A 212,959-nucleotide genomic window follows, 5' to 3' on the forward strand; every position below is an offset into this window, starting at 1 on the left:
CCGGCCGGGACACCGCCTGCGGCACCGAACCGGCCAGGAGACCGCTCTGGGACCGAATTGTCCAGGAGACCGCTGCGGGACCGGGCCGGGACACCTGCACAGCCCCGGGAACGGGAGCAGCCATCCCCAAACCCTGCTGCTGAGTCGATTTGCCAGGGGCCATCCCAGTACCCTCTCCCAGTGTGCCCCATCCCGATGTGCCCCATCCGGGTGCTCCATCCCACTGCTCTGTCCCAGTGCCCTGTCTCAGTTCCCTGCATGTACCCTGTCCTGGTACTTCATCTTGGTACACCATGCCCGTCCTGGTGCATCATCCCAGTGTCCCATCCCAGTGCAGTACAGGCCCGTGTCCCCTCACGGCTTCTAGATGCACAGCTGCAGAGCTCTTGTATTTATTGTACAAGATGAAGCTGGGCAGGAGCTGTGGGTGCCATGTCCCGCCCTGGGGCATGCAGGACCCCTGCCTTTGGCACTCAAGCACTGCACAGCCACCCTGCAGTGCCCACGGCCCAGACTCTGTGATGCCTCCAAGCACTGCCATGGGATGGATCCAAGGCCCTGGTGCTCCCTGTCACCGGAGCCTCTTGCGGATGGCAACAAGATCCTGGTGGATGGTGCTGAAGCTGGGCCGCTTGCAAGGGTCATACTCCCAGCAGCGATGCATCAGCTGGTACACCTCCTCAGGGCACTGCTCAGGAGGGTCCAGCCGCATCCCTGGGGCAACAGAGATGGGGACATGGATTACTGGCCCCTCACTCCCTGTCTGGCCCATCCCACAGGCACAGCTCTGCAGTGCTGGACCCACAGCTCATGGTGGCACTCAGGAGCCAGCCCCAGCCGTGACCCCTACCATGTTCCACTGCCTCCCGTGTTTGCTGGTTGCTGAGGTTGGCATAGGGGACAGCACCCAGGCTGAAGGCTTCCCACAGCAGGATCCCAAAGCTCCAGACATCACTCTCTGAGCTGTATCGGCCTGGGGACATGGGGCAGGACAAATGGTGTTGGCAGGGGACACCCATGTCACCACTGCCCAGCTGTGCCCTGAGCTGTGCCAGCTGATGCAGCACTGCTCCTGAGGGCTGAGGTGCTCCGGGTGTCTGCCTCCCTCCTCAGGACCAAGTGAGTGGGAGTGGGATAGTGCCAGACTTCTGGCTCCCAGATAAGCTGCGGGGTGCCAGGCCATGACCAGCTCCATCCTGTACCATAATTGAGTGCTTCAGGGGCCGTCCACTTGACAGGGATTTGCTTCATCCCTCCTGTGGAGGCATAGATGCCATCCTCCTCCTCCCGTGACATCCCAAAATCACTGATCTTCAGGGTGTTCCTCTCTGTCACCAAGCAGTTGCGAGCAGCCAGGTCCCTGAAACAGCCCCAAGCAATCAGCTTATGTACCCAGCTGTCCCTGGGGCTCCACCTGGCACACGGGGCAGTGAGAATTCCAGGGCTGCCCCTGTCCTGCCAGGGCCTACCTGTGGATGCAGTGCTTGCTCTCCAAGTACTCCATACCGGCGGCAGCATTCTCCGTCATCTTGACCAGCTCCTTCACCCGGAGGTGGGGACCCTCAGTGCGCAGGAAGGTCAGGAAGTCCCCCCCTGTGCCCAGATTGCAGAGGCGGTGGGTGCCCAGGCACACCCGACAGGCTCACCCGTGTGTGCGTGGGGACGGCGGCGATGGGGCTGCTCACCCTGCACCAGCTCCATCACGATGTAAATGGGCTGCTTCTGCGTGCAGACACCAATGAGCCGCACAATGTTCGGGTGCCTGTACTGCTTGAGAATCCTGTGGGGACGAGGGTGGGCACTGTGAGTGTAGGGGGGCCCAGCTGCCCTGGGCACAAGCCACCCATTGCCATCCCCAGGGCACTCTGCCCAGCCAGCCCAGGGACACAGCCCTCAGCAGGAGGGTGCTGCAGCCCCAGAAGGGTCAAACAGCTGCAAGAATGGACAAATGTGACAGAAGCCCAATGGCCACACGGACCTGGCTTCCTGCAGGAACTTGGCCTTGAGCTCAGGCGGAAGGGTTTCCCGGCAGGATTTCACAGCTACAGGGGTGTTGTCAGTGCGCAGGCGTCCGCTGAACACCTCCCCAAAGTTACCCTTCCGAGACACAGGTGCACCAGGCTCAGCTCACCATGTGGCCCAAGGCAACCCTTGTCCTCCTGTAGACCCTGTGAGGGCAGCCCTGCCCTCCTACAGATCCCACAGCACCCATCTCACCCGACCAATGCGTTCCCCCAGCAGCACATCCTCGTGGTTGAGCACCCATTTGTCCTGCAGCAAACAGACACCAGTGAGCTGCCCCTGGCCCACATACCCCTGCAACCCCCTCTCTGGCAGAGCCCCAGGTCCAAGCCCCTCTGTCTCGCTGGAGAAGTATGTCTGTGGCTCTCAGCCCAGTCATGGACAGGAGGAAGAGCCGGGCAGAGCTGCCCCTGCACTCTGCCCCTCCCCATTGCCTGTATCACCTTGGGCACAGCCCTGGCAAGGACAATGCCACTCTTGCGTGTGATGGGCTGCTGGCTCTGCAGGAGGTGCTGGATGAGCAGTGGAATGGTGGGGAAGCTATCACCCTCCAGCCGAAACACGTTCTGCAGGAAGGGAGGCCAAGAGATTGTGAGGAACCTGTGCCTGCCCATGCAAGGCCACCCCAGCCATCCCCCCCCTTGTGGACACTGACATTGGCAGCCTGGATGATGAAGTGCCGGGGCTGCCCATCCCACAGCACGCTGAGCACGTACTCCTGCTTGCCCTGGCTCTCCCGCACCAGGAAGTCCCCACTGCAGGTCAGCAGCTCCTGAACCTCCGAACGTGGGATGGCCCCGTGGTACCAGACCTGCTGGCACAGCGGCTTCTGCACGTCTGGGATTAGGGGCACAGGGGGTGGCAGCTGGAAGGAGACAAGATGAGCCCAGACATGCACACTACTACTGAGTTGTGCCAGAGGTGGGGCAGCAGCAGTGTCTGGAAGCTGTGCCTGGGGCAGGTGTGAACAGAATCTGGAGGTGCTGAAGCAAGGGAGGCTCTGTGGCCAGAAAGGAAAGGACGGGCTCAGCAAGAGAGCTGGGTGGAGAGCAGGGTGGCTGGAGGTGCCCAGGGGCTCACCGAGTACTTTGGGCTGAAGATGCCTGTGATGTGGTTCTTTAGAGTCTCCAGTGCACTGGCCCCGCTCCGCTCCTGCTCCTGGAAGGACGAACGGGCTGTGCATCAGCTGTGCACCCCATCCATGCAGCTTCCAGAGCACAGGGGGCAAGACTGACTCACTGTGGAGGAGATGGACTGCCGATCCTCTGGCAGAGGCAGGGCAGGCAGGGCGTCCCTGGTGCCCAGCTCTGCCAGCTTCCTGGCCAGCAGATCCCGCTGCACCTGCAGCTTGGCCTGGGCACAGAGGCAGCCCTCGAGTTGCTGCCGTGCCTCATGCAGCCCCTGCCGTCTGCCCAACAAGTACACCCTGGGGAGGGGAAGGGGCAGTCAGCACCTGCTGCCCTGACCCCTTCCCCCCTCTGCTGCACCTCACCGCTCCCCGGGGCTCCGGCCCTGCTCCTCTTCATGGATCTCTGCCTTCAGCTCCCGCGTCTGCTGCTCCTTGATGCTCACGGCCTCTGTGGCAGCCACCAACTCCTCCTCAACTGATGTCAGGCTGCAAGAGACGTGTGGTGGCAGGGGGATTATCCCCTGCCCCTCACCTGCCCCTGCCCATAGCTAGTCTCACTCACCAGTGCTGGACACTTTCAAGGGTCAGCTCATTCAGCTGCAGCTCCCCTGGCAGCAGGTTTTCTGTGTCCTCCAGCAGACTCTCATCAAAGGACACAGCTGGTGGCACCTCAGATTCGTACCTGTGGGCACCCAGCACAGCTCTGCCTCCACTTACCCCATGCCGGCTCTGCCACTCAACGGCAGCAGGGCCGTACCCAGCAGAGGGACTGTGGCTGTGTGGAGCCATACTGGTGGCTCTGGATGAAGCTGCTGTACTCAGTGGCAGGGTCGATGGCCTGGATGGCACTGGCAATCTCCTGGTGCATGGCCAACATATCCTCCTGTACCAGGCTGCTGATGCTGCAGTACTCCCTGAGGATCTCCTTTCTGTGGGAGCACTTCTGGTTCTGTGGGGCCATGGGGGTGCCCAGGGGCTGGCAGCAGGGCACAGGATGGGCAGTGGGGCATGGGGTGGGCAGTGGGACAGGCAGAGCTCTTCTTACAGGACAAGGACCATCTCCTGCTGCAGACTGTAGAGGGACTGATGCAGACTGGGCAGCACGCGCTGGTAGTGGTGCTGGTGGTGCAATGCAGCTGCCTGCACAGCCAGAACGTACTGGTTGTGCAGGGCATGGAGCTTCCAGAGGCTGCGCACGTACTTCTCCTTTGCCTTGTCCCGCTCCTTGTCTGTGGAGAGAGGCTGTGGAAAACCCCAACCGCCAGCACATCACCTGACCCAGCACTGGGGCAGGGGTCAGAGGGTAAGGGCTGGGAGAGGGTCCCAAGGCAGGCAGGGGGACCAAGCCTGGGGTGGTTACACTGTGACACAGGGATGCTCCTGACCCACAGCGTGGTGTCCCAAGGCCCCCAGACTTCTGCCTGGTTTCTTGGGGGCCAGGCTGGGTTCTCCTCTATGCTACCCATCCCCAGAACCCCCACCCACTCCAGGCTGAGCTGTAGTTTCCACAGAGTGTGGGGTGCTCCAGCCATCCTTGACCTTTGTGGGAAGCTGGAAGGTTATGCAGGGGACAGGGGCCAGGCTGGCACCTTTGCTGGCCTCCTGGTACTTGCGCTTGGCCTGGGCGCTGTCACGTGCCAGGCTGCGGTACTGTGCCTTCAGCTTCTCCATCTCCTGCTGCGTCGTCTGGAGAGGGACAAAGTCAGGGAGTGGGTTCAGCACATTCTCTTGTTCCCCTGCTGGCTCCAGCATACCCGGCTATACTCCTGGCTGAGCTGTTGCCACTGCTCGCTGAAGGCCTTGCGCAGCTGCTGCTTGTCGTGGATGAGCAGGCTCAGCTTGGCCAGCGGCCCCGCCGCCAGTTCCTCCGCATGGCGCCGCAGGGTCTGGCTCAGCATCTCTGTCCGGCTCACCAGCACCGACCAGGACTGCACGAAAGGGAATCAGGGATGGGCGGAGATGGCATCTTCCAGCACCTCACTGGGCTCTGCAGGGCACAGTCCCACTCTGGGGCATCCCTACCTTCTCGATCTGACCACCACGGTCACCATGGAGCTGCCAAGCGCCTTCCTGCTTTTCCAGCTGGGAGAACATGTGGTGCAGCATCCCTGCATACTCCCGGTCACTCTTGGCCCGCTGTGACATCCACTTCTTCATCAGCTCCAGGAGACGCAGTTCCCCATCCTGCAGCCGCAGCAGCGCACTGTGCCCCTGTGGGCACCACAGCTCCGGCCCAAAGCCCATGGCCCCACTGTCCAGCCAGGGGAAGTCTGTGGGGCACCAGGACAACCTGAGCCACAACTGCTGCCCTGTACTGCCTGCACCAGTGGCCTGGGCCCTCTGCGTTTCACACCCTCCTGCCCCATCATCCGGTCTCTGCAGCAGAGATGACCCTCCCCGCCCATTGCAAACAGCCTTACAAAGCACATTCAAAGCAGCAGGATGAGTGCTGCAAGCCCTGTGGGAGCTGGGGTCTGTGGGGATGGTGCTGGGAAGGAGGAAGTGTGGAGCTGTACACAGCAGTGTCACCTCTGCCATGCACAGGGCTGCTCCCCAAGGGCAGCACAGCCACATCCCCCACCCCTGGCAGGCACCAGCCCCTCTTCTCTGGCAGCTCCAGTCCTGTCCTGCCCATTGCCACTGTCACCCCTGTGCCCACGGTGTGAGAGCTCCTGGGGCCGGGATACTGGTGGGAAGCCAGCAGAAGCAGAAGAGGGTGCTGAGCCCCAAAGAAAGGTGGTGAACCTGGACACATCCCAGCACGCAGGACTCCAGTAAGGCCACTGGGAGCCAAACTGATCCCAGCGGCAGTCCCTGGCTGCCCTGCCCTGAAGCAAGAGTGCAGCAGGAGCAGGAGAGTCTTAAGGCACCTCCCTGTGCAGGGCAGGATGTCCCCTGGACCAGCCCTTGACCTCACCAAGACCCACACCCCCAACCCCCTCCCCCAGCCCTACAAAGGCGTCCCCCTGTCTCTGCTAGAACCCCACCAGGGCACAGTCCTTCCAACCTACGTTTGTTGCTAGGTCTTCGTTGTGAGGCTGCTGCTGGTGTCCTGCTGGGGCTGGGACTGGTGCGGTCGGGACCTGGTGCAGCTCTGGTTCCCAGGGAGGAACAGGAAACCCAGTGCTGACCATACAGCCATTGCGAGATTTCCTGCGCTTCCTCCCCTCCCTGCCAGTCCCCACGCCAGCAGCCGACGCCACCACACAGCTCTGCTGCAGCTGGGCAGTTCCCAGCCCCACCACTCCTCCCAGCTGTCTCCCACCAGGGCCTGACACCACCAGGTCCAGCCCTGTATACCCAGAGCTCCACTGCCCCTGTGGAGCCTCCACTCAGCACCAGTCCCACCCAGCAGAGCTCCCTCAGCCATGCCTGATCCTGCCTGACTCCTAGTCCCACTCCATGGCCCTTTGTCCCTCCAAGAGACTGCAGCACCTGGGGGGGTCCTGAGGACTCTGTGCAGTCCCACTGAATGTGGCCAGCCTGTCTGCAGGACAGAGCACCCACCGATGGACACCCACACTGCCCCAGCCCTTGCTGCCAGCCTGCATCCACATAGTTAGGACCACACTCCCTGTGACAGCCCTGGGCACCTCCTCCTCGAAGGGCTTCACTGGTGCCACGGTGGCACTGCTCAGCCCTGGCAGCTGCATCACACGGGGCAGCTGCCACCACCACTGCCTTTGCCCAGTGCCACAGCCCAGGTCAGCTCCACTCAGCTCAGCCTAGCCACCGCTGGGTGTCTTGGCCTGAGCCCTCTCCTGTGACTGCCAGGGAGGATCCGGCGCCAGAGGAGTTTCAATGTCACCTGCAGGACACTGCCGGGCCGATTCCACTTTTAGAGGAAGTCAGGGAAAAAGAGTGTCAGGCGGAAGTTTTGCTGACTCGCCTTTCTAGAGAGGAGCAATGCGGGGCGGCCACGCCCTGGAGCAGCTCCAAGGCAGGGGCTGCCACCGCCACCATCCCTTCAGCATCCCCCAGGCGGCGTGGGTCCCCTGGCGCTGCTCCTGGGCGGTCAGGGCTGGGCGGCTCTGCATCCCACCCCAAGTGCAAGAGCTCTCTTTGGAAGCCCCGATTGCTGCCCGGCCCCAGCCCCGCCCGTCGTGAGAAGAACAAGAGCGAGGTGAGAGCGCTGCAGCCCGTGCTGAGCGGGGGAAGCCGCTGCGGCCCCAGACACAGCGAGCCCGAGCGACTCCGCAGAGAGGAGCTGCCTCTGTGACGGAACGCAGCCCCAACAGGCTCTTTAGTGGAGGCCAGGAGCCGGTGGTGGGGCTAGGTGAGGCTGGGGTGGGCTGTGTCTGCAGCTTGGCCGCAGCACGAATGGGGCCCAGGTCCAGCCTGGCCATTCCTGCAGCAGGGGCACCGTGCTCCGGCTGCAGGGCTGTGCTGGACACAGGGGCTGCAGCCAGGCCCCAGGCTGTGGTGAAGGGACTGAGCCTCCTGCTGTGGGAAAGGGGTGCGAGGTGTCCAGGCTTTTCACACACACATGCACGCTCGTGCAGCCAGTTCCTGAATCAGCTGCCCTCGATGCACGCCCCCATGAGCAGCTGCTTCCCCTCAGCTGAAGGAGATTCCCTGCCTCTCCCCACCGCATCTCCTGCCCAGCACTGGCTGCTGCCCACAGCCAGGGAAGGGTAGTCCGTGGCCCTGGGGGAAGGTCTGCAGGCAGGGCTCCAGCCACCCCCTGCACCTGCGGAGCAGATCTGGTCCCACAGTCCCTGTGGCCAGGCCACTGCCCCAGCCGGGGCACCCACGGCATACAGAGCACAGGCAGCGGGGCTGGTTTGCATAGTTCTGAACATTTAATAACTCAGTCTCTCTAGCGTTATATCCACATCCATTAAATTAAAAACAGGCTCAGGAGGCAGCTCCCGGCTGATTAAATTACAAGAAAAAATTACTGTGCACCAAAATGTTGTTATAGAAAAATAGTCCTGTGGCCCCTGGTCAGTGGCTCCGTCCATGGCTGGCGCAGGTGGGAGCCTACACCATGGCCCCGGTGTGTGGCGGCGGACGGCAGAGGGGCTCGTGGCACTGTCCCCCAGCCCACAGGGAAGGGGCAGCAAGGGCAAGGGCTCCAGCAGGGAGCAGAACAGATTGTCACCAAGTGGGGGCAAGGCACGTCAGGGGGCTAGGGCTGCAGGAATGCTGGGCACTGCCCAGCACAGGCAGGACGCAGGCAGAGCTGGAGCAGTGCTGGCACTGGCGCTGACAGTCCCAGCCAGCAGCACCTACAGCCCTGCCCAGGGGCAGAACACAAGGGGCCCAAGGCAGCCCCCCAAAGCAGGGACTGTGTGAGGGGTCCCTGCCCAGGCTGTGGGCTGTGCCATGGGCACAGGGTCAGGCGGTGCTCAGCCTGATGCTCCCCGGTGCCAGGGCCCCTACCCGCTGCAGGCAGCGGCGGTGGGATGGGCAGGCAGTGGGCAGCAGCAACAGCTGAGGCCTGGCCGTTATTGCTGTTGAAGGGCACGAGTGGAAGCAGACAGGCCCAGGGGAGGCAGCAGGGAGCTGGGACACAACAAAGTGAGCCTGGGATGCAGCTCCGCAGGGGCCGAGGGTGGGAGGGGCAGGGGGATGCTGTGGCAGAGGCTGGGCTCAGCCCTGGGGGCAGAGCCACCCCTGCCCCAGCCAGCCCACCTTGAACCGTGGCAACCCAAGGACTTCACACGCTGCCCACCCTGGAGAACTCACAGGACCCCAAGCAGCAGCCACAGACCCAGCATGGGAGACACTGCTGGCCAGGCAGGCCAGGAAGCATCAGGGACCCCACTGCCACCAAATGCCCATGCAAGGGGCACGGGATGGACGCAGGGCCAGGAGAGATGGTGCAAGACTGGGACGGTGCTGTGCTGGGGATGGTGCCTGCAGGACCATGCCTGGCCGCCCAGACTGGGGCTGAGGGACGGTGCCAGTGGATGGGAGCCGTGGGCTGCTGCAGTGCAGGAAAGGGACAGGGGCAGAGTCCAGGGCCCCTCAGCCTCACCTGCCCCAGCCCTGCGGTGCTGGGCAGGGAGGAGGGAGGGGCAGGAGGGCTCATCAAAGGGCACTTTGGTCTCTGATGAAGGCAGTCCTCTCGCTGTGGGCCTCATAATCCTCACCGTCCGACTCAGAGGGACCCTCCTCCTGCCAGATGTCAGAGGGGAGCCCCTTGTAGGAGATGATCCCACTGTCCAGGGCATACACCTTCACACCCCGGAGGCTGAAGCCTGAGCGTGCTTGCAGCACCAAGAAGATGGTGACAAAGATGATGACGATGAGGATGCAGCTGAGGCTGGCGATGAGGACAGGCAAGTTGACTGGAGGGGGGGCCTCAGCTGGTTCCTCCCCATCTGCCAGGGCAGGGGACGCACGGCTGCTCTGTGTCTGGTGGGAACAGGAGAGGTCTAGGCTGCTGAAGTGGGAGTGCGCAGGACAGGTGAGGCACTGGTTGGGGCCAGGTCCTGCACAGGTGGCACAGGAGGGGTGGCAGGGCAGGCAGAGGTGAGGTGCAATGGGCTCCACGCTGTTCTCCAAGTTGTAGTGTGTGCTCTGGACACCGGGTGCGAAGCCAGGAGGGCAGCGCTTCAGACAGCTCTTCTGGTGCAGGTAGTACCCCTCCTCACAGACTGTGGGACAGGCAGGGTCAGCACAGCCTGGGGGCTGCCTGTGCCCACATTCCCTCCCTGCTGTCCCCATACTCACCCACACAGGTCTGGCTGGGGGTCAGGGTCTTGCAGCCACTGCTCTCCAGCTGGTTGGAGAGGCTGGGGGAGTCGGTGGCCGTCCCATACAGCACAAGCGTGAACTTGGTAAGCGTGCCTGCAACAGTGCGGGGTGAGGACCACAGAGGTGCCCATGAGACCACCCATGCCTATGACAGGCACAGAGAGGGGGCTCACGCTGGTCCCCCATCCTGGCTGCCAGGGGACAGCAGGGTTGTGCCCACCACCTGGGAGAGTGCCTCTTGTGGGGCCACGCCCCTGCAGAGGAGTCCCAAGGGGAAGGGGATCAGGTGAGCTGGCACAGGGTCTCTTGCCTGGACTCCTGCTGCCCCAGAGGGGCTGCAGCACCATCCCACATGCCCAAGTCCAGCCTCTCCCCAGCCACATCATCCAAAACATCCAAGATGTTACTGGCCCCTCAGCTCAGGAGCGGCAGGGGGAAGCTGGGTGAGCACACCTTGCATCCCAGACTTGGAGGGAGGCAGTGGATGGGGAAGGACACCCCTACCGTAGTTCTTGGCATCACTGGTGTTCTCAATCTCCAGCACCCACTCCCCAGAGGGGTCCTCATCCCATGAGTGCGTTGTCATGAAGGCCCAATCATTGAAGCCATCAGCCGAGAAGTCGTGGGGTCTACGCACCAGAGACAAGATGTGAGCGCGAGCGTGTCCCAAACCCAACTGGGCCAGCCTAGGCCAGGGGCCAGCCTGGGGCATCCCACAGCCCAGCACCCACCTGGCAGCCAGGAGGGTGGAGCGGGTGCCCATGGGGCTGACCAGGTGGATGGCCAGGTCCCCCCGCCGGTTGTAGGACAGCGTCAGCCTGGCCTGGGCATGCTCCAGCCGGCTGATGTAGTTGGCTTTCCCCAGGCAGGCATCCACTTTCCGCCGTACTTCGAGACGCTTCCCAATGTCCCTGCCGAGGACAGGCATGTGTGAAGTCAGTCCCAGATCAGGGGGATGTGCCAGAGTCCCCATTCCTTGCTGTGGGGCTCTGCAGCTGTTCTGGGGACTGGGCACCAGGGCAGCTAGAGCAGGAATCAAATCCGCAGTGGGTCAGAGTGGCAGCCCCAGTGTACCATTCCCAGACGGGTGCAGACAGGAGAAGGGGCACCCCAGCTCTTGGGCATGGCAGGGGGAACTGCTCTACCCAGTGCTGCCTCCCCAGGCACCGCTCCATGCAAACCCTGAATAGGCCCTTTATCCACACACTGCGGGCCAGCTACACCCTGCATGGCACAGCCAGGGGCGGGATGGGCAGTGCTGTCCCCATCCTGCTGCTGGCGTGCAGCCGCTCCCCGCCACGATGCTGGCACAGGATGTGCCTGCTGTATCCACACAGGGCTGGCTCCCCAGGGGGGGCAGGGCAGGGCCCAGCCCTAGCTCCCTTCATGCACAGGAACATGATCCCCCCCACCCGGGAGCCCCTAGGGAGTGCCCCGGCCACAGACAAGACTGCACATGCTGCACTGTGGCAGCAACAGCCAAGCAGGACTCAAAGGAGCTTCTGTCTGCCCCCTGAAAAGCCCCTCTGTCCAGGATGACTCGTGCTGGCTGCACCCCAACCACAGCGCCCCAGTCTGCCCACGTTCACTGGCCCAGCCCTACAGCCAGGAAGGCTCAGTGACGTCAGAGCGGGATGGCTGGAGGTGCCTTCCTCAGCTCTCCCCAGGCTCTCTCACAGGAGGATGCTCCAAGGGTCTTAGCAGCAGTCCTGTCCCTGAGACTCTCCCCACTCCCTCCTCTGGGTCCAGAGGCTCTCAAGCTCCTGTGCTGAACAGATGCCAAGTTATCCTCCTGGGCTCACCAGCCCATACCTGGGCTCTGCAAGGATGTCAATGACACACTTCCTCTGAGGTCCCACCGTGGTCCAGTTCTTGGCCAGGCTCACCATGGCCCCAGCATCCAGCAGGCCGTAGCCGTACGAGTGGCTGACTGTGGACAAAGAGGGGGTCAGCACAGCTCCGGGGGTACCCAGTGGGGGAAGTTTGCCTGACCATGCTGCATGCTCACTGGGCTCTCCTGCCTCCTTCACCCCACAGGGCTGCCAGAGCAGTCTGCCTCAGCACCCCAAGGCTAGTGGTACACATGGGACTGGGAGACCCCAGTCCCAGCCCAGTACCTTTGCGGCCAACACCATTGGTGACCCAGTCATTGGCATTCAGGTGAGCTGGCTTCGAGGTCTGCACCACCAGGTGCTGCATGTCCCGCCAGGTCAGGTTCTTGCTACAGGGAGACACAAAGCTCAGATCAGTGCTAGTTCCTGCTGGCCCCAGGTCCAGGTGCCACTGCTGCACGGGGCTGGCACAGCCATGCCCATCCAGCCCCCTGTGTCCCACCCTTACTTGGCTTCCAGGGCGAGGGCGATGATGCCAGCGGCCAGGGGCGCGGAGGCTGACGTCCCGGTGTGCAGCTCAGTGCACTTCTGCCTGAGGTCAGTCGTCACCTGCGAGGAGGAGTGCCAGGGCAGGAAATGCTGCAGGCACATCCCACCCCCTGAGCCCCTGGCCTGCAGACAGCAGCAGCCCCCACTCACAATCTGCTTCTCATTCTGGTTGCCACTGCTGTAGGTGGTGGCAAGGGTGGAGGAGCAGGCCTCGCTGTACCAGGGCACGTTGCCGTACTGTGTGGTGCTGCTGATGGACAGCGTGTAGATGCTGTTGGTGTAACCGTCACAGTTGCAGCTGTCATGCTCACGGCCCCCATTCCCAGATGCCCAGACGAAGATGGAGCCCAGCCCGCCTCGGCCCTAGCAACAGAGGCAGGGTGAGGGCAAGCACCAACACTGCCACAGACAGGAAACCCCAGGAGCTGGGGACAGGTGGACGGTGCCAGCCTGAGTCACACAGATGGAGCAGATGCAGCTGGGATACAGGGGACAGCATGACACTCCAGTCACAGCCCACCAACCTGGGTGCCCTCACCTAGGCCTATGGAGGGTGCCCAGCACCTTGGCAGAGGCTCCAGGGCTGTAACAGTGGGTAACACACCAGGCAGCAGGAGGCCCAGACAATGTGAGGCTTCCAGGAGCCCAAGTCTTTTTCTGCTCAGAAGTCACCTGGCCTGACTCTGTGTGGGATTGCAGTGCCAGGCAGAGCTGCAGGAGCTCACAATACAGTCCTGGCCATGCCTCAACACCTAAATGTGGCAGCTACCCGCACAGAGGATGTGACAGAGTCAGCATGGCGCCTGAATCTCTCTGTAGGGAATCCTGGGCAGAACATGACATCTCCCCAGGCGGGTGACACTGCCAGCTCAAAGGGACAGCGGAGGAGGAGGATGGGTGGAGGAAGTGGGGGAGAGCAGCTGGCACAAAACCAGACAAGAACCAGGAGAGGGCTTGGGAGAGCAGGGAGAGAGCATCCCACACAGGAGCCCTCACAGCAGTGAGATAACACCATATGGGAGGAGTCCTGACTCAGAGCCATCACACAGGAAGAACAAGAAAAACTAACAGAGCCTGATCCTAGATATGGGGCTGAAAGATGGCTCATCCCAGGAAGGCCAGGGTAACAATGAGGACAGGAAAAGGGAAGGGAGACCTGGAGGGAGAGCAGGAGTAAGGCCAGTGCTCCCCTAGCAAACCCTCCTTCTCACCTGGCTGACCCCACGGAAGAAAGCCTCCTCTGCCAGCCGGGCCGGGCCATCCACAGTCTTGCCGTCGTCCTCAGGGCCCCAGCTGGCACTGTAGATGTGGATGTGGTTGGGGTTGAGACCCAGGGAATGGGCCTCCACAGCATCGGTCACCTCCCCATCCAGCATGCGCACACCTAGGGCCAGACAGCAAATGTCATGGGCAGCCAGCTGGGGCAGAGTGGCCACAGTGCCGCTGGTGAGAACCCTCCAACCCCTGCTGCCACCTGTACCGTGGGCTGTCACAGGGCTGCTGCAGCCAGCAGTGCCAGGGTCCCCAGCTCAGCTGCTGCTGAGGCCACTCAGTGCTCACAGGACCCCACGCAGGGCAGAGCAGCACCCACCTCCGATCCTGGCATTGTACGCCACACCAACACCACAGATCCCGTTGTTTGCCACAGCAGCCACTTCCCCAGCACAGCGCGTGCCATGCCTGTAACCAGAAGAGGACAAAGCATGCTCATACAGGGTGTGAGGAGCACAGGGGTCGGTACTGGCTGCAGCCCCAGCAATCCCCACCCGGGCTGCCTCCTGTCCCCTCAGACCAGGTAGCCAATGAAGGCTCCTCCATCTGCCCCTCCTGCTCCAGAGCCAGGGCACTGAACAGCCCACAATGGCTCTGGGCAGAAAAAGGATGCTGCTAACATCAAAAAGGGAGGTGAAGCATTCCCCACGGGGCAGAAGTATGCCGCCAGCCTCACAGCTTCCAGCAGCCCATGTGGGGTGGCGCTGCACCAAGTCCCTGCCACACTTCAGCTCTGTATCTTCACCCCTCCCTCCTGCCTCACCTGTTGTCATTCATCTGTGTGTAGCGGGGCTGTGGGTCTGGGTCCTGGTCATTGACGTCAAAACTTGCCCCTGGGTCCTGGAAGACAAATTGGACACTTGGAGACTGCCTACCTTAGCCACTGAGCCCCGCTGGCCTTACTTCATGCCTGCACTCTATGGCCTGAGGCTGAGCTGAGCAGGGTGGGAGGCTCCAATCCCACCTCCACGTCCCACCATGGTGGGTACTAGCCCTGCACTTCACAGCTCTGAGGTTGCCATGCACAGACACAGCAGCCCAGACCAGCTCCCATGGCACTCCGCCCTGCACCATCACCCAAACTCACATAGTTGGCCTCCAGGTCAGGGTGGTTCTTCTCAATGCCGTCATCCAGGATGGACACCACTATGCCCTTGCCCGTGTATCCCTGTTCCCAGGCCTGACGCACGTTCAGGTCCCGCTGGTTCGTGTTGTACTGCCAAGAGAAGCCTTGGTACTAGGAGATGCACCCAGCCACAGCCACTGTGATGGGAGTGTGCCCAAAACCCACCCAGCTCTCACCCTGCTCTTCTGTGCATTTCAATGAGGAACCACAGGGACCTGGGCACAGGGTTGGGCACAACTAGCTGAGAAGGGCTGCTCTGAAAGCAAGACTGAGCCCCAGGCTGTGCTTGTGTCCCACAGACAAGGCACCCTTTGCAGAGATACGGCTTGTGCCCACACTCCGGGAAGCAGGCAGAGGCATGGACCCATTCCTGGGCCAGACAAAAGGCAGCACCTCCTAGTCGAGTCCTGGGGCCCCCCCAGCCCTCCCAGCACTCCAGCCAGGAGCCACAGCTCTGCAAGCAGAGCCTCCTCCCTGGGGTGTTCCCATAACACAGCGCTGGGAGAAAGCTGCCCCAGGCTTTCCCCCTCCTCCTCCTCCCAGCCTAGCAGCCAACTGCCTGATAGCAGTTCCTAGGTTGCCACGTCTGTGTCCCCAGACTTTGCTGCAGTCATGAGCACATGCCCTTTCCTCACCCAACACTCACCAGGTACCACTGCTGCGGGAACTTCGGGTCTGTGGGCTCCATGAAAACGTCTCGCTTGGTCCTGCGCTTTGCCACCTGCTGCTCCAGCCACTGCACCTGAAGACAGAGAAAGTGTGGGGTCCTCCACTGACCCCTCATGCCCCCAGCCCTCAGCCTGCCTGGAGAAGCTCTCTCCAGGAAGCTCACAGTCAGCTCTGGCCTGGCAGAGTATTGGACCTGTCAGAGCTGCTGCCACCCCCAGTCCGCCCCTCCAGGCCCCCTGCCTGGCCGTGCCCTGCAAAAGCTGCACTCCAGTGGAGCGGGACGGTCAGAGAGCCAAGCTACACTGAGACACAGGCTGCCAAGAGCTGCCACACCACACCACACACCTTCCAGGGCCTGGGCTGAAGCCAGAGTATGAGGAAAACAGTAGCCCCCACACACCACTGCTCTGGGATCTGTTTATGGCCCTGCACACCTCATCCTGTGTACAAGCACACAGAACTCTCCTGGGAACAGAGGCTCTCAGGCTCTCCTGGGCCCTGGGATTCCAACAACCCCCAGGCCAATGACGCTGGCTCCACCAGCTCCCTGCCCTTGCCAGACACGCGTGTGCTCCCACCTGCCTCTGCCAAGGAGGGGTTAAGGCAGCTCAGCCCTGTCTCGTGCCCAGCACTGGCTCACGTGCCCCTGTGAAGTGCCCAGGACCAGTCAGGCCCTCCTCACTCGTACCTGCGGTTCCCTGGCCAAGCGGCTGTGCCAGGGCTGGTGGGGCGAGAGGGAGCGCTTCACCACGCCGCGGTGCTGGAAGTGGTAATAGTCACCAAAGATCTGCAACAGAGAAATGCTGCTCATGGGACAGACATGACAGCCTGGTCTCCTTGACTCTCTACACCCCATATCTGCAATCCTGAGCTCCAGGGCTGCCATGCACAGGCTTGGCCCCCTGCCCCAGAGTGGCTGGTGAGGCTTATGTCCAGTACTCTGGGTGGGACCTCCCGTGAGAAGCTATGGCAGCTGGTGACAAGGCAGCTGGGAAGACCCTGGAGTAGCAGAAATGCAGCTGCTGTGCACCTCACCCTCCTGCAGGTCCTCATATGGCAGCAAGTCTCACATTGCCCAAAAAAGCTACTGCCCTGGCTTGAAGGCCCCAGGCAAGCAGTGGCAGAGAGGGACAGGCCTTTCAGAGTCAGCCTGTGAGAGACACCAGACTCAGGGGACAAACCCACTGCTTCTTTCCCAATGCCAACCAGCTCCTCTTGGAAGAAGGTCCCAGTGGCTCCAGGCCCCACACCTCAGGTGGACCCAGCCAGGGCAGGGTCTTCACCAGCCTCTGCACCTCTGGACAGGCTCCTGGCTTCTCCCCAAGTACCCCACTGGAACACCAGCCTCCACCTGGGGCACAGGCAGTTTCAGTACGGCAGAGCAGGGGGCATGCAGGCATCCAACCCCAGCAGGGTCCGACTCCCACTGCCAAGCAGCTGTGCTGTGCTCACCCCAGCTCCACTCCCATGTGGGAACAGCCCAGACTGGGACTTCAGCACAGTCCAGCGTGGGGTAGGATGAGAATCCAGCACAGCTGGTGGGGACAGGAGGCCATGCTGCCGCCCAGATGGTTATTTTTAAACCCCAAACCCTCTCCAGTGCTGTCATTTCCGTATCCCCTCCCGCACATCCTGGGGCTGATGGACACAGTGGCCCCACCCTAACTATCCAGGGCCTCCCAGCCCAGCAGCCTGCTCTAACTAGGGAGAAGGGGCCAAGCACGCACCCAGTCCCCTGTGAGTCACAAAGCTCAGGCAGTAGCCACAGGCAGGATCCAGCTGCCTGGGCTGTGCTAGAGCTGGAGGGGCTGGGCTGCAAGTGCTGTAGGAATATGAGGACGTTTCACCCTCCTCCACCTCAGGCTGTCCCAAAACAGTCTGTTTGGGGCTAACAAACCTCCCCAGCCTATTAGAGCTCTGCAGATATGCTGCCAATTTGGACAGACCAGGCCGAGCAAGATGCACCCAGCTGAGCACCAGCTCAGCCCCAGGGCAGCAGCCAGCTCTCCCAGGTATGCACTTCACCCCAAACCCTGGACACGCTCCTCTGGCACACTGTGTTTCCCCAGGACAGCCCAGGATGATCCCCTGTCAGTTCAGAGCCCTTGAAGAGGTGTCATGGTACAAAACCTCTGCACAGGGCTGGTGTGAGAATACAAGCTGCAGGCTGCTTGCCCTCCCTCAGCATTCCCTCACCCCTTTTGGGGGTATGGACAGAGCCCAGATTGCTCCTGCACACAGATTGCAGCTCTGACTGGTCATCCAACTGGATTAGGTCTGCACTGACACCGTGGTGGCAGCCAGGAGCTGGCCAACCCACACAATTCCACCCTAATCTCCACTGTCCGTGTCCTCAGCAAGGGCAAAGCCACCCCCCAGCACCACGTGTCTCTGGTGCCAGTTCAGTGCTGCTGCCCAACCCCTGGCCACAGCTTGCAACTACTCTGGCCAGTCCCCAGGGCTAGAAGGCTGCCTGTATGCCTGACCACAGCCCCAGGAGTGGAGCAACATGCTGACTGTAGCCCAGTGGTGCGGGAGACAGGACCACCCCTCCCCGGGATGGCACTGCCGAGGGATGGCATCATCAGTGCCCTTCCCCAGTGACCCCAATCCCAGCAGCAGGGGGCAATGCCTGTGCCCCCTTTTCTGCACAATCCCAGCAGTGCAAACCCCCACACACCAACCTCACTGCCATCCACCGCCCCCACCTCTGACCCACGACCTGCCACTGCCCCCTGTGTCCTACTCAAGCCCTCCTCAAGGCCACTGGAACCAGTCATCAATATGCATACTGGCCTGACATGTTCTTTCCCCTGAGATCTGCCCTGAGAACACTGACAGAAGCTGCCTAAGGCCATGCCATGGCCCATCCAGGGTGGACACCCTCACTGGAGCCTAGCCACAACCCCCACAGTTCATTCCTATGGTACAAAGCCCGGAGGACTTGGGGCTCCCTGACCCAGGGGGCCCTGAGTAGCCAGTGCCCATACGGGGCTCCTTTTGGGTGGGAGGACAAGGTCATGCTGGCTCCTGTAGCAGCTACCTTCCCACTGCCACTGCTCCCAGCAGCTGCTCACAGCGAGGTCCTGACACCACAGCCACCAGTTGTGCAATTTCCTCTGGGATTTCAGCCTGCACTTCCTTCCCAGAGAGACAGCTCACTGCCAGCACAGCCATGCACGCTGCCTGGTCACTGTCTGACGGCAGTGGCCCCCCGTTGGGGGGACCTGCTGACACACCTTCTGTCAAGGACAGTTTAGTTTAGGGGTAAGAATACGCAGCTGCTGTCATAACCCCTCTGGGGATAGCTCAGAGGTGCTGCTGCCGTCCTGCTGAGCTGCAGCCAAGCTGCACTGGGCAGCTTGCTGTGGGGAGCAACAGTGGAATCTGGAAGCCTTGCCATCCATCATCACACCGCACTTCAAGTCCAGTTCTTTCAGACTAGGACAGGCTTTTCCTCCTTCCCCATGCAGTAGGCAGTGTGCCCAGCCATGTCACCAGAAGGTCCCAGTGACATGGGGAGGCCCTGGCTCCATACAGTTAATTGCCACCATCGAGTCAAGACAGCAGATGCTGGAAGGCCACAGCAAACAGGCAAAAACACAGTGGACCTGCTGCCAAAAAGAGCAGGCTCCAAGCCAGCTCTGGGACTAAGTTCAGCACCTGCCCAGACCATGGCAGAGAACACTAGTTCCATTAGAAGAGGGAAGCAGGAAACTTACCAGGCCTAAGTTGAGGAATCCATGCTTCCTGGCCAGCCTGTCAGCCTCCTGGGGTCCTGCAGGGACGAGCACAGCCCAGGTGTTGGTGTAAATACGCTGGGCCAGCACCTCCTGGTCCAGGAGAGTGAGGGCAACCACCAGAGTCCAGAGCAACAGCAGCGAGCAGGGTCTCAGATCCATCAGAGTATCGGGGTTCCTCGAGCTGGGGAGCAGGAGGGTCCCAGGAGCAGGAGAGTCCTGGGAGCAGCAGCCTCCCAGCGTCAGCACTCCGAGGCACACTGGCCTCTCTGCCCTGCTGGTCCCAGCTCAGCCCAAGCCCACATGGGGCCAAGCCCACAAAAGCACAGGAACAGACTGTCCAGGACAGAAGCACAATCTGCAGAGAGACAGGAGAATGGTCAGGCCCAGGGCACCTTTCCTCAGACCTACGGAGGGCAGGATGCACCATGCCGAGACATAGGTGAGCCACAGGGCAAGAAGGCCTTGGCACACAGCACCTGCTGCCCCCCACAGCACACTGACAGCTGAGGAGCTGCCTGGCTTGGCGGGGTGCCCACGTGGCTGCTCCTGCATGGAGATGCTGTTTACCTTGCCTATTACCCAATGTTTGCTTATAAACACAGGGAATCAACCAGGAGGAGAGGAGGGCACCAAAGGAGAGAAGAGGCAAGGCAAGGGACACTGTTCCTCCTGCTGCCACTACCCCTGCTCCAGCTGGGACTATCTGGGTACAGAGGTGGGAGCAACTGGGATGGGAAGCTCCAGTCCCAAGGGGAGACCAAAGGAGATGTTCTGAGGTGCTGTGCGAGGAATCCCAGTAAAATGAGAGACTGGAAGGAGGAAAGTCAAGGTGAGCTTCTGATCTCCAGCTAGCACAGCCCCAGGCTCTCATCTCCACAGCCATTGACCAGGCAGTGCCTGGCAGCCATGGCAAGCACTGTGCTGCCTGTTACCAGCAGCAGCTCAGCTGTGCCCTTCCCCTGGAGCACAACATGGTGACACCGGTGTGACTCATCCCCACAACTCAGTGGAAACCAGGACCAGGAAAAGGGGCACACCATCACCTCCAGCACGAACCCAGGGATGCCCAGGAAGAGCTCACACCTTGTGGGAGGGCAAATGCAAGAAGCTTGTAAGGAAAGAGAAGGGAGTGACCCATCCAGTGTAAGGGAGCCCACGACATGATGATGCCGGGGTGAGCTCCACACCCAGAGCTCCAGAGAGACTCTGGAATATCTGGTCATGCTTCAGAGACAGCTGGAAAGGTGAGAGCCGGCAGTTCCCAGAGGAGCCACATCCCCCTCTGTCCAGAAGCGGCCACAGCGAGCTGGCAGCTTGCAGTGCTGCGGGAGGCGAGAGCTCCCAGCAGCCGCCGGAGACCCCGCGTAGGGGTACGGCACAGACAGTGCAGCGACTCTGGCCAACGGGGCTTCCACAAGCGACCACACCTCGGCCAGTCCCGGGCCGGACCACCCCGTCGAAGCACCCAGAGCCGCGAGCACCCGCCGGAGGCTGTACGGGAGCCCCGGGAGCCAGACTCCCACGGCCCACAGCACGGCACAATGGAACACTATGTGCCATGGTTTACCAGAGCCTGTGCCGACGGGCCGGGCAGTTTCCCCACCTCGCTGGTCCCGGCGGTAGGAGCCGTCCCGCTCCGGCGGTGACCGCTGCACGTGGGGACGGTCCGGCCGCCGGGAGGGAGCGCGGACCCCGCGGCGCCTCCCCGCCGCCAGCGAACCAGCACCGCGTGCTGGGACAGCCCGGCCGCCGCACCGCGACCCGCCCGGGGCTCGCTACCCAAGGACCCAGCCCCGCACAACACCGACCCGGTGCCCCGCGCTGAGCGGCGGGCCCGGGCCTGCACCCGCGGGGCGGCTCCAGCGGCGGAGCTCCGGACGGCGGCGGCCGGGCTGGGGCCAGGGCGAGATGCGGCCTGGCTCCCCCTCGGCCTCCCGCAGCGGCGGCTCCGACTGCCCCCGCCGCAGCCCCGAGAGCGGCCGCCCGGCCCCCACTCGCTCCCGGGGACCGCTGGGCCCGCACATTCCCCGCCAGCGGCGCCTTTAGCCCGGGGCTGTCCAGCGGCTGCGGCCCCTCCGGTCCGCCCGGCCCCGGCCCCGCCGCCGCCCGGGTCCCGCCCGGCAGGGCAGCCCCAGCTGTCAAACCGCGCTCACCGGCGGGTCGAGCCATGCCAGGCCGATGCCGGTCCCGCGCCCTTACCGCGCGGCCTGCCCGCTCCGCTCCGTCCCGTCGGCAGCCGGGCCCGTCTGTCGGCGGCGCCGCGTCACGCCGCGGGGCGCCCGGAGCGCCCGCCCCGGAGCCGGGCCCGGCCCAAGCAGGGGCGGCCGGGGCGGCCGGCGGGGCCGCTTGTTTACGCCGCGCAGCTGTCAGCGCCGCCCGGCCCCGCCCCGACGGCCGAGCCACCGGCCCCGCGCGGCTCCCTCGGCCCGGCACGGCCCGGCCCGGCCCGGCCGCCGCTCTGCCGGGCGCCGCCGGATGCCGTCACCGCCGCCCGCCCCTCCCGGCCCGTGCTGCAGCGCCGGCTCCGGCACGGACCCCCGGCAGCCCCTCCGCACCGCCTGCCCGGGGCACCGCCAGAATCGGGGCCGTTCCCCGTCGCCAGTACCGGGCACGGCCCGGGGCTCTGCACGGCCTTTCCGGCAGCCGAGCATGGGGCTGTCCTTGCCACCCGGGGGTACCTGTGCCGGCCCGGGCAGGAAGCCTGGATCTGCGCTCTGAGAGCCATGAACCCCCGTGGGCCCGCGGCACTGACCAGGGCTGCAAGGGTGCCTGCGGTGAAAGGCACGCAGAGGGTGCACCCCGTCTCCCAGCAAGTGGTGCGGTATGCTGCGACATGGGGCTGGCAGAACATGAGCCCCACCAGATGAGCCTGTTCCAGCCCTGGCAGACCCCGGAGCAGGGAGTCCCCCAGCCAGGCTGCAGGAATCGCACTTCCCATGAAGTCCATATCGTGGGGCTGCAACCGCAGGTCGGTGTGCAGCAGCCTGACAAGAGAAACTGGTAAGGAACAACGCAAGGAAAATCTATCAGCCCCGTTTCAAGAGAGAGACTTCCACCAAGGACAAAAAATGAGAAGAGAAATACAGCTTCAGTCATTTGTAAAGAACAACCCACTGTGGGCACGGGACCATGTCATTAGCAACACAAATGCAGCAGAGCCCAAAGTGACCTGAACCCAAACTGACCTGAATCCTCCACACTTGTGACGAGTCTGGCAGCCCTGGGCAGGAGCAGGTCCTAGTGCTCTTTACAGAGAAAAGGAAGTCACTCAGATACCATGATCGAGATCATGAAGCATTAGCAATCACACAGGAAACTGTCACCTTGGTAACCGAGATGCTGAGAACAGCCCAGAAAATCTAGCACAGGGCAGGTTGCTGTGCTAAACTGGGTTAGTTCTGCAGGGCAGCACTCTGGCCACAGGTATTCAGGCTGGGCTGACCCTGGCATCCAGCCCCAAGTGCTGCAGCAGAGACCACCAGCCACAGGGGCTACGGTGCCCCAGGCCCACCTTCAGGGCCACGGTCCCACCAGGGGGAGAAGGCACCCGCCAGACAGGCAGCACTCACCCCAGTGTCACTGCAGCATGCTCAGAAACCGTCCCTGTGGCTGGCAAGCCCAGGCTGGCCCTTGGGGGCACAGGGAGCCAGCTGTGCCCCACGGAGTTTATGGAGGATGCATGGGCAGGGCCAGGTGTGGAGCTGGAGTCCAGACCGGTGGTGGGAGGGAGGATGGGAGGCAGGCTGCCTGCCCCACCCACGAACCTTATCTCTGGATGCCTCCTTTGGGCGCTGGCAGCAGTGCCCTGGCAGGTGAGGAGCTGCTGCACCTGGCTCTGTGACATGCGATGTGGAGAGGAGCTGACAAAGGGCCCTTGTCAGCACGGGCTTGTCACAGCGCTGCGGGGCAGGCAGGCAGGAAGAACCAGGCTCTTACGCAAACCACTGGCCTGGGACCCGCACTGACCCCTCCGCTGTGCCAAAGAAAACACCCGTGCCGGGAAGCACCTGGCTGCAGGTGGCACGACGCCCCGGACAAGAAGGAGAGCCGCTGTCCCAGCAGCCCCCTGGGACCCAGCTGCAGAAGGAGCAGAGAGTGGGGCCACCAGCAAGGACCTGAGTGGCTGCTGTGCCCCACTTGCCTCACGGGGCTGCCGGGCACCCCTCTCTGCCCCCAGCCATGATGCAGCGAGGGGGTGAAACAGCCACTGCCGCACAACTGCCAGGATCATGAACCCTCCTCTCAGACTTGGGGACCACGGCTCAGAGGCACCAGTGCAGTCCAGGAGACAGCAGGAGCAGCTGCTCCATGCAGCAGTGCCCAGCAGACTGGCAGCACTTCTGCCAGCCAGCCGTACTGCCCCCTCCTGTGAGGTCTGCCCTGACAGGATCCCCTGGGGTTCTCACTACAGCCACAGGGAGCCAAACTGCTCACTGAGGGTGGGAGAGAGTCCCCCACACTCCCCTTCACTGAGCAGACTGTGGTGTGGCTTGGCTGCACACACAATCAATAGAAACCCACTTTCATGGAAAAATCAGGTTCATTTTTAGCTTTCAGGTTGCAGAACACAACTTCCCATCTGTCCAAGCTCCCTGGGAGGCAGAACACCACAGGGCTGCACCCCTGCCTGCAGGCACCCCAGCCTGGGGGACCTGCAGGATTGCAAGTGAAAGCAGCCAGTAAGTGGGCAACAGCAGGGAAAGGACAGAGAGCCCACACAGAGAAACCAACAAAGAAAACCAAGTAACAGGCAGCAACAGCAGGTGGAAAGATCTGGATGGACCAAATCAATACCAGAAGGTTTACCCAGCACAGAGCAGCCTGCTCTGCCCCCAGTGCCAGCAGAGGTGAGCCCACAGCCCCTCTGCTGTGCTGTCCATCCCTCTCCCTGCACACATCCTCACGCTCTCCCGAAGCTAAGGTTGCAGTCCCTTTCCCTGGAGTCTCTCCAGTCCATCCCCACCCCTCCACAATCGATACTACCAGCAGGCCCTTTGGTGCCCAGGGAGCTGGGACTGCCATGGCCCAGGCAGGAGCCGTGCTCCACAGGGTCCTGCTGGCTCCTGCAGTTCTATTCATCTCTGGCTCCCAGACAAAACATCTCGCTGTAGCCACATGCAGGGACTCAGGCCCAGCCCAAACACCGTGACCTTGTCCTTGCAGATATACAAAGAGTAGCTGCTCGAGGTGGGTTCTGTAACTATCTTCCTTAGGCTTTGTCAGCAGCAGTCATAATGCTGCCAAGGTATCAATCCACAGCCTAGTCTGGCTCTGCTCTGGGCTGTGGGACATGCCCTTCCATCACATCCTGTGACAGCACCCTGTCATCACCTGCTGTGCAGGTGCAGGGATATCCTTGCCCAGCCTAAGTCCATAAGGTGCCTGTGGCACTTGGGGCGTTCCACACAGGTGACATGCACAGGAACACAAGCACACCCGGGCAGGAAACATCAGGCTGGGAGCCCCCCTGCAGCCCAGCAGTAGGAATGCCGTGTGTCCAGGGGCTTCAGTGGGGAGGGCATGCTCACAAGTATGGACACCCAAACCCAGCCCAAAGACCAGCAGCTGTGGCTGGCACAGCACTGAGGGGAAGACTGGCCCATGCTCCAGGCTCACTCATGGAATGGCTGCCAGCCTTCCATGGACTCACACCGCCCCAGGAACGGGGGGCTCAGCCCCACAAAGTGCCTCTCACGCCTCTGCAACCCAGCTGCCAACTGCCAAGTGCTACAGGGCCAAGATGTCAGTGTTTGTGCCCCACTGTGCTGGGGAAAGGGAACATGGGGCAAAGAGACTTCACAGCATCATTCTGCCAGGGCCTTCAGCACCTGCAGCCACAGAACTGAGCCAGGCTTGAAGGCATTTCCCTGTTTGCCCAGGTCTTTAGCTTTGCTTCACCTGAATGGGACAGCATCTGCTTTGTGTGCAATGCCCAAGCTTCCCCTTAGCTACTGTGGCCAAACGTTCCTCCAAGACCTGTTGGAGCTTATTCCTTGCCATGTGGCACAGGACTCACCAGGTGGAAACACAGTGTGACAACCAACATTAAAACATAAACACAGAGTGGGTGCTCTGGTTATCACCTGGGCACAAAGGCCAGAAGCAGAACAACAAGCACACAGATCCACTCTTGCTCATTCTTGGCAGAGGCTATAGATGCTGTAGGATTATAAAGATGCTGTAGGATTATAAAGGCACCAATGCCTCACTTGCTCAGGCAAACCACCAGTTTCAGGGCATCAAGGGAGCCTGGCAAACTCTGTCTCATGCAGGGACACACTGAAGCAGGAGAGCCCTAGACAGGTCCCATACTTCTGCCTGTGGCAGAGACAGGTCTGTATGGAGGGCACAGCAGGGACACCCTTCCCCAGAACTAGAGAAGGGACTTCTAGAGAAGGGCACAACCGTGCCTGGGGTTGCCACCCTCGCCTGCAGCCCAGCCAGATCATGGTCACCCAACTGGATCTGCCCAGCCCTGGCATCTCTGTACACCAAGGAGAGTCCCCCAGGAGAGAGCAAACCTCCACGGTGGCCTTGGGCCTCTGTAGCCACTTCTGGGACCAGACCAGGGTAGTACTGCTGCCAAAAATTTGGTCTGCTCTCTCCTAGACTGGATACAGGAGATTCTGCCAGAGGGACATCTCCCAGCCCAGACCAAGGACACCAAAAGAAGAACACTTCCCTGCATTCCCTTAGGGATCGTGCTCCAGTGCTGACCCACCAACTGGAAAAGCAAATGTGCATTGGGCTTTCCTGGCTGCCAGAAGTGGGCTCACCCCACTCTGCCACACAAGCACAAGAGCACCTGCTCTCCTACTGCCAGTGAACTGTTAAAGCATGGCTCTGCCCCCCTGCTTCCTAAATTTCCCTGCTAGCAAGCAGATTTCCTGGAAGATAAAACCTCTTCCTTTCTTCGTAGAAGCCGGCAGAAGGTAGCAGGCAGAAGGTGGCAGACATGGCTGTAGCGGCTTGTGACGCAGTTTTACCCAACTTAAGAGAAACCATTACCTTCTGCGGCAGGATGCGCGCCTAGGGACATCCCACACCAGCCACTCGCTCCGACACTGTGAAACATCACACCCCTCGGGAGCTGAGACGTGCTGACACAGGCAGCACCCGGCTGCTTACGGAGAAACTCCTACGACCCCAGCCTTTCCCCACAGCTACTTCACCCCACCCATGCCAACGGGACTCCCAGGAGCTGCCCCGGCCCCGCAGCACAGCTCCTGCCCCACGGCAGCAGCCGCGCCGCGGGAGCGATTTGTCCTTGCGGCACGGGAGATGGAGAGCCAGGCCACAGCGCTGGGGCTTGCAGGGGCTGGCTGGCAGCGGGTAGAGCAGGAAGACTTGGGCCAGGGCTGGCTCCGGCTGTCGAGGACAAAGGCAGACGGCCTGCTCTGCTACGCTGCAGGGAGGAACTGCACGGCTTCAGCAGCGGCCGGAGTCACCCGGGCCCCGCTCTGCCCCGAGCAGCCGCGCCGGCAGCGGGGACAGCGCAGACCCACCAGCCCCACTGCGCACCAAAGCCAGCAGCGGTTTTCCCCGGCTGTGCGGGGGGAATTCGGCACAGGAGTTTGCCAGACGCAGGGCGTTTCCCCCCGCTCAGCGAGTTACGGGTGACCCTGAGGCCCCGGTGTTGAGCAGTGGCCGGCTCAGACCCAGCCCCGCACGGAACTCTCCGTGCCGCACCGGGGGCGGCGGCAGGGACGGCCGGACCTGCAGAGCCCCAGCGCCGTTCAGCCACGGCCGGAGGCGCCAGGCGAGTCGCGCCCAGGCCGAGCGGCAGAGGCCTATCGCGGAGCTGCCCGGTGTCCCCGACGGCCGCTCGGCCGGTGCCTCGCCCTGACGCCCGTTGGGAGGGAAACCCGCACCGTGCGGGAGGGAACGAAGCCTCTCCCGGCCGAAGGCGGACGGCGGAAAGACCGGAGACTCCCCGTGCCGCCCAGCCCCAGGGTCTGGCGCACCCCGCCCCGGGCCGAACGCAGGCACGGGAGCAGAGCCGGAACCCCGGTCCCCGTCCCGGCACCGACCCCCGGCCCAACGTCACTTCCGGCCCCCGGCACGGGCCTGGTCGCGGCGGAAGTGACAGATTCCGGTTCCGGGTGAGCGCTCGAGGCGCCGTTGTCAGCGGCACCGCTCGGCCCGGCCCGGCCTCCGCCCGCCGCCACCATGTCGGTCCCCAGTGCCCTCATGAAGCAGCCGCCGATCCAGTCCACGGCGGGCGCCGTGCCCGTCCGCAACGAGAAGGGTGAGCTGGGGGGCCGGGGCCCAGCGGGGTGGCGGGATGGGCGCGGGACCGGGGCTGGGACCGGGGCGGCGGGGGCGCGGGGCCGTGACCCCCGGTGACTGCCCGGCGCCCGCAGGCGAGCTGTCCATGGAGAAGGTGAAGGTGAAGCGGTACGTGTCGGGAAAGCGGCCCGACTACGCGCCCATGGAGTCCTCGGAGGAGGAGGACGAGGAGTTCCAATTCATCAAGAAGGCGAAGGAGCAAGAGGTGGAGCCCGAGGAACAGGAGGAGGAACTGGCCAACGACCCCCGGCTCCGGCGTCTCCAGAACCGCATTGCCGAGGATGTGGAGGAGCGGTGAGTGCTGGGTCAGGCAACAGCTGAGCCCCCTTTGCCTGTCTGGGGCTGGGCAGCTGGGACTCTGCTATGCTACAGGGAGAAACTGCACAGGGCAGGAGCCGGGAACATTGTCCAGGCACTGCAGGAGTGTCTGTGACTTCCCATATCCACTCTGCACTGTGCCTTGGACTGCTTTCCAACCAGGAACCAGCCAGGTGCAGCCCATGTCCAGGTGTGTTTGGGTGGATGGTAGCAAAAACAGGCATGAAAATTGAAATTAGTGCTGCGTGCTGAGGCTCAGGATAGTGAGGAAGATAGTGTCTCATGAAATATACCCTGGGAAGGGAGCACTGAGTGCTGTTTGCCTCCCGTGGAGCTGCTGTTGGTTTTGTTTCCACTAACAAGGAGTCTTCTCATTGGGAACTCCACTTCTTCCTTGAAGCATGGACAGGGAAGAGCTGCCAGTGCCCAGCCACTGCAGTCTCCTGGGAGAGAACGCATTAGCTCTGGCCATGTTTGGCAGTCCCAGCTTTACCATGGCTTTGCTTGAAGTGACTTGTGAGGAGTCCTTTTCCTGCAGCCCCCTTATGTTCCAAGTACTGTAACTGGCATCTCTTGCAGGCTGGCAAGACACCGCAAAATCGTGGAACCTGAAGTGGTTGGAGAAAGCGATTCAGAAGTGGAAGGGGGAGAAGCTTGGCGCCTGGAACGGGAGGACACCAGTGAAGAGGAAGAGGAAGAGATCGATGATGAGGTGTGTTTGCAGAGCTGGACAATGGGCCTAGCAAAGCTGGAAGGGTCCTTTGCATGGATATGTGGGCTCTCTGATGTATCTGGACAAGTGTCACACCTAGCCATGACTTAACTGGTGGGTCACCATCCTCTGGCATGGGACACTTGGGGAGGCCATGCCACGCCCAGAGAGGCAGGTGCATCTTCTCAAAGCCAGCACTCCAGACATGATGTGTGTTTCACAGGAGAGAAAGAAGTGGTAGCAGGGCTGACCTCTGACTCCTCTGTACTTGTCCCCATTAGGAGATTGAGCGTCGGCGCGGGATGATGCGTCAGCGAGCACAGGAGAGGAAAACTGAGGAGATGGAAGTGATGGAATTGGAAGATGAGGGTCGGTCTGGAGAAGAGTCTGAGTCAGAGTCTGAGTATGAGGAGTACACGGACAGCGAAGATGAAATGGAGCCACGTCTCAAACCAGTCTTTATCCGCAAGTAGGTGATGGAAGTGCGTGGGCTGGCCCTGGATCATGGTTGTCAGAAGCTGAGGCCCAAGGAGACCTTACTGCCAGGGTCTCTTCTCACTCTGAGGAAGCCATTCACCTCCTTGGGGTGGGACAGGATGGTCACAGCCTGGCAGGGCTCAGCTAGGGAGCAAGGGGCAATCCCTGCATCTACTGCCCCATATCAGTTGCGTTGCTGTGGGATCAGGCTGTGTGGAGTCTGACCAGAGACTTTGGGAAAGGGCCATACATACGGTGGCAAAGGGACTTGGTAGTCCCCAGAAAAGGGAGATCTCCAGGACTTGACCTGTCTTGGAGAGGGCAAAAGCAGCTGCAGTGTGGGAGCCAGTGAGAGACTGAGCGGCTGCACTGGCTCATGGGAGGGCTGAAGGCTGTTGTGGCCCTGCTTTCAGGAAGGACCGGATCACAGTTCAGGAGAGAGAAGCAGAAGCCCTGAAGCAGAAGGAGCTGGAGCAGGAGGCAAAGAGGATGGCAGAGGAGAGACGCAAGTACACGCTTAAGGTGCGGAGGGGTGGGCTGGAGGCTGGAGGGGGAAATGACTGCAGCAAGTTTAGCTTGAACCTCACTGCAGATTGTAGAAGAGGAAGCGAAGAAGGAGCTGGAGGAGAACAAGCGCTCACTGGCAGCACTGGATGCACTTGATACAGATGACGAGAACGATGAGGAGGAGTACGAGGCCTGGAAAGTCCGTGAGCTGAAGCGTATCAAACGAGACCGCGAAGAACGAGAAGCGTAAGTATGGTCTGGTGGACAGGAGGCTGAGAGCCCACAGGTAGTTGAAGCACCTTTTCCTCAGACTGCCCTTTGGCAGCAGGGTCCCAGCTGGACTGAGTGTCCAGAGCCCCTCCTGCCCACCCTTGGGGTGCCTTTGCTCCCCAGCAGTAAATGTGTAAACTCTCAGGTGGTAGCTGGTGGCAGCCTCTCTCCCAGGAGATGCTGTGGGGACACAGGGTCTCAGGGGCTTTTCTCCCACCCAGCATGGAGAAAGAGAAGGCAGAGATCGAGCGTATGCGGAACCTGACAGAGGAGGAGCGCCGGGCTGAGCTCCGGGCCAATGGCAAAGTCATCACCAACAAGGCAGTAAAGGGCAAATACAAATTCCTGCAGAAGTACTACCACCGCGGCGCCTTCTTCATGGTGAGTGTGCTGAGGCCCGGGCGTGGCTGTGGCTGTGAGACCGCAGGGCTACCACCTTTTCCCTGTGGGTAGCCTCCCCTCTCCCACAGTGCCCTGGGGCTGGGGGTGCCGTGGGACAAGAGCCAACCTTCAGAGGCAGCATGGGGCTGAAACTGACCCAGACTGACCTCACCAGAGCATGGCAGATTAAGGGTTCCCAGTTGAAATTGAGCTGAAGCTTTAGAGCTGTCCCTGTGCTGCTGTTTGGGCTGACAGACCCAGCCAGAACCAAGTCAGCTCTGCATGGGCCACTGGAGAAGCAGCTTGGGGAACAACGCTCACATCCCCCACTCTAGCAGGAGTTAATAGGGCTGCAAGTACTGTGGCAGCCCTGGCAGAGCAGAAGTATGACCTTCAGGCAGCTTCCACCACTGCTGCCAAGACTTGCTGGAACCTTTTAGGCTGAGCAGGTTTGTCCTCCTGCAGGATGAGGATGAGGAGGTGTACAAGAGGGACTTCAGTGCTCCGACCCTTGAGGACCACTTCAACAAGACCATCCTGCCCAAAGTCATGCAGGTGGGTGTGCTGGCAGAGGGTGCCCAGCCCCAATGCCAAGGGGTGGGAGTTCTGAGCACGGGGGAGCAGCAGGTCCTGCCTCCCCCCTGAACACTGGCTCACAAATTCTTCTGATCCGCAGGTCAAGAACTTCGGGCGCTCAGGGCGGACGAAGTACACACACTTGGTGGACCAGGACACCACCTCCTTTGACTCTGCCTGGGGCCAGGAGAGTGCACAGAACACCAAGTTCTTTAAGCAGAAGGCAGCAGGGGTGCGGGATGTCTTTGAGAGACCCTCAGCCAAGAAGCGAAAAACAACCTAAGAGCACGGGCAGGAGGGTCTGGTGTGGCTGATGCTGGCAGGAGGGCGCTGCTCTGCCAGCTGCTAGAGCCTGGGCAGGGCCAGGAGGGACACGTTCCAGGAATCCTGTGGTGACGAGCCCTTCCCCTGCCTGTAGCATGCCTACCCTGAAGCGGTGTCCCACTCCCTGTGCTGAGCAGACCTGATGGGTTCCTTGCCCATGCACCGTGGAGGACAGCCTGCACCATAGCCTGTGGTGCTGGCCAGGCTGCTGGCCACAGTATGTCTCAGCAATGGCCACCGTGGAGTTTTAGCAGTGTCTGCCACATTGCAGCACCGCTCCTGGCTCCAGCACATCCGCTTCTGGAAGAATTACAGGACTTTTCCACCCATCTGGTCTACAACCCCTTGTTTGTACTGTCCCTGGTGTTAGTCTGGGCCCTGTTTTGGGGTGGTCAGCAGTGACTGCATCTCCTTACTGTGGTCCTGCTTGGCTTTTCTACCTATGTGGGGTGGGAGGGTTTGATTAAAGATTTGATTTTCTTACACACCGGTCCCTTTGCTCTCAAAGACATGGCCATGCTGTTCTGCACCTTCCTTGTGAGCCATGGTGATCTGGGGCAGCACAGGCGGCACCAGTCTGAGCAGGGCATGAATGATTAGCTGTCACCACTGTCTCAGGCCTGTCCCCAGGCCTGTCCAGCCTGTGCTGCTCTAGGATCAGAAATGAGAAGAGAGGAGAACAGAATTTACCAGTGCTTAGGCATTTTGTCCTGCTGCAGTCACAGGGCTGCCCAGCTGGCACTGCCAACAAAATGCCACATGGCTGGGCCCTACTTGTGGGTACCATGCACTCAGGGCCAGGGGCATGTGCCCAGCACTGCGTAGACCACAAAGACAGCCCAGTCCCACCAGTGCCTTTATTGGTATGGCAAGAGCCCCATGCCTGGCAGCCCGTGGCCTCCCAGCTCAGTTGGTGAGGGTGATAAGAGCCTCCACCACGTTGCCCATGTGCTCGCGCAGGCTGCGCTCTGCTGCAGCCCGTGATATTTCCATCTCCGTCATCTGCAGAAAAACAGCCACAGCCCCGTACAGCATCCGCAGGACCCCACGGGCGGGGGGCAGCGGGGGACACCCACCCGCAGGGACACCCGACCGGCCTCAGGGCAGGCATGCACCGGCCTCCTCCGTGGGTGCAATTTCACACCCAAGATTTGGGACAAGTCACAGCCTGCCTGGGGTCCCGCCCCTACTCACAATCAGCTCTAGATCCTCCTTCTTGATGGTCACTTTTGCCAGTTCTTTCTCCCTACGACAAGAGATGGACAAACCTCCGGTGACCAACGGTGCACCTCGGCCATGAGGCGGGCAGGAGCGGCCGCTCGCAGCCGTGCGGGGCTGGGAGGGGGCCGGGGAAGGGCCGGGATGTCAGACAGGGAAGCAGATGCCTGGGTCGTGTCCTGAGTGGTGACAAGTTCCGAGACAGGCACTGCCCCGGAGCGAGCGCGGACGGTTACCTCTCCTGCTTGGCTTTCTGCTCCCGGGACCTCCGGTCTCCGATCACCGACATAGCCTGCCAGAACGAGCCCGGTCACCCCGCTGCGCGGCACCGGGCGGCTCAGCGCCACGCCGGCGGCACCGGCATCGGCGCCGGTACCGGGACGGGCGTGCAGGCGCGGTGGTCAGCGCCCGGCTCGGCCCCGCTGCAGGCAGCACCCGGCCTCCCACCCTGGCCCGGTCCCGTCCCGCCGCCGCACCGTCTCCAGGTTGGAGCTCTGGATCTCCTTCTCCTCCGCGTAGTCCGTGACGCGCTCCAGGTCCGCCGCGCCGCTATCGTGCTTCCGCGGCTTTTCGGCCGCCCGACCGCCCGCCCCATCGCTGCCGCCGCCGGAGCCATTCGGCTCCGTCTCCAGCTCCAGCTCCACATCGCCCTCCGCCGCCATGCCGCCGCCGCCGCTTCCGGTCACGTGCGCCGCCGGCGGGGGCAGCGAGCGGCGCGCGCCGCCAGAAGCGGGCCCGGCACCGCGCGCCCGGGGCTCCGGGCAGGTCGGAGCTGGCGGTGCCGGCACTCCCGGCCTTTCGGGCCGCTCGGCCTCAGCGGGCCGCCGGCGCTGCCGAGGAGCAGAGCCAGGCCGGGCGGGCGCAGTCCCGCCGCTGCCCGCGAGTGCCCGCTGGCGGTGAACTGGGATCGCCGGGTCAGCGACCCCGATGTGGCTCCCACCTCCGCCACACGGACGGTCGGACGAGGCAGGCCGCAGCGGGGCCCCGGCCGGGTCCCCGGGAGAGGCGGCCGTGCGTTTCCGTGCCCCGATGCCGGCCCGGCCCCGCCGCTCCCCTCGCGCGCGTCTCCCGTGTCTCCCACCCGCGCCACCGGGACACCGCGACCCGGGCCGTGCTCCGCGCCCGGTGTGGCAGCGGGGGACACGGGGGGACACGGGGGATGTGTGTCAGCGCCGCTGCAGCCGCGGCATCCGCTGTCAGCACAAAGCCTGAATGGCTGTGGAGCAGCTGAAGAAAGGTGACGGAGCCCCAGCGCAGAGTCCCCTACACCGCTTTTCTTGTCCCCAGCTCCTGCCGGCCCTGGGGCATCCTCCTGCCCGCTGGATGTGCTTCATGCCGTCCCACTGCCCAGCGAAGTACCTGTGTCCCCTGGGTGCCCCTGTGCCCGGGGCTGCTCCAGTCCTCCGGTAAAGTCCACATCCCCCAGCCCCTCCACACAGCTCTGTGGTACTGCTCTGGGATCACGGAGACCATGGTGCAGACACCCCGTGCCCCTCATCCAAACTCATGTTCGGGCCACCTTCCAGGGCCTCGCCCCGCCCAAGGAGGGACCGGGGTCTGGGCAGGGATGCCCACGGCAAGGAGTCACTGGACAGTGCCCATGGAGCACGCCAGGGGTGGCCTGGAGGGAACAGCGAGCAGATGGCAGGGCGGGCCGAGCTGACAATCCCCTAATCCCATCAACGCCGCGGGGGCTGAGCAGAGCCGAGCTGGGCCATGGCGGGCACACGGGCACACGGGCATCTCCTGCACCCGCTGCTCTTCCAGGTGGGACCTGGGGTCTGTCTGGGCTGGGAGCATGGCTGGGAGTCCGGTTGGGTGGGTGGAGTGCACTGAGCCAGGCTGGGAAGTAGTGCTGGCCCCTTGGGGTCTCCACTGACCATGCCCCCCCCCAGGTCTGCTGCGGTTGTCACGGGCTCCGTGTGTCCACGAGCACGCGTATCCTTTACACGCTCCTGCATGTCCTGGCCTCTGCCGTGTGCTGCCTCATGTTGTCCCGCACTGTGGCCCAGGCTATCACGGAGAAGGTGACGGAGAGAACCGGGGCACCCCGGGTACCGGGGGTATTGGGGGTCCCAAGGGTGCTGGGGGTCTCAAGGGTACTATGAGTTCTGGGGGTACTGGGGTGCCAGACACTTCAGGGGCATGCAGCGGAACCCTGAGTATGCCAGAATTGCCAGGGGCATCAGAAGTACTGGGATTCTGAAGATACTGGGATACTAGGATAGTAACAGGGCTGCTGGGAGTGCCAATGGGGAAGGGGTGTCAGGGGTACAGAGATGCAGGATTTGCCTGGCATGCTGGGGGTCCCAGGGTACTGAGGAGGGTATTTGGAATGGTGGGAATATTGAAAGTTTGGATGTGCTAGATGCCGTGGGCACTGGGGGATGCTGGGTGGACACACCAGCAGCCCTGTCCCATCAACCACTGTGCCCACCAGGTGCCCTTCTCAGTGGTGCTGTGCCAACACCTGCCAGGGGGCACAGACTGTGAGCAGCTGGTGGGTTCCTCGGCCGTGTATCGGGTCTGTTTTGGTACTGCCTGCTTCCACCTGGCACAGGCTGCCCTGCTGCTCAACGTGCGCTCCAGCTCTGACTGCCGTGCGCAGCTCCACAATGGGTAAAGATGGGCCATGGGGCTAGGACAGGGTGTTCTGGGACGGGATTGCCCTGGGGTGGGGCTGTCAGGGGCTCTGTCCTACTGATGTTAACTGTCTTGCAGGTTCTGGCTCCTGAAGCTGCTGGTGCTGGTGGGCCTCTGGGCCGCCAGCTTCTTCATCCCTGAGGACAACTTCATCCAAGGTGTGTCCCCCACCCTGTCTGAACTGGCACTGTGGGCACCCCTTTTGGCCCCCACCTGCCCTATCTCTACCTCTGCCCTCTTCCCCCAGCCTGGCACTACATAGGTGTCTGTGGGGGCTTTGCCTTCATCCTCATCCAGCTGGTGTTGATCACAGCCTTTGCGCACACCTGGAACAAGAACTGGTGAGTGTTGGGGTGCTGGGTGGGTACTTGCCCACTGCCACTGCTTATCCACTCTTCCACAGGCTGACAGGTGCTGCACAGGACAAGCGCTGGTATCTGGCCGTGCTGCTAGCCACGGCCACCTTCTACACCCTTGCCTCTGCCGCCTTCTCCTTCCTCTACAAGTTCTACACCCACCCAGCCGCCTGCCACCTCAACAAAGCACTGCTTGCCATCAATGGCAGCCTCTGTGGCATCATGTCCTTCATCTCCATCACACCGTGTGTGCGGCTCAGTGAGTATCACAGCACAGCATGGTGAGGGCTGCCATGCTGCATGGCCAGCTGTGTCCTGGGCTGGGGATGACTGTGGGCCCCAGCTTGGGGTCAGCACTTGGGCGCTGGATGAGAACCCAGCTCCCCAGGGTTCCCACTGGCCATTCCTGTACCTTGGTGCAAGGCACTGGACAGGCGAGTGGCAGGAGGGGACTGCCCAGGGCCCACCCTGAGCCCCACTCACCAGGCACTCCAGGCATCCATCAAGGCACTCCAGGAACTCCAGTAATAAACACCTCTGTCCCCACTCTTGCAGAGCAGCCACGGTCAGGGCTGCTGCAGTCCTCAATCATCAGCTGCTATGTGATGTACCTAACCTTCTCCGCACTTTCCAGCCGTCCCCCGGAGAGAGGTGGGTGTCCCTGTCCACCACCAGCAGTCCCCACCATGATGCGTGCCCTTCTCACCTCCACCTCCCTGCAGTGCTGTACAAGGGGCAGAACCTCACTGTCTGCTTCCCGGGGGTTCGGCAGGATGAGCTGCAGACTGAGGACACCACGGTCGCCGTGCTGGGCGCTGCTATCATGTATGCCTGCGTGCTCTTTGCATGGTGCGTGTACCCTGCCCAGGCACAGCCAGCCCAACCGGCACCACATGGGTGCCAGGGGTGTCCTGAGGGGTGGCAGGACAAGAGCAGGTGGGGCATTGGTGGGTGGACAGGGGCAGCACAGCAGAGCTCCTGTGCCCATTGGGAATCCATGGGGCAGGCTGGGAGCCCAGCACAGGGTGGTGGCTGCCTGTGTTATGATTTCTGCCTCTCTCCTGGGCACAGCAATGAAGCCTCATACCTTGCTGAGATCTTTGGACCCCTCTGGATGGTCAAAGTCTACAGCTTTGAGTTTAAAGTGAGTAGTATGGATGTAGCTGTGCTCCATGTCCTCCTGCTACAGGCACCCCAGACCCACCAGCTCAAGGCTCTGTCCCAGCCCCAGAGAGGGGCAGGTCTGTCTATTACACACACCACTTGCCCTGGCATCAGACAGGGCTCAGCCTTGGTGGCCACAGAGCTGGGCAGTCACCACCCGCTCTCCCTGCAGAAACCTTCCTGCTGCTTCTGCTGCCCTGAGAAGATGGAGGAGGAGCTGAGAGGTGAGTGCAGTGTCTGTGTGGGAGAGTAGGCAGAGCCTGTGTCCCAGCCTGGCAGTGCCGGTGAGGGAGGGCTGCAGGATCTGCCATGCCCCCACATTCCTCCAGGCACCGACCAGACATGTGAGCAAGTAGAAGAGAATGCCAAGGGACAGTTCATCATCCAGGATGAACAGGACCGGGTGGTCTACAGCTACTCAGCTTTCCACTTTGTCTTCTTCCTTGCCTCGCTCTATGTTATGATGACACTCACCAACTGGTTCAGGTAGGACTCTACTGCTGCCCAGCACTCCCTAATCTCACTCTAAACCTCTGTGCCGGGCAGTGATGGTAGCACCAAGCTGGCATCTGCTGGGGATGCTCAGGGCTCTGTGCCCACAGACCTGCACTGCTCCAGTGGCAGCTGTGCAGCGCAGTGAGAGGGGCTGGACGGGCCGTGGCAGAAGGGACATGCCTAGGGGCACGTGGCCACTGGGTCACAGGGTGACCTGGTGGCTGCAGCTGGCACTGGAAGCCCCTGTGTTGGCATCCCTTGGGCACCAGTGCCTGCCCTCTCCCACCAGCTATGAGAACGCGGTGCTGGAGACCACCTTCACACACGGGAGCTGGTCAACCTTCTGGGTGAAGGTATCCTCGTGCTGGGCTTGTGTCCTGCTCTACTTGTGGCTGCTGCTGAGCCCCTTCTGCGTCCATGGCTCCCCACAGCACCGTCGCAGCAGTACAGGGCCACGCATCGTGCGGCGCCGACGTACTCCACAGCGCATCAATGTCTCCACGTAGTCCCTGCCAGGACAAACTGTGCCCAGGACTGGTCCCTGCCGTGCCCTGGCCCTGCTTGGTCCTCCTGGCCTCCTCTCACCCCCTGTCCCAGGAGACAGCAGCATCCAAGAGCTGAGGGGAACATGGGAGGTGGATGCACCCAGGGATACCGACCCTGTGCTGAGCCAGGGCCACCCAAAGGGCCAGAGCAAGCTGGTGGCAGGTGCTCAGCCCACAGCCTGGTTGCCCTGGCCCCACTGGGTGCACTGGGGGAGCAGGGCCCTGCCATGGCAGCCACTGCTGTGGTGCATTCACTGTAAATACCCCCTTAAATACATTTTTATATAAAACTCTGAACTGAGCCTGTGCCAGCTGCTGCCATGGGGATGAGGAGAGGGGGTGCCTGCAGCACTCGGGCACTGGCCACACAACAGCCACAGCTGAGGGCACCTTCAGGGTGGCTCTGCCAGAGGTGGGGACAAGCAGGGCATGCAGAACAGGGGACAGTGCTGAGGCCCAGGGTTGCAGGAGGGTGTGCAGCCCATGGCTGCTGCCCCCAGGGAGGGCACACTGCCAGTGTGGCTGTAGGATCATAGTGGCCCTGTGCCCCCACCCACAGAGCAATCCCAGCACAGCAGCGTGGGGCTGCAGCACGCACTGTGCCCAGTGGGCCCCACACTGTGGTGGTGCCGGTGGGTGCAGGACAGACTGACACGCATCACCAGGGTGCCCACAAGGCTGGCACAGCCTGGGCATACAGCGAAGCAGGAGGTGAGGTAAGGGCAGCACCGTGCCTGAGTGCCACTGGGGTCCAGTTGGTCCCAGTGCAGCAGCAAGGCAATTGTGGGGTCTCTGACTGGAGCAGCAGAGATGAGGGACTGCAGTGCCCAGTGCCCTGGGGCTGCCCCTCACACCTCTCCCACCTCAGGAGATAAGGGCACACATGGGGGGCTCGGGGAAGGGCAGCTGTGGCACCATCTTGGAGACATCAAACAGGTAACACTGGAGTGGGGGCTCCTGGCAGCCCCCATCACCCAGGGGCTCTCCAGTGCTCTGGGCCATGCCCCAGTGACGTTTCCCTGCCTCACCCCACCCAGAAGACTGGGCTGAATGCATCTCCCCCAAGGCTGAAAGGGCTGGGGAGGGAACTTCAGCAGGTCCAGCAGCACAAGAGGTGGCACTGAACGTTCCTCCTAGCAGGGGTGGACTTCCAAATCAAGCAGCTTCTGGTGGATGGGGAGCAAACCACATTACAGCTGGGCAGGAGAGCTGAGAGCACAGAGCCAGGAAGCCCAGGACTGTGGCAGGGTTCCAGCAGCAGCCCCACAGCAGCCAGTCACCACACCAGCAGCAGTGACAGCCCCAGCATTTGGTACTGGAGCATCACCTCCTCCTACTTCCACAAAGCCCACAGCGTGCTTGCTACTCCTCCACAACATCAGCTCTCTGGGCACCTTCCTCAGCATCCACCAGTGGGATTGAGGACATCAGGGTGGGAATGGTCCAAGAGACACCCAGCCCCCAGAAGAGGGGCAGAAGCCTTGACAATTTCAGGGGGGTGGAATTTGCTGTACCCCAAACTGACCTGGGGAACAGGAATGAGGCAAGCAGGGGCTGGGCTACTGCCAGGCAAGGGGAAGCCCCCAGGAAAAGTGAGAGTGCTTCCCCCAACGTTTTCCCTTTTCCTGGTGTTTCTATCAGGGTTGGAACTGCATTTGGCTCCCAGGCCCAGCACAGGCATGATGGGAGGCAGCCAATGTGGCCATAGGTTGCCAGCCCCAGAAAGCCCCATGCCACTCTTCTATCCTGCAGGACATCGAGCAGTTACAGCCATTGATGCTGGTGGGGAACAAAATGAATCTGCAGCCTGGCCTGGCAGAGGGGTCCACACAGACCACAGGCAGCTGGCCACGGTGCGCAGCAGCTCCTCAGGGCCCCCGGGGTAACCAGGGCCCCACTGACACCCACTACCAGCCCCAGGCGCACGGCTGCCTGTTCAGCGCCAAGGACGGCCACCAAAGCGGTGGATGCGGTGCTGCATCTCGCTCCGTGAGGAGGCCAGGCTGGCGCGGGCCCCGTTCCCGTGCTGCCGCCATCATTCTGCCCCTGCAGGGAGGTGAAGAGGCCGATCGGCACCGGCATTAGTACTGGGCTGGACCTCATCGCAAAGCGAGCGGCTCCGCGCTGCTGCCGGACGGGCCGCTCCAGCTGGGCCCGCCCCGGCCGTGCCGCAGCGCGGCTCTCCCCCGGTGCGCAGGCCCGGCCGCCATCTCTCCACCGCCGCCCTCCGACCGGCCCCGGGGCCTGCCTGCGCCCCGGCCCGCTCCAGCGCCGTGCCCTCCAGCTTCGTTCCTCGAGGCTCCCAGTTCTCCCACCCGCCCCGGGGTGTTCGGCCCTTATCCCCCGCGCTGATCCCCGGGTGCTGCCCTAAGGACCGCCCAGGCCCGATCCCACCTTTGTTCCTCACCGTCAAGATGCCGCCGCTTGACTCTGTCACGGCCGCGCTCGGTCCTTCTCTCCGCGGACACGATTACTCCGCCAGCAGTACCCGTGCTCGCCCACCCCCCGCCCGGCGCACGGACGAGCAGACGCAGCGTGCAGGGCTCCACAGCTACTTTAATAAGGGACGGCGCCGCAGGGCGCGGGGCGATGCCGGGGGTCCCGGCGGGACCCGGCCGCGGGCGATGCCGGGGGTCCCGCTGGACGAGCCCTTCTTGTCCCCGAGGGGCGGCCTGGCCTTGTCCCCGGCGGGAGGCCTGGCCTTGGTGGCCGAGGAGGGGACGCGGGGGGACTCGGCTTTGGGGGCGGCGGGCGCCGAGCCCACGCGGGACGGGGTCCTCTTCACCCTGGAGCCGGGGGGCTCCCTCCGGCCGGGGGGCAGCGCCTCGGGGTCCACCATGCAGATTCCGGGCTGGGCAGGGAGGGGACAGGGGTCCTTCAGGGGGGCTGGCAGAGGGTCGCACGCTCTGGCCACGCCGCGGGGCGGCCGCTCCGAGTCCTCGTCCGACTCCAGCCCGTCGGCCAGGATGGACGGGCAGTCCTCGGTGGCCGGAGGGACGTCGGAGTCGGAGAGGGTGGGCAGCGACTCGCTGACCGACGTCGGGGGAGTCTCGCCCGGCCGGCCCCGGGGCGGCGCCAGCTCCTGCGAGGGGTCACTGTCCGACAGCTCCCGCGGGCTGGCGGCGGCCGAGGGCGAGCGCTCCGACTTGGGGTGCTCGAACTCGCAGGGGGACACCAGGCACAGGTCNAGCCGAGAGCCCGTCGTCCCGCCGCTTGCCCTTGCCCGAGTCGCTCTGCTTCTTCAGGTTCTTCTGCCGCGCCAGTTCGCGCTGGTTGCCGCCTGCCACGGCGCGCCCGCCTCAGCGCGACGCGGCCCGGCCCCGCTCACCGCCCGCGGCGCCACCACCCCACACCCCGGCCCGACCACTGCCCGCAGGGCGGGTCCCGGCGCGTCTGCGGATGACGGCGCGGACCCCTGACCCCGGCCCCACCGCACTCCTGGGTCCCAGACCAGCCCCCCACCACCCCAGCCCACCGCACTCGCCAGTCCCAGTCCCCTTTCTTTCCTTCCTTCCCCCCAACTCACGGGTCATGGCGCCGCTCCCTCCCACCTCCACTCCACCGCCACGTCCCGCACTGACCCCCCCCGCGCCCCGCCCCGCGCGGTGCTTTAAGGGACGCCGCAGCCAATCATTGCGCCGCTCCATCCCCCGCTGCGCTTCCATTGGTGCGTCTCTCCGGCAAGGCCCCGCCTGATTGGCCGCGGGCTATGGCCTCCCTTCTGCCGGCGGGGGCGAAAAAGCCGGAAGGTTGTCGCAAGCGCCGCAGTCGCCCCCGCGCGACAGGATGCGTGGCGTGGGGAACCGCCCCCGCCGTGACGTCATGAGGTGTGCGGGAAGCTCTGCCAAGCGGGGAGAGCGATGCGGACGGTGCGGGACGGGGGCGCGGAGCTCCGTCCCGCTCCTCCCTCCGCCCTCCCCCAGCAGTTTTCCGCCCCAGGGAGTGTGGGGCGATGCGGGGAGGATGGTATGAGAGCTCTTCCGTCTCCTTGGTCAGGCTCTGGGGCGCTGCGTGGCGGCTCAGATCGCTTCTTCCGCCGCGGGCGGTGCGGGGGATCTACGAGGAAGGACGGCTGTAAGCGCCATCCGTGCCAAGAGGGTGCGGGATGGGCATCCGTCCCTGCACCGCCCGATTCGCCTACGCACGTGGGGCTCGGCGGCCGCATCGGGTCGTGGCGGGGATTCTGCGGGGCAGTGCTGGATGGGGGGCTCTGGCGCTTCGCCAGCCGTGAGAGCTCGGTGTGTATCACCTGCGGGCGAGGGGTGGGACACTCGACCACCCAAGTACCGACTCCTGCGGGATCCTCTCCCTCCCCATTGCTCCTGGTACCAGGTCCCGTGGGACTACCGCCCACCCTTGCGCCCCGGCTCACACACCTTGCTGGCCGGGTCCAGTTCCAGGGCTCTCCTCAGGACGAGCGCCGCCTCTGCGTCCCGGCCCTGCTCTGCCAGCAGCTGCGGGGAGAGGAGCGGAGGGTAGTGGATGGCCGGGCCGAGGGGAGCGGGGCGGTGTGGGACGATGCGACCCCACCTGACCGCGCCGGAGCAACGCCCGACCGTTGTCGGGGTCGATCCGCAGGGCCGCCTCGCAGGCCGCCAAAGCCTCCTCCGCCCGCCCCAGCTTCAGCTCGGCGGCCGCGCAATTGTTGAGACACTTCACGCGCTGCTCCCGCAGCTCCTCTTCCTCCTCGGGCCCAGGCGGACCTGCGGGGCGAGCGGCGGCCTCAGCCCCTCAGCCCCGCAGCCCCGGACCCTCCCTCCCGTCCGGTCTCACCGGTGGTGGGGCCGTCCAGGGCGCGTAGGGACAGCCGGTAGGATCGCAGCGCCGCCGCGAAGTCACCCCTCGCGAAGTGGAAGTTGCCCCGCTCCCGGCGCTGCGAGCCCAGGCGCAGGCGGACGGAGGGCGGCAGCGGCTGCGGGTCGGGGCCGTCCCGCACCTCTAGCAGCGTCACCTCGAACAGCAGCGGCGCCTCGGGCGGTACGTCGGGCTCCCTGCTGGTACAGCACCGGCTGCCCGCGACCCCTGCCCGCCCCGGTCCCCTGCCCTGCCTGCCCTACCGGCTCTGGTCCTCCTGTCTCGCCTGTCCCTGTTGTCTGCCCGCCCCGGTCCGTCTGCCCCTCCCGCCCCCCGCCTGCTCCAGTCCCCGCCTAGCTCGGTGTCCCTGCCCGCCCGCCCTACCTACCTGCCCGGGCGGCCATAGGCGTAGGGGAAAGCGGCGAGGAAGAAGGAAACCTCCCCGGGCTGCATGGTGGGGACGCCCAGCTCCAGAGCCTGTGAACGAGCACGGCGGAGCTGGCAGGTCGGAGTCCCGGGCTGCGTTGTGTCCACACGGCACTGAACCGCGGACCGGTTCGGGCTCACCTGCACGACATCCCCGTGACCCGGCACGAAGATGAGTCGCGGGTCCCGCTCCACCAGCCCGCCGTCCTCCAAGGCGCCCAGCACCTTCACCGACACCTCCTGGCCCGGCAGCGGCCGCGGCCCGCCCGGCCCGGCCCGCACCACGCGCTTCCGCAGCAGCCGGTCCTCTGCGGGGGAGGAGGTGCTGAGAGCCGGGAGGCCCGAAATTGGTACCCCTTGCCCGACTCTCCCCGGTACCGCCCGTCCCAGCCTGGGCCGGTCGCCGCTCACCCGTCAAGTCGCTCCAGCCTTCGGAAGCGAAGAGCGGCCCGAAGCCGCCGGGTCCCGGCACTGCCATCGCCTCCAGCCGCCGGTAAAAGAGCCGCTCCTCCTCGCGCACCGACGGCACCGCGATGGCGGTGTGAGGCAGCCGGAACCGCACCCGCCGCTCCCGGCCGGGCCCCCGCGACCGGCCGCCGGCCCCCGTTTCCCTCTCCGGGGAGCCGCCGGGCGACGGGCCCAGCATGTCCGCCCCCGGCCCTCTTCGCCGTCCGCCGCTACCTGCTGGCCTCGGTCCGGGCCCGCCCGGGCCTCGGCGGCGGGCGCCCACGGCCCCCAGCCCGCACCGGGCTTGTCGCCACCGATCCCGCCGCGCCGCGACTGTCGGGGGTCGCCCGGACCTGGGACACCGCGGAGCGCATGCCGCCGCACCGTTACCTAATGCCGGGAAGCGGCTCAGGGGATTAGTCCGGGCCGGCGGCAAAAATAGCTGGCCCAGGGCGAGCCCCGCCACGGGGCTCCCACCGCCCGCTGCTGCCCCTCGGGACCGCCCACCCACCGCCGTCCCGTGTTCCGGGAAATGCCGCTGCCCTGCGGCTCCGGTACCGAGGCTGTGGGGCCGGGTGGCCCTGGCTTATCCCAGCCAGCAGCAGAAGAATCACTGTATCTCCATCCAAAGCTGTCTCACAGTAAAAGTCTGATTCTGCAGTTTGAAAGAAGCTGGACCTCCTAGGCAAACTGCTGCTGCAGTTTTTTCCTTGCTCATCCCAACCTGACTCTGAAGCACTGCCAGCTGCTCCAGCTGCCCTGAAGCACCTGGGGCCAGCTCATTCCCTGCTCCCTGGAGGGCCATGGCCAACATCTGATCTTATGCCAAGGCCTGAGCCAGCTTGGGGGAATGTGTTACTTTGGATGGTGGCTTCCCTCTTACACAGGACCAGCTCTCCACGTAGGTCTCACTGAAAGCAAGGGCTGTCGCCATCCTGTTTGCCAAGTATTCCAGGCAGCGAATACACAAAACCTTCCCTAAATGTGTTCCTCCTCAATTGAAGCTCAGTACCCTCCAGTGTAGTTGCAGCACAGTGAGGGACATCTGGGCAGCCACCAGCACAACCCTTCCTCATCCTCTGTCCCTCCTGCCAGAAAGTTTCCCCAGACCTGTGCTAACTTCATCCAGGCTGCTCTAAGCACCAGCAGTGATGCTCTGCGCCAAACATGCTGAAGAGTTTTACCTGTGTTCAGTGCCCCAGCTGCCACCAGGTCAATAGTCACAGACCAAGGAGCAAATCCAGGATCAGAACCACTTCTCTGGATCTCTTTGGCTTGATGGAGGGCACTGCCCTGCCCACCAGGGAAGCAGCACTCCAGTTTGGTGTTACATTGGTAATTGTTAGCTGTCAGTGGAGCTTGTTGTGTTCTATTTCCCTGCAGCAGTGCCAGGAGCCCACAGCCAGGTGCGGGGCTCCTGCCAGTCTGTGTAGGGACCACTGGACACCATGTGCTCCTCCAAAGGTGCCTCAACACCCACATGCATTAGGGGACAGACCACCTGCCACAGCAGCAGAGCACAGAAGGGAGATGTGGTTTGAGATACTAATGAAGCTGGGAAAGAAACTACTGCACAGCTACTGTAATCAAAGAAGTATACCCTAAGTCTTGTATGAACCTGGAGAATTCCAGCAGCAAAACATAAGGTACCCAGGCTTTGAGTTGTGGGGGAGGAATCCACAGAGAAAGCAAGCTCTGGCTCTTGCCATGGTAACTGCTGCCATGCAGCAATACTTTGAGTGTGCTGACCCTCACTTAAACTTGCATGTAGTCCAGGAACCCAGAACCAGGGTGACAGGCCCTACCTGGTCCACCCATCTCTTTCCTGCCCTTCCCAAAGGAAATCAGAACACTCTCAGATGGTCAGTCACAGCCCATACTACATGGTCTACTCCTACCCCTCCTGAAGAGAGACCCACAGCTACCAGCCTGTTTCTTAGCATGGGAAGGAATGATTAACTGGTCTTATCCACCCTCACCACAGCCAAGCACCAGCCTGTGACAAGCACCCTTGGCCCTACCTGTGTTTGGGTAGAGGCTATAGGTAGTAACACTCCTCCCCCTGCACCTGACTACTCCTAAAACAACTTCAAAGCTGATTTATTGCTGCAGCTGCGTGAGGCCCTTGCCAGCCTGCTCCACATGCTTGCACTGCTGCAATCCAACAGTCACAGTGAGCACCACGGACCTCTGAACTTGCTATGGCAGCACACAGCAAAAGCACTTGTGACCACAGTCCCTCAGTCCAAAACGTGTAAATGCAGCACCTGAAGCCCAAAACATTGGGACAGCTGTTGCTGCTACATTCTGGAGGGGCTCTAGCAGCTGAGGAAAGAGGAGAATGAGCTAAACATTGAACTCAGTGGCTAGGAGGGCTCACTGCAGGGAACAACTTGCAGCAGGGAGCTGCTGCCTATGAAGAGCAGGATCCCATTGTTGGGTCTGATGGGTTGCCCCAGGACAGGGATATTTTGTCTTAAGGGGGTCATTTTATTGTTTCACTTCTCCAAATGTACAAAAAAAATTAGAAAATAACTGTACCCCCACCCCCTCCCAAACCACAAAACAAACCTGGGGAGCCCCACAACAGTGCAGCTAAGAGACGGCAGGAAATGAAACATTACTAGATACAGCAGCTGGGGCCCCTCGGCCCACATGGCCACTGGCTCTCCACAGCCCACAGCTGGCCCCAGTCTGACCAGTGCTTCCCCAATTCACACAGAGCTCATCCTGACAAGATGGCAAATAGGTACTTTACAAATCCTCCTTCACCTTCTTCTTTGATTTCTTGGATTTCTCTTCCTCCTGCAGCACAGGAGTGTTGGTTGCCTCCCGCTTCAGGTAGCTGATGAAGTCACTCACTTCTCTGCCCCCCTGCAGAAAGCAAATGACAGGTAGGATCTGTACCCACCAAGGGGGTTTAGGTGCCTGCCAGGAGACCCTGATGACTACAAGCAGAGCTCTCCCCAGGGCCTGCAGCACAAAGTACAATGATCCCAGCAGGTACCATCAGGTGTGTTCCCAGCGAAACAGGACACAGTGCCACCCCTAACTCCAAAGAGGTTTGAGTGTAATTAGAACACCTGGATGCTCTTCACTTCTTTAAAAAAAGCATCAAGAACAGCAAAATACTCACCTCATACTTCTTTGGACTCTGCTTCTTGCCAGCTGGAGCAAAATATATGGTGGGGAAACTGGAGAGAGAGAAGAAACACATGAGCTCCTAAGATGCTCTGATTTCTATCAGACAGCCCCAACTGAAGGGACTCACACTCCACACTGCCCTGGTTTAACATGGCACAGCTTCAGTGGCTCTGAGGCACCAGGTGTGGCTTTCAAGGGCCTGGCCACATCCACAGATCTGGCTGAGCTCACAGCTTCAAGTTTGCTAGATGAACTGCTTTTGGAACAGCAAGCCCAGATTTGTTTTCACACTGCCAGGAACAGAATCTCTCAGCAGATTCCAAAGCAGCAGGACAGACCTCCAAGCAGAGGCAGGACACCAGAATCCTGGAGAAGCCAGGCAGATCAGTATATTTTGTTTTCACTTTTGATTTCTCCACGTCAAGCCATTGCCCAGCAGTCACCTAGCTATTTCCTGGCAACCCCCATGAGGCTCTTTCAGCTCTTCAGTGCTGTGCTCAGGATCAGACAGAGATTGACTCACACACGGGCGTGGTGTCACAGCAGCCAGACCTACCCTCGGACTTCATAGGGAGAAGGCACATCATTGGCTGTGGCGTCCATTTTGGCAATGATGATATTGGGATCTTTGCTGAGCTGTGGGTAGAAAGAACCCATCAGTAACCAATTCCAAAATCCAGGAACCCAGCAGTCAGCATGATCTGGGTTAGTGGTGTCAGATCTGCACAGGGAATGCCACTTCACCAACCCTCACTACATGGGAAACTATCATCATGCAGAGGGAAAACACTCTAAAAGAAACTTGGGCAGTTGAGGCCAGTCAGTGAATCAGGGAATATTCTGGTGCCCTAGCCAAGAACACAGACTAAATATTCCAGTGTGGTTGCTACCACAGATCCTGCTGCAAGACATCTGCACTCTACAAAGAGACCAAAGTTTATAGTCCTCAGGAAGGCACAATTATGCCCCATTATCACAGAGGCTAGAAAGAACCTGCAGGATCATTTAGTGCTGCAAAATTCTAGTTCACATTTGCAAGAGTCTCAGACTTACCTTCTCCCCCAGTTCTTTGTATTTGGGCTCTAGATTCTTGCAGTGGCCGCACCATGGTGCATAGAACTCTATCAGGACATCTTTGTCTTGCGCGTTAACGATTTCATCAAAGTTCTCAGCCACCACCACCTGTAAGGGTTGATCACACCAATTGGTGCCTTCCAACTCAGAGATGAGGCAGTGACATGACATGCTACACACACTCCACCCAAGCCTGGCTCTCCCACACCTGCACAGCGAGCAGCAAACACAGCGCTCCTGCACCATGCAGGTAAAAACCTGCTGTAAGGTACCAGCACTGCCTCCAAGTCAGGTCTGCATATGGTCTTCCTCGCAGGAAGATAAAGCCATTTCTACTTAGTCCCTACAAGCAACCAGCCTAGCAGGACTGGCTGAGGCCACCCCCAGCCCTCCCCCCAAAACATCTGCGAATCCCGTGACTTGCACTCCTGTGTAAGGCTCTCATCAAAAAGCCAGGCCAGGAAATGCTCTTACTCAGAGCAGAGTTTCCTGGGAAGGTGAAAGGCAGGACTTACACCAGCCCAGTGATGAGATAAATGGGGAGATCTCTAAAATAGCGCAGTCAAAACCAACAGGAAGACCACACCATGAAGGAGTGAGCTCAAACCAAGAGGGCAGGCCTTTGTGTAATTGCTGGAAATCTGGATGCTGCTGCACTCACAAAGCATGTAACTGCTGTGGCCAAGCAGCAGTTACTATGCTGAGAGAAAAAACCAGACCCCAAACTGCAAGCTGCATGTCTCCCTCACCTCAGAAAGCTGCAGTGGAAAAGGGGAGTGAGTAATTCCTCTGTCTATCACCACAGAGGCCTCTTAAGCTGCCACCATGCCACACTCCCAGCACTCCACACAGGCACAGGAAGCTGCTGCTGAGCAGTGTCTGCAGCCATAAGCAGCACTTGCCTTTACAGGGCCATCGTTGCTTTCAGGGACAGGCTCTGATTTCAGGTATTTTTTCAAGTTTCCATCAAAGTAATCTTGCAGGAATCTCTCCAGAGCCTTTCCATCACGGCTGAAAGAAAAGTGATGCTACAGCCATCATCACACACACAGGAGAGAGGGAAACTTTCAAGGCTTATTTAAGCTACTTCCACCCACACAACAGATGCCACCTGTATCTCTGACAGCACCAGTCTGGGGCTGGCTTAGTAGACCCCAGAACAAGTGCAATGATGTCCTTAAGGGCTCTGACAGGAGGCTGGATGCACGTCCCATTCAAAGTTTTAGGCCTTCCAGCATCCTTCATGGTTTTTTTTTTTCCAAATGAAAGTTACAACTAATTCTTCGTCCCTTTATTGCACCTTAATTCCTAACTGGACATTTCAGTATCTTGAATTAAATTCTCTCCCTTTGTGTAGCAGGGGAGGCTGCAAGCTTTCTAGAGAGCAGGAAAACACATCAGCAGGAGCCATTGGGACCCAGCATTTACTTCTCCCAGCTGGAACATCTAGCCTTCCTGTTTCCTCAAAGCTAACGAAGTATAATCTGGTCAGAGACCTCTAGACCAAAGTCTATCAAGTGAGACCCAGTACCACCAAGTTAAAGAACTCACGAGAACTCTTCTTGCATGACGTATTTATCTCCTTTGGCAGTTCTGATGGCAACGACGGGGGCCTCACCCACACTGCTGTCCAGACCAAACTCAGAAAGCTCGTGGCCAAAGGTTTTCCGACTAGCAACAGCATAAGACAGTTTGTGGCCAGCATCCAAGAATTTCTTTGCAATCATCATAACTCTGAGGGGCAAAAAAAAACCCAAACAAAACCACAAAGCATTATTTCTTTGAACATTTTCTTCCACATGATGTAACATTCTTCAAGATGACATGCATACTGGACTAGGAATTCTGGAATTCAGTGGCACGACATGCTTTTCAGAGCCAAATCCTGGGGAAATGGTGCTGAGAAGCAGACCAGTAAGCTGTGCTGTCTGAGGCAACTGTTGTGTGTTTCCATCCTCCACCTGTGTGACCCCAGGGCCTCAGGCATGAAGGACAGAATTGCACACCACAGCAGTGAGGCAGTTTGTGGGTACAGTCTAAGTTCCTAAGGATCCAAGAGCACAGGATTTCAGAGGACTGTCACCCAAGCTATGAAACTGCAGCGAGACAGGAGCAGTGCGAGGCCGATTCACCCCCCCACCACTCCCACCTGTTACGCCAGTAGTTGGATCCCTTTGCATTCTTCTCATAGTCAACGTCGTAGTATGCCACCAGCAAGTCCTTGCCCTGGATCAAGTCTTTGTTGTCTTCAGTCATGTGTGGGCAGATGCCAAAGCTGTCAATGAGAGAGGTATTAGCAGAGTCCACAACACCGAACAGCTTGACACAGCACGCTTCCGCCCGCAAGTTAAATGCCAGTGATCAGTCAGGCCTCAGGAAGAAACACTTTGCTCTGCGATTTGCACTTTAATTTGACTTATTCTGAGTCACATCTCCATTGCCAGCTACATCAGTGGCTACAGCTGACCCAAGTAAGGCCAAATCTAGCACATTTCTAACAGGTTCAGTTTTTAAACAGAATCATGGTTAGAATAGAGACAGTGCATGCCAACAGCCAGGTCAGGATTTCAACCTGGTGGTGTCCCCAAAGGGAAGCAGTGCCAAGACAAGCAGCAGAAAGTGGCAGCAATGAAGAAACAAGCTCTGACAGGGACAAAGCTAACTGGGACCAATCTGTCACATTTGCTGGTGAGTAATCACTCACATGTTCTCCTGGATGAATTTCTTGATCTTTCCACTGGTGATTTTGTCTTCTGGATACTTGATAGAGCTCTCCTCAAACTTGTTGGTCAGGCGTGGAGGACGGAATAAGACTATAGCTCTGCAGAGAAGCAGGTATTGTGCATTAGTTCAAAGTGTCCCTGAGTCCAAGGACAGCAGACAGATGAGACAAAAACCCACTCTCCAGTGACAATCCCCACTCACCACTCATAACTCAAACAACACTGTCTAATTTCTTGGTGGCAGTAGCACGTTAGGTATACCTGTCAGAGCATTCTCCATAATTCAGACAGGCCACAATGAGAAAAAGAATTCTTACCATAACAATGAATATAGAAACAAAATGTCTCTGTTGAGATACTTTCCATCCTGTAGCAGACACGATCCCTTCAGAGCCTGTAACCATTTACACCTTTCTATCTCAATTCAAAAGAAACACCACTGTCAGTTGGGGAAGAATCCAGATCTTAAGCTATGCTTAGAAATGGAGACCACTTAACTGGAATCCATGAATTTGTTCCAAATGCCTCAATAACAAGAAATCTTTGTATTAAGTAACTTACTCTCCATCTTCCCTGTACTGCTGCACCAGCTGCTCCTCGGTGGTGTGAGCAAAGCGGTAGTTATCTCTGAGGCTGTTGGCTGCTTTCATGAACTCCGAATAAGCATCCCCAGATGCATCACCAAAGAAGCCTGCAGCAGAAAGGCAGACTGTGACCTCAAATCAACCCAGCTGTGTACCCTCTGCAGCTCTCAGCATTTTTCTCTACAGTGCTCTGGATCAATCCTGAATCCAGTCCTTCAGCGCATGTTGAAGTCCTTACCTTCAACAGCTGCTCTCATTTTTCAGGACCTCCTTGCACCCTCTCCTTTCCAGCAGCAGAAAGTTATTCAGGAGAAGCCCAACTTGGTCATTCAGCCAAGAACAATTGTCCAAACACCCAGACATCCACTGCTGACTGTGTAACAACAGCCACTAGCACTTAGTAAGTTTAGGAATGCTGGTTAATATTCATGTGGTTATACCTGCAAGATGGCACCAGTTTTCACCATCTGTTGTTGCTGGATGTAACCACAGACACACCCAATGCCAACAGCCCTCCAATGCCACCAGAGCAAGAAATACACCTTCCAGCAACCCAAAGCTACCTGTTGTCAGCCAGCCAAGAAAGCAACAACCTTCGGAAAACATTTACAATGGTGCTAGGGGAGCCAACAAAGCAAATTTGCCATGGCAAAAAAAAAAAAAGAAAAAATTGTGTAAGGAATACCCAGAGGTCTTCAAATTCAATCTACTGCTTGAAGCAGGACCAGCCCCAGTCAGACTGCTTTGCTGAGAGCTTTGTCCAGCTACCTTGTGAAAATCTCTCCAAAATCCCTCTGGATACGTGTTACTGTTCTCATTACCAGCAGTAGTTTTGTTCATGTACCTCTGGAATTTCTTTTGCTGCAGCCTGCGGTACTGCCTCTGATCTTTCCACACAAGCTCCCAGAGCCCAGCACCCATTCATTTTGTGATGCACTACCTCTACTCACCCACAACAGAAGCATCTTTATCGCCAATGAACTTCTCAAACTCAGCCACAGAACTGAGAGCCACTGAAGCAGGTCCCGCCTGTTTCTTGAGATGGCTGACAATCCCATCTTGAAAGATTAGTAAAATAATTAAAGGGATCAATACAAAGTTCCACAGGACATTTTACAGCTTCCTAAACCAGAAACTGTTTCTGCAGAATCCCTACACATCTCCCATACAATAAATATGTGAACTGAAGGACCACTCCCATCAACTTCACACAGGAGCTTTCTAGCATCCTAGGAACTAGGAGCTAATGTGGAAACCTTAACCTTTAAAGGACAGCTTTAGGGAAAAATAAACATCCCAGGCTTTGCCAGCACAAAGAGTTCTGGAGAGGGTAAGGGGTTGGAGTGTATTTATAGATGGGAACTTTCCCTGCATCCCTGGCTGTTATATGCTGCCTCCTGGAGCAGCTCAGCAAGCCAGACACTGCCAAGCAGTTCTTACCTGCTGTTCTGGGCCCATCATAGGTCCCTGCCTCTTCTCCATCTCGAAAAATCTTTAATGTGGGATATCCACTGACTCCATACTTGTTACAGGTGTTGGAGTTTGCTGTACAGTCAACCTAAAAGAAAAGAAACCTTGCTATTCAGACTGAAATCCAACCCTAACACACCCAACCCAGGCAAGGAACTAGAGAGATCCATCACACTGCCTGGTACTCGACAGCCCAGACTGGGAAAGAGATAGCACAGGTATAATGAGAGGCCCAGAAAAATACTTGAGAAAATACTGGAAAGACTAAATAGTTTCGCATTCAACCATACTACACACCAAAAAAAATACTAGAAAGGATAGTTTCTTGCAATCAATGGCAAGGAATTTCTCAGCACGGTCTCAGTCCTAAAGTTCATATAACAGTTGAAGAAAACCGGCTGACCTGATCAGAAAGGCATGGTGCCAAGAGTCCATGCCACTTCCCGTAAAGGAAGAGAGAGACCCTGATTTGAGAAAACTCTACGAGTTTTGCGGCAGAAAAGAAAGCTCCTGGTCAGCAAGGCTCAATGGGTACGTGCAGCACGGTGCTCGCTCTCAGCCTCATCAGAGCAGGCCTGTTTTCCCGGCTGGGGCGAGCCCTCACACACCCTCTGCGCGGCTGCCGCCCTGCAAGGATCGGCTTCTAGATTATTTCAGGGCTCCAAGGCATCAAAGAAACGACGTCCGTCAGGTCTGCAGAGCAGTAGTCCGGTCGCTGGCCGCCCCCAGGTGCACCCCACCGCGGAAGCCTGTTCTCACCTTCACGAGAGGCACGATCCCCTTCAGCCGGGTCGCGGCCGACTCGTACTCCGGCGCCAAGCGCTTGCAGTGTCCGCACCTAGGGGCGCGGAAGGGAGTCAGACCGGCCGAGTACCCCTCTCGGCCCGCCCCCGGCCCCCCGCCCCCAGCGGCCCCTCACCAGGGCGCGAAGAACTCCACGAGCACCAGCCCCGGGCGCTCGGCCAGGCCACTCTCGAAATCGGCATCGCTGAGCTCCACCACGTCGGAGGCGTGAGCGCCGAGGGCAAGCAGCAGGAACAGCAGCAGCACGGCACGCAGGGCCGGCTGCGGGGGCCGGGGCACGGACATGACGACGGGAGCGGCGGGAACAGCGCGTCCGACGGGGCCGGGAGCGGCGGGCTGGGGAGCGGCGGGGCCGGGAGCGGCGGCTGAAGAGCGCCGGGGCCGCAGCCGGAAGTCCCACCCCTGCATCCGGATCTGCCGTGTGGCAGCTCCTGATTGGGTGGTAAGACATGAAGCGCGTGCCAGCGGGGGCGGCGTTTCCGCTCCGGGCCCGCCCCCTCCTCATGGCCGCCGTGCCTCGGCGCCGGCCGGGCCGTGGCGGGGGCGGTCGGAGCTTTGGGCTGGGTCCCTTCCTATCGAGCTGTGTCGCGCCGACCATAGCGCCTGGCCTTGCTCTGGCTGGGACCGGGAGCCGCGCGCTGCCGAGTCCGCTGTCGGTGTCCGGGAGCTTTGCTGACTTGGTGCACGCGCATTAACCCCGCCGTGGCCACCGTGTCTGCACGGCGCGGTGCCGGCCCGGCGGTGACACGTGCCCAGCACATGTCGCACGACAGCGCTCGGCTCGCTGCAGGCTCACCTGCTGGACTCACGCAGCCCCGCATTTTTGCCCACCGCCTCTCACACTCCAGCCCTGGGACACTCCGGCGTTCCCCTGGCCCCGAGCCAAACCCGTGAGCGGGTCTTTATCCCGTTACCCCATTCATCGACACTTGCACGTTCTGCTGGGGTCTGCGGTCGGAAGGACCCTCGTCGGTGCCATCCCTGCCGGGATGCTCGGCTCGGCCCCAGCTTTGACCAGGCACAGCCTGCTCCCACCTCGCGCCACCGTGCCCTGGTACTGCCAGGGCTTGGGGCTGTCCGCGCACAAAACCCTGATTTTCGCTGTCCCAGCGCCACCTCCCTTTGCAGCGCGCCGGGCAGCTCAGGTGAGCCTTGGCGGACAATGCATCAGTTGGGGAAACGTTCTCGGTACCCTCACCATCCGCTTGGAGCCCACATGCTCCTGCCCTCGCCTTGTCTTCAGGTCCCTCCCGCTGACCTCTAAGTTTTAGCAATTGCTCTCAGTATCCCCAGAGCTGATGATTTGGGCGAGGCCTCATCAGGTGCTCACCTCCGGCACGGGGCAGCCGCCCGGGCTGTTTCTGGCATTTTTGTCACCAATATTGAGCTGCATCAGCCAGGACGTCTCTGACTTTATCGTCGCCATTGCGACAAAGAGCCGTGGACCGGGACCGCCGCCCGGGAAGCGCTGTGCAGCCGCCCACCCTCCGTCCGCCGACTCCCGTCCAACGGGCCCCGCCGGGTACTGCACGTCCCGGGGCCGGCAGGGGGCGCTGCCCACCGCCCGGCAGCGCTGCCGGGGCCGAGCCGTTCCTCTGCGGCCAGCGCGGGGCGGGCAGCGGGCAGTGCCCGCAGCCCCGGGCAGTGTCCGCAGCCCCGGGCAGTGTCCTGCCGCTGGGCAGTGTCCGCAGCCCCGGGCAGTGTCCTGCCGCCGGGCTGCCTCCGCCCGTGCCGGATTCCCGTATTCAATAATGCACGAGCTCGGCACCGTTTGCGGTGGTGGAGCTGGCGCCGGCCTCGGATTAGAGCCCAAAACCGAGGCCAGCGCAAGTCAGATCCGTCGCGCCTTGGGCGTCCAGCCCCGGCAGCGGGGTGAGCGTGCAGGGACCGGGCAGGGTCCCCTGTCGGGGAAGTATCAAGTGTGTCACTACTCGTCTCGGCCGTCTGTGGGACAGGGATCTCTGGGGCTGCCAGTGTCGGAGGAAGGCTGGGAGCCGTAGCGAATGCGGGAGCAGCGGGCGCTGGAGCAGGGTTCTGGGGCCATACTGCGGGAGCTGCCGGAGCGAGCCCTGCGGGACCTCGTCTATCTCTCTTGCTCGCTCTTGCTGCCCGCAGGACGCAGGAGTGCTGTCCCCTTCCCAGCCTGGGGTTGCTGCTTCTGCTGGTGCTGCGGGACCCCAAGGCCGGTGAGTGAGAAGGGGCCTCCGGGAGCGCAGTCACCGCCCATAGATGCGTTCTCGAGGGCCGGTTCCGTCCCTCAACTGTGGAGCCGTTCTCCTCTACTGTGCGGGCCCAGGGAACGACTCCGGCACTGACACCCGCTCCCGGCACTGACTGCTCTGCTCAGCCGCCCGTAGCTGGGAGCGGCCAGCCCTAGGCTGGGGGGGGGTCAGAGCTGTGGCTCAGGGTGAAGCCTCTGTCCTTACCCTTGTAGCAAGCCTGCCACAGACCCGCTGTGGGATACTGAGCAAGCAGTTTCTGAGGGAAGGTGTGGATTGCATAGGAAGTGCAATGCTGCTCTTTCCTGCAGCCTGTACACTGGAGCCTGCTCCAGGACAGCGAGGGTGCTCCCGCCCTCCGAGATCGTGGTGCAGGCGCTGCCCATCCTGGATAGGCTGGCTGGAGCCCATCGAGGATCCTGAAGAGTGTGGGGCCCACTGGCTCCTGCTCTCCCACTGCCTGTGTGCTCAAGACGCATTTCCCACAGGACTACCTTCATTTGCCAGAGGAGGCCTTCCAGAGCATGCTGCTCAGTGTGGGACCTGAGGCCATGCAGTGAGTGCTTCCTGTCCCTGCTGCACTGCTCCTGGTACCAGCTGGAAGGTGGTTGGGATGGGGCAGGGGGTGCAGAGCCCAGTGCGGTGATTGTGAAGCCTTGTGATTGTGGGGAAATCCGAATGGTGCCTCTGCAGGGGGAAGGTCAGTGGGGTGGTGGGTACTGGGATAAGAAGAAGCCTGAGCCATGGCTACAGCAGCGCATGTTTATGGGGTCTGACCTGACGCATTGTGGGTTACAGGATGCAGCAACATGCTGGGCACAGAGATCGCACAAGCTACAGGGGTCCTGGGTCCCACAGCGCTGGCACTACCACGGTCCCACTCAGTGCCGGAACTGCTGCAGCGGCGAGGGGATGCGGATGTCCTGCCCCTTCTCCAGCCGCCGTTCACAGTCGATCAGGTAGTTCACACCATCTATCACCAGCTGCACCAGTTCCACCTGCAGCAGGAGCACAGATGGTGGTGATTGAGGGACCACTTGGCCAGTCCTGTTGCATGCAGGGTAGGCACTGCCACTCCCAGCACCCACACGCTGGCCCCAGCACACGGCCCTGGGGCTGCATGGGCACTGTGGGCCCGTCATGCTGACACGTTCCAGAACCTCCCTTCCCAGCTACGTCAGGCACCCACCTCTGACTTCCCCAGACGGTCCAGGTTGGAGATATCAAAGACGCCGCCTTTGGCCGCAGTGTCCACACCACCCGTTCCACGCTTCTGTAGCCGGAGGTTCTCTAGGATCTTAGGAAAGCGGCTGTCCTGGTGCCCAGAGAAAGTGTCAGTGCTCAGCAGGACCAAAAACAAAGGAGTCAGGGTTCTTTAGCCGAATGCTCCCTGAGGCAGCCCCCTGCTGCTCACAAGGTCCTGTCAGTGGGTCACCAGCCCCACTCAGAGTCCTGCCCTGAGCAGACCCAGGTTGACACCCGGGACCTGGACCCCTCTGGCCAGGAATGCAGGCAGGGGCTGGACCCTATGCCTCCCAGGGGAACCTGAGCGTGATCCAGGGCTGGGTCCCATGTTGTACTGCACCTTCGTGGCTGAGCTCCCCACAGTCCTAGCCTGGCTCACCACAAAACTGGCCATGGTAATACCTTGCTGAGCAGTGGCAGCTTGATGTGGACACCTGCTCGCAGCCCCGTGCCCAGATTAGAGGGGCACGTCAGGATGTAACCCAGCCGCTCATTCCACATGAACTCCCAGCCTCGCTCCTGGATTAGCCGCTCCACCTGAGTTAGAGGCACAAGCAGTGATTCAGCCCTGGCCAAGGAGCACCCAGCAGAGGGCCAGCACCACAGGAGCCCTGCCTGCCCTCTTTGCCTGTTTATGGGGCTGGCACAGCAGAAACTGTTGGACACTCACCTCCTTTAGGCCCCGGCAGAACCGCTCAAAAACGCGCTTCATGTTGCCCCCCTTCTCCATGGAGATGACACGTGTGTGGTCCTCCTCATTGATCCAGATCAAGAAGGTCTTCTGGTGGTTGTGCCTAGGGACAGGACAGTGTTTGGCTGTGATGGCAGCTTGCAGAGACCCTGTGCCCACTCAACTGTACCCCTTCCTGTGGTGTGCCCCTGCCACTGTGGTGCCAGTGCTGCCCTCGGTTCCAGTGTGCTGACTGCACCAGGGTGGGCTGCCAGGAGATGCTCCTGGAGATGGGCCAGTGCCCATCCATATGTTTCACTGCCGGTGATGGGAGCTGTCTCCAGTGCCTTGGGCACAGGCAGGTGCCAGCATGGTGGTGACCCAGCTTGGACTGAGGATGGAAGCGTGGCTCCTGCACCATGCAGGCAGCAGGAGGGGGCATGTGAGGTATGGAATGTGCACTGGACGGCTGGGTTAGGTGCAGCTGGAGCTGGAGACCGTGTGTACCCTGCAGATGCTTTCTACATAAAGGCACAGTGTCAGCAAGGGTGGCATGGGCAGACAAGTGTGCTGGCTGTTGTTCTGTGGGAGTGTGGGATGTTGCACGGCTGTGAGAAGATGCTGGGAGGGAGCAGTAAGATGCGATTGTGGCAGGGTAGGTTTGGTGTCACACAGAGTGTGCAGAAGCCAGGAGGAGTGCTGGGGATTTCCCAGAGAGCAGAAGGCTATTACAGGTTTTTGACAGCCTTAGAGTGCAAGGTGCTGCAGGATGGTGAGAGCAGGCAGGATTGACAGCAGGTACTGGTTCCACAGTCCCTCTTCCCAGCAGCATGCTGTGTTTGTGTAGGGAACAGTAGGCTGTTGACAGTGGTGCACAAGCAGCTTCCAGGTAAGGCCACAGAACCCAAGGTGAGCATGGCCCAGGGGCACTGGTGCCACGTGCTAGGGTCTGTGGCATGGCAAGCATGGGAAATGTGGGTGGCAGGGCTGAGATGGATAGAGCAGTACCATCCCCCCCATCTCTGTCCTGCCACCCAGTGCCAGGGCAGAACCTCACCAGATCCCTCGGGCGTCAGGCCAGTCCCGAGCCATTCCTGCTGCTGTCAGGAGCGGGGACACCGGCTTGTCAAAGAGGAAGTGGTCCTGGAGGGAGGCAGAGTTCATGGGCTCACCCAGGCTGCATGGCTGGAGCCAGGGCACCCTCACTGGTTCCAGTAGTCCCTGTCTCACTGGTCACGCCTGCCATGCAGGAGATTCACCACGGCTCTCCCAGGCAGGGCACCCGTGGGCAGGAGCCCTTGCCTTCCTGGCCTGGGAGGCAGAAGGTTGCTGGTACACAGCCCACCCTGTGCCAGGGGCTGGTAGGGCACCAGCAGAGTGCCACGAGCCCTTCTTCCTCTGGGCATAGGCAGGGAAATGGGGGCAAGAGTCAGAGGTGGCCATGAGCCGCTGGGACTGAGTTCAGAGAGCTTCTGGCTCATGAGGGCTGAGCAGCACTGTGCTGTTGGGATGCCTTGCTAGGGCAGGGGTCCTGGTTGAAGAAGACAGCAGAGCTGCAAAAGAAGGATGCAACCTCCCAGAGAGGCAGTGCCAGGGAGGGGTCCTGCTCTGCATGCACCCGAGGGGGGCTGGTCGGGAGCTGCACTGACTCACATCAATGAGCTGCTGTTGCTCCTTCTCAGTCATCTCGCTGAGGCGGTAGTACCGGCCTGCCAGGTCCCCGGTGAGGCCACTCAGAGCATCCACAGTCACTTTCTCCACCTCTCGTCTCTCAGCACGGGTGCAGGCTGGTGGCAGGCTCAGGCCACGGATGCTGCGGCCAGTCCGGACCCGGGACGAGAGCACATAGCGCTCGTCAAACTGGCCAAACTTTATCTGGAACAGACAGAAGCCACAGGGTGTTCATGGGGTGGCCCTACCCCCAAGGCAGGACACCTGCGTGCAGCACCACTGTCCGGCTTCTCACCTTTGTGGCGTCCAGGTCTGTGGTGTGCTTCATGGTGCGGGGGTTGTATCCATTGTGCCTCTCCTGAATCACAGGGTCAAACAGGTCGGCAAACACCTGGAAGCAAGCAGGACAATGTACAGCAGACCAAGGGCTTCATGAAGCCTCTGCCACAAGCCTGCCAGGGCCACACTGCCAGTGTGGGGGACAGTGTGTCCTGCAGTGCAACAGCAATCCACAGGGCAAATGGAGCAGGACGCTGCAGGACTCCAGAAATAGCTGCTTCAAAGGAGCCCTGTATACTGCAGCAGCACGTGGAGACTTTCCTGGGGCCTCTCCAACTGCTCAGGCTGGGCAAGAGGAGGTGGGCAGTAATATCCCAGGCCGCTGGTTGTACCATTGGTACTGGGACTCCTCTGGCAAGGCTCTGGCTGCTACTCACCTCATAGGCCTCTTCATCACCAGCTACAATGCCCACAGTCTTGATGAAGGGGTGGCCAGGGTTGTCAACACCAGTCTGAATGCACTGGTCCAAGGTCCAGCCATTTGGGGTTGCCTTGTCACAGAGCCTGGCGTAGATGGCTGGCGTCAGGTTGCTGGCCATGCAATTGTTGTGCTTCCGCAGGTCGGGGTACTCAGCGCTGTGGGAGGAGGCACCAGTGAGTTCTTTGGGATGAGGGGACCCCAGCACTTGTGCCTGTGCTCCACAGAGGCTTTTGGTGCAGGTATGGGCAGGGCAGCTCAGGGAGGGGTCAAATGCTCTGCTTATCCACAGCAGCTGGGAGCAGGAAGGCAGTTACAGGCTTTGCAGGGCAAGGGAAGGGAGAGCCCAAGCCCAGAGCTGGCACTGAACCAAGACAAAAGTCCACAGGCAAATCTGGACCAGTCCTTAGGGAGCAGCTCCTTATCAAACACTCAGCAGGGCCACAGGGTGGAACAACCTGCCAGGTGAGCAGTGGGGCCACGTGAGCCCATCCCCACACTGAGCTGCCAGGGCAGCTGGGCTGCAGAGTAGGGGTCCCTCTCCCCTTGTCCTCCCTGGGGCTGCCCTTATGCCAGCTTAAATGGGAGGGGGCTGCTCCCTGTCTGCTGATGCAGTGGGTAGGAGAGGCAGGGCATGCAGTCTGGCTTGCTTAGCTCCTGGACCCCCACACCTCTGCTCCCCAGATGCTGTGGGGCAGGAGATTGGCTGACCCTGATCTGCAGCCAGTGGGAACAGCACAGTCCCAGTGCAGTTTATTGTATTAGGGGGATACTTTCCTCTAATCAGCTTAGTGGGAGGCTGTCTCTTGACCTCATTCCCACTTTAGACAGGCTTTGTACTTGTTCTGTGCTCACAGGGAAACTGGCAGGGCAGGACTCTGCCAGCGCTTGCCTTGGCCAAATCTCTCTTGAGGGTGCCTCCACTCACCTTAGTGGGACAGGGCTGGCCCTTGTCAGCCCAGGAGACCACACTGGTGGCTGGAGGGGGTCCTGCATCCCTGGAGACACCTTTCTGAGAGACGCCTGCTTTGGGGGTGACATAGCTTGGGGGGGATCCATGTGGGAGATCAGGTGTCTGGCCTAGCGCAGCTCTGGTTGTTGAGAGCAAGTCAGACATCAGCACTAGCAGCAAGTCCTGGCACTCCCCTGTGCTCATCTCCTGCTCTTGGGCTGAGTGCTCACACTGGGCATTGGTTCTGGCTGCCAGCACCAATCCTGTGCTGCAATGCAGAGCCCTGTGGCTGCCACGGCCTCCTCCCCTGTGTCTGCAGGCCAAGGAATGTGGCCCTTCGCCCACAGCTTGGCTACTGCTAATCGCTTCCTGTGCTGTGCAGAAACAAAGGGAGGCTGGGCTCCCACTGCAACGTGTGGGGAAGCACTAGCAGCTCCTGCCTGGACCAACAGAAGAGGGCATTTGCTCCAGACAAGAATTCGTCCCAGGGCTGAGGGGGCTGAGGGCTTCTCCCAACACACACACAGACCCGTGCCCTGATGAGAGGATGCAGCTAAGAGGCTGACATGGCATGTGTCCCTCACTGCTTCTGCCCCTGTCACCCGCTGGCCATTGTTTCTCCAGGGCGACGCACTTGTAAAAAGCATTTGCTGATCAGAATGGGACACTTGGACAGGTTTCTCCACTGCTCAAGCATGGCCATGCTGGTAGGTGGACCACTTGCTGTGCTTTCTGTGTGACAGAGGATGCCCAGGAGCAGTAGAGGTTCCTAAGGAAAGCCAGCTTACTCTCAGCAAGCAGGAGATTGCTATGGGTTGAAGCATGCTGTCTGCCACAGCTGTCTATGTCTTCCCTGAGGTGTTCAGCATCCAAAACCCGAGACTCTAGGCTCTGCCTGCAGATTCTGTGCCTACTACAGTGCTGACTGAGCAGCTGGTTGGAGTGTATCCTCCCCTGAACAGCCTCAGACCACAGCCAGCAAATGGGGACAACCTCTCTTCAGCCTGTCTTGAGCACCTGAACTCGGATGGATGTCACCAGGACCAGCTGGGTAATGCTGGGGTGAAGGTCCTGAGCACCTGGCACTGTGCTCACCGTGGTGCCACAGAGCCGGTGGGGGAAGCTGTGTCCAGGCTGACACTGGAGGGCTCTGGCAGTGGCACCACACTCCTGCCATATGCTCAGGGTGTCCAGGGGTCCTCTGTCACGGTGTCAAGATGATGCTGCACCTGGACTGCTTTGACCCCCTTGGTTTTGGTCCATAAGGATGGTTTTAAAATTATGGCCATTTCAGCACAATCTATTTTGTTCCCGCAAACAAAATTTTTGTTTTGTGCCACAGCACCGAGTGATACCTTAAAAGTCTTTTCCAAGCTCAATGATTCCATGATTCTGTGGTTCTGGGGTATTGTGGGCTCCTGCCTGGCTGCAGAGCCTGGAAGCGTGGATGTCTGCCAGGAGTGCAACTCAGCACTGCCGCCCACGCTGTCCTGTACTCACCTCAGTCTGCCGTCCTGCCCATGACCTCGGGCTGCAGCTGCCCGCAGCACCTGCCCTCTCTGCCCTTGAGCAAGCCAGTGCCTGACCCCACAGCAGCCCTGCTCAGCAGCCAGCAGGGATTTTTATTCTGTCATCTACTGACTGGGCAGCTTCTCCAGAAATGACAGCCACCTGCACCTCCCCACAGCTCTTCACCTCTAATGTGACAGCCTCCAGTGCCCTCCCTGGTGTCAGTGGCTTGAGGTGCCCAGGCAGCCCCAGCCACACATGGACTCTGGAGAGGCGTGGGGGTGCATGGTGAGAGCAGCAGACCATGTGTGGTGGAATGGAACTGGGAGCTGGCAGGAGCCAAGCATGAGGCTTGCTTATGCAGGGAGGAGGGGGCTTGGCTTTTGTCTGGAGAGGCTTTGGCAGGGAGCCCCAACATGGTGGCCCAAATGTGCTGCCACGGTGGGAGAAGGCACAGGGTGCCCGTGTCTCCTTGAGGTGGAAGTGCCTGTGCCCTCCCATCATGGTGGTTCATGCTACAGTGCCTCTGATAGGAGGCTGTGGAGTGTTGCTCAGACCCTTTAGGGCTGCTGCCAATGTCTCTGGTTAAGACTAGAGGGGCAAAATTCTCAGGTGAGCCAGCTGGAGAGTGAAGGACAGATCATAGGGCTCTGTCCAGGTCAAGTGTCAGTACTGTCACAAAACCCTTCCCAACTGAACAGAACCTCCCAGGAGACATATTTTAGAGCTTCTTACTCACAGCCCCACCTTGACTTCATCCTGTCCTGACCTGATGTCTGTTTCTCTGCATTTGTGCAGAAAGCTGGAAAACACCCCCCTCTTGGGAGATAAATAATTAATAACATCCGTCCTTTGTAGCTCTATGAACTCATTCAATTTCTGTCCCCGACTTTCTGTAGCCCAACGCAGCTTGCCAGAATCCCAGTGCCAGCTCCTTGTGAGCCCTCCACATGCCCAGGGCTCCCAGCCTGCAATGCAGCACCGCGACACACTGCTCTGACTGTCAGCATTTGGTGCAGGGATGGCAGCAGCTGCCGGTGTGCGGAGCAGCAGCGTGCTGCCTCCTTCCCACCCTGCTCCTTCCCTGTGCACTGTCTCTGCTGGCATTGGGATGGGCAGGAAAACTCAGTCCTCATTTTCATTTTCCTGGCGCGCCTCTAGGATGTGCTAAGCCAAGCAGCTGTTGCCAGTGAAAGGACTGCCTGGTGGCCACCATGTCCCTCTCCCCTTCTGACCTGTTCCTACTCTGCCTTAGCTCTTGTGAGACACAGGTAGCTACTGCATCCAGTCCTGTCTGGCACCGTGCCCCTCTGTGCTCCTCAGGGCTGGCAGCACAAACACTGGGCAGGACCAGCCTCTGTCCCCTCCACCCCACTTGCCATGCAAGTGATGGTGAGCAGTACCATGAGAATGTGATGTACTTGGCTCTCCTGGCCAGGCTGGGCTCCCTGGGGCACTAAAGAGTCATTTGGAGGGGAGTGACGTGAGAGCTTCTGGTCTAGAGCTTGAACCTTAGCATTGTGCTGTAGATGTGACACTTATCTGGCTTAAGGGATCAGGTGCCGGGTGTGCAAACAGGGCCAGGGCTCTTGCAGAGCTGGCATTACCTCAAAAGCACCCCTAAGCCAGCCTGTGGCTGTGTATGCACTCACTTGGCCCAGCTCAGCTCTGTGCCCATGTCCCAGAATCCTGATTGCACATCTCACTGTCATCCAAAATCTACCCAAGGGGCTGTTTGCTCAGTACCCACAGACCCCTCCAGTTCTCCCTTTAAAAACTGGCCCAGAGAGGGAAGAGCCAGGACATGCCAGCAAAGCTTTTCTTTTCAATAGAAGAGTCCCTGTCCTGAAGGCAGGCACGTGGGAAGGCTGGCACAGCCAGATGAGGTTGGGCCAGGGGCTGCTCTGACACCAGCTCCCACAGTCAGAGATCCTGGGTGTTCTGCCAGCAGGACAAAATGGACCCTTTGCTCCATCCTGTTCCTACCAAGATATTGGCAAAGTCTCCCTGGCCTCTCTTGGGCTGAGTCCCCACCGGCACTGGCGGTCCCAGCACTGCTGCCTCCCAGGCTGGCCCATCTCCCAAACAACCCCCATCTCTGCCCTCCCGCTCATCCCGGGAAGTCACCCAGGACCCCAATCCTACCGTCAAGCATTAGTCCCCTCCCGCTCTCCCACGTCCCCGACTGCAGCGGCTTCTCCTGGTGCTCTGGGTGCACTCAGGGCAGCTGGCAGCTCCGGGACTCCCTGCCCGGACCGCAGCACGCAGAGCCAGCCCCCGGGCACGGGAATGTGCGGCCCCCGCAGCCCTCACGGCCCCTGCCAGCGCGGGTCCCGTGAACAACCCCGCGGCAACCCCGACGAGCCCCGGAGAGCCGGGACCTGCGGGACTGCCCCCGGCCACGGCTGTGCCGGCGCCCTTGTGCGCGGAGCTGGCGACCAGCAGCCCGAGGCGAGGCGCATCCGTCCAACACGTCCGAGCCCCTGCGGCCGCTCCCCGTCCCCCTCGTGGCCCGGGGCCCCGCGGCAGGCACGGGCTTGGTTCAGGGCCTCCCGGTCCTTCCCTCCATGGACGAGCAGCGTCCATTGCGCCGCCCCCATGAGCTGCTCCGGGACCCACCGCCCAGGCTCCAGCCGGGGGGCGGCCGCCGCGCCCGCCCCCGGTGCCGGTGCCGCAGAAATCATCCCCCGCCCGCCGCCCTCCGCCCGTGCACCCCCGCCGCCCGTGCACATTACCTGGGCGGGTATCGCCGACGCTGATGGTCGCCCGCGCTGACCGAGTCCCGGGCGAGTAGGAAGCCGGCGGCGAGAGAGCCGGCGCCCACCATAGCCAGGAGGCCGGCGGAGCGGCGAGCGGAGAGAGCGCGGGCGAGGGTGCTGGCCATGGCGGAGCGGCGGAGCAAGCGCGCCGGGGCGGGCAGCGGACGTGAGGGGAATGGGAACGGGAACGGGAACGGCGGCGGGGCGCGCGGGGGGCGGGGAGCCGGCGGGGCACGGGGGGGCCTGGCGGCACCGCCACCTGCTTGGCTGCCCCGCCCCGCCCCGCCCCACCGAGGCGCCGCCGCCGCTTTCAGCACCGCTCGCCGGACAGCGCCGGAGGGGTGGCTGCACCGGGACGGGCCGGCTCCGTACCGGGACCCGCACCTCGAAGCCACTCGCCGCGCCCTGGGGCGGGCAGGCGGGCGAGGCCGGGTCAAAGTTCGTCCACCTGAAGCCGGGAGCGGCAATCACGACTCCTCGACGGGATGCGGCCCACTAAGGGTCGCGGAGTCGGGAGCCTGTTCTCGGCGGTCACCAGCCCTCCCGCAGTGCTCCGTACCCACCACACCGGCGGAGCCGCACCGGCGGGCCAGGGAGCGCTCCGCGTTCGCCACCGCAGACTCCCAAGGAACGGGAGCTGCTGGCGCACCGCCGGGCTGCTCCGGGACACTGGAAGCGGCCGCCCGGTAGAGCCGCGCGCCAAGCCCGGTACGGCCGCTACGGCCGCGTGTCCCGCCCGGTGCAGCCGCGCGCTCGCCGTTACAGCACGGGCCCGGCGCGGGGCCCGCGCCCACGTGCGCGCGGAGCGCCCGGCCGCGCAGCAGGTCCCGCCGCCGCCGCCAGGGGTCGCCACGCCGTGGCCGCTCGCGTCCCGGCCGGCCCTGCCTCCTCCGCACCGATTGGCTGCCTGCGGCCGTCAGCAGGCGGTGATTGGCCGGCGGCAGCGCCCTCAGCGCAGGGTGCGCTCGGAGGCCGCAGGTGAGCGGAGCGAAATGGCGGCGCCTGGCGAGGCGCCCCCTGCTGCCGCCGGCGGGGGCCGGGGCGGCCGAGGGGGCCGGGGGCACGGCAGGGGCCGGGTCGGGAAGCGAAGCGAAGCGCAAGGCGGGGAGGGGTAGGGCGGGCGGCCGGTAGCGCCGCTGCTGGGCCCTGTTTGTCGGTGGCTGTCGGGGAGTGCCGGGTGGGCGGCAACGGCGGCGCCACGGCGAGGCGCGGCCCGGTCCCGTACCGCCCCCGCGGCCCGCCGCCGTCATTCGCCTGTGCCTGCCGGGCCCGGGGTCCGGCCCCGCACGGCGCGGGAGCTCCGCCCGACTCGGGCGCGGCGGCGGGCGCCGCTCGGCCTGTCCGTGCCGGTGCCTGCGCGCAGTCCGGGCGGCGGCCCTCTGCCGCGGCTGCTAGCGGTCAGGCGCGCCGCTGTCCCGGCCCGATCTTGGCCCCTGCCGTTCTCCGGGGCCGCCGTCTCTGCCGAGCCTGGCGGGCCGGCCCCTGAAGCCGCCACGGTGTGCGCGGGGTGGAGCGGCAGCGGCCCCCCCGCAATAAAGGCTCGGTGACAGCGACCGTGTCGGGGGATTTCCCGTGCTGAGGAATTTCACGCTTTACAGATCTCACGAGCCTGATTAAATATTTCGCTATGAACAATGAAAGACGGGTCTCGCCGCTGTGCGCGGCACCGCACTGCTCGGTGTGCGCGGTAAACAGAGACAACATCTAAACGCTCCCTTCTGCTTCACGCTCCAGGTTTGCAGCTCTTGGTGTCTTCGGGCTCACTGAAAGCGCTGCTTGAATGGACTGAACTTGACTTTAGCTTCCTGACCTTCAATGCCTGTGTTACCAGAACAGAGGGATTTCTCTGATACACCAAGTCCAAATAGTTTTAATTATTAACTCTAGAATAGGTGATGTTTCTGTTCTGAAGCAATTAAGTGCCCGTGATAAGAGCACAGCTTTCACCATTTTAAAGTGTGGAATTAACCTTAATGCAAACAGCCCTTGTAACAGTGGAGGTTGATCATGCAAAGGTGTGTTCTGGTCATGCATGCAAAGGTACTTCACTGCTCAGGGCCTAAGCTTTCAGGGTTGGGTTTTTTGGACTGGTTGGTTGGTTGTAGGACCGTCAGTAGTTTCAGGTAGACCTACAAGACATTGCCAGCACTAGTGTTTTAAAATGCCAGCTATGTGTATTTTTAGATGTCATGATCCTGCACTTGACCTGGCTTGGCTAGGCTGTGGGTCTCTAAGTTGAATCACGCTTGCAGGTGTTCTGCATGCTGGGGTAACCCGAGTTCCTGCTGCTGGCTATATGATGAGCCATGCCCCTGTCCGTCAGCCTGCCACTAGGGAGACTGCACCTGCATCTGCACCTTCTGTTTAAAAACTGAAAAGAAACAAAATCCTGATATGCAAACCCATTCTTTGGTTCATTAATGCCACACTGAGTACAAACTTCATACAAGACCTAATCACACCTTTCCTCTTAAATGTCTGGGACCTCAGAAGCAGGGCATGAAGAATCTCTTTATTTTGTGAGCACCCTTATCTGAGCAACACCAGAATGATCTGCTGGGGAACCAGAAAACAATTTACTATCTCGTTTTTTATCACTAATACAGGGCAGTCTAGAGAGCTGAATCAGTCCCAAGCCATCAGAGGCAAGGTCTGTGGCTCCATTTAGGGTTGTGTGTCAGCAGATTCAGATTGCTAAATGGGTAATGACGGTAACCTTTGGTATGAGTGTGCAGCAGATCACAGCTGCCCTTCTTGGAAGTGCAGCAGGAAAGTCTTTAGCTGGAGCAGCAGGCATGTACTTCCTCCTCTATCTGTGACAGGACAACCAAGCCTGAATATTGTGACTCAAAGCAGAATCATCCAGAGCATGTGCATGTGCCAGAGCTGCATTAGTGCTCTTGTCTCCCTTGGATGGCACAGCAGCATTAACTCTGATTTTTCTTGCTGTGATTAGTGAGAGGTGAGGCCCACAGCACTCTCAGCTACTGGGAACTAGGTGAAATGTATGTCTTCCATGAGCAGTTAGCTCAGCAGTCAATGGGCGCAGAACCATCAGCGTGCTGTGGTTGATGTGAAAAGTGTGGGCTGTGTGCTGTGCGGGAACCTGTAAGGGTTCCGTAATGGCAATTGCCACCCTCCTGGCATATGAGCATATGATCAACACTAGGACTGACTCTGGTGTGGTGGGCAAACCGGTCTGCCACTGTCCTTAGATAGCAGAATAGAACTCCACTTGCCTGTGTCCATTTAAGGGCAGCAGTCTGAGTTTTTGATGCCTTAGTTATGCCTGTAGCTCTGTTTCATCAAGAGTCTAGTTGCTTTGTAGAAGTCTATGGTAAGTGATCTACTTTTAAGAAAAACTAGAAAAAGGTTCTGGTTAACCCTGTCCCCACACCTGAAATCATGAGGCGTTCCTTATTAACATCATGGGCATTCATTGTACTGTCAGTGGCTGTCAGCTTCAGTGAAGCTCTGAGTTTTTACCTGATGTGAGTATGGTGTGTCACAGAGCTATAGAGCAAGGAAGAGGCTTTTTCTCTGGAATAGGAGTAGGAATATAGAGAGGTTGTTGCTTTCTGAGTTCTCAGGGCAAAGGTTTTCCTGCTGCTTGATCTGGTTTTTTTTTTCCAGGAGGGAGGGGAGAGTGAGGGATTGGAGAAAATAACCCTCCTCCTCCTTTTGCATGGTTTGCTTCACTTCATTAAATCATCAGCCATCAAGCTGACAGTGTACCTGCTAAGGGCTCATTCTGTACTGATGTGCTGAGGCAGCAGGAGAAAGGCATGAAAATGGTTCCTGAGTATTTTGGGAATCCTGCTCTTGTCCTCCTCTGGAGATAGCAGAGCTATGTGGAGTGCACAGTAAATGCCTCTATAGCCCGGTCTGCCAGCACTGTTCCTCCCACTAGCAGTGAGCACTGATGGTGAGTATCAGCTCTGACTCCTGCTGATTGAGACATTTCAGTGCCAGATCTGTGCTGTGCTTTGAGGATTTTGTGGGACCAGCAGCACTGGGCTCTGTGCATGGGATTAAGATGGAGAAGATCATCCTTGGTGGTATGTAAGAGAGTCCAGGCTTGCTGTGTTCCCTGCGTGCTTTCTGTTGGGTTGATGTCTGCTTTCCCAGTGGATCCAGCAGTGGATCCTTATGCAGGAGGAATGCTTTTTGCTACTTTATAAGGAAAAGCACAGTGAAAGACACCTACTTCACACTGTGGGTGCAGCTTAGGTCAATGGTGAATAGCTGTGTCCTTGGCATGTACAGGTCAGTTGAATGGTGTGTTCAGACTCTGGCCCCTCTGGGGCAGGCAGTGCTGCTCTTGCAGGTGACAGTGGAGGACGTGCTCCTTCCTGGCATTTCTAACTCACAGCATATATTCAGCAGCTGCTCAAAGGAGGTGATTGTTCCACTCTGCTCTGCACTGGTCACATCACTAAGCCTAAGTTCAAGAAGCCTGTGGACAATACTCTCAGGCACATGATGGGGTTCTTGGGATGTCTGTACGGGGCCAGGAGCTGGACTCAATCTTGATGGATCCCTTCCAGCTCAGTGTTTTATGTGATTCTATGACAGGTTGCTAACCCAGACACCCTGACTTGAAACTCATAGTGTTGCTGATGCTTCCTCTGTATCTTTTTTCCCTGACATAGTTTTCACTTGGTTTCCCTCCTCCCTGCAAACTCCTGCACCTCTCAAACTGTTCTCTTTGTTACTGTAGGCCTTCTTGAGCTGAAAGGATGAAAATTGGAAACTGGAAAATCACTGTCACTGACCTGAGCTTTATCCTGACTTCTGGAGTCCCAGTTGATGTCGTTGGGCAAATGAGTCTTCAAGAGTGTCCCCTGTCCTTGTCCATGATTTAGGCAGCGGCTGGACATGCATCACTGTAAGGGTTACATGATTTCAGTGCCCGTGGTGACACTGTTCCAGTGCAAGGGGATTAATTGCAAAATGGAACTGCTTATATAAAATGATCCAGAACTTCAGATCCCCTCCCACCCTGAGAGTGTCTTCCTATTCCCTCTTTTTGTGCTGGGCAGCACTGTCCCTGGGCTCCCTCCTGCCGGATCAGTCCCTGCCCTTCCCACCATCACTTGCTTCCATCATGCAGCTGGCCTTGGGATCACCCTGACCCAGCGTGAGCACACGTCTGACCCTTTGCACACTGTAATTCCAGAGCGGGATGGTTGGCCACCGAAGCTGCAATGTCGTCCCTGACGACCTCCAGTGAGGGAGAGAACTCCACTCCCAGGTTTGTTGTCGGCTCCAGAGATGATGAAACAGAATTTCTGGGATCAAACATGAAGACAGATGAAACCGATTTTTTTGAAGACGATGAAGAGGAGGAGTCGGTAAGGAGGTCCCAGCATCCTGGGCTGGAGCATCTGTGCAGAATCCCTGGGTCTCAGCCAGGTTTTGTATGGTTTCTGCTGGGGCTGCAGGTAGTTGGAACTGCAGGGGACACAGCAGCTGGCTGTGTGGCACAGCTGTGGGACACAGCAGTGGCATTTATGACAGGACACATTATGTCATGCTGCCATGCCTATGCCTCAGAAAATCCAGCTTTTTTGCTTGCAGGTCTGATTCAGGAAAACCAGTGGATTTCTTTGTTCTAGAGACTTAACCTGACTCTCCTGTAAGCCTTTCTGTTTCACCAGGGAAATTTTTGAGGAAAACTGGCACCTGTGAAAAGGGCAAAGGTGTCTCTGCAGAAAGAAAGCATTCATTTTTTCTGTAACCTCCAGGCACAGGACGCAGAAAAAATGCGTCTAACTGCTTTTGGCCCCTATTCAGTGTTATATTAAATGCTACTAAACTGATCTCTTTCTTCCCCTCTGTCAGCCACCAGAACGGCAGATCGTGGTAGGAATCTGTGCCATGACCAAAAAGTCCAAGTCAAAGCCCATGACACAGATTCTGGAGCGTCTGTGCAAGTTTGAGTACATCACAGTGGTGATCATGGGGGAAGATGTTATTCTGAATGAACCGGTGGAGAACTGGCCTTCTTGTGACTGCCTGATATCCTTCCACTCCAAAGGTAACACATCTCTAGCAGTCCTTAGCCTGCTTCAGCTGTGGGCAAGGGAGTTTTCTTTCAGCTTTCCCCTCTGTCCTCACCCTGTATTTCAGGATTCCCCCTGGATAAGGCAGTTGCTTATGCCAAGCTGTGCAAGCCATTTCTGATCAACGACCTTGATATGCAGTATTTCATCCAGGACAGGTGGGTGTCTGTGAGCCACTAAAGCCCCTTCCTTCTTCCTCTGATTCTTTTCAGCATGCTGTGGAAACTTCATTTTTCTGGTCACAAAGGAGTGAGATGAGGAGAAAGGGGACCTTAGCAGTGGCTTTTTGGGGTTTTTCCAAAGCATGGAGGGGAATGGCTTTGAGGGTAAAACCATTGAGACCATGTAAAATCATGCTTTGTTCTCTGGTGTAAATGTCTTGTAAGGAGTGGGAGTGGAAGAGTTCTCACAGAATAAGACTGCCATGACTAAAGGAAAAAGACTAGTCTTGAAGGAGGAGAGTGAAGTGGTGAGATGGGGCTCTGGGTCAGAAACTGGGAGCAAGGCTGGGTCAGAATCTGTGGAATGTGTGTTGGTCAGACACATGAGGTTTCTCAGTCATCTGTTGGTAGATGCCACCAGCAGCCATGTACTTGAGCTCTTATACCCAGGCTGCTTTGACTGTGTGTGGTTAGGGCTCCTAACAGATCCTAAACCTTGTGCCCTGTCTTTGGCACGATGAGCAGTTTTATGTGGGTGCTGGCAGGCATCTCAAGGTGTAACTAGTGAAAGAACTGGGGTTTGCCCCTTGACACAAGATGGAAGAAGGCTCCTGCTGCTTCTGCCAGGCCTGGGCACTGGACAGCTTGGCATGACAGGGCCAAGAGGGTATGTCTGGGTGGTTGGTGTGTACTGGATGTGCTGCTGTGCTTTGGGCACGTGCTGATAATTGAGTGTCCTTGTTTGGGCCAGGTAGAGATTTACTCTGAAGCATGTGTGTCCAGAGAAGGACTAAAGCAAATCCCATAGCCAACAGGACTCGGCCAGAGAGCTGAGAAGTACCTGCAATCTGTCTTGATGCTTTTTTGTGTTCATCTGACTGTGTTCTTCATCAGTGGGAGTGAAGTCTTTCCCTTGATGTGTACTGAGAACCTTCTAAACTCTTCTTGACACTTCTGTTATGATACACTTCTGTCCTCTGCAGGCGTGAAGTGTATCGGATCCTTCAAGAAGAGGGAATAGACCTGCCTCGCTATGCTGTGCTTAATCGAGATCCTGACAGACCAGAAGGTCAGTGTCCAACCTCTACTGAAAGCCATTTCCCCAGGCTCTGCTATTTTAGTCTGCAGAGATAGATACTGCCAGTCACCTCAAAGAGGCCTGACTCATAAGTCTCTTGGGTTTCTTCATGGGCAAAGGTCCCAGCAGCAAAACCAGCCGATGGGCCTGGGAGGGGCTGTGGCTCTGCACTAGGACTGTCTCACCTTTCCTGATGAGCTGCTGCTGTGCTCTGTCTTCAGAGTGCAACTTGGTGGAAGGAGAGGACCATGTGGAGGTGAACGGAGCCGTTTTCCCAAAGCCGTTTGTGGAGAAGCCAGTCAGTGCTGAGGACCACAATGTGTACATTTACTACCCGACGTCAGCAGGTGGGGGCAGCCAGCGGCTCTTCCGTAAGGTGAGGAGGGGTCTCCAGAGCTGCTGCTGAGGAAGTTTAGACCTTCTTAGAACTTTAAGTTCAAGCCCATCTACCTGGGAACCACAGAAAGACGTATTTTAGTGGTAGTGCTGACTTGACCTTCCCCATCCTCTTGGTGACCTTTACCCTGCAGTCGTGGAGCACTGTGTCCCTTTCTGAAATGCATGCTGATTTCACCTGGGTTTATCAAGATGAATTTTTCAAAAACCTTATGTTCCTAACATTTAACACCATTCTTGCCCTTCCATTTAGTGTAGCTTGCACATGTGATAAAAGCAGGTATTTATTCCTAGATTCCACAGGAAATCTGCCCTTACTCACTTCCCCCACTGGGCCAGTGAACAGTTACAGCTGCGGTGTCTTTTTTCCAATCAGTTACACTTCTGCCATTAATAATCCTAAAATAATTGTTCCCTTAGGTAAGATACAGGTATGCCTCTTGAGGTTGTATCCAAAGCCTTACTAAAAATGTAAATAACATCATCCTTGATGTTGATAAAATCAGTTATGGTCCTAGAAGGAAGTTAAATTGGTTGTATTATCACCTGTCATAATTTATTTTCATTTGCATATTAGTTAGGCTCCTTACTTTGTAGACTTTTGTTCACTTTTTTTGTTCCATATTCTTGAAGTGATTGGAGACAAATTAATGGTCTATAACAACTTTTCTCCTCTTTAAAGCCTGGAAAATGACATACCTGCTGCCTGCATTTTAGTCTCTTTTGTCCCCGATAAATCAGTGTGCTGTAATGGCTGGGGGTCCTGCAATGCTGATCCATAAAGTCTGCTAAATTCTCTGCATGTGGGATGAAACTTCTGCTTTTCTGCTTTCATCTAAGAGAAGGATGGCCGTGCTCTTCCCTGAGGTGTTTATTCTGTGCTCTCAGATTGGCAGCCGGAGCAGTGTGTACTCCCCAGAGAGCAGCGTAAGGAAGACAGGCTCCTACATTTATGAGGAGTTCATGCCTACAGATGGCACTGATGTGAAGGTAAGGAAAAGCCTGGAATGGTGCCTTCCTTTGTCAGGCCTGGGGGAGCTGAAGGTTCAGCAGTTCTGCTTAGTCCTGCTTAGGCTCCGGGACGTGCGTTTAAGCTCTGAGGTGCTGACTGTGCAGTTTCGGCCCCAAAGTGGGGAGTGGGTGCTCTGTAGATCACAGCAGGAGGAATGTGTGAGACCATCTCATCTCCTTTTCTGTGTCTGCAGCAGAAATACCTCCTGGAAGCTGCAGTCAGTCTTGGTGGCTATGTCAGTTGTAACTCATTTCCAGGTGTACACCGTTGGGCCAGACTATGCCCACGCAGAAGCTCGCAAATCCCCTGCTTTGGATGGGAAAGTGGAACGGGACAGTGAAGGGAAGGAAATTCGTTACCCAGTCATGCTGACTGCCATGGAGAAACTTGTTGCCCGTAAAGTCTGTGTAGCCTTTAAGGTCTGTATTTTCTTTCCTGTGCAAGCAGGACTCTGCAAATGTCTGATCTGTGTCAGGGTTGGTGTTAAAACTTGTCATGCTGGCATTTCTCAGGCATGGCAATCTTCCATACCTGATGCCAGTTGCTGTTCCTGCTGGCTGTGGCAGTTTGCTGGGCAGAGGTGGCTGGGAAGGCAAGAGGGTGTGCAGCAAATGCCCTCTGGGCTGGCAGGTGCCTGGTGTCCCACAAACATCAGAGCATTTAACACTGGATCCTGAGCATGTTGCTCTCCATCTGACCTGTGCTCATCTTGTTTTTTTTTTTAATTTCCTGCTTTTGTTTATGTGGAAAATTCAGCCTTATTTTCTTGGGTTTTTTTTTCTTTTTCTTTTTGCATTTTGGTACTTGTGTTTTTTTTGGTTTTTTTTTTTGTTTGTCTGGTTTTGTTTTTTTTTTTTTTAGTTGTTTTTTTTTTAAAAAAAAATATACGGCTCTGGTGAAAATTGATGTTTTATGTTACAGTTGGGTAGAATGAGTATGAGCCTAGGTGTGGTTCCATGACATTCCATAACACGTTCAGCAGTGTCAGTGGAAGAGGCACTGGGCTCTTTGTTCCTGCCCCACTGCAACTGGCACCCCATGCAGTTGGGCTGATGCAGATTTGGTCTCTTTTCTATCTTGTAGCCTTTTCCATTTAGTGGTGGGTGTCTTTGTCTGCAGCACTTCTTGTCCTTGCTTGTCAGTCTGGTTCAAAATGATTGGATTTGAAAGGAAGAGCAGGATATCCAGGAGCTGCTCTGTTTCAGGCCTTTAGAGCTCTGGGAAGTTGGGGGTTGGCCCTGATGGCTTCATCTGGGGGCTTGTGGTTAGGGCCTTTTGTACAGCAGTGGGGGTGTAAAGGTCTGGCTAATGGCATGTCTTCACACCTGCTGTAGGCCTGTGAGGTGGGCATGGAGTGGAGGATGGCTGTAGCTGGGCAGGGCTGAACTGGGCAGTGTTGGCTGGGTCTGTGTATGCCCCAGCTGCTCTCCCCTACTGGTTCCTTTCTGGGTGTCTAAGTCCCATATCCTCTTCTTCCTCCTGCAGCAAACTGTGTGTGGGTTCGACCTCCTGCGGGCCAATGGCCACTCATTTGTTTGTGATGTGAACGGCTTCAGCTTTGTGAAGAACTCCATGAAGTATTATGATGACTGTGCCAAAATCCTTGGGTATGAACAATCCGGGTTTTGATGAGGTGGTGAGATAATTCACGGCAGAGTAAACTGAAATGTGGAGTCCTGGTCAGTATGTCACAGCAGTCTGCAGGTGGTCTGTGTGAGTCATTTGTTCAGCAGGCAAAAGCTTGGTTCTTGGAGGAATGGGTTATCTTTAATCCCTGTAGCTCTTGCTGCATTGGCATTAGCTGTCTTTGTCTACAGCTAGATGTATCTTCCAGGACTTCCCATTGCATGCAAAGTCCAGTTGTGGTATTGGTGATGTGAGGGAAGCTGGTACCCCATTGGGGTGCTCTAACTAGCCCACAGTGTGATAGGTATGTCTGCAATGAAAGTGGGGGGCAATTCTGTGACTGTCTTCACATCTTTCAGCAGGACTGGATAGGAGGAGGTGGAGAACCAAGGTTATGGATTTTCTTGTGAGTGTTGTATTTTGATTTCTTCCAGAAATATAATCATGAGGGAGTTGGCTCCCCAGTTTCAGATCCCCTGGTCCATCCCAACAGAGGCAGAAGACATCCCCATTGTCCCCACAACTTCAGGCACCATGTGAGTACCTGCCATTTTCTCAAAAGGATGCTAGTGATGTTTACATGAGGGACAAAGTGTGAAAAGCCCCGTCCAAGGGCCTTACGCTGCTAGCAGCATGGCATCCTCCAGCTGCTGTGCTGTTTGCAGCCCTGAAATGCCTGTGGAAAGGCTTAGATATGCACATGGAAGTTGTGATAGGTTGGAGATTAGTTGTAGGTTTGATGAATGCAGATGAACAGTAACTGAAGAAATTACAGAAACTGCTTACACGGCTTTCAGAGGGTCCAATTCTTCATCAGAACAGAAAGAGATCAGGACAGACGCTGTATCTGGCTGCTGCATGGAGAAAGTCTGTGTTGAGCTACCAGTGAAACAGGTGGAAACACTTAGCTGAAATATTCATATTATCCATATGCTTGGCAGCCCCTCATTTGATACCTTTGGCCTTAGTAGTGTTCTAGCACATAAGGCTAAAAGACCAAAGGTGAAAGTTTCTTTGTGATCCTCAGCTTACTAGTACACTGGTATGAAACTGCTCAACTTGGTAGTGTCTGCAGAGCTTTCACTCTCTCTGTAGCCGTGGCACTCGTGTCTGCTTTAGTCTGGGAAGAATTCTACCCCTTTTGAGAAAAGCAGCTGTCAGGAGAATGGAAAGAACAATGGGAAGTTACTTCCTGGTGGCAGTTCTGGAGAGTAGGGGCACGTTTGTCATCTTTATCTTGTGTTTCCCAAGGATGGAGCTTCGCTGTGTTATTGCAGTCATCCGTCATGGAGATCGCACCCCTAAGCAGAAGATGAAGATGGAGGTGAAACATCCCCGGTAAGAGCCAAGGGAAGAAGGTGCTGTACTGCTGGGAATGGATGAAGACATATTTTCTAAACCAGGAACAGGAACAGAGGGCTGGGTACATAGGAAGTAGTACTTTTTCCTGGTCCATCCAAGCAAACGCTTTCTGACCAGTTGCATGAGCCCCCTTTCCCCACAAGGATCCTGACACCTGTGTGAGCACTGCAAGAGGGAGTGAAAATGTGGTAGGTGCTGAAAAGGGAAGTGCTCCACTAAATGGGAAGCTAGTATCTGCTTCCTGGTTGTATTTTGAAAAACACTAATTTTTTCAGAATTTCTGAAGCAGAGGGAAGAGCCAGCAGCCTGCTGGTTCTCACTGAAGAACAGAGACTGAATGAACACAGAGGGATGACCCTCCTTGTATTATTGAAACAGCGGAAAATGGATCGGCATTCTTTGTTTTCTCTTCAGGTTCTTTGAATTATTTGAGAAATATGATGGTTACAAGACAGGGAAGTTGAAGCTGAAGAAACCAGAGCAGCTACAGGTGAGGAAGTACAGTCTGGGGTTACTGTGTGGGACATGCAGGTAATACAGATCCTGGCACAAGGCATTTCTTTGGGAGGGTGCAAACCTCCAAAAGGGCAATCGTGTCCCTCAGATACTCCTGTCTCATTCCTCACCCTGTGCACACTCAGCTGGGTGACAGCAGGAGAGCAGGGCAGAAACCTGTGTGGCCTGATCCTTACCCTGTAGGATGGAGATGACCTGATGCAGCTTGCCCACACCAGCTGGGGCTGCCACTGGTGACAGATGGGCCCATGCTGGGCACTGGGCCAGCTGGTTCTCAGCAGGGCTGTAGCACAGCATGGAGATGAAGCAAACTCCAGTGTGAAAGTTTGTCTGGCCTAAGCTGTGTCTTAGGGAATTATATGCCTCTGAGGAGTGTGCATGGATCTGATGCTGGGCAAAGCTGTCAGGAGGCCTTGCCAGGAGCACCCTGGTGAGTCTGAGGCAGAATTGCTCTCTGCTTTCCAACAGGAAGTGCTGGACATTGCACGGCAGCTTGTGGTGGAGCTGGGAACACACGGTGATTGTGAAATTGAGGAGAGGAAATCCAAACTGGAACAGTTGAAGAGTGTCTTGGAGATGTAAGTATTCCTATCTCGGGGCACTGTGGGTTTGCCTCAGAGCATGTGATATGGAAACAGGCTGTGCTGCTGGTGTCCTGGCCAGGGGGTGCTCAGAGACTGGGGTCTCCTCTGTCCCCTGCTAGTAACTGTACATGAAAGGCACCATGCTCCTCACCTTTTCTCCTTGACATCAAAACATTGCTGATCCTTGTCCCAAGGGTGTCTGGTGTTTGGCTAAACAACTTGAGACAAAACAGAGCTTTCTTTCTTTCCTGCAGGAGAGAAATTGGAGTCCTGGAGGGACCATGTTGATACGAAGCATTTTGATATAATTGGAATAAAACTTGTTTTAAATAAAGTTGTCCTGGTGCAAAAAGTTTAGCAAAAAGGAGCTTGGAAAACATGAAAAGATGTTTGTGTCCTCTGAGGTTTTGTACAGTCAAAATAAAAATATGGTGGTATTGACAACTTGTAAAGAAAACCTGGGCTCCTCTCAGGACTGCAGGTAGCTACAGCACACGCAGCCAGTGTCTGTGTTCAGGCCATGTCTCTGGACACAGAGGAAGACTTTTAATGTGATTCCCTCCTCTGCTCTTTCTCTCATTGGAGACGTGGTTATCCTCAAAGCATCTGTCAGACTTTTTTTTCTGTGATCTCATTAATTCACTTGTTAAAGATGTAGATAGAGTTTAAAGCCCTAGTGAGGAATGACAGCACAGAGTGCTCTTGGTAGAAGAGCAATGGAGTTGATTGAATTTTGTCTGAGTGAAGTGCTTGGCTTTTTGTAGGGGTGTGTGCTGGGTCACAGGGAGATGACAAAAATCATGTCCCATGGCTATGGGTGTTGCAGCAGAAAGTCTCTTGCCTGTGCTATACTTCTGCTGTGTACTGCCTGGGGGCCTCTGGGCAAAGGTTGGGTGGAGTTGATTTGTTTCAGGTGTTTTTTTTTTTTTCCATCCCTTGTGACAGGTATGGGCATTTTTCTGGCATTAACCGTAAGGTTCAGTTGACCTATCTGCCTCATGGACATCCAAAAGCTGCGAGTGAAGATGAAGGTAAAGAAACCTGATGGTGGTACCCTGGTCTTTATGCCCAGAGTTCAGGTGTGAGTACAGCTGCCCTACCTGTATAAGCCTCTGGACATGGAAGTGGAATTGGTGACCCATATCTTATCTTTGCTCACACCATAGGAAGGATTGGAGGGATGCCAGTATACCCTGGCTGGCTCTACAGGGCTTGCCCTTCCAATTTTGTGAATGTCAGCTTATACACTTCAAAAAGTAGTGACTCTGAATTTCCTACTTGCTGATTTGTTTCCTGTGGATTTTGGGTCAGGCTTGTGTTGAGAACACTCTACAAGGTGCTGATGACTACCCCTTCTTCCTCCCATCCTCTCCCTCTGCAAGCTCAGATATGAAATCTGATGTAGGGAATACCTGTTTGTCTCCTAGAAGCTCGACGAGAGTCCTCCCCCTCCCTTCTGCTGGTGCTTAAGTGGGGTGGAGAGCTGACCCCGGCAGGAAGAGTCCAGGCAGAGGAGCTGGGGCGGGCGTTTCGCTGCATGTACCCGGGAGGACAAGGTGAGTTTGTCCAGGTGCCTCTGGTCCTGCCCCATGGCTGCCAGGCTGCCCTGCCCAGGTGAGGGTTGCTGAGGTATCTCTGGCTCTCTGCTGGGATTTGTATTTTTTCTTTTGAGTTGGCATGGTAGGGATAAGTAATCCAGGTGGGTTTTGAACCCAAAGATCCCTGAGCTGAGCAGAGAAGTCTGCTGTTAAGCTTCAGTGTGTCCTGGAGTGCAACAGCTTTCTTTACATAATGTGCCAGATTCAGAAAAGACAGGTGGTTTTAATAAGCTACATTCTGATGCAGCAAATACAAAATTTATGAATGGTTAGCAAGGAATTTAGGCCAAATGTAGAGAACAGAGGAGATCTGTCTTGGAACACAGATAATTCTGCCCTGAGATGGGAGGATAGGGAGGTAACTTCTCCATATTTTCTCCACCATAATTCTGTGATGCTGAAAAGCATCTAATACGCACACAAATCAACAAGAGCTGAAAGGGAAAAATAAAAAGAACCACTGAGATTGCCTTCGAGTCAGGAATAATACACTGGATTGATCCGGTGAGCCCGGTGTTGGGTATGCTTGTCTTTGACTAGTATGTTTAATTAATTCAATTTAATTAATTACATCTCAAATGTATTAACCAAATTTAAATTGGATTGGAGAAGATTTCCTTCTAGAATAAGAAAGTTACCTTTGGTTGAAGAGAATTGGGTCAGGGGATGCCTAATCAAGCTGGACATACATGAACCCAAGGGCCCTGATGGGCTGCACCCACAGTGCCAAGGGAGCAGGCAGGTGTCCCTGCAAGGCCACCAAGGATTCTCCTGGAAAGGGTCTGGGGACTGGGGGAGGTGCCTGAGGACTGGAGGAGAGGAAGTGTCGCTCCTAGCTTCAAAACTGACCAGAAGGGGAGGGCTCAGGGAACTGCAGCCAGGTCAGCCTCAGCACAGCCCCTGAGCTGGAGATGGAACAGCTAATTCTGGAGATCGTTCCTGGGTGCATGAAGGATAGGCAGGTGACTGTGAGTAGTCAACATGAATTCACAAAGAGAAGTCATGCTTAACAAACCTGGTAACCTCCTACAGGGAAGTGACCCCTGTGCTTAGATGAGAGTCATTCTGAACAGCTTTGTAGACTTCTGCTCCATGTGCTCATTCCTGGAGAGGAAGAGATCTTGTTTTGCAGGGAAGTGCTATGTTCCTGGGTAGCATTTGGTGCCTGGCAGCTTTCCCAAGACATACATCTGACTTCTGGCTGGTGCTTGTCTCTGTCTGTCAGGGTGTTCCTCTGAGTTGTGAGCTCAGAGCTGGGAGTGTTGTTCCTGTCTTGTCACGCAGTGTGACTGGGCACTGTGCAGAATTGCCCTGGGATTCCAGCTAGCAGCAAGTAGTGACCACTGCACTGTCTCTGGAGGTCAGACTCGAGAGCTGCATGAGTTACTTTCCTCTGTTACTGACCTGATTCCTGTGGTTGATTCAGCCATGAGAAATAAACTGGCAGTTTGTGCTACAAGGTAATTGTAGCTGTACAGGATCTTCTTTGGAAACTTCCCTGCTGAATCACGTTCCCTGCAGTTCTGAGGACTGCAGGACCTGCTCTCACTCAGAAAACAAGCAGAAGGAAGTTATTTTTTTGGTGTATCTTCATTCTGCACCAGGGTATTCAGGCTAGCAGAACTACCACAGGCTGTTCAGTAGAGTTTGCTGCAGAATTTGGGCAGCATCAGACTTGACTGGTGAATGCTCATTTTTTTCCTGAAAGTGAATTTTCCCAAGTTAAGCAAAGCCTTTGTTGCATTTCTAGTCCTTGTGCATAGCTAGAACTGTCTATTTTGGAGCAGCATAAGTGCTGCTTATGCAAGTGCCTAATTCTCTACATAACTTTGTTACTATAATGAGGTTTGTTTGTCTAAACTAGTATATTCAGCTGGTAATTTTGCAGGTGTGAGAATATTAATTTTGAGTTGTCCTTGGTTCCAGGTGATTATGCTGGTTTCCCTGGCTGTGGCTTGCTCAGGCTGCACAGCACTTATCGCCATGATCTCAAGATCTATGCCTCAGACGAGGGGAGAGTTCAGATGACAGCAGCAGCTTTTGCAAAGGTCTTTCTTCTCTTTTGGGCATCTGTTTGTTCTGCTTCATTACTCTTACAATATGCCAGTTCTAAAGGAAAACCTCTGGTGATGAGGAAGGAGTTTTTCTAGGATCTTCCCCCTCTCTGTTGGATTGACTGTGGTACACTGTGCTAATAGCAGGTGAATGGGGCAGTTCTGAACATCTGGTGCATCTGTACACACCTGTCACCTTTAATGTCCTGTCTGGGACAGGAGTCTGACTCAAGAAGTTATGTATGGATTATTGCTGGTTCTTGATGTTAGAGCCAGACACCAGATGTGCTGCTGTGTATTAATGGCCTATAGGATGAATGTTTCTGGGGTGGCTGTCCAGCCAGAGGGGTTATTCATTGCCTGCTGTATTTAAAAGGGAAGTGAATTGTCTTTGGTGCAGTGTGGTATGGGAACTGGGGAGAAGACAGGTTCATTTTCAACTAAAGCCGAGGGGAATCCTGCAGTGGCCTTAGCTGGTCCTCAGAGCCTTCACTGTATTAACATTTTCAGGCAAACTGAGTTGCTTAAAAGTTGAGCCTGTTCAACAGTTGCCTGGGGCTGCTGCAGGCAGAGCTGTCCTTTGCTTGAATAGCTTTGGAAGCATTCCAGAGTCAGCTCTGACTGGAAGGGATGTTGCTGTAAAGCTACCCTTCAAGGACAGTTGAGATTTCACTTAAGTTGCCTGTGTTCTGGCCATGAAACTACCAGAATTTTTGTTTCGTGGGTTGCACAGACCTGATATCTTGTCGTGTGTGGTGTGGCTTTAGGGTCTGCTGGCCCTGGAAGGAGAGCTGACCCCCATCCTGGTGCAGATGGTGAAAAGTGCCAACATGAATGGTCTGCTGGACAGTGACAGTGATTCCCTTAGCAGCTGTCAACACAGAGTGAAGGCACGACTGCACGAAATCATGCAGAAGGATGCCGAGTTCTGTGAAGAAGATTATGAAAAGGTAAAGCACCAGTGTGGCTTCATTGCTCCCTGTATCTGGAAGGAGAATAGCATTGCTGCAGTGGTTTGATGTGAAGTGTGTGGTATGTGAACAGTGGTTTTGTCAGTTGGAGATCAGTTCTGGTCAAAATGACAGGGTATCTATGGAAGTGTGCAGGTGAATAGCCCTTGCCCTCCTTTGAGTGACAGTCCTCAGTGTTGCTCTGCTGTCCCTTCAAGACTCATCGTGGTGCCTTTCTTGCTCTTCAGAATTCATTTCATTCATTCCAGTTCATTTTGGTCTATGTATGCTAAAAGAGCTCCTGCATGCTGCTCAGATCAGTCCCAGCTGCTGTGGGCAGTCTGCCTCGCTGGATTCTAGATCCATGCTCTGCACACATGTGAGCAGACCTTTTGGTTACAAATAGTTGTGTCCTGTCAGCTTCTGATAGCTGCAGAGTGGAGAGCATGGGCTGCATCCAGCACAGCAACCAGTGAAAGCACTGTTGTTGCTTCTCCAGCAAGTCCCCAAAATACTCTTTTTCTCTGACTCTGAAATGTGATTACTGGACTGAAGTCCTTTAAGGAACATATTTATAATCCCAAAAACATATTTAAAAGGAAGCCCTTCTGCTCAAACACAGAAGCAAAATGAGACAAGGGTGAATATTGTAGGTAGAGGGAGGTCTGATCTGATGGGAGCAGTTGTTTTCTCCTTCTGAGTTTGATCCTGAAGATTTTAAGACATGCTTGACTACTCCTAGGAATAGGCCAGCTTATTGTGCTCAGCTGGGAGCACAGCTTTTGTCCCAAGACAGAAAGCAGTACAGCTGCAAAAAGTAGACGTTTTATTTTCCCACTTTGAGAAGACTAATCTCTGCTGGAATCTTCTTGCAGCTAGCACCTACAGGCAGTGCTTCTCTGCTCAATTCCATGACCTTTATCCAGAACCCAGTTGAGGTCTGTAACCAGGTGTTCACCCTGATTGAGAATCTCACCTCCCAGATACGAAAACATCTGGAAGACCCAAAATCTGCAGGTGAGCAGCAGAACTGGAAAGGGTATGGAAGAGATTAATTTATTGTTATATCTTCAGAGCTCCCAAACACCACTGGGGCTTATGGTTGTCTGTAGCAAAGAAACTGTGAATTCTGTGTGTGCTATTGATATGGAAGGCTCCACTTTCAATTACTGTTAAAGAGAGCCATCACATAAAGGAAATGATACATGCATCTTAGTTCAGAGTAAATGTAAGCAGCAGCAGTATAGCCTGGAGGGGTATGCCTGTGTTTTTTCAGGCCTTTTCTGGAGACTGTGAACAGCAAGTTTTTCAGTCACAATTTGCTCATCTCAACTTTCCTAATAACAGTGCAGAAGTTTTACAAAGGAATCTTGGGGACCTGCCATGGGATTTATGGCAGACCTAAGCAACCAGGCAAACTGCTTCACTTTTGTCAAGCATTTCAGCAGTCTGTTGCTGCAGGCTGAAACTCCTGCAACCAGTCCAATGGTTTTTCCAGACTAGAATTCCTGTGGGTGACACAAGAATTGGAGCCCTTTCGTGCTGGGAGAAGTCAGTCACAGCTGTCATTTGAAATCTCTGCAGCAATAACCAGGGTTCTGTGATTCTGTGGCTCTAGGATGTGAATGTGGTTTGGTGTTCTCTGCTTTTTAGACCTGCAGCTGTACCACAGTGAGACTTTGGAACTGATGCTGCAACGCTGGAGTAAGCTGGAGCGAGATTTCCGCATGAAGAATGGGCGCTATGACATCAGCAAGATCCCTGATATATATGACTGCATCAAGTATGATGTACAGCACAACTGTGCACTGAAATTGGAAGGCACAACTGAACTCTTCAAGCTTTCCAAAGCCCTGGCAGATGTGATCATACCACAGGTATAGCCTGAATGAGATGCCTGTGATGACAATTTCTGACCCTTTGCCTTTGTGTTTTGTCTCATTTCTCTTGCACATAAATTCCCAAGACAGCATATCACAGTACAGTGTTTCTCAGATCTGTCTTAATGTTTGTATGAGGCCAAAACTATTTATAACTTGAACTGTGGCAGGGCTGGGCTTCTGGTTGAAGATTCTGGTGGGGTCAGAGTACTGAGCAGCTGACACAGCAGCTTTTCCCTGTTTGTTGTTGTGCATCGCAGCACAGCTCCAAGCTGCATGTGTGCTACAGCAGCATTCCATCCTCCACATGCAGGATTATGGAAGTGAAGGGAGATTTCTGTGTTAAAAGTTCTGACAAGTTTGTTATTCTTGTCAAACTAGGACTTGTTCAGTTTGTAGTGTCGAGTTGCTTCAGGCAAAGTTTAATTCATATGGAATGAGTTTCTGCGAGCAAGGTCCAGCTGCCCCTGTAGAGCAGAAGTGGTCTGAACTTTTTCAGTGTTGCTGGTGAGATGCAGTCTGGCTGTTTTCAGTGTAGCACTGCAGTTTTTATCTTTGCCAATAGCAGTTGTTGCTTTAATGCTCATGCCAGCTCAGGGTATAAGTTTGCATGTTGTGAGATCTGAGATTTGCTGGTGGTACTTGCACCTCTCAGCTGTTGGAAGGACACTGACAGTCATGTCCAGACATAACTAGGGTTCTTGGAAGAGTCTCAGTCGTCTGGTACCCGCTGTAATACCTGGGAAAAAAAGGTGAAAAGTGTTTAGTGACATTTCTCTTCCTGTCCTTGCTTAACCAGTGGTGCTGTGGACTGGGCTGTTGAGGTTAAGTGGCCTTTTAAGCAAGGATGTGGCAAAGAATCAGGGCTCAGGGTATCTGTTGTTTTGTTCCTGCAGGAATACGGGATTAATAAGGAGGAGAAACTGGAGATTGCAATTGGCTTTTGTCTTCCTCTCATTAAAAAGATCCAGCTGGACCTACAGAGAACTCATGAAGATGAGTCTGTCAACAAACTACATCCGTTGTAAGGCTTGTGCTGCATGCTGCTGGCAGTGGGGAGGGCAGCTATGGAGCAGTGGGTGGTTCCCATGCCAGGAGAGTGTACTGTTGTGCAAGCAGGTACTGAGCATACGCTGAGGGACCCTCCAAGAGGAAGGCATGTTGATCCTCCCAGAACTAGAAGGCAGATAGGGAAGGCACACTGAGACTTCTGACCAGAAGCTCCACAAGGGCTTGTACTCGTTGTAGCTGGATGGTGATGCCTCATCCCTTTCCCTGCACAGGGCCAGTGTAGAGTGATGAACCACTTACTACGTGTCTCCATTAGGATTCCAGAAAATTTATTGCCTTCTGTGCCCAGTGCTCTTATGGTTTGTCCTGTCCTGCTGCCTTTGACATTTCCCAGTGTGGGGTTGTGTCGTTCCATTAGGTGTACAGAAATGCTAATGTCTGATAGGTGGCAGTTCATTGGCAGACGAGTAACTGTGGGCTGATTCTGGTTTAGGTACTCGAGAGGAGTTCTGTCACCAGGTCGCCACGTTCGAACCCGGCTGTACTTCACCAGTGAGAGCCACGTGCACTCCCTGCTCAGTATCTTCCGCTATGGGGGGCTCCTGGATGTAAGTGTCCCAGCCATGCTCACTGAGTAAGCCTCCCTACTTCTTTCCAGCAGCCTTTTCCAAGGTGGACAGTTATGTTTGTAGGTTGCCCCTTAAGCCAGCTCTCCCACTAATGCTGTCCATCAGTGATGTCTGGCCAGCTCCATCTCTGCTGTGTTTGCATGCTGCAGCTTCCTGCCTTTCTGGCTTGTAGGAGGATTGCTCTTCCTCAGTGCCTCCCTTGCTTGCACAGAGACATGTTTTCTCCAACATCTGTTCTGCTAGTTTCAGGTGAACAGACCACCTGTCTAGGAGAATAGCAGTATGAGGCAATGGGGATGAGTGAATTTCTTCTTTACTTCTTCCTTCTACTCTTTATTTTAAGAGGTTGGTCCTGTATAGTCTTCATATAAATTTTTTAAAGTCAATAAAATCAGTTTTCTTACAGAGGGAGAGACTTGAGGTTGCAAATTCAGGATGTGCTCTCTACCAGAGTGGCAGATGACACAATTTTAGGGATTAATTCATCAAACTCACCCTTCACTTTCTCTCTCTTCACCTGCTTCCTGAATGAATTGGCATGCAAACCCTGAGAAAAGATCTGCTTTACTCCTCTCAAGAGGCTCTCTGATTTATCTTCCTGTTTTTAAGCATGGTCTGAAATGCCTTGAGAGTTTGGGCTTGCTTAGCAAGCCAGATTTCTGGTGTCTGTGGCAGCTTAGCCCATCTATAGACAGTGATTGGAAAAGTGCCTCTAAATCACTCACTGAATAAGATGCTCCCTTACTCCTTGACTCAAGTGCCCAAGGATGCTGTGTTGCCAGCACAGGGTTATTGGGCTGCATCTGTGTTCTTTGAAGTGGAGGGTTCAGTTCGTGTCCATCAGTGTGGTGATTCACTCCATAGCATCATGGGTGGTACTTCAGGTGTGACCATTTCCTGGCAGCGTTGGGAGGCACTGAAGGGTGGGCTGCCCTGCTGTGCAGAGTCCAAGGGTTCAGCATGTCTCCAGATTTTTCATTCAGCATCAGATAAAAGCATTTCACTTGGTTCCTTATTTAGCACAGGTTCATCCCTTGTGCTCCTTTCTGTAGTTTGAGAATGGCTGTGTTTGGGAAGCTGCAGTGGGCTCTGCTTGTCTCCAGTCAGCATGGCACGGTGGCTTGCAGCTCAGATCTGCACATGGGTGGTGGGGGCAGCTGTAGCATCCCTCCGTGCAGCTGCTCCTCACTGCAAGCACCCCACCAAATTGCAAGGTTGTTCCTTCATGCAAGTTAAGCAAGGTGCTTTTGTCCTGACAATGTTACCTTGTGCAGAGAGAGATGATCTCTCTCAGTCCCATTTCACTGAGTGCTGCAGGATGTCTGCTGTTGCTTATCCCATGCGACTGTTTATGTGTATGTATCAGGAAAACAAAGACCAGCAGTGGAAGAGAGCCATGGACTATTTGAGTGCTATCTCAGAGCTGAACTACATGACCCAGATTGTTATCATGCTCTACGAGGACAACAACAAGGTGAGAGATAGAGCAGTAGGATACAGTGCTTCCTGCCCCCTTGCAAGGCACAGTCCTCAGAGATGAGTTCAGCTGGAAGCCTGTAACTTGAGATCTTGCTGCTTGTGAGCAAAAACAGATGGATCATTAACACAGCTGCTAGTTTTTAGTTTATGTGGGAGGCAGTTAATGCTTGTTATATGTAAGCAGAATGTCATCCTGAGCAGTAATACCGAACTTACGTAATTAATACTGACTATTTTAAAGCATTTGCTAGTGCAAAATCATTTGCTGGTTTTAAGTATTAATTGCAAGTGAATAGTAGGAAAAAATAAATAAAACTGAGTGATAATTGATTTGTATTTTTGAAATATATCTAGAAAATATCCAGAAATTCCACATCCATAAACTATTTTTTATTCTAAAGTGTGCTGATAGGGACGTGTGTACTGGTATCTTCAGGCAGTAAAGAGAATAATTTAATAAACAGCTGGAATGTGGGAGCTGAGGGTGGTGGCTGTAACTAGGTTTGTCACTGAACTGCATGATCAGCTTCTAATGATCATCATGATGATCATCAGCCATTGTGACTTGTCTCTGTGCTGCAGGAGGTTGTAGTGGTAAGGGGAGCAGCCCCTTACCCCACACCTTATGGAGTTAGAACCTTGTATTCACAGAGCTGGTGTGAGCTTCGAATGTTAAAAGTGATCCTTGTCAAAAAATATGTGACTAGAGCTCTCTTGAGTGGTGTGGATGTGCCAGTCAGTCAAGGTGGTTTATATGGGTTTTTATATCATTAGTGTCAGATAACTGTAAAAGCTCTGGCTTCCTTAAAAAAAGGTTAATGAAAAACTGTTATTAGAGAGAGTTACTTAAATCTTGGAATAGCCTGACTGAAGGTCCTGGAGGGACCCGGTCTTCCCCTGTCCTGGGATGTGCTGGGTTTGCAGCAGGAGTGGGTCAGAAGGGGCTGGGCTTTAGGAGTGGCCATGTGGGTATGTATAAATAGAGCCTCATTCTGTTGTACTCCCCTGTGGCTGTTGTCCCAAAATAGCAACAGTCAGAATGCCTCAGCTGTGTGCTGAGCAGGGCTGTCCTTTTGGATGGGACAAACCTGGAGCCATTCTGTTCATGCTTGATGCTTTCCCTCCAAAGGAAGGGCCTGGGATGTGTGTTGGCCAGCACGATGGGGTTGGACCTTGACCTGTGCTGTGGCAGGATTAACTGGGTTTGGTTCTTTACCTTTCATTTTGTGTGTTCACAGGACCCCTCTTCAGAGGAGCGTTTCCATGTGGAGCTGCATTTCAGCCCTGGTGTCAAAGGCTGTGAGGAGGACAGGAACATTCCCACGGGGTTTGGCTTTCGGCCAGCCTCAGCAGAGGTGAGCAGGCACCTGGGCAGGAGCTGCCAACCCCAGAGGATATTTGGGCGCTGTCCTGCTCTGTCTGGCCCTGCTGCAGAAGCTTCCTTGCAGTGGGTGCCCACAGGGAGCTGGCAGGTCATGTCTGTGTCCCGTTTGGGTTCATCAGGATGTCTGCTGGGACTTTGGGTGCCTCCTGGTGATCTTGGCAGAGCAGGAGATCCAAGCCTGGAGCTGGTGTGGGGCAACATGGGCAAAGGCTGTGGGCCTGTAGACATGGGTGGAGTGTTTCCTTACAGCAGAATGAGGACAAGAAGGCAGACCAAGGCAGCCTAGAGGACCTCTCGAACAAGAAGAGCAGTGATGAGCCAGACTGTGCTCGGCAGAAGTCCCCACAGCCCTCCGAGCCCGTCAGCATCCAGCGAAGGTCGCCGCTGGTCAGGAACCGCAAGACGGGATCCATGGAGGTAACCATGCTATAGGTGCCCTTCCTTCTTCTTGCAAAGGCCTTTTGCTTGGTTTGGGTTTCTTGGCATTTCTTTTAACATGGCAGAGTCTGAGTTGATTCTGGGAAAGGAACTGCAGAAGGTAAAGAGGGATGTTGTGGAAGGCAGACCTCTGAAACTCTTCCTTATTGAGGGAGGACAGGAACACAGGCCAGAGGAACTGGTGAGGAAGAGCAAGGAAGGAAATGCTTGAGAAACACAAGCATTATTTGAATTACATGCTCTGTGGATGCACTGGTGTAGCCAGTATGAGATTACATGCAACCTCACCACCTAGCTATGGTGACATCTTTGCCTTCTGTTAGGCTCCAGCCTTTGCCTTTCACAAAGGCAGCTCCACATTTCTCATTCCTCCATCCCATATAAGTTCTCATGCTGATCAGGGGTCCCTGCTCACTGGTGGATTCATCCAGCATGTTTAAACTGTCAGGGCTTAGAACTGTCCCATTAACTGGTCTGGTGAAGTAGCAAAATTGATTTTACTGTTCTAATCTCTCTCCTTCCAGGCTGTTCTGTGTCACAAGGCCAGTGTCACAGTCAGCAGGTGACTGTTACCCTCAGAGTACTCTGGAATTATCCCTCCTTTCAGAGGGAGTTCACAGGCATTTTTGCCATCAGTTTTCTGAACCAGAAAACAGCAGAGTTAAAGTTTGAGGTATTTTTTAGCTGTCTTCTGTCACTGTATGTCACTCACAAGGTCACCTCTGTGTGCAGCACTCAGAGGCTCTTTGTGATAGGCACATACTAAGTTAAAGGGGATATGATTTCCTGCTGCTAAAGAGGGAAGTCTGTGTCCCAGGGATCTCAGCAAGAGTCTTGGGAGAAAAGATGTTCACTACATGAGTCCCATCATACTTTTCAAATTTCCACTCTTCCACAATCCAACAAAACCTTAAAATTAAAATTGAGCATTCACTGTCACAATCCTAGCATAGGAAGCACCTCTGTGCTTCTTGAAAATGGTGATTTTAAGGGAGAGATATACCTTTCTTTACCTTCAGTTGATGCATAAAGGCTTTTGATAGCAGTGGGTAACTTGGAGCATGATGATGATTAATTACACTATGTCATTGCAGGTGCTGTCTGAATCTTCTTCTAAATCAGGAGGTTATCGCCTCTTCAGCACTTATTCCAGGCAGTCTTCTGAGATGAAGCAAAGTGGATTAGGTACTGTACCTGTCCTGTAACCAGCCTACTCACTTTTACCTTTCTATTTCCATGGGCATTAGTCTGTGTCTCCACATACACATCTGGCTTGAATTCCTTGTATGTGTCTATATGTTTTGTGTCTTCTCTCAGTGCTCCTGTTGAGACCACTGTAGAGACTGTCTTAGTTAGTGCCTTTTGTGTACAAACTTCTCCTGCAGCTGCTAGGGGCCGAAGATGAATTTTTCATCCTTTCCAGTATGGAGCAAACTGCCTACCTGCAGGCTTGCCTCTGCTTCTATGTTGCTTTCATTTGTCACACCATTTCTCAATTTAGTAGGAAGTGATGATTTTAGGTGAGAACTAGTGTGTTTTCTGCTCTGCAGAACATCAGTTTGTATGCAAAGCTGTTCTATGTGTGAGACTGTTCTATTTCTACCTTTGCTTCCTAAGGAGCTGTTGTATGGAACGGATGTGTCACATACCGAGTGTTTGATAGCTCTCTATTCCAGCTGAAGTCCCTGGTCAGACATTCCTCTTGTGGTAGCCAGTGGAAGAGAATATTTCAGGGCACTTGACATTCTCTGTCCTTGATTGTTCCATTTCATGTCATCCTAACCTAAACTATTGTCTGAATAGTTGAAATTTTTCCTGAAATATTTTCGCTAAAGCAAGATCTGTTTTGAAACTGGAAAAACTGTCTTTGCTGTCATGAGCTTCAGAGATGGCTGTGCAACCTGTGTCTTGAAGAGAGGAGGTGATAATGCCCACGTCATGCCCATGTTCCTTTTCTTTAAAACCATCTTAGTATTGTGGCATGGCTGCAGATCTGTGGCAGTTCTGACTCGTCACTCTGTTGAATGGACAGCCTGCAGCCAAAGGACTTCTGAAAGGCCCTGCTCATTCCTTTGCCGCTTCTGAGCAGCTTCTTTGGAATCTAATTCTTACCAAGGAAAGGGAATTTTCTTCTGAGTGGTTAGAAAGTATCCCTGGAGTCTGCCAGCTATGCTTCCAGCCATCTGGAGAAATCTAAATAGGAATGGCTGATGTATATTATTTTCATAAAGGGACAGTAGCCTTGGCCATGGTAATTTTTGAATGTGTTGTTTCACTTATCTCTGCCTTTCCCAGTGCCACTGTGAGAATCAGCAAGCTGTGACAAGCTGCCATCCTTAGGCTTGAAGAAACCTGTGGCTATTTTGTGAGTCCATATGGATGAATATGGGAATTTCTTAAATGGCACATAGTCAAGGAGATGCATCTGCCTGGAGAATTACTGAATACATCAATTGGTATTGCAAACTGGTTTTACTGTTTGGATGTGTGACTAGCAGAAGGCCTGTGCTGTGGAAGGCAGATATTACAGCCCTTGGACTATAGCCTTTTCCAGGTTTTTGAGGAATGCCTGTTTTGGCAATAGAGAAGAACACTGCTTTTCTACACCTTTGTGCAGTACTTTTCCTTTACAACAAAATCTGAAATGTGATCCTGGCAGGTTTAATTTCATGAATCTTGCTTCTTGTGCCTTGCTGGGAACTTGTGCTGGTTACTCTCCCACCTGTGAAACTCTGCAGGGACAAAACCCTGAGTAGGAGCTGATAGATCTGATCTGTGACATAGACCTCCAGCCCAGCCATCGTTCTCTTCTGCAGAGTCATGCAGGCATGAGCAGGAGAGACCTGTTGTACCACAACAGCTTGCACAACTGTTGATCCTGAACACAGGATATCTGTGTTTCTGTGAGGTTTTTTTTTCACCTGAGGCCTGCTATGGAGAACTGTGCCTCTTTACCTGTACAAGTCAAGCTCTTCAAGGAATCTTCCTGATTCCTTTCCAGCTTGTTTTTCAGAAATCTAATTTCTTGCCCCTTTAGGATTTGAAATGTGTTCTCTCTCTAAGAGATAATACAGAACTCCAGAAGCTTGAACTTTGGCTTTAACACTTGTCTCAGCAGCTGTGTTATGAGGGGGTTCATTCAGGCACTACCTGCTGTTTCTGAGTTTTCTGAGGCTGAGCCTACCTCCTGTTGTCTGACCTTGTCAGTCAGAGCCTGGCTGTCTGTGTGGAATACCTGTCTTGGTGTAACCTCAGATGTGTAGGCATGCAGGAGCAGGGAGCACGAGAGAGCTCCTGCAATAGCTGTGCCCTGCTGCCTCGTGTTCTAGAATGGTACCTCTACAGTAATGTAAAAGATGAAATTCCTCTTTTGAAAACAGGTGGCTGCAGCTTGCTTTGTCTGTGCTTTGGAGCGTGACACGTTTTTCTGGGCAGCATCAAGTTCATTGTTGTGGATTGTTTGCCATAATGTATGTGCTTCTAATTTGAGAAGCCTAGGGATGTTTCAGTACCTTTCTTTGCTTACAAGAACCCTTCAAAACAGAGTAAAACCAGCCAGAGCTGGCTGTTTGAGCAGTAGAGGTGGTGCACTGCCAGTGGCACAGAGCCTTGTGCTGAGATTCCCAGAGGGAAACCAAGAATGAGTGTTTTTAAACATCTGACACATTGAATGAACATATGACAATTAAATGCACAGTAAATATCCAGCACATATAGTAATTTCTAGCAAGTGTTGCTACATTTAAATCCAAATGGCTGTTGTGTTCTTTAGGATGTGTGTGTGTGTGTGTGTGTGTACTTTGGGTACAGTGGCCTTCTGGAGTTCACTGTAGACAATTGCTGTTGTCCATAAAGTCATCTTTGTAAATTCTATTCTGGCTCAAAAGCACTAGCAGAATGCCTCTCTTTGCAGCAGGAGAGCAGAAACACTAGGATATCCTTAGCTTAATGATTAACAGCACAAGGTTGCTCCAAATACACAGTCCTAAAAATCTGATGTTCCATTTTTATCTGCCAGTAAATGAATCTGTTGGGTGTTTTTTGTTGCTGTTTGTTTTTAAACCATGGAAGAGCAATTAGAGGCATCACCCTGTCTGATGCATGACAAAATTTAATTTGCATTCTGACAGATTCCAGTTCATGCTGAGTCATTACTTTGCAACAATTTAAGGCATTAGGAGGAAACTTTCTAAGGCTTGTGTATCAGTGACCCTGCAGGCAGGAGTTTGTTTATGTCTGAGGGCACATGTTTGCTAGTCTGTGCCATGCAAAGCCACCAGCAGTGTCACAGTGGGAGAGCAGCTACAGTTCAGTGCTACAAGGACCCTTTTGGTCACCCCAGCAGCAGATGTCCTCAGCTCAGCTGGAGCTTGTACAAGAACACTTCAATGCTCAGGATCTCTGTGTTTTCTCCAAAGAAGCTCTGGCTTAAGGATCTTTGCAGAAACACAGCTGAGGTCCTGAAGAGCAATGAGTGCATGTGAAGCAGCAATGTGTCCTCACACCAGGGAAGGCTGACAGCGTACTAGGCTGCATCAGCTGGAGTACAGCTGTCCAGCTGAGGGGTCTGGCTCTTTCCATCTGTTCACCTCTGTGAGTGCCTGTAGCTCTGCTGTCCTGCTCCCTGGGGCGTGGAGGGTGTGTGTGTCAGGATTGTCAGCCCACTGTGGGGCAGTGGAAGTGGATGGGAAGAGTGGAGCACGTGGCATTGGAGGAGTGAGAGCCATGCTTGTTCAGATTAGAACTTGTGGGGACTGGAGACCTTAATGCTCTTTCACCACCTAAATGGGAAGTTGCAGAGGGGACAGAGACAGACTATCCCCAAAGCCCTGTGCTGCTTGGTGGAGAACCAATGAGCACAAGTTGCAGCATAAGAAGTTCCAGTTGGCTAGGAGGAACAAATTTTTCACCCACCATGAATGGGCCAGATGTTAGACCAGGGGCCCAGAGAGGTTGTGAAATTTCCTTTCTTGGAAATATTGACAACTTTATTGGGCAAACCCTAGCAAGCTGATCCGAGTTGGTCCTTCTGGGGTGCTGGGAAAAAAGCTTCAGGCTCCTTCCAACCTAAATCATGCTGTGATGCATATTTTAGAATCAAGAGCTGCTTCCAATATAGGCAAGGTCTCTTCCACAGTTGCGCTGTTCCAGATAAATACTGTTAGACGGTGTTGCAGGTTATTTTCAGACCTGCAGACAAGGTGGAACCAGATCAATCTGCTTGTTTCTGGAAGTCTTTGGTATGCAGGAGTATTGTTGGTTTGAGCAGTCCATATTCTCAGTACAGAATGCAGCAGCAAGACCATTTAGCAGAGAATTTACAGCCAATCAATCCCTGTGTCTGGCCCACAATAAGGTTTTGTCTCTACTGGAAATTGCTTTCCTCAATCAATTGAAAGAATCCTCTTTCAAATGCCTGGTGTTCCCTAAATATCACACGAAGTCAAGTCAGTCTTCAAAGCACTGTACCTTGGAGAAGCAAAGCCAAAGCCCCAGGATGAGATTGCCCTCCCCCTTGCATGCCAAGTTCCTTAGCACTGGTTAGGCAGAGTTCCAAGCTGTGTGCACATCTGGTGCTTTGCAAGGCTGGGTCATGGACAAATTGCTCCTGAGCTGGAGCAGTGAAGCATGACCCAGTGAAGTCTGTGAAGTGCAGGCTTGTGAGTGCACTGTCACTCTGAGGTCACTGTACTTTCTCTACTTGTTTGACTGGAGATGAATCCACTCAGGCTGATCCACGGATCAGACAGTTCTTTCCTCCCCTTGGTGTCCTACACAAAAAGGAGCTTTCCAAAGAGAAAGGGCAGAAGAGCAGAGCAATGAACCTCTGTGACATGAACATCGGTGGTTTGGCATCCTGACTTCAGGATGATGTTCTGACATCAGTGTGTAGCTTTGCTGACTGAAAGGGGTGAAGGTGTTTCTCTTAGGTCAGGGCAAGAAAGCCAAATGGAAGTAAACCCCTGGGTGGAGTTAGGGACTTTCCTGGTGCTGAGGTTTGGGCTACCTGCTCTGCATTTGTCACTGTGGAATTTAGAATGGAGAACATGGCCTCCCTGTGCTTCCAGGCATCGTGTTTTTTCCTGAAATTGCTTGTGAAGTGGCCAGTTCATTCTTCATCCTATGACTAACCCTGCTTTTCTGTAGTTGCATGCAGTGGATATGTGTTACTAACACCTTCCCTGCCTTTCCAGGGTCACAGTGCACCGGGCTGTTTAGCACCACTGTGCTGGGAGGCTCCTCCAGTGCCCCCAACCTCCAGGACTACGCACGCAGCCATGGCAAAAAGTTTGCCAGCAGCCTGACATACAAAGACGGTATGTGTGTTCCCTGGCAGCAGGGTGATACTTTGTGGACATCAGTGTCTCACAACGTGCCTGTGGCACAGACTTGGACTACGAACTGTGACAGTTGAATGTGTGTATTCACCACATCTACAATGATAAATTTTACCGTATCCCAAGAAATCATGATCCTTGCTAGGACAGAAAGGAACTGACACTGTGAGAGAAGTTTAGTCTCATGTGTGGTATTGCTGGGCTCTGATTTTGGTCTGATGTTTTAGTAGTACTTGCTGTTGTGAAGGGGGATTTATTGGTTCAGATGTTTAGTAGGTTTGTCCTGGTATGGGAATCCAGCAGATCACATCATCTTGCTTACCTTGGTGATTGTGCTAATGCTAAACAAAGCTCTTTTTGGGACAGTGATCTTTGCCCATGGAAGGTGGAGCCATCCCAAGGAAAGAGTGATACGCTTGGGCATGGATAAGATGGGCACTAGAGTGAGGCTGAGCACACAGCAGAGTCTGAGGTAGGTCTCAGGAAGTAAGGGCAATATGCCTGAAAGGCTTGATGTGAGTTGCTTGGAAGAAATACCTGCACAAGGACTAGAAAATCTGGTTTCTGTGCAGCTGTGCAAAAACTGCCAGGAAGGTCAGCAAGACAATCTGGTGAAGGCATAGGGGCCAAGGTTACAAACGCTGCTCTGTGCCCATGGGTGCAGGCGCACCTGCTGATCTGCCAGCAGCACTTGGTGTCATGTGCAGGGAGCAGCAGAGGGTGGTTTTCTGCAAGGAATTTGGGGCACAGGGACAGACTGAGCTGTCCTGGAACATCTGAAGGCTGTAATGCACAAGTGCAAGTGTCCCAACAGGAAAGACACTCAGACTCTGAAGTACTGGTTCCCATACCATTTGTTGTGGCACTGATTTGAGGGGCTCCGTGAGCAGGGTCTGCACAGCACACTGATCAGGTTGGAAATCCACCTATGGTTTCCCAGCATTTGAATGGATGAATGTAAGGTTGTCTGTCTTGGATGTCTTATCTTTTTGGTATTTTAATCAATAAGAAGCTGAGTGCCTTTCTTATTGGGATCATAAGGATCATAAGGAACATTAACATTGCTGGATTTCAAGGTGGGAACAGGATTAAGGCAGTAGTTTGGGTCAGACAGGAGGTTGGTTCATCTGGATTTTTGTCCAGTTTTGAGGCAAGGAAAATGGCCTAGCAAATCAGGATGGAAAGATGTCCAATTCTCAGCCCTGTTGGGGCTGAGAATGGCACTCTGTCGGTGCCATTATGTACACTAGCTGCTTTTCTTGTGTAAGAGAAAACTGAGCTGGTTCTCACCTCCCAAGGGCACTTCCTGGCACACAGTGGGCTGTCAATGACAGTGGCAGGGAGTGTTCTCAACCCCACTGTACCAGTCTGAGCTGCCTCAGGTGGGCAAGTACTGACTACTCACCGGTTGCAGAATAAGCTGATGGTGTTTGGCACAAGACCAGAGTGTGAGTCACAGTGGAGCCTCTGAAAAGGCCAGCAAAGGCCCTGGCTGCTCCTCTTTCCTGATTCCGCAAGGAGTGGGAGCCCAAGGCAGCACTGATTCTCAGAGAAAAGCATCAGAGGCTGCTCTGTGCCCAGCTGGGCATGGAACAGACCTGCTCAGTCCTGGTGCTGAGCTGCCTGTCTCTGTAGGCTGTGTGGCAGGATTTGTCTGCAGCGGGCTACAGGCATTCGAGGCTATGGACTCCTGCTGCATAAGCTTGAGTTCAGTGGCAAAGTCTCTGTGTGCTGAGATGCAGTTGTACCCTCAAGTACCTAAAATGCAGACTTAGTTGACTAGGGTGTGTCTAACACAACTCAAAATTATAAGTCTTGATGTTGTTATGCCTCTGTTTTCATGTTCCTTGGCATACCCTGGGACCCTGTGCTGTCAGTGCCTTGCTGCAGTAAGAGCATTGGGAGAGAAGGTGTCAGGGGCTTGGGAAAACAAGGAGGAAGCAGAGGGACTTTTAGCTTTTGGGGAAGGTAGTTTGGAATTGAGCCCTTGATCTGCATCTTTCTGCTTAAACGAGCACTACTGAAATGCTGAATAATGGAATTGAACCTAAACATCACTACACGTGGTTGCAGTCAGTGGAACTACAGCTACAGCAGACTCTTGGAGAACATTTGTTTCAAGACCTTTTCTACACTCTTTAGACTAACAGCATTGAAAACCAGCACATTTTTGCATGAGCTCTTCGATAGTTTTTCATAGCTGTGATGCTTCAAGGTGTGGTGTGTGGCACATAGCACTTCACCAATGTTAACTTGCCTTGTTCCAGGGAAGTTTCAAGGGCCCTTATTTCTGAAGTCTTTTTTGCTTGGAGCTGGAGGAGGGCTAAGGAACACTTCAGCACAAAGTTTTCTCAACCTCAAGCTGAGGGAAGGTCCATGGATGGTTGTGATTTCAAGTTGGCTTGCCTGAAGCCAGGGATCCAGTAAACTGGGTCAGTGCCATTTCAGTCGATGTGCCCTCAGGGCAAGGGGAGGGCTGGGTGGGATGGAGATGGTGGCCAGCTGACTGCAGCTCCAGGGCTTAGGCACTTGCAAGGGATTGCATGTGTAGGGAAGACTGACATGCTGTTTGTTGAGTTTAAAGAAAGAAAAACAGTTTCCAAGGCTAGTACACTAAAGGAGGAAATTTCAGTGAGAGTTGGTTTAGATACATTATTTGGCCAAGCCCCTGCATGTGGCTACGGGAGCACATTGCGGGTGTGGAGCATGCATTGGTGCACTGGTGAGGGGGATAGGCATACACACCCCATGGGCTAGGGAGAATGGGTGCATGAAACATGAAAGAGAAATAAAAGCAGTTTCTACTGTTTCCTGAAAGATCCCAAATAGCAGCAAAAAAAATGATTAGCTGGGGTCTCATATCAAATCCCACATATAGATGGTCTGATCCAGGCCATTCTTTTTCATGACAGCCGAGGAATTTCCAGTGGGGGAAAAAAAAGAGAAAGTTTCCAGATTTTTGTTTTTGTTTTTTTTTTTCTTGTGTGTGTGTGCACGCATATGGAGCCTAATCCATGTCCTTTAAAGCCTCTCTGTTTGCACCCCATTAGATGCACAGTGTCTGTCCTTGCACAGTCTTTCTGATATGTGATTTGTATGGGAGAGCTTGGCCTGGCCTGGGGCATGGCCAGGAGAAGCCTGAGGACCACTCTGACAGGTGTGTCCCAAAGCTTCCCTGTACTGAAATGTTTTGAGCAGAGAATTGTAAAGGCATGTCTTCATGGGTCTTTTGCTTCTTCCCTACTCAGGTGATTTACCTTTAAATTCATAAATAGCTCTGTATAGCTTGCATTAAGAGGTTGTTTTGAGCTGTACCTGTGCTGCAACTCTTTAGTGCCTCTGCAGAACAGTGTTTGTTTTCCCTGGGCAGAGGTGAATCCTGAGAACCATCCTCCGGTGGTGCTGCTACTTGCTGGGACGTGTGCTCTGGTGGCTGCAAGCATGGCTTGGCTGTATGCTGCACTGGACTGAGCCTGGTGTGGTGGGGAGGTGTGAGTTGCTGACTGAGAGTGACTGAGAGTGTGGCTGAGTGTGTGGTGTTGGGGAGACCCTGGCAGGGCAGTGCAAGGGCTGGGGAGATGCAGAATGGTTCAGTCGGACCCACAGGCGGAGTGCTGGGTGCGACAGCAGTGCCAGTGGGAGCAGCTGTTGTGCGGGTCAGGAAGGTGAACCTGAAAGTGTAATCAAGTGTATGAAGGTCGGGGGATCCTTTGAAGCAGGCTGTTAACTGAGATGATCTGTTTTTATTTCCTCAGAGCTCTTGTCTATGCCAGCCGTAAAACGATTTTCTGTGTCGTTTGCAAAGCATCCGACTAATGGTATGTTTGCTTTCTGGATTTGATGTTCCCTCACACTTCTAACCCCATGCTCACATTCAGTTTTCTCTGCACATGTTCTTCTCTCAGCCTTCTTGTGGTTTTTTGTGTTTGTGTATCTGGTGTCCAAACATGCTTCACCTTCCTCCATTGTCTCCTTGTGAGTAATGTGCTCACTCATACCCTGTTACTTCTCAGTGACGCCTCTGTTCTCCCCTGAGGTGTTTCTGTTCCAGGTGAAAAGGCAAAAGCCATGGCTCTGTGAGTGCTTTGCTAAAGCAGCCTTTAACTCTGTGATGACATTAAGGCCTTTCAGAAGGGTGTGGACCAGGGGGAGAATACCACTGGATTGGGGGCTGATGCCCACTCCATATCATGAAGCATCAGCAGCTTAGGTCCTCAGTTTCTACACTGCAGATTTGCAGAATAAAAACAAGAATAGCAGTAGGACAGCTGTGTGTCACCTGGAAGGGCCTGGTGTATATGGGAAAGAAGGAAGTGCACCTGGCTTTACATGTCAGGAGTACTGGTAGCCTTATGGCTTCCTGCTGTCAAACCTCTCTGTTAGGCTGCTCCTGTGGTTCCTCCAAGCATGGTGATGTTGGCACAGGTAGGCTCACCTTTTCTGCAGACATTGCCCTGTGAATTGTGTCTCTCCAGAGCTCTTACTTGTCTGCTGTTGGTGGATGGTGCTGGCTTGTGGGGAGGGGATAGCCAAGGTGCTACCTGGGATGGCATCACCTGCTTCATCCCATCCTGCCTGTATCTCTGGAAAGGCTTGGTGACAGATGTCTGACAGAGCAGTTCACTATCTCTGCTCCGTGTTGCTACTTGCCAGACAACCAAAGTGTGAGTTTTTGAGGTTATAGGCCACTAGCTCTGTTACAGCAGGTGCCTTGAACCAGTGTTTACTCTCCAGCTCTTGCACAGATACTTGTAAAAGGTTTCACAGCACCCTCCTCTTGCATGGCTCCTGCTGCTGAATCAAGTTGGAACCAAAGGAGATCACTGAACGCTACCAAGTATTTCTGCCTGATGTGATCAAGGCAGCCTGTGAGTATGAAGACATCCTGCTTGGTGTAATCTGGAAGATGAAAGAAATTCAGAAGACTGTTCTGAAAATCAAAATTTTGGGAAGGATGAAATGGGAAAGGGCAGCTCACTGTGGCTTTACTGTTTCAAATAACTAGAGGGAGCCTATTCTCTGCTTGCTTGGTTTCGGTTTTCCCAGAGTGGCCAACTGCTTGGTTTGTCTGCGTGTCTGGACACCATCGGAGCTCACACGGTGTATGTCAGCAGGGTGTGTTGTTCCATCTTGCCTGCAAAGGTTGTACCAAGTTCCAGCCTTTCCTAAGACATGCTATAAAGCAGTTGCCCCTGCTCCAAATAGCATCAAAACCCTATATGTATCATGTTGCTTCCAAAACCCAAATTAATATTTCTGATGGCAAAGTGCTTCTTAGTCAAGAAAACAAAGACAGGGTCCAGCAGGTGAGAGCTCAAAGTTGGGGATATTTGGTTTAGGATTGGTATTGCTTTGAGCAGGAGGGATGTTTACCCCATGAACCACTTAAAAAACTGAATCAAAAAGTGTTCCCAGCTCTGAGTCTGGATTTTGTTTCTGAAGAGGTGCCTCTGTGTGGAGAAATGGAATGGATGAATCAGGGTAGTGGAAAGCACTGCATCAGGCCAAATAGTTTATGCCCTGGTTGCACAAGTCTTGGGTGGATAACATGAGTCCTGAGGCTGTGTATAGGGAGAAAACGTGCCTGCATGCTGGTGTCTTGTCTGTCATGCAAGGACATCACAGGAGATTGCACAGTGCTGTTCTCAAAGACAGGGAAAGTCAGTGCTTCTGTGCTCCCTCTGTTCTTGTGCACTCTCTGCATTCAGCTCTCAGTCAGACCCTGCTGCCCCCCAGGTCCCTTGCACAGCCTCTGCTCATTTGATGCTGGGCCATATGCCCTTTCCTCGTGCTGATGTGCCTGGCTGTGCTTGGATGCAGGACTCAAACACCGTTGGCAGTCTGGATTTCTTGTCTCAGCTGCAGGAGGGCAAGTCTGGCCCTGAGCCCGATGGTTTTATCTAGGCAAACGTGAACTGCATTGGACTTGGAATGTGTCCTAAAAATTATTCACTTCTCAGACTTTCCCTTGCAAAAACGAACCCTTGCTGCTCAGGCACTGCCCTGTGCTGCAGCTGGGCAAAACCTGGGCTGGGTGGGAGTCTGCCCTGGTGTCACTGGGGGGACATAATTCTTAAGGGCATTCCTGACCTGTGGGAGGGATTTGGTTCAGAGTGTGTGTGGGTCCTTCTTACGCAGCGGCCCTGGTGCTGGCAGCTCCATCCCCACATCTCCACAGTTTCTCTGTCCCCAGCTGTACCTGCCCCTCTCCTCTCACTCTCTATGGCCCCTCTCCTCCAGATGTGTTGGAGCACCAGCACGTTGCCCAGTTGCTACGGCGTTTTTCCTCTGACTGTGCCACGAGCCGGACCATCTCCTTGGATGCCACCTTAGCCCATCACCTGCAGCAGTGCTCCTACCACCTGCGCCTCTTCAGGAGCTGGCTGATCTCAGGGCAGGATGACTTGGAGTGTCTTTACGGTACTGCACGCTGCAGCTGCCTCTGTCCCGTGCTCTTGTAGCTGAGCAGGGACCACTGTCTGCTTGAGAGTGCAAAGTATGCTTTGCTTCTGAAAAAAGGAAAGTGTTTCCCTCACCAAATGCCCAAAGTCTCTGGGCTGCTGCTGCAGCAAGCTGTGTGGGCTGTTGTACCAGCAGTTTTGGAGCCTTAGGCAGGAGCCTTTCCACACAGAGCCTTCACTCCCCATGTGGCTGTAACTGCTCTTTCCATCTTTGGCAATTGTTTGTTGCCTCCTTCCTTTAGCCAGGGTAAGGCCTTAAGCTCCCTTTGGGGTAGGTGCTGAGCTTGTATCTATGGGATGCCCTGCTGGCATGGATGCTCTGTGCAGGTCTTGATGAGCTGCCATAGGGTGTCCCCTTAGCAATGGAGGAACCCAAGTGAGTAGTGAGAGTACAGGAAAAAGAGATTGAAGAGGTGCTGCAGCTGGTCACAAGCTGAGTGAACTTGCTGTGGAAATTTTGGGGAAGTGAGTGCTTGTGGGTGTGTTGTATCTAGAGAGACTGAGTTAAGACAGGGTAGAGCTGAGCTTCTGTGTGGCTGCACTGCATGGCATCTGTACTGCCTGATAGGGCCTCTCAGTGTATCCTGTCTCTGGTGGGAAGAGGTAGGCAACTTCAGCATTGAATGCAGATGCTATAAATCAAAGCTCGCTGCTGTTTCTCTGGTGTTTTTCAGCCTCCACCACAGATGGGCAGTCTGGTGCTTGGAGGCCTTGGTGCTTCTCACACAGGCAGAAAGATTGCTGCTCCCTGAAGGAGGCAGCGAGCTGGGGCTGGCTGCTGAGGTTTACCTGTGCCACAGGAGCTGCTGGGAGCATGTGGCTTGCTGAGCTGTGTGGTGTGATGCATGGACCCCCTTTTCCATTCAGACCCACAGGTGGAACGGGCAGTGCAGCCTTCCACGTAGTGAAGCAGCAGGATGGAGCATTTTCAGAGTCTGGAAGATGAGAATTTTTCTTACACAGTCTGTTTTCTCTTGATTAGGCCCTTTCTGTCAAGCAGGCGCTTTGGAGACAGTTAGTTGCTTTTCACATGTAATTAGGACAATTCCTTGGTCTCCTGGAAAACAAATGCTAAAGAGGAGCAGAACTGCTTCAAGGGAGGAGATTCTGGATCACAGCAGATTGCTCCAGTCCCAGGGATGAGCTTTTCCCTGCTGAGTCTTGGCCATGTTCACGAGCTCGGGGTGGGGGGAGAAAAAATGAGCTCAGTGTTTGGACACAGCAGGCTGCTGGGAGGTGCATCCTGCCCCAGCACAGCCAAACACAGGCATAACTTCTTGCCAGCACAGCAGCCCTCCCAGCTGGAAATCAAATCTCCACCACTGAGTTCATGCCGTTTTCCCAGTCCATCAGCAAGCCCACAGTTCATTGATGTTTGGGATTCCTGCTGAGGCTCTTAGAGCAGACACAGTTAACAGCCCAGGTTTCTTCCTTGTGAAAACTGCATTATTCTGTCCTTTCTTGACTTTCCACTCTACTTCTATCCACACAAAAGAAACATGAATTAGAAGATAGAATCAGTGAGTCAAAAGTATGCAGTTGGCACCCATAGTTGGAAAGATCAACAGTGGAGCCCTGAAGGAATGTCTGGGAACTTGTGTGGTCATAGCTGGGAAAAAGAATAGTGTGAAGTAAGTTCATGTTGGTATTGAATCACAGTGCTACTGAAGCCAAAGTCAGCTGTGGACAGAGAGCAGCCCAGTGATGATGAGTAGGAAACTAGCAGTGATGTCCAATGTAAATAAGCTTAAATTACAAAGGCAAACAGCCCCAAACTCTTATGTATAAAATAGTGGGCTCTGATCTGACCACCACCACTTGAGACACTGTGGAAAAGGTAGAAATTTGCAAAATTAGACATCTGGGAAGGATGTTTGTAATAGTGGTCTGAGGGGTGGGGATCCACAGTTTCGTGTAGTTCCAGGAGCAAGAAGGTTTGTAGTGGAGCGAGTTGAGACACTTCAGACAGAAGTGGTTTTTTTCCAAGCTCCATACCACTGTATCTGGGGATGTTGGGAGCTTAACTGAGTTCAAAGGGAGATGAGAATATGGAAGAGACACACAATGCCCAGAGTAATTCTGAGCTGTGGGTCACTGATGTTTGGGGCAAATGACTAGATAGTCACATATGCTGTCTAGACTCATAACCCTTCATATATAATATACACGTGGCATGTTGGAGTTTGTCCAAGAAAATAGGGGTGGACTGATCATGGATGTCAGAGAGGAGCCTGGTGAGTGCTTTTGTTTGTGCTGAGACCGGACAAGTGCTTCTTCACTCCAGAGGAGCTGGCACACAGAACTTCCTTTGTGTGCTGCTGTTGGATATTGGTACAAAATGGATGGAGTTCTGTCCAGTTGCTTGTGCCATTATCTGCATCACAGACTCCCGCCCTTCAGGCCCCAGGACAGAGTTTGGGGGAGCGTTAGCATTAGCTGCACTGTCAGCACAGGGTAACTGTCAGTCTGGGATGGTTCCTGTGCTCTCACATTTTCTTGCCCCTTCTCAAAGGGGTTGGTTCTTTGCTAACTGCGTGTGGTGCATCAGTGGCTGGAGACACGTGGGGATTGTGATCTGTAGTGGTAGCTGCTGCCTGAGCTGTGCTGTGGTGCTGTGAGCCACCGTTGGCCCCTCAGCAGGTCTGTGGAGGTGTGCAGGGAAGTGGGGTCCCATACACAAATGAGAGGGATTCCTTGAAGCCAGTACTCCTCCACCTTGAAGGAGGAAACTTTGGCCATTTTACTCTCGAGAGTGCTCGAGAGTGGTGCAGTGGCACAGCACTGTGCAGAGTTGCGTTAGGAGGCACCTGGCACTTTGGGGATACATCAGCTCTGTGTCAGTGCCTAATGTTTCTTTTAATGTTGGACCTTTGATTTCCTCATCTTGCTAGAGGGGAACCCAAGCACTTAGTTCCCAGTTGGTGCCCCCAGTGTATCTTAAAACAACATTGCTTTGCCCTATCTTATGTTTAAACTTCCTTTTTTCTTTAGAGACCCCAGTACCTGAGCCAACTTTGGCCCCTATCAAATAAGATTCTGTTGTGAACTGACATTAGCTTCAAACTGGGCTGCTCCACAACTATCTCCCATGATTAAGTTTTGCCCTCACCCTTTTCCTTTAGCTCTGTCTCCCAGGAGGCCTCTGAGAAAATAAGGAACATACGTTCCTCCTCGCTCAGCACCTCCACTCTCAGGACTTCTCAGCAACAGACAGAAGAATGTGGTCTTTTTCCCGTCTCTTATGTTTCTTCATCCTAGCCGAGGGCTTGTTATCCTTCCTGTCTAGAACTATGTTTGTAGGCCCTTTGTGGCATAGGTGACCTCGTGAGCTCTCTGGAGGATTCTTTATCTCTGCCAGCTGTTATTTATTTATTGCAGTGAACACCTTCATGGCTCATGCTCCTTGCCTCTTGCCGGACTGGCTTGGGTGAGGGTATTGGAGTAGAGCATTTCCTGGAGGTGTCTGTCTGCACTACACATACAGGTGCTCTGGGGCTTCTCCTGAGGTGCTCCCAGGCTGCAGGAGTCAGTTTTATCCTATCAGCATGCTGAGCAGACATCCTGCCAGAGATTGCATCAATAATTCTTACTTGCATTTCAAAATATTTTTCCTTCCCTATAGAAATAAACACAGTTCCTTTCCGGAGTCTTTTTGAGGTCCTTGGAGGAGACTGGGGGAGGGGGTGTGTCACAGAATGGGAAGCCCAACCTTGAGTAGTTGAGAGGCCATTAAACTTGAGAGATGCAGAGCATTCCATATACCCAGGGATTCATCTGTTTCTTCTCTGCTTCTCTGACAGTTCATGTTGGCTTGGTTCCACAAAGAATTTTCAGGAAGCTGAGATGAAGAGGAAGATACTTTGCTGTGATGCTCTGCTGGCTTGAGCAGCAAAAGATTTATTCTGAATGGTTGGGATGCAGCTTAGCTCTGAGCAAGTGTCTGTTACATGCTGAGGTGCCTATTTCTGCTCATTCTGGGTTTGCTGGCAGTGAAGTCTAGTTGAGGGGACAAGTAATTCAAATGATTACCCAGCCCTTCCTTTGGACACAGCCTGTCAGGGCTGCACGGGGGCTGCTGTGACAGGGAGGTTCTGTGGCTCCTTGTGGCTGCCACAGCGTGTGCTCCCTGCTGTGTGGAGAGGGGGCTGTGCCAGGCAGAGGGGCCCCAGCAGTGGGACCTCTTTAATGGAAATTCTGTCGGCACCACTTTGATTCTGTTTGGCTTCCATAAGTGGGAGCACTGTGCCAAGCTCTGTGCCAAGTTCTCTGTCATGGCTGTGTATTTTGAGTGTCCCAGGCTCAGCAGCTAAAGTGGCAGCTGCCAAATATTTTTTCTCATCTCCCCTCCATGTGTACCCAGGTGCTTGCTTTCAGATCTGTTACTGCATGGGATTGCTTTGTGGTGATTTTCTTGGGCTAGAAGAGATGACCTGAGGCCTGAGTGTGCCTGTTGTTTGATTCCCAGAGTGCCCAGCTCCTTCAGCCATGAGTGTTCCTGCATGGATTTACCCTGCTGTTTCTTCTATTCATTTTCTGATTGGGTCTCTTTCCAGGTTTTGAAGGCTGTTCCATGGTTCCCACCATTTATCCCCTGGAGACTCTGCACAACTCCCTCTCTTTGCGGCAGGTCAACGAGTTCCTGACAGCCGTTTGCAGGAGTTGCAGCGAATCGCATGTCCAGTCCACCGCAGGTACTGGTCAGGTGGCCTTGTCTCTGGCAAGGCAAGGAGCACTCTTGGTCTTTTACATTCCTGGGACAGATCAGCCTGACAGGAGATAGGTGCAGTCCCTGGAGTCTGCCCCAGAGCGTTCTAGCCCAGGAACGAGCCGTGGGACCCTGCTTAGAGCCATCCTAGGCCATTTACTTGACAAATAACCAGTCAGGTCTGTCTGTAGCTGATGGGTATGGTGATGAGGATACAAGCTCCAGCTTTGGAAATCTTAGCCTCAGATTCCCAGGAGCTGGTGGGCAGGCATGGCTCTGAATTGGCACTGGTTTTCAGCTCTTTCTGGAGCGCCTGCTCATGGCTGCTGGGCTATGAGCCATTCCTTTCTGTCTGTCGGAATATTACTGATCTGTGTATTTTTTTTCTTGAAGCTTTGTTTGATTCAATGATTGGCAGCCAGATACCAGGAGACCCCTTCATGTCCCAGCAAATCCTGTCATCATCGTCCTTGCCATTGCGCCAGCGTTCGGATAAGCCCCCTTGGTGTGAGTGTGCTCCCCTTTCTGTCAGGGACAAATGTGAAGGGGAAGGAGGGAAGTTTGTGAAGTCAGCAAGGTCAGGAAACCAGTCTGGCTGAAAACAGTTGTTTAATTCTCCTCCTTTACTGGAATTAGATACAATCTAGGCATTTCTGTAGTTTTGCTTATTGTGTAATATAAAGCAGGAATAACCATTTAGTAGAGAATATTTATTTCTCTAGTGTTGACTCTCACTCAATACTCAGTGTGTCAGGAACCAGGATGAGCAAACTGAAGCTGGGATTGTTCCATAATAGCAAGGAAATGAAATAAATTTGTATTCATTTTCAAGCCAAACATCACATTTTGCGCTGTGAGAACAGAATCCACTCTTGGCTGTATGCCAGCATAGCACTGGATTACAAGATGGAATTGTGCTTTGTGTGCTTGGGTTTTCATCAGCTGAGCTGCCAGAAATGCCCAAGACCAGCTGTGAGTCCCTGACAGGTCACTTGGCACACAGACAGCCCTCACCTCTTGGTTGTAGAGCTGCAGGGCTGTGACGGTTCAGGTGGGGAAATACCAGCTACATGTTTTAAGATTTTTCTTCCTCTTTGCAGACAGCAGTGGCCCCTCCAGTACTGTCTCCAGTGCAGGCCCATCCTCCCCAACTTCTGTGGACAACTGTGCTCGTTTCAGCTTTACTGAGAAACTTTCTATCAGCCCCCCAAAAAGTGAGGAGCAACTGACCAGCCGGTCCCCTGAGCAGGAAGAGAGTCAAGCTCCAGGCAGAGGGCTCGACACACAGGGGGGCATGTCTGAGCTGTCAGTAGCCGAGCCAAGTGCCCCTGAGACACTCATCTGGAGTAAGGGCCCAGAGCCAGGCAGGATCCTGGAGCTGTGCAAGAAGGAGCTGCCAGAAGAGAAGAGCATGGGGGAGCTGGATGAAGAAAAATCATCTGAGGAAATATTAGAGCCAAGTAACATAGGAAACTCAAAGTGTGGTGAAGGGTTTGACCTGAGGCTGGCTGGGGAGACAGCAAAGCCAGATGAGGGGTCTGTTAGGGGAAGGACTGGCCTGGATCAGTCTGGGCTGCCCAAGGAGATCCTGGTGCCGTGTGAAGAGGAGCTGCTGGGAGAGGTGTTGGACCCAGAGCATACAGGCAAGGAGCTGCTGGGGGACAGTGTTTTGTCAGACCAGCTTCTCTCTAGTCACCTGTGCCAGGTGCTGCCACCGCCTCCTGAGAAGAATGTGGAGGAACTGCAGCTGCTGTATCAGAAGGATCAGCAAAATTAGTGGCTTACTGGACAGCAAGCACTTCTAGCCTGAAAGCAGCCCAACTTCCTGCATGGCACCTTACACAGCTGGTGGTCCATAGCAAAGAAGCCTTGTCCCAGGGCCACAGGACTCTGTGGTGTGGAAGAGACTGCTTTGCACTCCACAAGCCAGCTCTTTGCCATTCAGCAAGAATGTTTGCCTCGTTAAATGAACAACAATGCAATCTTGGTACTGGCATGGCACCTCCATGGAGCAGGGACATGGTGCTGCACTGGTGTTCCAAGGGCTTTGTGCTCACTGGGACAGCAGCATTAGAGGACTAGTACAGCCAAGGCTTTTAGGGTGGTACGTCTCCAAAGGGGACAGATCCTCCCTTGTGACTTTTTGGCCCACATCCTTCAAAAAAAGTCGTTCTGGGCCCAAATTAATCGGATCCATCACAACCACAAACCTCCTCTCTGTTCCTTTCTTCCTCTCTCAATTCCCACTGCTGGCCACCAAAATCAGGTCCAGAGAGTCCATGGCAGGAAAACTAGCAGAGGCAGAAAGCATTCTGAATGAGTGTGGAAAAGAAGGGTAGTGAGGGCATCAGGTTTTAATGCCACTTGCAAGGAAACATCTCTTTGGCTTGGCCTTGGATGTTTCCCTGCTGGGCTGGGGCAGGCAGGAGCCTGGGGATTCAGCCTGAGAGAGATGTGCAGGGAGGACTCACACAAGTTGGTTTTTTTTCTCATCCCCAAGGATCAGGTAGGGTACAGCTCTGAAGTCTTGGTGACAGGGATTAAAAGAAACTGCTATTTTGATAATTCAGGACTATTAGAAATCAATAAGGAGAAATCTTTATTATATATAAAATGAAAATTATTTAATGTATATTTATGTAAATGCCTCGTGAGCACAAGCCTGAGGGCAAGATTGATACGGGTGTCCCTGCCGCATCCTGAGTGCTGGCCAGGGCTGTGCTTCCTACTCCTCCTGTATTTATGGACAAATCTGTGTGTCCATCTGTAGCTAGGATCTGTGTTTTTGTGAAGCTGTGCCCAAAGATCTCTATGCTGTGTTGTGACAGTGTGTGTTCACAGTAAATCCATGCTGTGGGTCCAGTGTCTCTCTGTCTCTGATGTTGACTAGGCAGCAGTGTGTATGTGCCAGAACTTACAGGTGCCTGGAATAGTAAGCCCTGCTCATGCTCTGTTGTCCCAGAAGAGCAGCTGTAGCTAGAGTCACACCTGGAGCAAATGCACAGGCTCCAGGCCAGGGAAAAAGAACATTTTCCTACATGGGGGAACTGGTCATACTGGGAGGGGCTCCTGGCGTGCCAGGTCTCAGGGGGGGTTTGTGGTAGAATGAAGACACTGGGATGGTGTTTTCAGCTCCTTTCGCTTGGTCCACACCTTCCTCTCACTTCAAGCACAGCTGGGGTGTCATGTCCTTTTCCTCATGCCCAGTAGTCCTGAGCTGCCAGTTTGGGCACGTAAGAAAGGTCATATTTACTTGCACTGGAACCAGAGCAGTCATGCAGCTGCCCAGAGTGCAGCAGTGGGTGGGAGGGTACCCCCAGCCCTGCTCCCAGCAGGCTGGGCCTGCCCTGCACTCTGCTCTCCCTGCATCAACATCTGCACAGGGACCTCGGCCATGGCCACCCCTGGCCCCAGCACTGGCTTAGGGACCACAGGTGACTGAGCAGCATCAGATTTCCCCTCAGACACTACCCACGGCCCTTACTCTGCACCTTTGCATGGGCAATGGCCTGTGGCACCCGCTGCCACCAGCACTGGCTGCCACAACTGAGCACCAGCCACCAGCTCCTGCCAGGACCTGCATGCTTCTGGTAGAGGACAGTGCCTGGGCAGGGTGGTTAGCACGATGAACCCAACAGCACCTGCTGCAGGGTGTCTTTGCCAAGAGGGGTGTGGAGCAGGGCCCTGTGGGGTGGGCATGTGGTTCTCAGGTGACCCCTACAGAGCCCGATGCTTGTCACTGCACACCTTTGGGAAATGCATTGCAGTCACAGGACCTTGATTAGCTGGAGTATGGCCAGAGACAACGCTCATTTCCCTGAAAAGTAGCTGTGTGTGGAAATAGTTCCTGGTTTATGGGAACAGTTCATGGGTCCTCCCATCAGCAGCAGGTTTGGCAGCTGTCCTGAGCTCTCCATCAGGCCCTGCACAGGCTGTGGTGTGCTCTGTGGCAATGATGGCCTCTCTCCTGAGGACTGTAGCACAGAACCTGCTTTCTTTTTCCCTGACATCCACCTGTGCCATTGTTTCCTTCTGAGGACAGGCAGGCAGGAACAGAATAACTGGGCATCAGCCTCTTCTGTGTTCCAGCTCAGGAACAGAGCAGCAGCACAGAGCAGCAGCTGTCCTAGTTTTCTGGTAAGTAGCTGAAAGAGCTGAAAGACAGCGAATTCCCCTGTTGGAGGTCAGGTCAGAGTTCTGCAGAGGTGTAAAAGCCCAGCTGCTGCAGTGGGGTCAGGCAGCATGAAATCCCTGGTGTGCAGGTCCCAAGGTGTGCTGCCTGCCACAGCGCTAGAGACCCTTCCAGTTCAAAGAGAGCCAGCAGCACTGGGCAGAGTTGCCATTCCCAAAAAGTGCAGGAACAGGAAGGGGGCTACAATGGAATGCATGATTCGGGAACTGTGAGGAGTGGTGGTGTTGCGTGGCAGACAGGCCACACCAGGCTCCTCTCTGGATTATCAGGAGCTGATTTCCCTCCCACAGCCCTTAGCCAGCTTCACAAGGGTCCCTGATGTTCCCCAGGAGGGACACACTAGTCACCCTCCTGGGGCCAAGCATGAGGGGCTGGCTGTCCAGACTGGCTCTGTGGCCTTGTGTGCATGTCCCTTTGAGTCCCAGGAAAGTCCAGCAGCTGCTGGTGAGGGTGGGGTGTTGATGGAAAAGCTGGGGCTCGCCTGAGCTGGGAGGCATGGGAGGGTGGCATGGCAGCCATACCTGCGTGCTCCTGCCTACAAGCGTGGGCTCACTGAAAGAACAGTTGGAAACCACTGGAGATGTTCTTGTTTGCAGTTAATGTGGCTTTATTATTAATGTGTTGGGCTCCTCTCTTGACAGCAGTTAGTTACAGAGTGTTTCACGTGGAAATGGGCAAAAGGACAGAACTCAAGGAACTAAATTCAAATAGAAATATGATGCTGAAGAAAAGAATTAGGGCTCTCTTCTTAAAACATTTAGCATAGAAGAAGCTAGGAGCACAAGATGCCATTTCAATACAGTTAAGACGTTCACTTTTTTAATTATAGGTTTAAAATAGTATTTTTTACCTATTACATACAGGAAGAGTACGCGTTGTTGCCCACATGCAGAAACAAGCAAAAGCAGAGTTTAACTGTTTCTCTCTATTAGTGTTGTATTACCTCTGGCTCCGGGTGGGTCCTGCTGGCTCCTGTGGCCTGAGCAGGGTCAGACTCTACCAATCAGCATTTTCATAAGTCTTTTTCCCGTAGTTTTTCTTTTTAAGATGGAAGAGGGTGGAGGGGAGAGGGAGATAGGGCATGAGAGAAACTCAAGGCAGGACAGACTGCGACAAAAACTGAAAATAATGTAGAGCCTTGAGGACAGGGAAGTAAACTGGTGTAGGATAAAGGTAGCTAAGCAGCAGAGCTGCAGAGGGCAAGAGCAGAGCGTGGAGGGAATTCCTCCTGGAATCCACCCGTGGCTACACTCCTGCCCAGAGGATGCAGGCACCTCACAAAGCCTCACTATTAATGCTGCTTAGTCAGAATTGCTTCAAGTTTGAAATTGAGAAAACATTCATGTGTGGGTCTATCTAAAGTTAGTGCATTAGCTTTTACATCTAGCTACGCAGAGGGAGCCCAGGAGCCAGTGAGGGCCATGCTTGTGCCTCTGGTGTCTGGCATCCGGCAGCTGAGCCAGGGTCTCTCCAAAGCACTGCAGCCAAAGCCCCCCAGCATTCCCAGGACGGGCAGGTGCAGGTGTTTTAGTGCCTGCAATTGCCAGAACCAACATTCATGAATGCTGACCCCATCAGGGTACAGAGAATGACATTTATTATGCTGGCAGACACGGTGTGATTTCATGGTTCAAATGAACACAGCACAGGGCAGGGATTTGCTAAAGCCCTGAGTAAGCTCACATTCTCCTAACAAGGGCCATATCCAAAGAGCTGGCTGTGCCTTGGGGAGGCTGCTGGCCTCAGGCCTTGTCCTACAGCTGCTGGGTTTTAGACATAGCCTTGCAGAAACATTTTTGTTGCCCACAAGTTCTCTACGGTCTTTTTGTTTTGTTTAAATTGCAGCATGTTAGTATTAGTACTGAGAAACCTCTGAACTGACACTAAAAGGACATGGTATCATGTTAACATGTATAAATTAAAATATTAAATCAACACAAAATGCAGCTTAACATTAAAAAAAAATAAATATATAAATTAAAATGCAAAATAGACCATTTCCCTAGAAACTCCATTTTAGTGCTAGGAGCAGGTTTCTAAGCAGCATTTTCTTCATGGCACCTGCCAGAAAACCAGCACTGAGACTGAAGTGTCCCAGGCAAGTGCAACACAGGGCCCAGGGATGCCCATGGTGGAGTCAGCCCTCTGCTCGGGGCCAAGCACAGTGGGTGTCACAGCAGATGGAAATACTTTGTGCTGTCAACCACTGCAGCACAGCTTTCCATCTCATTCCTTCTTCCCCAGAACACAGCCTGCTGCCACTCTCTCTGTCTTACAGAAAGGCTGTCTTTGTGGTAAGATCGTCTGTCAGTTCTCTTGGATGTGGCAAAGGCTCATGGATGCTGCAGGCTTCGTGCACCTGAACACCTCACTCCTTGCTGGGAGAACGTGTCTCCCACACTGAAACAGGTCTGTGTGCCAAGGAGGTTCTGGGTGGCTGTTCAATAGCCACACTGCACTCGTGGCACAAATTGGTGTTTCTGCCAGGACATCCAGAGAGCAGGGACAGATGCCCACAGATGCATAGGCCAGGGAACAAGCTGCAAGGTGGTACCACAGGGATGAGCAGTACCTCACCTGTGCTGTCAACACATCCCTGCCACCATGAGGAGGAACTGAGAATGACTACACTTGATAAACTACTTTTTCCCCGAGTATTTTGGGAAGGGCCTTCTCTTCCCTCACACCACAAGTTCTATTCCCCACATCCTGGACACTTGCGGGACAACAAAAAGCTTGAACACAACTGTAAGGCTTGGACCCTGGCACACAGGCAGCGAGGAGATGGCTGCTGCATGCAAGCTGGCACACCACAGCCACACTAGCTGGGCACCAGCCCCCAGCATGGCCTGCATGCTCCTCAGCTGCCTCACCACAGTCCTCCAGAGCCTTTGGTTTAGGGACAGGGAAGTTTCTTGTACGTCCTGGGCCAACAGTGGCCAAGGTTTTTTTCAGCCCTTCTGCTGTTAAGGGGGCTGTAGTTGTGCGTTTGGATGCTCTTTTTGTGTAACTGTTTAGGCTACAGCCTCTCTGTGCCTCCTCCTGCCACACAGCTGCTGGGCAGGACTCAGCTGGCTGCTGTGTGTGCAATGCTCAAGTTAGCAAGTTAGGAATGTGCTGAACCCTCCCCTCCCACTGCCATGGCCTTCATCCCAGCTCCCTGAGCACAGCAATCAGGTGGTGCAGGATGCCACAGGAAAGCGCTTGGGACAGAAATCTGCCAGTCTGGCACGTGGTGGTCATGCCTAGTTGGAGCACAGGTCCTCTTGCTCAGAACACCTCCTGTATGCTCAGGAGGGGAGATGGAAGAATGACCTTCACTGTCATATTACAGTCAGAGGGTTTTGTCTTCCCTCATCTCCCTGGTGCAATTTCTTTGCAAGTTAGATTTCGCCTCTGCCCCCTGCCTCCCGTGCACTCTCTGCATGCAGCAGCAGCAGCAGCAGCACTTCAGCCCTCACCAGAAAGGTGAGGTTCATGGTGCTACAGATTAAATGGCAAGGCAGCCAGGAAGAGAGTAGAACAAGCTCTCACAGCAGCAAGGCAGCCAAGATAGTCTACAGAAACTGTACAGGCAGCAGAATAAAGCAGGGAAGGTGAAAGTGCCCCTGGCCTGCAACTGCTCTTGCACAAACTCTTAGCTCAGTCCAGAAAATTACAGAGCCCTGCACTTCTTCCTCATGGCATCCAGTGCTGAGCAGGATGGATACCCGATTGCCTGACAAATGGGAACCATGTAGAGGACTAAACCAGAGAAGAACTGGACTGTGATTAGATGGTGTCTCTCATGTTGCATCGGTGATTGAAGAGTCAATGGATGAACACAAAATGTGGGAGATTTAGAATTCAATCTTACAGGCTGGAAAAGATTCATCCTGCATCACAACAGTGCTGCTGCTTGCCAGTACCATGATGTTCAGCTCCTGCTGTTTCTCATGGGTCTGTTGATACCATTCTCGTGTTACCTCAGTATCGTGTGTTGGGATCAATGTCACCTGGGAAAAGAAAGCAGCAGGGATGATTGAGAACAATTGCAGTGACAAACAATGCCCATAGGAGCTGAGACTAAAATTTCTTGTTAATTTTGGAACGCTGTACCCTTGGTACTGCTTGTTCTATTTAATGTCTTTCAGATGTCGGGTTCTGAGGCAGAGCTTTTTTTTAGAGAGTACCAGCACAATGGGGCTCTGAACTGGCTGCAATAATGCTGAGAATGGCTGCAGTGCAGGGGAGAGCATCGTGCTCTGGAGCTCCAGAAACGGCCTCAGAAAGATCCTTCAGTGTGAAAAGGAACAATGCTGGCAGTGTCAGTGTTAATGGACACTATGTACCCATTGACCAGTGTACAACTCAGGGACCTCGAAATACGAGGCTGCTTCATCTGGAAGACCATACACACACACACCTTTCTGTACGTGTCTTCAGGAGTGCCCCCTGGGGTGTCCTGCAAGCCTGCCCAAGTGAGAACTGTGTTACAGAATATTCTTGTTTAAAAGCTCTATTAGTAAGTTGCTGTCAGAAAAATCTTCAGCAAGCCAGGCTAGCAACAGATGCCACTGGGTGTGGGACACTGATGAAAATTCAGTTAGTGTTGGTGCTCGATTTTGCCTGAGGATAGGTTCATCCTGCAGTAGCTAAGGAGGAGTGTAGGATCTCTCAATGCTTCCTCCCCTCAGGAGGATATGGAAAAGAGGACTTATCTGCTTCTTCTGACCACTTGTGACATCAAAAGCATGACACATCCCTTTGCATTTCCACGACCTACCTGCAGGTTCTCTCCCCACTGAGACTTCCCTTCCAGGAGCGCATCCAGCACTGCACGGCTTGGCTCTCCGTTGGCTGCATCATTTCCACTCACAACATAATAAGATGCTCGAACCCGCTTGAAGAACTCTGGATCTGTGTTCTTCCCACTGCAGTGGTTGGGGATGTAGGCCAAGTCCACATAGACGGGTGGACCCATAGGCACAGACAAACTGCTCTTAGGACTGTTGGAAGCTTTGGAAAAAAGGAAACAAGAGGCTATCAAAACCCTTCTGCAAGGGACAAACACTCAGATTAACACAGAAGGACCTGGATTCCAGAAAGACTTTTCCATTGCAGCATTGAAGTTGAGACTTATCCATGCTCCGCTGCTCAGAGGTGACCTGGGTGCATTTTGGGCCAGTGCTGTCACAGGTCTTGGGAGGGAAAGGAAGTTCTGCTATTTTTTGGGGAGGGATTGGAAAGCTTTAGGATCAGGAACTTTTGTTCTGGGGAAGGGAATCAAAAATCTCTATTAGTAACTTTGGTAGAGTTGTCATCCCAATTAATATTTAGTCCTAATTTTTGTTAATAACCTACTACTTAAACACACAGCCTCCCCCATTATGATGGTTTTTGTATGCTATCCTTTACAGTAGTCTTTCTAGAAGGTCCATCCTGGCTTCCTGCCATCTCTGTGCATCGCTGCTTCTCCTAGGATTCTATTGCTCTTTCATATCAACCTTTTTGTACATTTCAGCCTTATCACTGCTTATAACTTTTCATGCCTGACTGGGAAGACCTGCTCCTGTTCTGCTGTGTTTAACCCAGTGCTTTTCTCTGTGTTGGACCTATAGAGATAATGCATTTTTCAGGAAGGATTTCTTACCAGGATTTGTTTTGATGCCATTAACAAGGCTCTTGCCAGGGTTGCTGTGACTACTCCGGGATAACTCATCCTCTGGCATCAGCGAACTACGTGGTTTGGGCTTTTCTCCTCCATCTCTTTCTTTTTTGGCAGTGACAGATTTTGGAGATTTGTCAGACGACTGTTTCACAGGAGTGGGTGATCGTTTCCCTTTCGCATCTAATTTCCGGGCAGGTGAGGAAGATTTGGGTTTGCTCAAAGGCTTCCTCACACCTTTGTTCTTTTCTTTTATGTCTTTCTTGGAAATTTTATCAGTTCTGCTCATGCTTTGCTCATTTAACAACATATCAGGGTCTACCATGCAGACATCAGGGTGTGGAGGGTGGGGATGGGGATCTACCATTGGAAAAGGCTGAGGATCATGGCTGGACCTAGAACTGGCATGATGAGCATTCCCCACAGCTTTGTCCACTGGGAGGAAATCAGCATCTTCATCTGAGTCCATGTTGGCATCTGCTGTGATGGATGGACATTCTTCAGTCTCAGGTGGGACATCGGAGTCTGACTGGGAGGTTCCAGAATCACTCACAGATGTTGGAGGGGTTTCCTCCACTGTAGCACTTTGCATGGGACTGCTCCCAGTGTGGGGTGGTCTCCCTTGCACTGAAGGGTGACCCTCCTCCTGTGAGAGGTCACTGTCTTCAGAGAGCTCATGGGGGCTTGGGTTGATAAATGAGGGAGAGAGTTCTCCCTTTCTCTGCTTGTATTCACATGAGGAAAATTTCTGTCCACCATCAGAACTGCCTCCTAATTGGGTCTCCATGTCATGGGAAGCATCTCCACAGTCCTCTGTTTTTTCAGCCCTTTGCACATCTGGGAAAAATGGCTGGAAACTGTTTTCAGGGGACATCAGAGAGGAAGGACGGCTTTGCCTCTCTGTCTCCTTGTTGCCTGTGCATGGAGAAAAACTGCTGTCAGAATCGGGACATGTTTTTTCATCTTTTGCCTCTGCTGCATGGTATGTACTTTGGAAAGCTGACAGACTGGTGCTCACCTCTGTTGGACCATTGGCTGTGGTTTCATCTTCGTGCTGATGATGAGGAAATGGTGTCAGCACATCAGGGAGAGATGCGAGTGGCAACGGGTGTTCTGCAAATGGTGCCTTCTGCTCTGGGCTGCTACCACAGTGCTGCTGCTCTTGCTCTGCAGAGAATGGTGTGGGCTCTGAGCCCTGGCACTCTTCTCTGCATGGCAAGGTGTGGTCACCCATGCCACAGGGAAATAGAGACCCATGTTCTTCAGCAAAGACAAAGTCTTTGGTTTCAGCTGTATGTATTTTCATAGCATTATCTGGGACCTGTGGAGGCACATCCCAAGCACTCCTAGTAGCCACTTCCACTCCTGCACCTGTGTGAGTGGAAAGCATATGGGAATAGAAACTTTCTGCTGTAGTCATTATCACAGGAGTGGTGGCTTCAGATGAAGGTTCTTCTGACAGGCTGGAAGAGTCATCTTTCAGCTGCTGGGTCACAGGCTCTTTCTCCACACCTTTGGAGAACACCTTGCCTTCTTCGTATGGACTCAGTGGTGAGAATTTAGGAAAAGATGAGTCGAGACTGCCGATTTTCTCAGAAACCTCCAAGTACTCATCTTTGTTTCCCTGGTCTGAGAGCAAAGCACAAGGAGACTCTAAAGAAAGAGAAATATCCCCTAAACAGCTTGCTGAGGTTTGCTTATGTCTGATTGTGCTGGCTGTTTCGCTCTTTCCTAGCAAGGAACTTTCAAATCCAGAAGAGCTCTCCATCTCTCTGCTCTCTACCCTCGGGCCCTGTTCATATATCTCTGTCTGTTTGCTGGAAGCAGATTTCAGGTATATGGCTTGCTCTTGGCACTCAGAGGACACTGCTGCACTTGGATAATCTGCTACCCAGAAATGGGAATCCTTTATGGATTTTTCAGCAATCTCTTTCTTTTGTGAGGAATCATGGCACATTTCTGAAGTTTGCTTATCTCTATCCATGTCTGGCATGTCTCTGTAACCAGCAACATATGTCTCCACACCAGCAGCTGATGAAGTTGTCCTACTTTCATATTCCTCTTGCCAGCCTGGACCAGAGGGAGAAGAGGCAGTGGAGCTGGGAGAAAGGGGCTCCTGACATTTGGTCTGCAGGAAGGGGTCTGAGACAGGGAACTTGCTGATGGCCGAGATGTGTGCATAGACAGTGCCTGCAGCTTCAGCAGGGCTGTGCAGTTTAGACTCCTTTTCAGACTTCTCCTTAGCACCTTTTTCCAGTTCTGAGTCACTTGCACTTTCTTCCCCTCGACCTGCTTTCTCATAGTATGTATCTTCGGGATTTGGGACTTCAGATTTCAGGGACAAAGATACCTGCTCCTGGCTAGACAAAATTATGTTCTCATCTGGACAACCAGCATCAATATAGGTGGATGATTTTCCTTGATAAGAGGTGTCAGTTGTGGCGGTGGGAGAGGCAAATGCTGTGTTCACAGACAATGGGTGCAGTGCAGAGTCCAGTTCTCCTGGCAAAGCAGAAGACACCTTCAGTTTTTCCTGTCCTCCTGATGTCCTAGGCCTCTCTGTTTCAGACAAGGGCAGATATCTTTCATGAATGTCTCTATAGTCAAAGACTGAATCTCCTTTATCCTTAGGGGATGCTGGAGATGACAATTCCTTCTCAGCAGAGGTATAAAGGCAGGACTCTTCTTCCTTTGCAGACACATGAAAATTTTGACCTTTTTGAGAGTTCAGTGCTGTCACTGGCACCTTGTCAGTGTGACCTGGGCTGTGTGCACCCATGGCTGTGAAGGGGGAAGGTCCCACTCCAGACACAATTATCTTCTCATAGATGTCAGCATATTTGAAACTTCTTTCATCAGGATAGGGAGTCGGTTCTCTTTCTTCCGGCTCTTGTCTTGTGGAACTGTCATCGTCTCTCTGTGTGTAGACCCCTTCCTCATAGGAATAAGGCTCAGGGGAACTCCTGGAATAGGTCTCTGGAGGATATACCTCTTGGATGGTAGCACCCACACCCCCAGCACCGCCCACAGCATCACTGCTTTTTTGGCACGGGCCTTGTCCTGGAGGGGAGTGTGCACACTGTCCTGACAGCTCAGCACTCCCTTCTGAGGACTCTGCAATATATTCTGCTGCTCTCATAGATTGCAACAGGGTAGATGCTGCTGCTGCCTGCTCTTTTCTTCCTTTAGAGACATACAGACCCTCAGTGGATTTGCAGTCATCCTCTTGCCTGCTATCTGACTCGTATTTGCAATCTGTTTCCTGGTACAAATCACTGATGTCCGATTTCTTCTCAGCTGTCTTTGATGGGACATCCTCCCACAAAGGTGGCTTGCACTGCTCTAACTTGCAGGGCCTCTCTGCTCCTGGTGGTACCTCAATCACCTTTCCCACTGCAGACAGGGGAGATGTTGTCAGAACTTGGTCTAGTGACTTTGCATAGGTATCTAGGACAGCTTTTTCCTCATCATCTAAGCAGGAACTACCTTGTTTAGAGGTCAACAACAATTCTTGCCTTTTTTTGTTTCCAGTTAAAGCTTTGGCCTGATTTTCCTCACCAGGGACATACTGAGGAGATAGAGGAGAACCTTCTCTTTGTGTTCTTTCTGGGACAGTGATGTCAGCAGGAATCACATCCACTTTCTTTGTTTCTGATGTAGGTTTGGCACTCTTCTGTGTGTCTTCTTTGTAATCAAATGACTCCATCTTTAAACATTCAGTTTCTGCTTGCAGTAGCATGGGTTTGTCTTCAGCATGGTGAAGCACCTCATCCTCCTCACTGGGTAATTGCCCTCCTCTCCCACTGTCTCTCCCTTCCTGAAGATACCCAAAGGCAGAACCCCATGCTTCCCTTTCTTGTCCTCTCCAGGTCTGGCTGCCAGGTGCTGCAGGAGACAGGTTCCCTTCCTTTCCCATTTTAGGAAGGGATTTTGTTTCAAATTCTGGTACTTCATCCAAGAACGTACTCTCCCTCTCCTTGTCATATTTCTGCCGTCTTCCCAGAAGAGGGACCTCTTCTACCTCTTCTGGAAACCACACTTTCTTCTCAGAACTTAAATCTTTCATGCAAAACTTTTCCATTTCTGGAGATTTTTTTTCTTGAGCTTCCTTGAACCTGCAAGATTTTACACCTTCAGTAGAAATGTGTGAAGATGTTTTATCTTCACTTGGGCTAGATTCTGTAAAATGTAAGCCCTTTGCATCTGGGGATACTTCCTGAGAGTCCAAGCCTGCATTTCTTCCCCTCAACAGGCCCTTTTCTGATGCAGAAAATAAACTGCTGTCATCTGGAGACATTTCTTCAGTTGAAGAATCTCTGGGTGACATGTCTTTAACTGAAATACTTTCTGGGCAAGGAAAATATTTTGATGTTTCTTCCAGTTCTTTGGCAGAAATATCCAGTGATTTTTCATATGTAGCTGGGCTCTGGTCTGTGAAACTCATGGATTTCACACCCTCTGAAGAGAATTTGTCAGTGCAGTTGGACATAGTTTTTTCTTTTGCAGATATCTCTTCTGTGAAACTAAGCGCTTTCATGTCTTCTGGAGAAATTCCTTTAATAAAAACATCTGAAGAGGTTTTCCTGCTGGAACTCTCAGTAAGAGAAATGGATTTGGTCTCTTCTGGGGAAATATCTTCAGTGGAAACATGAGAAGATTTCTTTTCTGTGGTGTCTCCTGTGAAATACAGCAGTTTTCCTTCTTCAGTAAAAACTCTCCTAGAAATATTTGAGGATTTTTCTTTATCAATCCTCTCTTCTGTAAAAGAAGGTGATTTGATGCCATCTGGTGAAAATTGCAAAGATTTGTCATTTTTAGATTTGCTTTGGCTTGTGAACTGTGGAAGATTCACATTTCCTAGAGAAGTTCCCGTGGTTACAAATGGCTCAAAGGACAAGTGTTCTGGAAATCCAATTAAACTTTCTGTCTTGGTTTTAGTTCCTTGATCTGTTTCTGGTTTTGTGCTGGCACGCTCCTTGTCCTCTCCGATCACCACTGTGTCCTGCTTGTGGTAAGAGAGCCAGGGCAGCTCCTCCCTCCTCACTGGTTCCTCCTGTACCTCCTCCTCGGGGGACACTGGAACATCACTGCTCAAAACCAATTCGTGCTGCCCAGGTCCAGACACTTCTCTTTCCTGTCTGCATTTAGCCACAGATGCCTCCTCTTCTCTGAGAGGTTCACCCTTGGCTGCCTTCACCGCAACAGAACTTTGGCCTTCCAGTTTCTTGGCAGAGGCATCTGTTTGTTTTTCAAATAGATCTGAATCTACTGTTTCCAGCTTTTCCTCCACTGGAGACTGGTGGAAGGGTGTGTGCCCGGCACTGGTGGGGCCAGATGGAGTGGGAGAGGCCATTTTGACTGTGCTGTCATCGGGACTCATGCATCGTTCTTCAGCCTCTGCAGAGTCAGCCTGGGAAAATGGTGCTTCTTCAGTGGATAAAGGCATCACCTGTGTGGGAACACCGATTATCACATTATCAGGGCATCCCTGAGGAGCAAACACGGGGGCATTGTAATGCCCTCTGAGTTTCTCAGGAATCTCAATACTTGGAGTCCCGTCTTCTTCATCTTCTTCATCTTCTACCTCCTCATGGAGGTCCTTTTTTTGACTTTCCAGTTTCCTCTCTCCTTCTGCTAATGCATGGAAATCTTCAGGGGGTGGAGATTTAAAGCATTTGTCTTCCTCTAAGGATGATGTGGGAGAAATTGTGCCAGCAGAGGGAACATAATCAAGACCTTGGGTCGCTTCAGTCCGAGAGGAGGGCATGCTGTTTCCTGTGTCCAAAAGTAAAGAGCTTTTCCCAGTCTCTTCTGTTTGTGGTGCTGTTATGGATGCAACAGATTGATCCTCTGCTACTGACGTTGCAAAAGACGAAAGCTTGTCGCATTCAGTAATGGAGGTCGCAGAAGATATGTGTTCCTCCTCAGCTAGAGGTGCTGCCACAATGTTTGTAGGATATGCCAGGATTTCAGACTCCTGGCCAGCATAGCCCTTGGCTGAAAGATCAGCAGGAGGCATGGCCTGTATTCCATGTACTGCTTCAAAAGAGCCTGGATGGTCAGGAACAGAAATGTTATAGGCATTGACATCATACTTCAAGTGTGGGATCCTCTCTTCCTGTTCATCGTGTATTTCTTCATCAGAAATGGTCTGTTCTGTTTCTGAGTAGCCAGGGATAGTTTCATCTTGGATATAGGAAACATGTTCTGCTGTAGCTCCTGGTGGGACTGGCAGGCTGCTCAGATACGACTCTTCCTTTGTTATGTCCTTTCCAAGTAACTTGGTTTTCTCATCCATGAAACTAAATTCTCTTTCCTTCTCTGTAATGGTAAACAGTTTGTCTTCCCTATCATCCTGATTCAGCCCACAGAATTCTCTGTTCTTCTCCACTTTGTCCTCTGCTTTCATGTGCTGTTCTTCCTTTTCTTCTAGTTCTGCCTTTTCTATCACATCTTCTCTCTTTTCCTTCTCATCCTCTTCCTGTGCCTCTGTCCCATCAATATACTTTCCACACGTTTCTGCTTCCCTCTGTTTTCTGTCCAAAGAGATTTTCTCCTCTTCCTCCTTTTCTTCCTCTCTGAACACTGGTGGCCGAGCACCCTTTGCCAGCAGGTCTGTATGTGATGGCAGGTGTTCTTTGTCAGAAAACATCTGAATGTCCTTGCCCTGCTCAGCTTTTCCCTCCCAGTATCTCATGTCATGGTTTTCATCTATTGTTTTTCTTTCATCCTCTGTTTTTTCAGCAGGACCTCCCCTCAGCTCCCACTGATGGACTGCCATTTCCTCTGTTGATGATTCTTTTTCTGTATCAGTAGTAGTTACTCCCTGATCAGGCGTCTTTCTTTTTAAAATCAGATCCACTTCAAGGTTACTCTGACCAGTCATATCAACAGAGTCTTTTACCTCTGCTTCAGATGCTCTCATAATCTTATCACTGACCTCCATATCAGACAGTTCTTGAGTCAACTGCAAAGACTGTCTCTCCTCATGCTTCAGTTCCTCAAAGTCCTTTGTAAGATCTTCTGGTGAAGACAGGACTAACCTCTGTTCCACTATGGATGTCTCTCCTAGATCCACTTGTACAGGTGCTGTCTCCATTGGTAATGTCTTGAGGTCAGCAGGAACCTTTTCAGGTTCTTTTTCAGGTTTTACTTTGATCTTCTCAGTTTTGAGTCTGCCTGGAAGTTTTGCCTTGTACAATGTTTTTCTTACTTCTGGGGTAAATGGTTTCAAGTCTGGTTTAGAAATTTTTTTGAGCTCTGGTTTGTTTTCTTTCTTTTTATCATCTTTCTTTGAATCTTTTTTCTCATCTTTCTTTCCATCGTCTTTTTTTAAGTCCTTTTTCTCCTTCTTAATCTCTTTCTTTTCTTTGTCTTTCTTCTCCTCTAATTTGGATACTTTCTCTTTGAGATGCTTTTTTCCAACCTTGTCTTTAGCCAATTTTCTTTTCTCAGCTTTGAGAGCATCACTTGTTTCTGTCTTTATCTTTTCATGTTTAACAGGTTTCTCAGGAATTTTCTCTGTGTGTTCTTTAACCTTTTTCTCAATTTTAGCATCCTTTACAACTTCTGGTTTTACTTCCTTAATCCCCTCCTCAACTGCTTCTTCCTTCTTGACTTGCTTTGTCACAGATGGCTTGGGGGAAGACTTAAGACTCTCCTTGCTGTCAGTTCTTTGTTTCATTTTGGTCTGCTTCAGCACAGGTGGAGGTATTCCAGAAGTGATATCTTTCTGGGTAGCCACTGGGTACCTTAGAAAATCCAGGTGCTTGAGTTTCTCAAGACCTTCCAGTATCTTATTTTGAGGAGCATTTCCAGGAAACAAAACCCTCACAATTTTCTCTGTTGGGCTGGCTGGTAGCCATACCACTAGGGCTGTGATAGATGTGAGATAGGGAACAGAAATTTCACCTTCTTTCCCACTTGCAAGAATGATGCCAGTCTTTGCTTTACTATTGCCAGCCCATTTCTGCATTAGAAACTGCATTTCTTTACTGTCCTTGACAGGGTTCAGTATATACATGTCCAGCTTACCCACTCCCATTTTGTGGAAGAGCGTGATGGGCTCGATGGTGCTGCTCACCACCCTGTAGAGAGGCTCTGATTTAATGCCCAGTCTGTTGAGATACTGCAGTGTCATACACGCTTCTTCAATGCTCCTCTTTACTTTCATGGAGGCTTCAGGCATCTTCAGCTTTTCAGGAACATTAAAAAAAACCACCCCTAGCTCAGGAGAGATTAGGTTCTTCATCCAGTCACTATAATTGGTAGAGCCCTGGGATTGTTCCTCCTCTTGCTCAGCAACTTTCCTCTGCAGCAGCCCATTGATGCCAGGCAGGTTGTCTGCACCAATGTGGGTGAGCAGGATTGAGTCAATCCTATCCAGGTGCCTTACCAGCTTCCAGAAGCAGGATTTCCTCTCAGAGCCACCATCCACAAGGATGTTAAACCCATTGACAGCAAAGAGAGCAGAATCACCTCTTCCCCCAGGGAATATGTAGCAGCATGGCTTAGAAAGCTTCAGAAAACCCCCTGAGGTGGGTGGCTCCAGAAGATCAAATGGAGATGGCACATCAACTGTCTCAGAGACATATTCTGCAAATTCAGACACCCCATCCATTTCCGGTAGAACAGGATCAGGATTCAGTTTCAGATTAATTATGTCCTGAAATCCAGGATGCCCAAGGTTGCTCCAGGCTCCTTCTCCCAGGCACGACACAGTAAGAGAGGCCTTGGTTTCTGAATCAGAGTTGCTGAGAATTTGGGTGACCTAATGAGATAAGCACAGACAAATAAACGTCAAATAGAGCTTTGAGACCTATACAGCACTTTAAAAAAGGCAGCTAGTTAATGCAGAAATACTGAAGATATCATGAGCACTTTACCAATGGGAAACATTGGGGGTAGATGAAATAGTTTGAAAGCCCATGGAAAATCAATGCATAGAGCCTCTTTTGTTAATGTTGATGGGCTGTTACAGCTTCTGACTGCTGTGTGTGTATTGTTACAAGATCTCAGGAAAGAAAATAAAAACAGGAACCACTGTGTCCTCTTTCCTTACCTCTTGGTAAATCTGGGATATCAGTCCCTGGCTTGGGCTCAAAAGTAGTAGGTTGGGGGTGATTTTTTGTGATTTGTGAATTCTAACCCTGAGAAAACCTTTTCAGTGCTAAGCATCATTGGCTGAACTTAGCCTCACTCACTTAGGCTAGTCAACCACCATAGAGTATTTTGTGTAGCTCTAGTGACACAGGACTTTCTTTTTTATTTAGATTAATTTGCTTTCCTGGCACCTATTTTGAAAGTCATGACTCCATCTTTGCTACATGCACAGGGCTGGGGACATGCCACGTGATGAGTAAGTGAAGTAAGGTCCATATAGTTTCCCAGGTTCCTTACTGCTATGCTGAACATAGATCAACCAAAGAAGTATAATGCCTCAACTTCCTAAGCATCCAAAATGAGATTTGCATACTTCTTTACACTGAAAAAGAACACATTCTTTTGCTTGGCAGCCCTTAAGTGACTAGTTTCTGTCCATTTGAATAAGTGAAGCATATTTGCTGATGTAATCACAACAATAATAGTATCAACTGTTGAAGTATCATCCAGTCATTCCTGCAGCAATATATTATATATTCAGTCAGACAGAGACACTCTAAACAACATGATCCATGGAAACAGAGCGTCTCAAAAACCAGAGTATCGTATCTGTATTGCAGGGAGCACCAACAATGTAAACCAACCTCTCTGAAAAGCTAACTTATATCTAGCTGAGGTTATCGGCATTGGAGCAGAGGTTCAGAGATACCCTACAATGTTTTCCAGGCCTCACTGGACAAATCCCTGACCAAATTTGCCTAAATTCAGTGCTTACTCTGCTGTATACAGATCTTGGGCTACAGACCTCTCATGTGCCCTTCCAAACTGAATGATGCAGCAATTCTGCAATTAAATAGCGGCATCTGTAGTTATGTCATCATCATGTAGTTACTGAATCAGCATTTATTCAATCCCTTATCATCTAATGAACATTCTTAACCTTGTGAACTTGCTTGGTGGACTGACTGGTGACATGAAGAGAAATACCCATATTTTCTAGATGATGATGGCCTCTCTTGGCTGTTTTTAGAAGCTGCCCACAGTTATGTTAAGACCTGCTTCAAGAAATTTCGAGTGTTTTCCCCCTGCAGAGCCAGTCTGAAAAGTTATTTCAAGCTGAACACTTAAAGGAATCACCCATGCCTGCTCCTTGGAAGACTTAAGCTAGAGAGTTAAAGCAAGATACCCAAGACAATAACATGAATTATTTATAGTATGCATTTTTTTGCTGGATTTCAAACCAATCTGTCCGCAAATCTGCCACCTGAAGGAGGGTGCAGGCTGCACTGCTCTACTGTGCACTCTGAACAGGAGAGAATGTGCTGGATTACAGCTCACACTCACCTCTGGGTCCAAAAGTATCTCAGCAAACTTCTGGTAAGTGAAAGTCCCTGTCTGCAGGACCAAGTCTCCTTCGTGGTCTGAGCTCTGACCACAGAGGATCAGTAGTTTGTGGGCTGATGAATCACACACAAGTGAGCGGACCTGTTACCACGAGACAGAGGGCTGCCATTAGAAGTTACCTACACTCCACACCAGCACCCAGAATCCCAACCCCAAGGGCAGGCAATAACTCACGTTACTCACAAATAGCCAAACCCTACATTTTCTACATACAAGAAGGTTGCTAATTGAAGAGGGAAGGCACTGCTACCATCTGCCCAACACGGCTCCATGTCACATCAGGGTAATTGTGTACATCCTGGTTACTGGCAAGACCAGAACACCTGGCCTTTTTACCACACCTTGCAGCAGACTGGCAGCAGGTTTGCACTCTCCAGAAGGTGCGAAGTGTGATGATCGTGACCTCTATGTCAAGCAAGGGCAGGAGAAGTGATGTGGAGAGAACTTGATGGCACACCTGGTCCTTACCTCAGACACGATGCTGTCCACATTAGGATTTACCAGGATCACCGTATCCAGGGTGTCACTCTGGTGATGGAGAGTTCTTTGGCCTGAGAAAGAAAAGGGATTAGACAGGATGAGAGAAGCTGATGAGACAGCATCCAGCTACTGATGTTTTAGCCTCAAAAACCCCTTCAGCATGGATTTGATTGCAAAGTTTCAATTTGCATTCAAGACCCAGTTTGATACCTAAGTCTCATAAAACAGAGCAAGCTCTTTTCAGCAACAAGGAAAGAAACCCTCCTTCTGGATCAGCACACTCAGCTCCAACATACTCTGAAGTCCACACAGAGCCAGGCACTTTGAGCTGCCTGCCTGTGCCAGATGGCTGTGTCTGTAAACACTGGTGCAGACAAATTATCCCCCTCCAGACAGCAGTGCCTTGCCTCATCGCAGCTACCACAGAGAGGTGTCTCTGGCATTGTCCAAAGCGTAGCCACCACAGGGCTCTGTCAGCCAGTCAGTGGGTGCTAACTCAGCTTTCACTGGAATGGTGCAGCACTGGTAACAAGTTTCCACTCATTCATAACAGTTTTTTTCTTTAATGAAGCATTTTCCTTTAATCCAAATGTGCACTCCTAAGCTGCTGCTATGGGAAGTACCTAGACAACGAGAACTCTCATTCTCTTGCCAGAGGCACAAATAGCAACCAAGAGAGGACTCTGTTCTCTCTCTCTATATAGAGGAAAAAAAAAAGGAGAAGCCAAAGAGCAAAGAAGATCCTGGGAGCACAAAAAAAGCAATTTGTTTGCTCACCTTGTCACGGGCATTGTACAGATATTTGGCAAAATGCTACCATAATTCCAGGGCCCTATTAATTTATTAGACAGAAGGGTATTGAGTGTCTGCCACGCTGACAGCCAGGACCAGAGCTGCTGTTGTATGCCCACATCAGATGGCTCTGGTAGGCAGGACAACATACAGCACCTTCCTGCAGCACTTTCCTGGTCACTGCAAGGCAGCACAGAACCTTTCTTGATTAGTCTTTGCTAGTACCTACCTCTGGACATTGCATCCACTCAACAAGCCAGGCACTTAGAACTTAAATGTTGGAATGGATAATTTATAGGGTTTAAGATTTTCACAGGTTTTAATCCTTCATATATAGTTGGAGGTCCATAGATCTTCACTGAAAATGAAAACCTGTTTTTATTTCACATCTTTCAGACAACTGTTGCTTGCTGACAATGTTGTTCTTTCCACCCTCCACAACCTCCCATTGCCTCTTTCTAGGCAGATCTCGTTCCTTCTAAAACAGATCTATCTATCTGGTGGAAGGAAGGATGGGAAGCATGGAAGGTCAATACTCAGCATAGCTTTAAACCAAACTCACTTTGCTGGAATGTTTTACTAGCAATTAACCAGACAGATTAGCCCAAAAGGTAGCTTTCAGCCCAAAGTGAGCTAAGCTCTCAGCAGAACTATTTGTACTCGGCATCTCTAGCTGCTTTCTGAACTTTTCCGTTTGGCTAAAAATCATCCCTCTAGACTAAAATCAAACCATCACTACACAAAATTCACTGAGTTCAGTGGCATTTCTGGCACTTGATGTGGAATAGCTGTATGGCTGGAGACACCGGGAAGCAAGGCCCTGTGCACAGAAGGGATGCTGCAAGTGAGCCATGGGGAGCAGCGTGGGAGGGTGGGAGGAGGCTCAGGTGAGGAGGGCCCAGGAGCTGTTCTGGGGCATTCTGTGCAGCCAGAAGAAACAAAACCCCACTCATCCTCGAGGCAATGATAACTGTGAAGGCATTGCTGGTGTCCCAGAAGTGTTGACAAGGAGCACCCTGGTTCCTCACAGATCCATTGTGCAGCATTCTCACAGCTCCCCCACGCACCCCAGTCCTGCTGCTTGGGCCATCCAGAACAGAAGTGATCTGTCCCCATTTTTCAACATTACTACTGAGACAAAGTGACACAGCCTCTGCCACCTTGGTGCCTGCACACCGCAGACATCATTTTAGCAGTGGTTACCCACAGCACTTGGGGAACACCCCGTGGTGCACAGCACCAACACCAGCAGCCTCATCTTTGTGCCACGTGCCAGGGAGGGCTCTTGGGCACAGTGCAATCACCGTGGCCACCTGTGGGCACCTTGCCAGGCACCAAGTGCCAGGCATTGCGGGGACAAGGCCAGCCTGTGGGCTGCCAGCCGGGCAGCGCTGGGGACAGTGCCAGCTGCAGAAGCAAGGGGCCCATCTGTGGCACTAACAGGCATGGAAACAGTGCTTCTCCCTGCCATCCCGTGCTCCCAGGCAGCTGAGCTGTCCCACTGAGGCTGTGAACAAAGCCTGGCTGTTAGCATTCTGCTGGCAGCCCCTCACCCCACAGGGAATGTCCCCTGCACATGGGAAAGAAAGAGAAGGCTCAAGCTGCAGGGCCAGCAGTTGCTGGCAGATGGGAGGGATGAATGGGGAAGGACTGAGCCTTGTGAAGGGCTGTGAGCATGACTAAGGGACTAAATTGTCTTCGTACAAGGTGAGGCTGAGTGTGGGGGAAGGTTATTTTCAATATGAATAAATAAATACCTGATGGGAGGGAATGAAGAAGAGGAAGTCAGGCACTCTCAGTAATGCTTAGTGACACGATGTGAGGAACAAATTAAGATGCAGGTAATTTCATCTGAACACAAGAAAAACACTGTTTTTACTGTGAGGGTGGTCAAATACTGGAATAGGTTGTACACTGAGGTTGTGGAGCATCCATCCCAGACATACTAAAACCACAGCTGGATACAGGCCTGGGAAGCCTGCTTTTGCTTACCCTTCTTGAGCAAGTGTGATTGGACTAGACAATTCCAAGTGCCTTCCAGCCTACAGTTTGCCAATTCTGTGACATTGTGAGGCATTGCACCCCTCCATAGCTTTGCTCCTGCCATGCTGTGGGGTAGGTTCCCTCTCTTCAGTTGCAGCAGTTGATTCTCAGGAAGACAGAGGAGCAGAGCTCTACAGATAGGCCATTTCCAGAAACACGGGAGTCACTGCACACACCTGTGCACACCAATACCCCAAACTGTTTTTTAACTAAATTCAGAGGCAAAGCAGAACAGAACAGAACGGCACAGAACAGAACTCCAGGCTGCAAACTGTGAGTAAGGCAGCAACACAGTGCCCTAACATGGCCCATGCCCCTATTCACCCCGAGTTGGGGCAGTGGCCTTCCCAGCCCAGTGCAGTAGCAGCCCGTGTCTGGCTAAGGGAACACACATGCCCGAGGCCTTTGTGAATCCAAGCGCTTATCAGGCTGAGAAATCCTTTGCTGACCACTTTCTCTATGCAGCCTGGGACATCATTCCTCTCACTGGTGTATGAACCAGAAACACGTAGCAGTGTGACTGACATTGCAGACATAGTGACTAGAAGCATGCTGTTCAGGTCACTTCCAGGTATTTGTCCTTATTAGAGCTCTATCACAATGAAATGCATGCCTGGAAATAGCATTGCAAATTAGAAAATCCCTCCATTCCATTGACCAGTACAAGGAATATCCTTCTCAGACTCCTGAAGACTGCAGTCTTCAATTTACCTGGAACAAATATCTGGACACAGCTCATCTCCAGGTGTATTCTGAACACAGATCCCTGACCCTGTGCAGCTTTCTCGAACTATACCCAGAAGCTGCTACATAATATAAATCTCCTCTCTTCAGTAGCATTACATTTCTCATTTTGTATGAACCCTCACTCTATGTGTTCAGCCACATTCTGATTTCTTCAATCATCCCTGTGCATGTGCACTTCCAGGAAATATTCTCATCCATCATGTCCCCACCAAGGCAGAAAGCCTCTGGTCCTTACCACTTGTTCCTTTGGAGGAAAGTTTCTTTAGTCCCTTGGAACTGCTGTCGTCTATCCCTATGGCCACTGGGATGAGCAAGAATAGAAGTACACAAGAAGGCGCACAGAAGATTCAAAGGGTGTCATTATTGTATTTTCTGTATTATTTCCCACCCTATTTCGTTATGCATCATAATATAACCTAAGATTGTCTTTGCACCAAATAAAGATCTTAAGTTAGGGTACACAGTGACATCCAAATTTCAGCCTGCCATGAAACTATTAAGTTCTTTTAGGGAGTATAGAAGGTTTAATTTCTCTAGTGTGCTTGATTTTGCTTTTTTTTGGCAATGAATTTAATGAACACCATGACTGTGCAATTTAGTTGCTGAAGTTCCTCACAGACTTTTCTAGATCTCAGTAACTGCATCATCTATAAATTTAGCCATCTCTGTGTTTATTCATCGTTACTGTACTGATCAACTTTGTATTTGTAGAAGAAATCATGAAGCCCTTGTACTTTACCTCTGGATGCTGCACAAAGATGACCATATTATTTGTTTGCTAACTTGTTTTCTGTCTTTTAAGTAGTTTTGACTCATAGCATTACTTGCCTTTTACCCACACAATGTGCTTGCTGCATAACACATGGAAACTTTTTAAAACATGGAAAGATTTAACACACAAACACACCTCATTCACAACCACAGTAAGGTTTCAGAGAACAGACAGGGCGTTTGCCTTCTCCACACAGATCACATCACTTACCATTGTGCAGAAGTATCAGCACCCTGACCCCAAAGGCCCACAGAAGACACATACAGCTCCTTCCTACAGGGCAGCCACCCACAGGTGCCTCCTCCTGACCATGGTGGCACTACACAAAACATCCCAGAGATGGTGAACAACAGCCAATCTGCTCTAGAGGATGGATTTCCGTTACTAATACTCAGGTGACATTTCAGGATGTGCAGCTGAACTCCTGAACTAGTTGGAAAGGAGGAAAACTCAGAATTTTTTATTTTTTTTTAAGAGTATGTATAGCTCACATACTAGAAAAGCTGAGGGCACCCTCATTGCTGTTCACAGCATTCTCAAGAAGGGCAGCAGAGGAGAAGCTGCTGATCTCCTTTCTCTGGTGATCAGCACTAGGATAAATGGAAATAGAATGAATCTGCATTGGGAGAGTTCAGACTGGACATTAGAAAAGGTTCTTCACCAAGAGGGTGGGCAGGCTCCCTGGGGAATTGGCTACAGCACCAAGCCCACCAGAGTTCAAGGGGTATTTGGATGATGTTCTTAGTCATATGGTTTAAGTTCAGCTACACCTGTGAGGAGCAGGGAGTTGGACTTGGTGATCCCTACAGGTCTAATTAACACATTCTGATTATGTGGCCCTTTGAGTGTAGAATTTCTTTGGTTATGGCAGAAGATAGCAAGTGAAGAGCAAAGCCACACTGACTCTGGAGCGGTAATTCAGGACTGCACCTGCAAAGAGACAGAGGGAGAGAGGACAAAGGAGCAGATGCTGTGGGTTTAATGCTCAGCAGTCAGGCACAGAGGGCTCTTCTATGGAGGTCAGGCTAGGCTGGAAGAAAGGATAGTGCACTGGGGTAACTGTGACAAACAGGATGCCTGAGGGAGAGAGATGATCCTACAAACAGACAGATGGCTGTAGAGGCAGAAAAGGAGGTCATGCTGACAGCACAGATCCTTGTGTTCTGCTACTTTAAATGGAAGCACCTAGAGCCCCCGTAGCTGCAGAATAAACTCTGAGCTAGTCTGAAGAGCTGTCAAGGATAGCTATGCAAGATGCATATGTTCTTGTTATGTTCTTTAATCTTTCAGACCATCAAATCTCAGAGGTCTTATTCTGTTAATCAGGACTGGAAAAATCAGTTACAGCTCACCATGCTGAAATCAGAGACCAAGTGTCAGGGCAGCAGGACTCAGTTTTGTGAAATGATGCCTTAGACGAGAGCTCTGGGTCACCTTTCAAGTGGCTGTGCTGAAATCAGCCACGATGCTCTGACTGGTACAACAAATCAGAATGAACGTAAGGGCCAAAAGATGATTAAAGGACTGGCACATCTTGATGAGAGAAGTCAGGTGGGACTGTTTAGCCGATAAAAGAGAAAACTCACGGCAAGGAACTCACTACTCTGTGTACCTGTCTGATGGATCCCATGACTTTGCCATCCAGAGGATGGAGAGTGCTTGTCTGACCACATAGAAATCAGCCCTTTCCCACCCAGGATGCATTCTTTATCCCTCGTTACCACCCTCAGGGCACATCTGTCCCCTCCTTTGTCCCTAAAATTATTTAGGCTTACCAGGTTCTACCTGTAAAGTGAATACCAATAATACATTGATAAAAAATACGGAAGCTTCAGAGTCTGAAAAGGCACACAAGCCACAGTGATTAAAAACCAACTCTTCCTCGCTTCTGGCTGTCTTAGCTGACATGAGCATCCCTCTTCAAGGGGACACTGTTGAAAAGACTCTAACAAGAAGATTCTAGATACCGCTATGGCCTAGTACCTTTTGCTACAGTTCAGCAAAGAGCTGAGCCTGGGATCACATGGTCTTCCTGATGTCTGTTGAACAAAGTCCACCTCTGAAGACAATCAAACCATCCATAGGGTTCTTAGAGTGCATATATTTGCATAATTAACATGAGCTGGTGCAAGCTGAAAGACTGACATTTCCTTCACTCTGAAATTACATAATAACACCGAGCTAGTAAATGACTCTCTCATTCTGTGAAGTCTCTAACTGTAGCTTCTTCAGTGCCAATGGAAGAAAAAGGATCCAGCCCCAAATGGTGTCCATTCAGAGAATGAAACAACACAGTCATTCACCAACACTCCAGGACTGTACCAAGTATGGCAAGTCACAGCTCCTTGGGAGGGAGATTGTAAAGACCAGGGGAAAATGAGAAAAGGTTTTGCACTGAGCTCTGAGCATGGTCCTGTCTCTCATCCTGTCTGAGCAGATACAGTCCTGTGTCCAACTGCACCATGGACCCACTCCTCTGCCGGACCAGGGCTACCCCGTGTAGTCCAGTACTGAGGGAAAGGAGGGAATGTGCCCTTGTTGGAAGCAATATCACACTCCCAGCACCTGAAGAGCACACAGCTCCTTCCTCCAGCAGGCAAGCTGAACAGTGTACGGCTGGCAGACGGGACCAGCTCCGGCTGATGGAGATCTGGAAGCTCTGGCAGCTAATGAAGTGGGCCCAGGAGTTAAAAAATAAACACAAAGTTTGATTTGGCAGCTGATACACAGCCAACAACTGCTGATTCACCATTCAGGTCCTCGTGTGGTGGTTCCAGTTCAGGAACTTAAACACAATTTCTCATACCCCAGGGATGCACCTGGATTTGTTTATCACAATGACAGGACAAGTCCCACTCTGCTCCTCCTTACTATTTAATGGCAGTTTTGTGCCAGATGAGACTCTCAGGCAAGGTAAGGAGAGAGACACCAGGTGAGGAATACAGCTAGAACTTGGCAGAAACCCCCCAGAAAAGGCTAAGAGAGATTCTGAGTCCTAGGTGGGTGGCTGCCATGCACACTGGTGCCTAACCACTGCCTTCCAGAGCCTGAGGCAATGCAACGCTCCCAGCAATGCTGGGACCTTTGTTGCTCTTCCAGAGATGAGCAGAGCGAAGGGCTTAGCCAGATCACTGGGGATCACAGCAAAAGGGCGGTCTCACTGCTTCCTTCCCTCCTGACACAACATGTGATAGCTGCAGTAGATACTTATTTTCACAAGATTATTGGGAAAGTGCTGTAGTTTTAGCTTGCTAGTATGATTCAGCAGCTGAGAATGATGAGGAACTGGCTTCGGACAGTCCTTTGTGGTCCAGCAGCAAGTGTTCTGCCTCTTATAGTCTGAAAAAGTCTACTGTAAAGATTTATTTCATATACTTTCTATTTTTACATCTTCAAACACTCTGCAGAAATAGAGAAATATTTGTCAGTGCTTAATCAAAAAATCTATCCTGTTAAAGGGGATCTCTAGTTATTTTCTCAGTGAAACTCACTGTACACCAGCAAAGAGAAAACATATTTTTAACAGAAATATGAAAATCATCTGAAAATTGAGAGGCAAGAAACTGCAGCAAACTGCTGAGGCCCTGCCAGGGAGGGCCAGGGCAGAGCCGTGTGCTGCCTGTGGAGCAGTGGAAACCATCACCCAACAGGTCACAGATGCAACCAGGGCTTAAAATGAGGGATTTTAAACTGTACCTAGAATAGAAGGGGAAGTCAGTGGTGTTTGAGCAGGCAAATGTCATATGTATGAGTTTTTATTTTTTATGAATATCTCAAAATAGAATTTAATGATTTTTCATATTGAGATACTGAATCCCACAGTTAAAAACACAGCACTACTGAAATAAAGCCCTGTGGGTGTGTGGAGATACACCTTATCTGGAGGAACTGAATAAACAAAGCACAGGAAAGTACAAAGCAGTGTGCAGAGAAAGGGAAGATAATTCAAACATCTTTATGAAGTAAAGCATTCTGTACAGACTGAAGGCACATCTACAACTTCTGCCTGTTAATGAGGCCAAATCTCCAGATGCTGGCTTTGGCTTTAGCTGATATCCCGGTTGTGGACTGAGGGGAATTTTGGGTACAAGTGGTATTTTGACCGCTATTTCTCATATTCCAGCTATTCTGAAGCTGAGTAGAAGGTAGAGGAGCACCCTCTCCACAGTACAACACGTGCACTAAGGCTCTCCTGCTGAGTGGCTCTGTAGCTGCAGAAAAGGGTGGCAGGGATTACAGCAGCCCTGACAGGGAGCTTGGCAGTGCAGCACACACAGGACTGAACAGAGAAGCACACAGCATATGCAGGAGCATCAGGGGAGCCAGAGCAGAGCTGATGATGCATTCTGTGCTCCTCTGAGGGCTTTTTCTCAAGCCTCCAATCAGAACTCCCACACAATTGTCTTCAGGAGGACAAACGGACAGCCAGTCACAGATGCACTTCCACAAAACACTGCCACAATCCAACTCAGTGTAAAAGGAGCTGTGAGGTGCTAACATCAGAAAAGAAAGCATCTGATTTGGGACAGAAAGTCACAAACTTCAGAACAGCTCAGAGGCCGAGCAAAAGCCTTAAAAGCTACAGAACTCTGCAATCAGAGAACTTGGTTCAAGAAGCTACAGAAAGAAGACAACATCAGCAAGACAGCTCCACAAAGGAAAAAAAGGCTCTCAACAGGAACAGAGTGAAAAAGTGAAACTAATTGAGAACCATACTAGGAGGGACAGAGAAAGGAAAAACACAGCAGTAAACCAGTAGAAAGAGGAGTGTCTCTGGAAAGACGAGGGAGCAGTGAAGGAGAACAAGATCTGTTTTCTCAAAACATGGCTGAATCTGTCAGGAGGAAGAGGGCTGAGGAATCTGAAAGTGTTCTCAGGCTTCCTTTTATGTACAATGCCAGAGATATTTCATAACTCACCTTACCATACTGTTACTGCATGCCAGGAGAACTGATCATGTTTTAAAGTACGAGCAGGCTCTGTGAAATGATTGACTGCCTCCTGGGGATTTACTACAAAGGTGAATCAGCAGCAGGGCAAGAGAAGGAGATGAAATATTCCTTAAGGTGTGGGAGGTTGTGGGCACTTGCCACATCCCAGGAGATATTCCTGCTAACCACTTGCCTTTGCTTCCCATCTTTCCTCCTCCCTGTGATATTTTCATGCCATCTACAGCTCCTCTCCCAGGCAACCTCTATTTCTATACCATAGCAACCATCTCATTGCTCCCTAATTGCACATACTGTCTCACTTTTATGCTAAAGAGCAATTTGATAGCTCAGCCATTTTAGAACCACCAATTGAAGATGTAGATATTCACTTTGGCAACAGTTTCATATATTTCCAGAAGTTACAGCCCCTCAACTGGAAGTTATACCACCACTGAGATAATGCATAAGGTGAGCATGTCTACCTAGCTTGCCAGATGCTAGATTGGCCACAAAAAATGTTCTGTCACCTGCAGCAACTTTGCTAACTCATGTAGGCCTTGCATCCTTCTGCTGAGGAGCAGTGTGTGGCATTTGCACGAATCAGGAATGAAGCCCTGCACAGAGACACAGCCTCCAGCTGTGAAGAGCTAAAGCTGTGACTTCTTAAATGTCTCCAGTTAAATCCACAAAAGAAAACCTAAACACACTTTAAGACACCCTCTTATCTGGTGTCCTCACTCCACCAACCACTGGCAGACTTATTACAGCTGGTCCCTTTGGAAACCAAATTAACGTTTCCCTTTCCTGTGTCAGCTGGACTTAAGCTGGGAGTTTCTGGAAACAGGGGTTCCACAAAACCACTCCCATTGGCACTGAGGTTTCAGATTCCAGAGATGAAGACTCCTGTAAGTCATTATCTCTTAATTTTAATAAGAATGTGCATCCCAGAACAAATGTTCTTACAACCAGAACATAGCACAGACTGAAGAAAACTGCATGTTTCTCCTAGCTGAGAAGTATCTGGGTAATGCTGACTCTGACTGACTTGGAGGCACAGCTCATGATCTGTTCCATTTCTCACTCTCTTTTTTTTTTTTAAACTTCTCAGCTGATCAATATGACAAACTGCCTGAGGCAGGGAGAACTTAATTGTATAAGAGCGGGGATAGCTGCATACACACAGAAATAACTCTGAGATTTCCTCCTTTTTGCCTATTGAGATGCCAAATTTCTGGCAAGAGAATCCTGCCTCTGATTTACAGCAACTGTTTGGAGACTTTAAACCTCATTCCTATTCTGTACTGTTAACAGTCTCATTCCAAGTAGGTTTTCTTCTCTCCCTTGCTTGTTTTTAGGATGACTTGCTGAAGATACAGATATTAAACCAGCTGTGAACTCCAAGTGGCTGAGGTGGTTGGTGAAGCACAGGACTGTATTCTGCCAGCCCTTGCGAAAATGCAGCTCTCCTCTGCAAACAACTTTCTTTGCTGCATCTTGACTTTGCACTCTTGGATCTAGTTAACCCTTCATTCTCTGCATGGTCTGGGTTCCTGGGATTTGATTTACAGGGTGAAGTACAGCAATAACGAATGTAATACAAAAAGCTATTTCAAAGCTGAGAACTTCAAGGCCTCCTGTCCCTTCTGCCAGCAAACACAGGGCCTATCCATTTAGCACTGAAGGGAGAGGGGTTTGGAAGCAGCCAAGGAGGTTTCTAGCAGAGTAGTCCAGGCCACCTTGCTGTCATGATACTGGTGACATCTCCACTCATCTACTGCCTTTCACCAGTCTGCTTGAAATGAGCTCACTTGAGTCTTATTTCATCTCAGGAGCCCCTGCTTCCCCATCTAGTCAGGTCCCTTTCGGCTTGCAGATTACATAGTGGAATCAGGGACTGAATTCCAGTTACTAACTTTTATTCTCCCAGTTACTAACCAGAGAGAATCAAAAGGGCCGGGGGAGGTTTCCATCAGCACAAACACTTCTCTCAGGGCCTCTTGCTTGTTCAGCTCCCTCAGAGCCATGCAGGCACGGGAGCCTTCCTTGTTGCCGTGCCTCCCCCTTCCTTAGCAATGGTCTTTGCCATTGAATGTGGACCAACAGTAAGAAAAAAAAACTATAACAAAACTCTCACGCAAATCTAGCAACCAAGAACTGGGCCAAAACACATATTATGCTTATACCCATCAGCCTGCAAGCTGGTTCTTCAGAAAGATGCTACATGGGTCAAAGAAAGGCACAGAGAACCACCCTATCCAGTGCTTTGTGCAAAGGAGTAACTGCTGATTTGGGCCATTGACTTCTTACATGGCTTGGGCAGTGTCTGCACTTCTGTCCAAGTACTGCAACTTAACTTATCCCTCTTAATCCACTTTTAGTAAGCTTTTCAGAACATAAATCCAACCATCCAGAAGGTAAATCACTGGCTTCTTGCCCATTCCTCTTCTAAGAACATCTGGAGTGCCCAATGACAGACCATCATTCCTCAGACAGTTTTCAAAAGAGAGGTACAAATAGCCTTTTCCTTCTAGTTTTTCTCCTAAATTACTTAAAATTTGGGCACTGGAGCTTAATAGAGAATTGACAGATGAGAGCCCAGTGAAAGAAAAGGTTAGCAAAGAACAAAAGCAATTAACTGAATTTCTTAACTTGAAAGCCAACAGAGCTATTAAAAATAAAATATTAAAAATAGCCATGCTATTTTAACACTGTTTGTAGCTATAGCATGTTGTGAAAAACAAGGCTAAACTTTTACAGCCCCGAGGTAGGTGCTAGCAAATTGCCAAAGACTTCAGCGCTTCCCAAGAAGGTGCATGAATGACAGTAACATGTGCAAGGAGACACAAATGTTATTCGGTAGCATGTATTGATGACAGACATGCATATTGAATCCTACCCACTGTGATTCGCAAGTCTCCTTCAGCTGGTGATTCTCAGCCTTCAACTTCTTAGAGGAAATATTCAAACCTTTACTTTCAAAAGCAAAGAAAGGGCTCACTACTTTCTTTCCAAATACTGACACTGGGATAATGCTGTTTTCAGAAAAGCAGAAATTATTCAAAATTGTATTCCTTTTTAAAAAATAAAACCAAAAAACAAGCCAACCCAGTACTATTCTATGCATTTGAGAGATTGGTCGATCAAGACTTCAAAGGCTGTCTCAGGAGAACTAAGAACCTGCTGGCCAAGGAGATTAGTGCTCGTGTTCATCTGTGAATAAAACATCAGGACAGAAATTTCCTGAATAGCTGGACACATAACTAATTGTGCCATTAGTACTAACTTCTGCAATCCTGGAGAGGAAGCTGTGAGAGGAGGAAAACTGACCTAAAGTCACCACAATTAGAAATTTATCTCAATTTCTTTCATGTGAAGCAAAGGTAAAAACAAGCCACAGAGCTTAGTTGCAGCGAAGCATGAACCAATGAAGACTGCTTTTTGTGTATCCACCCTGCTCTTTTCCACCACCATAATCCCAGCTTCCTCCACACTCCCTGCTGTCCAGTGCCATAATCTCAGCTCCACTTGTGAGCCAGAACTACCAACTGTGCAAGTGACAGCATTCTTAGAGAGCCACGTGCTGACAGCTGGTGTGTGAGCAGGGAGTGCAGGACAAACAGAGGTGCACTGCTCCCATGGAGGCACTGACTGATCACTTGCCTGCTCCACCAACTTTCACAAAACTGGTAGAAGCTTGCTAATTTCAATGTTTCAGTAGAAGGAAAGTGTTTACTGCAAACACAGAAGGTGTATTTGTAAGAATTCATACTGTGCACCCGAGCACCTCGAAGGGGATGAGAAAATACAGACTAGGAAGTTATAACTAAACTAGCTCAATACTTACTCTAATCTTTCCTGTAACAGCCACTAGACTGGCGTAGGCATCCAGAAAATTCATGATTTTTGGGGGGAAAGAAAAATAAATCTTCTTTTTCCATCTAAGTAAATTCTCCACAGAATAATAATTTTAGGCATTCATTTACACATAGCTTGCTCTCTTTTCTCCCATACAGAGTTTCTGGAAAGTCTCTATTTCCTGCCTTTCTCCTCCAGGTACTTTTGCCTAACAGTCTGGAAGACACTCCCTGTGTTTTAAACTAGCTACTGCTGTCAGGTCTCTGTGTGCTAAGCAGACTATCTGAACTGCTTTGTGCCCCATAGCATCTCCTCTCAAGGACTGGAGGTCTCTCTCTCTCCTGCCCATCAAGGAACAGTGGAAAGTCTGTGATAATGCCTGTAACAAGCACCCTGGGCTCTGCTAGAAGCAGCACCCACTAAGATCTCTCTACTCAGATGCCTATCACAAGGATGTATTACTGCTTCTGAGTTTCTTCCTCCTTTGCAAGATGCATCCCAGGAGTTACCTAGGAAGGTCTGTGTCTGAACATGTACAAAGAGCACAAGCCACATCCCACAGAAACTCTTCTGCCCTTCCCCTGGTGTCCAGCTATGCCCATCTGAGACACATTGCACCTTTTGTTCACACACATGCAGCTTCCCTGCTTTCACCAAAGAGCTGGAAATTGCTCACCATGTTCTGTGATCCAGTCTATCATCCATTTACCACCACACCTGCTGAGGATGTGACTCAGGTATGCCAGCACGATAGACATGAGGAAGAGTGGCAGAAAGACATGACAGCAGGTGGATTGTTTTGTCAGGAAAGAAACTACTGCACAGCTACACATCTCTCTATCTGCAGAATGGGAGTAGGGCGGAAGAGCTCACAGCCTGGCCTAGCCAGATCATGCAAAAAGAAAGGAGGGGAGGAAAAAATGTGTCCCAATTCAGCAACTACTTGCTGGAGAAATTGTAAGGACAGACATGCAGGCTGGATGTGGCCAACCAGTATGGAGCCATCAAGGAGACAGAGAGGGTACTGACCTTACACAGCAAAAGGGCCCCTACCCCAGCAGAAGAAAGAGGAATCCCTGTCATTCTGGAACAGTGCCCAGCCTGCAGGGCTTTTCACAGCGGAACCAGAGCAACTTGGAATAGAAACAGCCTCGTCTCTGAGATCAGAGAGTTTAAACCGGAGCTTGTTTTTTCTGCAGTCACAAGCCAGGAGGCACCAGCTGCAGAATTTGCCGCAGTGTGTGTGTGCGTGCGTGTGTTTCTGTGTGTGTGAGTGTGCAGCAGCCATGCTCCTCCCCTCCAAGCTCACTGTGTGATCAATGACACACTGATTCCAGCTCCCTCCTTTTTCCCCTCCCTACATCACTGACAGTTCCAGTCTGAGCACTCTCAGCCCCCTCTCTTCTATATTAAGAAAGCTTTTGTTGGCATCACTACTGACTTCTCTTCATTGCTCCCTCTCTGGTCAAGGAGGTTTTGCTTCTTCTCTTTTTCCCTCTTAGCCAAAACAAGAGTGTCTGACAGATATTCATGGTCACATACCCAGGTCTGTGCAAAGTGACAAATCATGCTTTTGGCTCCTCTAGTTCTGAACCCTGGAGATAAAAGGCCATATTTTGGAATACTTCAACACATTTCAGCTCTAGTATACAGATAATTTAACACTTTTAACAAGAAGCTTGTTGGTGGCAACACTAATGAATGCCAGAGATACCCTAATAAAATATAACCTCGTGTGTCCGTGACTGCAAAGGTGCCACCATCACACACTACCACTGGTAATGCAGGAGAGCTAATGATAAAGAGACACCTGGCCCTTATCCCTCTGTATTACAAGGGCAGTACAGCAAGGTGAAGGATGACAAAGGACTACTGCTAGGAAAAAGAAAGCATTTTGTTATTCTCATTTCTTAAGCACAAAGTCCCTGCTTATAGCCTATTAGGATGGAAATCAGCTCCAAGATTGGCCACATCTTCTCTCTCTGCTGCCATAGAAAGGCTGCATCACTTACATTTTACAGGAATCTTCCCTTTTTCCTCCCCCACTTGCTGGACGCATTTGAATGCTTTTTGGTTTCCTGTACTGGAGGAATTTAGTGTTATGAAGCTCGAAGTCAGACTTCAGCTACTTCAAGACTACTCATATGTGGGTGTGCAGCACCAAAGGGCAGAGAAATTGCAAAAGAAGATGTATCTCTCTTGCATTAAAACAATAGCACCACAGTCCACCTTAACAACCCTCCCCCTCCTGCCTGGCATTAGCCTCATTCCAGCATCAGCACGGAGCTGAACGGTGATACAGATATTAATACTGTCCTTCGTCAAGCCTTGCCCAAAGGCAGCGTGTGTGAGATGCCTTGTACCACCTCCTCCCTTCTTCAGCAGCACACGATCTTCAGGGAAGACTGTACTAGGATAAAACATAATGCTGCAGGACTCTTTATGCTCCTCACAGGCAGAATATTTTCTACGGATTCTTCTCTAAACCCATCTTCATACATCCTTCTCTGCGTCTGAGCTGAGTACACAAGTGCGGCAAGCAGCTGAGCAGCTGGGGAATTTGGGTTTTGTTCCTATAGTCAAGCACAAACAGCTGAGGAGGGGCAAGGTCCGCAAATCATAGAAACCCCAAGCTCCATCCGCAGCCACCTTCCCACTCTTGTTACTAATCCCCCTCAACCCCCCCACATTCCAAGGAAATAAACCCGCACCCGCTCTGAGCGCTCCGCGCGACTGCGTCTCCTCACCTGCGCCTTTGGCAGGGCTGCGCAGCCCCACCAGCTCACCGGGACCGCGCACAGGAGCGCAGAGCCCGGGCAGGTCCGCTTGCCGTCACCAATATCCCCCGTTACCTCCCCAGAAGGGCCCGTCCTCCCCGGCCGACCAACGTCTTCCAAAGCAATGAGCAGCATCCGAGCGCGAACAAAGCGCCGCCGCCTTCACCTCGCAACCTCCACGATACCGGAGCTCCTCACCCCCGACCGCCCCGGCACTTTTTGCTGCTCGCCCCGGGCCGGTGGGGAAGGAAGATGCACCTACCATCCTGGCCGGGAAGCGACGCGGATCGGCTGCCCCGAGCGCGGAGGATGCGGCGGCACGGCCCGGGCTGCGGCGAGCGGCTGCCGTGTCACGGAGGCGGGGAGGAGCCGCCGCGCCCCCCGCCCGTGCCAGGCCGGTTTAACCCTCCGCGCACCGCCGAGCATCCCCACGGGCGGCCTTGCCTGCTCCGGTGCTCCTCGGCCAGCCCCGTGCGGCTCTCCTCTCGATCTCCGGGCGACGGCGAGGACCGAGGTCCTGTCCCGCGCTGCGGAACACCCGACACGGGTCAAACCGCGGCCAGCGCTCCGAAATCCGTGACACAGGTCAAACCCCAGCCAACACGGGTTCCGGCTGGCTGAACGCTTTTCCCATCGCTCTCAGGCCGCTCCTCACGAGCTCCCGGAGCGGTGCTCCCCATCCCACCTCGGGCGCCTTCGGCTTAAGTGTCTCAAACTGGAACTTCACGTCGGACTCCAGCTGCAGAGCTGTTCCTCCAGTTAAAGACAAGCGACACGAACCACCGAACGCAGTCTCAGCTACCCAGTGGGGACAGATGTGCCTGACACCGCACACCGGCAGCCGGCTGCTCATGCACAGACACGGCTCAGCGGTGAGCTTGGACCACACTGGACAGACAATGAACGCGAATGAGTGAGGCAGGAGTAGCAGATATTCGACCTCTGGAGACCCATTTCCAGCATGTTTTCAGATAAATGTTTACATTGTTTTCTGGGAACCTTGCAAGTTGTTTCATAATCAGCATCAGCTCCAAGGCACTTGCAAATAATTGTGCCTCCTTGTTTCTGCTTTGCTGGGCTCAGCCATCCTAGTCCAGCATTGGAATATACAGATTACTTCGTGGTGTGCTAGTTGGCAATAGTGATTTTTTCCACCCCCCACAGCAAGAACTGAAACCACTCTCACTGCCCTGCTTGCCTTACACATGATGCTGGCTTACTTCTAGATTCCAGAATTAACTGTGAAAGCTGGAGATATCCTGCTGGCCCCACAGCAGGTCTCCCTCTCAATGATTTTAGAAGAACTGTCAGACACAATGGAACGCTCAGAAATAAAAATATCACAGAATTTTAGGTTTTAAATTTCAAAAAAAACCCAAACCAGAATCTTCATTTCTGTAGCTTACAGATGATGCCAATCAGTGGCAAAAATCTGTAAACCTGAGGAAAAAAATCAAACATCTTAGATTTCTGTATGTTTTGGCCAGGTAGCATAGCTGCGTCTTAACATCCTATTTAAAAAGAGCAAAGGTTAAATATTCTCAAAGGACAAACTACGAAGAAAATAGCTTCATGCTATGGGTCCCCTGTGCATTACAATGAACATTTTTCAAAACAGAGGGGGTCATTATCACTACCCATCATACTTGTCATCCCACTATAACCATTATAATACAAGCTGAAGAGTTTTGCGTAGTCAATGTGAACAAAAAGAACCAAGTAGAAAGGTGGGGATAGAGATGACTGTAAATGTGCAGTCCCCTTTTTCAGCTTAAAGATGCACAGGGTGAGCAAAGGATATTACCTTAAAGGTGCTGCTATGTAGCAGTGCTGAAGACAAAGCAGGAGGATGTATTTGCTATTTCTGCTTGATAAAAACTAGGCTTCTTAATATTTGAGTTAACATTGTCTACTTCAGTGTAAGAACTGCCCAGGTGGGTAGCCCAGGGACAATTTTGTCCCTTGGGAAGTTCTTTGGGTCTTTCCTAATAAACCCAGAACACTGAGACATGTCTGTCACTTCAGAGAGCAGTGCCAGTGGTGTAGGAGGAAAGGGAGGGGGTTACATAGTCTGGCCCTAGAACAGACCCACACTGGAAATTGCACTGCCATCAGCAGATTTTTCAGAGCACTCCAGAATGGCAGCTCCCACTGCACATCCAGGAAGGGAATATACCCCAGGCCATTTCATACAGTGACACAAAACTCTGCAAGCCTTTTCCTTTTCTACACCCACTACAACAGTGATCAAATTTAGCCCCTAGCAGGATATTCGGAGCAGCAAGATCTCCTTCTGTATTGATTTTTTAAATATTGATATATTCTATTTCAAGCAGCAAAATTAGATTTTACTGTCTAATCAGGACATTTCCTGATATTAGTCATTGTTTCAAAATCCCTTCCTATTAACACTCATGCAAGTACACTTTAAAGCATGAACTAGCCAGATATCTTTAAGTGCATTAAAGCCTTTTTAATATATAAACAGACCAATTTGTTATCTTCCATCCATGATCTTATTTTATAAGGAAACAATAGTTTCAACACTATGTCATGCTCTTTTCTCTTTTGCCTCAAAATACTTCTTTATAAGTCACAAAAATTTTGCATCTTCCAGTTGCTGTTGAGACTTTACGTCAGAAACAACTATCTCTATGAAATTAATGTCTGAAGGTTGGAGCATCTACTGTCTCTAGTTTCCCTCTCTATTTACGGTCTTTTTACCTGTTCGTGCCCCAGGGAACTGGAATGTTATTTTCATACTTTGCAAGTGTTTTTTTAAAAAGCAAAAGTAATTTATGATGTATGGTGGTTTTCACAAAGCACAGCATATGTGTACTGTTTGACCAGCAAAACTCTTCTCAAAACTGGAGAGGTTCTTAAAGCAGCTGCTGCCTTCACCATGCACCTGCTATTTAAATGGCCTAAGAAGCCTCTTGCACACATGTTCTTTGAGGCAGCACTCCAGCCTTCATATGATCAGGTAACAGTTGCAGATAATCTCTTTTCAGCTTTTAAAGAAAACAACATTTAGCAATAAGCCCAAATACAGTCATCAAAAGCAAAAGAAAAAGGGAACTAATAAGGAAAGAACTCACCAATCTTCAAGGCTCTTCCAGTTCCTAAAAAAGGGGCACTGAGCTTCTACCAGGAAGACCTAGAGCTATGATCAAGGTCACTTCCATTTCTTCAGTCCTTCAGGAGATCAGGAGCTTCATCTGATCTGTGAGGAACCTCACAGACCAGGCACCAAGACCAGTACTAAGATGGGGCTCATTGAGGCTCAATTCCAACAACCACTCAAACATGGAAGTTTAATGACACTATTATTCTCTGATGCAAAGATAGATTTATTTCAGGTATTGAATTATAAAAGAGACAGGGAGGTTTTCCCTCTTTATGCTAAAAAACCTCAAATCACTTTTTTCCATTTTGTCAAACTGACAATTATGGCTTGAAATAAAGATCCTGTCTTTGGGCTCTTTCCTATCCTCATGGCTTTGAAAAGGCCACAAAGCTTCCTGGGATGTTAGCTGCAGTTCCTTTCTAACTAGGATATGTAATTAAACATGAAATCAAGCTGTTAAAAATGTGAACACTTATTTCATCGCTACACACCTGAGCCAGTGTCACACTGAAAGGAATGCCCTGGATCATAAATAATAAGAAGCTATAGACAGGATCTTCCCCTAGGCCAGCATAAATATAAAAAGTCAGTTCTTAAAATGTTTTTCTGTTGTTTTCAAATTTTAGGGTGGAGCCAGGGTCACATCTCCATGTTTTTCTCTACTATAATGTTTAAAACAGTTTTATATAAATGAAGGCTGTATGTTTTAATGAAGTATGAGATCTCAAAAAATACAGCTAAAGCATGTCTTACAGTGAGTTTAAAGGTCATGATTCTCTGAACAAAAGATCCAAGCTGTCTACCATCTTAAGCTCAAAAGCATTTGATTTTCTTAAAAACTCTAGGCCAAAGGCTTTAATAAGAAAAGATACTCTGATCAAGAATATACTATCTTCTGAAAGCCTTGGGACAAAGTATAACCACGGCCTGACCCACACATTGCCCAGACATTAATTTGAGTAAAATATATTTCTTTCCCCACACCTTTGTGTGAAATGCAGAGTTGTGGGTGCACAGAACTCTGACCTCCCCATGAGTCTGCATCCCAGCTTTCAAGCTCTCACTGCACAAAGCTATCACAGCACATCCAAGAGCACAGGCATTAAGCTCTCACCAGAGCACAGGGGACAGACAAAACCTGTCAAGAAGCACAAGGACTTGTTTGCATTTGTCCTCTTGCAAGATTTCTTTGCTTTGACTATCTAGTTATTGACTTCCATCGGCTATCTGCTTTCAATCAAACAAACAAACGGACTAGTTCAAGTCTTTGGCAAATCACTGCTAAAATCCTCTAGCCTATCTTCATTTCTGTCAAGGTACAGCAATTTTTACTCTTTTCTACAGGCTTCATTAGGATGTATCTAAAGGACACTCATTTTTGCTGAATACTGCATCATTCTCTGCAACTGTTTAATGAGTCTTCCTATCTCCTTTCTTATTTACAGGTATTTGTATCTTTTTAATCTGTACGTTAGCTTAAATTCTGACCAAATAGATGTTTCCCACTTTTGTCAAGTTTCTCTATTTTTAAGTAACCATTTCTGAAATACAGTGTCAACCCTTTGGTTGTCAGTATAGTTCTATTTAAAGTAACCTTTGATCCTTAAAGTATTTTATTCTTTCAGGTAGCTTTGCAGGTACAGTGATATATTATTATTATTAGTAGTAGTAGTAGTAGTAGTAGTATTGCTATTATTGCTATTACTATCACTATTACTATTATTGTTGTTGTTATTGTTATTGTTGTTATATATAACAATCCAGTTACATATTTAGGCTTCTCTTCCTTAATTTGAGAATGATGTTTTAATCTTTCTGATGCTTCAGGGCCCAAGGAGTGATTATCTGAGCTATTGAGAATTAGCAGGCCTAATGTGGAATTTTTCAAATTTAAAGATGGAGAGCCAAAGTCATCCATTCCATTTATTTTTGTATCATTTTCTTCTTCAAGTAAGGTTTTACTTTTGTGGTAATAGCATCCTTAATGCAGGCCCAGAGAGATTGTCTGCACCTGCTACCAACCTCTTTTCCAATTCTTACTTTGAACAAATTCATGAACCCTGTGAGTTTTCAGTGGCGACATTCTGGTTCTTCTTGCCCCAGAAAATAAGGTTTTAAAAATGGTGATCCTAATTTAACTCAGCAACTGCAAACCTTCAGGGAAAACAATGGAAGATGACCTGTCTAGAAGTCTCAGTAGAAAGGATAAAGAGGTTTATAAATCAAGGCTGTAAAACTGGAGCAAACACAAGCAGTACTAAAAGGCCAGCAGGAACATGAGAAAAGGGACAGAGGCAAATACCAGAGCACAGTGACAACAGTGCAGTTCTGTTACTGTGTGAGTGCAGCACGACTCCTTAGCACCCAGAAGGGTGGCAGAGAGGGAGGAGGACCAGGATCAAATCCCAGCAATTTCTTAGTGACACTGGGATAAAACCCTGTTTTTTTCCTAATTACACTGAGTTCAAGGACAGACTTCTCCAAGAAGCAGCATACATCTATTATCATGCCTTCTGCCAGAGCTGGAGTTGGCTGTACCTCTCAGCCAACACGAAGGCACCCCTAGACACAGCAAAGCTTCCCACATTTCCCCTCAGCACAGAGAGCAAAGGAGAAGGGACAAGTCAGGTCTGTCACTGAAAGAAAGAAAGTAATGCAACCAAGGCAGTATGTGAGGAGCAATATGAGCCAAATCCTGGTCCAAGCTTCCTCTTCAAGCAGAGGGTATTTTTCCTTCCAGACACGTTTAACTGCCTCAGATCACATTCTTGCTCTGGACCAGAGAGTAACCTGTTAGAAAAAGTACCAGCTGCCCCAAAAATGGATTCCTGGGAACCTGCTCTTTTAACTCAGTCTTAAAGGCCTGAACAGGGGTGTAAAGGCTGCTAACACCCTTATGGAGAGCAGCATCAGTCCAGAGGCACCAATAACAGCAAATGCCCTGCCTGTTATTTGGGTAGCAAACACAGGTCTCTACAGACAAGGAGCTGGTAGGAAAGCTGTGACAAAAATCACAGCAGGATCTTAAGAGAGAGGCAACAGGCATCAGTGGCAACAACAAAGATGTCACAAATGGCAGGCAGGAGCTGAATCTGGCAGAGAAAACAAAAGGAAGCTGCAGAGAGGGTAGAGAAGAATTTAGAATTGGCAGTGGCACAGGTGACATTGCCAAGACAACACACAGCTGGGAAGGTTGAAGCTCTGTATATACTTCCATGTTTACATGACATTGACTGGAGATGACTTGCTTAAAAAGTGATGCATTTTTTATTAACCCATACCAGGGGTTAATAAAACCACTAGAGGTACTTAATTTTTTGTGTAATATTTAGAATTGGAAACTTAGACGCAGACATTTTTATGCAAGCAATACAAAACAGCTCTGATACATTTTGTGAGACAGTAGAAACCATTACCTGTCAGGTTCAGGCAGATTTAAAAGGCATTGTTTTGAGGCTTCTCTCACAATGAATCCAGGTTTTAGGACAAGCTAAAAAATCTAGGAAAAACTAACAGTTACAGGACATACTACATGCAAAGATACCACAGAAATAACCATATGTTATGATTACAGAACAGAAATTGCTCTTTCAGGCATATTTGAAATTTAAAGAGATGAAACATAAGTCCCTCCAAACTAGTGCTACTAAGTTGTGTGCATGTTTAGGATGTCATGGTTTCTAGACACTTTCTACTTGTAATCTGCTTAGTCAAGAAAAAGGGAAAATGTGAGAAATATGCAAATATTCTTCAGACATGGATCAAGCAGGACATCCATTTCAGGCACTATTCTCTCCTGGGTTTATGCTCTCCTGGATAATAAGATCAGCACTGCAGCACATGCTTTCTTGCAAAGATCTAGCTCAGATGAAAGCAGAGAAGGAAAACAAATAGGTGGTGGGGGTGCGGTAAGGGGAGGAAGGGAAATCAATAACCACTTTGAATTATTCATCCCCATGAAATAGGAATAAAAATGCAAGCAAATGCCACCTTTAGAACAGTGATCCAAGGAGAATTTTCTTTATAGAAGTCTGTCTACTGCAGATTTTTCTAGAGAATTTTTACTACTCACTAACATTTCAGAGGCAAAGAAGTAGGATAAGGTCAAACTCAAACCATTCACTTACCTGAAGGCACATAATATTGTAAATAGTCATTGTCAATTTCCACAATAGCTACTGTCAAAGTAAAGGCAGACAAGATCCAGAATAGGCCTCAGTTTTCAAAAATAGGAACAAAACACCAAGATCAGGTCATTTGAAAGAAATACATGTTCTTGTCCTATTGTGTTGCTCAGAGATATTTTTCCCTTTTTTTTAACCATCAGAAATGTAAGTCTCATCCAACTCAACCATCCTGAAAAGTTCTACAGATGAGGACCAACATCACTGAAGCAAAGCCCACTGTTTAAAATCCATTCAGAATGGATTGCACCAAAGCCATTTTAAAAAGGCCTGAAAAATTAAAACCATTGAGTAATTCTGAAGCTACAACCTTAAGGACAGCCCAGGCTCAATATTTCTTTTTTAAAAGGTAACAAAGAAAACATTCACACCTACCAAGACAGAAAATACTAAAGAAACCAAAACAAAATATGCTTGTTTTACATTGTGCTGAAGAAGAGTCCAACCTTTTCCCAATGATCTCATCATTATTTTCCTTTTCTATCAAATTCAAGGGTTAATCTTCCCTCAACGTCGATTCAAACAGATCTTGACCCCTCAAATATTTTATATGACAGAAAGCTCAGCAGGACTGACTCAGCTCAATGCATTCCCTCCTCTGTCCTTGAAGGATAAGATTGTTCCAGGATAAACCCAGTTATTCTTTGCTTCCATATACACTTCAAGATTTTGAATTCCATGAACTTCCAGCAACATTTAACCACAGCATCTGGTTTCAGGAGCAAGAGTAACAATTTAGTAAGGCAATTTCTAACTTTAGAAATGCAACTCACATGCAAAGTGAATTCACAACTGGGGTGATTTCAACTCTAGGAGTTTTGAGCTAAGAAACTCACAGAATTGGAAAGTTTATTATCTGTGGAGATAAAATGCAGAAAACACAGGAAAAGCCTTTCCAAACACTATTTTTTTTGCAGTGTTTTGTATAAGAACTAATTCTGAGTAGAAAATAACTATATTTGTTTATTTCTAGTTAAATAATTGTATCAAACAGTATGGTTTGTGAAGACCACCTCTCAAATAAGTATGCCTGCATCAGGGATTCCCCCACTAGCACGTTACTGAGAGTTTTGCTGGCAGCTCACACAGACACCAGACCTGAGTGATGACAGGAGAAAGAGCAGGTGGATCACAGCAGTGACCTGTACTGACTTGGCTTCCCACCATAGCAGTGGATCTCATGGGAGTCTGCAGCTTCCTCATGAAGGGCAGCACCAACCTCTGCTCTCTGTGACAGGACCTGAGGGATAGTCTGGAGCTGTGTCAGGGGAGGCTGAGGCTGGATACCAGGAAAAGGTTCTTCCCCCAGAGGGTGATCAGGCACTGGAACAGGCTCCCCAAGGCAGTGGTCACAGTCCCAACACTACCAGAACTCCAGGAGTGTTTAGACAACAATCTCAGGCATATGGTGGAATTTTGGAGTGCCCTGTACAGGGGCAGGGGCTGGACTTGATGATCTTTGTAGATCCGTTCCAACTCAGGATATGCTATGTTTCCATGATAATTACCTATGGTTTATAACAGACCAGACATGTGTTCAAATAAGAAACCACCTTACCTAAAAAAGTCTACATAACACAAAAATCCTAGCACCTCCCCCCAAAAACCCACAAGCAATAGCTCACTGAGGCTTTGGTTTCTTATTTTCACACCATAGCCTTTTGGGTGTCACAATGAGAACCTCAAAACACATGGTAGAAATGAAGGAACAGTTTGAAATACAAGAGGCAAACAGAGATGAAGACTGACAATTCCCAACTGCCAAAGCAGTGTCAGTATACTGGCATCAGATGCAGGAAATTCAGCCCATCTTCCCATCTACTCATGGGAAGCATCATTTCTATGAAAGAAACAATTTTTCAACACTGCTCTGGTTATGTTAAGTTCCTCTGCTAAATATTGAGGGGAAAATTCTGTTCAGCTTCTTAAAAGCAAAGAGAACTCTCAGGATGTGTAATGTCCAGAGGAGGTCTCTTAGCACAAAAGCAAAACCATGTAAGACCATATATAAAAACATTGCTTTTACCAACTTTAGCAGATGTTTTAACTCTATCTCATTTTAAAATTAAGTTCTGCAGGTCAAATAGAGCCAGAAACATTCAGTAAATATTTCTGTTCTGTAGCTGAAAGAAATCAAAATATATTTTAGACACAATGAAATTTTAACAGTAACAGTGGTGGGAGATCAAAGCATTCAGACCAAGCCTATGCAAAAGATAATTTCTTGTACAAGATCCAAGATTGATTAAGAAGCTCTCGGCTTCCAATATGAGCTCCACTACTCTGGCATTTAAGTTCTAGGAGACTGCAAAACCCATCAGCAGTAAAGATGCAAATAGAGTACTAAATTAATGTCAATCAGCATGGCTTTACAGAAAATATGACCTTCCTTCTTAATAAAAACCAAATAAGCTTGTCAAAATCTCAAAGATTGTACTGACACAGTGCAATCATTATTTTGTATGTCATGTCATATAAGCCTGCACTGTGACTCATGCTGCTCACTACATTCATAGACAACCTGAAAAGGAGGAAAGTAGACTGGTGGCAAATCTTATGGATAGTACCAAGTATGGCTGCAGATGAATTGCCAGGGAAACCTCACAATGCTGAGTTTTGTTTTCCCCTTTATTCAGTATAAATCACATATAAAATTACACTAACTTGCTAGCCAGAGCCAACTATTACCAGTGGGGTATCTTTGCAGTCAGAAAGCAATAAATATGTCAGAAATTGGGAAGGAAGAAAAAAAAATCTTGTGCCACTGTGTGAACGCATAACTTTACCCCACTTTGAACACTACACACTTCTGTGTTGGGATATGTTCCCAGCATCCCAAAGAGATAGATCTGGAAGGCAATAAAAAATATAAAATTAAAGGTCTGGGATAGTTTCCCTATAAGAAACCATTAGGTAAGTCTGGCCTCTGCAATCTGGAGAAATCATGAGAAAGCAAATATGCCAGACCTATAACACAACCAGATTGGACAGGATTGTCCAATATAGGAAGGTGTATCAAAATGAGACCAGGCAGGAATAAGAATCCAAGCAAATAAGGTGTGGTTGTAGGTTTCTTCCTGTGACAGGTCAATGAACTGTTCTATTCCTTGCTTCTTTTACTCGCAGGGAAAAACTCTGTAGAGGTTGAAAAGTGCTGGTACTAAGCAGATAAAAAAACATACCTGTTCATGAGCTGGAAAGAGATATAAGCTAGGATAGTACAAGAAAGAAGTGTTTTATGCACTCATCTTACACTCCTGCCCATGCATCCATTTTTTTATTGCTGTTCTGCATGTAACTTTGGCTTGAACCAGCACAACTACCTACCCTAACATACAGCAGCCTTAGAGAAGATGTATTCCTACAGAACACATGAGTAACTGATTAAAGTATGTCTAACTGGTAGATCCTGGTGGTGCTTGCAAGTCCCACAGAAATATTCTTTACCAGTTATCTGGGAGAAAAATCTAAGGATGTTTGTGACAGGAATCATCTGGAAAGAGCAATGCTTGAGATTATTGAAGCCACATGTACCAACATAAAACATGGGCTACTCTTACAGCCTGGAAAGCTATTTTAGTAGACTGCAGTTCATGGGATCTTTGAGGTCATACTCAGTGTGGTTACTACAAAAGTAAATACAGCCCTCAAGAACACAAGGAAGAAGCACAGAATCTGACAAGTGCTTGCTTTTGTATTTCTCTGGTCAAAAGTATGTTGGCAGACAAACGGTACAGGACAATTAAGTGCTCAAGGACTAAAAATTGCATCAAAAGTCCAAAGAATCATTGTTGCATCTGTGGGGGAAAAGAAAAAAAAAAAAAAAGGTAGTGTTAGCCACTGACTTTTTGCTACCTGAACATGCAAGTTTAGGATGTATCAGTACTTTTATTAAAACAGCCAAGAGCTGAATGAAATCCATCACTCAATGTTCTACATTACAGAAATCTCTCTAGCAAGAGATGACATCTGCTGGGAACATACACTTTCACTGTAATCTAATTTTCACAAGCAATTGTCTTTTGCCTCCTGTCTAGAACAGCTTTTGCTTGAACACACAAACTTATCACCTGTATTATCTAGAAGCTATAATTTGAATAAACAAGGCAGCTTTTTTATGTCATGCACTTGAGACTCACCACTGAAGACCAGCTAAGCAGTTCAGTAGAAAAAAGCATAAGGCACAAGCCAAACTCCAAGCCATTCCAAGTTCCACAAAGAAATGGAACCACTCGCAAACACATAAAAACATTGACCTATGGAATATTAATGCAAAAGGAAGACCAAATGCAGACTTTGAGATAAAGATGTGCATGGTGGGCTTGTGTATTTGCCTTTTCTTATTACTAGATTTGTAAGTTAACAGCTCGGTTTGTTCCAGGACTAAAAGTCCCTGTCCTTTCACCGTTGCAAAGCTGAATACATAGAAGCACAGAACAGCCAAGGTTTGAAGGGGCCTCAAAAGATTGTCTGTTTCAACTTCATGGGAAACCTAACAGAGATTATACATCTAACACCCTGTACAATTACATCTTGAAAACCTTCAATGATGGGACTCTACCATGTCCCTGCGAGGTTTTCACATGTGACCAATTTTTCTCACAGTAAAAAAATAATAAAATTCTTACCTGACTTCAATACTCTCCCAATGCAACTTTGACTCATTGGCCCTTGTGAAGGGAAAGCCTTTATCCTCTTTGTAGCTGCCTGTATGTTCCAGAAAGGCAGTAAAACCAAATTCTTCTCCTAGTCCAAGTTAAAAGCCTTCTAGGAGTGCTCATCCAAAAGACAGCTGCTTTCAAGAACTGTAACACAACTTCACCACATTCTCAGATAGCTGTGGCAGATATAACTGTATCCTCAATTGGCACAAAGTGTAAAACAAAGGCATCAGTAGGATGTGAAGAATGAGTGTTAGGCTGAATATGAAAGGCTTCACAGCCTGAAGGCCATCTGCTGGCAAGGCGGCTAGTTATTCAACTGTTACTGATGGCTTTCAGTGTAAAACATTATGTTTGCAAAGGAAAATGCAAGCTAATACTTGAAAGCGTTTAATATTTCTCATATTCCTTTTACAGAGGCAAGAAAAGTATATAATCAATGTTGGATTATTTCAAGAATTTTTTCCATCAAATTCAACCTGCATGGTATTTTTAATAGCTTGCTTTTCAATTATGTCATTAGTTATTTTTAAAGTTTTTTGAAGGTCAACACAAAGTACAGCTTGAGAGAAAAGACCACTGGGATAGTTGAGGTATTTAAAACCCCCAAGTCAGACTGAAAGCAGCTGCTAATATTCATGGAGTTAACTATTTTCAGAAAAAAGTGGTTTTCTCTGAACATCAGAATCAACAGATATCAGAACGTATACTTCCCTTGTGCTGAGAAATAATTATTTTAAGCACCTCACCTCAAACCATGTCACTTCTTATTTGAAAGAGACATTCCCTCCTGGTTTTAAAGAACTGTTAACATCCAGTACAAGGAGACATTGCCCATGAACTTAAACCGCTCTGGCAGCCAGTAGCGACTGGGAGTTGTGCAGAAGTGCACCTGGGGCTGGCCTTAGCATACAGGAGGATACACTTCTGTTCATTTTTTCTCCTCATATCACACTCTCCTTCCTTCAGACAATTTACCAGCTTCCAGAAACTCCAAATACATCCACACTTGATTTCTTGCTGTGCCTCCCCTCCATAACTTGTGAACTATGCTGTGAGATTACCCTTACAGCATGGGCCACGTTGTCTGTGGTACTCAGAGAACAGCCAGCAAGTCAGTGTGGGAAAAAAGAAACTCAAAACCCCAGCAACAAATCAACTTCCATAAGATGCATTCAGTATCCCTTTACAAGCTCTGCTCTGAGCTTTTCTCTTCTTGATTGTTCTGCATTTGAGGCTCTTTTGTTCCTCATCATCTTTAAGCAGACTGAAAGCTTTTCTGAGGGATAACTGTGCCATCTCCATTCCCACAGAACACTACAGTTACATTTTAACTTCAGCTGCAAACTCTACGCATTAACATCCTATAAATACAGGTTTGAAATAACTATTGTAACCAAGTGAGAAATTGCAAAGTCTTGGAATATTCTGGTAGACTCCTTTACTTAGTCATATTGTATTACCAGTGTCCATCTTTTGTTTTTTGCCAGTGGTGTCACAAGTCTGCCAAATGAGAAACCTTCTGTGTTAAACAGAAGGTCAAAGACTGACTCTAGGCTTACAGAAACTGCTGTGCTTCAGCTGCCTTCTCCCTAATCAGACTGTAAATATCAGCCTTTAAGGGAACAATATTCTCCAATTAATGCACCTCTGAAAAGAATCCTTCAGATATCCTACTCAACATACCAGTGTGGAGGTACATGTCCCCCACACAAGCCAGACTGGGATCTTTCAAGTAGTATGGAATCAAAACAACATTATCTGGAAGGGATTTCAGGAGAGCTCTAGTAAGCCTTCTGCTCAGAGAAGCTAGCACCAAGCTATGAATGCTAAGAGGAAAATCAGTTGCAGGCACTCTTCCCTTTGCCCACAGTAGGAACAAGAGGGTAAGTAAAGTGTAGAGCCAAACAATAATATAAAAGTTATAGTTTTATGTATGTTCCTATGGAGAATAGTGATGAACACCTTCACAGGGCTGTTACAGGATACACAACAATGAATTTCAGGAAGTCGCAGCAAATACTTAAAAAAAAATAAAATTATAAAGATTCTTTACCATCAAAGTAGTCAGTAAAAAATAGCTGCTCAAGCAGAAACTGCAAAGCTAAAAGAGCATTTAAAACTGCAGCTGTATTCCAAAGGGTATTATCTGATAGCACATATGGAATGCAGACAAGACTGTTCCCAGTTTACATTTTGAGCTTCTTCTAGATTGTATTGTCAGTTGTAACCTGAAATTTTTCTTGTAACAGTCTTTCCCACTTCCTCCCCACAAACCATGCCATAACCATAGCTTACTGCTGTCACTGAGAGAAACTTGCCTGCATGCATGGTCTAGCACCATCAAGTAAATCCTGGGATTATAGCATAACTCCTCAATTTAAGCCCTTCAGCATTCAAGATACACTATCTCCTGCACAATCTTCCTGAACAGACTATCATTATTTTCCACAGTCCTATACAGCTGCTTAACACATTTTAAATTGTAGCCATTTTTCTCACACACACTCCTTTTGCCTCTGGCAGAGCATCTTGCTGGATTTCAAGATCCATGCTTTCTGAACAAACATGGGTCCAGACAGGAAATGTGCAAGTATCTAACTTGAGGCAAAGCTGCTCTCTAAGACCCCCATAATCCCAAAGCCTTTCTCTGTCTGGCTGTTCTGACCTTAAGTGTTGCCAGGGACAGTGTGCCAGCTGTACACACTTGCCACAAACCAAGGAGCCCCTATAGAAATACGTCTGGTCCAAAGGCCAATCCATGTCTGCTAGATCCCCAGACAAGGATCTCTCATACTCTACTGCTAATCACATCAGAAGCAGAAGCTGCTGAGAGGCAGCTATGCTTTTCCTTTCCCAAAAAATGTACTAGAGCAAAGAGATACTGTGCAGAGCAAGCTGGAATGTAGAGTCCCACAGGAAACTCTGCAGGTGTGTAATGACGGCTCTAAAGAGTGGCACCATGACTAACACCAGGTTAAGCTGCAAGCCTTCAGTTCAGGACAAAATCTCTACACACAGTTTATATCAGAACTTCTGTTTACTAATCTTTCTGTCAGTAACTTCTGCATACCAAAGCCTGGTCCCTAATCCTGTGGCCAATAGGCTTTCTTAAACAGACTTCATAGACTTAGATCCCCCAAATATTTTTGCTTGGTAGTCTAAATCACTCATCTACATGTTTGCTGATCTCTTTGAAGTGCTACAAGACATTTGAAAAGCAGAACTTCCCTTTGCAGAACCAATGATGACTCCTCCCAGACAGACACTAATCCTGACTTATACTGTAGTTGCTGCTGCTTTGCTCAATAAAGTTCCCCAAATCCATCACAGAAACCTCTTCATAGACTGCCAACACACCCCTTGCTCCTCAGAGACTACGCTAGGGAAGTGAGTGGGATACATTTCGCTAACATTAATCCAGATATTTCAACTCTGACTTAGAAGAATTCTTGGGAAAATGTTATATTCATGGTAACTTGTTTGTGCTCTAGTCTAGGTGTACTATAAGCTCTGTTACAGCTACTTCAAATTGAGACAGATCTGCTGAGTGTTTCAAATGATATGTTTCATACACATTATTTTAATCCCATAAGTGTATATACACAGACACACACACACACACACACCATCTTGATGTGTCTTGAGGGAGAACTTCCATCCCCATATTAAAAAGTCATAGAGAAGGTGAGACCTCTCAGTCAGTGGCACATTTGAGAAGAGTCCAGGTACTTTCTTTTGCAGCTGTCCTTTAGGAGAACAGCTTCCCCAACTGGAAAAATTCAGAGGCTTTGACAAGAGCATAAAACATACAGCGAGCTATAAGATGATCTTATATAAACCGGCTTTTGCAAGTGTCATCTGTGCTTACTGTAGTAACTTACCATACGTTACATAAAAGTATTATAAACAGAGTTCAAGCTTTTCACATGCCAAGCAAGCCTAATTTCTAATGGTTTATGCCATTTTTATAATGCTCTTATTCGTTGTTCTCAGAAAAGGGAGCTTCAAAAAGAGGAATCCAAAAAGTCATTTGGCTATTCCTACACACTACTTGCAAGACCTTTTGTGCATATGAAAACATATTCTAAAACCTAACAGGAAGACATCGATAATGAATAGCTTACAAAGTAAACTATTTTGTGCCACCTGAATAAGATACAAAAGATAGCTAGCTAGCTAGATCCTAACTTCTAACTAGTTTAATAGGCTTTAAAGCAACACATATTTCTATTCAACTCTATTCTCAGTAGTAAGATCTGTAATTTTAAGGTAAATTCATTGCATCCAACATACCATTAAGATTGCTTTTCTTTTGCACTCAGCTTGGCAGAATCCTGGGCAAACAAGTCACTAATTGAATCACAAACAGTTTTATTCTTTGTTGTTGCTTTGCATTTTTTTTTTCCAGACCCAAAACAAGAGTTAAAAGTTAATGCATGTAAACCAAAAAGCTGACCTTTGACTTCAGAAGAAAACTGAGCCAGATGTCGGGTTACAAAGAGCCGCAGTTGATGATTCAGATCACAGTACAGAGTATTAATGTTCCAGGAACGAATTCCTGTCAAAAAAAAACAAAAAAAAAAAAAAAANAAAAAAAAAAAAAAAAGAAAAAAAAAGAAAGGGAAAAGTAAGCTGTCATTGTCATTACATCTACTCCAGAAAGAGGAAGCGGAGAAAGAGAAATGAGCAGGACACACAAGAACCAAGGATGCTCTACCAGATGAGCATACTTAGGATGGAGAAAGTCTTCAGAAGCCGAGGACCATAAGATACTTACCTTCCATAAAACATTTCTTCCTGAGGGACATGCAGTGAGCAAGTCTCCATTCAAGTTGGACTTCATGCAAGAAAAACCAACAAGAGATGAGGCCAAATAAATTACACTACTGCTTAACCAAACAAGTACATGATGTTAGTTTTACATCTGCATTCTCCAGCACTAGTCACCAGTAGAGATGGGCTACTGTGTGGTTGTGCTACTGAAAAGCTCAGAGACATCAGATTCTTTGGTCTTGTAGCCTATGCATCCTCCAAGTCACAAAAGCCCCCACCCATCCAACTCCTTCAAAGACACTGATCCCACTGAGACAATTTGAGTCTATTCTTTAATCTTTATAATCTTTGCCAGCTAATTGCCTTCATATCACAGCAAGAAGGTGCTTCTGCTCCCAGAGCTAGTGGCAGCAAACCATTCTGGGGCAGTCACCTTCAGACCTCAGTGTGAGCAGGTATACATTCTGGAGGACACCAAACACTACAGACCACAGATTTTCATATCCCAGTAGGGAGCAGCCTTTCCTAAATGGTGTGACTCTACACTGTGCCACAACCAAAGCAGGATATCACTAGGAATCCCTACTCCAGCATCTGGTGCTGATGCCTGGTGATGTTCAGCTGTTGAAGGCTGATGCCACAGACTTCTAAGGTTAACAGAAACAAGAATTTCAGCTTCAGTATTCACTGATGGAGTCCTGATTGAGAGCTCTTTCACCACCCCTCTTGCATAAAATACAAAGTTTTATTACCTCTATTATCTGCTTTCTTTCAACATAACCATGTTAATTTTCCATGGAGATATCATGCCCATTTACTGCATTTCTAGTTCTCCATGTTGTGCAAGAGCTTTTACTGACTACTGGCAGGAGAGGATCCTCGAGGATACATGCTCCAGCTTTCTACACATACCCATACACAGTAATCATTGCATCACACAGGTCAGTACTCTCAAGGCCTGTAGAATCCACAGCAGCTAAAAAAACTTTGTGCTCAGTTTCTTTTTCTGGTGACAGCTGACACAATACAGTAACAAAGGTTATTTATGTGCTGATAGTCTGCACTTCAGACTGCACAAAAACTCCCCAGTAAATCCTGTGAAATTCAGAAAAAGAAAAATAAAAAACAGCAAAGAAACAAACAAAACAAAACAAACAAAACAACACCCCACCCCAAAAAAAACCCCAAAAAACCCAAACCAACCAAACAAAAAAACCAAACCAAACCAAACAACCTTTAACAACTTACCAGCACAGTGCCTTTCAATTTGGACATGGGATACAAACCAACAAAACACATAATAAAAAGACATGGAGCAAGAAGATGGACAAAATGTTTTCCTATGCTACACTCCAAGAGAACATAATTGTTTAAACATGTGTCCAGTATAAGAGAATCTTAATGCAGTACTTATGAGCGTTCTGACCTGGACAGGAACAAGGTGGAACTCTGCAGGGCAAATCCTGCTGACTAGCTGCTGTGTCATGGTCACTGTGTCCTACTGCAGCAATAAGTGCTATTTGAGGTACTGCTACATCCTCTAGGATGCAGAAAGCATAGATGCTCTTTCAGAGCAAGAAAGGAAAGAGTGGAATTATCTAACTTGTTCTCATACAAGAGCAACAACAATGCGACAATTTATTCAACATATTTTTCCCTACAGGTTGTCCAAGTTTACTTGTAATCTCTCCCAGTTTGCCACAACTCCAGTTTATCACTCTGTGGCACATGAGCAAGAACATTGTTCTTGCTGATTAGAATCCTCTATCATGAGAGTGCAAACTATACCACAATAAGGGTAAATATTCAAGCTCTTTGCAAATGCAAAGCCTAAGTAAGGGACCATGTGACTCATCAGTTTTCCATCTCATTCTTTATGCCCTTGTGAATGTTTTATACCTTGCTGAGGTAATTGGCTTAAAAGATTTGGCATTTCTGCCCAATACTACACCTAGTCTTCTGGATATTGTTTCAAAAATGGACAAAAGAAACACAGCAACAGAAAAATAAAACTAGCATTTATTAGACAGTATTTTGGAAAAAGTGTTGTTCAGAAATGCCACAGTGTCACAGCCAACAAAGCTCTACACCTGAAAATGAGCAGGTTCCTATAATGTCCTGTAGCTGCTATTGCATTCTCCTTAACCAAGGTATAGAAAGAAGTCTGAAAAAACACACCTTTTATATCAGTCAGGGCAAGAGATTTATCGACCAGAAAACAATATCTTTGGTTATTTTTTATTTGGGGCTTTTTTGTTAGGTTTTTTTGTTTGGGTTTGTTTGTTAACTTCATTTGGGTTGCTTTTTTTTTGTGCAGACAGGGTGCAACAGCCAACAGCTAGCACTTAAGTGGGAATCATCATTTCCACATTTCTTGAACTCCCTGAATCAAAAGTGCAGTTGTCTATGACATCATAACATGCTGATAATGACAGGTCTCAAGATTGCTGTCATTTTAACTATTCTCATTTTTCATATCTTTCAGTTTGCAAATATTGGTCCATTTTAAGAAGAGGTCATTCTCCCATTTTGTAGTGGGAAAAACTAATTTCTGGAGGTCTTGTTCCGTGTAAGTGACAGAGCAAAGATTGAAATCCAGGTTTCCAGCTCCCTGAGTGATTCACTTCTACTGACAGTAACTTACTAATACCGCTGAAATGGCTTCCTCTCATGCAAATGAAAGAAATGTTTACATTTGGCAGAATTTCAGCAGGTTTCTAATCAGAGAAGGCAGACTGTAGAATTCATTTTTATTATGGCAGTCACAATTTAAGTCAGAAACAGCATGTTTTTCCTCTGCAGTGGGAATTCTCAGGTTACAGGCATATGACTGCAGAATCAGAGTGAAATCCTTTAGTTCACAGTCTGATCAGTCACCATTTCAAAGATTCAGACAATGGATAAGGATGTAGGTTAGCACACTAGCTCAGTGAAGTTCCAAGTGAAGATGATCACCCTGCTGTGCAGGAAGAAGGAGTGGCCCCCTCAAAGAAGGTCTTTCAGAGGCCAGATGGGTCATAATCAGGTCTACTACTCCTGACTAAAGCCATCCTATAAAAAGGGAATGAAACACTCCTCATGAACAAGTTGATAAGCAGCCTGCCAACAGATAGCTGGAAAAGATGCTGAAATGAAGAAATTGGACAATATCTGACATTTTTACACCCACCCTCTTCCTTAAATTGCACTGCCCATCTGTTCTGCAGTAGTGCTAATGCTTGGGAAGAAAACAGTCACAGAATTATCTCTGAATATGACAGTTTGGCCAATAGTTATGACTGTTATCCCTGGCATATTTCAAACCAGTGTGCCTTGGAAATGGGGAGCTAAGGGAGGAGTGAAGGTGAGTCAGAAGCCTGTTACTTTATTTCTCAAAGGTGTACTAACTGCTTATTAGAACAAGGATTCTCTTAAGGTCTTGATGAAGTTGATCAGCTCTCCTTTGTCTTTTTGTCAGAAACTATCGGAAACGGATATGCCACAACGGAAGAACTATCATCTCACCACCTCCTTCCCCGTTACTTCTAAACAACACTGCATCTAATATACAAAGACTAATTAATTGCCAAGGCCTCTGGGTGTTACTAAAATAAGGATAACAGAGGAGAAAAATGTTATGGTAGGTCTATCCTGCATTGTGTCACCCCTGAAGCCGTTCACTGTGTGGCTTGTCCTCTCTCTCTCTGGTCCATGCGGCCGCTCTATAGCCAGGAAGAGGCCGTACCACAACAGACCCCTGTTCACAGCTGTCCCTAGGATCACAATAAACAGTCCAGCAAGACCATTCCTCCAACAAGACAGAATTTTGGGGTAAGATTGAAATAAGATGCAATTCACCAAATCACTAATAAAATAAAGTCTGACGGGAAAGAGAACCATGAAATGTCTTTAAGCTTTAAGACGTTCGTAAACTGTGTTAGCTATATGTCATTAATGCATATAAAGCAATGATCAGGGAAGAAAAAACAAGGGATGCCGCCTGACGCCGCAGAGACCGGCCCCGCACTGCGCCGGGGATCCGAGCCCCGCCCGGCCTCGCCCTCTGCCCGGGCCCCTACCGGGATGCTCGGCTTCAGCCTCGGCCTCCGCCCCGCGGCTCCGACAGCGCCTCGACCCTTCCCGCGGCCACCGCCCGCGGGCCTCCGCCGCCGTCCCTCCGGGAGGAGTGGGATGAAGCCCTGCGGCGAGATGGCGGTGCCGCAGGGCGGGGAGGGCACCGACAGCTCCGCCTCGTCCCAGGCGGCGGCAGGCGCGCAGCCCCGTGGCTCCCAGGGATAGGGATCGCGTCCGCCTCGCCCTGGACCCTCCGCCGCGACCCCGCTCCTCACCACGCTCCAGGGCGCCGCGCAGCGCGCCCCGCTCCGGCTCCGTCCCGATCTCCCCGATCACGGCGAGCAGCGCGTGCCGCCGACCGCCCGGCGGCGCCGCCGTGTCCATGGCGACCGGCCCCGCCGCCGTCTCCATGGCAACGCCGCGGCCGCTGCTGCAGAGCGCGGGCACTGGCGCGCGGCTCTTAAAGCGCCCGGAGTCCCCCCACCCTGATTGGCCGAGCTGGCACGTGGTCCTGCGCTATTGCGGTGGGGGCGTGGCCTTCCCCTCCGGGCCCCGCCCCGCCCGCAGGCCCGCCCCGAGCCCCGCCCCACCCTCAGGCGCTCCCGCGCGGCCCGGCTGGAGTCGGCGCTGCCGCGGCCGCGGGGAGTCTGCCGCTGTCTCGATCCGGACCGGCCGCTGTCTCGATCCGGACCGGCCGCTGTCTCGATCCGGACCGGCCGCTGTCTCGATCCGGACCGGCCGCTGTCTCGATCCGGACCGGCCGCAGCCGGGCTGCCCGCCCGAGGCAGGCTGTGCCGGCAAGGCGGCTGCCGGTGAGCTCCCGCCGGTGCTAGGGCGCGGGGTCTTCGTTCTTTTCGTTAAGATGGGCAGAGCGGTACAGCGACCAGCTTGGATGCTCAAAACCTCGAGCGAGGCTCAGACCTTTGAAAAAACAATTCAGGGGCAAAGGGGTGTTGGTTTATAGTTTAGTTTAGAATTTAGTTACTTAAATAGAGAAATCCGCGGAGATTTTTAAATGCTTGGTGCTGAGTTGTTGCAATACCCACAACAAAGCCATAGAAGACCGCGGTTCTAGACTCCAAGGTTTGGTATTGTCATTCGCCTTTTTTATCTCTCCTCGTTGCTTGGCAGTGAGCAGGTCCCTTCCTGGTGGTACTTCCTTCTGTTCATTTAAAAGCACGTGTAGTGATCTCCAGAGGTAAGCCATGGGATTTCCTGGGTCCAGACCCACGAGCTACAAGAAAAATCTGAGCTTTGCTAGCTGCCAGTGCAAAGCTGATTTGAGCTGTCCATGGCTGTACTGCCAGGCCGTGGTATATGCAGGAGTTCTCACTGTCTGGAGTGACCAGAGAGGCCCTAACTTTGGGCACAAGCCCTTGTTGCTCACAGTTCTGGCCAGCGGCAGCCCAAAAGCAGTTCAATGCAGATGGCCTTAAGCTGAGACAGAAGAGATCCAAATTAGATATTGGAAAAATTAACTTTTCTAGTGTCAGAGTTGCCAGGCACTGGAACAGGTTGCCCAAGGAAGTGGTGGAGTCACCACCCCTGGTGGTGTTCAAGAAGTGTGTGGATATGTTTCTGTCTGATGTGGCTTAGGGGTTACAGTGGTAGTGCTGGATGGATGGTTGGACTGGGTGATCTTGAAGGTCTCTTCCAGCCTTGGTGATCCTATGATTCTTTGTGCAAAAGCTGAGCAACCCCAAAGTATGAGACTTCTACAGGCTGAACAAGGGAGAGCCACCAAAAAGTAGTTTCAGGTAGAAAAACCCATGTCTTTTCTGACAGAAAAGGAAGGACCACTGTGTGCTGATGCAATTGGGTGGAAAAGCAACCCAGCTATTATAAAATGACACAAGTCAGCAATAATGTGCTGCATTTCCTAAAACAGTGTCATATTCTGCCCCTACAGTGTGCAGGATCTCCACAGGTGACCTGTAGTTTAGAAATTGATGGCAGATAACTTGGCATCCTGCTCTCTCTCATTGTTTTGTACCCACCAAGACTGCAGATGAAACCTCACAAGATTCAGAAAGTTGACATTTTGGCAAGCATATGTGAATCTATAGTGACACAGGACTCTGACAAAAGATAGTCAGGAAAAAAAACCAAAACAACAACCACAGAAAGGGAGAAAAATACATAATTATTACCTCTGCAGGCTACAGCTGGCGTTACTAATTTATGGAGTTTTCTCAAATTAAGATCCTAAATCAAAAGGTGGTCGAGCCCTCCACAGATAAATTAGGAGATGATGCAATAGCTCTTCTTCACATTAAACTATGGTGACACCACTGGCTATGAACTCTATGAACTAAATCTTGTAAACAGGGAGAATCAGTGTATCACAATGGTTTAATTAATTTCTGTGTGTTGTAACCTGTATAGCAGCAATAATTTAGTTTTAGAGGATTGCACTGAACAGGTCAATACGTGAATAAAGCAGTAAACCTGAAAATAAATGCCAGAGCACATTAAATTCTATCATGAAAGTAGAATTGTAGATCATGGAGGGAAAACATGACATCAATATATGAAGGTGAAAAATATTCAGATATTTTCATACCAGCTGATAAAAGTACCTTCTGTTTCAGGTGATTCAGTCATAGTACTTGCTATTTGTTTTTGACATGGTAGCTTTCCAGAGCTGCAGCTTTTCACTGCAGTGCAGAGATGCTCTTCCAGCTGGCTTTCTGCCAAGAGAAATAAAACAAGAGACATGCAAACTGGAGTGAAAGCTTAAAAAGAATATCCAAACACAGAAACTAGAAGCTCTGGGGAAGACTTTACAATTAAAACACTAATTTTGGTGATGTGATCAATTTCCATTCTTCTACCATACCATCAGTTCATAGAATGATGGTATTTCTGCTGCTTTCTAATGTGAATCAGAGATGTCAGTGGTCAAGGTAGAATTGCAGCAGAAAAGGCTTGAGTCCTAAGTGTGTATGCACTGCATAAGACAGGGAAAGGAGGGATTTCTGGCTTTCTGAGTTCCTCTTTTTCCCTGTAAATTCACACTCCAGAACCATTTAATAAACCCGTACAGCACTTATGGTACAAGCTTCTGCTTTCATGCACTGCAGCAGTAGCTGGCACCCCTACGAAAATCAAAAGCTGACTGGGCTGAATGTAGGTATTAGAGGGCCTGACAAACACCACAGGAGACTGGCAAAAGCAGACTAAAGGATACTGAAGGACAACAAATCACAGGTGAAAACCTTTATAAAAAGAGATTTAGAAAGCAGGATCAATAGTGTAGAAAAGAATTTCATAATATCATGAGAAGAACAATCTAAACTATTTCAATTGCTCAGTCCTTTAGCCTGGAATGATTACTTCCTGTCCTTCCCTGAAAAATTTCCAAGTGAATAAAAATACTTTAGGGAATCAGAGACCTGTGGCGGTACCCAAATGAGGATAATGCCTTTAACAGTGGACGGGACGGGACGGGACGGGACGGGACGGGACGGGACGGGTCGGGACGGGACGGGACGGGTCGGGACGGGACGGGACGCTCTCAGGAGCTCCGCGCCGGACTGCGGAGGGCGGCAGTCGCTTCAGCTGCCCCCGGAGACTTGGGTGTTGTACCGGCGCTCATGGGGATTTGCCCGTCGGCAGAGGCACGCCGGGCCTCTGCACTCACGGCCCCCGAAAGCGGTGAATGCCAGGCACTATCTGTTCCCAAAGTCATGGCTCAGAGAATAGTGCATAATGCACGGGTAGTTTTTGGATGCTTCTGCATCACAGTAATTGTAATACACAGCACAAAACCTAAACCTAGTTTTCCAAAGACAAATGACATCCTTACCCTTTTTATAAGCTTGGCTATCTTTTTGGGTATCTTTGTTTGTTGTAACTAATTTCCATTTGAAATCAGGATCTGGAATTTGGTCCTTTTTCTAGGAATACTGTCCAGTTTTGAACATGGGGCTTGGGGCTGCACTGAGACGTGGAGAACCAAATTCAGAGTGCAAGAAATGAGAATGAGGAATAGCAGTCCTGCTTCTTGGTTCCCATAGTTAGTGGTCTGCATTGGAAAGGAGTGTTTGGATGAAAATAAACGATAGTATCAGCTCACTATTGCAAATTCTGTAGGATACAAGAAATTTGGAAAAACCCTCCAAATACGAAAAATTCAGTCATCATACCTTCATTCCTTGGAAGTCTGGTGTTGGACATGTTTTGTTTGAAGCAAAAGGAAGCAAAGATTCATTATGCTCTTTTATTCTTTCCTAGACAGAGGAAGGCATATACGATTGGACTCAGAAAAAAGGCAATCTGCCAGCTGAGGAGAAATACTTACATGAAAACATGTATATTATGAAGAAAGCTGGACGTTTATATTCACAGCATAATAAAGCTAGGAAAAGTGAAATTACAAATGTAACACAAAAAATGGGCAGTCAGCTTTAAAACACACACAGATTGGGCATTTACAAATTTGACCGCCTGGACTGAGCTTTCAATTTTGTCCTATTCTGGTTCATGTAAAAGTACTGAATTGCAAAAAAACAAGACTGGAAGATTCTGGAGATAATCTAGTCCAACTTCCCATTTCCAACCAAGATCAACTATACTCATTTGTTACTATTTAAAAAACCCAACTTATATGTTAGAAATGGCATAATTTTTAGAACTTCTTTAGGCTTTTCAAATATTTTTTGCTTATTTCTGCTTAGTCTTTAAGTTACACCTACTTGCAGTTCATGAAAACAAATTCAGTTTTCCTCTAAACTGTGAGTATTATTGAGAAACAAATTATTTGCCATCATTTTTTTTTTTTTTATTATCTGGAGAATATTATTATAGCCAAATCTTTTGCCATCTTCTCACTAGATGCAGGCCTTAGTTTAGGCCATGCCAGTGTAGAGTACAAGAATTACTTCATGCATCTAAGGTATGCATACTATACACAAGTATAATGCTTACTGCTTGCTCCTTTTTCTGTGGCAGCAGAATGACATTGACTCAGTTTGTGAAGTACTATGGCCCCCATTGCTTTATTCTGCAGAAATACCATACAGCTCAGAAGCCCCCCCTGAATTTCTGCATTCAGATATTTAGTTTTATGTAATATTATTCTTACCTGCATTGTACTTTGTCCATTTTTCAGACTATCTAAAAAAAACCAACAACTTCTACTACTTCTAGTCCCTCTCAATTTCAGATTGCTTGTGGATTAATAAGTGTACTTATTTTGTGACCAAAGTGATTTAAGAAAACAGTGGACTAGGAACAGCACACTGATGTTTGAACCCTCACTCAAATGTACTTGTTTTGAACTGAGGACTATTGCTTTCTGAGGATGAATACCAAACAAGATATTTACTTACCTTATTGAAACTTCATCACCACTATGCTTCCCTAGTTTGCTCATGAAAATCCCACATAGATACTGCTAAAAGTCTTACTATAGTAAAGTTGCTATTCCGCCACTTATGTACTGCTGCTCCAACATAAGGTATCCGAGTGGTGTTATGCACCTTGTCTTTAGAGATCCATGTCGGGTGTTAACTCCTTTGCTTTTCTTCTGGATACAAACCTAATTTCCCTGAGGATTTGTTATCAAAGTTTTCAAGAATTTGAAAGTAATTTTGAGAAAGTGACTGGCATGTTGGCCATTTCTAGTCTTCATTATCCCTGTGAATTTTGTAAGTAACTGTTAACACTTTTAAGAAAACATTTCAATAATACAGCTTAATATACATGCCAAAGGACCATCTTCTGGGATTTGAACAACCAGCCACTGAAGTATCCCTCCTGCTTGCAATTGCAAATATTTGTAGCCTGTTTAATGTTCTTAACATGCATGTGCAAACTTGGATTTCACATTACACCCGAAATATGTAACATACGCGTATTTACAGTGTTTCACTATGTACAACTTTTTATCTATAACTCTGCACAATAAGAGTTTTTTCCATGCCAGGTACCATTTTTTCAGGTTCTGGTGTTTTGGTTCTACAACAGTTTTTTAAAATAAAATATAAAGAATTCTCATCTATAAAATACAGAGAGGTGCAGAAATAAAAAAGAGAACTTGTGAAAGTAGATTTAAATTAGGCTATTGAGACTTACTACCTTTTAGGCAAGAAAGTGAATGCTGGTAAGACAACAATACTGTCACAAATATGTGCAAGGCTTCTTCGATAACTGTTTAGTCATAGAAACACAGGGAAATTAATCGGATTTCACTCTCCTGTGATATCCAAGGAAGGAGTACCCGATGGTGGCTGTCCAGGGTACGCGGTGCTTGGCCGGTGCAGGAGCTCGAGCACGGGGCTTTCTCATGAAAAGGGGATCGGGAGGGCATCGCGCGGACACCTCCCGGCCTGCCCCGGCGCCCGGTCCGGACCGCCGCCGCACCCTGGCCCGCTACGTGTGCCAGCTCGCCGCATTCGCCCTCGAGCGAGCTACGCGGACGGAAGACGCGATGCTCTTTGTCTCCGGCTCTCGCGGAGAGGCCGAGCGGGCGGCGCAGCTCCGGGCCCGCCGCCGTTCCCGCTCCGGGGCGGTGTCGGTTCCCATCCTGCCGGGTCCCGGTGCCGGTTCCCCCACCCCGCGTCTCCCCGGTAACAGCGCGGGGCGGACGGCTCGAGCGCCAATCGGCTCGCGGCAAGATGGCGGCGGCGGGAAGTGCGGCTGGGGTGGGCGACGGGCGGGCGGCGTAGGGCCCGGCCGGGCTCCGCAGCCTGTGGCGTCCTGCATGGAGCGCGGCGGGAGCAGCCAGCTGGACCCCGGCTTCTCGCAGCAGGACACACCCCTCCTCATCGTGGAGGACTCGCAGCCCCAGGGCGCGGAGGCAGACGTGGAGCGGGTTTGGCTCAACGTTTTGGCTCGCCGGCTGCCGGCCCGGCGGAGCCCGAGCCCCGTGCTGGTGAGCGCCCGGCGTGGTGGCGGCGCCACCCGGCCTTGCCCGGCCCGGCTGTGACGCAGCCCCCGCCTCTGTCTTGCAGGACATCGTCTGCGGTCCTGCTGGGAGCCGGGCGCCGCGGGAGCGACTCGCAGGTAAGGGCGGGGCGCGTGGTCACGGCGGGTCCGGGTACCGCGGTCGCGCTGACGGCGCTGTCGTTGCAGAGCCCATGGACAGCCCGGCCCGCCCGAGCCCCTCTGGACCGCGGGGCTGCGTCGTGGAGGAGTCTCCACCGCCCGACGGGGAGAGCAGGTACGTGAGGTGGGTCAGGCCGCGGGAGCCGCCATCCAGGGGCTCTCGGCCGCCGCCTTTCCGGCCTGCTGAAATCTCTCTCGTGCTGAGGACAGGCCGAGAAGGCGGGCTCGGTGCTGTAGAGGCCGTGCTCGGCCCCGGCCGGGACGTGCGGTGCTGGGGGCGTGGAGTGCCTGCTCGGTGCCAAATGGCTCCTCGGAGCACGAGCCGCGGGAAGGCGGCCTGCGGGAGCCCCTGCGCGACCTTAGCGAGCGTCTCTGTTGCAGTGCCCTTGGAAAGGCCGGGGAACGAAATGAAGGCGATGTTGAGGACTGTGCCTCTTCGCTGTGCGTAGAAGGTAACTTACTCATTTCAGGTCGTTTTTTTGGGTTTTCAGTCAGATCGACCGTCTGTGCAGTTTTTCAGTCGACTTGACTCACTTGTCTCACCAAGGGCAGCTGTGCCGGTAGTAATATGTCGCAAATTGGCATCCTTTTCTGGAACTGATTTGTATGCTTTGGTGTTGGAAATTTAAAAAAAAAAAAATAAAAAAAAAGTTTGATTTATTATTGTTAGAATGTATCTTCGGGACTGAAGGTGGTTTAGAAGAGGCAGGGATGCATTGTGATCGTCAGGAAATGGAGCCTTACTGTGAACTGGCACAATGATCCTTGTCATCAGAGGATTTTCAGACACAGGCTGTGTATTATCAAGATTATTTTCTCTTCACAGAATGAAAGTATGCTGCAGTTCCTAATGGCATTACATAGGCCCTTGCTGATTAATACAGATTTCTGAGTTAATGGCCACTGTCCCTGTTCTGTTACCGTATTTTAATTAGTACAGCTAAGATCAGATCAGTTAGTTTATTCAGAGTTTCAGCAATTGCCTAAATACTTTGCACATTAGAGGGTATGTCTTTTATCAAAGTGAGAGATGGCTCTTGAATTTTTTTTTGGTGTATATGTTTGTAATGGATGTCTGGTGTTAGATGCAGGCATGTCACAGCTGCAGTTTGGAGTTCTAGAGCTGTCGCAGAGCCAGGACTTTGAGAGTGACTTTGTGCCCGGTGAGAGAGATGCTAAGTATCAGCTTCACTCTGGACCTGCTGTTCTTTCTTCCAGACTTGTGAGGAATGAGTCTAAATATGGTAGGTGAAAATGATCATAGATGTCTTCTTGCTGCTGTGTAGATTCTATCTAGTTTCTTTAAATTATAGAAGTTACGGGGTTTTTTGACAGGAAATACGGTATTAGTAGTTTTCAAAAATCGGTTCACAGCTCACTAGTAGATGCAAAGAATTTTTCCCCCTCTTTCTTTTGGGCTAATTAACTTGTTTTCTTGTACTTGTCCAGGTGCTATCTTTGATTCTTTCACTTCTCTTTCCTAATTTCTTTCCAGAGTATTTAGGCAATCTGATACTGAATTCCCTCCCTGATAAAAACCTCATTCTGTTTTTGTTTTTTTTTCTTCTTGTTATCATAGATAGTAATTTTTATTTTTTTTTTAATAGAGGGCTTGTTTTGGTATTTGTGTAAATTACAGACCTACATTTTCTTATTAGTATTTTATTCCAGGTGATGTGAGTAACAAATATTATTTTTTTTTTTATCTCTCTCTTCCTAGAACTTTGTGGGGTCAATACAGAAAGTGACTCCAGCACAGAAGCACATACTGCTTTGGAAAGCCAGGCAGAGAAGTCTCAAAGGTAAAACAGTCTGTCTTCTATGTAGGTCTTTTGTGGACATTCTAGAAACTGATTTGTGTCTTTTTTTACTAGATTTTTAGATGTGGGAGAGGGTTCAAGGCAAAAGAGAAAGATGTACTGCTGAGACCTTTTTGCAGCAGTGCTAAGGAGTGCTCTCAGCATTCCTTGGTGAGAAAAGATGTGATGTCAAACTCCTAAACACAAAGATATTGATAGGTTTGTTTTTACAAGTGTGAGTTCACTGTGTAGTAAAATATGCCAGTAATTTTGCCAAGATGATATGACTGGAATATACTAGAAGCAATACTTAATTTTAGGTCACAGAAGTGACTTAAAGAAGTCAAGAAGTTATCCTGAAATAACTTAGTCACTGTAGCGTGGGCTTTGGCTGCACAGGAGAAACGTGGAGGCTAAGTGGTGGGTATTCCAGGATGCTTTTGAGTATTTGCTATTGTAATCTTTATGGTTTTAACTGTTTTTAAGTGTGAAATTTCAGTTTGTTGAATAGTATTTGTTCTATCTGGCATAAAATTTATACGATATTTATCTCATCTGGTTATTATTGTGTTCTGCCACAAAATAACGTTAAAGAGGTGAAATGAAATTCCTAGAATCTGCATTGAATAGAAGTCAGTAGAACAATCTGCATTCCATTTAAGCATCACTTAGATCAGTAGAAAATGTAAAAAACAATTCTAAAAGTATAACTGATCAAAGATGAAAGCATTACTTTGTCAGGAGAAGTTTATCTTCCTTCTCTCCTTTTCTTTTCCTCTGTTATACATGAGTGAATACCTTCTATCTGTTACTGATAGATTTTCTTTACAATATTGTCTTACTCCATATGCTGAATTTCTCGGGTCAAAGACTGTGTTTTGCATTTCCAGAACTCTGCAGGAGGCAGAAGAACATACCAGAAAGAAAATGCCAGTCAGTGATGCCAGTAAAACTGAGGAATCCCTTGTTTCTGGTCATGATGAGTCAGATATCTTGTCAACTCAGGAAGAGATGTTTCCCGATAATCATGCAGCAGGTAACAATAGACAAGCAGAACCAAAATGTCCATCCCAGAGACAGTTATAAACATTATATGTACTTGATCTTTATAGGCATGTAGTATTTTAGAGTGCAAAGCATCATGAGAATTCTTCATGTAATTTCTGCTATAATTGAGAACACTTTGGAAATGAAAGGCCATAGCCTCATTCAGTAGAGCATGGAACAATGTCTAAATGTCACTTCCTGTTAGAATGGTTACTGGCTTGTCAAATACATTTGATTTCCTTTTTTTTCTGTGCTGTTTGAAGAGCAAAACCCAACTTGTATCCTGTTCTGGAACAAATAATGACACACCAGTGTGGATAAGTAGTGTAGGCAAACTTCTGCCCAGTGGTGTCTACTCTGATCTGATCTTGTGAATTAACCTTCTGTATCCAGAAGATTCAGTGACAACCTTCCCCTCACACTGAGTCAGTGGTCAGTGCAAGGTGTCTTTTCTTTCAAGAACCTTGCCTGTATTTGCATTCTAGTGCTGGATCAGGAGTGCGGTTATCCCATTGGGTTTTTTTTTTTAATTTCCTATGTAGGAAGACTTGTACAGTCTAAAATCTGTTCAAAATTTTCTTTTTCATCTGAACTATTTTGTGCTCACATTTCACATACTGAACTTCTGTGTGCAGTCCTTCACCAGCTCTGAAAGTCAGGTTGTCATTGCCTCTCTGAGAAGGAGCTGTGCAATAGCATGAGTTTAATTCCTCGGAATTTTCTGATCACTGTGTTTTTTGACCATATTTCTATCTTCATTTCCTTTTGCTCAAAGCCACTGCAGGGAGTGGCTGCCCAATAATCAGGGTGGAGGAGGGAAGTTCTCTGGCCTGCACCCCTGCCTGCAGTCTGCAAGTCCTGCAGCTCTCTGGACAGACATTGGTTGTACAGGAGGGTCATTCCATGTAAGCAAAAAATTCCCAAACTCTTTCAAGAACTTCATTGTAGTAGTGCATTCCCCCTACTCTCTTCGTTATTCAAGGATTTGTGCTTGATTTTAAGCAACCAAGTGTTTTAAGTGTTTAAGTGTTAAGTTTTAAGTGTTTTAATTTTCCACTCTGAGAGGAGCATGGCCTTATTTTGCAATGAAATGAGCTAATGGTGATCTTCACTGTCGCTAGTCTCTTACTGGTGAACACCTGACACTTGCCTTTCATGAGAAGAATTGTATTGTGACAAGCTGGAGCTTGATAGGAGGAGAACTTAATGCATTTTTTAGTGAGGCGTGGTTTTCATTTCCCTGTTTCCTTTTGGGCTGCAGTGTCTCTTCAGACCTAGTTATTCCTCCTCCTGTTTCCTTTGGACCCAATGCCCTTGTCCCCAGCAGTCCTACTGAGCAGGAGCAAGCAAAAGGTAACATTTTTTTCTGCATAGAGTCTGTGGTTGTGTTTCTGTGCACTGGTTTAGTCAGAGCTTGCAGCCTTTTTGAAATCTGTTAAAATTATGTTTGAAGCGTAAAGCAGGACTGAGAACAGTGAAGGGGTAGATGAAGGGAGATCTGTATTTGTGACTGTTGTTTATGATTCTCTATATTCTCTATCTGCTATTGCTATTTCCTGCAAAGCTGTCACAATAAAATGACTACTGTTGACTAGTTCCCCTCCACTTGAAAGAAGGGAAGTGCTTTGTGTGGCATACAGATTTCTGCTGGCAATTACATTCCTTCTTTAGGGATAAGCCATTCTTGCTACAGGCAGAAACCTGTTTTAAGTCTATACTGCTAGGCCAATAGGAAAGACAGATAAGAATTACATAATATGAGTTGTTTTACCTTAATATAGACAATTTCCACAGTATTTTTAAGACCTTTTATATGCTGTGTGTATCCTAAATTCTGATGCCTAAAGAGAAATTATTTGATATGATATGTTGGTTATTAAATATTTTCTCTAAGCACATGTTTACCATCAGGGATAAGATACCCATCTGTGCAAGCTTTTAGCATGATAGACAATCAGATACTCCTTTTTGAGAGATTCCTGTCACAGAATGTGAAATACTGTTAGAACAGATATTTTGTTAGCTGGGGTCTGAATTTTGTTGCATTTTAATAAAAATAGCAAAAGGAAAAGGAATATCTCAGAAAAATGCTTTTTTATAAATTTCAGACACTTTATTCCTAATTGTAGATGTTCTAGACTTGTAGCAAAATAGTCATGTGAATTTTTAACAGAACACTTTCTTCCCCCTTTGAAAGTAAAAATACAGATGTTTTTGTTGATCTTTTTCTTTTGTTACAAAAAGAATGCCCCTGGAGACAAGATTTTACAAAATTGAATACACCATTGAAGACAAATCTTTTAATAGAATGTTGGAAAGTTAGGTACAACACAAGGTTTTACTGCTATTATCTTTTCTATTCTTTCAAATCAGATGAACAGATGGATATATCTATCCCTGCAGAAGGAAGAGAACTGATGAAAAAGCAGAGAGGAGATATAGTGGTGGAGATGGCCCTCCCTTGTATCCCTCCAAGACCTCTTGTTCAGCCACAGGCTTCAACTCCAGTGTCCCAGAGTGCCCCAAACTTCTTTCCTGGATCTTTACCTATACCATCACAACCAGAGTTCTCTCATGTAAGGGTTCATTCATGTATATAGCTTTTCTGAGGTGTTTATACAGCTGATGCAGATGTGTTTGAGTCAACCTCTGTTCTTTTGTGTTGAGCTTCCCTACTAAGCTGGTTCTCATGAACCTCCCTGTTCCCACCAGTCGCAGTTATATATTAGTCATACTGTGTGGCAGCTTTTCCTGCAGAGAAGGTGCAGAACAGCTTAAGAGGGCATAGTGAGTTACAGAACATAGAAGCTGTTGTCTTAGATGTGCTGCCTTATCCTGAACTGCCTCTCAAACTGCATCATAAATTAGTTTTTTATTGGGCAAGACCTTAGCATCCTTGTTTGCGGGGAAAGGGAAGCTGTTCCATAAGAAAGCATCTTTAATTCTCCTACAAGGCTAGAATTTATTTACTGCTTTTTTTCAAGCTGTTTATTCTTGCTCTCTGTTGTTTCCTTTTTACATTTTGATTCTGGAAATGATAACTGTTTAAAAGGGTTTAACAGACAGTTTGTGGGTTTATACTTAAATATTTTGAATGTCATGAACTTGCTAGGAGCTTCACTAGTTGAAGCAGTGCTTCTCCTTAGCTGAAAGCAGCATTCGTTATATAGGAGATATCACAGGGAATCTTTCCAGCACCCTTGCTTGAGTAAAAATAGCTACTAATTTGCCATATTTGCCCTGTATTTTATGGTTTGGTAGTGAAAAATACCAAGGATTGTGTCTGACCTTGCCACAGATGTACTAAATAGTAACGTGTGGTGATAATTTTTCTCGGCAAAGACAGGTAAATCATGGCTCATATAAATGTGTGGGAAAAAAAGTTTTGGATGTTTGTTTGTTTTTGTTTTCATTGGTTGTTTCTTGGTCTGTTGTTTTGTGCTAAGCTTGCTCTGATCCATAATCCAGTGTAATTTTTAGGAATAACAAACAGTCCTACTTGGGATGCCCTAATAATCTATGTCCCTCTTTTTTCATTTTAGGATATCTTTGTTCCAACTCAGAGTCCAGAGAAGAAGCATGAAGGAGAGGAAAAAACTTCTTTAAAAACTGCTTTAACCCCTTTATGCTTACCAAGATCCACAGATGCTTTGTCAATGATGTCTGCTGATGACTCTGTGTCACAGCCTCCAGAGTCATGTGAACTGATGCTTTCTGCAAGTGCATGTAGCCAGCCCACAGCTACAGACAACAGTTCAGGCTCTCTGAACACGCGCCAAGGCAATGAGAACACACAAGTAGAGAGAATTTCTGAATGCAAGGCCTCAGACTCAAGACTCTGTTCTGTGGAGAATGATAAAATAAAACTGAATGTAGGTGATCAAGCACCCTCTGAAAATGGTGAAGAAACAAAAAAGGAGGACATAGGGACTGCATGTGAAATGCCTGTAGGACAGTTTGCTAGTGCAGGTGTTGCAGGAGATGGGCCATTAGCCCCTACAGTTCATCAGGAGATCAAGTGTATTTCTGGAAGTCAGGCTGCTGCAGATCAGTCTGGTCTGCCTGAGATTTTGTCATATGCTCAAGAGACTTCCAAACCTGAGGCAGTTCCTGAGACTCAGTGTGAAGAAGAAGAAGAAAAACTGCAAGTAAAAGAGAAGCAAATAAAGGATTATAGGTCTCCTGGTAATATAAAACTTTCTCACAAGTTTATTCTTGAAAGGGAAGGACAGTGTCATGAAGATACAGAAGTGAATGATACTTGTAAAAATAGCAAAAATGTAGTCCAGGAATTAGAAAAGAGTGGGCCAGAATGTCAGGGAAAAGAAGCTTTGAAAGGTTGTACTTTGGATGCTGGGAAGGTGAAGAACGTGGATAAACTATCTTCTGAGGCTGTAGCAGGAAATGTGGCAAAGCTCAATGAAGTTTTAGCTAAGCCTTCTGTAGGGGAGTTATTGGAGCAGCACAATTTGTTTCCAAAGTTAAAGAGTGATGTCCAGTCAGAACCGGCATTGTGTGACAAAAACCATCCCGATCGTTCAGAATTGGGACAGGTAATGATAATAAGTAATCGACCATCACTTCAAGAGAGAGGGGTTGAAACATGGGTGGTTCAGCACGAGAATCAGGTGCTAAAGAATATGGAGGATACTGTTAGGACAAGGAATCTGGAGCAAGAAGAGCAAATGCAGCCACAGGAGAAGGCAACTTCTAAATCCCCCAGTCCTTCCAGTGGTAAGTGAATTTAGGTTAGTAGTTCACAGGTGTATATTTTGAATAATGTCAAGGACAGCTGTATACAATCCTCAGTGTTTTTAGGGAGCACTGCTACTGGATGCAATTTGAGCAGTCTCTTTTAAGAGCAGCACTACACTTCTCTGTGTTATATGCAGAATATGACATTCTTGTTTTCCCCTGTGGTATAATTTTTGTTTCTGACAACAACAGGGTCCTTGAAAGGAACAGGGTTGTGGTAGTCAGTACGTTCCCTCTTGTAGGTCTCCTTAGTTTCTTTTTCCTTTTTGTCGTTCTCAGAGGAGAATTTTCTTTGTGGAGGTGTACAGAGCAACTTTGAGCTAGAAACTAATCTAGCAAATTTTTCATGAGATTTTTTTGAAGTAGAATGGCTTTTCTCTCGCGTGCAAAATGTGGCTCAGCAGGTATTGTCATCATCAATTGAAATAATTTAACACACAGTGTGTCATTATAAAAGATGTGAGATACTACACCTGTTTTGTGTAGCTTTTGCATCTTAGCTGGCTTAATTTTTAAGCACAGTTCTCTACTCCTCAAATGAGAATGAACGAAGAATGATTTTAGTGTCAGAATATGTATTTCACCTCTATGAAGTCCGTTAGGAAAAGGTAAAGACTGTAGGACCTCAAATGTTATTTAATGTTAAGTTGAATGATGATGTTTTTGCTACAATAGTATTAATTTCCTTTAATTGAAAGAAGAAAAAATAGCTTTGCTATACAGAAAATAATGCTTTGAGGGGATCTAGTCAAAATACTGGTCAGAAAGTTCACTATGATCTAAGATGAACTTTACTGCAAACAAGTCCACAACATTTGGGATGACATGTTTTTTAAGACAATTTGGCACAGTCAGGAGAATGATACTGGTCTTCCAACTTAAGAACAGTATGGGTTTTATTAAATGCAGCAATAAGTTTGGCAGTACACCGCTGAAATTATGATAAAGATAAATAGCTGCAGTTACATTACAAGGTTAAATGTCAGGTTCCACTTCAATATGGTCTTTCACAATATTCACAATCCAAAATTTCCTTTTTTAAGAGATCATAAACAAAATTGTGTTTGACTTCAGATAATATTTGGCCTCTCATTCTGTACTCAAAATGTTTTGCTCTTTTTCTTGAAGAAATCGAAATGCAACTTAAACACATCACAGTTGGCTGGGTTTACTTTTTGAAAGAGTACTATAAGCCATTGTTTAAAGAAGATGAATTCAAAAATTAATGCTTGTTTGTGTTTTATGCATTTGTATTACACTAAAGGGCTGATCAGTGTTAGGAGAGAGTTCAGGCTTTTGAGATACTCTACCTAATTACCTTCAGACTCATGAAGCATGGTGGAAGAGTATGTAGAGTGGTATTTGCTCTCCTACCATTACTCAGTCCTTAAGGTATGAAAAACTCTAGTCTTAAAGCAGCTTTGTTACCATAATAATTATTTTCATAAATATTTTAGGAGTCTAATCCCTTATCAACAAATTATGAAGCAGAAATCAGTAAGCACAAACTTTGGGTAAGGGCTTGCCAAGGGTAGTCTGTCCCTTCATCCAGGTCACTGATGAATAAGTTGAGGCTGGACCCTGTAGTGATCCCTGGGGTCACCACTAGCTGTAGGCCTCCAGCTAGATTCTGCACCACTGATCACAGCCCTCTGAGCTCTGCCATTCAGCCAGTTCTCAATTGACCTTGCTGTCCATTCATCCAGACCACACTTCCTGGGCTTACCTGTGTGGATGTTTCAGGAGACAGTGTCAAAAATCTTCCTGGAGGAGGTGTAGACACCATGCAGTGCTCTCTTCTCATCTACCCAGCTAGTCATTCCATCACTGAAGGCAATCTGATTGGTCACGTGGGATTGCCCCTTGGTCAATCTGTGCTGACTACTCCTGATAACCTTCTCTTCCATGTGCTTAATGATGACAACCAGGATGAGTCATTCCTTCATCTTTCCATGGATGGAGGTGTAACAGTGGCCTGTAGTTCATTGAGTCCTCCTTCTTGCACTTTTTGAAGACTGGAGTGACACTGTAGCTTTCTTTCTCTCCTCAGGTGCCTCTCCTGTACTCCATGACCTTTCAGAGATGAGGGAGTGTGGCTTAGCAGTAATGTCTGCAAGCTCCCATAGCCCTCATAGGATGGGTGCATCCTATCAGGGCCCATATATTTGTGGGTGTCAAATTTGTTTAAGTGATCTCTAACTTGATCCTTCTTGACCGAGGGGAAGCCTTCCTTTCTCTATACTTACTCTCTTGCCTCTAGGATCTGGGTTTCTGGGGCACTGGTCTTATAAGTAAAGACTGAAGCAAAGCAGGTATTCAGTAACTCTGCCTTCTCTGTATTCTTCATCACCATGGCACCTACTACGTTCTGCAGCTAACCCATGTTTTCCCTAGGCTTCTTTTTGCTACTGATGTTCTTGAAGAAACCACTTGCTGTCTTTGACATCCCTTGTCGTATTCAATTCCAAATGGACCTAAATCTGTTATATGTTGATGTAACATCTGTTGATGGTCATAAGAACATAAGAAAAGTTTATTACTTTTGATTAACTGTTTTCATTGATAGAACAGTTGAGACAGAATGTGAATGAAAGCATTTAAACTTTGAGGTGAGGCATTCACATTTTTTTTCAGTTCTTGTGAATGCTTCTTTGTATTCTCCCTCATGGTATCCCTTGGTGTAGTAATTAGATTAGGCCAAATGTGGCCTAGCCAAAATTTGGCTAGCCTGCCAAATGTGGGTTTATAGGTTAGAAGGGATTGTGGTAGGAGTTGCTTCTACTTTTAAATAAAACACATTTTAAATGGAGACATGCTCTAGGCCATGATGTGACAGGCATACATAAGCTGTTCATGAGGAGGAGTGGTTTGCCTTCACAATGTGTGAGTATCATTGTGCTAGAAGTTACCTACCCACTGCAAAAATACACAGAAGTTCTTGGGTTGATCTTCAGGATGTTGCAGTTGTTCAACCGTGACTTTAAAGCTTGTGATAACCAGAGAGGTGAGAGTTTTCAGAGTTTTCAAACAGATGATACATAACGGTTTGCTGATTGGCCATTTTTCTATGAGAGGATTATGCAAACTACTTCTCTATGATGTTGAAAGTTTGCAAATAAATGCATGGGATGAGGCAAAAGGCAAGAGCATTTTACTAGGTTTTTGATTTATTTAGTTTGTTACTATCTGCACATAGTAAATCCACCAAGGCATGGTTTCCTTGATAGGGATAGGCCACCTCAGCCATCATTCTGTGTCAGTTCTAGGTTATCAATTTAGGCAGCATGTAGCTCTGCCAATTCATTTCTGTCCTAACCTTCATTTCTGTTTTTGACCTCATCTCCTTTTTTTGTGGAAAATCCTGAGCATCTCTGAAGCAGAGCTGCATTCTGTAGAAGTCCTGTTCATGTCAGGATATTTAGTCTCCCCTTCTGTCTAGCACTTGGGAACAGCTGCATCAAATTGACCACTGTCCGGATTTTCACTGAGAGAGATTTTCCACATAAAATAGGAGGAGTTTCAGTTAGAGCAGCTGTTCAGGGAGGTTTCAGACCACTAGTGTTACACTTTTCCCTATTTCTACAGCACAGTGAACCTGTGCTTTTGATATTTGAACTAAAGTAGACCCTTGAAATTACTAATTCTGGTGCTCTGTGTCTTTTAGGAACCCCGTTTTGTTTTACTTTGCTGAAGGAGGGTGATGTCATTCAGTCCTTAACTAGCATAACACCACCTCTTACTGGCCATCTCAAAATGGGACCCAGGAGACACAGCACACCAATTGGTGAGTTTCACCCAAATGGCTCTGTTCTGCAATGAAAGCTTGGAAGCTTTTGATTCTTGGTGCAGGGTCTAATAGGATAACTCAAATGCTGCCTTGGCAAAAAAAAAAATTCCTGTTCTATGGAGAGGGCTTATCCTGTCCCCACAGTTTTCTTGTGTTTTCTGTCTCCAGCAAAGGTGTTTGCTCCCTGTGCACATGGTGGTATGGAGCATGTCTTCCTTGCACTCACTGTAGTCCTGTGTACAACTCCATTAAAGAATGTAAAAGAGCCTTCTAAGTAGCAAAAGAGCTTAGACTACAAGAGGATTGCCTCCAGTATTCATCTTTTATTAGGACTTTCTCTGCTAGATTCACAGAACAACAGGTGTTAGATGGAAAGAAGTCTGTTCTGCTTGGGTGGTAGTAAATTATTCTGTCACAATCTAAGAATAATACATGTGCTACAAAATTTTCATGCTTCAGATCTCTAGGAAGGAATTTCCACTACTGCAGCATTACTAACGATGCATGCAGTGAAATGTCTTGAAACCAAAACTAAGACCTCAACCCCAACAATGTGAATGACAGTAGCTGCTTCTTGTTTCTTGTTTTTATTTTTCTGTTTTCAGTGGATGATACTTGCCCAGACAGCACTATAGCAACCAGTGATGTTACAGCAGAGGGCACAATGGGGACCAACAATGTCACTGTGGAAAGCGTGGTGGTATCAGCAGATGTGTCAGAAGTGTGTGAGAAAGGAGAGTCTGGTGTGGTTCCTGAGTCAGATGCAAAACTTTCTCTGCGAATGAACCCTGTTACCCCTGTGAATGATGGCAGCGAGGAGTCCTTGCCATTCAGCTTGGAAAGTAAGAAGATGAAACCAGAAGTGTATGGGTCCTACTGGATCTCAGCCCTAACTCAGAACCTCTCTGTGGCATTCCCCAAGACAGAAAAATTACAGGGGACTCAGAGACTCATTTTTCTTTTTGGGCAGTGTCACTTAAGTTTGTTTCTCTGTTTCTGCAATGCTTTAAGCAAGGATGAAGTGAGAGGAGAGGCCTCTGTCATGAGGAAAGGTATTTCCAGCACACTACAAATGGTTTGGTTTGAAAGGGACCTTAGAGATCATCTAGTCCTGACACCCTCTGCCGTGGGCAGGGACACCTTCCACTAGGCCAGGTTGCTCCAAGCCCCATCCAGCCTGGCCTTGGATACTTCCAGAGTTGGGGCAGGTTCTCTAGGCAGCATGTAAAAGTACATCACCACCCTCACAGGGAAGAATTTCTTCCTAATATCCTAATATCTAATCTAAATCTCTGGTCCTTTAATTTATAACTATTTCCCCATGTCCTATTACTATCTACCCATAGGAAAAAGTCTCTCTCCTTTTTTCTTTTTTTTTTTTTTTTTTTTTTTTTTAATAAGCCCCCTTTTTAAGTACTGAGAGGCCTCAATGAGGTGTCTCTGAAGCCTTCTCTTCTTCAGGCTGAACAAGCCCAGCTTTCTCAGCCTGTCTGTAGGAGGGACTCTCCAGTCTTCTCGTCATCTTGGTTGCTTCCTCTGGACTTGTCCATAATCTGGACAAAAAAGGTTTGACAGGATTTTAGTCAGAACAGTGGCATTCAGTCTAATAGTCTAAAACTTGTAGAAACTTAGGTCTGTTCTGAGAATTTGGATGGGGAAGTCTCAGGCACCCTTTGTCCAGTGTTGCTTAGCTTCTCTTCACTGAGTGTGTGGAACTGGGAAAGGTCAGGAGAGTTTTTTTGGATGATGCCAAAATCATCCTTCCCTTCCTTCTTGTTTCAGAGCCTGCAGCCAGTGACAGGAAAGATGGATCCTCTGCTGCTGCTGAGGCTGCTGCCAGGTAACTGGGCTTCTTGCTGGGCAGAGTTGATACAAAGGTCTGGGTAGATCCTTTTTTCACACATTATCACCTGCAGGGAAAAAAAAATAAATTAGAAGACAACACAGGAGCAAGGAACATTTTAAAAGTATATATGACATTAACTCTTCAGCTCTTGCAGCAGGTTTCAATTACATAGGTGAAGTGGGAACCCCACTTGTTTGTTCATTATGGGCTCTGTGGTTCCTAATAATGTCAGCATTTTGCCTCACTCTGATTGTAGTCGAAGCCAGAAATTCATGTCCTGTGCAGTCCAGAATGCAAGTCTGCTTTGTCCCTCTTCTAAATTTCAAATATATGGGGTTCTGCTTTCTTTAATTGTGCAATTCTCTGCAAAGAATCTCTGAGAAGTTCTGAAAGAGAATTGTTTTTTTGGTATAAAGCTGATAGAAACATAATCAGTTTATGGATATACAGAAATCACAGGTTAACAAATTGACCAAAACATTGAGTTATTCCCTTGGTCTTTTGATTTGTACATATCTATCTTACATCATGTTTAATGTCTAGTGTTGCTTGATTTAGCTTGCAGGAAGTAATGTTTGTAGGTACTAACAGGAATCTCAGTAGGAAGACAGTGACTTATAGTCACCTGAGTGAAGCATAGTGGTTTGAAGTGGTGAGAAAACTTAGGAATAAATCAGTATCTTCTTGTTACAGGACTGCTTGCTAGATGGTAATCATGCCTTAATGCTTAGGGTGAGTGATAGTCATTTCTCAGTGGTTGAGGATGGGTTACCTTTGTAGGTACATGAACTCTCAGGGTCTACTTTATGACTGTCATTCCCAGTATTTTTGCAGTGTCATGAAATTCCTGAGAAGTAAGCCATAAGCGGTCTAACTGTGTCTCCTGGTGGGTACCAGAGGCAGTAGATGCTGAAACTCCTGATGGTGCTGCAGTTTTCCACACAACGTTTTCTGGAATTGTTCCATTGCTCTTGGCTATTAGGGTGTCTGCAGAAAGACAGAAATGCTTGTGCAATTGCAGTTTCTTTCTTGATCTTTGAGACAGATCATCTTACTCATTGTGTGGCTGTGTAGGTTAATCAACTCAATGTTCTTTGTTCTTACAAGGAGCTAGAGAATTCTTGTTTTGCTGTATGAGGGTTTTCTCACTTCCTGATGCATTTTTGTTTGTTTGTTTGTTTGTTTTAAATCTGCACTGCTAGCTCCCAGAAAGCATCATCTGTGTTTAGTCATGTCTGTGAAGTTCATCGAGAGGATGAGACCAGAGGTCATGGTCTTTCCACTTCTTCATTTAGGTAACTCCTCACAGTCTTTGCCTGCCAGTCCTAGTTGGATTTATATCCCTATGTGTGTTTTCTACATCAAAGAAATTGCACTAAGCCATTTTCTTTGGGTGACTTAGAAGGTTGGGGACAATGGGGTAAGTATACTAAATCTGTATGTTTGTGTCTCACATGGTTATCAGGCTTACCTTTTGACTGAGCAGCCATGTGGTTCCAGAAGACTGATAATACTTTAGTGAAGTCTTGTGTTTGAGAAAATTGAGATAATTTTTAAGGCTGTTTAAGATGTTCTGACCAGTTTTGTTTGTTTGTTGCTGCTGCTGCTATTGTCCCTCTTCCAAAGGACTGTACAGCTGCTTATGTTACAGTGATCAGGGTGCTGCCTGGAGAACTAGAAGTAAAAATCTGCTTCTTCAGTGTTTTCCACTCCATCTTTTGATAGGGACAGCGAGGGCTTGGTCTATGTAGAAAGAGTAACCTAAGTTTCAACAGTTGCATTAAAGGCCATAATGAACTGGGAGTTCCAGCGCTGGGTGAGGCACAGCTAGAAGGGAAAACAGTCCCTCCTCAAAGTCCTCAAGCACTCGAAGGAAGCCAAATACGTTCTTGTAGTTGGGCTCAGTATGGTGTCCCATGTAGTACCTGGCAGAGGAAGTGCTTTTGGCAGAGCAGACACATTCTAATGAAAACATTAGACAGCATTTGTGTTCATGCTGCTACATGTGATTATCAATTTCAAGCCAGTCAAGCCTGAAGTAACTTTCAAGATGACATGCTTCTGGAAAGTTGCATAGTTGGTGCCTAATGTGTGGAGTGTAGCAAGAAATTTTGCATTTCAAAAAGCACTTAGTTCTGTACAGTGTCATCCATATGTTTTACTACCCTGTGTATCGCTTGAGAAGTGTTGAAAGGTTTTTTTATTATTTGAACTCTGAGTTCAGTGCAATTGTAAGAAGCAATTGACTGACTGCCAAGGTGGGGGTTCTTTAATACTGCTTTCACTTGAGTGGCAGCATATAGGTTGTCTTGTTTTCTTAATCAATAGTTTTGATCTGCGTGTAACTGGTTTGCAGGGGGGATCTGTACATTTTTCCTGGCACACAGGAAGATGCTGAATTACGTACAAATCCCAGTGATTCCCAGCAACAGAAGGCAGATGGCAGTGGTGGACAGATCCTAATTCCTCAGAGGATGCAGCAGGACTGCCACCAGCGATCTTCTTGTGCAGAGGATGGAGAGTCTCTGGAGATTGATGTTGTAAGCACTCAAGCAGAAGATGGGAGAAGAATGCAGAGAAAACAAAGTAAGGCTATTAAAATTGATCAAAGTCAAGAGAGGTGGAAAAACATCAAGAATAAAGGGATCCAGACTACAGAAGGTTGTCTTTTTACCCCAACAACTGTTACAACGTCAACACAAACATCAGAAGAAATCTGTAGACAGGTGGAAATGGGAACCAGTATGTCTGGGCAAAGACCTGGGCAACAAGATGTGAACATTCAAACCGATGAGAGTGGGGAAAAGCTTGTCAACACCTCTGGAGATGACACAGACTCTTTGCACTGTCAGGTGGGATGAGGGCTGCCTGTATTTAACTGTTTTAGGACAGTAAAGTCTCCTTCAGCCAGTAAATTCATTAACAGCTGGTTCTGTTGAGAAAAGGCCAAGGACCACTTTAAAATGTTAATATCACAAGCTGTCCTTAATCAACTGCTAAAGTAGTAGTATCTGGTAGTTCACTGGGCAGCATAAATTTGGGAAGTAAATGTCCCCATGTATATTTTCTGGAAAAATGTGACAAGTTTTGGTTGGTTGGTTGATTGTTTTTGTTTGGGGTTGGGTTTTTTTTGGGTGCAGATATACTTAACACTGTAAAAACTTTCTCACTTTCTTCTGGCTGGAGATAGAAGTTGCACGAAATTTTGAGTGAAGGGTTTGATGCTTTCTGTTTTGCATCAACCAACTTCTGATAGCTTTTTCTCTCATTTCATCTGCTGTCAATGGGTAAATATATGAAGGGGGAACTCCTCCAGAGAAACATTCTAACAAGATGAATAACTTCAGATTAGTACTTTGTAAAGTACTGCAGACTCAAAAACCCTCACTGCTTGGCTGTTACAGTTTGTATGTACTTTTTAGCAACAGAAAGACTAGAAAAATTATTTTTTACTAAATCTGATTTAAGACTAATGCGTCCTGTGGGAAATAGGAGATTAACAGGGCCATAAAAATACAGCAAGAGGGATGTGATATGTCTGAGAGTCCACTCAATCAAAGAGTATCAGAAACCATGCTAAACAAGCTTGCTGTTTCCTCCATGGGCTGCTGTGATTTCCCTTCCTCTACTTGTCAGCAAAATGTGTTCAGTTCTCCTTCATTTAAGTCACTTGTGTTGTTGCATTAATTTGTAACAAGATGCTTAAAGGTTCCCTACTCCCGTACTATAACATGGTAAGAAGAAACTGTACTGCAGAGTTAGGCCTACTCAGAAATAGTTTGCTTTTATGTTGTGATCTGTTTTGTTTTTGCTGTACCCTCTACTGCAGGGAGAGGAGGAGTTTAACCTTCTTCACCCACCCAAAGGCCGAGTTCAGCATCGCCACATGCGAACCATTCGAGAAGTGCGCACTGTTGTTACCCGTGTTATAACAGATGTTTACTACATCAATGGTGCAGAGGTGGAACGAAAGGTAGTTGAGGTAAGTTCCTGTTTGTGGTTAAATGGAATGAGATATTGGCTGAAAAATAAAAGTAGTTAAAGTGAGAGTGTGTTTTGGCTGCAGAAAGCAAGTTGAATGAACAAATCCGTGTGCTGTGATGACAAGGCTTTCTTCATGAGCAAACTTGCAGGCCATTTAGTGAATGGCAAAGGCTATGGTTTTGATGCTTGTATATTTCATGCCATGTGTTCTGAAGACACATTCAAGACCCAAAGAGCTCAACAAAAGACTTAACTATGTGCATCCAATTATTTTAAAAGTCTTGGAGTTTTGGCATAATAGAAATATTTCAGAATGAGCAGAAATTCTATTAGTAAGCAGAAGTCACTTCTGCCTAAAAAGTTGAACTATGTAAGATAGTTTAGCCTGTTTCGCAGTTCAATGTCATTTTTAACAGTCTTTTGAGTTCTGTGTACCAGATCCTGTAAGAGGTCTACAAAAATCAACTTAAAACTGAGGAACACAGCAGCCTTTTATTAGTACACCTGTGTTGTAGTATGTACATTCATTAATTGGAAAGTCTGTAGGAAATCACAAAGTTAGCTGAGAAATGCTGATTTGATGGGCACAATAATCACATCAGCCTGCTAGCAATAACATGTTACTCCTGTTCTATAAAGGTAAATAACCCGAGTGTTGTGCTGTGTAGTCACAGTGAGTAATGACATAATAGGATAAACTAGTTCAATGCTTTTACAACTGATACTACACATGAAATTCCTTATTGTAACATAAAAATGGAGAAGTCCTGAAATAGGCTTACATAGTTTGTGTAATCACAATCATGTAACCATTTCCGCTTTATCCGTCACTTGATATCACTGTTTTGTAGATACATGTTTTTTATATCCATAAAGCTTTAGATGACAAGCTGTCTGAAATTGATCTTGGATTATGAGCAATGAAAGGCTCCTAGTGTCTCATGTATTTGTTGCAGTCTTACACTCTAGAAGGGTGGGAATTATTCACCAAGCCAGACCAATTGGATACCAAGCCAAGCTTTGCCCTGTTGCTAAGGAAATTTCCCTGTTCAACCATCCAGGAAGCCACGCTGGCAGTCACAAGTGTACCACCTGAGCTGGGACTGAGTCCCCTTCACAGTGGAGCTGATGGGTGCCCTGCTTGAGTCCCTACACACCCCACAGTTTCACAGGCAGATCAGGTCTCCTTCCTCACCAGCTGGACCCCAGGCTTCCCATGGCAGAGTCTTAGACATCTTGATCCTTAAAATAATTTAATCTGGTTGCAATAACTAAATAACAAAATAATAGTTTGAGCTGGTGTCTCCAAGGAGAGACCTTGAACAAAGGGCACCTGGGCTTTTATACCCTTAGAATCTAAGCTGGAGAAGTGTGGGAAAGTCTGAGGATCTTTTGTTCCTGCTGTGCCTCCAAGTGTCCAGGTCCCATAGCCTTTTGCCTGGGGCTCTTGCCCCACAGGAGTCAACATGCTGCTCCCACTTGCAGCCCTGCACTACCTATACTGAATATATTCCTCAACACTGGTGACTGAGTTCTTAATGTGACTTCTTGATACAGAGCAGCTGCGGGCCTGTAGTGAGAGATGCACTATCTACCATGGATTAGCCCAGACTGAAGTCTGTATGGCTGTCATCAGCTTCATGAATGTGGTCTCAGCTTGTCTGCTTTTTGGACTGGTGATTGTAAAGCATCTGGCACTTGCATCATCTTAGACAAACCTCTTTTTGTTTCTTTTAAGGAAACTGAGGAGCCTGTAGTGGAGTGCCAGGAATGTGAGACTGACATGTCCTCTAGAACTGCAGGAGGCTCATCGCTGACCTCAGGGGACCTTGGTGATGTCAGCTCCTTCTCATCTAAGGCCTCAAGTCTCCACCGTACATCCAGTGGAGGAAGCAGTGGTCACTCTGCCACACACAGCAGCAGCAGCTCAGGGCGAGGAACTGGAGCTGTCAAAGGGAAAGTGTGTGGGACAGAAAGCAGAGAATTTGCTTTACCCATTGGCAGAGGCATCTTAGGAAAATTGAGGTAAGTGCAAAGTCTTGGGAAAAGAGGAAGAGATCTGGCTTGTAAGTGTGAAGCAGGGTAGACCTAAATCAAAGGTTTTCTGAGAAAGATCTGGCTTGATGAACAGAAAATAAGGAAGGTTGTATTTGCTTTTGCATCTATTCTTCCTAAAGGAGTAGCTTGTTTCCTTGTGAGGCATTGCTTTGCAGTTTAGCAGCAAAGAGGCAGACTTCTGGGTATGTTGTGAGAGCATCAAGAAAATGGGAGTATCCTAGTGAGCTGGCTTCTCTTCTCAAAATGGTTAACTCATAAATTCTCTAGCCCTAGGAAAGGAGCTGGGCAGCCTGCATCACCACTCAGAGTTAGCCAGACAGGAGCACTGCTTTGTGAGGAAGAGGAGGACTGTATGCCTGGCACTCATCAGGGTGGCAGAGCACCTGTGACACTTCGTGGACGAGGAAGAAGAGGACGCCCACCATCTCGAGCGACAGGAACAAGGTACCCTGGAAAAAGGAAACTGTAACTTTAATTTATTGCAAGAAAGAGAGTGGGAAACTTCAGTCTTAATGTCCTAGAGGAAAGGAGTACTGAATATTTCAGAAGTTAGTTTTTAGTGATATCATGTAGCAGCTGCAAGCACCTCACCCAAGTATTTTATACTTAGTAATTGTTTTTTCAGATCCCACTTCTGGGAATGCTTTTTGTCTTTTTTTTTTTTCTCCCCTATCTGGGACTGCTTTTTTCTACAGAGATTTAGCTGGACTGCCAGGTCTGGAGGATCTTTCAACTACCGCATCACCTGAGGAGAAATCATTTGCTCGTTCAGTTCGACTGCCAGATGGAGGAGAAAAATCTGACACTTCTCGCTTCTGTGCCTTACGTCGAAGTGACTCTCCAGAAATCCCATTACAAGGGGCGACTGCTCCTTCAGACTGTGCAGACTCATCCACTGGGAGCAGCTTTGTGGGCCTCAGGGTTGTAGCAAAGTGGTCCTCAAATGGGTACTTTTATTCTGGGATGATTACCCGAGATGTTGGAGCTGGAAAGTACAAGCTACTCTTTGATGATGGATATGAATGTGATGTGCTAGGAAAAGATATTTTGGTCTGTGATCCTATCCCACTGGAGACAGAGGTAACTGCACTCTCTGAAGACGAGTACTTCAGTGCAGGTAAGAGCAGTGCTTGAGTTTCATCCTTGGTTTTCTGAGTTGCCGTATGTAGTGGGAAATGGGCACTTGTTCCAGGAAGATGAGAAGCCTGAGTATGGCTGGCTAACAGCTATTACTTGCTGTCTTGTCAGGTGTGGTGAAGGGACACCGGAAGGAGTCTGGGGAGCTATACTATTGCATTGAAAAGGAAGGCCAGAGGAAGTGGTACAAACGAATGGCTGTTATCCTGTCTCTGGAACAAGGAAATAAGCTCCGGGAGCAGTTCGGGCTAGGTCCTTATGAACCTGTCACCCCCCTGACCAAAGCAGCTGACATCAGCCTTGGTAAGGAAAGGCGCTGTTGAGCTGAAAAGTGCTGTCTGCTGTTCTGTGTTTTGTGCCTTTGAGGTAACTCAAGTACCTAATCTGAATTGCCAGTGTTTAAATGTTTCTGGATATTCAGTAATGTTTTTGATACTTTATAATGAGATCTTTGAGATCTTTTTATTGTTCAGCATCAGAGACTTAGTGGTGTTGACTGGCTTGTGGAAAGTGGTCAAGTGCTTCAAGGACAGTGATGCTTGCTGTACTTCCATACACTTGGTGGATGGCGGCTTTGATACAAAGTCCCAGCAGTACTGGGAGGAAAATGGACAAGCAGGGTACAGGGCATGAGAAGAAAGATACATTTTTTTTTTTTTTCTTGCTTTCCTCTGTCAGAGGTGGTGGCTTGTATCTTCTAGGTACTATGGAGTTCAGCCACTACTGTACAGTTAGGTAGGGTGAAAGCTTGTGGAATTTGGTGACAACTCATGATTAATCCCTGCATACTATATTGCAGATAATCTGGTGGAGGGGAAGAGGAAGCGACGTAGTAACCTTGGTTCTCCCAGCACTTCCAGCAGCAGCACAACTCCTACTCGTAAAGGGCAGGAGAGTCCACGTGTCCCAGCAGCCTCCCTGTCTGGGAAAAGGAAACTTATCGCTTCCGAAGATGAGCGATCCCCAGCTAAACGTGGCCGCAAGTCAGCAGTAATAAAGCCTGGTGAGAACTTGAGTTCATCTAGTTTTTTCCTCCCTGCTTTTTCTGTAATTGATCTTTCCACTTTCCATAACTTAAAGGTAGATGAGATTGCTGGGTTTTTCTTTTTTTTTTGGTTCTGCGTGATTTGAGACTGATTCTCAGTCTCAAATTCAGCATTCAGCATTCAGAAGCCAGAGATATTTTTAGTATAGTCTGAGTATTTACTTGCCATCTTTCCAGTTGTGCTTTTTAGAAATGTTTTGACTTTAATATTGTGATTTGTCTCTCTCCTTTTTTAACTCTTTAGTCAGTCCTGGAAGCTGTTAAAAGGACCCCTCAGCAGTTAGTGTTGTTCCAGGATGTTGATAAGACTTTCAAACTTGTCCCATTAATGTTTTAATTTGAAGATTCTTTGCAACCAAAAGAATAAAAGACCCCTACCTAGCCTAGTGTCATCCTAGCCCAATCCTGCCTCTGTGTCTACTGCAATAAAATAGTGAGTTGAACAGATTCCCCAGGTACAACATACATTTGAAGACTTACGGCGCTTCTCTCTCTCTGCAGGGGCTCTGAGGGGTGGAGAGTTTGTAAGCACCTGTGAAGGTGTAGATTCTGCAGATCCCCCAGTACTGGAGGGCAACCATGGACCCTTACCCCACAATAAGACCCTCTTTTTGGGCTATGCCTTTCTTCTCACCATGGCAACACCAAGTGACAAATTGGCCAATCACCAGAAGCCATCAGATGGTCCCACTGGGAGCAGTGAGGAGGAAGAAGGTGAGGCACATCTTACCCATTGCATTTTCAAGTGAAATGCTGTGTCTTTAGGAAAAATGCTGGATACTGTCTGATCAGACATTTGTGTGACTACTTGTTTACCCTTTTGCTCTTTAATCCTTTGCAGAAAGGACCTAGGACTCAGTCTGACTTAGCCAACTTGCGGCCTAAGATGTGACAAACCTCAGTGATGATCATAGGCCTGTTCAGCAAGCTAAGAAAGGTGTGAAAATTAGTGAGATCAGCATTGTCAGAATAGTATAATGTAAGAAGGAAGGTTTTGAGAGATAAGGGATAGTGCTGGTGAGCATAGAACTTGAAAGCATGTATGGATTACTCCAGTTAGCCTATGCTGGTGTCATGTTTCATGCAGTCAAAGAGGTGACAAGGTGCTCACCAGGCTTATGGTGTGCTGCCCTCTCTGGTGTTTCCGCCCCTTTTTTTTTTTTTTTTTCTTTTTCTTTTTTTTTTTTTTTTTTTTTTTTTTTTTTTTTTTTTTTTTTTTTTTTTTTTTTTTTTACTCTTTCAGTGATTTTCTCTAGATATTCTTGGGAGAATATCTTGGCTGGGATCCCTTATTGGAATGAGGGCTTTGTAGACTGTGGTGTAAGAACATAAGCAGATAGATTACAGTCGAAAATTGAACTTTCTGTTAGATTTTTTAGAGATGACTCCATATGATAAACATTACATAGCAAAACAGCTGCGAGCAGGAGCTGGCTATATCCTGGAAGACTTCAATGAAACCCAGGTAAGGGGTTCACCTACTAATCTAGAAAAACAGTCACAGAATAGTTGAGATTAGAAGGAATTTCTATAGCTTATCTTGTCCAACTGCTCTGCTGAAAGTGGGTTCAGATAGAGCAGATTGCTTAGCTCCTTGTTCAGTTTTGTTTCGAGTTTCATCAAGGATGGAAACACCATAGCCTCTCTGTGCAGCTTGATCCAGTTAGGAAAAAAAAAAAGGGAATTTCTTGTATTTCAGTTTGTAACTGTTGCTTCTTGTCCTTTGAGTGGATAACACTGAGAAAAGCCTGGCTGCATCTTTTGTACACCCTCGTTTCAGCCATGAATATGCATTAAAAAGACTACCCAAGCTTTTCTCTTTTTGATCTTAACAAAGTCAGCTCTCTCAGCCTCTTCTGGTATGTCAGGTGCTGACATAGTGGTCCTTGGCTCCAGCATGTGTGGTGTTTTTGGTATACTGCAGAACCTGGGAGTGGATGAAGCACTCCAGATGTGGTCTCGGCACAGGTGTGTGCCTTGGAACACTTAGAGCTCTTCACTTACCAGATCTACTTGGACAATACTGTAATTTAGTGTGGCTTTTACTTACATTTTCTTTCTTTTTTTTAAATAAAAATGGTAAATTGCTTTAGGAACATCTTGCTTGAGGAAGCAATCTTGTCTAGTGATTTATTGAGTCTCAGGTAAATCATCTCTTCTGTCTGAACTGGAAGAGAGCAGTTATACAATGACTGAGATAGCAGTGATACAAAAACTACTAGGCACAGTTTTTTCCTGTGAACTGCAAAGCTTGGAATGGGATATTATGAAACAGATTCTGAAATCAGTACTACCTTTATCTAATTCACCTTTCACATAATATGGCAGTGAAAATCAGGGTTTCAGTTGTTTTCTTCTTTAAACTGTTTAGCAGCAGGATAATTTCGGGGGTTTTTTTGCAAGCATTGTTTCCCTTTTACACGCCTTGTTTTCTCCCCTGAAGTGTAACGCGGCATACCAGTGTCTTCTGATTGCGGACCAGCATTGTCGAACTCGGAAATACTTGCTGTGCCTTGCCAGAGGGATCCCTTGTGTGTCTCATATCTGGGTCCATGATAGCTGTCATGCTAACCAGCTTCAGAATTATCGCAATTACCTTTTGCCAGCTGGATATAGCCTCCAGGAGCAAAAATTGCTAGAATGGTGAGTGCCAAATAATCATGATCTGAGTCTACAGACTCTTGGAGAGACCTGTTACACATGGGAGGCCCTTGAATAGCTACTAATACTGAAGGTGACCCGAGTACTGCTCCCTATACTTTCCCTTCCATATAGGAACAGCACTTCCACCTCTTTCCTTGGATTTACAATGACCTCTAATGCCAAGGTATATTTGAGTGCCATATACACAAAAACCAGAATCTCCTTGGAAGTAAGGAAGGCATCGGTCTTCTCATGAGGAAGACAGAATTCAGACAAGGCTTCCTTCACCCTTGGCTAAATTCTCTTAATTGCTCAGAAATGGATAAAGGAGAGCAATACTATGTTATTTTCCTTTTCCCTCTTTTCCCTTGGTACATTTTGAAGCTAGTTTCTGCATTTTCTATGGACTTCTAATCCAGAAAGTCTGTTTTGAGATGACAGAGGAAGTCAGACTCCTTAGGCAAGCTGAGGGGCAGACACAAATTTGTAGATAGTTGTAGGCTTTTGGGCAGGAGACTGTCTTCTGCTGAGCTCTGTCAAAGTGGAAGCAATTTGGATGTGCACAAAAAGGGTGGTTCAGGATTAGTGAAGAGTTCAGCTTAACTTTGGATATAGGCTGCTGTGCATACACCCCAACAACACTATCTAGCTACATTTTACACTCTATGAACAAAGGATAGTTACTCCAAGTACTTCAGGGAGGGTGGTAAGAGAGTGGGTCATTGTATGCAAGATATTCAAAAAACAATACATGGGAGCAAATCAGGTGACTAGACTACTAGATATTCTTACCAGTCTGCATTTCTCTTAACTCTACAGGCACCCACGAGAAAACCCATTCCATAACCTGAAGGTTCTCCTGGTGTCAGACCAGCAAGAGAACTTCCTGGATCTGTGGTCTGAAATTCTCATGACAGGGGGAGCAGCATCTGTTAAACAGCATTACTCAAGTGCTCACAACAAAGGTACTCATTGGCCCGTTTCTCAGGGAATCCTATGCCACTGTGGTCCTTTTAGTATGGTCTAAAACCATGTGGGATCATTTACAAGGTTTCTCTAAGCAGAAAGGAAGGCAAGGACAGACACTTGGTACTTGAATTTAATCTGTATATAGATTGCATCTAGGAGACCTATCGTGCAAAGGAGATGCTGCAGCAATTCGGAACATAAGACATCACTTTCCAGCCTATGTTGAAAGGGGGAAATAGACAAGAGTTGCTCCTGCACCTTCTATTGGTCTCTCAAATTGTGTTTCCGTTGTCCTTCTGAACTTGGCTGTCTCTTCCTCTCCATAAGCAATGTAGGCCCTAGCTCTTAGAGACTGAGGTCAGGACTCAGGGTCATGCCTATACTGTTGGCTACTGGTTTTCTCCTAATTTTCTGGACTAAAAGGCATATTTTCTTGTGAGCTGCAGGGTTGCTGTAGGTGTGTCTTAACTTTTACAATGAGAATTCATTGTCTAGGAATGAGAAGACCTAAGAGTGATTCATAGTGGTGAAACACACTGATCTGCCAGGCTGGATGGGGCTTGGAGCAACCTGGTCCAGTGGAAGGTGTCCCTATTCATTTTAGGGGGTGGAATGAGATGAGCTTTAAGGTCCCTCTCAAACCAAATAATTTAGCATTCCATGCTTCTGTGATGTTCTGCTGCAGAGCAGAATCCTCTTCACCTGACAGATGCCTGTTTTTCCTCCTGTACAGATCTTGCTTTGGGTGTTTATGATGTGGTGGTGACTGATTTTTCCTGCCCAGCTGGCATCTTGAAGTGTGCAGAAGCTTTACGGCTGCCTGTTGTCTCGCAAGAGTGGGTGATCCAGAGCCTTATTGCTGGGGAAAGAGTAGGCTACAAGCAGCATCCAAAATATAAACATGATTATGTCTCTCACTGAATGAAACTCTGTCCTACTGTCCAACTGTCATGCAGACTGTTTTAAACAGGTTTTAAATGTTTGTGAATTGGGCAGTATGCATGGATTATTGTATATAGTTTTATCTGCTGGACTTTTATGATTAAATAAATGTTTGATCTCTTGTGGTATCTGCTGCTACTCCTCATTATCTAAACTTATTCCAGGGCAATGCCTTTAGGAAAGGAGTGCGGAGAAAAAATAAATGCTTTCATTTCTCTGAGCTGAATAGCACTAATATTTGGCTGTGAGTAAAGCGTGAGCTCAACACAAAGTCAGTTAGAGAGGAAGGGATGTTTTCCATTGGCAGTTCAGGGCAGTGGCATTTCTGTTTGTTGGAAGAATACCATGTTGTGTATTCCTCCAGTTTGCTGTTATTTCAATTAATTTCATTAAGGTGCTGCTGAAGTCAGTGCTTAGAATTTCTTGGACAAGTGTAATTTTGTTTTGGCTACCTCTTTTTTTTCTATATCATGACTATATAGCTATTAACCTGTGTTAGTGGAGACAAGCTGTACCTAACTAGAGATAGACACAGCCTTGGACAACTAAACTGCTGGGAGACTGAGGTACAAAGAGTGTGTTAAGTGCTGTCTATCTTTAAATGGTAATGGGATAAGTCATCTGCTTCTGAGCTTCTGTATTCACATCTTAGTGTTCAGATGGCATAAAGGCAAAAGCTTTTCACTCAACATGTGCTCTAGGCTGAAGGCCTTCCTCCATCCTCATACAATCTTTAGTCCCTTGCTTTAAAAGTGTGAAATTTTTCTCAATGTGTATTTTCTCCTCTAGCATTTCATGGCTCAGGCATTTCACTGTGTTGCTCTGTAAATCTCACATCCAAACTTCAACACTTTGTCTAGCTTTCTATCTTTTTCCATGGTCAAGGGCTTTTAAACTTCGCATCAGGCACAGTCCTACCATAAACAGCTGAAATGTGTGGAAGGTGCCCAGTCTTGTACTTGCTGGCTGTTGTTACTGCGTCTTTCTGAGTGAGCAGAGATGATTTTTTTCCCCCCAAGGACATGTAATTTCAGTGTGAGCTGTGTGCAAATACCCTTTCATCAGGAGGCTGGTTTCCTGGCAGCATTTTTATTCAAATTGGGAAACCTGATCCAACACCCCAGGGACGGACCGGGCGTGTCTCTATTGCCATTCAAATGGACTTGCATCAAGATGGTCTGTTTGTTACAGCAAAGCTAGGAAATCTTAGTAATGGGCAAGAAGTTCCTGCCAGATACCGCTCTTCAGTGACAGACACGGCCATGCCATGCTCCTCCCTTTGCAGCAGGGTGCAGACAATGACAATACTCCATATAACTGCATGACAGGATATTTTTATTTGGCTTCAGTGGCGTACTCACTAGTAGCATTCTAAATAGTCTGGAATGAGAACAGCACAGGTGAACATCCCAGGTAAGCATCTCCTTACCATTTTTCTGCCCGCAGAGGCTGCTTTCTACTCAACTAGGGCAAAGCTCCTGTCTTGGCAAGTGTAATTTTAGCACATAAACTGTATTAAATTGTATAGAGAAAGCATGTGATTTCAATAGTGTCTCCATGACCTATACACATATACTAGACTAGTGCACTGAATGAAAAGATTTAAAAAACCTATTTCTTCTTCTCTCCCCCTTCACCTCAATAGAAAATTGCTACCGCAGTTTCATTTTCCTGGTGGTATTTGATTAGCAGACATTGTGTACTGTATATCAGCTTACTACACAAGCAGAACTTCTGAATACAGCCAAAACTTCTTTCACAGTCAAAAACAAGATTACTTCCTCCATACTTGAACTTGAAGTGGAACATAATCCAGTTGAAGAGTCCAGACATCATAATTCTGGTTTTTTTTCACTTTCTGAAGAGGTTCAGATTGCCTGTCCCTGGAAACACTTACCAATATATGCAGGGCTGCAGAAAGCGTATTTTTAAGGAGTTCAGAAGAAATGGAATAGCTTTCTGTAATCACTGGGCAGCCTCACTTAAGTGGCAATTCCTGCCAATTCCCTCTGAAACAGTAGTTCACCAGGCAAATGCCAGCTACAAAGAAAAATTCATTTGAGTGTAAACTGTCCAACTGTCCAAGAGCACCAGTGCCTGACGCATCACGAGTCACAGCCTGAAGGAAAGGTCCTTAGCGCTTAAACACCAAAACTGGAAGAGAATGGTACAATATTAACTACATGTTAAAAGTAACTCTCTTTACCAACCCACACCAGCATTTGTTTGTCAGTATGAACTAGCAGCTTGTTCAACTTTCTGCCAAAAGAAACTCAATGGGGAGAAAGCATATGAAGCCCAAAAATTACTGTATGCTGATTTGTTACTTTTCTGTCATATTATTTATCAACACTTGGTGTAAGCCAAAATAATTAGAAGCAATCAATAAAAAATGGCTTTATACTTCACGTACCTCAAGATAATGCTACAAGCAACCCTCAAGATATTCCTACCTGCCCAAGGTTCCTCCAGCCTGGGTGTAGTATTTATTATAATCCAAGCGAAGCAGCAGTTGAGCTAAGTCAGAGTTTATCTGATGATTGCGAACACTGGAGAGAATCTTGAAGAGAAGCGATGACTGACGACTGAATCCCTAGAAATTTGAAGATGTCAGTTCTGGGCCTTCTCAGAAGAGAAGGATAGCAAGCATCTCATCTCTGTTTCTGACTACCCAGTCCTTTAAGAGCCTGAAGAAAAGAATCACTGCAAGAGATGTGATGCTTGTGGTCCAGAATAAGGTAAGCTGTGAGCCACAAGAATTCCTAGATGTTAGTTATCCAAAAGGAGGGGTAGAGGTACCAACCTCTGCCTCCTTTCTATTTCAGTATCTGCTCCCATTCTGCCTCTCTGTGCACAAAGAATTTCCAACTCATAAAGAGTTCATCCCTTAAAATAATTACAAGCACTTACATAGAAAGTCTGGGCTTACACTCTTGTTCTATAGCTGTTACAGCCAAGATAACTGCTTAGGCAAATGTTTGCATGGGAGGAGAACAGATCCACAGAAACACAGATTCACCTTCACCAAAATACTGAGTTGTGCAGCTCCCCGTTCATCTAATGGGCCCAGATTCTGACTGACCAGAGAACAAAAACTATGACAAAGATCCAGAATTTCATTTAAGCAATGGAAAACCTACATGGGATAAAAAGAGCAAATTAGTAGTTGAAACAGAGTTCAAACACAAGACAGAAAGCAGGTACCTGAAAAGTTGTAGCATTCATAACAAAGATGTTGCTGATACTGTATTTTTAGTCAGGAACGAAGATACTGATATAGCATTTTTTAAAATGTTTTCTAAGGAAAAAGGATTTAAATGTTATGCTGTATCTCCCCCTCTGCCCCTCCCACAATCTTTTGCAGACATTTCTAGGAAAACAGCAATTGGCATGAACCATCCAGAGAGGCACAGGAGTTACGCACTGGCTTCTCTATCCAACCAGCAGGTCATCACTGCAGCTTTGGGATTAAGAAAGCAGAATAAAGACCAATAAGAGCTATGGTTCAAGGCTTTGGTTTCACTGTTCACTAAACTTGGAATTTCTTTTGTATCAGTTGATCTGACTGGATAATTACTATTCTGACACCCTTACTCTACAAAATAAATGAGCACAGAGACACTGTGTTTCACTGAAACTAACATTTGCAAATGTTTTTGTGATGCTGTTTATAAAAGTACTTATGTTTTGTTTAGGTTTTTTTTTTTAATTAACAAAATTAGAAAGACCTCAAGTCCACTTCGGAACATCTCAATGATTTTTTTTTCTCTTAAGGAGAAGAGGGAATTTTCCCTAGTCTAAAGCATATCAATATGAATCACTCAGGAATACAGTTCCCAGCACTATGCTCATTAGTACTTTAATAAAATAGCCTGTGATAAAAACACAGCGATAAAATACAAGTTATTAAGGTTAACACTGAAATAAGCTTGATTTAGAATTGCCAGGAATACAGCATTCACACTCACCAGCTGTAAATTAGATGCTCTTTATTCAATTATCAGTTATAGATTATAGCTGCCTTACTCCTAGAATTGTAGTCTACAGGATATTATCACTGATCTGTTTTAAAAGATGTGATTTGTCGTACCTTTTCAAAAACATGTGGTTTTTTAGAGCACTTGGAGACTTAGTAGAAAAAGGTGAAAACAAGACCTACTTACAGGTTTTAGGAGGATGAAAGATTGAGCCAACAAATTACTTAGGAAATGATCATGAGCCAATCGTATACTCTCAAAATCTCTTGTGGCATTTATCTGCTGCAGAAGCTGTGAGAACTGAGACTCCAGTACATCTACCTGATGAATACAAGAAGAAACTTCATTAGTGATTGGAGGATTTGGGAATTATTCAGACCAGCCAGAAGTTTTGCATAAGAAACTTTCCTTATTGCTACTCTTTAGAGGCTGAGGATCCTCTTCTCTCTGGCTGACGAATGGGGAATTATATTACATAATGTGCAGTATGCAACAATTTTTGATGCCTAAGTAATATCTATGTAGAAAGGGAAATTATTATTTTCTTTAACTATGAAAAGGTATAGAGGTAGAATGTAAACAAAGGTATTTGATTGTAGTAATTTCTGAATTTTATTCAGGGAGATACTATTTTGAATCTTAGGGCAAAAGCTGCAGTACAAAAGCTCAGCCAGATCACTGTGGAGAATTTGGAAATCCAGCCTCTTCTCAATTCTTTAAAAAACAAAGCAAACAAAAAAGCCCAAAACTTAACTCAGAGTTTACTTAAAGAGGCCAGAGAAGGAACCAGGATGGTATAGTAATGATGATCCTCCAGACATGGCTGGTTTCTCACAGACATTTACAGCATTACAGAACTACTACAGAACTTCTCCGTTTCACTGATACGCAAGTCCAAAGCTTTGTAATTGTAGCAGGAGTCTGGGAACTTGTAGGAAGCTCTAGACTTGCGAAGAAAATCCTGATTTCCTTAAGGTACAAGGAATCAGAAAGCTGAGATGGGTCTTCAGTGCATTTCTGCCAGTTTCTGATTAACTGATACAGTTTATCTTTCTCTGTTATACTGACCTGCAGATAATACTGAAGATTGTCCACAAGGAAAGCCATGTGATCCCTCAGACGCCACTTGATGGCATCTGTTCTGTTAGATTTCAGGTGTTTGCGTTGCATCTGGAGAGCCCAGCAGTGCTGTAGCTCAGCCTGGACTCGTCGCACACTCAGCAGGTATTTGAACACAACATTGTACCTACAATCAAAAAATACAAAGTTGGTTAAGACTAAAATCTTTCTCTGCTGCAGTTACTGGAGGATGTAACTATGCAAGACTGGAAAAAGAAACAGGAGGTGACAGCCAATAGCTAGGGCCAATCAGGTCATGGCCCAGGTGCCCCATGGCACCTCTTTGCAGAGTAAGATTTCTCCTTGTATTGATGACTAATGTAAAAAACATGAAGTTAGTTTCAGTGTAAGGAGGGGAGCTGTCAATGAAAACACTGCTTGTTAAAGCAGCGCTGTTTGTAAATCAGTGCATACCTCCCAGCATCTTGCAGGTCTTACTGTCATTACAAGTACTTTCAATATGAGTAAGTGGAATGAGGGATTTTAATGTGCAGGGAGAAATAACTCTACCTTTCTCTCCATAGAGAGGAAAAAAACCCCAACACATTAGTTGAATACCTCATATCAGGGAACATACAGATGAATATAGAATGACCATACCTAGTACTTACTTCTCGAGAACAGCAGGAGTAAAAAGAATGTGCAGTGGCCATTGAACTTTATAAGAAAGGCCCAGAGCTGCCCATCCAGATGTGGGGGCTTCACGTGGGGATAATTCCCGGGAAGGCCCTTCACGAGTCTGAGAAGTATCTAGAAACAAGTAAGGTGCTGAATTACTTTATCTTCTCAGTCAGTGCAACTGTGGCAAGAAAGAAAAGGGAGAATTAAGAAGAGCTAAAGTAGTCTAGGCCATCACATACGGCAGTAAAGTTAACAAAATTAGTATTTAACTTGAGAGAGGGGTAAGTAATCGACTGGAAAACAGGGTCATCAACTCCTCTCTTAATTTACCTCTAAAATTGCAAGTAGATACCTTTATGTTCCTTTCCATGATACTCAATGGTTAAGTGAAGAAGAGGAAGAAGGTTGTCATCATCTAACAGCACCTTATGAGCAGACTGCTGAAATGCAATGTTGACATCTGACAACAAGAGAACCCATATCAGCACAAGATGATGCAGCTAGTACCAATTCTGCACCCATTAATTACTTACTCTTGGTCCTAAAAGACAACAATGATCCATTATTGACACTCTTTTAATTCCAGTTTCAAGTACCTACCATCAGAAGGTTTCTCAGATTGTTTTCACTCACTCTGTGAGACATTTTCATTCACAAGTGCTGTAGTTTCAAAACTAATGACATAATGTAGAGAGTAGAGAACTCTTCTGTACTGGACATGGCTTACCACTTCCCTGCTGTACCACAGTGAGGACAGTTTAGTAAGCAAATAAGCAACACTCACCATGTTCAGTTACAGCTGTAGGTGGTGTCTTTAACATGTGCTGTGCAGTGTCAATGAAGGCCTGAAACAGCTCACCTCTTCCCAAAAGGTAAAAGTCTTTTATAATCTGTGGAGATAAAATTTTTTGTACCTAACATACCAAAAACTGAGCAGAAATTTTAAGTGTCCATTTTTATTATCTGAACATTTTTATTACCTGGACAACTGCTGTTTCTAAACAGCTGGAAAGCTCTGAATCTCATTCACTGACCAAAAAGTCTACACTGCCTTTGCTTCAAGATGCAAACTACAAAACCACATACACATACCCCTCTAACTCTGTCTCTGAACAAGTTCTATCAGTGTATGCTCATTCTTGAGATTGGAAAATGAAAACAGCTTTACCTTAGTGAAGTAAGCCCAGAGTGTAAGGCAATAAAGTATTTAATAAAAAGAAAGAAGAGAGGAAAGGGAAGAAAGAGCTGCTTTAGCAAAAATGAACTAGCAGTTGCATTACCTTCAGTTGTCCTAGTAAATCTGATTCCTCCACCATCAGTTTCCAAAGATGCTAGTGAAGAAACAAAAATCAAATGAAACAACAGCAACCTCCACTCAGAATTATCTCACCCATTCAGAGAGAAGAGTAGCTGCTGTCTTAAAACACTTGAAATACATACATAAAGAGCATCTATACAAAATGCTATATAAAGTACAAGAGAACACAGTGACAGTCCTGTGTAGCATTCCATGCTACCGGCTGAAATTCTTGATATGTACTGGCAAAAAACTCTGCCTAAGAAATCTAAAGACCTGGGAGCAAAAAAAAGTGCAAACTCCTATGAAATCAGTTCTACCCCAAGTTTGTTCTCTAACCTCCTCATTTTCTTAAGTTCTCCTCCCCGCCCCAAGTGAAAAAACAAAAGATGAAAAACTGCCAAAGCACATGCTCAGTGAGATGCTATCTACTATACTGAAAGCAAATGAGAACTTCTGAAGTCACTTCAAGTGAAATAAAAAAAAAATAAAAAAATTCCCTTCTTTCCCTTATAAAAGACCATAGTATTCGTTAATATCCTTTTGTCATTAGAAGCTGGGTTTACATGAAGCTCTGAGACCAGTTAGAACAGATGCACTGTTCACGTTTGTTCAATCACTGGCACTGATGAGCCCCCTTCTTCCAAGTCCTTCACAAAACTCAAGAGCTCCTCAGCCTGCATAGTAGTTACCCCTCATAGGATGCTCACCTCAGCAACAGTGCTCCGTATCCAGTCAACCACTGTTTCAAAGTCCACCAAACTAAAAAGTGGTTGCTGCTTGAGTCGATGTAGCTCTGCTGCAAAAGTGTCCTCCTGGTTTTTTAGGATGGAGCCTGTGCAGCAATGAGAAGCGTTTCAGAGAGTAAAAAGGGATGCCATTTGGAGATGTGCGGACCTCTTCCAACACAATGGAACGGAAAGGCTGTCCAGGCAGCACTATCTCAGGTCTGGCAAGGAGCACAAAGAGGAGGCTTCAAAGTACAACTATCAAGCTGTAAGATTTCTACTGCAAGTACAGTTGCGATATAGACACTTGCCAGGGCAGTGCTGTGGTATCAGTAAAATCCCCACCAATATTTTCTACATAAATGGTTGCTGCTAAAAGCCCTTTTTCTAGGACAGAGCTAGATCTTAGAACCCACAAACTTTTCTGCCACATTAACCAGTTGGTTTGGGTCTCCACATACCACTGCCCCTTTCAATTTTTTCCTACTGCTTGAACTTGGGGACTTCGTTTCTTTTAACGAACTGAGCTAGAAGACCAATTTCTTTTCCCCTTGCTTCTGCTACTGCAAGAAAACAGTCCAACTGAATTGGTCCTTCGTTCTCTGTAATGTTGCTCAAGTAATTTATGTACTTTTGCATAGACATGCTCAAGGTATAGCCACCACAGCCATATACCTCTCCCACTGGTATAGGAATATATTTCCCAAACCTCCCCCAATGTAAACTTTTCAAGCTGTCAAAGTGAACCATCACCTAGAATTTCCTCTCCCTTGCTGTCTTTAAGGCTCCATATAATCTGTCTTTCACAACAACTTTGGGACCACCTTGCAAGTTAATTGCTCATGTTTGTGGATGCAAGTTAATCCCACGACATCATTCTGCAAGATATACACTTAGAGCAAGATGTGTGTGGCTTTGTGTCTGTCTGCAGCCTTTAGGGAGAGGGATGCAAACTGAAAAGAAAACAAGGCCTTTGCAATTGCTTTATCCAGAGCAAATCACATGGTGACTTGCTGCTGGAAACTTGGAGACTATGTTTGAAAAGTATTACTTACACATCCTGTTCTTACACCTCTCCCTTGGAACCAGTCAGAAGCAGAACACTGGGACTACTGCTCTGTCCTGGCACAACTATCCATATAGTCTGAAGAGTAACAGCCAGTAGTCACTGACTGTTGAGGAATTCATTAATGTAGCATTTTGGAAACTATATGTCAGTCACTCATAACTGAGCAAAGGCTGTGAGAAAGATATTCCTTACCTTTTCTGGTCAGGTTAACATTCTGATTCTCAAACATCTGGACAGATTCTCCCACAAAGAGGATTTTCTCGGCAACCCGTACAGGAATGTATGAAGGCAGCATTTCTATTCTCAAAGAAAACTGCTTTAGAGACGGAGCTAACATGTTCTCCTCCTCAATCAAGCGCTGCCAGAGACACCAGAGAAAAGAAATCAAGTGCAAAACAGTGTCAGAAAACCAGTCAGAAAAGGTGTATAAAGGGGTGTGTGTGTGAGAGGACATCTAAGAACATTGGAAGTAAGCAGAAAGGTAGCAGAACTGATTTGTATCATTTAAGTAAGCCAGTAAACTTCCTTATGCTTCTGGTATGCTAGCAGATCTCCCTAGAGATCAGAGTGGAGCAGAAGGAGAAAAAGAAGCAAAGCCTTTGTGGAACAGTGATAAATTAGCTGTATTAAAGGACTATGCTACATAAGCAAAAGGAGTTCTATTGCAAATGCATTACATCAATTTTTGGCTGCCATAACAATGTTAACTAGCATTACCAAAAATAATCTTCCCCTACGCTCATTCCTGTATCAGTAATGTCAATTGCATTAACCTGTTAGGCAACATTTGCACAACTAATGGTTGTGCAAGAAAGGCACCTGACCCAGCAGCCCATAGAAAGTGTGCAAATCAAGTCAACAGCCAAATTCCCCACCCTGTTCCTTGCAATTGCTCACACTACCAGCAGTGTCTATGTTAAACAGATCACATTGTTGACCATAAGAAATGAGAAAACAGTCAGTCAAGAACAGTGGGCATGCAGAAGTTCCCATTACTTGACATCAGCATATACACAGATTTCATCCATAGGGCTTTTTGCCCTGGGGTTATCCAACTGTGCCAAACAATAGGTCTCTGTCCCTTATGCCTAGCAGCAACCTATTACAGTATTACTTCAATTAACTATCTTCGTAGGTTTCAGTGTATGTATAGTCTAGTATAGCTCACACTGAAGCAGAATACAATACACTTCTTTAGTTCCCTAGAGACAAAAGATGCCAAGTTATGACTCGTAGATCTTACCAGGTCCTGCAGTTCTCGTAGCTGTTTTCCTGTAAGTCCCCCAATTCCTAAGTCATCGTCATCTTCTTCAGGTTGGCTAGGGACATTTCCAGAAGAGGGGCCCTGTTTGATAAAGAACTCTTCATGTTGGTCTAGTAGCAATCCATGCAGCATCCAGGCAGAGAGCTGTTTATACATGACTCCGTGGCACACAGCCAGAATCCTGAGGTCAGGAGAAACAGTCAGTCAGGCCTTTGCACACAATAATCAAAATCTCATTGGATGTCATTCCAGAAGGTCCAGTTGTCAGCCAGGCAGTATGGCTAATGTGTTACTTTATATCTTCTTTTTTTTTTTTTTGTAAACAGAGGAAGGTGGACAAAACCAGAAGGTGCAAAACTAAGCAAACATCTCCTCTGGACATGTGGCTTCTCCATGGAAATCTGCTAGTATGCCAGAGGTATAAATCTGCAATGCGTGCTGTTTCTACTCAAATGACATTTTAAGTAGTTTTACTTTCTCCACAATGACATACAAACATCACAACACTCACACAGTCACATTCATGATTTTGAAGGATCAAATACCAGTAACAGGTCTACCATATGCAAAACAATTCACGTAGATTTCAAAGAAGAAAAAAAAAATTCAGTCTGAAGTTTTATGAGCCCTTAACACAAAGTATGGAGAAACCCTTAATTCCCACCACAAGCCTGCTTTAGATAAATAATGGGGAGGGTGACAGTTTTCCCTTGCATATTACTCCCTTTTCACCATGCAAGGCTGTTTTGCATGTACTGTTTCAACAAGTAAGAAACACTTTGTCACTAACTCCACAAGAAAGAAGTAATAATTTTACTGTATCTACATACTTTTCAAGAGCACTGCGAACAGGAGGCAATCCCCCACAGCTATGTTTGTGGACTGTCTCCAATATCTGGCATCCATGAATCTACAGAAAGAAAAGGTTAGACTACATCTGTTATTTGAATCTGTACTGACCTTTTTATGCATTTAAACATTACACTTTCAGCTAAGAAAAAAATGCCTTCACAAACTGAACAAGTCTTACAGGAAGGAAGGTGTAACAGGCTCTGTGTAGTAATGAAAAAGGCCTTCTATGTGTGGCTCTACACTCAAGCTTCTCTCAATACTTTCCCTTAAAAAAATGTAAGTGTCTCTGGATTCTGAAAACATTACCCTCTGCCTTTTTTATCTCAGGCAACAGTCTGAGAAAACAGACTCAGAAAATAAAAAATTCCAACCACCAGCATCCTGTCCTATGAAATTCAAGACACCAAAGATGATGGGCTAAGGGAGAAAGTCAAATACAGTGTAAATGAATTTGTAAAACAATCTCTCAATACTTACAGTAGAACTTGGAATAGGTCATTCATTACTGAAACTAGATTATTTTCTAGTATTAGAAGTCTGGGATGGAGGCAGAAATGACTGTATCAGTTAAAGAGGAAACCTGTTAAGAGAAACTATCTCCATTTTTACTGTACCTTCTGAGTTTTGATCTGTTCCACCATGACCATCACAGAGGGAAAGAGTAACTGAAACTGCAGAACAAGAAGTGAAATATTGATTTAAGTTGATATGTAAGGAAGAGAGAAAGAAACTATACCTGAGTAACTGTGGACAGCAGCTGAACACAATCATTTAATGAAACCATTTTCTGTCTTTCCCCACAAATGTGAAACATGACATGCAAATCTCTAGGAAGTATGTCTTCCCTCCACTGGACCAAAATGCACAAAGTTACTATGATCTAGCAGTAGTTCAGGCTAAACACAGCCAGTGAGGAATGTGTGAGGGTCAAGGTGGAGGACCTTAGCCTTGTGTTGAAGTGCAGGTGATCGTCTGAGCATGATGAAGGGACTACAGATGTAGAGGCATTAGACAGAAATGGCATGACATGATGAAGTAAGCCTTGCTTATCCCACCCCCTTTCTTATTAGACTCATCGATGAATAAGAGCAAGCAAAGAACACTACCTCTTTAATAACATGACATACCTGGTCCAAGGAGTAATTAACATGAGAGATGGAAAGATGTGGGTCAGCCAGAAACTACAAAGATAAAGCAATTAATAAAGATTAATTATCACAACCACTGGATGATGACACTACCCAAGATATGACAACTACTTGTCTAGCACAGATTAATCAGAACCTCTAAAACTGAAAACAGAAGCCCCAATAGTCTGAGACAGCACTGGGCTCTGACAAAGTTGGAGCCCTTACTGAACTGAAGGAAGAGGGGACAATACTTATCAGGACGAAAAGTAATTTTCAATGGCATCTCACAGGAATAATTTGGAAAGCATCCCTAACGTGGAAAGGAAAATACCTTGTTTCATCTTAGAAGCTATTACTAGCATGTTTATTGTAGAAATGACAAATTTCCACAATCTGTAAGCAGCACTACAGCCTCTTGTTCTGTATCTCTCTCCTTTACCTCTTGTTCTAGGTCAAGTAGTGCCTGTCGATAAGGTTGCAGCACTGAATCAAGACCTGTGCAGAAGGCTCTCAAATAAATGCCATGCAATCCACTCTGGTTTTGCTGAGACGGATGGTGATCCTGAAACCAAACAATAAAATCTGCATCAGCATCCTAGTGCAAGTCTGAATAGTAATGTAATATCCGTGCAGTGTCACAGCAGTAGTCAGTGCTCTGAACATGCCGAAATGCACCTTAGCTCACCATAAAGTGACCAGAAAAACAAATACAACATTGTCATAATGAGAATCACTTAAGCAGATTTACACTGAGCTCTTTCGTGGACCTATGCAAGTGCTGGGAGCCACTGGTACCAGTGCTTCTTTTCACTTAAGCATGCCTTTTGGATATCAATGCTCTTCACAAGTCAGGAGGAGATAGTCATGAGCATCCTGCTGAGCTCACAAACCCTGGGCAGTCTGCTGTAGTCAGAAATTATTACAAGACTCCCCCAAGAATAAGATTTTACATTCGATGCATCCTTCACTGCTCTCTACCCTCCCTTACATGCATCGCAGAGAGCTTTCTGGAGCTCTGCTCGGTGCTAGCGCGAGCGCGTGTGTGGGCCACGGGCCACTCCTGTGTCCTGGGCAGCTTGGGCTTACTGCTATCTGCCACGCTATTCCCGGGAAATAGCACGGGCCGGCTGCCCCACCTGCTGCTGTACGTGTCCTGTGTACTGCTCCACAAATTCGGCGAAGCGAATGTAGTCTGTGCCCAGGCGGCAAAGCCGATTCAGGACGCTGGTCTCGCTGGGGTGCAGAAACGGCAGCTCCTGAGACACCTAGAAGGCGAAACAGCGGTGACGGATGGACGGACGGACCGCACAGGGCGGAGGCGGGGACCAGACGGGGCGGGGACCGGGGTGGGGTGGGCTTTGTTCGGGGTGGGTTTTGTTCGGGGTCCTGCCGCACCTGGAGGCCGCCCCGCTTGCTCCAGGTGAAGGCCGCCCCCGGGTACCCGCTCAGCGCCAGCAGCAGCTCGTGGATCATCCTGCCGCGCGGGGCCGCGCGGGCTGCCGGGAGGAACGCGGTGTCCGCCGGGAGGAACGCGGTGTCCGCCGGGAGGAACGCGGGGTCCGCACGGAGGAACGCGGGGGGCGCAGAGGAGACGGGGGAGGAGGAGGAGGGGCACGGCCGGCGGCGCGGGCCGCGTGAAGGCGAGCACGCCGGAAGAGGCCGCGGGAGTGGCCTGGCGGAGCGCGGCCTGAGGGGGACCGTGGCCCCCGCTCACGTCCCGGCCGCTCGAGAGGCGCGTTGGCCTTGGCTCGCGGCAGGAGGAGGACGGTGCAGGAACGTGGGTGGCTGTGATGTTAAGAGTCCGTTCGGGAGGTCCCATCCAGGACAACCGCAAATGCGCAGGCTTCTAGGTAGACTTGGTTTCGGTATGCCTCAGTAGGTTTCTTTATCGGTTTCTCGTGATATCTGTCAGTGTTTTATCAATCCCAGTTTTACCTTTCTTCATTTATTATATATTGCTTTCCTTCACTTCCTGTCATAATACGGGCAGTCTTTTAAAAACTGTCTAGCTTGAAAACTATAATGTTATTTAATAAAGTGGTTTTTAGCAGCCTCTTTTTCATTTCCCCCCCTATTTTTCACAGTGTTTATGTGCATTTTTACTCTTTTTCATTTAGAAGAAATTAGTGTTTAGTGTTAAGGGTCATCTAATATGTATTTGGTTCACCTTGCCACAATAAGGTCTGAAATGTAGGAGGAATACGGGCATGTACTATGTATAGCTATAGAGCTTTATGCACAACACGGGAGCCCTGACATTATTGTTTATAATGTATGAGTATAATAAAACTATCCTCTTTCTATGGACAAAATTTCTAGTGTCATAATAAAGACTGAGAGTTTGGCTAGACGTTTGTTATGCATCCTTGACATAAATATCACAGTATACAGTTGGTCTGGAAACCCATGCAAAAGAACAAATAATAGTAGTTTGTTTAAAGGATTTTGGTGCTCATTTTCTCTAGGAAGCCTAGTGATTAGTCATTAAGGCCAAAAACTTAAAAGAATTTTTTTTCCAGAATCGATTGCTCAAATTTTGAAACGAGAGAAAAATAGGTATTTCTATAATATTTGCAAGACCATCTGACTAGTGCTCATTCAACATTAAGGGAAAAAAAAAGACAAGAAACAGGAAAGACAATAAATTAGACACATAGATACATGACTCCTAACAAAAACATTTTGCAGAGTCAATAACACACCAGAAATCTTAAATCAGGGAAGCTGTTATAGATACCCTTGAATACAACCTTGAAGAGGTTCAAACAGGTTTTTCGATGATAAGCAATAATTGTGTTTTATTTTTCTTTTCAGAATGAGATGTTTTTGACGGAGGGTTATGGCACTGTGCAAAAAATGTTATGAGATTTTTAGGTGGAACAAAATGAGTTCTGCACTCCACAGTCTTCATAGAAACATTATTCTAAACGTCTTCTCATTGTGTAACTTCCAAGTGGCCACATGTGAAGTAATGCAAATGTTAGCAATTAGAACCTTAACTGCATTGTAAGACCTTTCATTTTGTAATTTATGTTTGGCATTCCCCAATGTAGTTATTTCTGTAATCATTCAATTATGTCTTCCTTTAATCAATTAAGTTCTCTAAGACTGTTGAGTCCAACCAATGACTGAACACCAACCTTGTCAACTAGAACAAAGCACTAGGTGCGACATCCAAACACTTGCAGGGATGATGTCTCCACCACTCTCCTGGGCAACCCATTCCAATATCTAATCAGCCCTCCTGTGAAGAAATTCTTCCTAATGTCCAACCTATACCTGTCCTGGCACAGCTTAAGACTGTATCTTCTTGTCCTAGTGCATGTTGCAAGTAAATATACTTTCTGATGGGCTTCTAATTCACTGAATTTGGAAGTGATCTCTGGAAGTCTCTAGTCCAACCTTGTTTCCTCAATGCCAGGCGAATTCAAGCGGGTTTGTCAAGGACCATGCCTAATTAGGCTTGAACTATCCCCAAGGGCAGAGACTCCACAACTTCTTCAGATAACTTAATCTAGTGTTAATCACCTTCAGAATACAAATATTTCTTATTTTGTTGAAGTGGGACTTTTATGTTTTTCAGTCCATTGCCCACTGCTTCTTGGCATGTTCTCTCATGCTCTCTTCATGTGTCAGATGCTCCAAGCCCTTAATCAATTTCATCGTACTTGTTCCATCATGTCCATGTCTTCCTTGTATTGGGGAAGCTGAAACTGAATCCACTGCTGGGAGGATGAGAATGATTGACTCCCTTACCTGTTAAGAATAAGATGTTACAATTACTGTTTGTAAACTCCTTACTTACCTTGTACCCCTGTCCCAGGATATTGTTACAGTTACTGTTTGTAAACTCCTTACTTACCTTGTACCCCTGTCCCAGGTTTACTTACCTTGTACCCCTGTCGCAAATTGCTGTACCCCATATCTCTTGTTCCTTGTTCAGCCAGGCCCTGCCCCCTCTCCCAAGTTGCTGTACCCTGTGTTTCTTGTTCTGTGTTCA

At 49.8% G+C, this 212,959-nt stretch overlaps 12 protein-coding genes and 1 long non-coding RNA gene across 47 annotated transcripts; 4 read left to right on the forward strand and 9 right to left on the reverse strand.

Annotated features, from left to right (window-relative positions):
• Positions 1-361: 361 nt before the first annotated feature.
• Positions 362-6,300, reverse strand: FES (FES proto-oncogene, tyrosine kinase). 5 transcript variants are annotated; one of them, XM_033517022.1, is made up of 19 exons: positions 6,163-6,300; positions 5,174-5,335; positions 4,906-5,079; positions 4,741-4,837; positions 4,197-4,380; positions 3,943-4,080; positions 3,714-3,833; positions 3,518-3,637; positions 3,262-3,448; positions 3,103-3,180; positions 2,678-2,887; positions 2,466-2,588; positions 2,218-2,271; positions 1,979-2,097; positions 1,686-1,780; positions 1,470-1,593; positions 1,203-1,360; positions 851-973; positions 362-714 (listed from the first exon to the last, which is right to left on the reverse strand). In XM_033517022.1, the coding sequence occupies exons 1-19, from the start codon at positions 6,283-6,285 to the stop codon at positions 572-574; spliced, it is 2,532 nt and encodes an 843-aa protein (XP_033372913.1). In that variant the 5' UTR covers positions 6,286-6,300; the 3' UTR covers positions 362-571. The 5 variants fall into 5 exon arrangements, with proteins under 5 accessions (XP_033372913.1, XP_033372915.1, XP_033372912.1 ...); XM_033517024.1 differs by having other exon boundaries at positions 2,678-2,833; positions 3,515-3,637; XM_033517021.1 differs by having other exon boundaries at positions 3,515-3,637.
• A 1,631-nt stretch (positions 6,301-7,931) lies between these two features.
• Positions 7,932-21,340, reverse strand: FURIN (furin, paired basic amino acid cleaving enzyme). 3 transcript variants are annotated; one of them, XM_015639184.3, is made up of 16 exons: positions 21,247-21,340; positions 19,027-19,402; positions 15,993-16,091; positions 15,282-15,377; positions 14,597-14,725; positions 14,273-14,349; positions 13,829-13,917; positions 13,449-13,621; positions 12,388-12,600; positions 12,197-12,297; positions 11,974-12,077; positions 11,669-11,786; positions 10,588-10,767; positions 10,361-10,485; positions 9,833-9,949; positions 7,932-9,756 (listed from the first exon to the last, which is right to left on the reverse strand). In XM_015639184.3, the coding sequence occupies exons 2-16, from the start codon at positions 19,204-19,206 to the stop codon at positions 9,188-9,190; spliced, it is 2,370 nt and encodes a 789-aa protein (XP_015494670.1). In that variant the 5' UTR covers positions 19,207-19,402; positions 21,247-21,340; the 3' UTR covers positions 7,932-9,187. The 3 variants fall into 3 exon arrangements, with proteins under 3 accessions (XP_015494670.1, XP_018863491.1, XP_015494671.1); XM_019007946.2 differs by having other exon boundaries at positions 21,201-21,263; XM_015639185.3 differs by lacking the exon at positions 15,993-16,091.
• A 5,786-nt stretch (positions 21,341-27,126) lies between these two features.
• MFAP1 (microfibril associated protein 1) lies at positions 27,127-31,386 on the forward strand. The gene is made up of 9 exons (XM_015639192.3): positions 27,127-27,295; positions 27,411-27,630; positions 28,234-28,366; positions 28,648-28,835; positions 29,257-29,365; positions 29,436-29,596; positions 29,842-30,001; positions 30,467-30,556; positions 30,678-31,386. The coding sequence occupies exons 1-9, from the start codon at positions 27,217-27,219 to the stop codon at positions 30,858-30,860; spliced, it is 1,323 nt and encodes a 440-aa protein (XP_015494678.1). The 5' UTR covers positions 27,127-27,216; the 3' UTR covers positions 30,861-31,386.
• Positions 31,387-31,739: 353 nt separating this feature from the next.
• Positions 31,740-32,806, reverse strand: HYPK (huntingtin interacting protein K). The gene is made up of 4 exons (XM_015639193.3): positions 32,596-32,806; positions 32,356-32,411; positions 32,096-32,147; positions 31,740-31,903 (listed from the first exon to the last, which is right to left on the reverse strand). Exons 1-4 carry the CDS (start codon positions 32,779-32,781, stop codon positions 31,808-31,810), a joined length of 390 nt encoding a protein of 129 aa, XP_015494679.1. The 5' UTR covers positions 32,782-32,806; the 3' UTR covers positions 31,740-31,807.
• A 407-nt stretch (positions 32,807-33,213) lies between these two features.
• SERINC4 (serine incorporator 4) lies at positions 33,214-37,619 on the forward strand. Of its 3 annotated transcripts, none has more exons than XM_019007947.2 (13): positions 33,214-33,525; positions 33,646-33,886; positions 34,015-34,146; positions 34,560-34,738; positions 34,841-34,920; positions 35,010-35,103; positions 35,166-35,377; positions 35,674-35,769; positions 35,841-35,967; positions 36,190-36,262; positions 36,455-36,506; positions 36,612-36,768; positions 37,209-37,619. In XM_019007947.2, the coding sequence occupies exons 2-13, from the start codon at positions 33,836-33,838 to the stop codon at positions 37,396-37,398; spliced, it is 1,443 nt and encodes a 480-aa protein (XP_018863492.1). In that variant the 5' UTR covers positions 33,214-33,525; positions 33,646-33,835; the 3' UTR covers positions 37,399-37,619. The 3 variants fall into 3 exon arrangements, with proteins under 3 accessions (XP_018863492.1, XP_015494676.1, XP_015494677.1); XM_015639190.3 differs by having other exon boundaries at positions 37,067-37,395; XM_015639191.3 differs by having other exon boundaries at positions 35,753-35,769; positions 35,891-35,967; positions 37,067-37,395.
• Positions 37,620-41,214: 3,595 nt separating this feature from the next.
• Positions 41,215-43,204, reverse strand: LOC107209147 (peptidyl-prolyl cis-trans isomerase FKBP8-like). The gene is made up of 7 exons (XM_015638430.3): positions 42,954-43,204; positions 42,505-42,850; positions 42,096-42,313; positions 41,853-42,025; positions 41,699-41,776; positions 41,468-41,571; positions 41,215-41,378 (listed from the first exon to the last, which is right to left on the reverse strand). The coding sequence occupies exons 1-7, from the start codon at positions 43,186-43,188 to the stop codon at positions 41,342-41,344; spliced, it is 1,191 nt and encodes a 396-aa protein (XP_015493916.1). The 5' UTR covers positions 43,189-43,204; the 3' UTR covers positions 41,215-41,341.
• Positions 43,205-45,456: 2,252 nt separating this feature from the next.
• On the reverse strand, positions 45,457-53,150 carry PDIA3 (protein disulfide isomerase family A member 3). Its single transcript, XM_015639445.3, has 13 exons — positions 52,904-53,150; positions 52,744-52,822; positions 51,955-52,072; positions 51,465-51,572; positions 50,492-50,621; positions 49,912-50,028; positions 49,357-49,482; positions 48,759-48,941; positions 48,110-48,218; positions 47,187-47,315; positions 46,690-46,769; positions 46,126-46,183; positions 45,457-45,863 (listed from the first exon to the last, which is right to left on the reverse strand). Exons 1-13 carry the CDS (start codon positions 53,071-53,073, stop codon positions 45,744-45,746), a joined length of 1,527 nt encoding a protein of 508 aa, XP_015494931.1. The 5' UTR covers positions 53,074-53,150; the 3' UTR covers positions 45,457-45,743.
• Positions 53,151-55,755: 2,605 nt separating this feature from the next.
• On the reverse strand, positions 55,756-64,775 carry CKMT1A (creatine kinase, mitochondrial 1A). Its single transcript, XM_015639500.2, has 9 exons — positions 64,547-64,775; positions 59,310-59,508; positions 58,889-58,984; positions 58,576-58,797; positions 57,980-58,065; positions 56,923-57,046; positions 56,655-56,789; positions 56,197-56,322; positions 55,756-56,005 (listed from the first exon to the last, which is right to left on the reverse strand). The coding sequence occupies exons 1-9, from the start codon at positions 64,693-64,695 to the stop codon at positions 55,889-55,891; spliced, it is 1,254 nt and encodes a 417-aa protein (XP_015494986.1). The 5' UTR covers positions 64,696-64,775; the 3' UTR covers positions 55,756-55,888.
• A 693-nt stretch (positions 64,776-65,468) lies between these two features.
• Positions 65,469-109,162, forward strand: PPIP5K1 (diphosphoinositol pentakisphosphate kinase 1). 17 transcript variants are annotated; one of them, XM_015638809.2, is made up of 32 exons: positions 65,470-65,548; positions 69,291-69,458; positions 69,750-69,924; positions 70,415-70,610; positions 70,703-70,793; positions 71,780-71,865; positions 72,096-72,250; positions 73,159-73,260; positions 73,540-73,701; positions 74,768-74,889; positions 75,343-75,444; positions 76,160-76,246; positions 76,685-76,760; positions 77,255-77,364; positions 78,316-78,401; positions 78,798-78,926; positions 80,895-81,016; positions 81,790-81,972; positions 82,848-82,989; positions 83,626-83,849; positions 84,749-84,876; positions 85,357-85,471; positions 86,859-86,966; positions 88,210-88,326; positions 88,605-88,772; positions 89,888-89,978; positions 94,988-95,110; positions 98,887-98,949; positions 101,372-101,551; positions 106,146-106,283; positions 106,691-106,804; positions 107,398-108,074. In XM_015638809.2, the coding sequence occupies exons 3-32, from the start codon at positions 69,778-69,780 to the stop codon at positions 108,072-108,074; spliced, it is 4,344 nt and encodes a 1,447-aa protein (XP_015494295.1). In that variant the 5' UTR covers positions 65,470-65,548; positions 69,291-69,458; positions 69,750-69,777. The 17 variants fall into 17 exon arrangements, with proteins under 17 accessions (XP_015494309.1, XP_015494295.1, XP_015494300.1 ...); XM_015638810.3 differs by lacking the exon at positions 65,470-65,548 and adding an exon at positions 66,027-66,304; XM_015638814.2 differs by lacking the exon at positions 101,372-101,551 and having other exon boundaries at positions 107,398-109,162.
• A 1,910-nt stretch (positions 109,163-111,072) lies between these two features.
• On the reverse strand, positions 111,073-164,252 carry MAP1A (microtubule associated protein 1A). 4 transcript variants are annotated; one of them, XM_015638805.2, is made up of 7 exons: positions 164,116-164,252; positions 159,471-159,572; positions 127,111-127,193; positions 126,583-126,723; positions 116,122-124,906; positions 115,255-115,487; positions 111,073-114,484 (listed from the first exon to the last, which is right to left on the reverse strand). In XM_015638805.2, exons 1-7 carry the CDS (start codon positions 164,249-164,251, stop codon positions 114,329-114,331), a joined length of 9,636 nt encoding a protein of 3,211 aa, XP_015494291.1. In that variant the 5' UTR covers position 164,252; the 3' UTR covers positions 111,073-114,328. The 4 variants fall into 4 exon arrangements, with proteins under 4 accessions (XP_015494291.1, XP_015494292.1, XP_015494293.1 ...); XM_015638806.2 differs by lacking the exon at positions 164,116-164,252 and adding an exon at positions 163,846-163,936; XM_015638807.1 differs by lacking the exons at positions 159,471-159,572; positions 164,116-164,252 and adding an exon at positions 143,302-143,389.
• Positions 164,253-164,791: 539 nt separating this feature from the next.
• LOC107209267 lies at positions 164,792-170,317 on the reverse strand. Its single transcript, XR_001523500.3, has 2 exons — positions 167,989-170,317; positions 164,792-166,530 (listed from the first exon to the last, which is right to left on the reverse strand). It is a non-coding gene; the product is annotated as an uncharacterized LOC107209267 (long non-coding RNA).
• Positions 170,318-170,455: 138 nt separating this feature from the next.
• Positions 170,456-197,030, forward strand: TP53BP1 (tumor protein p53 binding protein 1). 7 transcript variants are annotated; one of them, XM_015638689.3, is made up of 27 exons: positions 170,456-170,717; positions 170,797-170,848; positions 170,918-171,005; positions 171,272-171,342; positions 171,976-172,134; positions 172,611-172,692; positions 173,580-173,725; positions 174,512-174,641; positions 174,998-175,089; positions 176,110-176,312; positions 177,279-178,470; positions 182,156-182,275; positions 182,884-183,120; positions 184,061-184,118; positions 185,327-185,419; positions 186,481-186,976; positions 187,954-188,106; positions 189,847-190,133; positions 190,434-190,610; positions 190,862-191,283; positions 191,415-191,606; positions 192,103-192,306; positions 192,850-193,062; positions 193,719-193,813; positions 194,792-194,991; positions 195,811-195,956; positions 196,694-197,030. In XM_015638689.3, the coding sequence occupies exons 1-27, from the start codon at positions 170,547-170,549 to the stop codon at positions 196,879-196,881; spliced, it is 5,667 nt and encodes a 1,888-aa protein (XP_015494175.3). In that variant the 5' UTR covers positions 170,456-170,546; the 3' UTR covers positions 196,882-197,030. The 7 variants fall into 7 exon arrangements, 5 of the variants coding, with proteins under 5 accessions (XP_015494175.3, XP_015494173.3, XP_015494174.3 ...); XM_015638687.3 differs by having other exon boundaries at positions 170,797-171,005; XM_015638688.3 differs by having other exon boundaries at positions 170,797-171,005; positions 176,140-176,312.
• A 1,186-nt stretch (positions 197,031-198,216) lies between these two features.
• On the reverse strand, positions 198,217-210,449 carry TUBGCP4 (tubulin gamma complex associated protein 4). 2 transcript variants are annotated; one of them, XM_015638693.3, is made up of 18 exons: positions 210,355-210,449; positions 210,096-210,224; positions 209,399-209,521; positions 208,957-209,010; positions 208,444-208,500; positions 207,808-207,887; positions 206,957-207,158; positions 205,906-206,071; positions 204,627-204,751; positions 203,900-203,950; positions 203,404-203,509; positions 202,972-203,079; positions 202,610-202,748; positions 201,948-202,125; positions 201,066-201,200; positions 199,922-200,038; positions 199,356-199,495; positions 198,217-199,056 (listed from the first exon to the last, which is right to left on the reverse strand). In XM_015638693.3, the coding sequence occupies exons 1-18, from the start codon at positions 210,430-210,432 to the stop codon at positions 199,044-199,046; spliced, it is 2,001 nt and encodes a 666-aa protein (XP_015494179.1). In that variant the 5' UTR covers positions 210,433-210,449; the 3' UTR covers positions 198,217-199,043. The 2 variants fall into 2 exon arrangements, with proteins under 2 accessions (XP_015494179.1, XP_015494180.1); XM_015638694.3 differs by lacking the exon at positions 202,972-203,079.
• Between the last annotated feature and the right edge of the window lie 2,510 nt (positions 210,450-212,959).

This window comes from Parus major, chromosome 10, assembly GCF_001522545.3.
Source record: "Parus major isolate Abel chromosome 10, Parus_major1.1, whole genome shotgun sequence".
In the NCBI taxonomy this organism is placed as follows: Eukaryota; Metazoa; Chordata; class Aves; order Passeriformes; family Paridae; genus Parus; species Parus major.

Excerpts from the sequence above, each read along its gene's own strand:
- TP53BP1 (XM_015638687.3), top strand. The coding sequence starts at position 170,547 with ATGGAGCGCGGCGGGAGCAGCCAGCTGGACCCCGGCTTCTCGCAGCAG. Across the intron at positions 170,718-170,796 it reads GGAGCCCGAGCCCCGTGCTG|GACATCGTCTGCGGTCCTGC; the intron begins GTGAGCGCCCGG and ends TCTGTCTTGCAG. Across the intron at positions 182,276-182,883 it reads GAGACACAGCACACCAATTG|TGGATGATACTTGCCCAGAC; the intron begins GTGAGTTTCACC and ends TTCTGTTTTCAG.
- PPIP5K1 (XM_015638809.2), top strand. The coding sequence starts at position 69,778 with ATGTCGTCCCTGACGACCTCCAGTGAGGGAGAGAACTCCACTCCCAGG. Across the intron at positions 82,990-83,625 it reads GGAAGACCCAAAATCTGCAG|ACCTGCAGCTGTACCACAGT; the intron begins GTGAGCAGCAGA and ends TCTGCTTTTTAG. Across the intron at positions 95,111-98,886 it reads CAGCCTGACATACAAAGACG|AGCTCTTGTCTATGCCAGCC; the intron begins GTATGTGTGTTC and ends TTATTTCCTCAG.
- LOC107209147 (XM_015638430.3), bottom strand. The coding sequence starts at position 43,188 with ATGCTGGGCCCGTCGCCCGGCGGCTCCCCGGAGAGGGAAACGGGGGCC. Across the intron at positions 42,851-42,953 it reads AGGCTGGAGCGACTTGACGG|AGGACCGGCTGCTGCGGAAG; the intron begins GTGAGCGGCGAC and ends CCTCCCCCGCAG. Across the intron at positions 42,314-42,504 it reads GCCTATGGCCGCCCGGGCAG|GGAGCCCGACGTACCGCCCG; the intron begins GTAGGTAGGGCG and ends CTGTACCAGCAG.
- HYPK (XM_015639193.3), bottom strand. The coding sequence starts at position 32,781 with ATGGCGGCGGAGGGCGATGTGGAGCTGGAGCTGGAGACGGAGCCGAAT. Across the intron at positions 32,148-32,355 it reads CAGAAAGCCAAGCAGGAGAG|GGAGAAAGAACTGGCAAAAG; the intron begins GTAACCGTCCGC and ends CTCTTGTCGTAG. Across the intron at positions 31,904-32,095 it reads AGGAGGATCTAGAGCTGATT|ATGACGGAGATGGAAATATC; the intron begins GTGAGTAGGGGC and ends GTTTTTCTGCAG.
- PDIA3 (XM_015639445.3), bottom strand. The coding sequence starts at position 53,073 with ATGTCCGTGCCCCGGCCCCCGCAGCCGGCCCTGCGTGCCGTGCTGCTG. Across the intron at positions 50,622-51,464 it reads TAAAGATGCTTCTGTTGTGG|GCTTCTTTGGTGATGCATCT; the intron begins GTGAGTAGAGGT and ends TTTCTGCTGCAG. Across the intron at positions 45,864-46,125 it reads AGAGTCCAAAGAAGTATGAG|GGGGGCAGAGAAGTGAGTGA; the intron begins GTGAGTATTTTG and ends TGCTTTCTGCAG.
- MAP1A (XM_015638805.2), bottom strand. The coding sequence starts at position 164,251 with ATGGAGACGGCGGCGGGGCCGGTCGCCATGGACACGGCGGCGCCGCCG. Across the intron at positions 126,724-127,110 it reads TGGACAGCATCGTGTCTGAG|GTCCGCTCACTTGTGTGTGA; the intron begins GTAAGGACCAGG and ends TCGTGGTAACAG. Across the intron at positions 114,485-115,254 it reads AGTGGGGAGAGAACCTGCAG|GTGACATTGATCCCAACACA; the intron begins GTAGGTCGTGGA and ends TTCTTTTCCCAG.
- FURIN (XM_015639184.3), bottom strand. The coding sequence starts at position 19,206 with ATGGATCTGAGACCCTGCTCGCTGCTGTTGCTCTGGACTCTGGTGGTT. Across the intron at positions 11,787-11,973 it reads CAATGGTGTTGGCCGCAAAG|TCAGCCACTCGTACGGCTAC; the intron begins GTACTGGGCTGG and ends CTTTGTCCACAG. Across the intron at positions 10,486-10,587 it reads TCCACCCTCCTGGCTGCCAG|ACCCCACGACTTCTCGGCTG; the intron begins GTGGGTGCTGGG and ends TCTGGTGCGTAG.
- FES (XM_033517021.1), bottom strand. The coding sequence starts at position 6,285 with ATGGTCAGCACTGGGTTTCCTGTTCCTCCCTGGGAACCAGAGCTGCAC. Across the intron at positions 3,638-3,713 it reads CTTGAAAGTGTCCAGCACTG|CCTGACATCAGTTGAGGAGG; the intron begins GTGAGTGAGACT and ends CGTCTCTTGCAG. Across the intron at positions 1,594-1,685 it reads CGTGATGGAGCTGGTGCAGG|GGGGGGACTTCCTGACCTTC; the intron begins GTGAGCAGCCCC and ends ATCTGGGCACAG.
- SERINC4 (XM_015639190.3), top strand. The coding sequence starts at position 33,836 with ATGGCGGGCACACGGGCACACGGGCATCTCCTGCACCCGCTGCTCTTC. Across the intron at positions 34,921-35,009 it reads TGAGGACAACTTCATCCAAG|CCTGGCACTACATAGGTGTC; the intron begins GTGTGTCCCCCA and ends CTCTTCCCCCAG. Across the intron at positions 35,378-35,673 it reads CACACCGTGTGTGCGGCTCA|AGCAGCCACGGTCAGGGCTG; the intron begins GTGAGTATCACA and ends CCACTCTTGCAG.
- TUBGCP4 (XM_015638693.3), bottom strand. The coding sequence starts at position 210,432 with ATGATCCACGAGCTGCTGCTGGCGCTGAGCGGGTACCCGGGGGCGGCC. Across the intron at positions 207,888-208,443 it reads AACAGATCAAAACTCAGAAG|ATTCATGGATGCCAGATATT; the intron begins GTACAGTAAAAA and ends TTCTTTCTGTAG. Across the intron at positions 206,072-206,956 it reads TACGAGAACTGCAGGACCTG|CGCTTGATTGAGGAGGAGAA; the intron begins GTAAGATCTACG and ends TGTCTCTGGCAG.
- CKMT1A (XM_015639500.2), bottom strand. The coding sequence starts at position 64,695 with ATGGCCAGCACCCTCGCCCGCGCTCTCTCCGCTCGCCGCTCCGCCGGC. Across the intron at positions 57,047-57,979 it reads CCTGACGCCCGAGGGATCTG|GCACAACCACCAGAAGACCT; the intron begins GTGAGGTTCTGC and ends TCCTGTCCCTAG. Across the intron at positions 56,006-56,196 it reads ACCGTCTGGGGAAGTCAGAG|GTGGAACTGGTGCAGCTGGT; the intron begins GTGGGTGCCTGA and ends CTCCTGCTGCAG.
- MFAP1 (XM_015639192.3), top strand. The coding sequence starts at position 27,217 with ATGTCGGTCCCCAGTGCCCTCATGAAGCAGCCGCCGATCCAGTCCACG. Across the intron at positions 27,631-28,233 it reads GCCGAGGATGTGGAGGAGCG|GCTGGCAAGACACCGCAAAA; the intron begins GTGAGTGCTGGG and ends CATCTCTTGCAG. Across the intron at positions 29,597-29,841 it reads GACCGCGAAGAACGAGAAGC|CATGGAGAAAGAGAAGGCAG; the intron begins GTAAGTATGGTC and ends TCTCCCACCCAG.